The 275,000-nt window shown below is 40.9% G+C and overlaps 7 protein-coding genes, 1 long non-coding RNA gene and 1 pseudogene across 17 annotated transcripts; 3 read left to right on the top strand and 6 right to left on the bottom strand.

The window, feature by feature from the left end:
- Positions 1-1,748: 1,748 nt before the first annotated feature.
- On the top strand, positions 1,749-8,814 carry nfkbiz (nuclear factor of kappa light polypeptide gene enhancer in B-cells inhibitor, zeta). 3 transcript variants are annotated; one of them, XM_085399287.1, is made up of 12 exons: positions 1,751-2,006; positions 2,439-2,535; positions 2,621-2,772; positions 3,177-3,256; positions 3,554-3,900; positions 4,634-4,739; positions 4,820-4,966; positions 6,616-6,679; positions 6,770-6,939; positions 7,093-7,203; positions 7,360-7,527; positions 7,617-8,814. In XM_085399287.1, the coding sequence occupies exons 3-12, from the start codon at positions 2,697-2,699 to the stop codon at positions 7,653-7,655; spliced, it is 1,308 nt and encodes a 435-aa protein (XP_085255413.1). In that variant the 5' UTR covers positions 1,751-2,006; positions 2,439-2,535; positions 2,621-2,696; the 3' UTR covers positions 7,656-8,814. The 3 variants fall into 3 exon arrangements, with proteins under 3 accessions (XP_085255412.1, XP_085255411.1, XP_085255413.1); XM_085399286.1 differs by lacking the exon at positions 7,617-8,814 and having other exon boundaries at positions 1,749-2,006; positions 2,609-2,772; positions 7,360-7,584; XM_085399285.1 differs by lacking the exon at positions 7,617-8,814 and having other exon boundaries at positions 1,750-2,006; positions 7,360-7,584.
- On the bottom strand, positions 8,613-11,325 carry LOC146642124 (protein jagunal homolog 1-B). Of its 2 annotated transcripts, none has more exons than XM_085399289.1 (4): positions 11,194-11,325; positions 10,553-10,650; positions 9,320-9,392; positions 8,613-9,276 (listed from the first exon to the last, which is right to left on the bottom strand). In XM_085399289.1, the coding sequence occupies exons 2-4, from the start codon at positions 10,639-10,641 to the stop codon at positions 8,860-8,862; spliced, it is 579 nt and encodes a 192-aa protein (XP_085255415.1). In that variant the 5' UTR covers positions 10,642-10,650; positions 11,194-11,325; the 3' UTR covers positions 8,613-8,859. The 2 variants fall into 2 exon arrangements, with proteins under 2 accessions (XP_085255415.1, XP_085255416.1); XM_085399290.1 differs by having other exon boundaries at positions 8,613-9,249.
- Positions 11,326-12,466: 1,141 nt separating this feature from the next.
- LOC146642123 (uncharacterized) lies at positions 12,467-32,683 on the bottom strand. Its single transcript, XM_085399198.1, has 3 exons — positions 32,611-32,683; positions 17,720-17,978; positions 12,467-15,541 (listed from the first exon to the last, which is right to left on the bottom strand). The coding sequence occupies exons 2-3, from the start codon at positions 17,973-17,975 to the stop codon at positions 13,590-13,592; spliced, it is 2,208 nt and encodes a 735-aa protein (XP_085255324.1). The 5' UTR covers positions 17,976-17,978; positions 32,611-32,683; the 3' UTR covers positions 12,467-13,589.
- Positions 32,684-59,183: 26,500 nt separating this feature from the next.
- On the bottom strand, positions 59,184-64,604 carry LOC146642122 (uncharacterized). Its single transcript, XM_085398263.1, has 8 exons — positions 64,324-64,604; positions 64,189-64,240; positions 63,879-64,003; positions 63,703-63,801; positions 62,923-63,107; positions 62,699-62,756; positions 61,392-61,454; positions 59,184-61,269 (listed from the first exon to the last, which is right to left on the bottom strand). The coding sequence occupies exons 1-8, from the start codon at positions 64,474-64,476 to the stop codon at positions 60,748-60,750; spliced, it is 1,257 nt and encodes a 418-aa protein (XP_085254389.1). The 5' UTR covers positions 64,477-64,604; the 3' UTR covers positions 59,184-60,747.
- A 14,400-nt stretch (positions 64,605-79,004) lies between these two features.
- Positions 79,005-79,962, bottom strand: LOC146642121 (uncharacterized). The gene is made up of 2 exons (XR_014909718.1): positions 79,848-79,962; positions 79,005-79,258 (listed from the first exon to the last, which is right to left on the bottom strand). It is a non-coding gene; the product is annotated as an uncharacterized LOC146642121 (long non-coding RNA).
- Positions 79,963-85,902: 5,940 nt separating this feature from the next.
- On the top strand, positions 85,903-195,564 carry filip1l (filamin A interacting protein 1-like). 2 transcript variants are annotated; one of them, XM_085397850.1, is made up of 6 exons: positions 85,903-86,440; positions 133,519-133,846; positions 135,185-135,358; positions 135,461-135,639; positions 181,791-184,626; positions 194,745-195,564. In XM_085397850.1, exons 2-6 carry the CDS (start codon positions 133,529-133,531, stop codon positions 194,958-194,960), a joined length of 3,723 nt encoding a protein of 1,240 aa, XP_085253976.1. In that variant the 5' UTR covers positions 85,903-86,440; positions 133,519-133,528; the 3' UTR covers positions 194,961-195,564. The 2 variants fall into 2 exon arrangements, with proteins under 2 accessions (XP_085253976.1, XP_085253974.1); XM_085397848.1 differs by having other exon boundaries at positions 194,742-195,564.
- A 192-nt stretch (positions 195,565-195,756) lies between these two features.
- ect2l (epithelial cell transforming 2 like) lies at positions 195,757-210,152 on the bottom strand. 5 transcript variants are annotated; one of them, XR_014909565.1, is made up of 23 exons: positions 209,364-210,152; positions 207,372-207,484; positions 207,095-207,257; positions 206,752-207,007; positions 205,332-205,566; positions 204,815-204,947; positions 204,509-204,674; positions 204,164-204,292; positions 203,973-204,065; positions 203,644-203,850; positions 203,301-203,404; positions 203,037-203,177; positions 202,870-202,956; positions 202,463-202,572; positions 201,479-201,626; positions 200,819-200,892; positions 200,568-200,724; positions 200,408-200,473; positions 200,120-200,208; positions 198,680-198,852; positions 196,531-198,588; positions 196,368-196,457; positions 195,758-196,290 (listed from the first exon to the last, which is right to left on the bottom strand). XR_014909565.1 is itself a non-coding variant. In XM_085397686.1 (21 exons), exons 1-21 carry the CDS (start codon positions 209,511-209,513, stop codon positions 198,455-198,457), a joined length of 2,928 nt encoding a protein of 975 aa, XP_085253812.1. In that variant the 5' UTR covers positions 209,514-210,152; the 3' UTR covers positions 195,757-198,454. The 5 variants fall into 5 exon arrangements, 1 of the variants encoding a protein (XP_085253812.1); XR_014909566.1 differs by having other exon boundaries at positions 195,761-196,290; positions 196,368-196,731; positions 198,448-198,588; XR_014909564.1 differs by having other exon boundaries at positions 196,368-198,588.
- Positions 210,153-210,290: 138 nt separating this feature from the next.
- On the bottom strand, positions 210,291-213,818 carry ccdc28a (coiled-coil domain containing 28A). The gene is made up of 5 exons (XM_085397688.1): positions 213,240-213,818; positions 212,940-213,121; positions 212,651-212,805; positions 212,347-212,369; positions 210,291-212,254 (listed from the first exon to the last, which is right to left on the bottom strand). The coding sequence occupies exons 1-5, from the start codon at positions 213,392-213,394 to the stop codon at positions 212,200-212,202; spliced, it is 570 nt and encodes a 189-aa protein (XP_085253814.1). The 5' UTR covers positions 213,395-213,818; the 3' UTR covers positions 210,291-212,199.
- A 6,695-nt stretch (positions 213,819-220,513) lies between these two features.
- Positions 220,514-221,738, top strand: LOC146642117 (uncharacterized; annotated as a pseudogene). Its single transcript, XR_014909568.1, has 2 exons — positions 220,514-220,678; positions 221,022-221,738. The product of XR_014909568.1 is annotated as an uncharacterized LOC146642117 (transcript).
- The last annotated feature ends 53,262 nt before the right edge of the window (positions 221,739-275,000 follow it).

The following is a 275,000-nucleotide window of genomic DNA, read 5'->3' as shown; positions in this document are numbered from 1 at the left end:
TGTCAATATGTGACATATTGAAATCGCGTTTGAATTTGCGCTTGTTTTTTTTGCTTTCACTTTGCAATCGTGCGAACTGTGTATAGAGAGCGACAGCACTGATCTGTGAGTGATGATAATTTGCGCACCAATTCCTCTGACATCGTCTTATCAATCGTTAGCTTACTATGCAAACATGACAAGTGAAATCTCCCGCAGCTTAAACATGTGAGAGGTTGATCGCGCAGAGAATCGCTGAGCTTATGTGAGTGAGTGTGTAAAAGCATTTCAGTTCTGCTGAGCCAAATAAGACAGGTCAGGGTGAAGAAGTGACAGCCAAAGAAAAGCTTACCACAAAACGGAGAAGTTATGACAAATCAGACTATAAGGCAAAAAGAAAGTGCAGCTTTATGGTTTCATGGACAAAAGAATTTCTGTGGCTGCGATATGATGAGCTAAATAACCGGGGCTGCACATAAGTGGTCCGCAGGTGCGCATTCGCTGTCAAAATAAAAAACACGCACAAGGGTTAGGGTTAAATTTAAAAACTGTACTTTTGAGTTAAAATATATATTTATAATTTTAATAAATGACAAATTAAAAATGCATGAAAATTTTTTTGTATCGAAAAAATATCGAACCGTGACACCAAAGTATCGAACCGAACCGAACCGTGAATTTTGTGTATCGTTGCACCCCTAATATATATATATACACACACACACACACACACACACACACACACACACACATATATATATATATATATATATATATATATATATATATATATAACTTCAATACAACTATAGAAATACATCACAGCATCTTCTTACTCAGCTTAATAATTGTTCTTGGCACAAACGATCCCTTCCTACACCTTTTTGCTAGCTAGAGGCATGCAATCATGTTGTCCTAAGGGCATTAATTAACGGACAGCAACAACAGACCGGGCTTTTCCTTAAGACAGCCTGATGATACAGCTTCATCATTTTTTTCCCCTCCAGTTCTTACAACCCTGTTCAGTTTGCCCCTGATTACCACATTGAGATATTGGATATAAGGACACTTTCAATCAAGCTAACAAACTCTTTCCAAAAACATTGTGGCTAACGCCAAAGCCTCTTAACACCCTGATCTCTGATTAGCTTTCTTGTAAATGGAATCAATATATGTTTCCAGATTTAAAGCGAATAACAACTTGCACAGACTGACCAGGAAGTGAAACACCTTTTACGGGGCCTGGGTCATTCAAGACATGCTGTTTTGACAACATTAATCAACAAATGAGCCTTACACAATTCTTCCAGCCTGTGTACCTCAGCAACCTAGCCTAGTAAAAACAATAAAACCTACAAGTGCAGACATAGGTCACATTTTTTTGGTAGGCTCTCATTTTTTCCACATTCCTTCAAAGGCATGTTTGAGTTGGTTTCGGGATTAAAGGACTCATTTTGGGTAAGTTCAGTACCTGTCGGTGATGGTTAAACGTAGAGGTGAGGTATACTCTCCACACAGAGTGGAGCAGAGCACAGTCACCACATGGGAAACATTCAAAAACTCAAATGCTATATGTATGACAAATATGACAAATGCTCATCTAAACAAGTCATCTCATCCACTTCAAACCTGCCAAATTTGAAGTGGATCAGATCAAGTGTAGTCGAAGCAGGCAAAGAACCAACAAAAAGGCAGATTTTTAAAAATATGTATTAAAAAGCTGAGCAGAAATTTGTAGTAAAAATCTGTCTGTCTGTTCTTTGTTTCAGAATAAGGACGTCCTTCTGCCATCCCATTCTGCCTTATCACGCATTTCATAACGCCCACGCAGGATCTGTTTTTTTAAATTCTAGCACAACCTGTCTCCCTCTCCCAGAGGGGAAATCCCAACAAACGATGGCTGTTACAGGGGAGTGGTTTGCTCCAACAACAAATTAAAGTCATCCAGAGCTTGAGCTTTCAGTTATATGCAGGTGTTCAGTAACAAAACACAGGTCTTCATCCTGCAGATGCGCAGAACTTGACAGGTAAGCCTCTGGAACCTAAGAGGAAGTTTTCTGTTTAATGTAGTAACAGGACATATTTAATAATAATCTGCTTTAATTGAAGAGTACTTAGTTTAAATTTGCACTGCGTTTGGGACTGAGTGGTGTTAAAAGGCAGCATTGTTCATAAGTTTGCTTATGTATTCAAACTGTAAAGTTCATTTGCATATAAACTGATCGCCGCTAATCTTTTATGTTTCTAAATAGGCTTAAATCCAACTGCTTTTAGAGCCTTTTTTCTTACTTTAATACTTTAATGTACTTTATTTGCATATAAATTTGTTTTCAGTGTTTTAATTTCGACTTTCACCTTGAGCTGCAAACATAAACTAGTAGAATTTAGGTGGCTTTAGTTGGAATAAATGTTTTGCAGTTATGCATAAAGTAAAACCTTTATTTTGAAATGCTTAACAGACACACCTCAGTAACCCTGTGTAGGAGGAAACCAGTTGCGGGGCATTTTGTGCTGCAGTTGTTCCTTGTTTCTGATCCTGCGTTAACAAGCAGAAAGGTGAGCCACCTGTACATGTTTCACTATCACACACCTGCTGTTTGTTTTTCATAAAATTTATAGTAATAGGCAGTTTACCCTCCAGGTTGTGTGTGTGGAGGGAGCAGCAGAGAAAACTGACAGAGAACGCTAGCTGAGAATCAGTGAATGACTCCGTAAACATGCTGGATTCTAGAGGGATTGAAATCTCAGGAGGCCAGACTCTGCTGGCCTCTCCTTTCGGCTCGAGTTTCAGAGGTGAGTTTGTGTAATTTCAGTAAACTGATAACACATTCACTGCTCTAAAAAGTCTGAAACTCTAACCTCACACATTGTTTTGCCTCCAAACACCTTATTCCACCTGTTTTATTTTTCGAGATTCATAGAACGAGGAAGTCAGACAGACTTGGGAATGTTAAATTAGTCGCACTGTTGACTTTGTGTGCCAGGCCTAAAGCACACCACATGACTAAATGCTTACCTAATCAACCGAGAGCTTTTATTGATAAATGAACTTTACCCCCTTACTGCATGCACTGTTTCCTATTTTTCACTGAAGAATAAATACCTGATGCTTTATGCGGTGGCACATATTTACAGTGCGTGAAAGACACAGTGTGTCTTTCATGTCCAGGCTAGTAAAACTTCTAATTTCACTACAGGGTGCTCATTCATCGATGTGAAGCCGCCACCGGTGAGAACTGTGAAGCAAATGCTAATGATGAAACGTAAAAATCTACAGGTATGGCCCTGAGTGCAAGTAGACCAGTAAAGTACAGAAAATAGAACATATAGAAGGCTTCATCTGAACTCTTTATAAAGGTGCACATGAGCGTGTAGTCTTGAGTTATGGCAGTGCTTTGAGTTCCTCCAGTATGAGGAAGAATTGGCAAAATTCAGAGCCAAGTACAAGTTGTTGAGAAAAGTCTGCATGTAAAGGCAGCCCAAATGAGTGTTTATTATGAATAATAACAACCCATAATAAGCCAGTTATTAATATTCCTAGTAAAAGTTGACATTGATCCTCTTGTATTAACAGAACTGCTCACAGGACAACTACAATTTGGAGCATAAACGCATGTCTCCAAAATACGAAACTTCTCCCACTGGTGTGAATCATCATCAGTTAAGCCCTCCAGTGCCTGTCAGTCAAAATACCACCACCCTGTTTCCAACTGCTGCTCCTGAAAATGCTCCAATGAAACAAGAGTTTCTCGTAAATCAACAAATGCAGCACAGCTTCGAGTATCCACCCCTGCACGAACAAAGGACCCCGTCTCCTGAAGGCAGGATGACCTTGTTTCAATGGCAAATACAGCAGGAGGCACGCAAAGTTGAAGGAATTTCCCTAGAGCAGCTGTCCATGCAGGACTCAGATGGTGACACGTATGTATACATGAACGAAAGCATTACCCTGACCAGTGGTTAGTTGAATAAAGATCAGTGTCATAGAATTAGGTGAGAAGATTAAATAGTAAACTAAAAAGTAGAGATACAATTGTATGGGCAGACAGAGCTAGGTCAAAGTAAAAAGCTACATGGGTGAAACTACTAAAAGTCAAGGCTGATCAGCTGAAACAGGTTAAAGTAACAGAACATTGGAAGGCTAAATAGCACCCCCCCAGCAAATGTATAGCTAAATGGTTAAAAGCTAAAAGGTTCCAATATCTACAGTTATCCGGTAAAGTGACATAAATATGAAAATAAGCGAATGGATCATTGATTTTTAAACAGTTAGATAAACATATTGGGTGAAGAGTTTACAAAGACAAAAGCAAACAATTGAAACGGATCAAAATATTCAAATGGTTGGGAAAAAGATGATTAAATGGTTATAATATGCAAAGGTAATGGATAACAGGTTGGAGCGGTTGGAAAACAGGTAGAGAAGTCACACGTTTTTAGGGTTAACAATTAAGCAAAAAAAAAAAAAAAAACCGCAGACAAAGGTGGAAATCATTGAGGAGCAAATGGAAAATAGCTCTAACAGGCCTACTTGGCTAAAAGTGCAGAATAATTATTAGAAATCACACAAATGTACAGTAAGCCTGACCCAAACACTATGAACAGCATTTCTGTGGATTTCTGCTGCAGCTGACCTTTTTACTCCTTCCACCAGATTCCTTCACATAGCAGTAGCAAAAGGTCTGCGTGCTCTGGCTTACGTGCTCTCTGCAAAAATGGCTGGAACTTGCTTTCTGGACATTAAAGAACACAATGGGCAGGTAAAGACATTCAGTGGCTTGTGATTGATGGTGGTTTTCATACATCAAGACACATTAACCTGTAAGCTGTGTTTCCACAGAGCCCTCTCCAGATCGCGGCTACCACCAATCAGTACTTAATTCTCCAAGACCTCATGGCTCATGGAGCTCAGGTCAACACGAGAGACTGCTGGGGCCGTGCTCCTTTGCATGTGTGTGCTGAGAAAGGCCACTATCTCACTCTGGGGGTAAGAAATCACTATCAGTATTTACCTACCTACCTGCATATGTATATATAGATTAAATGCTGATTAAAAGTTAAAGCATAAACTTAAAGTTGACCTCTTTAGGCTTCAAATATTCACTAATTTAATCTAAATCATTCCATTGCTAAGCAGTGTAAGATTATACTGTCTAGCAACTTTTCAGAGCATTGCTTTGGATCAACACGAAATTTTTAAGTTAGCTTTAAAAATTCTCAAACTTTAATTGCTGCTATCAAATACAAAGTGGCTATACAGTGTAGACATTTACCTAACAAACGAAATTCCCTGCACTAATCCCTTTGGGATTGCATCAGAACGGCATCTGGTGTTCTTGTTGATGCAAAATAAGAAAAATATTTGCGGTTGTTTCTATAGCAACAACAGGCTTAAACACACAAGTTTAAGATGTAAAAAAGGGTGATTGTTCAGAGTATAGTATTCCCATGATACAACAGTAGGACAAAGTAACAGATACTGTCGTATCTCCTAGCGAGATGGGAGTGGCACACCTGTCTCACTATTGCCCCAATCCAGGGCGTGAAGCTCTGCTGGCAAATGACACCTTGTGAGTAAATGAGCCACGCCCATGGAAAACGGCATTAGGTGATACCTGGGGATTGAGAAAGGCTGGCTAAACTCCAAACGCAGGATTCATTTCTTTTGTAAAACATAATTCAGCTTTCATAATAAAGTCTGAAGATTTTCACTGAAACCACAACACCAAGTCGCATAGATGACGACAGTCTTGCCACGTTTAAGCATCACAGGGCCAGAATTGGGACAGCTTTCCTCAATGGAGTGCTTACAAGTAGGGGAAACAGAACTTTCTGATTCTGAGCAGCAAAACCAGAGGGTTTAGTGTCAAAGAACTAATCAAATGTCATAACCTAAACAGGAGACAGATATCGGTGTAGGTCAGTAATCCAGTGGTCATTGTAGGCGCTGAAACTGGCAACTAGACATACTTCAGTTTTCAAAGATGATCGGAGTCCCATATTTTTTAACCCCTAGTATGGTTACTACCGTAGAGTGTGTCCTGAGAATTGCTGACCCATCCCATTCATTGTTAAGAGTTAACAAGAGTTCTGCCATAAAGACAATATTTGACGTCCTCCCCTGTACCCCTATTGACGAGTTCTGACACTTCAGTATATATCATTAAATTCAAGGGTTACTCCTAGTAAGGTTTCTAGAGGGTAAAGAGTTAAGGCTGCATGATAACAAACCCACTAAAGGTTTAACCGAAGAAGGCTCTTGGATGACAGGTCTTCTAAAACAAGAAATTGAGTAAGTCTTTAAGTCTTGTCTTGAAGACTATAAAAAAAGAGGCCTTCATCTCAAGCCCTTAAGACAACAGAGATACACAACTCATCTTGTTAATGTATAACATGCGTATTGCTGAGAGTTAATGTGAAACACGTTGCCTGCTTCCTCAAATGTACCAGAGACCTTTGTCTTATCACATGGCGCCAAAATTAATAATAAACCCGGACTCTGATCCACTTCCCCTGCAACTGTGACAAATGTAGGCCAAATAACGTTTTGTCAGAATAGAATTTAGTGTTGCAGTCATGCTTTTTTTTTCTAGTTGTATTAAGAATATTTTCTTAATCTCACTCATATTTCCGCAGGGCATCTGGAAGGCCTTAAAAGGAAATGGGGAACTGATCGATGTAGAAATGTTCAGTTACGATGGTGAGTGTGTTTTTGTGTGACTGAAAACTTTAGGATGCTTAAATGCCTTTTTTGTGATTAAATTCTGTAATTTGTTTCTGTGTCTGGAAGGTTTGACTGCTCTTCATTTGGCCGTCTTGTCTCACAACAATGTTGTGAAGGATCTGAGGAACCTGGAAAATCCCTGCACATTCATGACCGCGGAGCTGGGGCAGCGAAAGCGCTTGTACTTTGAATGTATCAAGATTCTGCTGAACATGGGCGCCTCCTGTGGGACGAAGGTAAGTATTACCACTTCAGGGGAACATTTAGCTGGCTTGGTCCTGCTCCACACCAAACTGCTCGGGTTTTCCCGTCTCTTGTGGTTTGGTTTAAGATACAGTGATCTAAATTTCCAGTCTGGTTTTCATTTGGTTTATTTTTAATCTCTCCAGGATCTGAAAAGTGGGCGGACTTCTCTCCATATGGCTTCTGAGGAGGCAAATGTGGAGCTGCTGAAGATTTTTCTTGACCAGCCAACAATGCTGTCCATTGTAAATGTTAAGGTATGCCTACTGTTTCATGACAAAGAATATGTTTAGGGTGGATTGCTGCCTTTTACAAGAAACCAGAGAGAAAGTTTCCCAGCTGTCACAGCTCCAAACTGCGCCCATAAAAACTACACAAACAGTAACATGTGGTGTCTTTTCCACTCCTTTCAGACGTTCAGTGGAAACACGGCGCTGCACATCGTCAGCTCTCTGACCAATCACAAAACTCAAGCCGAAGCGGTGAAGCTGCTTATGAGAAAGGGAGCCGATCCTGGGATTAGGAACTTAGAAAATGAGCTGCCGTCTCAGCTGGTACCTGAAGGTCCTGCTGGGGAAAAGGTAAGGGTGTCACTTCACATACATGCTGGAGGAATTGCAGATGGCACTGTTTGCTGACTGAAATCAAAATCAAATTTTTTTTCCTGCAGGTGCGGCAGATCCTGAAAGGAAAACATGTTAATGCTTAAATAAAGCTGAAGAACACTGTCAGTCAGACAGTTGAGTATGATAAATATGATTTGCCAAACAAGGCAGATGGTGGTTGTTTCAGTGAAACATGTCGAGTTGTTCATTACGGTGTAATGCTTACAAAAAAAAAAAAAAAAAATGTACTTATGTAAAATTTTTGTTACTTTTATCAAGTAGGGTCAGTGTGATTATTCTTTACAGGTTTTAAGAGTTTGGAAAGGAATCTTGGGGTTGTTTTTTTAAATTTTTGAATATTTTAGCACCAAGTGAAATCCTTTTGTTAATGCAGTGGAAAATATTTACCCATCTCATCAAGAGATAGTACTTTGAAAGGTATCAAATGATTTCTTTTTTTCCCCGGCATATTGGGCCAAAATGTAACAACTGATGCATCCCTCATCAAATCTACACTTAATTTTCTAAGCTTAAATCTTTGTAAGAGTTCTAATCCTAAATATCTAGGTAATGTTTTGATAATGATATGCAAAATGTGGGGAAAAAAAAAAAATCACTGAACCAACTTTTTTCTAACTATGCAATTACACTGTGTTGTTTTTGTCTTCATGACTGTGTGTTATTGTAAAGGTAACTATTGTGATGTGTGAATTGTCTTGTTTTACATTTTTAGTTAAGTTTCAACTATATGGTTGTAAATAGGAGGGGTGATACAGAATTCTGGGACTCTGCCTCATATACATATTAAAAAATCAAACAGGCATGATTTAAATTTGGGCAATCACCTGTTAATGTCTTATGTGCATCTCCAACACATTGTGGAAAACCTCCAACTCCAATTTTGGAGAAATGGACGAAGTCACCTGGAGGAAAATTTGACTAATATGGTGCCGAATCCCAGAATTTTTACTACAATTTCTAATTTTCTAAACATTTTATTAATGTTACTGCATGTGATTTGCGTTTTCTCAGTACTTAAAAGTAATGAAGTACACAAAACATTTTAGGATTTGTTGCTGTTAATGATGAAATGTCAGAAATCATGTACAGAGGGGAAGGTGGTGGTTACAATCTGTCCAAGGACTGATTTTCTTCAAACAATGATGTAATCACTGTCAAATATAAATATAGAAAAAAAAAAACAAGCTGGACAACAATAAAGTCTCTTAGTCTTGGCAATTTGGCTCTAAGATCCTCTTTGTCCTTCAAACTAGTTGACCTTGGAGTTTAAGCATGCTTCGGCTGAATTTATTTCTTCTTCTTCTCCTGTGTGGTGGTGAACCACTGGTCCAGCAGCTTCTTACTATAGTAGATCTGCCAGCCGTGAACCTGCACGGCGATGACGATCACCAGGTACATGACTGACACGGCGCTGAAGCCGAAAATGAGACGGTATGCTTTGCCGTGGCGATAGAGCTGCTGAGCCACGGGGAACATCTCCATGCTGCCGTAGATCAGTGGCGCCACACAAAAGAGCCCGGCGCTGATCATGGAGATGACCAGGTAGCTGATGTTGTTACGGGGCAGTGCCAAGAAGCTGAAGACTGTGGGTATTATGCTCAGTAAGTAGGGGTACTCCCACTGGTATGGAGAGGCCACCACCTTGTGGGACACCAGGTTCAGCTGGCTTACCGTCACCTGAGAAAGAAATGAAAACACATTCAACTTTTACAGAACGTAAAACATGCTTCTGCACAAGAATGCTTACCTGAGCTGCCATCAACACCCAGATCAGCAGATGGACAATGTTGAGCTTACGGATTTCAGACTTCAAGGAAACACTGTGAACATAAAAGAAATAATAAAAGAAAGACCAATCAGATGTTAGATTTTAAACGACTCAAAATTTAGTGGATCAAAGTCTCCTAAATACAGAAACCTTTGCATAGCAACAAATCACTCACTCAGAAGAATCTCTTAGATATAAATTACTATATACTTATTTAAGCAGGCCGATGCTTCTGATGTCTCAGAAACAGTACTTCTCAAAAGGCTGTATTTGCTTTGGCTTGTCCATCCAGAAGGAGTATGAGCTTACGCAACTGCAAGAAGCCTGTGGGTCCATGATTCAAAAGAATCACGACTTCTCCTGCAGCATTACTCAGAATTTATTCAAGCTTACAATGATCACCTTGACCGACATTGTGCTCAAAGTCATATTTGTTGTTTTACAAATAATAACTTGTGAAACGAGATGAGATAATGACCACATCCCGTCCCAGGTCAGACAGGTTGTGCAGCGTAACTTTTCCTTTAAATGTTGATCACTAATACATACAACCACTGCAGAATCATCAGTATCTCTGTACGAGGCATGACCTGGACTTTTCCTGAAAGTTTGACGTGTATGAGCTGAACAGGAATGGAGGCAGCAGAGTCCCCATTGGAGCTTCTGCACATCACCAAATTAGATGAGGCACCACCCTAATTAGATATACTACCTTACAGACTGGCTGCAGTAAGTAGTCCATGAGATGCTGGACATGTTGACATGTTCCTGTAGCATCTCTCTCAGTAGCTCTTGAGAATAGTCTCTCCAGCTGATAGTTGTGACGCCAAATGAGATACTACTGACATTCTGGTTTTAGAACAGCTGTACTGCTCTTTTTAGCTTTTCAAATTAGTAGTTTAATACTTAAGAACAGTGAAGCTTGTTTTATTATTTGATTTGAATGATCAGGACTGTACACTGATGAAAGAAAGCCTTGAATGAACTGAGGTATACATTTTTATACTGTCATCTATATCAGTTTAGTTAACAGGGCCCTAGTTAACACTTAGCAGCTTTTAAACGAATTAAAACTAAAGTGATTCCAGATAAACACTACTAATGTTTAATTACTTGGGCACTTAAGTTAAAATATTAAAAAAATAAAATAAATATAATTCCTTAAGAGTTGAATTTGGGGATTATTGCTCATTTAATGACAAATAAATGAACCTCATCTGGTAGTGAGAGGCGACCCGCTCCCGGTGCTGGTAGTCACTGCCATCTGTGCCCGCTGCTCTTGGACCAGCCCGAGAAGCCATGATGGATATCTGAAGGCAAAACATGTCAGGTTTAACATCATCTAATGTCTAATTACACATCAGTAAGCCAGTCATTTCCAGCAATGAGCTGACTGCTCAGTCAGTCATGCAATACCGTTACTCTTATATTTTACACTTTAAAAGCTTCACGTTTGCGTTTGTAAAAGTGACAAAGCTCTAAAACGAGGGTGGAAGGGGACTTTGCTCTTATTAAATCACGGCATACAGGTGTTTAATTCATTAGTTATCTGCTAATGCTGCCAATGTGGCACGGGGAGCGTTTAAGAGTACGCTCCTGTTTCCCACTCTGCATGTCAGCTTAAATGTTTCAGAAGATACTTCGTTTTTACTTCAGCTGCCATGACTTATGTCGATAAGTTGAGTTACAAATTGTTTGGGAATGGCTAGGCTAGCAAGCTAATGCCTGTGAGTGATTCACTGCTACTGTAAGTCAAACAAAAGTAGTGTTAGCGAGAGATAAATACGAGTCAGACCACCGGCAATGGCATTATGTCGTCTGTTGAGACATCTGATATATACAACGGCACTTACCTTTTATTTTCTGCTACAGAATAAAAGCATTTAACCGTTAAAAACCTGGTTAACAACGGCTACAGAGCAGCTAGCTGGCCAGCTTCATACAAGGAAAGAGGGATGACAGACAGAATGTATGACGTGTCAAACCCTGATTGGTCTCTATCTTCTTGCTTTCCTGTGACTGTCATATGTTAACCATTTAATTCCTCTGATAAGCAGATTGCATTTCTCTGGATGATCTGATCACAACACACTGACACTGCTGCAGTCATAGGCTATTTTATTTTAAACATAAACTCACTGGCCACTTTATTAGGTGCTCCTGTTCTATTGCTCTTTACTGAAACATGTAATCAGACAAATAATTAATGTATTTAGGCATGTATACAGTCAAGATGACCTGTTAAAGCTCAATGCGAGTGTCAGAATAGTGAATAAAGGTGATTTCAGTGCCAGACAAGCTGAACATTTCAGAAACTGATGATTTACTGGGATTTTTCCACAAATGAAAAATTGTGGAGATCAGAGGAGAATGGTCAGACTGCACTGAGCTAATAGGAGGGCAACAGTAACTCAGACAACCACTCTGAATGCACAAGATGCCAAATGTTGGCCTACAGATAAGCTGCGGCAGCAGACGACCTCACCAGGTGCCGCTCTTCTCAGTGAAAATTAGACAATAGAAAATTGCCTGGTCTGATTTCTGCTGTGATATTTGGATTGTTTAAATGTCACAGCTTGCCTGAGTATTATTGTTGACCATGTCCAGTCCATCCCACATGACCCCTTATGACCTATCTTCTGATGGGGGCTTACAGCAGAATAATGTGCAATTTCACAAAGCTCAGATCATCTTTAAACTGGTTTCTTGAGCATGTTAATAAGTTCACAGTAGTCATCAGATCTCAATCCAGTAGAGCATCTTCGAGATGTGGCAGAACATTTTGAGATTAACATTTTGGATGTGCAGTTCACATATCTGCGGCAATTGTGTGATGCTGCCATGTCAATATGGTCCAAAATCTCTGAGGAATGTTTCCAGCACTTTGTTGAATCTATACCACAAAGAATCAAGTCCAGACATGGTCCAGTTCAATTTTGCTGTGTTGATTAAGGTCTTGGCTACATGTTTTTCATTCTTGTTGATTGTTATTGGTGTAGGAATCTATAAAGCACAATGTTTTTGCTTTGCAAAGCACAAACATCATCTTAAAAATTAGGTCAAGACGAAATTTTATTTATTTTTTAATTTTTTTTAAATTTTTTATTAAACCATCATATTGCCAAGAAAAAACAACAAAGATCAAAATTTACGTATTTACAGCACAGTTTTTGTCTGAAAATAAAGGAATATTAGGAAAAGTACTTTTAAAGAATGTCATACCAAAATGGCTTATCCTCAGTTTGGAAAAAACAAACAAACAAACAAAAAAAAAAACCACCCAAACAACCAAAGAAAAAAAGTGGCACAGTCATATGAATGGGTACTGCTATTTTATGTGTCCTGCATTTTGGAATGAATTCTCTATTTAGTGTTCAACACACAAGACAAATCCAAGTAATCAGTAGTCAGACAAATAAATTACAGAGAATACTGACAAACTCACACCTTTCAGTTTATATTTATTACAAAAAAACAACAAAAAACTAAGGACATCAAAGGGAAAATTCAAACTACTGTGGACAAAACAAACATGTATATTTTTTTGCTGTTCTGTTTTGGACTGTGTGGACTGGTGTGAAATTTAATAAAATAGCCAATGGTTATGTTATTGTTAAGTGAATAAGTGTGGTAAAATGCATATGAATATCTTTTCATATTAAAAAGCTCAACAATACAAAAAACAAAAAAAGTCTAACAATAATTTAATAATTACATGATGAACCCTAATACATAACCCAACTGTAATTTATAACTAAGAAAAATAAAGTGATAGGTTCTTACATGCCCAGTATGCGGTTTATAATTGTAGAACAGAAACTGCTGTCCTGTCAAGTGAATAAAAAGAAGATATACTGTAAATCTGCACTGTATGAGGAGTTATCAGAATCCATGATATACTCTCTGTAGATGAATATAATAATATATGTGTAATTAAGACAATGGAATGGCTAAAAGCCAAGTGATTTATCATAACATTTATATACAAATTTTGGCCATGGTTTTATAACTTCCCTTTCTGATATTTCTTTGTAAGTAAATAGAGTTGTGGTACATACAGTGTTGTTATAATAATAATAATAATAATAATAATAATAATAATAATAACTACAGTAAGAACTAAAGAAGATCTTCCCAATTCTCGATGTAACCCGTTTAACTTGACCTACATTGTACCTTGTGACTTAAGTAGTTTTATTTACATTATGGTCAGATCTGTGCTATTATTCTCACCTTTTTTTATATTTTATTACATAATGTACAGTAGGTATCCAGAAAACGTGGAGTGGACATACTGACCAGCATAAAGTCCTGCTGCCTGCTCCGATGGTAGCTGTATATGCACAGTGTCTCCTTTTCTTAATGGGAGTACAGCACTCCCTGAAGCCTGATCTAGCAATCCCTTTTTATACTCATCATAAGTGTACATAACTGGCTCATTATTCTTCATCAGTGCCACCCACACATTACTTCCTTTGCAGTGTACGTTGTAAGAAAAGTAGTAGATCCCTGGTATGCTACAGGTAAAAACACCATTCTGAGGACTGTAGTCCTGATTGCCATTGTGCAAGAGTTTGTCAAAGATGACAGGGGAACCCACAGGGGGGAATGGATTTGTGAGTTTAGCTGTGAATGCAGGCAGCTCAGGGCCATTTCCACCAATCTCACCTCCATTTGGGTTCTTGTAACCTTGTTTTTGGCCACTGTATGGGCCAGTCATAGGAAGGATCTGTCCAAGGTCAGGAAATGTAGCAGGTTGTCCAGGAGGTCCAGGGGGTCCAGGTTGTCCCGGTTGCCCTGGAAATCCAGGAGGACCACTGGGACCGGGGTTACCTTGTGGACCAACAAGACCTGTGGGTCCTGGGGCTCCCTCACCAGGATAGCCAGGTTTACCTGTTAAGCCTGCATCGCCTTTTCGTCCAGGAAGCCCAGGGGGTCCAATTGGGCCCCCTGGTCCTGCAAGCCCTGGAATACCTTGTGGTCCCTGGGGGCCTTTCTCTCCAGCCTGTCCTCCTTCTCCTCTTGTTCCTGTTAATCCTGCAGCACCAGGGGCACCAGGTAAACCCCTAACACCAGCTTCTCCTTTTGGGCCAGTGGACCCTTGTAAGCCTCTTGGTCCTGGTTGCCCACCCTCTCCTGATCTACCAGGCTGTCCGGGAATCCCTGGAGGACCTGTCTGACCCTTTATTCCTGGATTTCCTCTTGGTCCTATGACACCATCATCTCCTTTTAATCCTTGGAAGCCAAGACTACCAGGAAGGCCTATTGGACCTGGTGGGCCAGGTATTCCACTTGAACCAGTGGGACCAATGACACCTGTGAGACCTGGGTGACCTTTATCACCTTTTGGACCTGGTGCTCCAGGAAGACCAGCATGTCCCTTATGACCCTTAGGTCCTGGAAACCCTGGTTTACCATAACCTGGCAAGCCTGGGTTCCCTGGTAAACCAGGGAGACCTGGTTCCCCCTTCCCTCCAGATACCCCCGGGTGCCCACTGAAACCATCTTTTCCTGGTTTTCCAATTCCTGGTACACCTGGTACGCCTGGTTGGCCTCTTTCACCAGGTGCCCCTGCCAGTCCTGGTTCTCCAGGAGAACCAGGCTTTCCTGGTATTCCTGGATGTCCAGGAAGACCATTCATACCAGGTTTACCAATGCCAGCAATGCCCACCTGTCCAGGTGGACCTGGTGGCCCACCAGGGCCTTTCAAGCCTGGAAAACCAGGTATACCAAGTCCTTTGTCTCCTTTGGGGCCTGGAGGACCAGGAAGCCCAGGCAGACCTTTTTGGCCAGGCTCCCCTAGAGGACCTCGCTGTCCTGGAAGTCCCTGATCTCCTGCTTTTGGAATCCCAGGGAGTCCTGAGGGACCTGGAAGTCCTGGAGGCCCAGGAGGTCCAGTTATGCCTACATCACCATTAGGACCAAGATCACCTTTTGATCCTGGTAATCCAGGTCCTCCAGGTTTTCCTGGCAATCCTGGCATACCAGGTTTTCCAACTCCTGGGTAGCCAGAAGGACCAGGAGGGCCTGGCTTTCCTGGTAAACCTGGCAATCCCTGTCCTGGAAGCCCAGGAGGGCCTTGTGGTCCTGGTGGTCCTGTTGGCCCTGGGGTACCTTGAATTCCTTGCAGTCCCTTTGGGAGACCTTTTACCCCTGGAACAGGAGGGCGTGGACCTTTAGCTCCTCTGGGAAAGGTTTGTCCTGTCAAGGAAAATACTAAAAGAGGTAAGTGTTGACCCACTAAATAATGATCTGACATGATCAGTTATCAGCAGTGTTGGGAAGATTACAGAATACATGCCCCAAAATGTATTTTGTAACATATTCCGTTACGTTACTCAATGAGAGTAACGTATTCTGAATACTTTGGATTACTTAATATATTATCATGCTTTTTTACAACTACATGAATGTCCTATTGCTTTTTGCGACATTACTATTACTATTATGGTTACTCGCCATACCAATAGCAACTAGATTTTTAAATCTTAATATAAAATGAGTAACAGTAGGGTGGACATTTGGTACGGCTGCACTTTTTGCAGTCATCTCGTATAGAAAACTATTCGGTGCGTATATAAAACAGGTCCGTGGCTCTGAACCATAGTAAAGGGACCTGTGGCTAATATGTCGGGTTCCGTGTCGGGCTCGTAGCCGAAAACTAGCTTTACTTTGTTGTCTGGGTCAGCTTTGCTAGCGAGAGACAGAGAGGCGTTGAAAGGCTGCTCCAATGGAACTTATTGTTTCGGAGGAAAACACGAACACAGTGTACAGTGGAGTCTTAATAACGTACTTACAACTGAGCTCGTCAGGCACTCTTTTTGGCTGCAGTTGTTATTATTATATTTACATGCAGTTTCTGCTTTTCTGCTCTGTGACAACTCGTACTTTTCCACTCACCTTTTTCTCCCTCCCTCGCTCACAGACACATAACGGGTATGGCAGTCCATTCTCCCTGCAGCACAGACTACACTGCCCATGAGGCTACATTCTTTAGGGCTATGCCTTTAATACTCTGGCCTATTGCCTTCATATCAAATCATTTTTAAAAATATTTCTTCATGTCATTATGAGACGCGAGATTGAGACACAGGCATTTGAGCCTCTTAATGTGTGTTTTGTTTGGGTTTCCACTGGTGTGGAATTACCAAAAATAGAGAGGGGATAGCCTAACATATGAAACAGGAAAAGAACGCCGTGTAATCCCTTTATTTCAACAAAGTAACTGTATTCTGAATACCACCTTTTTAAACAGTAACTGTAACGTAATACAGTTACTCATATTTTGTATTTTAAATACGTAACGGCGATACATATTCCGTTACTCCCCAACACTGGTTATCAGTAGTTAGTGATCGATGTTAACTAAAAAGATTTTAATACAGTTACTACTCACTGCATCTGAAAATGGATGACCCCTTATTAGGTCATTTGATTATAAATAAATGAACTAATAATGAACTAAAATAATTATTTACAGTGCTGTTGAAATAATGAAAACAGACATAATGAATCTATTGTAAAGTAAGTCGCAAAAGCACAGGAGGAAAGAAAACCAAGAAAAAAAAAGAAAGAAAGAAAATTCAAAACCAGGGAGCGCTCCATGTAAATAATTAATTTATTGTAGCAGTGCACTTAAGTTAATATCTTGTCAGTTTTACGCCATCTCCCCTGTATTTATAATGGAATTTGAAGGCAGTTTTTAGTAAAAAGGTGTTAGTTAGTCAATGCAAAAAAGCTAAGAATTTAGTTCATGTCATATGTTGGAATATACAGATAAATATGTCGATGTCGATCTTACGTGCTGCACAATAATTTTTAATATTTAGTATTTACTGTTATATTCCCATAGATCATCGTAATGATGTTGTTTATTATATTGCTCTTTTTTTCTGCTTGTTTTCTCTTTTTTCTTTCTCAACAGGTGATCCAGGTGATTGATATATGTATTTTTTGTCTGCTTATTTTGTTGGTTTTTGTTTTTTTGCCCTTTATCACCATTCCTCTTCCCCTCTGTTTTTCTTTCCCTCTTTCTTTCTCCCCTTTCTTTTCCCCAGTCAAGTCTGTCCTTTATTTAGCAGGTTAAAATAAAATAAACAATAAAAGGCGAATCAAATAGACCAATACGGCAAGGCTGGGTTGGTCGATTTGGTAAAGTAAATCCGTTGGGCATCTTTCTTTGCCTTTAGACAATAATTCTGATGGCAAAAGAGCCAAACGGGACAGGCAAAAAAACCCAAAAGAATATATAGATAAATATGTAAAAAGGACCCATTGACGTATTTGATCTGTTTTACAGCAGGTTGTTAGTTTATTAATTATGGTATTAGAAAAGATGCAGGAGCTAAAAGTAATTTTTCACAAACATATTGAACTCACCTTTGCCATCTGTCAGTGGTCTCTCTTTACCCATGTGCAATGGCGGTTGAGGAAACTCTTGTCCATACTGAGGAAGTATTGGCATCTCATTCTCCAGAAACTGTTGCTGTGGATATGCATCATATTGTGGCAATGGCTGGGGCTGTTGGGGTGGCTGTTTATGTCCATAATACACCCCACCATGAGCAAGGTATAGTAAACATAGCTGTAACACTGTGATGAGAAGATAGAAAGAATGGAGGGATACAGCCACCATTTTCTGCAATTGAGAAACAAAAAGTGGAACTATAAGACAGATATAAAGATTTCAGTGAAATTAAATGAAAGCATCTACACACATGAAAAATCTTCGTATCTATCTTCATATCATATCTATATATCTCGTTAGCGGTATCCTTGAGGGTATCTTGAAGGTATCTTGATTCTTTAGATGAATATCAATTAATTTCCAAAACCACTACACATCTTCCCATAAAATACAGAAAATGCTGTTTTGTAAAAGCAAATAAACTTCACAATTTGTATCACAAGTAAACAGCTTTATTGGTTGACATTGATACATATATTTGTATAATGAATGTATTATTTACTTCTAGGTAATTTACTTAATTAATGTGAATAGAGTTTGGTCATTTAGGGTGTCTTGTGCTACTCATCAATGGGATAAATGCTGTGCAAACAGCATTTAATTATTTAGAGAAGAAAATAATAATAATTAAGCCTATTAATGGTTTATGGCCATGCTCTTAAACCATACTGGTACATAGATGAATTCAAATGCCAGGTTTCAAGAGCTTACAAAATTCACTTGTCAAACCAAAGAAATCACCCAAACCCTCCACTGCACATATGTGACCTAGCTTAGATATCTTTTCAGAAACACTGTGTAAAAGCCTCCCACATCCTTGAAGTGATTCACACATACATATTATAATTAAGAGGCCCCACAGGGGATGTGGCCAGTTTTGAACATAATCTTTAATTCTTTAAACATGTCTGCGCTAAGGAGATCAGCTAAGCACTGCCAAAAGCACTGTGTGAAAATAAACACTGATGGGTGAATGCATGTTTTCCTCAGCTGCAGTGTTTGTGTGTCCTGAAACCGAACCAAAGAGATCAAACATTTTGGAAAGCTGCAATAACTGAAGGCTTGCTTACATTTTTTAGAGCAATTATTCTAAAAAGAAAGCTAAGTTGTGTTGGCTGGATGTTTCCAGGGGATTATTTTTAGAATGGAAATACTTATGTGTCTAGTTTCTCTGCAAAATCAGCATGTTAGAGATGTTAGGGTTGATTTGAATATGTTGCAGTAGCTATTGCACAGGTTGCCATCTACTGCATGGTTAACATTGAGATGTGGACACCCATTCAGATATGCACACTTACAGCCAGTTTGGAATCTTTGTACTGTGGGAGGGAACCCACACAGGAACAGGGGGAACAGGCAAGCTCTACACAGAGAGGCCCCAGCTGACTAGTGGACATAAACCCAGGACCCACTTACAGTGAAGTGACTGCACTTCTCATCTAACTATATACATATTTCAATATCAAATAATTAACTGCTAGAGAAAACTACCAGCAGAAGCTTTCAGAATCTTCTCTCCACCATTTTCTAAAAGCCTCATAATGTTATTGAACAATATCTACATATTTCAAGGTTATAAGTTTGATCCTGAGATAAGCCAAGAGGCAACATAATAGCTTAGCATGTAAAAAGTCTTCAGTAAAGTCTTTAGAGTTCAAGTTCGAGTCTGTGTGAGTGTCGATCTCCAGTAATTGAAAAAACTACTAAAAAGCACTCAAAGACAGAAAGAGTCTTGGATGTGCTTCAGACGATTTTGACATTGTGCATTCAACATTCAAACTACTGTGCTTACAAAATACCAACACACATAACACAGCACCTTTTGCAGTTTGGTGCCTAAAAGTCTAAAAAACCTCAAAAAACCTAATCTTGATTCCTCTGTCCTTGCAAATTTTAGACCTATTTCTAAGGTCTCGTTTCTGTCATTTCAGTGTCCCGATAAAGTCAAGACTTGAATGGCGTAAATGTTCTTAATCTTAACAAGGAAAAAAAAGTGACCAAGCTGTAATTCCAGTACCCCAGATCTTGACCTGCGCAGTTTAGTACCTTTTGCTAAACCGCATGCAAAAAATTTGGGGGTTATACTGGATAATAAGTTTACCTTTAAGAAACAAATGAACTCTGTTGTACAGCGGTCCTTTTTAAAATTGAGGCTCTTATCCAAGGTGAGATCATTCTTATCTTTTATCTTTGATGTCATTTGTTACTGTGTAATTTTTATCTTTGTACAGCACTTTGGTCAACATTTTGTTGTTATTAAATGTGCTATATAAATAAAAAAATAAAGTAAAGTAAAAGGCTAATTAAAAAACTTTAAAAGGGGGAGTTACTGTTTGAGGACTGCTTGTCAGTTTGGACAGTCAAAAGCTTAACTGTCAGTTTGGAGAAATTTGGAGGTTCTAAGTTCAGGCGTTCACTGAGTTTTTGAAGGATAACAGTGAGAGTAAACAGTGAAAAGCTCTATGAATGAACACCTCAAGTGTAGCCTGGAAGTACTAAAGCTAAAGCTTACTGAAGCTGGGTTTGATTCTTATCAGAATTTGGTAATTTATGATGTCTTGGATCTAAATGCTTCAAGAAAACCAGTTTAAATATGTGATTAAACAGCACATATAGACTAGAGATTAATTTTGAAAGGAAAGAGTGAAACTCTAGTCCGGTCAAATAGGTCAGACTGCTTGAAGCTGTGGAGTCTGTTCTTATGAGAGCTGTTATAGTTTGAAGCACAATACCAACAATGAAATGTTCAGAGAAAAACCTAAATGCCATAAAACTCACAGTTAACTGAAAGTTAATTAAAAAAACAACAACATTAAGAATAAAAAAGATCACACTTAAGCACTGCAACACTGATTCACAACCACTCCTGAAGTGAACTTTTGCTTCAGAACTGATATGATCATAACTGAATGACAAATTGTAATGAATTCTGTATCACCTTTTTGTTTTTCAAAGAAGAACATGGCCTTTAATATCACTGACTGTAACTAACTGTCAGAACTAGCAAAACATTTGGGATGAAAATGTCTGTTTAGGTTTGTTTGCCTCCCCTGTTTGTGGAGGATCAGTTCACTCATTATTTCTTTGCCTTTTGTGGATTAAACCTCAGAGGGAAGCAACAACAAACACACCTAATTTATGAAACTTTTTCAGACTTATGGTTTGTGCTTGAACCCCAAATATTTAACAAGGTAAAATACAGCTATATACGCAAACTGCCCCTAATCTAACTATTTCTTTATGTTTAAAGTTCATAGTGGTCACAGGAAGACCAAGGTAATAGGAAAGCCTGTAAGGAAGATTGTTAGAAGACTGGTTGGTGGTTCTATATATTTGGTGCAATTTTTAGATTCAACACCTGAAGTAAAAAATTGAAGAACAACTGAAAGTGCCATGTGTGTATAGCTGTTGGAAAGCATTACTATGAAGCAGTTGCTGCTGCTACTACCCTAATGTAACCCATCAACACTGACCGATATCAGTTATCAGTTATTTATGCCACATGGGTAATAACCCATCCATCCATTCGCTTCTGCTTATCCTTTTTCAGGGTCGCGGGGGGCGCTGGAGCCTATCCCAGCTGTCATAGGGCGAGAGGCGGGGTACACCCTGGACAGGTCGCCAGTCTGTCGCAGGGCCAACATACAGGGACAGACAACCATTCGCACTCACTTTCATTCACACATTCACACCTAGTGACAATTTGGGTTATCCAATTAACCTATCCCCACTAAGTGCATGTCTTTGGACGGTGGGAGGAAGCCGGAGTACCCGGAGGGAACCCACGCAAACACGGGGAGAACATGCAAACTCCACACAGAAAGACCCCGGCCTGATGTTGGAATTGAACTCAGGACCTTCTTGCTGTGCGGCAACAGTGCTAACCACCGTGCCACCGTGCTGCCATATGGGTAATAACCCATATGGCATAAATAACTGATAACTGATATCGTTAATATTTAAGTAAACTTCCTCAGCATTCAAACTTTGTGTTTCTTTCATGTCAGTGCACTCACATATATTTGTTACCCAAATGCTCTGTTGTTTGGCTAAAGCTAACTTGGGCAAAGATATACGTAAATACATGGAAATCTATGGGTAAGGTTTATGACAAGTTACAGAGATATCACCCCAATTAGAGAAACCACAAAACATGGGGAAGCACCCGTTACATTTGTGCAGCTGGTTCATGGAGGAAAGAGACGTAGGTCATAATGTGGAACAAAGTGTTAAATACAGTGAAAGTGGGACCACTGCAGCCATTATGCATGCCTTTTTATATTTGTTCATGCATCTTCCTTGTCGTGAGCAAATGTTTCTACCAGTGCACTACTGGGCTGTTTTTGGAGGACTGCACACAAACAGTTCTGTGTTGGTTGCATACCCATAGTCCTTTCCTCTGTGTACTCAAAGACCTATGCAATGGTTCCATAAATCCACCCTTAGGCACAAAATATTTGAAAACTCACTGTTGGAACATTTAATTTAAATAGTCATTAAAATTCCAGAGTTTCAGCTGCTGTTTTACATTTTTAATGAATTTCTTCCAGAGAAAAAAAGAACAGACCGCTTCAATAAAAAACGATTTGCCAACTGACTGAATTTCAGTCATGTCAGCGTTTTAATGTCACATTTTAGGCGAGACAATCTTTTGCTTTTCGTGCATCTCCAAACATTCAATCTTGGAGCAAAATCACTTGTTTAATCTTTTTCAGCTATAAAGCCAGCAGGAGACTGATCCTCAAATATTGAGCTTCTAAGCAGAACATGGTTTCACACGTTGGGAATTCGCTCTGCAGACAAAAAAGGAACACATGTTTGGCAAGGAAATAACAAAGAGGACCTCCAAGGATATGCCACTCTTCATGGCTCAGAGACATAAAGCATACAAAAACATACCCAGTTTTAACGGGTTGGTTTGCTGCAAAGCAAACAACCCAAGTACATGTTATGCTCGGCTAAGTTCTTTATTATTATTTTTCTTCCTTGGCATTGCCTCCCCACACCATTTGTCATAGTGAGCAAAAATTAGCTGTGAGGCGACTGATTCTATGCAGTTTTAGTTTAGGTTTTACCGTTTTCAAACAGTTAATTAACAATTTGTTGCAAAAACATCATAAAAATTCCTTCCTATTCTCCCCATTGGGTACACCTGTGGCTAAACACTATTGGGTACACTTAGCAGACCATATCAGTAAGTACACCTGTCACTGGCCGGCCACTTTTTAGGCACATCTGTATACACACTACGACTGTTTTGTATAAAGTATACACATGTCTAGCCAAATTTTGAAGAGGTGGCAACAGACAATATTTGGTAGGACATGTTGTGGCAGATCTTTTATACAATATATATAATTTATTTATCCAGATAAAAGGTATTATTGAGATTAAAAATGGCTTTTCCAAGTGGCAAGTATAGTATAACAAATTATGGAAATGAACACAACTGACATTCAATACAGGCAAGTGCACACAAACATCCGAATCAAAACGCAAGCACGGTCCACTCTACACCAGTGTTGTGGTGCTGTGATACAGTTGAAGAGTTTATTGAAGCTTATTAACTTATTGTGTCACGCTGTCAGGGTAGCTGCCCTTAATTATACAGCTAGCCTTTATTTACAGACGGTCGATATCATCAGTCATTTTTTGGTTTACAGACGGTTTAATGGGAAAGCAATTGGAGCGTCTAGACCACAGACTAAATTGCAATAAGTATTGAATTCTAATGACATTGCACTATGTGTTTAGCTTTGATACTTGAGTACCTTGCGTGGCAAACATTATAACACAACAAATAAAGAAACCTGAATCATTTTGTTCTGGGTTATTACACTTTTCCCATCACAACGGCTGCAGTAAAATTCTCATGTATTTGCTTTCCACCTTCGTTTTAAGATTTAAGAGGAACAGCTTCTCCCGGCACAACGAAAGGTTTGCAATTCTTTATCAAGAAGCATGTAGTTATGAGGTGCTTAAAGTAAAAGCACACGCTCTAATAATGACACTTTCACGACACAATCATTGTTTCTGACAAAATTATTGGACAGAGTTTAGTCTAGTCAGGAAACTAGGCATGACCATTATGCATTCACAATTATGTTTCACAGTGAACCTGACAAAAGCTGCAGATGAAAAACAACTACTCTCAAACATCTTTTTTTAACACAATATGGTCTTGCTGTGTCCCTGAACGAATAGCTTGACAATAAATATTTCCTCTCTGCAACAACAACCAAATAGAATCCACTTAGAATCCCTTCTATGATTTAAACTTTCACCTTGTGCATGACCTCAGCTTTGATGAAATCTCTTCAGACACCTCCACACCCGGCACTCGATGACAATCTCATGCAACAAAGACTACTCGGCCCACTGTGGTTCCTGGTTCCTCTGAGCCTCTTTGCCAATACATACAACCGCAGCTGGCTTTGCCTGGTGATGAGCCACCAGTCTTTTATCACCTCTAGATTGGCTTTGGAAATAATCACATTTCCATTTCTCCTCTGGGTTCCTCTCCTGACTTATTCCAGATGTGGGGAATCTATTGCTTGATAAACAAACGGTGAGGAACAGAGGCATGTCATTGCTTATAGACACGGGTGCCAGTCTTAATTGCCTGTGGTCGGGCTTGGCTTTTGTACTTTAAACAGAGGGTCCTTCTTTTCCAATAAGAGTGGGAAACTAACTGTGCTGCAGGATATAAAGCAAACTTTTGAAATTTCAACACCAATGATACATACTGATCATTGACAGAGAAGCCTTTGTGTGCAAGTGTCAAGGCTACAAATTAATGCTGAATGGCTGAGACCATTGTTAGTGAACAAATCCAAATGCAAGAGAAAAACTTCAGAATTCTAAAACAATTTCAAAACAATATCCAGAAGCTAACTGAGCAGGATTTATACTGGCATAATGGACATATTGTCATTTTGGCTGTAAGATTAAAAAAATAATTGTCATCTTTCAGGAACCATTGGAATTTTTCTCTCGAGCCTAAAATGGTTGAGGAGTACAGTAATGTGAAGCGGTAACAACTAGGCAGAGCTTTTTTCTGTCCATGTTCAGATATCAGTACCTTGTGAATGCCTTGTACAACCATGATACTTCAAATATTTATACATTTATAAATAAAGTGTTAAGCTCTATTAAAGCTAAACAATATGTACTGAGCCCTGCGACAGACTGGCGACTTGTCCAGGGTGTACCCCGCCTCTCGCCCCATGACAGCTGGGATAGGCTCCAGCGCCCCCCGTGACCCTGAAAAGGATAAGCAGAAGCAAATGAATGGAATATGTACTGAGGTTTTCCAGACATCCTCTGACAGTGTGGTGTTAACTTATCCAACATTTTGGATGCATGGCAATCATGGTCACAATGTAGGATCAAGTGGATGAAGTGAACAAGGCCCCATTACACCTAGAGACCTAGAGACCATTAAGCCTAGAGACTGGTCTGCAACCATCTGGCAACCATCTGGTACTCCCCAACCATTTGGGGAGTACACTAATAGCAATAGTCCAATATGGTGGACAATGTTCAAGCATTGTGCACATGATGTCACGTGAGAAAATTAGTCCAGACATATTTTTACATTTCTAGGAAGACATTGCTATCTTCAGCAAAACAATGCCAAACTTCACTGTGCATCATTTCCAAGAGCATGACTAAACATAAGTAAAGAAAGTACTATGCAGTAATACTGATGGGTTAGGAAGCTCTTAGTGTCACAAAGGTTCCTCTCTTTTTATCTGGACAGGTCACCATAGAAACTTTGACTAGGTCAAAGTGAATTTAGGATTGTTGAATGTGTCTTTTGTCCTGTCTTCCTCTTTTCATCCCCAACTGGTCACGGCAAATGGCTGCCCCTCCCCGAGACTGGCTCTGTCTGGGGTTTCTTCCTGTTAAAAGGGAATTTTTCCTTCCCACTGTCACCAGGTGCTTGCTCAAAGGAGTCATCTAATTGTTAGGGTATGACTCTATTATTGTAGGGTCTTTACAATGCAATGTAAAACACTTTGAGGCAGGCTACTGTTATTGTGATTTGGTGCTATATAAATAAAATTGAATTGAATTGAAGTTAACATAAAGAAAGCATGAAATGATCTGGCTCATGATTCAGGCTTCAGCATCATGCTTTATTTCATTTCAACAACCCTGCCATGGGGATTTCACTACCTGAGCTCCAGCAGACCCAAGAACAATACAGATGTTGTTCTCTTCAACTGACCTTTTTTTTTTTTTTTTAAATAGACTGAGTCAAAACACACTAAAATATGAACATCGCTTTTGGACGGTCAAAACAAACCCATCTGACCTCGTAAGACACAATATTCTCATACAATAATGTGTGTAACAATTCTGTCAGTGTAATGTGGAAACGCTTTTCAGCTCCTACACACAAACACAAAGGAATGCAACAATCAGCTGACAGGAACACGAGCGCCAAGACGACATCTGGGGAATGTACCTGAGTATACGTGTGACCCACTGCATGAATTTATGTGAGCTGATGCTAACCTTTATAAGAAAAACACACCACCGCTACAGTCTCAGTCTGGAGTACTCACACTGTGGGTATGCTTGGAGTTTCTGCAGACAAGGACAACAACACACACCTGAAGCCAAAAACAACTAACTCACTGTATCCAGAACCATGATAGGAAAATAAAGTCAAAACAGCTCTACTAATAATGATATCTATCAGACAGGACCTGTAGTGAGGCAAGTGGCTCAATAGAGGGTGCCAAACTACATTACTACTCAGATTTTCAGTTCATCAATACAGTCTATTTTGTTTACTTGCCTTTTTCACAGGCTGGGTGGATACTGGCTGTAGCTCAGGTGGCAGAGCAGGTCAGCCACTAATCTGAAGGTTGGTGGTTTGATCCCAGGCTGCCTCCTGGCGGCATGCCAAATATCCTTGGGCAAGATACTAACCCCGTGTTTGCCTACTGGTGGTGGTCAGAGGGCCCGGTGGCGCCAGTGTCCGGCAGCCTCGCCTCTGTCAGTGCGCCCCAGGGCAGCTGTGGCTACAATGTAGCTTACCATCACCAGTGTGTGAATGGGTGAATGACTGAATGTAGTGTGAAGCGCTTTGGGGTCCTTAGGGACTAGAAAAGCGCTATACAAATGCAGGCCATTAGTCCAGTGGGGGAAAAAGATATCCTGGCAAAGGCTGCTTTTTAATAATAAGATTTATTTTTGTTGTTTATCATAATTTATACTAAGTTTTGTGCATCATCATCATCCCCATTTTCCTCCTTGTTATTCTCCAAGCCTGTGCTGCTTTTCTCTTTTGTTTTCACTCTAAGCAGCTGATTCATCTCAGCTCAATCATCATGTAACTTTTTGATCATTTCTCCCTCTTCCTGCTCATCTTCATAGTGAGAATATTAACTTTCCCCCCTAAGCAGTGAGTTAAAAAATGAAGAAAAATGGGTGTGAACGCTTCCCCAGCTCAGCTTCCTATCTCTCCATCTTTGCTAACTTTGCTTTCTTATATATATATCTTTCAGCTTTTGCCATTGATGTCACATCTACACACAGCCTCAAATCCCACAATGCATGGATGTAGCACCTGGATGCATTTTTAATTGCTCACCGCTCACTCTATCCTTTGAAAAGCCTTGCACATACACCCACGCAGTCCACCCGACCTCATCACCCATCTCACTGACATATTTTTCCCTCTCCTGCAGTTGTAGGAACCACAAGTCACAGAGTGCCTGCCCACAATTTTCATTTCAGGGCAAAAACTGGAGTGGGAGGAGAATTATTTTCCTATTAGCTTTTGAGTTCTGTCAAAACAGAGTATCTGATGTCAGTGGACAGCAACTAATAGCAACCCAGACCGAAGAGACACTTTAGGTTGTTTCCATGTTTAAAGAAAAAGAAATTCAATGAGAAGAAAGGATGAGAACGTTTATGTTTGGATCTTATCGAATTTGATTTAAATAGGGAAGATTTATAGGTACAGCAACAAAGAAATGCTTGCATCAGATTTAGACTTTTCCCTTGAACTTTGTGCGGTCTCTGCCGCAATCTTTCTTGGTCTCCCTCGTATTTAGCTGGTGCTAAAAATGGACCCGTGAAAGAATATTTTTAAAAGTAATAACAATGTTTGGCTAATAATCAGATCTGATCAGTAATACTGTGCTAAAACCACAGACTCCACTGGAGAATTCTGCAGCTGCATAAATAGATTTCCAGTTATGAGCAAATCAGGGAACAGCACACCCTGTGTTGCCTCTGTTTTTCCAATTCCCAATCAGATACTATATTTACTCAAGCGCTAATGTTTGTGCTTTTCTACTTACTATTTCACTGGGAAATATCGTCCAGTGTAGAAGAACAGAAGTTCAGCTGTCACATTTCAGATGTCCACAGTAAACTTTCCATCCAGATGTAGTGCATATTTGGAAAAAAAAAACTGGAGTTTTTCCACTCGCTTTGTTTTTAAAATGCAAATTTTAAACATGCGCGAAACAGGTGGTTGGAAAGTTGATAGCACCAAATGGTGATTTCCCCTCACACATGTTTTCATTTAAATACTGTGGAAAGCAAATGAGGTCAAATATAACATTTCACAAAAAAAAAACCCCAACTCAACAATAAAACTCTTAAAAATAATATAGACGTGACATATATATTATTTTAACCCTTTGGATGCATTTTGTTCTTTTTTGTAAAAGCATGGAGAGGCCTGACTCTTAAAAAAATGGATCAAACGGCTACAAAAGCAAAAGGTTACTTGCACACTGATTTTATAGCTTGTAGCACCTTTAGTTGCAATAACTAACTAAATAAATAAAGTAATAAAGTAACAGTTTTCTTTTTGACTTAAACAGTCTGTCACATCATTGTGGGCCAATTCTAGACCCCTCTTTTTTTTTACAAAGTTTGTTCAGGATATTGAGATTTGGAAGCATTCATGTATGCACAGCTCTCTTAAGGTCCTACCACAGCATGCCTGCACTTTGACTGACCCATTGTGACACCTTAATTGTTTTTTTTTTTTTATCAGCCATTCTGTTATAATTTTGCTGCTGTGCTTGGGATCATTGCCCTTTTTTATGCCTGAATTTGGACTAAGCTTTAGCTGTCCAAAGACAGATGGTCTCACATTTAAGTCCATACAGAGAAGTTCATGGTCGTCTTAATGACTGCAAGGTGCCGAATTCCTGTGGCTGCAAAACGAACCCAAATCATCACTTGGCCACCACTGTGATGCGTTTGATATTAAGTGTTCGTGTTGATATGCTTTGTTTGCTTTTGTGCATTAGGGATTATGCCAAACATCTCCATCCATTAGGTTTACAACACCAGAAGTGTTTTTTTTAGAGAGAAGACACTTTCTCCTGGAAACCCTACTAAACAATTCACACTTGTTTAATTTTTTTCTAATCGTGTTATCATGAACTTTAACATTTAACATGCTAACTGAGGCCTGTAGAGTCTGTATTTCTTGTGTTTGTTGTAGTTTCTTTAAGAGTTGTGTGGTCTGACCTTAGGATGAATTTGCTGAGAAGACTGTCTTTGAGTTGACAAAAACGGAATGCTCCAGACCAGCAAACAATTTTTGAGATACTTACCTTTGTAATTCCTACAAGAGCAGTAAGTTTACTGCATAGAGAACTGTAAAAACTCTTTTTCACATGCTTGTTAATGTTCAAGTCATGCTTATGGCAAGAACATCAGACTCTAATTTCTGTCAAGCCTTCATAATGTAAATTCATAACTTTTACTATGTTTTATTGGTGTTTCTACTTAAATACACCTCTGAAAATGTGCTGGTAAAGACCCAAACATGCCAAGTTCTGTCCTCAAACTGACGTCAAAAACCACTGAAGGTTTCCAACATGTTAAGATGAATGGTTTTGCAATATAGTACTGAGGATATTAAAATCACGAGCACGATTCGGTATATGATCCCTTCCAGAGGAGTAGTAATTGCTGTAGTTTGGAGGTTGGGAGCAGTCTAATATTTAAAAATGACTGGGTGGTGATTATATGTTGCTTTGAGAAGGGTTGTATTTGGGTTTTATCACCAGCAATTTCATTTTGATGGTTTCCTCTACCTCTACAGTTGATCAATCATTGAATGCACTCATATCAATTTTACTGCAATCATAAAGTGGGCTGGGGAGCATTTACGGCTTGATGTGACATGCATACATCGCCTGTACTGGTGACATGACAACAGCCAAGGGAAGCTTAATGTGTTATACAGTCACACCATAAAATATGCCACTCAGGGAAAAAATATGTTCCTCCCTTTTCCTACTTCCAGATGTTTTCGCAGCACACTATTTATGAGGGATTATAAGAACTAGGACTCCTTCTACTTAGGAGTTTAGATAAGAGTCACTTTGTAATAAATCTGCAAAATTTAAAGCTGGAACTACAAAGTGGTGTTTTGAAACAGAGCTACCACCTGTGGCTTTGAAAGAAAGTAAAGCGTGTCAGGACAGCAGCTAATGTGGAACCATTAACAGTATCTGTATTTGATTAACACTGTAAGATTGCCATAAAGTGAACCTGATTTCATCATTTGAGACATTTCTATGGCTGCAGTACTCTGCACAGTAGCACGAGACCATTTGGACACATGGCCTGAAATCACAGAGGCTGCAGCTGTGGGATCAAGAGGCACATTCCCTCAGAGCTGCATAAACACTTCCTGTTTGGTAGGTGAGAACTGCAAAGGAGTCAGACTCGGAGAGGAGAGCTGTCAAGAGACATTAACAGAGTAATAAATATGTGAAATCACAGCATGCTCACAGATACTCCTAGCAAACAAGATGAAGTATCCCTTAAATAGTGGAATAATTTGACCTAAAATACAGCCAAATAGCTGATAAATAGTTTGATTTCTGTTCACTGTAAGAAATGGTTACAGAAATATTTCACCATTTTGGGAAATATTGTGATTTTTGATGAAAGTTTGATGCAAACACTGAGAGTAAAGTAAATATGAAAGCTAGCAAGAGCATTAGCTTAGTACAAAGACAAGAGGGGGCAGCTAGCTTGGTTATGTTCAAAGATTAAAAAAAAAAAAAATCTCCATATTTTAAAATCTTACTACAGCAATTTTTAAAGGAACTTTGTCACATTGCATACACATTGTTGCTTACAGACACATATAAAGGGTTTTTTAAATATATGTTTTCAGTCTTTTTTCCAAACTACGCTAATAGCTGCTTCAGATTTAGCATTTAGCATAGAGTTGCGACTCTTCATCAAAAAGCCACCAAAATACATTTTCTTTACTATTTGGCAGCATGTTGTAACAGTTTTAAATGGCGAAGCTTTTCTGGGGCCAAAAAACTCAAGTGCTCACTTGAGCAGATACAGCAACATCCTGGCCCTTGGACGCAAACACTAACCCTCCCAAAAAAAACCAAACTGACCACATTTGCGAGGCTTCAAACAGTCTCATTCTCAAAATCCAAACTTTTTAAGTAACTTAAAACTGATCTGCAGATTGAGTTGAACTTTATTACAAATTTCCTCTTCTGACAACATAACAAATGCAGTCCTAGAAAAACAATGAAAAACACATGCAAGCTTCTTGGATGTCTGTTAGGTCCAGACATGTTATTGCTAAGGAAAAATGGTTGATCATCTTATCTTGATGTGAGCTGTCTGGACCTCTTTATATCCACAGCTTATTAAATTACCAAAACCCATATTAACAGTTGTAGTTTATTAATATAAATATATAACCCTAGATACAGGTGCTGCTTTTAAAGAATGGTACATGAATTTAGAGAAAAAAAAGATATTTCACATCTCCCACTTACAAAACTTATCGCCTCAGTCATCACACAAGTCTGTATAGCTCATTACATGTGCGGCTCTGCTGGCACCAAATTAATCTGCTTTAATGCCACTTTTGCAGTGTAAATTTTTTTGAATGAACCCAAACAACTTCATCTTTGACATATTTAACATGATCATAACATGGACACATGATTTCTTTACGCTTTACGGACAGGTGCACATTGAGATTTAATGTCCTTAAACTATGCTGAGAGGATAAAGATACAATAAGTCTGATCGCTTTGCATCGTGTCATTTTGAACCACCACATCAGAAAATTTATTTTAAAGTCTGGCTTGCAGTATGAAACTCTGAAAACCTTCACTTCTGCATGACAGTGAAGAAGAAGACAACGAAGAAGCAGAAGAGGTTTTCTAAAAGAAAATTTAATGAAGCATAAAAATTTCTGTCTCCAGCCCGCAGCACCAGTGTTCTGCTGAGGAGACTTTTTTCTTAAATCCTGTTTCCTCTTATTTATGCGGGACAGATTACTGCTCAAAAGCTCTTAACACCTAAATCTTCTTATCCATAAACACAGGAGGAAAAAGTGCATGTTTTTCTTGTCCTGAAAAACATGCACCTAAACTTTCTAAAATGTCAAGGCATTCCACTAACTGGTGCTAAATCCTGCCGAGACGCTGCACTGTGCATTTATTTTAACAAGCTTAAGCCCAGGTTATTCTTCCCAGGTGTCTCTTTTGGATTTTCTTTTCTTTCTCCCTCTTTCTCTGCATTGGGAAAAATGTCAGATGTGATCTGCGGAGACATCTCAGCCCATTCTTCACAGCTGTGAAGTAGGATGTCTTATGATACATTTACTTGCTTCTCAGTTTCCATGTTCCTTTGCATGTGCAATCCCAAAAGGCAAAAAAGGAAAATGATCCAATCTCTGCCTTGCAATCAGACGACCATGCCAAAGCAAAACCAAATCAAAATGAACACATTTAACTATAAGACTTGATGATGCATCACTTACCTTTGTGTGTGCTGCTGCTGCTGCTGTGGTATCACTGAGCTTTTAAGGAGTTTGTGACAGACGCTGAACAGCAGCACTGGTGAGGGTTTGGCTTTTATCTACAGGTGGGTGGAGCTGCACAGGCTGAGAGCACAGAGGAGCTGGATCTGTGCACGAGGAGAGACGGGGGGAAGAAAACAGGATCTGTGTGAGAGAGAAACCACTACTTGAACTCCATGTTTGCAGCATTAAGAGGTTATTATACACAGAAACAAAGTGAGGGGAAAGAAGAAACCCAATCAGCTGCACGAGGAGGAAGATTCTCGTTTGACTTGGACCTCTCAGTGCATTCTTTGCATGGAGAAAGATTTAAGGGCAGGGTCTTACTCTGGTTAGCCAATGCTAGCTGAGGTTAGGCTCTAGCTAAGTGGGGAGGTTTTTGTGGCAACCAAAGTGCACACACAGTAGTTGATAAAACAACCTTACCACAAAGGACTATTTAGAAACTGGTCAAATTGTTCACATTTCTACTTTTTAAGGACTTTTGAGACAACATAAGAGAGGATATGAAGCTACTTAACATTGGAATTGTGTTTTCTTATTTAAAATAAAAGTAATAATCAAACAGATCTATTAGTATAAAACTCCTACTCATAACTGAGCAGCGGTACATCACAAATTTGACCTAAATGCTAGCTACTAGCATTCTTTGCTCACAATGAGAGTGGTAACAAGCCTTAAGTTACTGCAAATACCATGCTTATGTGCTCCTGACGTGTATTTCAGGACATTTATACATATAAGTACAGCTAAATAATGACACGGTGAATGATTTTGCATCGTAACTGTGAAAAAGTTGCGTGTGCAAGCCTGAATACTTCTCATCCTCAGTGGTCACCATCTTACTTTTGTACTCAGCCAAATTCCAGCCTGTAGGTGGAGGATTAATGTTGGTGCCAACACCAGTGGCTTAAAAGAGTTTGTGTTGATGTTCAGTGTTTATCTGTGTTTAAATGTTCTATTAAATGTAAGAGAATTTAATGAGTTCTGCTGTCAAAGTCTCATCAAGTGTCAAAAGTTTGCAAAATACAGCAGTTACAGTGTAAGTCGGTTATTGTGAGTGCTTTTTTCTCACAAAGAGAGCTTGTGGTTGTCTAAATTGTATATAACATTCTTTCTTACGGGCAGCAGGGGGCAACTCTTATGATTTGAAAAGGAAGATCACTTGTATTGAGATTTATAGGAAAACAGCCCTTTGGCTTCCTCAATCTATGACCTCAGTGAACTTTTTCCTGGAGAAGTCAATGTCTTAATCACTAGTTTCATGTCTTACTGAGTACGAATTTCTTTTCTTAAAAATGTAAATAATGTTCTAATATTTTCCTCTAATCTTTTTCTCAATCAGTGATCCAAACTCAAACCGCCTTTCTACACAGTTTAATCAGTTCTAATTGGATCTCATCTCTCCAGAACATTTTCGTCTCATTTTTATTCGCTGACAAAAGTGCCAATACATTTAACCATATAGTTTTTGTGCTAATAGGAGCCAAGCTAAGTTGAGCTAAACTAAGGCTGTGCAGACCTGCATCGGGCGCCCATGCAGCTCCTCTCCACAGCTTTTACATTGAAAAGTTGACAGTGTTTAGCTTTAGTCCAAAGTCCACCAAACAGAGACGGCATGGGGTGATCATGGACCTTCTGAACAGCTGTTTCAAATCTGAGAATTATTCTTTGAGCTTTTGTTTGTGTTACTATTTTACTTCTTTAGTTCTTGTGTTGTCATGCAGGGGTTGCTTTTAAAGAAAACATTTTGGTTCCCCCCTCTGTCAGCTTTTTTGCGTCTCAGTCTCACAGCAATAATTTGTGCTCATTACAGCAATTTGCAAGCAGCCATGACTTCACTTACTGTTTACTACTAATTAATGTGGACAGAAAAATGAAGTCCAGGCATATTTATGAAAACAATGTGTATTTTTTGAAAGTTTGGATAGATAAACCTAATCTTCATTTTTCACAATTTTTCTTGCAAAGCCAACTCAAAGACCAAACAGCAGAAATTGGTTTTCCCAGCACACCAGAGAACAAGAAGCAGTCAGCTGCATGGAAATACTGACATCATACCTGTCTGCATGCAGAATTGCTGTTCATTAGCCTGCCACTTAGATCCCGAGGCCAAGTCGCTCCAGCAACATGAAAAGCTCAGACAACCCCGACGAAGTTTCTTATTACTTGCTGTTTTTCTGTTCCTCGGTCAACCTCCTTTCATCTTGGTTAGTCAGCTCCTAGTCATGTATAATACTAACAAGTGGAGCTGTGATTTGTATCTGCTCCATTCTTCTTGTTTCTCTGAAAACTTGGGAAATAGGATTAATGCTTTCCAGTGGACATGACTTTCAAAACCCGAAGCATATCCGTGTCAAACAATCCCACTGTTTCCCTGAAAAGATGCTGAAGGAACTATAAAAGTGGTTCCATATGATTGACTGAAATGTGATTTATCCAGTCACCATCAGCATAATTTACTGGCTGGCATGTATTTTGCCTACCATTTGGCAAAAGCTTGATATATGATGTGCTCCAAAACTAACAAGACTGAAATGAAGTGTGTGTGTGTGTGTGTGTGTGTGTGTGGGGGGGGGGGGGGGGGGGGTCAACCAGTCACAAGAATCAGCTTTTTTTTGGACTCCCTCTCTGTTGCGATCACTTGAGGGCAAATTGAATGTAGTAACAACACTCCACAGTGGATTTTGTGGCCAAGTAATTGTAACTTGCCTTTTGAAAAGATGCCAGCTTGGTCTTTGTGGTCTTTGTGGGTGAGACTGATGGGCACTGAAAAAATGCTAGGGGCTAAGCTGGTGAGACTGACAAAATAACGTGTACGGCAGTGTGATTATTGAAAAAAGGAAGAAGGAATTCGTGAGAAAACAGAAATTTGTGGTGCTTTTGTTTCATTATAGCCCACCTGAATACAGGCTAGACGGGCGCGTCACTGCAACTCCCCCTGGCTTCTGCTCCGCGGCTGCTGAGTGAGCCCTCATCTGGGACTCTCCTCAGCTCTTTCTGGGACAGTGGCGCGGCTGCCCCTCTGTTGGTCTTCCTTGGTCTCTTGTGTTCTGGGGGCCTCTGGATGTCTGGAGTTTTGATCTCCTCCATACCTGCTTCATGTCCTGGAGGATGGAGCTGTGGCCCCCCCACACCCTCTAGCAGATCATTACATGAAGGAACCTTTTAAAAAAAAAAACCAAAAAAAAACCAAGCGTGTCCATGCTCACAGGTGTACACACTGGTGATCACACCCACAAACTACACCCTTTTTGGCTCCTACCTCAAAGCACACTGTGTTCTGTTGATCTTATGTGCTGCACAATAATGTTTAATATTTAGTATTTACTGTCATATTCCCATATATCATTGTGATGTTGTTTATTCTATTACTCTTGTTCTCTTCTGCTTGTTTTCTTTTTTCTTTCTCAGCAGGTGATCCAGGTGATTGATATATGCATTTTTTTTCCTGCTCATTCTGTTGGTTTTTGTCTTTTGCCCTTCTCCTCCGTCCCTCTTCTCAGCTGTTTCTCTTTCCCTCTTTCTTTCTCCCCTTCTTTCCCCCAGTCAAGTCTGTCCCGTATTCAGTAAGTGAAAATAAAATAAACAATAAAAGGTGAATCAAATGGACCATTATGGCAAGGCTGGGATGGTCAATTTGGTAAAGTAAATCTGTTGGGCATCTTTGTTTGCCTTTAGACAACAATTCTGATGGCAAAAGAGCCAAACGGGACAGGCAAAAGAAAAAAAAAGAAAAAAAAAAAAGAATACAGGCTAGACACGACTGAAGCTCAAAATATATTTGGGCTGTGTAAAATAGGTCTAACTTTTTCTAATCTAACATAATTTAAGAAAAGAAAAAATAGAAGAATAGAAATGAAGTTTTTGGGTTTTTTCTCTCCTCTTGTTAGAGATTTTACTTTTGCAAATAATGACAATGATATTTCTTGAGGGTATATGACATAACTCTGTACCACACATGACATGTCAAAAATAAAAGTGCTGATCAGGCATGAATGTCTGGTGCTATGCCTGAATATGACTGAACCACCAACACCTCCACCAGTGGCTCAGGGTCTGACCGATGTTCCAAATAAGCATAATATACTTATTGTTATCTTCACAATTTGTTAATCCTTCATCTTGTCGTTGCTTTTGTTTGAGGTGAAGGAACCATCCTCAAGAGCTGGAAAATGGAGGAAATGTAGAAGAGATAAAAACTGCAGTTCCTCGAGTCGCCACTTAAAAGTCAGTCCCATTGACTCCCAACATTAAAAAGCATGTTTACAGCCTGGTACAAAAAAAAATGTACTGCCTTTGCTAGCCCTCCTACTTCTTATTAGATGCAAATTGTATAAATGTGAAAATCTTAATTGACTTCCTTCTTATCATATTCGCAAAATTTTCAGAAAATTTGACCAACAAATTAACTTTGAGGTCAAGTTCAACAATATTTAAACTCGTCTAAGAAAATTCTTGAAAATCCTGTGTCTGTCCCCTTCTGGCTGCCTCTGCCTCAATTTTATCCCACAACTTAGACATTTACATTATTCACACTCTCATTACACATACATATAGGATCTTGGGGGTGGGCACAATCACGGAGTCCAAAGTACCATCAGGGTGTACACCTCACCCCTGGCGTCGTTGCCCACCTCTCAATTTTAAATACACTTAGACATTGAGGGCTATCAGGAGGGACTATGCACTTACCTGCTGCTCCTTGGCAGGTAGCTTCATGCCCTCCTGGGTTTTAAATGCACCTTAGAACACACATGCATCAACACTACAATGAGCGGGTGGAGGGAGGTTTGGAGTCTTCTCCCACCCCCATTCTCTGCGGCCTGCTGGAGCAGGGGGGCTAGGAGGAGTTGGCCGTCCGACTGCGGTCTGGAGTGTGGGGCCTCTCTGCTGCTACGGAGTCGAGGTGGTCTGCCTCTCCCCACCGCAGGGAAAAGGGTAACACCACCTGGGTCTGGGTGCAGTTCCCCCCTCCAGGGGCAAGGGTACCTAGACCCGGTTTGTAGAGTACGCTTGGGGAGTGTGATCGTGTGTACAGCGTCTCTTTATGTCTGTCTCCACGTTGGTTGAGTGTGGAGTAAGTGCATATGAGAGCATGAGGGTGGGAATGGATGTTTGTGTCTGTGTGTGCCTGTATGTCTGTGTCTATATGTCAGGTTGGGTATCAGACGCCACCTCTCTGGGGACACCTCAGGCCCTCCAAGGTTTGGAGGCCTATCTCCACCCACCACCACTTCCCCTGCCAGTGGCGGACTCCCTCAGGTGTCGGTGCGTTGGTGGTTCTTTGTGTCTGGGGGTGGGCGTCAAGGTACATACCGGCTCACTCCTTGGCGGCCGCTTATCGGGGCCTGGAGCCTGGGGCTCGCTCGGGCCCCTTCGGAGGTGGGGTGCCCCCGGCCTCTCGGCCTGGGGCTCGGTCACTCAGGCACAGCTGGCGGCCGGCGGAGCTCACTGCAACTCCCCCTGGCTTCTGCTCCGCGGCTGCTGAGTGAACCCTCATCTGGGACTCTCCTCAGCTCTTACTGGAACAGTGGCGCGGCTGCCCCTCTGTTGGTCTTCCATGGTCTCTTGTGTTCTGGGGGCCTCTGGATGTCTGGAGTTTTGATCTCCTCCATACCTGCTTCACACCCTGGAGGACGGGGCTGTGGCCCCCCACACTCCCTAGCAGATCGTTACATGGAGAAACCTTTGGAATACAAGCGCGCTGATCCACACAGGTATGCACACGGGTGTTCACTGCTCGTAGACCCAAATTACACCTTTCTTGGCTGCTACTTCGAAGCACATCTGTCCTGCGTGCTGCACAACAACATTGAATATTTAGTATTTACTGCTGTTTACACTTAGCTAGATTAACGCGATGGTGTTGTGTTTAGTATGTTGCTTTGTTTTGGTTTTTTTTTTTGTCTTTTTTGCTTGTTTTCTATTCTTCTCTCAACAGGTGATCCAGGAGATCTTTATTTTTTTTTCTCCCCCCCCTTTCTCACTGTCCCTCTCCCCTTCTGTTTTTCCTTTCCTTCCTCTTTCTTTCTCCCTTTCCTATCCCTCACTCATGTCTGTCCCGTCTGTAACATCTGAAAATAAAATATAATAAATAATAAAAACAAAGATCGACCAAATGGACCAATACAGCAATGCCACGATGATCCATTTGGCAAAGTAAATCCATTGGGTATCCTTGTTGGTCTTCAGACAACAATTCTGATGGCTAAAGAACCAAATGGGACAGGCAAAAAAAAAAAAAAAAAAAGAAAATCCTGTGTCACTGTGTTAACAGTGTTGGCTGTCCATTCTGCCCATGCGCCCGGCTGGTGTTGTGGCTATCCCTCTATAAGAACTGAGGGTGTTTTTTTTTTTTTTATTACTCATCCATCTGGAGTTAGGGGAGTGGTGACGTTGACTGAAAAGTCCTTTAATTAGTGCCATCAGGTCTCATCCTCTACTTGAGGTTATCAAACTTCAGTGCATGTGCATTTTTTCATGGATTATCTGACTAATATGCTGGCTTGCTGTGTGCTTACATACCATCCCAGAAGTCTGCCCTTCAGTTTGGGTGAGCAAAATTCTAGTAGTTTACTGATCTTTAAGTTTCTCTGTACTGCATTCTTACATTTTATGAAAGGAGCTTGCTAACCAGGCTTGCTAACACTGGGTGATATCTTAGCACCAAACTAAAACTAAACAGATAAGAGCAAAACCATTCTGGAAACTCAGTGAAACTAAAGTGAAGACAAAAATTCAAAATTAATTAGAATAAAAAGCACTTATAAATTACAAAACACTAACAACTGTAATAGAGACATACCAGCTGATCACACCTGATCAGACACACTTGATCCTCAGCTATTTCTGAATTTTCTGCTTTGATTTAAAAAACAAACAAACAGATGCATTCTGCATTTCTACACGGCTTATACTTTGCCTCTTGCCAGTATACCCAGCCACAAACATTTTCTTTTTTTTTTTTTTTTTCACAAACATTTTCACTGGGAGTGACAAGGATGGACAAGAGTTGAAATGAGTACATCAGAGGGACAGCTCAGGTTGAACAGCTTGAAGACAAAGTAAGAGTGGTAAGTGCAGACGAGGGCTGGTGGAGAAGATATAGTGGATATGTTGGACAAAGGAAGTTGGAGCTGCCAGGCATTAGGACAAGAGGAAGACCTCAGGGGAAGTTCATGGATTAAAACGAAGGAGGAAATGCAGAAGGTTGGTGTAACAGAAGAGGATGCTAGAGATATGCTGAGATGGGTCCACTTTAGTGACCTTCAAAGGGATCAACTGAATGAAGAAGATAAAGAAAGTTGTATTGTACAAGACTGTAATACTCAACATACTGTTGAGTTGCCCTGACTCCCCAGTTGTGGAAGCGCAAGAGTTGACAATACTATCTAGCCTCCACATAAGGAAGTCACGACTTGTCCTGTTTGCCACTCTTCAAAAGCAAAAATTATTCCTAACATTCACTTTTTGTTTGCTCTGTGTTTGCCAAAATGTCAAAGGCAGAAAAAAGGTCCTGTGAGGCAGTCTCGGTTATATCTGAGAAACTCAAAAGAAGAAATATCTAGGTAGACGTATATACTGTACCACTAGCTCTGAGTATATAGCGGGTCAGCTTTCTGTACTTGTAGACTGCACTTTTAAGATTGGGGCTGATGAAAGATTTTAGTTATATGATGTCATTACATGAAACAATGCAATCTAAGTGCCAGTTACAGCTGTGGGATAAGTAGGATAAAGGTACTAACGTGATGGAGTGGAACTGTGTATACGTTCCCAGTGACAACATACATATGGTGTACATAGTATAGGTTATAGATCAGTCAACGCTGCCTGAAGTACTTCCTCACAGTGAAACAAGCAAACCCACTGATTCCTGTTGGAACCAGTTTCTTAATGTGGTGACGAGCTATTTGCTCTCTCATGACCACCTCTGAATTTTTCTGTCTGGCTGTTGATCCCGTCGTCTCAGAGCCTGCTTTGAGTTGGGCCTGCAACTCGAATGTTTTTCTCCATCTTTGGAGGACAGTTTGAGAGTTTGGCAATGAGGCTATGAGCAGAGCAAGGAAAGGAATCTACAAAAGCCTGGAGAAGACATTCTTGACTTTATCCCTTCATTAAAACTAAGAGATGGTGTGAAAGGCAGAAGATCTGGTACAGATTTGTCAAGAAATCATTTAAATTTCCCACTTTGAGGAGTGTGTTTGTAGTTGAATTTAATAGCAAATACGTAAGTTGTTCAATTAACTGTCAAAGTAAAACTTAGTCATTAGACTTGACCTTCTCAGAACAATGCAAGAAAAAAATAATTTTTCAGTTGAAAACTGAATTTGAAGTAAAGTTGTTTTTCTGAAGTAAAACAGTAAGAAAAAGGAGCCCTCACAAATACCAGAACTACGTTTTCAAAATAATGTAAATGGCTAAAGAAGTAAAGTATTGTAATTAGCACTGTATGCCGCTCAAATCATTTACTGTAGCATGCCATGTGGCACGGCCTGTGAAAAAACAATAAAAAATACTGGTTGAGCCACTTTTTGGGTTGGAGAAGCATTCGAATACAGTTAATTCAGTTTGTCACAGCATGTTTTCTTTTAGTGAAGTCAGACCAATTACCCAGCAACCCAAAGCATGCCAGTTCCACGTGATAGCACAGGAAAAAGATCGTTAGCTGCTAACCGCCTTTACCAACATTTGCTGTGGTCATTAAGTCTGTATGGCGAGGAAAGAAACAAGAGGGATTTGTATGGGGAGGATAAAAAAGCCTCCAGTTAGTGCTTTAAGCACCCTTTCTTGCGTTGTCTGTTAGTGTAGTGTTAATACATCAGCATGTTGAATGTGAATGGACAACAGTGGGACCTGAAGCTGACGTGTAGATCTCTCCCTGTTTGAAGTGTGATGCAATCGTCTAGGTTCTCAGACCTATTCATTATTATTTTTTTACCAGACTTTAATTCAGGACACATTTATGTACTGGTGTGCTGTTAGACACTGATTGAGATGTAAAATGATTCCAGATGTGTTGTTATTATGCACTGGTGCACTCATTCTCCCGAGACCTACATAGGTGCTGATTTCCTAGATATGCTTGAATGACAGTCGCACAAAGAATTGTTTTGCTTTCAATCAAGCCAGTATAAAACCATGAATAATTAGCCAGCTCTGTGGTGGTGACCTTAATACAACATGCTCTTCTGGCTGCATTCAGCCTTGTCCTTAAATGACCCAGTAAGCTCAGCCTCCTAATTATCGTTATTGCGAGTGAAGAAACCCACCATGTTGGTAAACTGGTTAGCCTCAGACTAGTGGTTTCCTGCTTTGGTGCATTGGTGTTGGTTAAAAGGACGATCAACTCATCACCAAGCAGACAATAAAACAGCTGGGAGGAATTACTTTAGTGGGGCATGCGGACAATCTGATAATCTAGCTCATCTAATCTATCGCCTAACTACTGCAGTTTAACATTCCTCAATAGAGTGAACTTTTTCCCAGCCTTTTGCTTTCTCTGTAGAGACCTAAACAACAAGGTGGAATGCAGTGCATTTATTAATACCAAAAGTATATTAGTATATAAAAATAGCCACCTATTTCAGGATCAGATGCTAAGGCTGGATGCTGCCGTACCTTTGTAGTGCTTCTAACACATGAAGTAATAAATAATAATAATGATCTTTTGCCCTATAGTAATTCTAAATCGTATGGAAGGCGCTGTTGCAAAGACACAAGTGTTGTACCATAAAAAACAAACATTGCGATGCAGTGCTTGTGATATATGAATGGCACGATTTTGCTAAGTGGCAAAACAAATCCTATTTTTCCATGCTTTTCCAGTTTTAATACTGGACCCTCCTGCTCAGTAAAAATTTTCAGCTAAAAATGTTAAGCTGAGATAACCCAGATGACATCATCATAGTTAATTTCTCAGACATGGAAAAAAACTCCTCCAGAGCCACACAAGACATTAAATGACTGTTTTCACAAGCTGAAAAAAATCTATCAATAGAGCTACTGTGAACAGCTTTTCTGCTCAGGAGTATAATGTTACCTTTAACAGTATTGGAGTAATTACATTTATGAAAAATGGTGACTATAATCTATAACTGTTTACTTTTTCTGAATTTCTGCAGTCTGTTAGTCAACTCCTACATGAGGCCTGGCTGAGGTCTGAGGTCTGTATTGCACTTACAAACACCTGAAGATAACTGTGATTGGACTACATTTAAAATATCAGAAAACATGTCAGTATTAGCTTTGTGCATCCTTACGGCGCTCTAAAATAATTTCATCCATGTGTGCTAGTGTGTTTACTGCACATGATGATATTACAACAATGATGACTTAAATAGTCTATATATGTAATGGGTATATCTAATGTAATGAGTGCTTACAGTTAGGTTCATAGAAGTATTCAAACAACTGTTCACACTATCACTTTAAAATAAAAAAAGTCAAGAGTGGACTGAAGTGCAGAGTTTCAGTTTTAATTCAAGGAGTTTAACTAAAGTATTAAGAATTACAGTAATTTTCATACATAGTCTCAGAGCCTCAAAAGTTATTGGACAGTTGTCTGAAAAGCCGTTATGCAAAAACTGTAGGTGTGTTGATTGCACTGGATAGCCCACCATCACCAAAAGGCCTGAAACATGGAAGAAGATAATAAAAACGCACGATGACAGAATTATTTCAATTTTTAAGAAAAACAATGCCACAACATCTTAACCTAGTCAAGAACACTCCCAAGGTGGTGGGTATATCACTGTCATGCAATCATGACAGATGCAAGCATGCAATCATGAGATGTCTTCATGAACGTAAACAGAGTTTACAACAAGGTAAAAAGCACTGATTTATATTCAAAAACAAGAAGGAGAGATTCAAGTTTTCCTGAAAACATCTAAAACAGCCGGCATGGTTCTGGAAAAAAATCTTTGGACTTATGAAACCAGAATGATGGGGAAAATATGGAGAAGAAAAGAAACAGACCAGGATCCAAAGGATACCACATGATCTGTCAAACATGCTGGAGACAGTGTTATGCATGGTCATGTATAGCTGCCAGGGGAACTGAGCCACTCGTGTTTATTGATGATGTGACCACTGTTAGAAGTAGCAGGTTCACCCAGATGATGACAAACTAATCAGACGTTGCTTCATGGCGCAAATGAATGATGACACAAAGGATACTGGAAAAGAGCTTCTCAAAGCAAATAACAGAGGTTATTCTTCAGTGGCCACCCAATAGAACAGGTTCTCCATTACTAAATGCCAAACAATAGTTACATTTAACAGTGTTACGTCCCTCTGAAGCCCCTAATCATCTCAATGTTTTCAGCTGGTGCTAATTGGCCACACCTAGTCAGGTGTGGATAAAAGTATACCTGAGGCAAGCTTCCCAGGAGCTCACTTGTCTTTACCTTGGTGGCATCAGCCATTTCACCCAGCCTGCTATGCCATTTTAAGATAAAACCTCGTCTGACTAACACTCTGGTATCCGTCTCCTTTTTTTTAATGTTGCGGCTTTTGAGCCGGGTTGTAACAAACAGTAACTAGTTTGTCCAGTTATTAGTATCTGAAAATGTGTGCAACAATTCAGAAATATAAAAGAATCTTGAACAGATGATATGAACACTTTTGCCAAACTCTTTGAATTAAAGTTGAAAGTCTGCACTTCAGTTACATGTTGACAGTTTGATTTAAAGTCTGCTGTGGTGCTGTAAAAAGGCTGAATTACAAGAACTGTATCAATATCCAAATATGGACCTAGCTGTGTGTTTAACTCTGTTTTTTATATTTGGAAATAAATGAGGCACTATATTAAATATGTACTCTGATATTAAACTGCTAGAGTTTCCATGGCTTATAGACCCACATACAGTGTTCTCCACTTTTATCCACTTTATCATCTCGCTCACTTTATCAACTTTCAATATAATTGCTGCATATCAAGATTACTACACATGTATGAAAAAAAAAACAGGACTTTAGGAGAGGCTTCCTATCAAATGTTTTATTTATTTGCCATAAGCTTTGGTTTTCACTTCATTCCTCTGTTGGCCTTGGAACAAGGGCCAAGAAGACTGGAAACCCCTGGAGTTTAATGGTGGGAAGTACATTAAAGAGTTTTAGGTGATCCAGAAGAAAAAGAAAAAAAATGGATCTTTTTGCTTTCTTGCTGCTGAGTCATTGTCTGTTAATCTAACTTTGTGTCTGGTCAAAGGCAGATCCCATTCTTTTTGTGCCAAACTTTTGAGTTTGCCTTTTAAGCTCAAAGTGTCACAGAACTGTTGAACTGCCATAAATATTAGGGCTGTGGCATGGTTATTGGTGCCAGACATGCTGGTCTGATTATTTCAGAAACTGCTGATATACTGGGATTTTACCCCACAATCATCTCTTGGGTTTACAGAGAATGGTCCAAAAAACGAGAAAATATCCTGTGAATTGCAGTTCTCTGTGATGTTGATGCCAAAGGTCAGAGGACAAAGACCAGACTGCTTTGAGCTGATCTGAAGGCAACCATAATTCAAATAATCATTTGTTACAACCAATATATCCAGAATAGCATCACTGATAAGGTCATAATTTGGTGTCAAAAACATGAAAGCATGGATCCATACTGTCTTATTTCACCAGTTCAGACTAGCGTTGTGATAGTGTGGGGATAGTTTATTGGCCTATAGTCCCCTTAATACCAGCTGAGCACCATTTAAACACCACAGCCTACTTGAGTATTGTTTCTGACCATGTCCATCCCTTTATCATGATAGTGTACCATCATCTGATGGATTCTTCCAGCTGGATAACACACCATGTCACAAAGCTCAGATTATCTCTGGTTTCTTGAACATGACAATGAGTTCTCTGTAGAAACTCAGTTCACTGTAACAAAATACAGTAAGTTCCAACACAAAGATGTTACTCTTTCATTTGTGAACCTGTAGTTCTTCTGCAGTCGAGCTATAAATTGATCCAGGCTATGAAAAAGAACACAAATGAGTGATAAAATTAAGCAAACAGCAGTTCATTTGGTAGGAGTAGTATTGCAGCATGGATTCAGGAATCTGGTTGTAACAAGAGGGGACCAAATAAATATTGGCTTTGAACACTGTACAAGTGTTAAATCTCTGTATTCACACATTCAAATGACATTAATATAGCTAAAAATAATATTAACAGCATGCACATTTAAGTATATTTGTACTTCTATAGCACATGTAGTATATTCTGGACAAGGGTATATTTCCAAAATTAAGCAGAACAACTTTAGTCACTGTAGTCATATTCTGAAAAAAGAGAGCTGAAATGCATTCCTTTGTGCACCCCCTGGTCTTTCTCTTTTTTAAATATTTTGCTTTGTTATGTTAGATCCAGTGGATAAGTGTCTTAAATCTGAATTCTATCTTAAGGCCACCAGGTGGCGATAGCTGTGGTTCCATGAAGATTTTCCGTTCTCTAGAAGTCTATGGGAAGATGGCTTCAAGGAAGCAATGTCCATTTTTTTATACCGTCCATGATGTGTGTGTATAGTTGGTCAGTTACCTTAGTATCTGCAAAATTATTTAACCACCTAGCATGATACTCTGGACATAAAATGGCATTTAAGCCAAGAAAAAATGATCTATTCTGTGTGCAAATTGTATTAAAAATGCAGCTTTTTTTTTTTACAGTGTGTCTGATGTCTCATAGATATTGTTATCACAAACTAATAATAATGTAAACACAAAACCATTTTTCTTCCCTTAAAATTTCAAATGATCACATCAGTGGTTAGTGCTAATTAGCTAACGGTAGCTAACTATTATCATGGTGTGCCACTTGTTAATTTTAGGGTTTAAATGTTATACAACTTTAGTCAAACCAAAAATTGTTACCAATATCAGAATAACAGACCAATCACTGAGCTGTGTAAACCAGGGGTAGGCAATTGATTTGCCCAAGGGTCACAGTTAGTGCCTAATTGTAACACTGACTCTTCCCAGTTAAAGTTTATTAAGAGATAAAATCAGCATTAAGGACTAGCTAAATCTGGTACAAAGCCTCTTTCCATTCTTTATGTGTATAATCTATTTTGCGCACAGTACCTGAAATTCACAAAATTGAAAAATGAGTAGAATTGAGTTCAGGTTATTGATGCGGCCCTCCATTTTGTTACTGTTAGAACAGGAACAAATCTAGAAGTTTCCGTCTGAATTTGTAGATAGCTACAGATTTACAGTTTATATAGTTAATTGATATATTCTCAGAAATAGATTGCATGTCATTGCCAGCTTGACCCCATTCAGTCACAAACCTATAGCACCCTGATTGCCATTTTATTGTTGTCTTGGTGCACCAAAGTCACTTTGAAGCAACTGACCGTGATTAGTTATGGAACTGGTGGATTTCAAAGGCAACAGGATGGCATGTTCATCCTACACAGTTATAATAATTTTGGTCATACTGTGGTCTCCAATCACTTTTTTCCGTAGCGTGACTGTAATATTAGTATCTCTGTTTTGAATTTAGGCTAAACCTTATAAAAATAACTGACAGGCAGAGGAAGAGGAGGCCAAATTTACTCTCCAGGTGGATGTTCCAAAGTAGAAATGTGACTTCATTTATAAACTATGAATAAATAATCCAAATGCCAATTCTTGATATCACAAGCAAGGCTGTGCACAACCAACACGAGCCACTGCAGATATTTTCTTTACATTTTAGGGGTAAAACAAGCATTCATTGTTGTATCCTGCAGTATTTCTAACGCTGAGAAAATGTGGACGTGCACTCATTTTCTAATGTGAATAAGTTCATGTTATTCCAAAGTCAGGAATGGAAGCTGTCTGACATTCATTTGACTGGAAATTGAGCTATTGCCTAAAAAACTAGACAGTGAGTCAAAATCGTGTCTCAGTTCCGTGAAACAAGGCCGTCAAAGCCGTCCAGAGGAATTAAAGGATGAATTTTTATATGACTGTAACTGACAGATTCCTTTTCTTGCACCTATTCATGCAGGTCAGGTAGCAGTAGGTCAGTGAGAATTTACAGCCACCCCCCTCCCTGGGTAATTTGCAGCTTACATTACACACTTTGAACTATGAAAAGTGCCAAACCACAGGTATTTCAGCCCCATGTTGTGAAATGGTCAAAGGACTCGGTCTTGTAATGTGTTTTCAGGAATGTTTGTCAAACGAGGGAGTGTGATGTTGAACAGAAAAACCATGTGACCACTGCAAAAAGTTGAATTCCTTCCTGCTTGTGCGTTCAATGAAGCCACAAAGCCCTGTTTTATTTCTGTGCTTGGCTTAATATTTGGATTAATATCTTTAAAACAGGCTTGCTTCGACACTTCGCCAACCAGACCAGGATGCTGCATTTGCCAACATCAGAAACTGAATATTGATCCCAGATTCTGTCTATTACTGGTTTAAAAGCACACTCTCAGACACAATACAGGAACAAACACACACCAGCTTTACTCCTATCCAGTGTTTCTCAGAAACTATTAACACAAACAGGCTCCAGCCATAACACCAAAACCCACTGTACTCTTTACAAGGTACAACATAAAACACTGATGCGCACATTTCTTGACAGGCAAGAAAAATGATTTTATGGATGTGTGTTTGTGTGCACATCCAAAAACAGCAAATCTGAGCCAGCCAGAAGTAAAGGCTGTATAAAAGGCCAGCAGCTGAAGCAGACAGTGCAAACAATTCCCAGAATTCCTCTGAGGAGCAGAATAAACTGACCCTGGCCTTCTTCTGCCACACAGGCTGAGACACTGACGCCTCGGCGTTGTTGGGTCTAGCCTGTTATTACCGAGCATGGAGATGTGCCTGAATTTACTCACAGTCTTGCATTAACTTGTCAGTCTTTCACTTTTAGGTGGTGCAGACAGAGCATGTGCAGGGTTTTTTTCTCCTCTACATGCTGTGAGTTTCTACTCCTTATAGTAGAGTCAATTCACAGATACTTCACCCTGAGACATAATTAAAGGCTGAAGTAAATCTGCACAGCTGGCGGTACATGCACACTGTTAACCCCGGAGCATCAATTTTTGCTGTTTTACTCACAAGGTGCTTTTTGGTTTTTGTGCCACGACACACCAGCTTAAAGTGAAAAGGATTCGACACTCCTACCTCAACAAATAGGGTACTGTTGTGAAAGAGTGTGCTTTAAGTAGTCATTTGTAACCAGAACTAGTACATACAATTTCTCTCAATACTAAAATTCCAAAACTAGGGGCACCGGTGTAGTTCCCTGGATTTAATAGGCCATTGACTTTTGAATCTGCCCCAGGCCATTCACTACACCTCTACCCCCTCCTCTCTCATGCTAAAATGGTTTATTTTATTATCTTTACCCATACAGTTGGAACAGAATTGGCTGAATTGAATGAAATCATTGAAAACAATGAAAGCCAAGGTCAAATGGTTAGCCAGCCTAAGTACTCGTGTGTCCCCCAAGGCATAGTATATTGTTGTCAAGTTTGAAGACAATCCTGCCCTGGTTCTCGGCTTATAGGCTCCAGTCCCTCTGAGACCCTAATAAGGACAAGCAGAAGAGCATGAAAGCTGCACTACTGTACTGGGTATTGAGAAGTGTTTGAGCAAGTTGTTACTCATAGGGTTGCTCTGATTGTTGGGGTTCACTATATTATTGTAGGGTATTTACTTTACAATAATACAGAGAAAGGTACCTTAAATCACCTTGAGGTGAACTGAACTTGTATTGCTATTGGTAGCAACTTCATCTGGAATTGTGATAGCCTAGTTTTAGTGCAACCTATGAACTTTTCCTAAACTAACTTAAACTCTTTCAGTGCCCAAACCTAAAAAAAGAACAAAACAAAAACAATCCAAACTAAAATGGTAAATGGCCTGTATTTATATAGCGCTTTACTAGTCCCTAAGGACCCCAAAGCACTTTACATATCCAGTCATTCACACACTGGTGATGGCAAGCTACATTGTAGCCACAGCTGCCCTGGGGCGCACTGACAGAGGTGAGGCTGCCGGACACTGGCGCCACCGGGCCCTCTGACCACCACCAGTAGGCAACGGGTGAAGTGTCTTGCCCAAGGACACAACGACCGAGACTGTCCAAGCCGGGGCTCGAACCGGCAACCTTCCGATTACAAGGCAAACGCCCAACTCTTGAGCCACAATCACCCTAGAAACTAGAACTGAGACATACCATAACTCCTCTGTGTTGTGTGCAGTGATTATTTTTTCTTTTAGGCCCACCTGGAACTGACAGACACAGACAATAGGCTCTGTGGTGAATAAAATATGATGATCTGCTCATCAAGAAAATATCATCCTCAAGTGATGTGACTTAAATGATCTTCAAAGTGTTACCACCATTGAAATCCTGTCACTGTGATGTTGGATGCTTGCAACAATGTCTGTGGTCTCATTTAGCTTCTGCCTACTGAAAAAAACCTTCCCTGTGGAAGATGTAATTGCTTCAGAATTCACAAATCGCGTATTTCATCTTTTTAATGGAATGTGTAAATGCATATAATTCAATTAGTTTCTATTTTTTAAAGTTACAAGGCTTATGGTCAAATTTCAGCCAATAAATCATTGAGTTAGCCATGAAGACCTTGGTGCATGGAAGCCTAATTTTAATGACTTGCAAACATGACCCGAGTCTACGTTTAATCAGAATCTATTCAAAACCTTTCAAGCAATAATGTTAACAGATAAATGACACGCACGAAAGCAAACGTTCTATATTAACTGTTGCTTGCCTATTGTGCAAGCAGTTGGAACAAGATTTTGCTACTAACCCTAAAGCAACTATGACTAAACACTATTATTTGTGTTGTAACTGATTTTCCAGTTTTTACATTTTGTCACTAACAGGGTGCTATATTTCAACAAGACGTCACTAGTTGAGGGGCTGTGTTCATCTGCTGTGTAGTACTGATGCTGTCATTTAACTATCACAATGGACAACTAATGTCCTTTACATACATAAAGACATGTATCAACAAAGGATACGGTGACATTCAAGTTCCACTTATCCAGTGAAATGACTTCCAGACAAAGCTTCAGCTGACGTCGACCATCACTTGAACACTTTATTAACTTCACTAGGGCCCACACCTCAGCACATCAGTGTTTTAATAATAATTTCGACTGACCTTAGAGATGCGACTGGAGAAAGTGTGAGAGAGTTTAAACAGAGACAGAATAATAATAAGAACATGGCCAGGCCAGAAAAGGAAAATGAATGGCAAAGAAGGCTACTGTTGGTGCTAGCAGAGGGTCTGTGCCTCCTCAGCAGCTCGGCTCTGTCTGGACCCTGTTTGTCCAGCTTTGGCGAACTCTCTTTTCATGTGCCAGGAGAACAAGTTTTTATTGGCTCACGTGCAGAGAGCATGCACACACAAAGTACTGACTGAGAAGTTATTGAAGCCATGATAGAGGCTCGCTGAAGTCTACAGATATTTAATCCAAAGAGCAGCAAGTTCGTCTACCTGCCTTAGCACCTTGAGCCACTGCTTCCTTAGTATATACGCACACATATATATTATCTCAAGATAAAGCACAACTTGTTAGTCGGAACATGGAAAGCTATCCAACACTTATTTTGGGACCCCTTCCTGACCCCCACTGTAGGAACCACAGTTATAAACACAAAAGGGTATTGCAAAACATATACTTGCTGAAATGTTCAAAAACCTGTATCTGCATATCAGGTTAAAATGGATTCTAAAGCTGCTCCATGCATGGTGAGCTGATTAAAGTTCAGCAAAATTCAGCAGGCAGAGAGACTAACTGGGTGCAGGTGTGTGTGTGGAAGCAGTCTGGCTACTGGCATTTATAGCATTTCTGACATGAACTTTTCAAAAAGAGCTTGCTGGCCAACTGTGGACATGTTAATATCGCTCATGAGACGACCAAAGAGTTATGTTTACAGATATGCTTTAGCTGATGTGTCATTTGCCAGATATGTTCAGTTAGTGAGAAACTGCTGCATGTAGCATCACAACCAGCAGGGATTAGATCAGATTCCAGGAGCACAAATACTGGTTGCCATCATAAATCTTATTTAGATAGCACCCTAGTCTATACATTGCATAGTATCTACAAACACTGCACCATTACATCTGCATGATTCTGCATTTTGCTCTACATTCTCAAGGGTTTGCACTATGTTATAAAGAACCTTTGACGGAGCTGTGATATTGCCTTACCTTAAAATGTATTTAAGAGTAAGAAGACAAGTTCTGTTTCAAAGTTGTCATTCTTAGCATTTAACACCATACTTGTCTTTATAAGTTTTTTAAGGGTCAAATGAATAAGGACACAGTTATATTTAGGGATGGGTATCGTTTAGGTTTTATCCGATACCGGTGCCAAATCGGTACTTTTGAAACGGTGCCGGTGCTCAAACGGTGCTCGAACCGGTGCTCGAACCGGTGCTTAAAGAATGGAGAACTCAAAATTGGTCCAAAAACCTCTCATGTTCAGCTGTTTTTTGTAAAAAGATAACAATGTTAGCCTTTTCTGCAGCTATGGGGCATATATGGTATCACTCTTGGCTGGAAGCAGTGCTTAAACAATGGAAAAAACACAAACTTTGTCCTAAACCTCTCATGTTTAAGTGTTTTCCACTTTTTCTTTGGTCTTTTTAGCCTTTTTGGCCAGGGTGAAGGGAGTATCTGCCATCAAACAAGAAGACAGCTGCATGTAGCTATGATGATGTTTGCTAGTTCACCTTACATGCATTAATGTAATAATGTGGTTAGCCTACTCAACGTAAATTACACACGAACAACATTAAGCTACTCACGCAGAGAAGAACGGCTGCTGCTGCATCATCATCCGTCATCATTTCTGCTACACTGGCACGGCTAGGGGCCAGGACTCTCCTCTTCGTGTTTTTGGGGGATGTTGCATAACAGGCAACCCACCCGCAGTAGATGCGCTCGGTGTGAGGTCTCACAGCAAGCTATCAAATACGGCGCATTTCTCAGCTTTTAAAAAAAACGCTATGCGTCGCCAGGTGTTTCATCGGATTTGAGGAGTTACCTCCTTTGACAGTATCACAGTATCAGCTTAAAGCACTTGTTGCAGGCTGCTGAGTTTGCATATTTTGCTGTGAAGTACAACCAGACTTTTGACCGCTTCGCCTTGGACATTTTTAATCTGTAGCTCTGCTCTAACAGAACGTACGTACCTGGCCCGCCTACTATCCTCGGAAACGTAAAATGATTGGCTAGAAGTGTATCACAGCTCAGGAAAAAAAAGCACCGAAATAAAGCACCGAAATGTGCGCTGCTTTTCGGTCTGGTTACTACCGTGTCAGAACCGGTGCCATCATGGCACCGGACACCGATACCCATCCCTAGTTATATTAGAGACCTAGAGATCAGTCCATAACTACAATGCCAATTCATAACAACAGTTGCCTCAAGGCACTTTGGTAAAGACCCTAAACTAATACAGAGAAAAACCAACAGTCAAATGATTCCCTATGAGCAAGCACTTGACAACTGTGGGAAAGAAGGCAAACGAACTCAACAACTTCTTCAACAGGTTTGACCAGCCTACAACCCCCCCACCCTCACCCTCACCTTTACTACAGAGTCCTCTCCCCACTCTTCTACCTCCCTCGCTTCCCCCCTTCCTGACACTATGACACCCCCCTCCTCCAATCCCTCTCTCAGCAGCAAGACATCTCCCCCCCCCCCCTCCCCCCCTTCCCAAACATCTCCCAGTGTCACAGTGGATCAGGTCAGGAGACAACTGAGGAAGCTTCGCCCCAGAAAGGCAGCAGGCCCAGACAAGGTGTGTCCTAGGGTGCTAAAGGCATGTGCTGCTGAACTTGGGGAGCCGCTACAACGAGTCTTCAATCTCAGTCTGCGACTGGGGAGAGTGCCCGCCCTATGGAAGACATCCTGCATCGTCCCGGTCCCCAAAAGGAACCGGCCCAATGAGCTGAATGACTTCCGACACTGACGTCACATCTTATGAAGACTCTAGAGTGGCTCTTCCTCAACCTCCTCCGACCACAGGTACAACATGCCCAGGACCCACTACAGTTTGCATACAAGGCGGATGTCGGAGTGGAGGATGGCATCCTGTACCTCCTGCATAGAGCCCACTCACACCTGGATGGGGGAAAAGGCACGGTCAATGGTCGGCATGAAGCTGAACACTCTGGTGACAGTGGCAGAGAAAAGGACACTAAAAAAACTGCTGGACATTATGAACAATGCTGGGCATCCTCTGCACACGGCCATTAACAACCAGAAGAGTCTGTTCAGTGACAGGTTGCTTCTCCCCAAGAACTAACAGACTTAAAAACTCCTTTGTCCCACACGCCATCAAACTGTTTAACTCCTCTCTGGAGGGGAGAGGGAGGGGAAACAGGTGGACAAAGGAGGGGGGAACAACTAAGCTGTAGTGCCTCTTCACCTCACTGTGCAATACCTTTGTGCAATACTTTTGTTAATAGTCAACGGTGCAATAGACTCCATACTTGAAATGTGCAATTCACTTGTATTTTTATTCCTATTTATCCCCTTCGTATATTTTATTTATATATGTCTCTGTATTTATATATGTAATAATAATGTACACTTTTATTGATCCCCGTGGGGAAATTCTTCTCTGCATTTGACCCATTCACTCAGTGAAGCAGTGGGCAGCCACCAGTGCAGCGCCCGGGGAGCAGCGTGTAGGGATGGTACCTTGCTCAAGGGTACCTCAGGGTAGCCGTTCAGGGGATTCGAACCCCTGACCTTCCGATCATGGGGCAACCGCTCTACCTACTGAGCTATCCCTGCCCTTGTGTGTGTGTGTGTGTGTATATATATAATATTCTGTAACTGTAACTTCTGTCCGTGCTGTGCTTTTGGAAACCGAATTTCTCAGAGGAACCCACCCGAGGGATTAATAAAGTTTTATCTTATCTTATCTTATCTTATCTTATCTTATCTTATCTTAAGAAAAGCTCCCTTTGTACAGGAAGAAATCTCTGGCAGAAACAGGCTCAGAGTGGAGCAGCCATCTGCTGCAACTGGTTCCATGACTGCAAACACCTTTTACTTTAAAAACATCACACTTTTGAAGTGTTTCTACCAGTGGGCTAGCAGTTAGTAATGTTTCTTTCCTGATGGGTCTGCAACTCATTTCTGGAGGTTGAGGCCGAAGCTAGTGGAAATTGGTCACAAAGAGTATGCTTCACTAAAAACATCCTTACGATTGCTTTAGCAGATTTCTGCGGTTGTCTGTAGTTTGCACGGAAGACGATGACTTATCTTCAAACATTAACTACTTGCTTGAGTGGTAGGAATACTTGAGAAAGTGATAGGTAAACCAGGAATGCAGGTTGATTGAAAGTCAAAGTTGGGCCTCAGCACTACAGCTAACAGATTTAAAAAGGAGCAACTTTTATTTTGAAGGTGAATGGTCTCCTTTTCCGCTTTGGACTTGTTACGACTGTTGTCGTAATTTTGTGTAATATGTCAATCTGAGTGTGCAGGTGCCTCTTCGTGATTGTTCAATCCAGGGGACGGATCATAAGGATTGGCTAAAGGCCAGGAGACACATAAGTATTTGGTGCTGCATGGTGTGACTTCCAGTTGTTTCGGACTCTTTAGTTTTCTCTTATATATTATGAAAACTAATATCCTACTTCTGTTAAAAATACTTCCTTTAATGCCATGTGACAAACTAATACAGTTCTTGTCTTCTCAGCCTCGTTCTGGAGATCAGTACAGTGTTCCTGCTGCGGGTGGAGATATGTTATGGGTAGATGATTGATGGACAAAAGTATTTAGGGCCTTTAGAAAGTTCTCCTCAGTGTCCACAGAGCTGCCTGTGCATTTGCAAGCATTGTCCAAATATTTAGTCTAATGAATTGTTATTTTTCATTTTGGATTCTGAACACCTACAAGGCGACACCCTTCCTTCCTGTCTTTTCCTTTCCACGCAACGAGCAAAATAACTTCAGCTCTTCTGCATATCAGCTCCCACAGATTGCTCAGATTTACATGTAGTTATAGGTTTCTACTTTTACCAAAGTTCTTTTATACACAAAGATGATGTGGTTGAGATTCTTTGCACTAATGATTAAACGAAAGCTTTGTGGTAATCTTAGACATTTCCAAACCCACGTTAAATGGGCACATCCTCTTGTGAAGTGCTCTCTCTCACAGTTTGGGATTTCAGTGCAACTGGCGCAAGACTGAAGCTGCAGGATTCACACTTTGCTTCCCCAGAGATTTGGATACAAATATGTCTTCCTGCCTTGCCAGACTTGGCAAGACCACTCGTACATGTGTCACAGGCCTCACCTCCTCTGGTCTCAGGCATCGTTCTCACCAATATATTTTTACAGTGTTTTTTTTTTTTTTTGGCAGGGGAGAGGGGTCCATCCTGCCTTGGTGTCCAAACTAAACAGAGAAGCATTCGGGATTGCAAAGAGGAATCTAAATAATTTTGTCACACCAAAGATAGTCTAGACACTCGACACTAGTTAGCTCTCTATTGCCTTGATCACACATCATCCATTTTTGACAGCATCTTCTAATAAAGGATCATTACCCTCATCTATACATGTGCGTAAACTCAGAAACAGTAATGGCAAAAAAGGGCCAGTATGTGGCGAAAGCAAATAACATGTAGATAGTGTCATGCTTTTAAAAATATACCCAGGATTAGTATTCACTTCTGAGTTCTTACTCACTGTAAACAACAAACATTAATTGGACTCCATTTAGCTTTTAGCTAGTCCTGGTAAAAAAAAATGTACAACTTCTTTCAAAAGTAATGTTTTACATATTAGGATATAATAAAAAATATCTAATCCTTATCAGATCTTAAAATTATCGGTTGAACAACAACACGTGGCATAATACAGTATATAATACATAATGCAGTATTAGTATTTATTCTGTAGAAATTGCAAAGCAGGGTGTGAAAAACTAAGTACATGACCTTATAAAATCACCTCGATCATCAGTAACTTGAAGCAGTTAATATCTGTATGACTTAATCATTCTCTCACATTATTGTGTAGGAATGCTGAGGTCTGGACTTGGACTGGACCAATACAACACCTTGATTGTTTTCTTTTTTGCTATTTTGTAGATTTGCTGCTGTGCTTGTGATCATAGTGGCGACCGTGGTTCAGGGGGTTGGGAAGCTCATCTTGTAACCGGAAGGTTGCCGGTTCAGCCCCTGCTCCATCTATCTTGGTCGTTGTGGCCTTGGGCAAGACACTTGCTGGGATTTGCTAGTCTTGAATATCCACATTTATAAATAATCTGTCTCAATGAATTTTGAATTGTTTGGAAATAACCTTGTAACCCTTCCCAGATTGATGGGCAGCAACAATTACTTCTCTAAGATAATTGCTGTTGTCTTTTCTAGTTGGCATTGTGTTAACATGCACCTGCATGCTGCAGTCCAGGAAACTGCCAAAACTTAAAAGCACTCACTCACATTTGCTGATGATCAGCTAATTAAGTGCATTTGATTAGCAGCATCTGGCTGCTACTTACTCCGGTGTAATATGTCACACTTTTTAGTACATTTGAGGTTATATTCATCTTTTAAACTGTCCTGATAGGTGTATCTGATATCACTGTGTTGTTGTTGTTCCTGCATCATAAAAACATTGGTCTAGGATTAATATTGCAATTGACCAATCACATTCTGGTGATGCCATAGCTTTGAAATGTGGTAGAAAAAAAAATTGCCTTTGTTTATATAAAACTCACTTGTAACTTCCATATCAAATGTTTTCTTCTTCTTCTTCTTCTTTTTTTTTTTAAATTTACACAGTATAACAGATATATTATCAAGTTAGGTTAGCTGTTATCCAGATTTAGGTCACTCATGTTGGTTGTGTATTAACCATGGTTAATACACTAACCGCTTTGGCTAATGCTAACTAAATACACAGATAACATGACTGGCTGATGTTGATCCTGGACTAAAATTGTTATGATGATGTAGGAATATCCCCAACACTGGGATATCAGTTTATCAGATCCTGACATGTAAAACCTCAGAATTTAAAGACAGTGTCCTTTCTTTTTACTATGTCTGTAATGTTGCTACCCGAAATAAAAGCTAGACGGCTAAACCTAGTTTTCAAAAGTTGTCATTGTGGTATCTAATTGTGTTTTGACACAGGTTTTTGGTTTTGTTGTCCTTATGGGAAGTTTGTATTGGAGTGTTAAGGAGGTGGTTTGCTGTAATAATTGACCAGTGGCCTTAAATCGTGAGCTACTGTTAACCAGTGTTGCTCACTGTTGATGATGGAAGCCAACCCAGTATCACAGCAAAGCACGTAATAGACCTGCTGGCTTATTATGTGGATGAGCCACGCTTTACCTCTCCTTAGGAGTGAAATGGACACACCTGGTTAAGTTGCATTACTTTGCTGTAATATCGGGTTGTAGAAGTAGAAGAGAGTCACTGATATTTGTGCTGAGAGAGTCAGGAAGGGTCTCCTTTATTAATTACAGTACATTCACACATTTGCAAAATTCACCCAACACACATTTAAATAAAAGTCTATCTTAAGAATTTTAAACAAAGTACTTCTTACTATGCCCATCTAATAGTCCCACAACATAATTATTAAAAAACAAGGAGAAATTTAACATAGATATTTACAGAAGTGCAGGTATGAGAGTCAAAAAATAATAATAAGAGAGTTCTATTCCTGCAAGGCACTGGCTTGTAGATAGCACTGCCCTCTACTGGAGGCTAATAGCAAATTCATCCATTTAAAACTATTATTGACAGTCTGCTCCTAATGCAAAAAGATGACTGAAATAAATGGAAAATAATTGTGCTAGTTTTGTAACACCTTTTGGTCATTATGATGCACTTCAAAGCATTAAACTGAAAAACAAAAAAACAAAAACCATACAGTGAGGTTGTAGCACCAGTGCTGCATATTTTGTAAATAGAGGTCATTTCATAAGTGCCTAAATACAGAGGGAAGTTTATCCAGCCGCAAGGCAAAACACATGAGCAATTTGTATGCAATGCATGACCCACAGCGCCCGAGGCCAGGATCCTGACTGTCTGCTTGGTCTCCGTCCGTAAACAAGATCTGATTTCTAAAATTGACGTATTTGAGGTAACATTCCCATGCCTTAATTCTTAAAAGCAGTTCAGGGTTCCAGGTTTGGCAAACACATGCAAGCAACACAGAGGAACATGAGCAGGAAAGTTTAAAAAAAAAAAAAAGTTAAAATGTCCACAGTAAAACCTAAACCCATTTTAGAGAAAACTCTTGCTCACAACATACTGGAGGAGGATGAATTTATTGATATTAGAGTATTAAATTTAATAGCAGGATATGGAGCCTTTCTTCCCACCCTATACTTGTATTACTTTGGTCTTGGCTGGGTCGCTGCTATTGACCTCTGGATGAAAATTTCACCAGTTGTGCTTGTGTAAGTTTGAGTGTGTATGGATAGCCGTTAGAACGAAAAGAAAAAGAAAAAAAAAAGGGGGGGGGGGGGGGGGGGGAAATCCCTCATCACGTTCTGAGGATTACAGTCAGACTGAAAGCAAGCCTCCCAGACAGCTGGGAAAGACAAGGATCAAGACCCAAGGTGGAAAAATAACAAGTCTAGTTGGTCAGATAGACGTTACTTCGGCTGTTAAGACCACAGCAGTTCATGAAGCGGATTGTGGCAAAGGAGTGAAAGCCAACTGTCAGATCAAACTTTATTTGTAACCCAAGAAGGTGCCATGAAACATTCCTACTGTCAGCACATTTTCCCATGTTAGCGCAGGGTGTTTTTCTTCCATCCTAATGCAAGATTAACGATGGCAGCCTGCATCCAAATTGAAGTTTAGCCTCCTAAGAGTTATTAGAGAGGAAATTACAGTGAATCCCCAGTGCTTGTGACCGATTTCCAACTGTGACAGTGGAAGAGAGATGAGGTGTGATAAAACATCAGCCCACACCTACAAAAAGGGCTACAGAAACCTCTCATTCAAAATATTTGCTACATTAACATGTGCCGATCAGTCCATCTAGGTTTACAGCTCAGTTCTCCCTTCGAGGTTAAACGGTCCGTAAAAATTGCACGGGCATTTTCAATTCAGTTATTAAAACAACAAATTAAACATCACTTATAATTTGGTTTGTCATGAGGGTTCGGGCTTCAGGCCCCAGTGCTGGCAAGCATTCACTCTCCTAAAGGTGTTTGAGGGAACATGGAAACCACAAGTCAGCTTTAATGCTCCTGCTCTGCAGCCGACCAGCCTTTAACCTCCCTGAGACTGTTACATTTGACAAATCTCTCAACATTAACTCTCAGGCCAGCGGTTTTCTCGTAAGAACAATTCATTTCATGTTTTTCCTTTTTTTTGTAATTTTACATACACATTTAGGGGGAACAACTTCATTTCACCCTGCACTGATTAACACTCAGAAATAGTCCAGCTTGTAATCCAGCCATGGGGCATCCACAGTTCAATTAAATTCAATGTAGTTTTATTTATATAGCACCAAATCAACAACAACAACTGTCTCAAGGCACTTCTTATGGTAAAAACACTACAATTTAAAAAAAAAAACCCAACAATGATATGAACCCCTATAAGCAACTTCTTTGGTGACAGTGGGAAGGAAAAACTCCCTTTTAACAGGAAGAAACCTCCAGCAGAACCAGGGTTTAGGGAGGGGCCGTCTGCTGCGACGGGAGGAAGGAAGACAGGACAAAGACATGCTCTGGAAGAGATCCGGAATTTAATAATAACTAAATGCAGAGACACACACACACGAGCAAATGTAGCCCTTAATGCTAGTCCCAAACCTGGATAATGGATGGCGTGGGTTTCATTGCGAAGGTCCATATGGGTTGGTCAGCAGCTTAGTTAACAACAACTGCTTCCAGTGCTGAAGCCTGTACTATTAAGCGAGAGAGGCCGCTGAATTATTAGAGGAAAAACACAAGTCTACCTTTGAGAAAGTTCCACTTTATTTTTTAATAGGAAAAAAGCAAATTTATGATTAAAATGACAAACTGATAAAACAATACATTTTTGAACTTTGAAATAAAAGTGTTTGTAATTAGGTTATAATGATAATTTGATAAGGCTAAAAATGTGCACCTCCTCACTTCTTGCTGGCGATCCTCTTGGATCGTCTCAGACCTTCGTTTTGTGCCTCCTCTCCAGCATTATCTGCAGTGGTGGCAGCAGCTCTCCTGCCACGAGAGGGCACCTCAGGTTCTCCAGTTTTCACTTTACTTTGACTTTTCTGTTGGGAAACTGTGGTCTGAGCAGTTCCAGCAGGCTTTCTTCGTCCTCTCACAGGTTGTACTGACTCTCGGGAATTTAAGTCCTGCCCTTCAGCTTCCTCATTTTCCCCTCTGCTTGCTTTAACCTTCTTTTTCTGTTGCTCTCCTGGAGCTCCAGACCGGGTTGGCTCTTCGGCTGAGGTTTTCAGAGTGTCCCTGTTTCTACTCCTTGTTGATTTACTTGTGTTTGTTGCGTCTTGCAACATTTCAGTAGATTTAACAGCTTTCTTTTGTCTCTTTCTTGGCAGCTTCATTTGGCTTTTAATGGCATCTAAATCTTCTTTGATTTCTGGTGCTTCCGTGATGTTCACCTGCATTTCCAGAGACGTGCAGGCCTCCTTTGAAACCACATAAATGGAAAAATAGTAAGCCTTTTGTTAATGTGTGGATACAGGCACCAAACCTCAAGTTTAAAAAGATAAATGAAGTGGTGTAAGATGAGACTAAATCGGGTCCTCACCTCTCGCTGTGCAAGTTCAGCTTTCAAATCAGACAACTGCCTCATCAAACCTTGTATCCTCAGCTGAAACGGATACAAATAGTCAATAAATGTAGACTTTCAGGCTGGAGCCTCTCTTTTATGGCAGTCAAAAAACGGCCAAATTAACCCCCAACAGCTCAGTTCTATTTCTGTTTTTCTGACAGACTGCCATCTTCTTTACTGCTCTTGAATTTAACTACCACCAAGAAGTTGACTTCATGAAGGACTGAGTGACAGCCCCCTGCTGACTATTCAAAAATTGGAGGGGAGCAAACCAAAACAAAAAAACCAGTCAATAGAAAACACTATTTTCCATTACAAGTTATACATATATTGATGGCTTCCTATACGCACTGACCACTTTAATAGGGATACATTTTTCAAACACTTAAAAATACAAAATCTCTAATCAGTCAGTCACATGGAAACAACTCAGTGGATTTAGGCATGCAGACACGGTCAAGACCACCTGTTGAAGTTCAGCCTGAGAATCAGAATAAAGGGGATTTAAGTGACTTTGATTGTGGTATGGTTGTTACAGAAACCACTGATCTACTGGGATTTTTCCCAACAAAAATCATCTTTAGTATTTACAAAAAAAAAAAATGGTCTGAAAAAGAGAATATCTAGTGAGCAACAGTTCTGGGTGGAAATACCTTGCTGAGGTCAAAGATGAATGGCCAGACTACTTCAAGCTGATAGTAGGGTAACACCAACTCAAATATCTGCTTGTTACAGAAACAACCACGGTATACGGAAAAGCATGTGTGAACACACAAGATGTTGAACCTTGAAGCAGATGAGCTACAGCAGCAGAAGAGCACACTCCTGTCAGCAAAGAACAGGAAAGTGAAGCTACAATTCGCAACAGCTTACCCATATTTGACAACACTGGGTGCCACTTCCTAACAGCTAAGAAGAGGAAACTACAATTAATATTAACATCTCAAACTGGTTTCTTGAACATGGCAATGAATTCTCTGTACTCAAATGGCCTCCAAAGTCACAAGATCTCTGTTAAATGGAGCTTGTTTTTCATGTGTTCATGAGGAGATTCACATCACAGTCATGCAGCCAACAAATCTACAGGAACTGTGTGACACCATCATGTCAATATGGATCAAAATCTTGAAGGAATGTTTCCAGCACCTTCATGAATCTGCACCATAAAGAATTCAGTCTGTTCTGAAGCTGAAAGAGGTCCAACCCAGTACCAGCAAGGTTCACTTAATGATGCAGCCAGTGAGTGCATATTTTTGCAGTTTTCGGCCTCCATATTCTCTTACCTGTTTATTGGCAATTTGCCTTTCCATCTGTCCTCTCTCTTCAGCCTCCTCCTTCCTCCTGTGATGTCAAACATATGAACAGTAATGGGATTTTTTTCCCTCCCTTTCTTTCAGAAGCCAAGATGCTGACAGCATTCATCAGCGACGCAAACCATTACTGCAAAACATGAATAGACAGAGCCATAACCCTGGCCCTACATTACTGTATCCAAGGAAGACATTACTTGTTTGCCACCATCTTCTCTATTTGATACAACTCGACCCTCTTCTTATCCATGGCGTCCTGGATGTCTCTCATTTTCATCATGGATAGGAGAGATTTGGCATCCGCGTCAGTCAAGTCAGCCTGTGGGCATGCCATTCTGAGGACCACCTTTGCCCACTCAGTGACCTCTATACAAGATGGGAACTGACAAACAGAGGAGATTTATCATCAGAATACATTAAAAAACACATTTCCAGTGAAACTTCAACTGCAAACAATCTGTACATGTCTCTATTGCAAGGTTTAGTGTTTTTTTTGGTAAAGCAAAAAAAACCCCCGAAAGTCTGCAGGTTCAGTAGGTTAGCGTTTGATGTTGTGGATTAAATATGCCTCTTAACCTTTGTTAAGAGCTTCCATGATTTTGAGGAATTTCCAGTGAATGTTATCTAACAGGCTGTAAATGCCAGAAGGAATCATTCAAAGGATCCATCTTTTTAAACTTCAAGTCCATACCATCGCTGCCCTTCAAGTAAAGACTTTTTTTGGTGGTGGTGGGGGATAATGCTATTTTAGGGGGGAATATAAGAAGCCAGTGAAGATGCCTGTAACACACTGAAGCTTGAACATACACAGAGTTATTACGACAATAAAAAGAGACAGATGCGCCCCAGAAGCAACTGTAGAAGTAAAGAAACATCAAAGAGTTGCTTTTAAAGGATACATTTGGAGGCTCACAGCATAGGAGGTCATGTTGCATGTGTGAAAGTCACCACGTCTATTGCATTTCAGAATAACTCACCCTCTTGAGCTCAGCCTCTGCTTTCATCTTGGAAGCACATGCCAACTCTAAGGCCACCATTTCCGTTTTTAACAGCTTCTGCACTTCTTCTAGTTTAACCTGAGGACCGCCAGAACATCCAACTGTATCAGTGCACTATAGCCGTTCATGGTGAAATGCCCATATATGAGGCCTACCTGCATTTTTTTGACAAGCTGCTCTTCTTTCATCTTTTTTAAAAATTCCAAGTCAGCAGCAGTGAGCTGGTAACCCTTCATCCCTTTCAGCATGGAGTGAGGGTCATGAGATTCTGGAAGTTCTTCTGAGCAAATAGTAATTAAGACAAAACTTTGTGACAAAAACCCAAGTGTGAAACTTTCTTTACAAAAACTAAAATCTAGATGATTTCAGTTTCTGTTCAATAAATTAGACACCTGTTAAAATCCAAATGGGAACGTTTAATATTTGTATCATTTTCAAAGGCTCTAAAACAAAACTGTTGCTCACCTGTATCTGTCTGACTTTTTTGGTTACCTTCGTCTTTATCTCTGACACCATCCTATTTATGAAAGCACAAACGTTGATGGGTCAAGTCAATGAAGTAGTCGGATTAAAAAAAAACAACCCAAAACGTTTATGTACCTCCATGTTCTGCTCTGGTTCCTCAAGGTTGGTGAAATCCAGTTGTCTTGTTACGTTTGTTAAGGGCGGCGTCCTGGGAAGCTGCCGACCTGACGGGATGTAGTTCCCTGAACTGCAGCTCCGTTGCAGAATTTCAAAATACGTGTCAGACATGTCTGAGGATTCCCTTCAACATAACCACAAAAAGCACTGAATGTCTTGAATGATAGCAGCAAGGGCTCAGCTGACAGCTGCGACCAATTGGTGCTGCCGACACATGCTCCCTTCCTCTCTTCCGGCCTTTAGGGCAGGTAGCTCCACCCACGTGTGGCCTTTATCAGTTAGGAGCTAAACACTCTCAATCAAAACATTTAACGAGATTAAACATGCAGACATTTCTAACAACATGACAGTATTTAATTATTAACCAAATGTGTTTGTGAAATTGTTCTGAGTATTTCTAGAAACCTTTTGGCCAAGCGACCATCTGTCTGGGCCTCCTTTACTGTGGCGCTAGTTGGAATCTCCCACTTTGTTTTGACTGTTTAGACCAGGTGTGTCCAACTCACAGCCTCAAGGGCTGGTGTCCTGCAGGTTTTAGATGTCTCCTTGATCCAACACAGCTGATTTAAATGGCTAAATTGCCTCTTAAACATGTCTTAAAGTTCTCCAGAGGCCTGATGATGAACAAATCATTTAATTCAGTTGTGCTGGCCCAGGGTGATATCTAAAACCTGCAGGACACCCTTGAGGGCTGGAGTTAGACACACCTGGTTTAGACCCATAATCAGTGCTTTAAACATAGTAAATTAAAATCAAGTGTGTACAATAATCTCTCAGGTTTTGAATAAATGTGTCTGACTAGCTAGTTAGGTATAGCTATGATACTGGCTTAAATAACTGCCACATATAAAAACATACGACTACGACCCAACTCTATATGCCGGCCTCAATGGTGCTGCTTTGTAGAAGTGTGAACACCTGTGAAGGTGTTTTGTCTTTTTCTTTATCTGACAGGTCGTCTCCAGACCACTGATTTCATCCACTCCAAAAGTCTACTGATAAAAGTGACGATGGAAACGTTGCACTGTGACAGGTCCGGCTCTGCAGAGTGGTTCTGTTCTTCTACCCTGCTGTGCTTCACTCATCCCTGCATCGTTTTCAGCTGTGGTTCAGAGATGGCTGATTTCTCCTTGTTCACCAGTGGGTGGTGACAGATTCCTTCAGATTTGAAGTGTGGGGAAGGAACGCTTTGATTTCATGTCTGCCCAGAAAAGCCATTAACATAACAGTTCTTACACTTCATTTTATTATTTCTTTTACATTGTTTATACACATGAAGAACTGAAGAAAAGCACCATTTGATTAGACAATCTTTAAAAAAGGTTTTAAAATACACATAGACAGCAGTGAACACTACATAGGTATATTCACAAAAAGGCTAATTTTATAGTCCTGGTCCTTAATAATGCTTGAATTTTCTCATTTGTGTTATTTTATATTTAAATTTTAGAATTTTTTTTATGCTAAAAATAAAAACAGATGAAAGATGAAAATATTAAGATTTTCACTGAGACTGAGCCGGACTGACAAGATTTTTGGTTTTGGCTTTAAAATGTAAGAATAATTCTCATCTTTCAGGAAGCATTGGGATTTTTTTCTCCAGCCCAAAATCATTGAGGAGTAACAGTAATGTGATTTTCCTTTGTGCTACTATTATACACTGAATTTCCCATAACGGCTATCTTTTTGCCTCTAGCTCTCACTTAAAGTGCACTGGTAAATGGGCCTACTGCCAGGTCCACGTTCAATAAAGAGGTAAAAGGGAATTACTCCTCTCCACTATCACATACATGCTTATCAACTTTCTATTTACAATATTTTAGGTTCTTTACTTTTTCATTGCAAAGTGGCTTGAGATGACTTCTGTAAACTGCATCCCTTCTGAGTTGATTATCCAAGGCACAATGAATCAAGGAGACTGCCCAGACACTTTTGTGAATATAAAAAAAGCTTCAGTTTTCTTTCTTAAGCTGACCTTACTTACGTTGCATAACTAGGAAATGTTCAGCCCTGCTTTAACAGACAGACAGGCAGGTGTACAGACAGACAGATGGGCCGTGACACAAAATAGGCACAACCAAAACCCAGTCTATCTTTAAACTGAGCTGCCAGACCCACATGTCGAGAGGAGCTCCAAGAACTCAAAAGGAGAGGGCTGAGTCGTAAATACCTCTGTTTTTAAATGGCCCGCTCCCATAATGCCGAGCGAGAGAGGAAGGAGGATGGGGTCAGAGAGTGTGTGTGTGTGTGTGTGTGTAGCTGTATGTGATAAACTAACTTGGCATAACCAAGTGGAAAACATTTGCTTGGTTTTACATGGCAGCTAACAAATCATGCCTCAATAAAAATCAAATTAAAAACTACTTTCCTCGTTTTCCTCATAGCGATAATTCCTCTCCGGTGTAAGTAACTGTGTCTGCTGTGTATCTGTTCTTCATCTGGCAGGAGGTGTTAAGCAGGGGGTTCAGTGCAGCTTTGCTGGTGTTAAATTGTTTTAACTGCAGTTTTTTTTATGATGAATGTAAGAATCCTGCTTGTTTATTTCTGTCTGAAACAAGGACCCACTGCTTTACAAATGTCCCCCTGGCAGACCTGTGACATGTAGCCCACCTTTAACCCTTTGACAGTCTCCAGCTTCACAGCAACCCTGAATTGGATAAGTGGAAGAAATTGGATAGATAGTTTCCAGAAATTAGTAACCAAAAACAAAGATGAGGCACACTGACATACAAATGCATGTTGTATGTAAGAATGAGCCAGTTCTTCACATTTTTCAGCACAAGCAGATTAGTTATATACAAAGTCCCCGAGATGACATTCAGACCCCCCTCTTTCTAAAAGTATACACAGCACACATTTGTAAAGTAGCTCTTTTGTTGTGTAAAAGCTCTTTAGTGCAATAGCAAATGCCCCAAAAAGGCCATTAACAGCTGCTTTGACATGTACTGTATTGAACTGCTGAGCAGACAGCTCGTAAAGGCAGTGATAAAACAGCACCCATGGTGGCCATGGATGTGGATTGGATAGAGGCAGGTGCTCCAACTTACCAAGAGACTGATGGAAAATGGGTTAGAGTCATCACTGTGAGAAAGATGGGACAATGGAGAGTTAGTCTTACCCAGGAGATGGTTAGTTTGTACTGTTGCATGATACAAGCTGATTTAATGACAAGCAAAGTGGGAAAAAAAAAAACACACACACACACACTTGGAAAGTTGGAGAAATTCCTGCTGTATATCTTACAAAGTTATTTACCTCAGAGCCCAAACATGGCAGACGGAGGCAAACGTCTGGTTGATGGTAAGAATATTTTGTGATGATTCATTGTTTCTGTCATTCGTTCGAAATGGGGATCAGATTGATTAGTTGCTGCACACTTAGTTTAGTCAGAAATGTTATTTAGTAAAAGGTCAGGAAAGGAAATAATAGACAAGAATTGATTATCGAGATGTTATTTAAATATTTCCTTGCGTCTTTTTTTGTAAACATTACACATTCTGGCTTAACAGCATGTGAATACAACAAAGTTATATTCACATGCTGATAAACACACACATGCACAATTAGATTATTTTGTAACTTGGTGTCTTGAGAAAAAAAGGAAAATAGTATTCAAGAAAGAATTAGAGTGAATCAGCAGACGCACGGTCAGTTTCTGTTTGGAAACAGATTTGATTTCTTTTTTTAACAAAATGAGCAGCAGTTTTCTGGGAAAAATACCTTGTTGATGCCAGAGCTCGGAGGAGAATGGCCAGAGTGCTTCAAGCTAGTAGGAAGGTAAAAGTAACTCAAATAACAACACGATACAACTGACGTATACTGAACTTCTGAATGCACAACACATCAAGTCTTCAAACAAAAAGATGACAGCAGCAGAAGATCACTCACTCCCTACAGCTTTGAACAGGAAAGTACAATTAACACAGTTTCACCAAAACTGAACAATAGAAAATTGGGAAAACATTCAGATGGCAGGATCAGAATTTAGTGTCAATAACATGAAAGCATGGATCCATCCTGCTTTGTCCCAACAATGTGGGTTGCCAGCACCTTGTTGAATCTACACCATGCAGAATTAAGATGGCTCTGACGGTAAACCCAGTACAAGCATTGTGCAACTAACGAAGTGGATAATGAGTGTATATTCATGTTAGCAAGTTTATGACTTGTGTGGTGGTTGGGCTGATTAAAGTATATTATTCTTTAGACAAAACAATCTTCATCATCAGATGAAAACAACCTGTGTTACATAATCAAAAGCTGAGCATTGTGGTGCTTTCGGTTTGTTGCCATTTCCAAGGCAAAGAACTGAAATTCAGTTTATACTAAACAAAAATACCCCCCCACCCCCGTGTCTTCCCTGTAACTTATCATGCTTATCTTGTCTAATCAACATAAACAAACTTGATGACTGAATATGGTAGTGAATGAGAGTAAAGCAACATGACACCTCTGAGCATGTGCACATCCAGATCAGAAACACACATAGACACACAACCATTTGCGAGTGATGAGAGATGGCTAGTTGGAAACTTCGAGGCCTGCACTTTCTGTCGTGCCACCTTCAGAGCTGTCAGTGAGGTTAATTCTGTGATGTTTGTGATTAGTGACCGGTGTAAGGTTACAGCTTCCCAAGACCAGTCCAGGACTTACGCTGCAAACGTCTGGACTTGACAAAAGTTTTGAAACGTATGACATTTCATCACATATGTGTAGTGTTTCATTACATAGTTCACATAGTTTTCAAAGGCTTGATAGAGCAGCCACACAAAATTTAATAGTGTTAATGTTTAGCATTGATGAGTGGATTCTCTTGTGCTAAATCACAGACTGTGTAGAAATAGATGGACTTTTTTTTTTAAAAACTGTTCCCCACTGGCAAAGCATGGATGAGATTGAGAAACTGAGTGCACTGCACACTCGTACATTAGAGACTTGTTATTCACTTGATAATCATTTGTTGTCATCTATTTTACTCTAAATTGGTTGCAAATGTGCAAATGAATGCCATGTTCTACTAAATAACACTTGAAATTAATAATCAAGACGATGAAGCTGAGATTGATGATTATAAACAGTGTTGGGCAAGTTACTTCGAAAAAGTAATTAATTATAGTTACTAGTTACTTTTTCAAAAAAGTAACTGAGTTAGCAACTGAGTTACAAGATTCTAAAAGTAATTAATTACTTGAAAAGTAACTATTGAGTTACTTAAAAAAAAGTTTGGGGTCCAGGGTATAATTGGCCATTTTTAACTACTTTTGATTTCCCCTCCACATTTTACCTTTAAAAACTATTTACTTTGTTTTGTTTGGTATCATCCTTTTCAGCACAGCCTCACATGTCTGAATTTACAGTTATGTTTTCTTTTTTATTTACTAAATCTAAAATCAGAAAAAACAAAATAACATCCGAGTAGTAAAAGTGATATTTTTTACTGTAACAACCACAAAAATGTTTAATGAATCATATTTCATAACTTTAAATGCAAATATAAATTGTCAATTTTAAAATCATATGTTGCAAGTTATTTGCAGCCATTTACCTTTTATTACCCTTTTTTTAAAATAACCATTTCAAACTATTTACATAACAATCAGCTGTTCTCCATTCAATAAGATGACACACAAATTATTTGTACCACTCCAAATATTTCTGTCCACTATAAAGGAGAACATCACAGCCTGATACCTGCAGGTCTGACAGCAGCAGGAGTATCACTCCTGTTTTCTACCTGGAGACAGCAGTCGCCTCATTGTTCTGACACACAACACAAAACTATCCATAACATTACACACTAACTACACAAGACAACACATGAACTACACACTCCAAACACGCTAAACGTCTCTCACATCTCAAAACTCGCTCTCTCTCTTTTTCTGCTGTCTTTCTCTCTCTCTCTTGCCATCACTCCTAAAACTTCCCCCTCTTCCTAAACAACCAAATGTCATGTTGCCATATCATTTTTTGATTGGTCGACATGGTGCATTTTCCAACCAACACGAAAGGATTGTTTTTTTTTTTTTTTCTTTTTGCTCATAAGCAGAGAGTACTTGCTAGCGCTGTCCTTAGACAGTAAACGTGACGAAACTATTGAGGAAAAAAACGCTGCGTATATATTGTTAATCATGAGTCTGGTTTTACGGCCTATCAACACAATTTAAAAACTGGTATATATCACCTTGTTGCTTTGTCATCTTGAAGTGGTCATGTGATTGGCTTACCACGACTACTTTATTCTTCCTCAGTCAAACAGCAGCACTCATGCAATTGTTTTGCCCCCTTAGCTCCAGGTGTTGTGCAAAAAAGTGATTGTCTGCCAGAAAGTGATTGCGGTCCGTGGGAGTGCGCGCAGCTGCTTAAAGCTGTAGCGCCCAGATTACTTACAGCTACTTCCGGTCAACTGATATAAGATGCGGTAAGCTGAACACAGCTTCAACCGTCTGTACTCAATACTGAAAAAAGTAGCGCCGGTAGTAATGCCGTTACTTGCAACGCTGTTATTCCCATCACTGATTATAAATGATTATAAATGAGATTATAAATTATAGACTTCTGTCCAATCAGTGTTCTTTTTGCGACCTCCTGCTGGCTGTAGGTGCAGAAATGTATTGAAACTCCTGCAAACATACATGGAAAGTATATAAGGCAAAAACAGAGGCCATGACTGACAGTGCTCCACTGTATGCTTTTCTACAGGGGTGATTCTAGAATCAGAGCTTTAGGGGTGCTGAGCACCCAGAGAGCTGCCCAGCCAGGCAAGATAAACCTGTCTCTGTCAGTCCCTGCATCCTTAAATGTTGTCCCGAGTTCTCTCTGACTGTCACTTTGGTGCATTTAAACCCCTGTTCCTCCCTGTCCTCATTGTCTGTTGTCTTCATCTCTGTTATCAGTCATCATAATTTTACCATCTCTGTGCAAGTCTGCAGATTTCTTTATTAAATCATAAGATTCTTAAATTCATCAAGTCTCTCTGTGCCTGGGTCCTTGTCACAAAACATGACATCACTGTTTTGTACATTTTAACACAATTTAATTCCCACATTTGTGAAAGAAAAACAAAACACTTTTTTGAAAAGTCTGTAACAAAATCATCAAATCTGATAAAGGTTATTTAAATGCTGCAAAAGAAGAATGGATTGGAAAAAAAAAATTTCCTGACCTTAATTACTGGGGGAGAATAATGAATGATGCTCATAGTGAGTAAAAAGTAAACTGAGTGTATTTTTTCGACAGAGATTCACTTTTAATGTATATGTATAATATAATACAGATAAATAAAAAACACTCCCAAAACAGAATAAATTATTACAAATAAATTATTACAAAATATTAATAAAAAACTATAGAAATGGAGGCAACTTTGCCTGTGGTAGAATGTATACAATGTATGAAAAAATCTTTACTGCAGATACTAATTTTACTAATTTAATAATACTAATTTTGTGTTGTAAGATTTATGAGTTTCATGCTTTCATAGTGGTACTTAGGAGAGCTTGACATTTGTGGTACACACTATAAAAAGTTTGAGAAACACTGATAAGTGTATGTGTGCTTTTGGAAAACATTTAAAGCTGCTGTACAGAATCTTTGAAACAAGCTTAAAACATTTTTAGAATATAAACAGAGCATCTGCTTCTCTTTACAGCTCCTCACTCCACCAGGGCTGATTGGCACTTTCTGATAGTGCGCAAATGTGATGTATGTAATGCAGCAGACATACAGACAACTGGACGGTCCAAATGTTGGCCTACCTATCACTGGCTGAGGTTTTAGTAGAGTTGTGGCTGAACCACATAAAAATATATCATTAATTTTAATCTCCTCAATCAATGAAAATGTTATGTTGGAATGTTGTTAAAGAGGGTCAAAAATGTTTCAACCCAGTTTGTTTTGCAGATTCTGTATAGCAGCTTTAATATAGGGAGGACACAACTTCCAGATTGTGTGAGTAAAATCAGTTTTTTTCTCTTTGTCAGTTTAACAGTTTCTGTTTTGCCTGTCACTGTTCCCTGTCTGTTTTCTTACCTGGTTCTTCCTGACCTTGCCCTTTCTCCTCACGTTCCCTCTTTCCTCTCTCCCTCTTTGGACTGACAATCATACACAAATAGATTGTATTCAATTAGATGAAAAATTAAATTAATTTAAAAAAATACTATTAAGATCACTAACAAAAAGTCCTCTCTCAGTGTACTTTCAACCAAAAGGCAAATAACCAAACCACATGAACATCTAATAAAAGATATAAACATTGAAACACTGATCCAACATTATTCTTGATTGACGGATCATTTGATTTTACACTTTTACCTGAATGTGTTTACCTGAATACCCCTCCTTGAATCGCTACCTTATCGTGGTGGAGGGGTTTGTGTGTCCCAGGGATCCCAGGGGCTATGTTGTCTGGGGGCTTTTGCCCCCTGGTAGGGTCTCCCATGGCAAACTGGCCCTGGGTGAGGGACCAGACAAAGAGCGATTCATAAGACCCTTATGAAAAGGACACCGAGGGAACAGTTTACCCTGCCCGGGATAGGGTTACCAGGGCCCCGCCCTGGAGCCAGGCCCGGGGAGGGTGCCCGAGGGCGAGCGTCTGGTGGCCGGGCCTTAGTCCATGGGGCCCGGCCGGGCACAGCCCGAAGAGGAGACATGGGCCCATCCTCCCGCAGGCCCACTACCCGCAGGAGGCGCCATAGGGGTCGGGTGCATTGTGTGCCGGGTGGCGGCCAGGAGCGGAGGCCCTGGCGGACTGACCCCCGGCTGCCAAGACTGGCAATAGGGACATGGAATGTCACCTCTCTGGTGGGGAAGGAGGCCTGAGTTAGTGCGTGAGGTTGAGAGGTACCGGCTAGATATAGTCGGGCTCACCTCTACGCATGGCTTGGGCTCTGGAACCAGTCTCCTGGAGAGGGGCTGGACTCTGTCTCAGTCTGGAGTTGCCCCTGGTGAGAGGCGGCGGGCTGGGGTGGGTATTCTAATATCCCCTCGGCTTGCTGCCGGTACGTTGGGGTTTTTCCCGGTGGACGAGAGGGTTTGTTCCCTGCGCCTTAGGGTCGGGGAACGGGTCCTGACTGTCATCTGTGGCAGTTCAGAGTACCCAGCCTTCTTAGAGTCTGAACCCGAGCGGTGCTTTGTTATTGGACTTCTGTGCTAATCACAGTTTGGCCATAACGAACACCCTGTTCGAACATAAGAGTGTCCATAAGTGCACGTGGCACCAGGACGCTCTAGGCCGTAGGTCGATGATCGATTTTGTAATCGTATCAGCAGACCTGCGACCATATGTTCTGGACACTCGGGTAAAGAGAGGGGCTGAGCTGTCAACTGATCACCACCTGGTGGTGAGTTGGATCAGGTGGCGGGGGAGGACGCTGGACAGACCTGGTGCACCTAAACGCGTAGTGAGGGTGTGCTGGGAACGTCTAGCAGAGGCCCCAGTCCGCGAGATCTTCAACGCACACCTCCAGCAGAGCTTCAACAGCATTCCGAGGGAGACTGGGGACATTGAGTCTGAATGGACCATGTTCAGCGTCTCCATTGCCGAAGCTGCTGCATTGAGCTGCAGCCGCAAGGTGGTTGGTGCCTGCCGTGGTGGTAATCCCCGAACCAAATGGTGGATACCAGAGGTGAAGGGAGCCACCAGGCTGAAGAAGGAGTCCTATCAGGCTTGGTTAGCCTGTGGGACTCCGGAGGCAGCCGACAGGTATCGACAGGCCAAGCGGAATGCGGCTCGGGCAGTGGCTGAAGCAAAAACTCGGGTGTGGGAGGAGTTCGGAGAGGCCATGGAAAAAGACTTTCGGACTGCCTCGAAGAGATTCTGGCAAACCATCAGACGTCTCAGGAGGGGAAAGCGGTGCTCTACCTGCACTGTGTATAGTGCTGGCAGAGCGCTGCTGACGTCGACTGAGAAAATTGTCAGGCGGTGGAAGGAATACTTCGAGGACCTCCTTAATCCCACTGACACGTCTTCCGAGGAGGAAGCAGAGTCTGGGGATGAGGGGAATGACCCGCCAATTTCCGGGGGCGAGGTCACTGAGGCAGTTAAACAACTCCTTGGTGGCAGAGCCCCTGGTGTTGATGAGGTCCGCCCCGAGTTCCTGAAGGCTCTGGACGTTGTAGGGCTGTCCTGGTTGACACGCCTCTGCAATGTTGCGTGGAGATCAGGGGCAGTACCTGTGGACTGGCAGACCGGGGTGGTGGTCCCCATCTTTAAGAAGGGGGACCGGAGGGTGTGTTCCAACTACAGGGGGATCACACTCCTCAGCCTCCCTGGGAAAGTCTATGCCAGGGTGCTGGAAAGGAGAGTTCGTCCGTTAGTCGAACCTCGGATACAGGAGGAACAATGCGGTTTTCGTCCTGGTCACGGAACACTGGACCAGCTCTTTATCCTCTCCAGGATACTTGAGGGTGCATGGGAGTTTGCCCAACCAGTCTACATGTGTTTTGTGGACTTGGAGAAGGCATTCGACCGTGTCCCTCAGGGTGTCCTGTGGGAGGTGTTGCGGGAATATGGGGTGTCTGGCCCATTGCTACGGGCCATTCGATCCCTATACAACCGTTGCAAGAGCTTGGTTCGCATTGCCGGCAATAAGTCGGACTCGTTCCCGGTGGGTGATGGGCTCCGCCAGGGCTGCCCTTTGTCTCCGGTTCTGTTCATAATTTTTATGGACAGAATTTCTAGGCGCAGCCAAGTGGCGGAGGGCTTTCGCTTTGGTGGCCTCAAAATCTCATCTCTGATTTTTGCAGATGATGTGGTTCTGTTGGCTTCATCGGGTGAGGGCCTCCAGCTCGCACTGGAACGGTTCGCAGCCGAGTGTGAAGCAGCGGGAATGAGGATCAGCACCTCCAAATCTGAGGCCATGGTTCTCAGGTGGAAAAGGGTGGAGTGCCCACTCCGGGTCGGGGATGAGTTCCTGCCCCAAGTGGAGGAGTTCAAGTATCTCGGGGTCTTGTTCGCGAGTGATGGGAGAAGGGAGCCGGAGATCGACAGACGGATTGGGGCTGCAGCTGCAGTAATGCGGACGCTGCACCGGTCCGTCGTGGTGAAGAGGGAGCTGAGTGTAAAAGCGAAGCTCTCAATTTACCGGTCGATCTACGTCCCTACCCTCACCTATGGCCACGAGCTGTGGGTAGTGACCGAAAGAACGAGATCGCGGATACAAGCGGCAGAAATGAGCTTCCTCCGAAGGGTGGCTGGCCTCTCCCTTAGAGATAGGGTGAGAAGTTCGGCCATCCGGGAGGGGCTCAGAGTAGAGCAGCTGCTGCTCCACATCGAAAGGAGCCAGCTGAGGTGGTTCGGGCATCTGACAAGGATGCCCCCTGGGCGCCTCCTGGGTGAGGTGTTCCAGGCATGTCCCACCGGGAGGAGGCCCCGGGGCAGACCCAGGACACGCTGGAGAGATTATATCTCTCGGCTGGCCTGGGAACGCCTTGGTATTCCCCCGGATAAGCTGGAGGAGGTGGCTGGGGAGAGAGAGGTCTGGGCCTCTTTGCTTAGGCTGCTGCCCCCGCGACCCGGCCCCGGATAAAGCGGATGAAGATGGATGGATGGATACCTGAATGTGGCTCCTTTTTCTGAAAACACTTCCTCATATCCATTATGAACCTGGCTGTCTTTCTGTACACACACACACACACACACACACACACACACACACACACACACACACACACACACACACACACACACACACACACCAGGAGTTATAAGGTTAATGGGCATTCAGTCAGTTAGCTAGTTAGTTAGCTAGTATCCATTTCAAACAGGACAGTGGTAACAACAGCAGGCTACGGAGAATTTAAAGTTTTAGTTTTTAAATAGTCTGCATACATTTAAATGGGAGCAACAGGACGGTGAAATGTCGCTGAATTTACTACAGAGCAGGACGGATTGTAGGGTAGCAAACATCGTTGGAAAACACGTTTTCAACACTGCAGGTTACCTGGTGTTAGGGCTGGGCCATATTATACCGTTCACGGTAATACCGGTATAATGTTAGGCAACGATAGGAAAATGAAATATCGCGATAGAATATGAGTAAAACGCGCATGCGCAGTGCCTTTGTTTTCATACGCACATGGCCGATTGTTGAGTGAAACAGATGAACCAGAATTGGTTTGTAAAAATGGTGCAACTTCAGTGATGTGGAACTGGTTTGGTGTTTGTCCACAAAGCACATTTTTTTGCAGAACATGCAAGCGGCCGTCGGACTAAGATGCCCTTAAATCTGGGAGTAATCTGGGTCCTAAACTCCGTCTTTTTCAGGTCAAACGAACACTGCAGCATCACTAAGAGTTAAAAACTGTCTAAATTCTTTCATCTTTAATAAAACGATCAGCATTGCTGCTTTACCAGGTGTAACTATGAAGTTTAACTTCCAGGCATCCATGAAAACAAAATGTATTACATTTAACGGAGTTAGAAGCTAGCAGGAAGCTAGCGGAAGTTAGCTCGCTAGTTACCTAAGCATGATATTGCATGTTCTGACTGAGAGATTTCTGAAAAAAATCAAACGTACAGCTCTGCTATCACTTCCAACATAAATGAAGACAGGAAACTAAACAGCAGTGACGTTTGTAGGGTTATTGAAGTTGGGCTAGCTGGTATATAATGATGTGCTACGTGATCGCTAGCGACACAGCTATGTTAGCATAACATAAACAGTGAAGCTGGAGGACGAACACTAACACTTTTCCACTTATAAAAGTTAACGTTAAGGTTCCTCATGGTTAGAGACAAATGCAATCGCATGGCAGGATGCTGTAAAAGGACCAATCTTCAGTCAGGAGAACAACTGAGATAATCCATCCACAATACGAGGTTAGTCATTAATATACTGCAACAACATGGGAATAGAGCCGCTGCCAGAGAATTCAACATTAATGAATCAATGGTACAGAAGTGGAGGAAGCAAGAAGAATGAGTTTAATAAAGTTTGATTTATCTGACTGCTTTGTTTCGCTTAATGTGCCTTATAATCCCGTGCACCTTATGGTCCGAAAAATACGTACTGCACACTGCAGTTTAATGTTGCAAAGCACCTCTTTTTAACTTCAGTGGATATTATACATGGTTATGCTCAGTATATGTCAGCCCATTTCTACTGGAAATGCCTTTTGGTTAAACTTTCAGCAAGGAATTTGCATTTGCACTGTTACATTTTTATAAAGCTTTAATGTACATAAAAACCAGCTTCTTGTTTAAGTGAAAATAAATGATAGGTTGTCTTTTTGCGCTAGTAATGTTGTGGAGTTGTATTTTGTCACGCATCAATTATATTGTCAGTTATATCGTTATCGCAAATTTTCAAATATATATCGTGATAAATATTTTTGGCCATATCGCCCTGCTCTACCTGGTGTAATTAGAATTAGAATTAGAATTAGAATTAGAATTAGAATTCAACTTTATTGTCATTGCACATGCACAGGTACAGGGCAACGAAATGCAGTTTGCATCCATCCAGAAGTGCTTTAGTGATATAGATATATTACAATATATATTAGCAATAATATAGATATGTGAGTATATTACAGAAATGGGTCTATTATGGTATGTTATAATGTACACGGTATGAAGTATGTTGTGAATATTCTATAACTATAAGTATGTACAGGCTGTAGTGAGTACAAGCTATGTACAGGATATGAACAGGATATAAATATGAAAAACTATACAGAATATGAAATAAATAACTTTACAGAATCTGGGATATACAGCTATACAGAAATGGGAACTATGCAAGTTGTAAACAGTTGTAGGATTAAAAATTATCGAATGTACAGAATGATTATTTACACAGAGCTATACAGTAGTGCAGTTAAGATAAGTGAGGGTGTAGATAGTTTCTACAGAGGCTATATAAAGTGCTAGTGGTTGTGAGTGGTGGTTCAGTCCATGTTATTATTGTGTTTGAGGGTACAGTTGTCCATTGTGGGTGTGTGTATGTTCAGTCCATGAGTTTAACGTGGGTCAGATGTCAGGAGGCAGAGTTCAGGAGTCTGACAGCTGTGGGGAAGAAGCTGTTCCGGTACCTGGTGGTCTTAGTCCGGAGGCTCCTGTGGCGCCTCCCAGAGGGCAGGAGGGTGAAGAGTCCATGTGATGGGTGACTGGGGTCTTTGATGATTTTCCCAGCCCTTTTCAGACACCGCTTCCTGTAGATGTCTTTTATGGCAGGAAGTGGTGCTCCGGCGATGCGCTGGGCAGTTTTCACGACCCTCTGCAACGCCTTCCGGTCCGAGGCAGAGCAGTTCCCGTACCAGACTGTTATACAGTTGGTCAGGATGCTCTCGATGGTGCAGCGATAGAAGTTCACCACACAGCAAATCCAGCATGTCCAAATTAACACTGTCGGATTTGATTTCAACACTATTAAAGTGTCTATATGGGTCCACACCAGAGAGTGTTAATTTAACTCTTTTTGGAGAGTTGGTACGTTAACTCTGATTTAGTGTTAAACACCAAATCTGTCTGGAGTTGATAATTTAACACTTGGTGTTAAGAGTTTATATATTAACTCTCAAAGAGCATTTTAGTTTAACTACGTAAGAGTTATCTTCTAATTCATTCTAAAAAGCGGGAATTTTACTGTTCTGAACTTCTAGAAATTTCTTTTGGAAATAAACATTTACTAAAAAGATGCAATGGTTTTTGAAAAACATTTATTCTGAACTGTGCACCACAATTTCAAAACATTTTCTGAAAGATGTAACAGTATACATGTTCTCACTTTCATTAGAATTTTGTTTATCAAAAGGTCTGACATGGTAAATGCAAATAACAGCATTCTCATCACTTATTTCTTCAATACAATATGCATGTCCTTCATTCATCCCTTTGTGGAACTTCAACGCACTTCTGCTCTCCCCCATATTCCATCTTCACAAGCATATCCTGTGCGGAGACCGAATAAAAATTAGTTGACACCAATTAATGGCACAAATAATCCAGTAAACAATTGCAGCACAGTAAAAAAAAAAAGGAATCCTCTTTGAGCCATTACTTGTGTAAAGTATTTTCCCAAAAGACAAAGACACAGGCAACAGGTAATACTGAACTAAATGTAAAACCGCAACCTTTTTCATTTTTACCTAAACCGTGTGCACAAAACTCTGGAGGGATCTATGCTAACGTAGAACCCAGTCAGGACGTCTGCTACTGCTGTTTGCTCGTTTTTTATTTTATTTTATGGGCGATCGTTTTCAGGCTTCAAGTAGCACCATTATACCAACATTTCACATTCTAGACATTGTTTTAGGTGTATTTGACCAAACGTTTGACTGAAAATTCACATGCAAGCTTTTTTCAAGGCTGTGGTATTTGCCCGCAAACAATACCTTTCAGCTAGCTAAAACAGAATATTATGCTATCAGCGAGCAACATGGCTAATGCCTTTCACACAGCTTTGTCTCAACTCCAAAGAGCCACAGAAGTAAAAGCTCATAATAACAATTGAAACAATCTTTGAAAAAAAATGACTTACCAAGCATGGCAAACAACTCAAATATGTAGAGCAAAATGTTCTGAAACGGCTTCACTTCAGCTTCGATTGGAGCCGTGCTGGGGGCGGAGTCTGTGAATTTACTCTGTTGGTGTCATAGCCCCTGTAGGAGTTCAGAGTTAAGAGGTCAAGAGTTAATGTTTCCATTGTAACACCTCCAGATTTGACAGAGAAACACTCATTTTAACACTCGATTTTAACTACTATCATTTTACACCTCAGAGTTACATTAAAAGAATGTGACTCTGCTTAGAGTAAAATTAACTCTACTTTTGCAAGGAGACTATTAACACCAAAAAATCTAACACTTTTGAATTTGCTGTGCAGGATGTCTGAGGACAGGTGGTTCTTCCTCAGAGTCCTCAAGAAGAAGAGGCGCTGGTGAGCCTTCTTGACCAGCTTGGAGCAGTTGGTCGTCCAGGTGAGATCCTCGGAGATGTGGACTCCCAGGAACTTGAAGCTGCTCACACGCTCCACAGCCGTCCCCTTAATGTGGATGGGTGGATGTGGGTCAGCATTCCTCCTGTAGTCCACGATGAGCTCCTTGGTCTTCTCGGTGTTAAGCAGCAGGTTGTTTCTGTCGCACCACTCAGCCAGACGATCCACCTCCTCCCTGTAGGCGGCCTCATCGTTGTCACTGATGAGGCCAATCACCGTGGTGTCATCTGCAAACTTAATGATGGTGTTGGAACCATCAGCAGGTCTGCAGTCGTGGGTGAAGAGGGAGTAGAGGAAAGGGTTCATCACACAGCCTTGTGGTACACCGGTGTTCATTGTGATGGTAGATGAGCAGCGGTTATCCAGCCGGACATGTTGGGGGCGGTTGGTCAGGAAGTCCAGTAACCATTTGCAGATGAGGGAACTGATACCCAGGTCTGTCAGTTTCCTGATGAGTTGTGAGGGGTGGATTGTATTGAATGCTGAACTGAAGTCTATAAACAGCATTCTGGCGTAGGTGTTGTTGTTGTCCAGGTGTGAGAGGACAGAGTGCATTGCGATGGAGACTGCATCCTCTGTGCTCCTGTTCCGGCGGTATGCGAATTGGTGGGGGTCCAGGGTGGGGGGGAGACAGGATTTGAAGTGTGCTAGGACCAGTCGCTCTAAGCACTTAGTGATGATGGGGGTGAGTGCTACTGGGCGGTAATCATTGAGGCAAGATGGGTTGGAGTTTTTGGGTATCGGGACGATGGAGGTGGATTTGAAGCAGTAATGTTTTTCAGCTAAAAAGAAACCTGGTCTGACTCCTACCAACTATATAAAGAGTAACTGAAGGTTAAATGCAGCTAATATGTCCTGTTTTAAGCCAGGCACTTCCACCTCAGCTCCGCTGCGTCTTAGCCACCATCGCTAGAACCAGAGCAGGGGAGAGTTGGAACAAACCATTTTGGGAGGGGGGGTTATCTATACTTTTGTTGTTAAAATGTTACGTTTCAAACAAGTACAGTACTGTATGCTTTTTATATTTTTAGTAGTGTGTCACACAAACAGCAAATATTGCCAAAAAAGTAAGAAATCTGCTGAAGCACCCCCTAAAATCGCCCCTGCTTTTCTATCCAGATTGGCAGTGTCTTTGGGATCATTGTCACAATGAAAAATAAAGTTGTGCCAATCAGTTGCTTTCCAGATGGTATTGCATGATGGATCAATATCTGGTGGTACTTTGCTGTGTTCATAATTCCATCAATTTTGACAAAATCTCCAAAACCACTGGCTGAGCCTGAAGCATGGCAGAGCTTTCACTGTGTTTTACAGATGGCTGTAGACCACAGGTGTCGAACTCACGGCCTCGAGGGCCGGTAAACATGTTTTGCAGTTCTCCAGAGGCCTGGTAATGAACTAATCATTTGATTCAGGTGTATTGACCCAGGGTGATATCTAAAACCTGCAGGACACCAGCCCTCGAGGCCTGGAGTTCGACACCCCTGCTGTAGACACTCAGTGTTGTACTTCTCTCCTGACCTGCTCTGTACATACCTAAATTCATTTCAATTCTTAATTAAATTGTATTTGTATAGCACCAAATCACAAGAACGAGGTTTTAGGGACGGGCAGCCATCTACTGCAACCGATTAGGGATGGGGGGGTGAAGACAGGACAATGACATGCTGTGGATGATGATTTCAAGCAATGGTCAGATCCATCACTCAAGACTTGCCACATTTCTGATTTTCATACTTCAGCCTTTTCTCCCTGTTTCCCTTCCTTAAAAATGGCTTCTTGACAGCCACCCCTCTACTGAGACCCTTTATGATGAGGCTTCAGTTAACAGTAGATGAATCAGCTAAAGGTCCAGATGCATCCTGTGTCAGGTCTTTCCTTGATATGTTCCTTTGTCCTAAGGTCATGACTTTCAGATACTCTTCATCTGCTGTAGTTTTTAGGCTTACTATTTCTTCTTTTGTGTTTTTTTTTAGCTCTGTCAAATTATAGATATTTTTTTTAACAACAGGCAGTATGGTTGCACTGTTGCCTCATACGAAGAAGGTCCTGAGCAGTGTTGGTCAAGTTACTTGAAAAAAGTAATCAGTAACTAATTACTGATTACTTCCCCAAAAAAGTAATCCCATTACTTTACTGATTACTTATTTTCAAAAGTAATTAATTACTTAGTTACTTAGTTACTTTTTAAAAACACGATTTAAAAACCTGAATAGGTGATAAATCGATAGATCTTTCAGCCCAATTCTACTTTTTCTGCATAATCAGAGCGTTCTCACTCCCGAAGCGTAACATGTCGATGTTTTGTCACGTCCCGCGGCTTTCCCGAGGAACGCGAAAGGAGACCTTCGGCGTTCTTATGGTACGCGGCGGGTTATGGCTGGAATCCAGTGCAATGACGCTCCCGCGGTAACAGACGTTCCAGCCCTGTATTCCAGCCCTAAACCTAACCTTATCCCTAGCCCTGACCAGAACCTTATTCCTGACCTTATCCAGGACTTTAATGATGTTAAATAGCGTGTTTCTAAGTGATTTGAAGAAAAAGAGCGAACATGTGTAGATTCAGTCCAGACGGTTCTCATATTCCTCTTTTTTCCGAGGTCGTCATTTAGGAACGTGGTGGGTAGCCGAAAACGTAATATGGTGACGATTTGTCACCTAGCGTAAAATGTTACGCTTTGGGAGTGAGAACGGTTGGCATAATCCATCATACAAAATGTAATCAAATGGAAAAGTCTCTTTTTTTTAAACTTGTTTTATTAGTTTTAATCTTTTAACTTCAGGCATCAAGCAAACATTTAATTATATACAACATTCACTGACTGGAAGAAATTTATTTAATATTTAAACCTATTTTCTGCACATTCCAGCACATAAAATATATATTTTTTGTGTTTACACTCACTCTTTCAAATAGATGCAAGTAAAACACAGCAGAAAATAAATAAAATCAAAGACTAGCGGTCCTGTTGCTCTATTTTCACCTGTAAAGCAGGAGTAGGGTAGGCGGAGATTTACCCTGGTGCAGGTGTGCTGCAGCGGTCAGTGGAAGAATCCGCGAGTTTCTCTGTGAATTTCCCATTACGTCATAGCGCACTCGGTGCTTGTTTAGAGGGTTTTTTCGCTGTAAAAAGAAGTTTTGTTCCCACGCACAACAGACACTAATGTTTTTGTCACTTTTTATGGAATCAAACTCAAAATAAGGTCAGTACTTCCACGCTTTAAACGCTGCATGCTCATACTCTCTCCCACACTCGATATATTATCCATTGTTGATCTGCACACAGCTGTTGTCACTAACAGCGCACTCGCTTACGTCACTGTCATGAGACATTCTCGCAAAAAAAATCACGGTTTTAGTAACGCAGTAACGCAGCGTTCCTACGGGAAAGTAACGGTAATCTAATTACCGTTTTTGCAATAGTAATCCCTTACTTTACTCGTCACTTGAAAAAAGTAATCGGATTACAGTAACGCATTACAAGTAACGCGTTACTGCCCATCTCTGGTCCTGAGTTTAATTCCTGTGGAGTTTTCTAAATTGCCCATAAGTGTGAAATGTTGTCTGTGTGTTAGCCCCATGGCAGGCTGGCGACCTGTCCAGGGTCATCAACGTGTCAGAGTATAATCATTCCAGCACGTGCTGTTTTATCATATCCTGTTAGTGTTTAGATTTCAGACACACAGTTTGCAGTAAAAACATGTTGTAGCTTTGTGATGCTTTATACGATTTGAAACTGTTTTTAAAGTGTGGATTAAAACGAGTGGAGTCAGCCAACATTTGAGCTTACCACATCGTATCTTACATGTTTTTTTTAAACATCAAGGCAAAATGTTTGTGTAGGTGTGTGCCCCATTTTTTAAAGCTCCAGTCAGAACAGCTGAGTCACTGACCATATCCCACTGCAGGCTTAAAAGAAGGTGGCTTTTAAGAGGACACCCACATTATTTTTCTTCTTTCTGAATCAGACTGATAAACAAGTAATCAAAGAACTGAACAAAAAATTCTCATACAGACAGCCATGGACACACATGGACACACACACACCTCTGGGTAAATAAAGGTGAAAGAAAAGAGAGTTGGCTGTAGATTTATGGCAGAGTGTCAAGGAGAGGAGCCACTGACAGCTGGAGGACTCCCAGTCCTGATGCAATTCAGGTCACGCAGGCACACATTAAAGAAAGACACATCCACAGGTCAGTCCTTGGTCTGCTTTTTTTCTCCTTCAGTGAAAGGCAGACTTTGAATAGAAAACTAATTCATTTCGAAGCAGTTTATTTTAGCCCTGCATGCCATTTGAAGCTGAACAATGCCCATAATTCTATTACTGCTGTGACGTCCGCTGAGGGGAAAGAAGCTGCCTGTGACTCAACCGTCTGCAACCCTCCTGCCTCAGACTGCATCAGAAAGTAACCCTTATTTTTTAAAGCACTCAAAGCACCAGGTATCTATTTTTGGTGCATCCTTACCAAGGGTTGCCAACTTTTTAACTATCAAAGAAGGGATACTCTTGTGCTAGAAGCACAGTGCACAGCCAGCTGGGCATAGTGTAAATATGCACTGCATGTTCATATTCTTATAATAAAAACGCAGTAAAATGTTGGTATTCAGTTTAATCATTACCTCATCTAAAACAATAAAGAAAAATACAGTATATAATAATTTGGGCATTTCCTTTCAAAAATAAGCAAATAATAATAATGATGATAATAATAATAATAATGTAAAAACTAGCCAAGCCCCTATCGACTAGCATACTAATAGAAGCTAGCCAGTGTTAGCTCCTCACCTGCAGACTGTCTCAAGCAGGTGAGGAGGAAGCTTATGTTTTCTTTTATTTTCTACAACAGCATGCCGTTATCATTAAAAAAACAAACTGGCATGTACTGTAAATGTGTAGTTAGACTTCTTAACCAGGGGTATTAAACATAAGGCCCAGGAGCCAGAATTGGCCTAGCAATGTCACCAATCTGGTCCACTGGGCGGCTTTGGAAAATGTGAAAGATGGTATAAATTCTCAACTTTTAACTTTATTTTCGTACAGTTTTCCCACTGATAAAGACCTCCTGGATAGTCATCCATACTACATTTAGGTAGCAGATAAACAAGTAAATGATGACATCTACTAGGGAAATGTCTTTATAAGTCCACAGAAAAAAGGACATTTTGTATGAATTAACAAAAGCTTTGTGTTTTATAATTACGGGACAGTCTGGGCAATGAGCCACTGCACTTTTTTCTGTACTTTTACACATTTATTTCTTACAATTTAAGCCCAAAAAGTTGTGCAGTAATTTTTCATTGCTTTTCACTTATTTCAGTATAAAATCTAATTTGCACTGTAAATGTTAAACTTCATGCATATGGCCCACAGTATAAAAAAGTTATGACATCCCTCTTCTTTACACTGACAGGATAGATTCACTGACTGGTGGATTTGACATTGCTGACTTTGAAAGTCATTTTGTTCACATCTTCAAGCAGTTTTGGGGCAATGTTTAGTTTATTTGAGCCACTAACACCTTAAAAAAACACCTACATTTCCTTTCACCCCTCACACCCCCGCTCACTATTTCTCTTCTGATAGTCATAGACTCCCAAAGGCTCGTGAGCCATATGGCACCATCAGGGATCCGTGTGCACTTGCGTCCCAGTGTGTTAGTGTGCTGGAGAGGGAGAGCAGCCGTGGCTCAAGGTGTCAGCAGGCAGGGTGGTTTAAATTTAACAGCAACAGGGCTGATCTCTGCATGGCAGGTCCTGTCTCTCCCCTTCTGCTCTCTCTCCTCACACACAGACACACACAGTCTGTCTTCATAGTCACCAGCCACAGACATCATCACACACAGCAGCAGCAGCAGCTCCCTGTCAGGAGACGCACCTCTTCGTCCTCTTTGTCCTCTTCCTCTCTCTCACTCATCAGACCACCTGGATTGTACTAGAGGCCAGCTGAGGACGCGGCAGCAGCAGTGACGGCAGTGGAGGAGAGAGAAGGGACGCTCAGCGTTGCAAAGGGAAGGAGAGCGGAGCAAACATTCACACTGAGGATAACACTTCATCCGAGCTGGCAGGCTGAAGGCACAGCCAGTGGCACTGCAGAGGCACATCAGCACCGTGGGCTAAAGATTTGCTGCGAGAGGTAAGGCTGGAGCTTGGCTATGAGACAGTGTGTGTGTTTGTGTCATAAGATGTGTGTATATCATCTGTTTCCTTTGGAGGCAAATACACAAATGCAAAAGGTTGTGAGCCTGTGTGATTGTGCATGGATGTCATGGAAAATTATCACTGAGTCATGTTTGTAATAAATTACAAGTATTTCATTTTCAGCCTAGTCAGCCTGGCATTTTCAAAATTGTATTTTATTTATTAAAAAAAAATCTTGATTTAAAAAAAAAAAATCCTGAATTTATTATTGAAGTATAGTCTGTATTTCTGCAAAGCCTTTTGCGCAGATGCGCTGAACTTCAGTGGATTTTCAGAACAACCACTGAGCAGAACATAATCTGCATTGTGGCAGCTTTTCTGCAAGGTTGCTGCTAATTGAATAGATACAAAGATTAGAGGCCAGAGGAGACCCGAGGCTCTGAGGAGGGGAGGGCACAGTGAACTCCTGCTGATCTTAATTCAATCTAATCAGGTTGAATTTGCTCTAATTAGGTTTATTTCTTTGGCTGGGACAGACAAGGCTCTCACACATTTGGGTTTCTTTTTGCGGTTGGCTCTGCGTGACACTTTTGTTTTGCTTTCTTGGAGGGAATCACCATTACAGCTGAATCTGCTGATGAGGGCAGAACATGATATGGCCCCGGCAGTGGCAGCATGCCTCGTGATCAATTTGCCCACCACATCAAAGCTGGCGGTGATAATTCATCCACTCCTGTGCGGTGACACTAGCTCGAGCGGACGCTGGTGTTACACGGCGGGGTTGTATTAGTTGCAGCCGGGGAATTTCCAAAGGGCAGCGTGTCCATGAGAACCCACAGCAGTGTCATACAGTATCTGAGACCAACCAGAAGGGGTGGGTGACGGGAAGAAGGGAGGGAGGGAGGGAGTCAAGTTACCAATCTTGGACTCAAGTCTCAGATTGAAAGACGTGGGCGAGACTGGTAGCAATGAAGCATTTCCACTGGTTTAATTATGAAACTCTCACTTTATTATTTTCTCCTTTGGCTTATAACATGCCAAATCTTTCATCATATTATGGGATTGGGGAGGTGCTGTGCTGGCATCCATAGTTTGATGATGTGCTGGTATGTGGTGGTCAGCACAGTGAGAGCGAGAGATGTTACTAATAAAAGGATTAGCATAGCCTTTAAAGATCATCACATAACATTTTGGTTTGTGGTTACTCACAGGATGTGAACGATGATGGCTTGAGGCTGGTATTTATAGGTGGAATTTGGGGCTCTTTTTTGGGCTCCTGGAACAGTTGGCCATTTCCACCTCTTTTCTTTTTTTCTGATGTTTAAAGGTCTGCAATAAAAGCATCGACAGGTGTTCGAAGCACTCCTTCCCGAATGGAAGAAACCTTCTTCCTGTGAGTAAATATTTGGGTAGAAGGATGCCTTGCCGTTCAGGTTTAAACGGCTTGCAGTTTAGCTTGTGACCGGAAGTGACCGGTTAATCGGGTTAACCATGTATGATAGCGGGGCCGAGAGCCACGGCCTTCTGGTGCTGGTAATCTGCTGTAAGACAACAAAAGGGGGCTGGCCAGCAGGATGATCAGCAGGTTTAGTGTGAATGGTGTTTATAGTATGTGTGTGAATGATTTATAGACAGTTCACCATAGGCCCTGATGGGAGTGTCGAAGCAATGACAGGCCCCTCACATGTCAGATTTTAGATTGACAGAAACTTTTCAAACTCCAATTTTTTTTTATACCTGTTTTGTATAAACTCCTTCAAATGACTTTAAAAATGACATCCTGCCCTGCTAGAAAGTGCTTTGCTTTCAGTCTGATTGACAGTTTGAGGGTAGTGGGGCAGAGATCGCTAAGCAAGACACGCATTAAGGCAAACCTCCTGGCACCCTGAGCTTCACCAGCTGTAGACTGGATTAGAAGGTCTAGCTCAAAAGGTCTTATTGAAGGTGTTTGATTCATCAGCAGGAAGCGACTGGTGGTTAAATTCAGGGTTTAAAAACATGGATCAAAGATGCTTGAAGTTTACTCCTTTTTCATCCCCTTGGAAACTGCAACGGTTAGGCGAGTACAAACTTATAACCTACTCCAACCTAATAACCCCTCCAACCTCCAAATGTGGGCTTTTATACTTTCTAAATAGAGAAACTTTATCTGTCAGTGTCTAACAATGCTCAGGCAAGTCTGTGACCTAAAACAGTATTTGATTTCCCTGGATGAGAAAACCAAAATAAGGCTCCTAACTGACTATCCGCTTGCATTGTGTCAGTTATCTGAACCTAACTTTAACCATGACAGGAGTCTGTAATCGTTACACATAGTCTACCTGAACACTACAATCCTTATTTCTTGCTTTTTCAAGGCAGTTTAAATTAGTCTACTAAAAACGTGGCAGTAATCGTCAAACGGCCATTTGTGAAGGAAAATTAGGTGATTGCCGTTTAATTTGGAGCAGGGGCGGATCTACAAGGGTGGCATGGGGTGGCAAGTGTCACCCTAAAATTATCCCTTGCCACCCCAAGTGCCACCCCAGGTTTTCCATATGACAGTGTTGTTTATTAAAATAAGATAGCATTAACAGTTTGAGCATAGTTACAGTCAACGGTGAATATAAATGCTAAAACTGATTGCATAGTGTTTCCCCCCACCACCATTAACAAATGGTTCAGCCCATAGCAGGACTGGATTTTTTTCTTGTTTTCAGTAGCAAGCGATGTTTATGATTGTGCCAGAGCACATTTTGAACAACATCATGGGAATTTCACTTTTTACACAGATGTTACACTCTGGAAATGGAAGGAAGGTGAATGTTATTAACCCTCTGTGGTCCACGGACACGCTGCACCTCCAAATCACATGACTGATGTAAGCTGACATAGCAACAAGCTGCAGCCACGCAGCGAGACAGAGCGAGTGAGAGAGAGCGAGAGAGTTTTTAGATGTGGGAGATTTGTGACGTTTAGTGTGGAGTGTATACTTAGTGTGTTGTGTTGTCTTGTGTAGTTGTTCTGTTGTGTAGTCGTTTTGTTTTGTGTGTCAGTGAGGGCACTAATGAATGTCACAGAGGCACATTTGCAACGTAAACACTGTCAACCAGCGGAGTGATACACCTCCTGTTGTCAGGCCTGCAGGTTTATCCCTGTGCTGTTCTGTATTTTGGTGGACAAACTTCTTTTTTACTGGCACACATCATTTGTGGGGCATCTTATTGCAACACCTGATTGTTCTCTCATTTTAGTTTTAGTAATATTTTTAAATGGTTGTAGAAAATGAAAAAAACAAAAAACGGCAGGTGTATTGGCTGCATTTTTAGATAAATAGTTGTATATGTTTACAAAACGTACAATTTCTATTTGCATTTCAAGTTATAAAAATTTACTCAACATGTCTGTGGTTTTTTTTACAGTAAAAAAAAATACTACTCGTATTTTTAAGTTCTTTGTGTGATTTCAGATCAGTAATACTAATGCAGTATGTCAGTGAAAAAAACAACTAAATTCAGTTGAGCTGAAAAGAATGATACCAAACAAGGCAAGGGGAAAAAACCAAAATGAAACAATTTGAGGGTGAAATACAAGCGTAAACTCAAAAGGAATCAAAAATGGGCAGTTGTATTTCAGACCTCAGTGGGTTAATCCAACAAATTAGGTTTAAATTTTGGTTCATGACAGTGCAGATTTCTGACATTTTGTGTAATTTAAGCATATAACAATGTGATTGTTTTCTAACAAAAAACAGTCTGAAGCTTAATTAGACTTGTGTTTGTAAATGAACCGCCTCATTTTGTGTAGCTTTCTGGATTTTATAGTTATTGGGCTACATATTTATTTATTATAAAGGCTATACAGTACATAAGATCAAAACTCACATGTTTTATGTAACTAAAGTGTGTCATTATGTGGGCTACAGACAATAATTAAGTTATAGACTATATTTATATGAAAAACGTGTATACTTACTGCATTTGAATTATTTTAACCATATGTAACCACCTGCATATGTGTTTTAAAAAAAGGCTTTGATTTTGCCACCCCATTTGATTTCTTTGCCACCCTCATGCCACCCTAAGAAAATTTCTCTAGATCCGCCCCTGATTTGGAGGACTTGTTGAATGAATGTATCAGTACTGAGCGATTAGCGGGGGATTCGGCTTCTCAGTTTGATGGTTGAAAGTGGCTCCTTAAAAAGCTTCAGGGCTGATACGCAAAAACTGCGGGTGTTGCAGATTGTTTAATTGAGCTGGGCGTAGTGGGGTCGACAAGTACAAGAAGTGCATGGGTAGTGGGCCACATGGTGCTTGGCTGCAGGAACAGTGACTCGTTTCATTGGTGGGGATCCTGTTTCTCTCACAGAATACCAACAGCTCACAGCTCTGGGAAAAGAGCACTATATATACCCCAGTGTTGTCCAACATTAGTCTCTCTCTCTCCATTTCTCACAGCTTGCCTTCTGCTGTCAAGCAAAGTCAAAATAAGCCAGCCGAGATCCATTTTTCAGGCAGGGGTGGGTGTGGGGGGCACTGAAAGATCAGCTGGAGTGTGCTTTCGCAGAAGACGTTCCCATGAGAGCAAGGCAAGACAAACAAACAGAGTGTCGTGGACAAGTGGCTATAAAAAAAGTGAGAAAGGTGCACTGGTGACCGTAGACGGTGTGTTTAGTGCAAAACACATGAAACACACTCGGGATGGGAGCTAAATTATCTTTACGCTGCTTCAGCAAAGCTTTTCTTCCTGCAGGTGCTTCACTACAGGAACAGCTCAACTCCAAGCGCATAAATAATTCACCAGGGTATCTCCAAGCCTGTTCTGCTCTGAGCGGTTACAGCATGATTTGCTGTGGCAGACACGGTCGTCGTGGTCGTCGCTCATCTCCGTGCAAGAGTAAAGCAAGTAACACTCGAGGTGCATTAGTACACCGTGGAGCATTAGTGACGGATGACTGCCTGTGCTGCATTAAAAACTATCAGCAGGAGGTGGGGGGGGGGGTTGGCTGGAGGCTTCAATTATATGTGTGAAAAAGGCAACATGGTGAAATCCCAGACCCAAAAAACTCTTTGAACTCACTTTGAAGTTCTGCATAATCTGCAAAGTTCAATAACTTGCCAGACAGCTCAGATCACTTTCTTTTTGTCAGCTATGAGTCATATGTATATACTTGTAACCATTCATTCTCATTTGAATCTTGTATTGTGTCTGCATATGTTGCAACAAATGAAGAACGCTTGAAAAGGAACATCAGAAGCAGAATAAACAAAAAAAAGATTTGCGTTGGCTCTCGAGAGACGTCCTAAACTACAACGGAGTCGCTACTTTGAATCGAACTGGTGCTCTGAACAAAACACACGTCGGAAGCTGAAGCTGTAATAACAGACAAATATGATCTTGCTCAGCCTGTGAAGATTAGCTATGTTAGAGGAACATAGCTTAATATTGTTAAGTAATATAAATAGACAACTAAAATCTATAAAACTCTCAAACAAGGGACAAACTCTACTAATGTGTAAATTATCAAAGAAAGCACAATATTTATTTGTCTACAGGTCGTAACCCATTAAATATGTAACAGGAAGACTTTTATCACTTTTACCTTGGTCATATTATTAACTGCTACTTCATACAGCACCTAATGAACTATAGGACTCTGATACACATGAAAACTCGACTATGTGTGCTTATTACAAAGAAACCAGAAAACATTTGTCACCTTTATCGGATTTGTAACCCTGGCTGTCTTTTCATTTCCTCGTGCTGTGAATGTTCGTCATTCGCATTGTTGGGATTTGTCGGCGCGTCATCACCTTTACTTTGTTTAGTCCCTCTACTCTAAGTTAAATATACAATAAGGGGCCACTGCAGAGCTGTTTCCATGATGCAGCAGAATGTGTCAGGATGCTAGCTGAGGCTGTGGAGTCTGAGATGTAGGTTTTGGCATCTTTCAGTTTTTCAGACGATTGCTTTATCTGACTTTGGGGTGAATTTGCTGGGACGTCCACTTCTGGGAAGGCTGACATGTGTCTTGAATGTTCTCCACTTCTAAATAAGCTTTCTCACTGTAGAATGATGGACTGCATACTGTTTGGAAATGACCTTATAACCCTTCCCATGTTGAAGCAACAATTGCTGTTCATTGCTCTTGTCTTTCTTGGCATTGTGCATTCAGCACACACCTGAATTCTGACAGCAATAGTTTTTCTTACTGGAAGAAAAAGTAAACACAATGATTGTCACACTATGGGATAAATCTATGGTTGACTAAAACATAGCGTATCCATGGGTGTAGCTTAGCCTGCTTTGTGGAGAAACATTATATAAATGTAATCTCTATAGAGCTCTTTACAATCCAACCTCAGCATGAACCAGCTCACATCTTGCTGCTATATCTGCATTGTGTTCCCCTAGGGGCCTTGGCTTTGCTTGTGAAATTCTTGGCATATGCAACACGATGGGATAAAGTGACAGAGGTGGCAGCCTGATGCTAAAAATTCTCTGCGGGGGAAAAAAATAAAACACCCAAAGGGGTCCGTGAGTGTGTCTGTGCTCCTCTTTGGGCCTAAGCCTCCATTGTTGCTCCTGTCTGTGTTTGGTGTTGCCATAGAAATGGTCCTAGTTGAGATGCGGGCTTAGCATGGATCTGTAACTGTGAGTGGCTTTTGCATTCGTTAAATGACGGGGTCAGTTATCAGACTATTTTCTGATGATCCCCCCTCCCTAACATTTTCCCTGCTACCTCTTATTTAAGAGAAGTGAGGCATGTGGAGAGCAAACAGGGGCAGAAGTGGAAAGGACACAAGTGTCACAGTGAGAAATGTCACTGTTGCACCCTGGGACATATTTGCTTACTTTCGCCTGGATGAAGTGGGAAGTTGTCCTAACTGGGGGTCTTTTGCTCACAGAGAGACTGTATTTGGCACGAGTGCTGCAGTGTCCGTCTGGGACGAGGCCAAAGGCTGGACAGCAGACAGTGTTGGTGCGGATGAAGCGGAGAACGCTACACCCCTCTGCCAAGATGACTCATAAGCAGAGCGGGCGGGGGGTGGGGTGGGTGGGCAAAGCCACAATAGTGCTTCAGAGTTTGGTGTCCAAGTTGGACAGGATGAACTGCGGTTTTCCACAGCTCATCATGAAAGTGTTGCGGTTTTATTATAACCTCTCGTCCTCTCTAGCGCTGCGATCCCTGTGCCTGAATCAGGGATGTGTTTTTTGCACGACATGTTACGTTGTTTTTGTCAACTGCTGTGCAAAAAAGTACATGAATGCAGAGGCAGCTAACTTGAAGGATTTATAATTTTCCTCAGCTGATAAACCGCACTGATGACTCAAAGAATAATAAACAAAAAACAAAAGAGATCTGCAGCTCTGTTCTTTACAAATGAAATGCTCAGATCTTGTTCAAAAGAAGCCATGAGTCAGCTCCTGGAGAAATATTGCTTTGCTGCTTGGATGCAGCATAGCCACTAAATATTGAGTTGATACAACCTCGGGACAAACCTCATCTTGTTATGTATGATGATATATTTTTACCTATGATGATTAACCTATACGTACTTGTCAGTCACCTCTAATAGATTAAAATGAATGACCAGCACAGGTGAAACTGAACTCACCCCACTTTCACTTTAGGAAACAAAACCAAAAATCCTGATCACACATAATGAAATTCCAATGAGACGTTTCAGACAATCACATCTATAATACCTGTTTGTCGATCAGACACATCCACCCGGTTTATTACAGTTTTCAGTGGCATGTTGTGCTGTAATTACAGCTTAGACATTTGACTTGTAAATTGCCCTTGTTGTGATTCACTGGACAGCTTACTGAGGATGTTGCTGGGCAACTGGGTTAAGTTAAAAACTGAATAAAGATGCTTAGGGAACCATAACTATCTCCCTTCCCTACATAGTGGGTAATTATTTTTCTCAAAATTAGCTTTTGTAATAATTTTATACAATTTTTTACAATTTTCAACTGCATTTCTGTCTTAAAATGATCAAAATGTATTTTTAATATAGAATTATCATTTTAATTGTTATCGTCAATCCATTCCTGCTCTAGTGAGCAAATAATTATGTGTGACGAGGTCATCTTTTCATCTAGAGGTTAATCAATACCAGGATCACAGCAGAAATGTCAGCTTACCAGATAACCAAGGTGTTAAAGCAGCCTAGCCAAAGATAAAGCTATTTAACAAGAAAATAAATAAGTAGGATCACGAGATTTGAAAGTAATAAGGGGACTAATACAAAGGTAAATAAATAAAAATGATAATTAATTCATGCATTTGTAAAACTATTTGACGTGTAGATCTGGTGTCAGTATTTTATGGGATTTTGATTTATTTTTATGTAGTCACTTATTAATTTTATTTATTATTATTATTTGACAGCTTCAGTCCTCTATAGAGTGCAGTACATAGCAGCAGCTCAGAGATTTCTCCAGTTTTTTTTAATGTTTTGCTGCTATTATTCACTAAAGATGATGAATTTTACTTTGAGGAATATCCATAATTTGTAGATGCAGTTTTTTTGCAGATTGATGACCCTCTGCCTTTCTACAGTGCTACAGCAACATTCACTAATTAGCTGCAAAATGTTCCTCCAGCTGTTTCTCTGTAGTACCACTTACTTTTACTTTTTTGAGATGTGTTGCTGGCATTAAATTCAAAATGAGTTGATATTTTTCAGGAAATAGTGAAATGTCTGTGTCAACGTTCAATATGTTTTCTTTATTCTGTTGTGAACATAATACAGGTGAGTGAAATTTGCTAATCACTGCATTCTGTTCCTTTTCCCATTTGTACCAATTAATAATAATAATAATAATAATAATAATGGATACTTTATTGATCCCCATGGGGAAATTACTTGTTTTTCTCTGCATTTGACCCATTCACTCTGTGAAGCAGTGGGCAGCCCACTAAGCAGGCGCCCGGGGAGCAGTGTGTAGGGACGGTACCTTGCTCAGGGGTACCTCAGGGTAGCCGTTAAGTGGATTCGAACCGCCGACCTTCCGATCATGGGGCGACCACTTTACCTACTGAGCTATCCCTGCCCCCCTCATGTACTCTTGTGTATGGCACACAGTACACGTGTGCACACCTGGATACATGTTACTTGTATTGCTGCAGCCAGTACTTTGGCTCTCAATATGCTGTAGCAGGTTCACTGCGTGTGCTTTTAGACTTTAAATGAAGCTAACAGACTGCTAACCTTTCTGTAATCACCGACTGACAATCTCACATCAATTAAAAAACACCCAAATGTGAACTAATTTAAAATGCACAAAGGAGCAGCGTTGTGCACCTTTAAAGCTTTCAGTCCTCACACATTTTTAGAAATCATACAAAACTTTCCACTTCTTCAAACCCAGCCTGGTTAGTGACTCAGGTTTTCTTTGTGTTCACTGTGCTGTTACAGTAGCAGCTTCAAATGTCCCATTTAAGTTTATTCAAACAGCTTATTTTGGAATATAGGACAAATCTGCAGCAACCACAGGTCTAGTGATTTAGGCCAATCAGAGAAAAGCACCTTCAAAGCTTTCTAAATGAAACCCTGGCTGGAGCTGACTAGAGTAGAGTTCTTATCTGACTTCTTGCCTTCTCCTCACCTCTACCGTGCAGGGGATTGGGTGACCTACTAATTTTAGCCCAGGCTGATTTGTTGGCTGCTGGACAGTTTGGATTACAGGCAAAAAGGAGCTGACACATCAGTCATAATTCAGAGGATAAAGAGGAATATCACCACATATGTGCTTCATTTATTATTTACTACTACTATAATTTTCCAATTTAAAAAATCTCACTTATTTAGACAAAACGACTCCCACAAGAGTAAATCATCACAATGACTTGAAGCAGAATAAAACGTGTCCAATAATAGTTTTACCTTCTATTTCATCTGTAATGTATGACCTCACAGCTACGCTAGCATTACTCAGAGGACTTATAAAGCACAGCAATGCTCCTCTCACACTGACAATGCTAATATGCTGCTGTTTACAATGTTCGCTGTCTTAATTTTAACTTTAACATTCCCTGACGAGCACCACACACTTGGAACAGCTGAGGCTGGTGGGAATGTCAACAATTCTGCTGGTGTTTTTACTCAGTTCTGCATTAGGACTAACATCATGGCTAATGAACATGAATACAATTGATTTAATGCCATTTGATGATCTATGTGTTGTCACGCCCACCTTCCGTTACTGTTGTAACATGTATTCAGAATTCTGTGTCTTAATACCAAAGCTCACATTCAGATTTTGGACTTTTCAGTTGATGTTGACTGAAGACTTTGAGCCAATCTGTGAGTCATTAATGAGTGACAGGGAAAAGCCCCCTGCTTTAACAGAGGTAATCTGTTAATCAGTGGCATTAGGTGTGAGGGCAAAGTGACACCATGTGGGCCAGCTGATCGATGCTGCGAACCTGTAATCCTCTACTTTCAATCTGCTGTCACTGCACAGACGGATGGACTGACTGGGATCACATGCATGAATGAACACTTGCATGCTGATGCCTTGTGAGGTTTGTTATGTAGCGAACGCTAAAACGTCCAAGAAAGACACACCCTCAGATGTAATTATTTATGTCATGAGTGATGCGGCAGATTTCCATGACGAGACAAATTAACAGCCTGCTTACCAGCTAACCTGCCCTCAGACCACAGTCTGGGATAGACTGTGAACTCACAATACATTAAAATGTTGGGGTAAACCCACAGACACTAAGACAATCCTTTAACAGCCCAACTTGTTCATTGATTGGTTAATCTGTGAGAGGGTCAGCTTGCTTAGTGCCAGGTCCATGAAGGGATCTGACAATGAAAGCTGCCACCAATGCAATGATCCTTTTACAATAGAGTAAATTAGACAGCAGCAGTGGTAAACAGGAAGAGCAAAACACATTCATGCTACATAAAAACAGACACTGAATGCTAAAATGAATAAGAAAATATTGCTAAACTCCCTAACACTCCCTAACAACTATGTACAGTGAAGCCAGTGGTAGTCTATGTAGCCAAATGAATATCTGATAATGTCCAGAAGTTCCACAAGGCCACTCCCCAAAACACAAAAAAGTGCTGCCCTCTGCTGGCTGTTTGAAGCAGAGGTTCCTGTGAAAACTACTTTAAAACAAGACTCCACTTTAACCTCAAATTAAGAAAGACTCCAGCTGTTAAAACAATTTAGAAACATTTATAATGCTATAAAACTGCTGTTAAAAAGAGTGAAACACCAAAACAAGAAAAACATTTTGTATCTTTTAAATGTTTAGCAGTGCAGCTCTGTAGCTCATTGCCTTTGAGTAAATAAAAAAAATGTAAATCATATAACACCTTCATAATACTTGTGGCAAACACCAGACCAAATTGGCACCTACATGATGATATGAAATTAAAAATTAGGGAAACTTTTGAAGTCACACAGAAGTAAGTGAAGTATGTAAATAAATAAGTATTCAAATAAGTAAGTAACATTTATTTATTAAGCACATTTCTCAGACAAGTGGTCACAAAGCACTGTACACAAAATAAAATCCATCCATCCATCCATCCATCTTCCTCCGCTTTATCCGGGACCGGGTCGCGGGGGCAGCAGCCTAAGCAAAGAGGCCCAGACCTCCCTCTCCCCAGCCACCTCCTCCAGCTTATCCGGGGGAATACCAAGGCGTTCCCAGGCCAGCCGAGAGATATAATCTCTCCAGCGTGTCCTGGGTCTGCCCCGGGGCCTCCTCCCGGTGGGACATGCCTGGAACACCTCACCCAGGAAATCAATAAGAAAATTAAATGCCACAGAAACAGTACAAAAACAATAAATGAAATCAATGAAAGTATCAACAGAAATCCTGGGAAAATGAAAAGGTTTGTAACAGAATCATTTAGTTAACACACACTTTCTGATGTGAACAAAAACACAGTAAGCCCATCTCAAATCTCAAACCTAGCCTAAACCCTACCTACACCGATCTGCTGACTATCTTGTAGAAAAGCATGTCCATGTCTTAAAGTGCCTGACATGGGAAGCTTAAGAAAACGCATAAACAGCTGCAATATTTTTTGGTTGTATCTTTCTGTATCAGTCGATTTAAAGAAACTTTATTTGATAATTTGTTGGAAAAAATTGCTGCCCTTCACACTGGATTCATATACAATTGTTGACTTTTGCAGGTGTTTATATGTGTTTATCTTTGGGATTAAACAGAGGAGGAATGAGGTGTTGGGATGTGGGAGTTTGTGGGTGATCCATCATCTTCCACGGTGGCCCTCGTGGTGACAGGCTGTTTCAGCTATTCACACCTCCTTACCACCATATCTGTCTGGAGCTGCTCCATCATGCTGGGCACACATGAGGGAGAGCAGGAACAGAGGATCAAGTTTAAACAGAACTGGATGTTTTTTCTTTTTTTTAAATTCTGCCTAATGTTGGGAAATTTGTGAAGATGTGCCTTGTTTTGAGTGCTATAGGTGAAACTGGTATAAATATAAGTGAAAAGAGAGCGCACAACCAGGCTCCAGTTGAATCTTTGAAGTCACTTATAAAACATTCTTTTGAAGACAATGTTTTCAATCCACAGGATCTTCCCCAGGCATGTTTCAAAGTGTGAAAAACAGGCTCTTCTTTTACAGGCAATAATCAGTTCAGATTACTGTCCCTAGCAGGTGACAGTGGATCAAAACATCGCTTTCAAAAGCAGGTTTCTAAAGAGAATTTAATTATTAAATTGTAGCCTAACAGTGTGCAGTCTGTTTCCCTTTTGTGGCAAAATATAAATGAAACTCCAAGTGAATACCAAATGAGGGGTGTGCAATAGAAATTCTATATCACTATGAACTAAATTAGCAGCTCTGTCAGCTTTAGTGCAACGAGGATGTGAACAGGATACAAATTTGTTTGGATACTGCAGAGCATCTTCTAAGCACTTTTTGAGGTCTAGTCTAGGTCTTTCCTATCACAGGTTTCGTTAAAACTATTGTACTTACAATAACACATACGACTTAGGAAGGCTCTTTTCATTTAGCACTATGACTTCCACAGGAACTACCTCATGCTGCACCTGGCTGCACCCCATTGAGTAAAACCAGCAGCTACTCGAACCCCCTCCCTGGCCTTGTTTCAGGGTCAGGCCCAGGAAAAGCTGTCCCTGAGTTGGGCAGCTTGCCTTGGGAGATCCTACTAGGAGCATATGTCCCTGACAACAAAGGTCCTGGGATCACAAAGGCACACAAACCCCACAATGATTCACAGAGGCTAGTCTGCATTGAAAGGAGGCAGTCGAGGTTGTTTGTGAGGTGTCCTAGTACTGTCCTACCATTAAGAGACCCCAGGACAGACCCAGGACATGCTGGACATATATATTTATTATTTATATATATCTTGGCTGGCTTGGGGATGACCCAGTGTGACCACCCAGGTGAGCTGAAGGAGGTGGCCAGTGAAAGGGGGATGTGCTTTTCTTTCCTTACAATCCTACCAATGCCCATAGCTTTTAGCGGTCAAAGTGGGCGTCCATTTAGTTGGACAAAAATACCTTCAGTGCTGGAAATGTGCCAAACCTTTCCTTCTGAAATACAAAAGAGGTGCTAAAGCTTCAGTACTAGCCATCAAAATGCAGCCAACATTGACTTACTTGACATCAAACCTGCACAAACATTTACTCTTTGAGTTAATTTTCCAGTTTAAAATAACTTTTAGCAAAGCAAGTAAAATGCTATTAAATGTAGATGTTGCATAAATTTGATTAGAAATCAAGGTTACCAAAAGTAGCCTTCCCAACATTGAATATTGATTAGTGCAGCTGTACAGCCAAGCAACAATCAACACTGACGAAGTCATGCAAACGTCTGAAACACGCCGGTGAGCCTTCCACTGAACCGGACGACCCCTCACATTTGGTTTGTTCATTGTGCCATCCAGTGGAGTGACACCCCCGGCAGCTCCTGGACAACTCAAGCTCCATCACTCCTCTTTCTCATAATCACCTACTCCAGAAGCGACAAGGTTACAGTCTGATGACACTGAGCAAGACGCATCTGCCAAAAAAATGAAAGCTGATACAGGATATTAAATATATCGGGCATGTTTAGACCTCGTATTGAGGCTGCCATGGGAGCCAGCTTGGCTAAACATAGAGCCTGTTTGAGTGGGTTTAAAGAGCAACAGTCACAGCGTGAGGCTCACTTGGTGTGCGTCATCTTCTGTTGCGCTCATGTTTGAATCAAAACAGTGTGACCGGCGCCATTAAAAAGTCATTTTAGTCTTAGTTCTGGTTAAGAGGTCGAAGAAGTTCTGCTCCGCTGTCTGGCTTTGTTTTCATGAGCTTGACCTTGTTAAATGCGTAGACCTCAACATGAGGAAGAACAAGAGCAAATCTCTGACATACAGTGAAGACCTAGACAATTAATGATATTACTCACGCCTTCATGCAGACAAACACACACACACTGTAAAACGCAACATTTGAAGCCAGTCGTGAGGTCATGAGAAAGATATCCTTTTGGCACCACAGTTGCTCAAATACAGACTAATACCAGGCAGAATACAGTATGTGTGTGTCTGTGTGTGTGCATTTACACATTTAGAGCAGCAACTGAGACAAACTGCATGTATGCTCGACCGCATTTCATGTTTCCAACTCGGGCCTTCTCCCTTATTCCTTTTAATGTAAACTAATGCTCTTCGTCTGTTTTCCCAGAGGATTCATCTCCTTCCCTGTCTTGTTTTTTTTTATACGTGTTACCTGAATGAGCTCATCATTTGGAGAACAGTGTTTTGGCCATAGACTGCTTATATGGGTGTGAATAGTGAAGCCAGTGGAGAAGCACTGAACCTGCTTTATTACTATTGACCAGCAGAGGGTGACTCCTTTGGATGCAAAAAAAGTCAGATTGCATGGAATATTTTGAGGACAGAAGCCTAATTCTCACTTCGTTTATTACCAAAGTTGACACAAGTGGCTTGCAGATAATGAGTGCAAAGGAGGTCAGGCTGTTTCAAAGTGAAACAGCAGTAACTGAAATAACCACAGTAACCAAGGACTGCAGAGTAGCATTTCTGAATGCACAACATGTCAAACCTTGAAGTAGATGGGCTCCAGCAGCAGAAGACCACATTGGGTCCACGTCAGTCAGTAAGAACAGGAAATGTTCAGAATTTGCATAAACACATAAAAGCATGGATCCACACTGCCTTGTATTAGCAGGTCAGGCTGGTGGTGTAATGGTCTAGGGGATATTTCCTTGGCGCACTTTGGGCCCGTCAGTGCGCCAAAGTGCGCCACTCAGGTAGGCAGCAACACAGCCTACCTGAGTGTTGTTGCTGACCATGTCCATCCCTTTATGACCACAGTGCACCCATTTTGATGGCTGCTTGCAGCAGGATAACACATCATGTCACAAAGTTCAGATAATCTCAAACTGGTTTCTTGAACATGACAAAGAGTTGTACTGTACTCAAGTGGCCTCCACAGCCACCAGGTTTCAATCCAATAGAGCACCTTTGGGATGTGGTGGAACGGGAGATTCACATCATGAATGTGCAGCAAACAAATCTGAAGCAGCTCTGTGATGCTTTCATGTGAACATGGATCAAAATGTTCCTGGCACTTTCTTGAGTCATCCATGTGTGTGAGTACCTTATTTCGTCAACACCAAATGTCTGTAAAACACTAAAATCTCTCCATCAACAATATTCTTCATCGTACAGATCCCTGAAAAAAAAAGAAAGAAACACTGATCCTGCAGATTTAAATGTTTTCTTTTGTGTGCCCCCTTTTTTACATTTACAATCAGAAAACCCAGGTTTGATTTTGAATATGCTGAATCACATTTGGAATATTCACCTGAATGTACCCAGAATGGCAGCATGGCGCCCCCTGTTGATGAACAGATACGTCCCTGCTGCCCACTGTGCAGCAGTGTGGCTGCACATTTTTACTAATCCAACAAGAACTGATGCCCAAAAAACAAAAACAAATAAGAGATATTCCCCATGACTGTGCATGCAGAGCTATTTTTCTCCAGTCGATACCAGTAAAAAGCATCATCAGTGCTCCACTTCTGAAATGCTAGATGATTACTGAATCTGATGCCTGCCTCTGCGGCATAATCCATGTATTGGAAACATGCTAAGATGACACTGTTACAGTTTCGGGCCAGTCCAAACATTTCATTGGATTGCATCATCCCGCTGAGAGGAGGCCTAGATATAAGACAAAAATGTGCAACGGTGCTCTTTTTCATTAGACGCACATTTCAGCAGCCATAAGGCCTGCAGCAGAAAGTCGCCATCATCCACCCTGCTGATTTACAAAAACCAGCATGCCTACATCTGAGCTGAAACATCTCTATTCGTCTCCAAGCGTAACTCCTCCGTCGCTCTGGAGGAGTTACAGCGTGTGCCTGAAGCTGTGGACGACTTCAGTGCAGAGGAATTCCCAAAACTGCTTCTCCTGCTGCTTTACACTAATACTCGCAGGAAACATCTTCAACGGTTTTACGGCACCTCTTCCAGCCTCGAGGCCCGAATCCTGGTCGCTACCTGTTGCTGCGGCAACCGCACTGTTTGTAAACATTTCACTGTTTCTCTTGGACCAACGAAGGAAACCCCTCCAGCTGAGCGTGTTACTCTCTGACAGCCTTTCTCTGGGTGCTGACCTATTTAGCAGTGTTTAATAACACTTTAAGTGAAGCAGTATGAGTAGAAACACTAGACATATATTTTTATTTTATAATGGAAACACTTTTCTTGAGAAGACCCACACCTTTTTTTCCACAGTTTAAAAGTGTCCCTGTCCTCTCTAGTGTGCATATTTGCCCCTTAATGGGTATTACTGTGGCCATTAACGCACAGTATGTGTGCCTGTATATGAGTAAAACACCTAGATGCTGTTTCGGTGTAAACTCGCTGACTTTTGTTACATTATTGGCCTCTAAACTCTTACACTCTTAAAAAGTTAAATACAAAACAGCAGACCTCTGCTAACAGCTGTGAAGCTCACTGTCTTGAGATCACAGGCAAGCTTGCATATTTCCTAAGAGGTGCTTTTTATTTATTTCATTGAGTCTTTCTGTATTTTTTGTCAAGTATTTTTTTTAATCTTTGATTTAAAAATGCTATAAGTAGTTTCTGTGGTGGCCCTGAGAGGTCACTCAAAGAAAGAGCAGCAAATAGGAAAACGTTGTACAACAAAACACAACTCAAGTTAAATAAAACAATGAAAATAGACATAAAAACAACAAACCCCCACAACAACACACTTTTATGGCATTTTCCCCCTATTTGCTGGTGTTTTCTTAAGTTGCAGTCTGTTTGACCTTTCAGGGCCATTGTAGCTTTTTCTCCTTTCTTGCCAAAAAGTGACTTCCAGTATTTAAAATGTTGTAAATGGCTTGATTGTGTATAATATATCTCTCATTATGAGCCAGAAAGGACATCCCTGTCACTAGGGAGAAGCTGAAATCAACTTGATGTAAAGTTTATATATCTTTTATTTATCTGGGTAAAAAGTGTCACTGACATTAAAATGTCTTTTTCAAGAGAGATCTGACTGAGAGAGCAGCAGAAATGGCAACAAATGAAACATCACAGTTCTATCAAGATATTGTAGGGGACAATAACACAAGGTCAAGAAGATCATTTCAAAGCAGGTTATTTCTTTATGCACTGTGCAATCCATTGTAAATCCTGTTTACAGCAGTCTATTTACCAATATAAGCAAGTATATTAGGCATAAAATAAACACATATAAACATCAAAATCCCTTTTTTGGTGCAACTAAGTTTGAGCTTAAAGGAAAAGCGCTGTTTTGGGATCTCACGACATTGTGACCTTCTTTGGCTCCAAATGCCTTTGCAGTTTAATCATCGCTGACCCTCAAATTATATGTGTTCCTTTTTGCTATTAGAGCACATGGCCTTGCATACACAAAAACGCATAATTATGATTGTGAATAATGATGCACATGATCGAAAACGAAGATGCCGTGACATCATTCAGCAGAAATGCATGCAGAGTAAAACATGAATAAATGAGTTTATAATAACTAATGCAATAAACAAGAAAGAACAGCATAGCTGGGACCAAACACTAAAACTGGACTTTGATTACACCAAACTTTGGTGGTGTTAAAAATAAGTGACATGTTACAGTTATGTGTGATAATGTACAGCGTTAAGTAAATTCTTCAATTATTTCATTATGAATTTGCCCTCCATGAAGAACAACTTTCTATTTCACACCATCACTTTTAATGGTTCAAAGAGTAAATTTTTTCCATCTTCTGGGAGTAGAATGAATAGAATTTCCTGTATACAGTAAACTGCTGGAACTGCTATAAAATTGCAGGAACATTTGTAAAATGTCCTGGTCTTTGTAAATACAATTTAATGTGGTAAATGTTAATGCTGTTGAGTGAAAAGACAGCAGCTGTAAAATTTTATTTTCAGTTAAGGAAAAAACTTAAACTTGAGCTCATCTAAGCAAAACAATGATATATCAAGTCCCAACACTGCCTGTGTTGGTTACTGCACTGGGTGTAATAATGTTGCCAAAAACATTCCAACGCTAGCGAAGTTTGAGGGGCTTATATTTTAAAATGAAATTCTCAGTTTCCTCTTCTTAGCTGATAGGATGGTGTGGTCTTTTGCTAATGTACCCCATCTGTTTCAGAGATTCTCTTCTGCATGCCTTGGTAGTAATGGGTTGATTTTTTGAGGGTTTTTTTCCCCCCCTTTCCTATTATTTGAAACAGCCCAGTCATTCTCCTCTAACCTCTGGCATCAGCAAGGCATTTTCTCCCAGAGAACTGCTGCTCACTGAATGGTTTCTCTTTCTCTATAAACCCTAGAGATGGTTGTGTGGGAAAATCCCAGTAGTTCAACAGTTTCTGAAATAGTCCAACAACCATGCCAAAATCCACGGTTGTTGGAGTCCACTGTAAAATAGCAGCCTCGTGCTGGGAACGACTGTTTTTGTACAGCTTATAGTTATAGAAACCTCACATTTAACATCTGTTGTTTCTTTTTAATAAAAGCTTTTGAGGTAAGCTAACCTGTTGCTGCCTCAAAGCTGAAATGATTTTTCCCAGTGCTGGTTTAGAGGTGTATACTTTAGTCTCTAAGCTGGCTAACACAGACAATTCTGTTTGCGCTGAATGAAAAACATCTGTGTCAAAACTTTTTAGGAACCAAGATAAGCAAAAAAGCTGTTTTTGTTTTTTTTTAATAACACTGGGTATGTTCCATCCAAATCCAGTGCGATTTGTTAAAGGTTACCTCTTAAAGTGATTCTAAGTGGTGATTTAGTCCACACTCTGTTCAGTAAGCAGCATGCTACCAGAAGATCTGCCCCTCCGTCTTTCCCACCCCTCTCTTCCCTTTCTCTGCTCTCTTTTGATCTGCATTTCTCTTCCCCTCAATCATCCCGACAGCAGCGTGATGTCAGGCTGCAGGAATTTTCTCTGTAATTTCTCGGTGTATGTGTCTTTGCAGTGGTGGGTGTGTGCACGCATGCATATGTTCTGTGCGTGTCTGCGAGATTTCTGCTCGCATGCCACCAGCTTGCTGTTTGCATTTCAATGTATGTGTGTGTGTTTGGCTGAAAAAGAGTGAGGTACCTTCTCTTTGTAGCACACCTGTTTGCTCACCTTTCACCCCAGCGACTTTAATGGCCCTTTTCCTCTGCTTCACATCCAACACATATAAAAAGTGAAGTCATCACTACAGTAAAAAAAAAAAAAAGTCCTCTTTTATCTTTCAGGGATACCAAATGCTTATAGGAGAGAGTCCTGATGCCCTGATGAGTTGTTTTCTTAAAAGATTAAAAAACATCTGGGGAAAGGCTTTGTCTTCTCGTGCCTTAATGTGCCACAGAACGGGCCTGGTCGAAGATTGTGAGTCCCAGCAGTCCTAGAAAAGACCCAATATCATAAAGCTCCATAATAATAAGCCTAATCGCTTTGTGAGGAACTCACATGTGTGATAAAATAACTTAATGGCCATTATAACTGGCCTTATAAGGCTTTATGAGTTAGTGACTGCCTGGCTGGCTGGCTTGGTGAGTTCATTGCGTAAAAACTCTTTGAATGAATGAGCCTTTTGACCTGGTAGGAAGTCAAAGAAACCTTGGTGGTCTCTGCTAGACAAGACTAAACTGCCAACTGTTTCCAGTAACAGCTCTGCTTTTGGCTTCGGCCATCGTCCTCTTTGCCTAATGAGAGCACAAGGTAATGGAAGGGCCTCGGGAAAGGCAGGGGAGGGAACTCATGACTAAATAATTTAGCTCTTTTCATTAATAGCGCCACACCAGAATGGATGCCAGTGTTCGTCTGTCAGTTTGTAAGTACATCATTGGCTCCAGACAGATCAGCCCCAACATTAAAACCACTGACAGGTGAAGTAAACCTGGAGTCTTACTTTGAAACACACCACATGTCCAAACAAGCTCATAGATAGATAGATAGATTGACACTTCATTAATCCCCTCAGGGAAATTCAGGCATCCTGTAGACATAAAGTAAGCACAGGCAAAGCACAAAATGTCCACAATACATAAAAGCAGTAAAAGAAACAAATAAAAGGTGCATATCATCCCCATAAAACTAATGATCAGTGTTATAAAATATAATAGCAGCGGGGGTAAAGGGGTTCAATATAAGGAGATATCAACTCCATGCCTCATGGCAATGCAACTCCACAGTGGCAGCAGGCAAATACCAAATGCAGTCCCCTCACATCTCCATCAGATCAATCATTCATGCGATGGGTGAGAGTGAACCCAATCCACGCAGCCCTGAGGACCCGATGGATCCACTGCCAACGACTTGGTGGTAATATTAGACCATTAATTTTAATGTCGTGGCATTTTTCAACAGCTGTTGGATGGCTTACGATAAACTCTCTCTGTGTTTATACACCACTCTGTATTTAATCATTAGTTATTATTAATCTCTGGATCGCTTCCACAGTCTGTCTTTTTTCCTGTCTCTACTTTACCCGGCCTCCCCTCTCTGAGTCTGGTTCTGCTGGAGGGTTTTTCCTGTTAAAAGGGAGTTTTTCCTTTCCACTGTCGCCATGTGTTTTGTCACAGTGGGGCATTTGATTTTTGGGGTTTTCTTTCTAATACTGTGGAGTCTTTACCTTGCAAAAACTTGTTGGAGTGACTGTTGTTACAATTTGTTGCCATATAAATAAAACAGAACTGAATTGAATTAGACTGAAAACAGACTCTTGGGGTGCCCAGATGATGACTACCCAACAAAACTGCTTGTTGTTGTCTACAAAAACTGAAACAATGTCAACATTGTTTCCAAATAGAGTAGATTACAAATTGAGAGCAGATTACTGCAAAAGAGAAATCAAATGCATTTGTTTTTGATTGTGAACAGACATCTCACACAATGTTTTCACCACTTAAACTAACAGTGTTGGGAAGGTTACTTTTAAAATGTATTCCATTACAGAATACATGCCCTAAAATGTATTCTGTAACGTATTCCATTACGTTACTCAATGACAGTAACGTATTCTGAATACTTTGGATTACTTAACATATTATCATGCATTTTACAACTACGTGAATGTACTATTGCTGTGTGATTTATTACTATTACTGAAGGTCCGCTGTAAACTGTCAGGCTTCCTGGGTCAGTGACCCAGTGTTTTCAGTTACGTTGTCGTTCCCACGTGTGTTCAGTTCAGCCAGCCATTCAGTCTTTCAGTCAGTCCTTTCATTCCTGCTCTGTTCATGACCCGTGGTAGGTACCTATTTAAGATAGGACAGAGCCGTAGGCACACAGTCAGTTAAAATCGGTTTAATTTGAATACAAAATAAAAGTAAACGTGTAACAGCGGCACCTAAAAACAATTGAAAGCTTTACTTTATTAAGTACGGTAAAAACGATAAAATTGTATGATTGCCTGGGAGACAGGATAAGCGCTGCGGGGATCCTGTTAAAAACAAATCAACATATCACACACGTTAAAAGGGACGGCAACTCACACTGAACCCCACTGGGCAAAACACTATAAAAAAAGGCAAATCTTCAGTGCCGTCTTCACTCAGGCCCACCGCGGTGCATGCAAAAAGCGGCATGACAAAAAAGGATTTGTCTTCCACACAGTGTCTTTACTGTCTACAACAATATATATATATATATATATATATAAACAACACCCAGCACGCCCCTGCGGGCGGTTTATCCTTCAAGCTCGGGTCCTCTACCAGAGGCCTGGGAGCTTGAGGGTCCTGCGCAGTATCTTAGCTGTTCCCAGGACTGCGCTCTTCTGGACAGAGATCTCCGATGTTATTCCCGGGATCTGCTGGAGCCACTCGCCTAGCTTGGGAGTCACCGCACCTAGTGCTCCGATTACCACGGGGACCACCGTTATCTTCACCCTCCACATCCTCTCGAGCTCTTCTCTGAGCCCTTGGTATTTCTCCAGCTTCTCGTGTTCCTTCTTCCTGATATTGCTGTCATTCGGAACCGCTACATCGATCACTACGGCCGCCTTCTATATCTATCTATCTATCTATCTATCTATCTATCTATCTATATGTATATACACACACACACATATATATATATATATATATATATATATATATATATATATATATATATATACATACACATACATACATACAGGGGTCGGCAACCCTATAGCTGGCACGCAAAGAGTTAACTGATGGCACGACCATAGCTGGACTGGCCATCGGGCATACCGGGCATTTGCTCGGTGGGCCGATGATTTTTTATTTATTTTTTTTGTAACGGTATAAACAATCAAAGGTGGTGGATTGGCCAGATGCTGGCCGGTGTATAAAAGTAACTCAGTTGTTTGGTGGTGGCTATCGCGGAGCTTCCACAGATTCAGTAACATTAGCAAGTGGTGGAGGCCAGCGGGTGGATGAGAGAAAGGGGAGGCAAGAGGAGAGACTCGAGGCAGCCGCCGGTCCGAGTGTCAGGTGAACTGAACTTCAGGTAAGAAGTTGTGACCTGCAGTCTATCTGGGTCAGATATAAACCAAGTTTACAGTCAGTTACAATAACTTGTACTGCGTACTAGCTAGCATGAACTTTATTTTATTCATAAGTTAGTAGAGTTGCCAACCGTCCCGTAAAAAGACGGAATCGTCCCACATTCAGAGAAAATATTATGCGTTTCGTATTGAGCTGAAAAGGAACACAGTTTGCCCCGTACTTGAGCTAGAATGGAAAAAGACACAAAGCTGGAGTTATTCTGTCGTTACGCTGTCAGCTGCATCTTCTCCTCTCATTCTCTCCCCCTCCCTCTCCTGTTGCTACTTCAATCATGAAACTGATCAATGATCAGCTGATCGGCTTTTCTCTCTTGTTTGTTTATCATCCACTTTGCGCCAGAAAGAGGAAACCGCCGGATGTCGCGCTAAACAACAGCTTTAGCTTGATCAGCTGTTGTTAGAATTTATTTAATATTAATTTCTAGTATCAGCCGATGTTTGCTGGAGCCACAGCTATAAAGCTGCTGGTCATGATGTCGGTTTGGATATCTGGTGAGAGGGAAACATGAAGATGAAACCAGGAGATGTCTTTACTTAATCATCAGAGCTGAACAGGTGATGGAGAAACAGGTTTACCTTTTAGGTGAGTTGAAGGGAAGTTATGAACTGTTTCTGAGATACAAATAACACCAGGATTCTTTTCTAAGTGGCTGACAGCTGGTAACTGTGCAGGGGCGACTGTAGCAAAGTTTTGCCAGGGGTCAGGTAGGGCATTAACAGTGAAAGGGGGACACAAAGAAATACTTTCTTATTCTGTAAATGGTCTGTATTTGTATAGCGCTTTACTTGGTCCTAAGGACCCCAAAGCGCTTTACACTATACACAATCATCCACACATTCACACACACATTCACACACTGGTGATGGCAAGCTATAGTGTAGCCACAGCTGCCCTGGGGCGCACTGACAGAGGCGAGGCTGCCGGACACTGGCGCCACCGGGCCCTCTGACCACCACCAGTATTCTCATTTAAAATGTCTGGCTGTTATTAAAAAATTATCTGAATCTTACAACCAAAGTTTTTATCTGATGTAAAATGTATAGAAATCATACATATACCAACAAGACTGTACATCACTGTCACAACAGTGTTTGTTTTCATTCAAAGGCTTTATGGCTTTAATACCTGGTGGGCCGGTCTTTAGTCAAAATGCCCGGGCTGATTTTTTTGTCCCAGTCCAGCCCTGAGTACGACACGCAGTGAATTAATCTGAGAAGGTGCGTTAAAAAAAATAAATGGCCGCACCAGCGGTGCACATCGCAAATTAGCTGGCATAGACACATTAGTTGTGCTGCTTCTTAATGACGGTATCTTAGCTAACAACCCCAACTACCAGATTTAACTTGTAATTGGCTAAAAATAACTTCACCTACTGGTGAGGGGGACGTTGTTAGCTTTCCACATTCCGACACTTCAAAAGCTTCAGGAGCTTTCCGCTCAGCACAGCATGAGCACCATGGAAATATACGGATACATCCGTAGACTCGAGACAGAATTCACAATGCGTTTTTGGGACTTTCAGGTGTATGGACCAATGTTTTTTTTTCTGATCAAACCAGAAAGCTTTAATGAGCAGCTAGATTTGTTTTGCATTAACTGGCTGAGTTAATGCCAGTTAATGCAACATCGAAGCAGCTGGAATCCTGTGCATGTTCATGGAGCTTGCATTTTCACCTGTTGGACATCACTACCTGACAAGTTTAACTGTCTTCAGAGCATTGCAGAGGCCTTATTGACAGTATTTGGCTCTACATGTCTGTGTGAGCAAATTTTCTCTCACATGAAGAGTGTCCTCAGGTAGCCGTCTGAATGCTGGACACTCGGAGACCTGTGTCTCTGAGTGGGAGACCAGAGATCACTTTAACATGTGTATCCCTGTATTAACAAACATGCCATATTGGCCCAGTTTATTTTTCTTATCATTGTTGTGAGGAGACCATAAATAGCATATGTATTTTCCGTTGTACACTTCATTTGCTGTTATGGAGTTCTTTTTATGGATAAAAAGTGTCTTTTTTTGTTTCAAAATAGCTGATAACTATTCGCTGATAGCTGCCAACATCTGCGAACAAATATAATTCTATAAAGTTCTTCTATATAGTGTGTAACTGTTAATATAGAGCGTTATTAAATTTATTCCTAATGCAATCATATGGCACAATGACTTCTGAGGAAATTTTAGATGGCACTCGTCATCAGAAAGGTTGCCTACCCCTGTATATAAAGGGTAAAACACTAAACCAGGAGCGGTTCCCAGACTCAGGTCTCACCTGTCACAAAAACATCATCACCCTGCACTGTGAGTCCTGCGTTTGGGTCATCTCTTCCTCGCCTCCACACACAACCACTGACATAAACAGGCACTCTGGCCTAATTCCACAGTCCAAAAACATACATGGAGTTAGGCTAATTGGTATTAATGGTTATAGGCCTAAATGTAAATTTGTCCACTAATTATTTATTTAATTGATGCCCAGATACCCACAAAATTAATAAAATTTCCATCAGCTATGCTCTTGTGTAAATAAATGCTAATATGAGAAGTGACATGAATGCAGAAGTATTTTAAAATGTCATTCTGTCAGATAGTTAGCAGGGGGAAATGACTCTGGCTGCTTAAAGGTTGATGAGAAAGTGACCCCCACTGCTCACTGGACTAATGACTAGGGATGGGTATAGTTTAGGTTTTATCCAATACTGGTACCAAACCGGTACTTTTGAAACGGTGCCGGTGCTTAAACGGTGCTCGAACCGGTGCTTAAAGAATGGAGAACACACACTTTGTCCAAAAACCTCTTATGTTTTTATTTTTAGCGATCTCTTTTTTTCTGCTAACCAAGTTAGCCTTTTCTGTTGATACAACATACCTCCTTTGGTTGGAACCGGTGCTTAAACAATGGAAAACACAAACTTTGAAGACAAGAAGACAGCCGCATGTAACAACAATGGTGTTTGCTAGTTCACCTTACATGCATTAATTTAATAACATGGTTAGCCTACTCACACACGAACAACATTAAGCTACTTACCCAGAGAAGAACGGTGTTCCAGATCTACTGGCGTTTAGATCAACTGCCGTTGGTCGAACAGATGTGTGGCAGACTTGCGTTTCAGGAGCTGCTACCGACAAACCAGCAAAAAAACGCCAAATGTGTCACCTGTGACACTTGTGAGGTTGTCTCAAACACACTCCATCAGTCTTGATGCTGTTGAACAACAAAATGTTTAAACATGTGGCGAGTTTACCTGGTGATATCCTCATGCGCGACGCGATCGCGAAAACAGCAAACAAGTAATACCACGCCGTTGTTGTTCACAGGACAGCAAGAGTAAACGATCAGGAGACTCTTGTCGTCGTCATCGTTCCCCTCGCACGGTTTATTTCTCCGAATTCAGCGTTTTTGCTTCACAACTAAAGCGAGCAGTTTACTTTGTGCACTAACATGGAGTCGAGTCAACCAGCGTCACCTCTGGCCAAGTGCCACAGCCTACAGCCAGATCAACTGGTGACACACATCTGCAGCACGTTTGAATTCGTGTCATGCACATTTGTACCTTTCAATTGTGTCTGTTTGTGCGTCATGCAAATAAACCTTTGGAAAGAATGAAATTATATCATATATTCCTTATTGGCCTACATTTGTACAAAATTCCAAATTATATACACAAAGTCATAGACATCACCACTCCAATTGGTCATCATGATTTTAATATTTTCTTTTTCCATAACAATGAAATACGCCTTGGACAAATATGACACATCAATATTTCATTAGTGTTGTCACATCACATCCTGTAAGCATCGTCTGTCTGTGTCTTTTCCCTGAAAATGAATATTTCCAGCCAATATAGGCAATCCATTAACATGGCTGGAGAGTTGGTAGTTGGTATATACAGTCTGTATAAGTGTGGTTAATCCAATGAAGATTTGTAAGGAGACGGCAGTTACTGTGAATTCACAGCAGTTACACAGTGATTAGTAATAAACAGTCAGTGAGAGTGAGTGGATATGACTGTTCCCACCACTAACACATGACCCTACGCTGTGTTCACTGCATCATTCCATGTTTGGCACTGATCACCACCTGCACTCATGTATATATCATGTATATATCTATCTATCTACTTAGCACTTTTAATTCTTATTCTCATTTTTAGTTTCATGTCTATTTAAGCTTAATTTATAACAGTATTTCTAACAGTATGTTTGCACTGAAGCACCGCAGCAATTTCCTAATGTTGTAAACCCGCTCAACATTTGGCAATAAAACCCATTCTGATTCTGATTCTGATTCTGATATAAGAAAGTCAGTGACTCAGGTGTGTCGCTTGGTTTGTCATCTGTTTGTGGGACTGTAGGAGACGTAGAAATCTTTTGTTTTAAATCTTAGTTAGGAAGGTTCCTGTTTGAAAACAAGCACTTTTTGTGAGAAATGCAAGAAGTACATCTGCAGAAAGCACACAGTTACATTCTGTCCATCATGTGGACAAAATCGAAAATGTTGGGCATTGAAAAACTGAGAACGTTGGGCAAGTTCAAAATACGTGTTTGTAAGAACGAAAAACCAAATTGTTCCTAAAATAGTTATGGAAAGTCTAACTGTTGTATGTCTGTGTTCTACATGTTTATCTGATGGGAAATAAAGTTGCTATTGTTTTATTGCAGTTTTTGGATAATTCTGAGTGGATTTACACAGTACGGATCTAAATGACTCGCAACAAAATCAATGTCAATTGTTTGTTCTTCAACTTAATACAAGGGTTATTTTCCAAAACTTGCTTATGATCTTCAATTTGTAGCAGATCCACTATCACACAGCAGCTGGAGCCGTTTCAAATGGAGCTCAGTCCACTACTACCATAGCCAGTGTTGGGAAGGTTACTTTTAAAATGTATTCCATTACAGAATACAGAATACATGCCCCAAAATGTATTCTGTAACGTATTCCGTTACGTTACTCAATGACAGTAACGTATTCTGAATACTTTGGATTACTTAATATATTATCATGCTTTTTACAACAACGTGAATGTACTATTGCTGTGTGATTTATTACTATTACTGAAGGTTCGCGACTCCGAACTGTAGTAAAGGGACCTCTGACTAATACGGCGGGGTCCCTGTCGGCTCGTAGCCGAAAAATAGCTTTACTTTGTTGTGTGGGTCAACTTTTCTTGCGAGAGACAGAGAGAGGCGTTGAAAGGCTGCTCCAACGGAACTTATTGTTTCGGAGGAAAACACGAACACAGCGTACAGTCGAGTCTTAATAGCTTACGTACAACTGGGCTCGTCAGGCACTCTTCTTGGCTGCAGTGGTTATTATTATATTTACATGCTTCCAGCTCCCGTTTTTCCTCGATGACAGCTCGTACCTTTCCACTCTCCTTTTTCTCCCTCCTCGCGCTCACAGACCCATAACGTGTATGGCAGTCCATTCTCCCTGCAGCACGGACTACACTGCCCATGATGCTACATTCTTTAGGGCTATGCTTGTAGCATTCTGCCTGTTAGCTTAGCACAACAACAACAACGAAAAGGCGCTCTCTCACCCAGGAAACACACAGTCGCAGAGAGAGAGAGCGTTGCCCTGTAACCATGGCAACCATAACGCTGCCGCCTGGAACAACAGAACGTAGCTGTCAAACAAAACCCAAACAGTCCTGAAACAGGAAAGTACCGCAGTGTAATCCATTTATTTCAACAAAGTAACTGTATTCTGAATACCAAAGTAACTGTATTCTGAATACCACCTTTTTAAACGGTAACTGTAACGGAATACAGTTACTCATATTTTGTATTTTGAATACGTAACGGCAGTACATGTATTCCGTTACTCCCCAACACTGACCATAGCCTACTACTAGATTAACTTGTGACACATCTGCACCTGCTGCTATGATCACACTGAGTAGAGGCTGAGTGGCTGCACTAACCAGGGCTGGACTGGGACAAAAAATCGGCCCGGGCATTTTGACTAGAGACCGGCCCACCAAAAATGTGACGTCATTCAGGGGTAAAACCGCAAAGGATTCTGGGAACTTGTGGCAAGAAGTACTAGCGCATGCAGGCTTTCAATTGAACTCAGTTACACAGCGATAAAAAGAAACACAAAAAATGGCAAGAAGCTGTTGTATTATTAACTGCAATAGCCGGTGTTGTGCCAAAAAGTGATTGTCTGCCAAAAACTGATTTCCGGTATTTGCCAAAAATTTATTGCTCGTATTTCAAGTTCAAGTTCAAGGTTCTTTATTTGTCACATGCATAGTTATACAAGTATAACACGCAGTGAAATGTAGCCTGACACGCTCCTTGACATGTGAAAAAATGGGGGGGGGGGGGGTAGAGGAAGAACATTATATATATATATATATATATATATATATATATATATATATATATATAACATTATATATATATATATATATATATATATATATATATAACATTATATATATATATATATATATATATATATATATATATATATATATATATAGTATATACATTGGGTGAATGTGCAGTAGTAGCAGCAAGCAGGTGAATTCTGTACATTAATATGAATGGACATCTGACTATTTTACAGGATAGACAATGTAAACTTATTCAAAATTAAAGGAATTTGGAATGCCCATTGTGCCTTGGTTTAGAGTGTCTGGAAGAGAGTCCTGTCTCAGTCAATTGTAGATGATGTGAGAGGGCGGGTGTGTGTGTTTAGGGTCCGGATGGCTTGGGGATAGAAGCTCCTCTTGAGTCTCTCTGTCCTTGCCCGGATGATGCGGAACCTTCTACCAGATTGCAGAAGTTGGAACAGTTTGTTGCCAGGATGGGACGGGTCCTTCAGTATCTGCGCTAATCCGGCATCTCCTGGTGTAGGTGTCCTGAAGCGGGGGGAGAGCAATCCTGCAGCAGCGTTCTGCTGTACGGATCACTCTCTGGAGAGCTTTTTGGTCCTTCACACAGCTGTTCCCAAACCACGATGTCATGTTCTGTGTGAGGATGCTCTCCACAGCGCCTGTATAGAAAATCCTGAGGATCTTTGGAGAGACCCTGAACTTCCTCAGTTGTCGTAGGTGATACAGGCGCTGCCTAGCCTTTTTGGTCTGGACCTGAATGTGGGCAGCCCATGTCAGGTCTGAGGAGATGTGGACACCAAGATACTTGAAGGACTGCACCCTCTCCACTGGAGCTCCATTGATGATAATGGGCTTGTAGTCTCTGTGCTGACCCCTTCCGAAATCCACCACCAGCTCCTTGGTCTTGCCGACGTTCAGCTGGAGGTGGTTGTCCTGGCACCATGATGCCAGATTCTTCACTTCATCCATGTAGGCCGCCTCATCGTTGTTGGAGATGGCACCCAACACCACTGTGTCGTCAGCAAACTTCACAATGGTGTTGGAGCCATGGGTGGCCACACAGTCTGAAGTGTAGAGGGAGTAGAGCAGTGGTGCTCCTGTGTTGATGGTGATGCTGTTCTGCCAGTGAGGAAGTCCAACACCCATGCACACAGACGGCTGTTAAGTCCCAGATCCCTGAGCTTTGTGAACAGTCTGCAGGGCACTATTGTGTTAAACGCTGAACTGTAATCAACAAACAGCATTCGCACATAGTTACCCTGTTTGTTGTCCACGTGGCTGAGAGTGGTGTGTAGGACGTGGGCGATGGCATCCTCTGTGGATCTGTCGGATCTGTAGGCGAACTGCAGCAGATCTGTAGTGTCTGGGATGGAGGAGGAGATGATGTTCTTCAGCAGCCTCTCAAACACCTTCATTACTACCGAGGTCAGTGCAACTGGCCGGTAATCGTTCAGGGATGAGGGTTTGCTGTTCTTGGGCACAGGGATGATGGTGGATCTTTTGAAGCATGTGGGGACCACAGACTTCGCCAGGGACTCGTTGAAGATGTAAGTGAACACACCTGCTAGCTGGTCAGCACAGCAGCGCAGCAGACGGCCAGTGATGCCGTCTGGCCCCGCCGCTTTCCTTGTGTTCACTCTCCTCAATGCCGCTCGGACATCATGCTCCGCGATGTTGGTCACCGGTCTCTCGCTGATGACGTCACTGTCCTCGGTAGTCAGGCGGTAGATAGCATTAGCTGCCTGGCTAACCTCGAAATGGGCGTAGAACTGATTCAGCTCGTTGGTGAATGCAGAGTCGGCGTTGATCGGCGCAGTGTCCCTGGCTTTGTAGTCCGTAATGGTGCGTAGTCCGTGCCACATACTCCGTGTGTCGCCCTGGTGGAAGTGGGACTCCACACGTTCCCGGTACCGGCGTTTGGCATCTCTCACTGCGCGCCGCACGCCGTATGAGGCCGCTTTGTAGGCGCTCATATCGCCAGTGGCGAGACCCGCGTTGTAGGAGGCGGTCCTGGCGTTTACTGCAGTGCGGATCGATCTGTCCATCCACGGTTTCTGGTTTGGGAATGTGGTGACTCTCGCAGTGGGGATAATCTCCTCCGCTAGCATATTGACGAAGCATACTGCTACTTCCGTAAACTCGTTGATGTCGACTGCGCATGCTCTGAACATGTCCCAGTCGACGTCGTTGAGTGCGTCCTGTAGCGTAGCTTCTGATTGGGCAGTCCACCGTTTTACCTCCCTCGTGGTCACGTCTTCCCTCCGTATGTTTTGTTTATACTGGGGAATGAGAAAGATGGCGTTGTGGTCAGACTTCCCAAAAAATTTAAATTGATATAAGTAACTTGTTGGGCTATAATATGTGAAACATATGTCAAATGCATCCCTCATGGATGACATAAAGCCATCTCTCCATCTCCATCTCTCTCTCCTGCTCTTTTATTTCTCTCTCTTGCTCCATCTCTCTCTGCTGCTCTTCTGTCTCCTCTGTCACAGACTTCTCCACTTTAGATGATAAATCAGCCTGGTGCAACATGTAAGGATTGGCACAATTTGTTAAGATTCTGAGGAGTTTGAGAAACTAACCTTAAGCATAAAATAAAATTTACTATCAGTAACTTCATAGCACCCGCCCAGCAGTATATAAACTCCGCCATGCTAGCTAGTACGCAGTACCAGTTATTCTAAGCGACTGTAAAAAGTCAGCACAACTTAAACAAACTACAACTAAACTTGGTTTATATCTGACACAGATAGACAGCAGGTCATAACTTCTTACCTGAAGTTCAGTTCCTCTGCCACTATGACCGGCGGCCGCCTCGGGTCTCTCCTCCTCTTGCCTCCCCTTTCCCTTATCCACCTGCTGGCCTCCACCACTTGCTGATGTTGCTAAATCTGTGGAAGCTATGCCATAGCTACCGCCAAACAATTCAGTTATTTTTACACATTTGGCAGCGTCTGCCTGAAGGGCTTGTTTCTTTTTGGCCCTAATTTTTTCTGCACCTCCTTTCCTTTTTTTGTTCTCCATTTTCTTTAGTTCGCCTATAAGATTGGTAAACAAGGGGGAGGGTGCATCCGACCTCCTCGGTTGTAATTGGTCCAGCCCAGAGTCGATCATGACCAATTGGCCAATCCAACACCTTTCATTATTTATACCCTTCCAAAAAAAAAAAAATTGATCGGCCCATAAAAACAAAAAATCGCCAGCGGCCCACCGGGCAAATGCCCGGTATGCCCGATGGCCAGTCCAGCTATGGCACTAACCCCTGGTACATCCAAATCTACCCACAAACATGTTGAAAGATGCAATGCCAGCAATGTGGATTGTCAACACTGAAAACAATCAGTAAGCAAAGACAACAGGGATCAATTTTTTCTGTTTATTTAGCACCCACAACATTTGTAGTCGCCTTCTGCACAGGGGAAGTCCACACACACCGTGTGGTACCACTTTCCACAGAAGGTGCATTCAATCTGCAAGATTGAATGAGATTGTCAGAGTCATTGTCTGACTGTTTATTACTAATCACCTGCTGTACATTCACAGTAACTGCCGTCTCCTTACAAATGTTTATTAGATTGACCACACTTATGCAGACTGTATATCACAACCAACTCTAACATGTTCGTTTGCAGAGGGAAGACACAGGCAGACAATGCTAACGACATGTGATGTTACAACACTGGTGAAATATTAGTGTGTCATATATTTGTTCACGACATTTTTCTTATGGGCAAAAGTATTGATATCAGGATGGTGATTTCTTATGACTATGTGTATGTCATTTGGCATTTTGTACAAATGTAGGCTGATAATAAATACATGATATCATTTCATTCATTTCAATGGTTTATTTGGTCGCGCATGAGGATATCACCAGGTAAACTCGCCACATTTTTAAACATTTTGTTGTTCAACAGCATCAAGACTGACGGAGTGTGTTTGAGACAACCTCACAAGTGTCACAGGTGACACATTTGGCGTTTTTTTGCTGGTTTGTCGGTAGGAGCTACTGAAACGCAAGACTGCCACACATCTGTTCGACCAACGCCAGTTGATCTAAACGCCAGTAGATCTGGAACACTGCCATCATCATCATTTCTGCTACACTAGCAGGGCTAGGGGCCAGGACTTTCCTCTTTGGGTTCTTGGGGGATGTTGCTAACTCCGGGTCCGATAACAGGCACCACACCCGCAGTAGATATGCTCGGTGTGAGGTCTCGCAGCAAGCTATCAAATACGGTGCATTTCTTGGCTTTTAAAAAAACGCTATGCGTTGCCAGGTATTTCCTCAGATTCGAGGTGTTACCTCCTTTGCACAGTATCACCTTAAAGCACTTGTTGCAGGCTGCTGAGTTTGCATCTTTTGCTGTGAAATACAGCCAGACTTTTGACCACTTCGCCTTGGGCATTTTTAATCTGTAGCTCTGCTCTAAAAGAACGTACGTACCTGAGCCCGCATACTATCCTTGGAAAGGTAAAATGATTGGCTAGAATCCAAAGTGTGTGACATCCCAGGAAAAAAAAAAGCTCCAAAATAAAGCACCGAAATGTGCGCTGCCTTTTGGTCTGGTTACTACCATTTATGTCAGAACGACATCGGTACCCATCCCTACTAATGACCTCAGTAAAGACTTCCTTAGTGGTATATAGTTGGATGCACCCACTTCACCTCTACATTAACTCTGTGCCATGTTCATTTAGTGAAGTCTGCTCCCAAAGATGACAAAGCAGCTCGTGATTTAGGGCGGGGCTGTGTGGTGATTGAGCCTGCAGCTCCCCTGAGCTTCACGGTTAGTCGTCGATCGTCACATTTAACTTCAAAATACCAAGACGGCACCTTCACCAACCAACAGGTGGTGTCATAAACCCTGCCTCCTCCATGTTAGCGGATGGGACTGGGGTCTGACTAAAATAAATTAATTCTCCTTAGATAATTTTTTTCCAAAGATTCTTTCTTTTGTTTTCAATAGTTCTCATCACGCTGATTGATGTTCAAGGGGTCTCCTTTCCCATAAGTTTGATTCCAATTCCTACCGCGGTGATGTTAAATTGGGGTGAAACGTCATCATAACAGCTTTGACTGACAGCTGCAGTCACGGAGAAACTTGCGTATCTCTGTTCGGGAACAGCAGATAGAGCGTAGGCTCTGAGAGGACGCCCAGCGTTTACGCTATGGAAACTCGACCGAGTGTTTTAACCTGACAGCCTGAGGTGTTCTTCAGTAAACTGGACTACCCGACAGAAGGACCCGAGGCCCCGCTGCACTTTTTCGGTAAGTTAAACGTGTTTGTAAGCTAATCCGTAACTACCGTCCTTAGCTAGCTCCTGAGACCTAGCTAGCTAAAATGAGCACTCGGCTGTCAGGGTTCGTTTAGCTAATCCGTGCAGGGGAATGAATTTACTAAAGAAATCAAGAGAAACGCCCGGGCTGCTCAGTCACTAATTACTGTTACTGTACTTTTATTACAAGTATTATACTGTAAAAGCAACAGGCTGCACCCTGCTTCAGCTCCTGTGCAGAGCTGATTATTAAATATGTGCAAACAACAGCATGTTTTCAGTCTCTTGCCACATCTGTAAAGACAGTAACATTTTTTTTGAAAGCTTGTACTTCAGTAACTCCTCATTAATCAGGAACTATGGATTAAAGTACTGTAGTGTACTGTAATACTGAAAAAAATGTAAGAGAAGAACTTCAGATCCTGAGTGTGTGAGGACAGAAGAATCAGCTTTATTTCAATATTGAGGGATAAAATTTATATCTGAGTTTGATGGTTCTGTTGTCTTTGTGATTACAGGAGCTGCCCTCAGATTCAGACCTCAGCTCCATTGAGTGACAGCAGACAGATCATCCAACATGTTCACATGTTAACTGTAAAATGAACTGATGAAAACAGTACAAAGGTTAAAGTACCACACGTGCTGTAGTGAAAGCTGCAGCTGTTTTATTGATAAAGTTAAAGACAAAAAAACAAAAGGATTAATCACCCATGTAACTGTGTCACTATATATCAGCATTAACAGGACCTCAGTTTGTATCTCAGACCTGCACAGCTTCTGTTTTAAACACTTGATGTACTCAGCTGCATGAAGAGCATATGAGATTTTCTCTAACACAATTAAATAAAACCTGATGAGGGTCAAAGGTCGTCACTTGTATGGTGAACTACAAACTTGTTATCTGGAATTTTTTCACAGTTTTTTTACACATAACGTGTTATTTACCATAAAGTGATGCAGAGTTATTCATATCAGAGTAACCAGAGAGGATCACATATTTTTAAATATATAACTTTCTACAGGACTGAATATAATATCTTTATGTAAAAGTCCGGAGCCTCTGGGGAGTATCCAAGTATTTATAACATTACACAAACCAAAGGTCTCATCACAGTGTTCATGAAATGCTGGGTTTATCCATCTCCTGGGGCGGGCCTACAGAGGAGCTCTGAAGATTTCCCTGTGAGGGAGCTGCTGGTGAAGATCATGAGTCCTGCTTGATCAATGTCATGAGCTTCAGTCTTCCTGGTGTTTGCCTCTTACAGTGGGTCAACAGAACTTATGGCACAGGACAGCTGTGATGAAAGAAAGGGAAGAAGTTTCTCCAAACCTCTGGACCCAGGAAACCCAGCTTGGTCCTGATGGTCTCCCTCACTAGTTTCTCTCCAGGGTAAATGTATCTGTTGATATAATATGGACTCTATTATTAAATGAAAAGAACAAATTAGACTACACTACTGAAACGTTCTGCTGATGTTTTTAAAGTCTCCATGTTACCAGGGGCTCTGAAGATTTAAACAGGTTTAGATCCATTACACTCAGTCTTATGTTAAAATCTCAAAGGACAGCATTATATTTTTGATATTAACAGTAACTCTGGGCCTCTGTAGAGTGTGCAGCTGATCTCATCGCTGTCTAAAAATGGATAAAAAAAACACAAGTGTTGAAGACTATTAAGAGTAACAGGTGTGTAGCATCGCTAACTAGCTAGCAACAAGCCTCCAACACAGTGCGTATGCTAGCGGCTAATCTAACTAACGAATTAACAACAGAGTGATTTTAGAACTATAAGATGATAAACTGTGTGTCTTTTTTATAACAGTGACATGGTTGTATTTACCTTAATTAAACGAGTCGTTAATTAAACCGGCAAAAAAACTCGAGCAGCCGGGCTACGTAAAAAGTGTAGGGGGGCGTGTTTGCGGTCACGTCCAGCGGGTGTGTGGGCGGGAGCGTTACACAGTCGCTCCACCTCAAGTCACTACTGCGCAGACTTTGGCTCCAAATTTGCAAGATGGCAGCCTCCACAAGCGGGGTATTTTGGCTTCATTTTTGCACAATGGTAGGAGGCGGTGTCGCGTCGTCCATATTTTCTACAGTCAATGGTTCACACCCATCTTTTATATACAGTCTATGTCTACAAGCTGGAAAACTAAGATTGTTGTTGTTTTAGCTTACTCACTGTTTAGCTCAAAACACCACTTAGCCGAATTATATCAGGAAGCTGTGCCAGCATGGGCTCTGTGTGTGGGTACACACCCACATGTAAGTGTATACACACCTAAAAATGAGAAGCTGTTGAGATGTTTAAACCAAACACACACAAACACACACACACACACACACACACACACCTATTAATTTTCCCTCTGTGTCCAATTGTGTTTGTGCTTGAGTGATTCTCTTTTAGTGTGTTTGTCTTTATTGCCAAAAAGCATACTGAGCGGCCAACTCTGTTGCATAAGATCTGAGCACCTGTTAATCATAACATCAACTCCTGGCACTGATCTTTGCTTGCAAAATGAAAAATGAGCAGAGTTTATTCAAAGCGCGCTGACAAGCACGCCTTACTCTGGTTGGATGGGATTAGTGAGAGGACAAAGCGCGGTTAAGTCATCCCTGGGCAGTTTCACACATGTCGCACGCCCATTCATTCATGCTGCTTGTGTCAATAAGCACTTCGGCAGATGGAAATGGTGATCTGTTGTTATTATATGAGAATCACAGGTAGAAACACGATAGCTTCAGCAGGTTGACAGTTGGATAATACGATGACTTCATCTGAAATATTGACAGGTCTGAACTGGTTTTCGGCTTCGAACACAGTCAACGTTTTCCCCAGTTAGACTTTGGCCATACACAGAGGATAACAGAAACTCCCATCCATCCATTCATCCTCTTCCACTTATCCAATCAAGGGTCACAGGGGTGCTGGAGATTATCCCAGCTACCATAGGGTAAGAAGCAGGGAACACCCTGGACGGGTCACCAGTCCATCACAGGGGTAACAAAGGCAGACTCCACAGAGAATGGGTGGATTCAAACCCAGGTTAACCCTCCTACGCCTCCCATATAGAAACTCAATCACTAAAATGGTCCTGACAGTGTTATCCGAGGTTTCTGTCCACACATGGTGGCCAGTTACCGGAACTTGGTCTTCACACCTTCTCTGCTGACAACAACAGTGTCATGGAGAAAATATGGCCTCACACCAGCTTTTAAGAGCTATTGTTTTTCCGACTCCTCGGGTGATGGAAGGCCTGAAAGAAATTTCCAAACAGCATCTTTTTTTTTGTTGTTAGTTTTATCTTGCTTTGTTTGTAAGCTTTGCTTTCTCTTGGCACTGCTGCCTTCCAATGTCTATTTACATCCTGTGTTTATTTAGATTTGGATGGTGCTGCTGATGCTGCAGAGCAGATGATGGGATTTTAACAGTTAACGGCGATTAACTCCAGTGTTATCGCATCGATCAGCCGAAGTCTGCTCCATCAAATCGTTTTGTTTGTTTTTTTACCCCCTTACATTTAGAAAGAAAAAAGAAAGGTGTTTTGTGCTTTGTAACTACAGTCAAACAAATTAGTTTCCCATCTGTTTAAAAATACATCAGCACAGCTGGCCGGCTTGCTTTCGCACACCCATTTGAATGTTTCCAAAGATTTCTTTGCTTTCATCTTGGCTTCCTGTAACCAATAATACAGATCAGAAAAATCAGGGACATCACTCACCCGAGATACAATGCTGATCTCAAAACTAATTTATTTGACTCCCACCAGGACTGCAGGGGACTGATTTGGAGAAACATCAGATCCGATCTGATCCTGTGCTATTTTCCTGTTCCCTCAGTGAACATTTTCATTTTTTTTATGAACTATGTGATGTATTTCTGATCCATCTTGGAAATTTTGCAGATACGTGATACTTGCACATGTAAGAATCCCAGCAGGGCTTTACATGTCTGTGACCCTTGGATTTGTTGCGCAATCCCCGATCAAATCTGCGCTCTCCAGCCCCAAATATGTATCTTGCATTTGTGAACTTGAACAGGCTGCAGTTGTGCTGTAGTGACTAATAGCTGTGTTTCATTAGGACACTTACTGTTCTGATGACACAGACTGAACCGCATGTTTGCTTTACATATTGCAAGCACATTACTTAATTCTTCACAGACACACTTGCTCACACATTTCGAAGAGCTCTGTCTATCGCCTGTAGCCCAGATCTCTGAGTAAGCCGATGTGGAGTCTGTCTTAGACTGCAGGGAATTACCTCAGCTCTGAATCATGTGGCGCCTTGCCTAGAGTGTGCACAATGCAATCAGCCAGCCATCTTTCTTACTCATAAACTGTCAGAGGGCCTCACACAGAGGCTGGACACGAACTGCAGGAGTCGAGTCAAACACACTGTTTCTTTCCTTGTTCCAATTGGGCTGTATTAGGATTAAAAATATGACTTGAACTTTGTGTTAAATAGTAAGCAGATACAGTTCAAACAGAGTGCACATGGGGACAGATCACAAGCCTAGGTGTAGCTGGGGTATCACCAAATATGCTGTGCAGGTGTAGCTGAGCCACACTCAAACATATGGCTGTTGGGCCAGACATCCTGTTGTGATGATGGAGGAGTACAACGCTGGAATGACATAGGCTAAAATAATAACTTTTGTAACTTTCATGGTATGTGTTGTTGTTGTTGTTGTTGTTTTTTTAAAAGCTAATGTGATCTGTAATTTTTAATACGAATGCACAGCCCTAAAGTTGGTCTTCTGTTTTCTGAGTAGATGTTCACTGTATGTAAAATGCTTCCAGTAGAATTGTATTTAACACAAATGGAAGAGGAAACTGGAGTTTTATTATAGGTGAAGTGAATGAAGTGGCTTTCCTGGTCAGGCAACTTGAGATAAAATTTAACGTAAATGATTGACTGTTGTACTGTAATTAAAAGTTCTGATCCACCCCTCATTTCTTCATACTTTGCTTCTGAGCTGTCAGACTTTCTTGTAACTTCTAAAGTGGTCTTGAGCAACAGTTCTCCAGGCTACTCATTTTTAGTCCAGTCCTTGTACCTGACTGTATTAAAAGGCTTTTTTATCTTTATTTTGAAGCCACTTAAAAATGTGGGAATCCTCTTAAAAACCCTATTTTCTTAAGCCTGCAGTGGGATATGGTCAGTGACTCAGCTGTTCTGACTGGAGCTTTAAAAAATGGGGCACACACCTACACAAACATTTTGCCTTGATGTTTAAAAAAAACATTTAAGATACGATTGTGGTAAACTCAGATGTTGGCTGACTCCACTCATTTTAATCTGCAGTTTAAAGACAGTTTTAAATCGTATAAAGAAGCAAAAACCTACAACATGTTTTTACTGCAAACTGTGTGTCTGAAATCTAAACACTAAGAGGATATGATAGAACAGCGGGCGCTGGAATGATTTACTACACCTTGACTTTTGGCATTCAGTGGTGGCCATGACAGTCTCCTTCAGATATGTTGTCATTCTTTACTCGTGCCTTAAGTACAGCACAATGTAGATGAAACATGGACTTTTAGTATTTCATTACATATAGTACTGTACAAAAGGTTTGACCTAACCTTCATTGCTTCCAATTTTAACATTTTTCTTTGGACATTGGCTGCTTTTTCACTCATTTTCAGTCCAGTCTTTGTACCTGACCATTTTCAGATAATCTTTTTGTGTGTTAAGCCATGCAAATCTGACCTACGAATCAGTCAAACATAAAAAGAATCATGTATGTTTGCACATACATGAGACATATATACATACATATATATATATATATATATATATATATATATATATATATATATATATATATATATATATATACATACATACATAAAACACCCAGCACGCCCCTGCGGGCGGTTTATCCTTCAAGCTCGGGTCCTCTACCAGAGGCCTGGGAGCTTGAGGGTCCTGCGCAGTATCTTAGCTGTTCCCAGGACTGCGCTCTTCTGGACAGAGATCTCCGATGTTATTCCCGGGATCTGCTGGAGCCACTCGCCTAGCTTGGGAGTCACCGCACCTAGTGCTCCGATTACCACGGGGACCACCGTTACCTTCACCCTCCACATCCTCTCCAGCTCTTCTCTGAGCCCTTGGTATTTCTCCAGCTTCTCGTGTTCCTTCTTCCTGATATTGCTGTCATTCGGAACCGCTACATCGATCACTACGGCCGTCTTCTTCTGTTTGTCTACCACCACTATGTCCGGTTGGTTAGCCACCACCATTTTGTCCGTCTGTATCTGGAAGTCCCACAGGATCTTAGCTCGGTCATTCTCCACCACCCTTGGGGGCATCTCCCATTTTGACCTCGGGACTTCCAGGTTATACTCGGCACAGATGTTCCTGTACACTATGCCGGCCACTTGGTTATGGCGTTCCATGTATGCCTTGCCTGCTAGCATCTTGCACCCTGCTGTTATGTGCTGGATTGTCTCTGGGGCATCTTTACACAGCCTGCACCTGGGGTCTTGCCTGGTGTGATAGACCCCAGCCTCTATGGATCTTGTACTCAGAGCTTGTTCTTGTGCTGCCATGATTAGTGCCTCTGTGCTGTCTTTCAGTCCAGCTTTGTCCAGCCACTGGTAGGATTTCTGGATATCAGCCACCTCCTCTATCTGCCGGTGGTACATACCGTGCAGGGGCCTGTCCTTCCATGATGGTTCCTCGTCTCCCTCCTCTTTCTTGGGTTTCTGCTGCCTGAGGTATTCACTGAGCACTCGGTCAGTTGGGGCCATCTTCCCAATGTATTCTTGGATGTTCGTTGTCTCATCCTGGACTGTGGTGCTGACACTCACCAGTCCCCGGCCCCCTTCCTTCCGCTTAGCGTACAGCCTCAGGGTGCTGGACTTGGGGTGAAACCCTCCATGCATGGTAAGGAGCTTTCTTGTCTTTATGTCAGTGGCTTCTATCTCCTCCTTTGGCCAGCCTATTACCCCAGCAGGGTACCTGATCACGGGCAGGGCGTATGTGTTGATGGCCCGGATCTTGTTCTTACCATTCAGCTGACTCCTCAGGACTTGCCTGACCCTCTGCAGGTACTTGGTGGTTGCAGCCTTTCTAGCGGCCTCTTCATGGTTCCCATTTGCCTGCGGGATCCCCAGGTACTTGTAACTGTCCTCTATGTCTGCAATGTTGCCTTCTGGTAGTTCAATCCCCTCAGTTCTGACTACCTTCCCTCTCTTTGTTACCATCCGACTACACTTCTCCAGTCCGAACGACATTCCAATGTCATTGCTGTATAGCCTGGTAGTGTGGATCAGTGAATCGATGTCTCGTTCACTCTTGGCATACAGCTTGATGTCATCCATGTACAGGAGGTGGCTGACAACTGCTCCGTTCCGTAGTCGGTATCCGTAGCCAGTCTTGTTAATGATCTCACTGAGGGGGTTCAGGCCTATGCAGAACAGCAGTGGGGACAGAGCATCTCCTTGGTAGATCCCGCACTTGATGGTAACTTGTGCTATGGGCTTGGAGTTGGCCTCTAGTGTTGTACGCCACATCCCCATTGAGTTCCTGATGAAGGCTCTTAGGGTCCCATTGATCTTGTACAATTCTAGGCATTCCAGTATCCAGCTGTGGGGCATTGAGTCATAGGCCTTCTTGTAATCAATCCAGGCAGTGCACAGGTTGGTCAGTCTGGTCTTGCAGTCTCGGCTGATTGTTCTGTCTACCAGTAGCTGGTGTTTTGCGCCTCTGGTATTCTTGCCAATTCCTTTCTGTGTCCCGCTCATGTATTGACCCATGTGCCTGTTCATCTTAGCCGATATGATGCCTGACAGGAGCTTCCATGTAGTACTGAGGCAGGTTATTGGTCGGTAGTTGGAGGGATATATATATATATATATATATATATATATATATATATATATATATACATATATATACATATATATATATATATATATACATATATATACATATATATACATATACATATATACATATACATATATACATATATATATATATATATATATATATATATATATATATATATATATATATATATATATATGACTCAATGCCCCACAGCTGGATACTGGAATGCCTAGAATTGTACAAGATCAATGGGACCCTAAGAGCCTTCATCGGGAACTCAATGGGGATGTGGCGTACAACACTAGAGGCCAACTCCAAGCCCATAGCACAAGTCACCATCAAGTGCGGGATCTACCAAGGAGATGCTCTGTCCCCACTGCTGTTCTGCATAGGCCTGAACCCCCTCAGTGAGATCATTAACAAGACTGGCTACGGATACCGACTACGGAACGGAGCAGTTGTCAGCCACCTCCTGTACATGGATGACATCAAGCTGTATGCCAAGAGTGAACGAGACATCGATTCACTGATCCACACTACCAGGCTATACAGCAATGACATTGGAATGTCGTTCGGACTGGAGAAGTGTAGCCGGATGGTAACAAAGAGAGGGAAGGTAGTCAGAACTGAGGGGATTGAACTACCAGAAGGCAACATTGCAGACATAGAGGACAGTTACAAGTACATGGGGATCCCGCAGGCGAATGGGAACCATGAAGAGGCCGCTAGAAAAGCTGCAACCACCAAGTACCTGCAGAGGGTCAGGCAAGTCCTGAGGAGTCAGCTGAATGGTAAGAACAAGATCCGGGCCATCAACACGTACGCCCTGCCCGTGATCAGGTACCCTGCTGGGGTAATAGGCTGGCCAAAGGAGGAGATAGAAGCCACTGACATAAAGACAAGAAAGCTCCTTACCATGCATGGAGGGTTTCACCCCAAATCCAGCACCCTGAGGCTGTACGCTAAGCGGAAGGAAGGGGGCCGGGGACTGGTGAGTGTCAGCACCACAGTCCAGGATGAGACAACGAACATCCAAGAATACATTGGGAAGATGGCCCCAACTGACCGAGTGCTCAGTGAATACCTCAGGCAGCAGAAACCCAAGAAAGAGGAGGGAGACGAGGAACCATCATGGAAGGACAGGCCCCTGCACGGTATGTACCACCGGCAGATAGAGGAGGTGGCTGATATCCAGAAATCCTACCAGTGGCTGGACAAAGCTGGACTGAAAGACAGCACAGAGGCACTAATCATGGCAGCACAAGAACAAGCTCTGAGCACAAGATCCATAGAGGCTGGGGTCTATCACACCAGGCAAGACCCCAGGTGCAGGCTGTGTAAAGATGCCCCAGAGACAATCCAGCACATAACAGCAGGGTGCAAGATGCTAGCAGGCAAGGCATACATGGAACGCCATAACCAAGTGGCCGGCATAGTGTACAGGAACATCTGTGCCGAGTATAACCTGGAAGTCCCGAGGTCAAAATGGGAGATGCCCCCAAGGGTGGTGGAGAATGACCGAGCTAAGATCCTGTGGGACTTCCAGATACAGACGGACAAAATGGTGGTGGCTAACCAACCGGACATAGTGGTGGTAGACAAACAGAAGAAGACGGCCGTAGTGATCGATGTAGCGGTTCCGAATGACAGCAATATCAGGAAGAAGGAACACGAGAAGCTGGAGAAATACCAAGGGCTCAGAGAAGAGCTGGAGAGGATGTGGAGGGTGAAGGTAACGGTGGTCCCCGTGGTAATCGGAGCACTAGGTGCGGTGACTCCCAAGCTAGGCGAGTGGCTCCAGCAGATCCCGGGAATAACATCGGAGATCTCTGTCCAGAAGAGCGCAGTCCTGGGAACAGCTAAGATACTGCGCAGGACCCTCAAGCTCCCAGGCCTCTGGTAGAGGACCCGAGCTTGAAGGATAAACCGCCCGCAGGGGCGTGCTGGGTGTTTTTTTTTTTATACATATACATATATATATATACACACACATATATATATATATACACACATATATATATACACACATATATATATATATCTATATCTATCTATCTATCTATCTATCTATCTATATATATATATATATATATATATATATATATATATATATATATATATATATATATATATATATGTATTTGTATATGTATAACTTGTTCTATATATATATGACTTGTTCTGTTATTAACTGTTTATTAGTAGCATCTTACCTCCCTTTTCCTTGTCCTTGCTGTCATTTCGAGCTGCTTTAGTTGGTTCCCTTTCAAAGAAAATCAACATACTCTAATCCCAGTATTTCTGTCACTGTCCCTTTCATATCTATTTACCAGGAGTACAGTATTGCATTATGTTATGTTGCTCAGTTACAAATGACAAAATAAATGTAACCAAGTATACTGTTGTGAAATATGTCTGTTAGCCAGAACTGCCACTTTGAGCTCAGTTAGTTGGACTCATTTTGATGTGAGTGGAGCCGGATGAATTATGATCTAATGCCTTTGGGCAGCTTATTCTCTCTGACATCAAACACAAATGAGTCTCAGCATGTTTCAGTTCTGGTTTGTCTTTTGAATATATTTACTTTAGCCAAGCATAATGCTGAAAAAGTAATAAATTACTTTGCAAAAGAGCTTTCAAAGGGGTTTCTTTGCCCACAAGCTTGTAGCTTGCATTCATCTATTTATCATACTGTAGTTTGATTTGTCATAGTCAATGAGCCCCTGAATAGCCCATTCCTAAACCAGATGCCACAAAGGCACACTGTATATGCCAAACAGACCTTGGTAGGTAGCCACGATGCTTTTTATTCATAGCACACAACATCATCTACCCTAATGTTAACCCTTTTTCTAACCACACTCTGGGCCCACCTATCATCATATATAAAACTAACAGAGTAGGTACACATTAAAACTACAGAACTCAGGGGTCTGACTGATTTTGGCTGCTTTTTCTATGTTAAAAATAAATAAATAAAGCCCTTTCTGGGAAAATTCACCAGCTGCTAATGACTGTCAGCAGTTCTGGGTAATTCGCTGCGACAGGACTAAAGGTCCAGAGTCCAAAAACGGTTCTGGTGCTGTCAGAAAATTGGTGGACTAATCGGGCTTTGTGGTCGGTGGTACGACGTGGTGATGATGAATCAATTCCGCTGAGTGACTAGTAATAACACAGCAGGGAATGACGACATGCCGCCGCGCTGTACGCATTGCAAATATGGAACTGGATGCAGGTCTAGTTTATGACCTACTTCTGGACGATGACAGGTTACATCTGCTGTTTTTGATGGTGTGTGATGAGATCCCCATGTGGAGTCCAGCATGTTGATAAAAACATGCTTCAGGATAAAGACAAGACACTGATGAGAAAGGTCCCCTCTTAAATACTTTTCCTGTCATTGAAAGAGTATATCTGGTGGACTATTTTCATTGTTCCTCTGCCCTCTTTAAATATGCTTGCAGAACCAGTCCTGCAAGTGCACCTGTCAAGCATTTGAAGAGGGCTCTTAAATGGCACCTTTACCCACTAAGGCCTAAATCAGAGATGTTAAACTCACTGTACAGCCCACTTTGATCTTAAGTGGGCCGGACCAGTGAGACTCCCCTTTCTATTCGTATAAAGAAGTTTAACTACACCCTTAATCCCTGAGATGTGTTTGTATTAGAGAAAGAAGTGCAAGTCCTAATGTACATCTCAGATTTCCTGCAACAAAGCTACTGTAGTAAATGAAAGAAAGCTGTCGCCATGACACGCAAAAAATTATACGTAATAAATGTGTAAAATTACAGAAGAAGTTCTGGTAGCTTGTTGCCATGACATGCCATTAAACTTTTTGTGGTAATTCACAGAAGATGTTGTAGTGTTCTGTTGCAGAGTGTAGCAACTCTGATTAAACACCTAGCTAACCTTTGTCAATGAATACAGTCCGAGTAGTGTTGACCTTTTACTCTCAGAATCTTCATTTGACAAGCGGTGAAAACTGTAGTTGAAAAGAGATACAGAATAGTGTAAATGCCTTTGAGGTCTTTGAGGCATCACAGATGTTCTCTTTTAAAATAATAATAATAATAATAATAATAATAATAATAATAATAATGATGATGTGGATTGTTGTAGTAAAAAAAACAGAAAGGTTTTTGTTGTTTAATTGCTTATCTATTACTGTCTGTTGTAATATGAATGAATGGCCATGGGGGAAAAGCTGTAAAACTAATGAAAATACAGTTAAAGGTCAAAACTATGTAATTCTTCACTTGTTTCAAAACTGCCCATCTGAGTTTTTTGGAGTTGGAGTCTTTGCCGATTTTGTCCCCTGAGCCTTATGTTTGACACTCTTGGCCTAAAATATTTGCCCATAAAATCAATGTAAATGATGACATTGTGACATTGTCCTTTAATTGAAGGTTATGAATGAAATCAGTTTTCAGACACTTTATATGTTCAGTTTCTTTTCCGTTCCTCTTGACTTTATGCAAAAACGAATGACAGAAAAGACAAATATATAAATGTACATTTATTTGCATACAGACAGTAACAAGCGTGTTCCTCACTGAACAGGTAGACGAACATGCGATCCCGCAGCAACAGTCTGGAGGACGTAACCAAGGCCAAGCTGACGCAGCAGGCAGACACTCGCAAGAGATCTACAGAGCGAGATGAGCCCTCTGGAAGGGCAGAGCGTCGCGGTCGACACCGCGAGCCACCAGACGACACCGGCACCATTCAGAGGAACAACAAGACTCCCAAGAAGAGCACTAGCGCAGGAGGAAGTGGGTGCAGCAGCAGTGCCAGCGGCGCTGCCAAGGGTGGTCGAAGGGAGAAGGGCAGGGACCTTTCCCGTGATGACCTTGTCTTTCTTCTGAGTTTGCTTGAAGGAGAGCTACAGGTAACCCAAACAGTAGAGATGACTAGGGGAATGTGGATTTAGCCCAGACAACATATAACCATTAAAGCAGCAGGTAGGCCTGCAGACATAGCACCAGCCCCTGGCTTAGTGCGCTCTCAAGTTGGTCTGTGTTAACAGACAGCTGACAGCTGAGGCTACTTCCTGTTTCCTACACTAGAGCCGAGAATCGCCTGGCAGTAGGAATGGAAACTGATAAGAATTTCTATTGATTCCATTATCACTATCAGTTATTCATTTCATTCCTTATCGATTCCCTTATCGATTCTCATTGGCTCCATTTTGAGAGTCACCACCATTGCTAAGCAACAATAAAGAAATGACACTCATGACAGTGAATTGCATGCTGTGGGTCAAATGTTTTCCAGTCTGTTGAGGTATTTCTCCTCTTTGTTGTGATCAGTGTTGGAGTCATTACTCAAAAAAGTATTTTTTACAAATATAACACTGAACACTTTTCTTGAAAGTAATACAGTACCTAACTTAATTACTCCTGGTAAAAAGTAATAAATCTGAGGCTACAACCCCACACACCAACACAAATCCCTAATGCAGACACACACGCGTCTCTAAGATCTTTCTCTTAGTAGAATACAAAGCTGGCTGCACAAAGCAAAGATGAAAACCAGCACAAAAAAGCAATCTCCACAGTGATTCGGCTTTAGAAATGTGAACAAGTAGAAAGGGCAGCTGCAGCCTGACTGCTCACCTGCTTGTTACCTGTTGAAGTTAAGAGTCTGGCTGTTTGGGCTCGACAGTCACTCAGCTTTCACTCTGGGTCCCTCACTGGCCTTCTATAGCTTGCATAGCTTCTGAAACTTACTCAGTGTTTTTCACCGCAGAGAAAAACCTTTTGTGGGTTTCTGGCATGTGAATCTATACAGGAAACAGTAATCCTGTAAATGGTGGTGTTTAGCCTTGGTCCGTTTCATTTCTTGTTAGATTTAATCAGTTTGGCTCATGTTAATGAGTGAAAAATGCTCAATATTTCTGTGATTTATCTGCATTTAGAGATTTAGAGGAGGTGGGCAGGGATAAGGAGGTCTGGGCTTTTCTCTTTAGACTACTGTCCCTGTGATGTAGACACAAATAAATGACAGAAGGTGGATCTATGCACAAAAATAAAAAAATCCTAATATATTTGTCAATTTACTTCAACAGTGCTCCACAATGTTTCCATACAATCCATGGTAACTGCAGAACGTAGACTCTTGCTATCTTGCTGCTGCACATTAGCAGGAAAACAGTTTATTCCACTGCATATTAATCCTGCAATACAAAGTTCAAACCAGCCACATTCCTTTTCTTCCCTCACTGCAGGCCAGAGATGAGGTGATCACAGTGCTGAAGGCAGAGAAGATTGACTTGGCCCTGCTGGAGGCCAAATATGGTTTTGTCACACCACAGAAGGTCCTGCAAGCTCTGCAGAGAGACGCCATCCAGGGCAAGTGTGACATCTTCCAGGAAGACATCTATGAAAAACCCATGGCAGAGGTAACAAACAGTCACTCAAAATCTCTAATCTACTAATCCACTGTCCAAGCAATGCAGTACAGTCCAGACATGACAGATGTTTTTTATTTGCTCCCATCACAGCTGGATAAGCTAGTGGAGAAGCAGAGGGAGACGCACCGGCGGATGCTAGAGCAGCTGCTGATGGTGGAACAATCACACAAGCAGACCTTGTACAAGCTGGAAGATGAGAAGAGGAACCACGGGGAGTTCATAAAGAAGAGTGACGAGTTCACCAACCTGCTGGAGCAGGAGCGAGAGAGGTCAGTGCACGAACTACCAGGAGAAGTTGGGCAGTCAGTCAGAAAACTGGCAGTCCCACCAAAAATGGCAATCACAATTTGCTTCAGTATGGAAGTGTCTGACTGTGTTTATGCTGGTTTCCTTGGAGAAATCTGGTGACCTATAATCTGATAGCGAATACAGGAAATCTCACTCTGGGTTAAGGGAAAGGGCGTCAGTGTCACTCTATAATTTATAATGTCTGATTTAAAAGATTCTGGATGCCCTTCAACTGCATTACAGCAGATTTTTATTGCGCTATTCTCTTGTTGTGTTTAAAATGGAGTCCATGAGGAAACTTAAAGTCTTCAGCACAACTGATCTCATCTCAAGTGGCATCACTTTAGAACGCTTATCAGATTTTAGAAACCCAGAAGGCTTCCTGGAGCTTCATTTACATGGACAAAAGTAGTCAAGCTCTGGAGTTCTTCTTGAAGTAGATGTTTATATGTGAAGTGATGTAAATCAAACTGTTGCAGGACAGCCATTCTAACCTGCACTTCATGTTTCATTGACCTCCAACAGGCAGCGACTCCAAACATGTGCATTGTATCAAGCTGAAGCTAGAATTACAGCTGATGCTGATTTCTTTCTTAAACAATAGCTGCCATCTCCAATTGCTTCACTGTCGCGATGATATGAGTGTCTTTCTGAGTCAGTGTTGACTTTGGAGTGAGAGGTCCTCTTAACCTCCTAGGACCTGGACTCCACATATGTGGACATCATATTTTGGGTTGTCTAGACCAAAATACAAAATTCTTCTCTACAGGGGCCTGATATCCACTTACGAGGACATTATACTGCCACTATTGAAATTTAAAACAAACGTCCTCATATGTGGATCTCATTTTTCTCAGAAACAAAAATCAGGTAAAAGAAAAAAAAATCAGGTAATTCTTTGTTTTTACATTCGTCAGGTTCCAATCAGCCCAAATAGCAAAGAGAAATTAAAAATGAATGCCATGAAAGAGTTCGGGTCTTAGGAGGTTAAACCATTTTAGCCAGCAGAGGGCAAGTACACGAGGAGTGATCAAATGGTAAATGGCCTGCATTTGTATAGCGCTTTTCTAGTCCATAGGACCCCAAAGCGCTTTACACTACATTCAGTCATTCACCCATTCACACACACGCGACAGCAAGCTACATTGTAGCCACAGCTGCCCTGGGGCGCACTGACAGAGGCGAGGCTGCCGGGCACAGGCGCTCTGACCACCACCAGTAGGCAAACATGGGGTTAGTATCTTGCCCAAGGATATTTAGCATGCAGCCAGGAGGCAGCCTGGGATCGAACCACCGACCTTCTGATTAGTGGCTGATTAGTGACCTGCTCTGCCACCTGAGCTACAGCCACCTGAGCTACAGCCACCCCTTGAATCTTTTCCCTTGAACTGATAATATGAGATATCGACGGACAGCCAGCCTCCTTCCAACTCAAGCCACTCAGTGTCACCAAATAAATGTAATAATAATAATAATTAATGTATTCATTAATAGTGTTAGCAATAAATCAGTGTTCTTTAGGAACAGGAGGAAGATCCCCTATAAAAAACAAAACATCCAATACTTTTGTTCCCATGACCTAGCCCAGGTCTTTTACTTTTACTATCACTTTTTATTGAACAACTTTGCAAAAACCTGGAACAAACCAAGAGTTGTTTCTGGAGTTAATCCAGTGACCAGGAATGGAAGGCAGGACAGATAATTTACATGTGCGCTTAAAAAGACAAATAAGCTTTACATTTACAGTTCTGCTTTATGGTAGCACTGTGGATATTTATGAAATGGGGGGGAAACCACATCCCTGGAAAACTGTCATAAGGGCTAAGTCTGCATTTCGTTGCCAGTGAAGCTTTGAGGCAGCAGCTCAGCACGAGGGACACTGACTGTTGGTGCTGCCATTTCATGATGTGCTATGATTTAATTCTTTAAACTCTCCAAGATCAGCAGCAGTATATTACAACTGCTCAAATCTGAAGGTTTATACAGACCTTTCTTAATACAGTGTCCTGTGCACTACAGCTTAGCACAAACCACAATCAGTTTTCCTCAGTGCATTGTTGATGCATCAGTCCACCAATTTAATTTGCTTTCAGAGTAACATATTCTAACATTACCTAGTTGGACCCAGTGTAGTGCAGGGATTTATAAAATCTAACAATGAATGCTATAACCACCACAAAGTTTACATTTTTGGTGTAGCTCTTCTAATGGCTTCAATAAAGCTGAAAAATCCCTATGCAGTAGATCATATCGCCACAATGCCAAGCTCAAGGCCTAAAAGGTGTAGCCTGTGTAGCCTAAGGTTACTTTGAGTGCAAAAATAATTCCTGACCGAGGTTGAGTGCGAATATGGGAAATTTTATTACACTAAAAGACTGCAGTAAGATGCTGGAAGCTTGTCATCTCGGACTGAGAGAAGCTGCTCGGCCACTGAAATTCATGCCACAAAACACCTGGTGCACATTTTTGATGCTTATGTTAATACCAGAGGAGGTTTAAAGTGCTGCAGCTGTTGAGTCAGCAGAGCATTGCTGTGGTTCCTTAAAACTTCTACTTTGCAATAATACCACTTGCAACTGATTGTGAAATATCTAGGAAGGAATAATGTTTAGAAATAAACTCAGAAATAAACTGTGGCATCCTATTACCAAACTCTGGAAGCTCTTTACAACCATGCATTCTTTCATTAATGTTTGTAAAGGCAGACTGCATGGCTAAGTGCGGATTTTATAACCCAGTGGCAATGGACTTGAAAACATCTGAATTTAAAATTAAAATGTGTGGCCCAATACTTTTGTCCATATGGTATTTGGTACTTTAAGCTAATTGTTATTTGTTATTGTATCTTTATTTCAGACATATACAGGAAAAAAACAATATATACACAAGTACACATACTTGCATTTACAAATACGAATATATATGTAAATACACACACGTATGTGCTCAGACAAAACAAAAATAAAATAAAATAAATGAAATAAAACAGAGTCTAAATGACATGAAATGACAATTATTAAGTCTGAAATGGTAATTGCTATCATCATCATGCTGTCTTGGTCATGACAATGTTAGCATTTAGCCCAACATCCCTGAATGTATATTTTTGAATATTGCAGAAGTCCTAACACTTCCAGTGGAGAAAAATATTGTAATATGAGATGAAGCTACGATGAATTATTTAGCAGTCATGTTCAGCACTGCAAGCCAAGACAGAGGCAGCTGGAGGTCTGAGGTGGAAACATGTCTGATTTCTTCTGTAAATGTCACATAGAGAGCAGTTACTGGGCCGCACTCTTTTTACTGCTTCCTCAGCAATATCACATATCATACACAAGCACAGTGTGTGCACTAACCTGGAAACTCACCTGCAACACACACACACACAGGCAAAAAACACACACACACACTATCTCGGCAATTAATCTCACAAGGGAAACACAGCTGGACAGCGGCCCGTGACCTATTTGGGACAATCACATCATTGCACTTCAGCCATAGCAGAATGTTTGAGTTGGATCGAGAGGGCAGTGTGACGATGGTCTGGGCTTTGTCAAAGAGCATGTCAGGAAGGACAGGCTGCCATGAAAAACAGACCCCTGTCCAGGGTCGAGCTAATTACCTTGTGAGAAAAGGCAAAAGATTTATATGACTGAGAGAACAAAAAAAAAAGAAAAGAAAAGAAGAAAACTTACCCAAAAGCTCTGAAAAGTATCAGTCATAGTGCATGTTCAACAACATGCCAGAATACCATGGAAATAGTGGACAAGGGTCTATTTTTTTGATAATGAGCTTGCCAGTAGACTTTAGCATGAGCTCAAGTCTGTGTGTAAAGGCATTGAACATTTGCCACTGTCTTCTGGCCTCTGGATTGTGTATTAGCTGAGTATGTGTGTATCCAACATTATTAGGCAAACGTTTGTGTTCAGAGGTGTCCTCTTACCTCCCCTCCCTGTTTGTCTAGACAATCCTCACATGAGACATTATAGTTCTCAGTGTCGCCACTTGGATAATTATAAGTTATACTATATGGTAATGATGTAAGTGTGCTCTCTTGAGTGACTGTGGGTAGCTTTTCTGGTTCATAAATAAAAGGGCATATAGTTATCACAGCCAGCAGGAAAACCCAGTTGTACACTATGCTATGTATTTATTAACAGCTTCATTTGTACTTATTGAGTCTTGGCCAGCATTTCTATTGGTTATGATGATGCACTTGTCTCAAACAAACAAGACCTGCTGAGCTGCTAACATCCTTGTTTGAAAGGGAAGATAAAGGTTTCAGATGGGATTATGAGTGGCAAATAATGGAAAATGACTATGAAGATTCTGTATGGAAAGGGGTCATATTTCTTACCTTCTGGTTTTCATTTGGGTTAGTCCAAGTTCTACTGAACATGTCACATTTGAGCAGGTTTAGCAGCTAGACAGAGTGAACAATGGCACATGGAACAAGAAGTCTGGAATGTCACTTTCTTTATCTGCTATCTAATATCCCGACTACACCAGAAGCCCCGTAAAACTGGCTCTCATTCACAGAGGCCAAGTAAGCAGACTAGCTGGTGGGTTTTCAGAGTTAGTGCACAATGAATTCCTGGAACTCACTCTGCTAGTGTTGATCACTTTCCAACTATTAGATTTTTGGTTAAATGCTACAAAATCAGATTTAAAATAGTCAGCATTTTTGTACAATTTGATGTGATGAATCAATTTGTGAGCTCAGGCTTATGTGCTACACATCTAACATGGAGTTAACCAACGATCAAAGAATACAGCCAAAGTTGTCATTTGTGGAAGCTGTTACCTGCTGAGGGTTCAGTTACATGACCCCAAATCATATGTCAGTAACTTCTCCACCTTTTCGTATGTGTGCCTCTGTAAAGTCAAATGTCATTGCCTCAGTCAAACAAGCCTAGATAATGGTCTACAACCATATGGCAACCAGCAGTTGCAAGTGAAAAATTAGTATTCCTCTACCAGTTGGCAAACTGTCACTATCACTATCAAATTGATTGCTAAAGGCCCAGTCATGCAGGCCTTAAGACCAGTCAGTGACCCCTTGGCAACCACTGGTTTCTAGAATGTTCATTCCAATAGCAATCATGCAAACTGTGGGCAATCAACAGAATCTGCAATAGACCAAATCAGATTTCCCCAATTGCCCACAGTTTGAATGAACCATACGACTTGTCTGCAAACACTCGTTAATTACTCTCTGAGTGGTAGTGAAAAGGTGGAAAAGAGTGCAATGAGGACCTGAAGCAACATTGCAGCGTTAACCTTCAAAGTAAAATTTGTGCCTTTTAAAACATGTTACTTGTAGCACTGAGGCACAACTTTTACTTTGAAAGCAACCGTTTACCGTTTTCGGTTTGCATCCTGCCTTTTCAAGTTTGAGTTTGCAGAGAAGTCTGTCTTCTATGCAATGTGAGAGCATACATACAAATTTTCCCTCGTGACCAGTGGTTGTATCACAAAGAATATAGTTGACAACGTATGAGTACGGCACACGAGTAAACCTCTACTGGCTGTGTAAAGAAGCAACAACAACAACAAAAAAGCTATGAGGAAAAGTGAAAGTAAGAAGGAAATCAAAGTGAAACTTAAGAAGGTTGTGAAATATCTCCTGATTTATATTTTTTTCCTATTTTTACCCTATGTCAATCTTAGCACAGACTTTCACAATCGTATGCGTCATATCTGCTATGCTTGCATGGATCATATCATTCATTAGGAACCAATGGTGACGTAATCATTGTTGAAGGACTCGATCGGTTTCTGGCAGCAGCTTCATAATAAATCTTTCATGTAAGTCTAGTGAATAAGGATCTCAGTGCTGATCACAAGGCAGACTTAACGAGATCTAGTGAGCATATTTTTCTGTTATATAACCATTCAGTCACCCTTTAAAGAGGCAGACATGTCATCACAACTGCCTCATGCAAGAAGAAAGGGAGAATCCCCCACGGAGCTTAAGCAAACACCATTTTAGTCCTTCTCCCATGCAAAACACAAAGTTTGCTCAGTGGTTTCTGCTAAACTCTGCGCTCCTTCCAAAATATTATTATAAAGGGCTTGAAATAATAAAAGAAACCCCAAAACTTTGACTTCTGAAAGGAAAAAGCCACTTATCGCTTGTTTAAGGAGAGCTGAAACAGCCGTCTATGTTTTAAGAGCGCCTGCTATGGCTTCAGCATGTACAGTATGAAAGACACCACATCACACCGGGCTTTAATTCCACTCTCGTTAATCCACTGTTATATGATGCATTTTAGCTGCATGTAATCATTTCCTTTAACTGGGTCCTGGAAAACTGCAAGTTGTGATTGCATCCTGGGGTAATGTGGAGCAGCGTTTGAAAGTGGACAAACCTTATTCCCCCCCATCTTTCACTAAATTCACTCAAAGTTCAGCCTGTATGTTTAGAAACTCCTCATCGCCCACGGCCATTTTTTAATTCTTTCACTCTTCATAGCAGGAGGCCTGCGATTGACCTCCTCCCTGCAACCTCTAAAGAGGATGTAAATCCGGGCAGGGGGTCGGGATGAACCCGGTTCCCCACCGATTAATTGTCAATTGAGCAGCCATACATGAATGATGACCTCATCGCGCGCTGAGCACTGCAGGAGCAGCAGGGGTGTGAGAGCAAGAGCGGCATCTTAACCTTTAACAGATGTTACTTTAAACATGACTTCAGCTCGCTGATACACACAAACACACACACACATCTATGCCTCAACAGGCCATTTGCTCACCTTTGTTCTTTTGCAGAAAACTACAGAGCAGGGAGGGAATTTTATTACCACGAGTATCTTCTAACTGATGTTAGTGTGACAGGTTCCAGCTTATGCTGTCATGCAAGAGTCAAACATCCAAATCAACCTGCTGTCTCTATCATTTAAAGTTTGCACAACTGTCGGTGACAGCAAATAAACCAATGAGACGAACTCAGAGAAACTCTGTGACGTAATGTCAATGAAACACATAACAAGTATGGTTGTTTGAGATTATTTTATAGTCAAAAAAAGAATTAAAATAGCTTTTAGGTAGCAACTGTATAGTTTGTATTTTGTCTCGTTTTTTTGGATCATGTGAGTTTAATTGAAGAGGAAATAAAAGAAGCCAGAGAATCACAGATGACACAGTGAAAAAACAAAAATTAATAATGGATTGGATTTATATAGCGCTTTTCAAGGCACCCAAAGCACTTTACAATGCCACTATTCAGTCACTCTCACATTCACACACTGGTGGAGGCAAGCTACGGTTGTAGCCACAGCTGCCCTGGGGCAGACTGACAGAATCATATCGGGCCATCGGCCCCTCTGGCCAACACCAGTAGGTGGTAGGGTAAAGTGTCTTGCCCAAGGACACAACGACCAGGACAGAGAGCCCGGGGATCGACAGATGTGCTTCCTAACCCCCTGAGCCACGGTCACCCCATTAAGAAACACAATAAAGTATATCTCTGACTAAAAACTCACAAAAGCAGACATTGTGACAAATTCTAGATACTTTTACTAGTTTATGCATTGAATTACACAGACTAGGATCACAGTCTATTACAGCAAGTAATTTTCCCAAAGAGCCTCATGAGAAACTAGGGCTGTTGTGGAGGGCTCAACCAAAAAGTTGAACTCAAACTGCTCAATGTGAATTTTATCTCTTCACTGGCTCCCTATTAAATCCAGAATTTAATTTAAAATCCTTCTCTTCACATACAAGGTCTTGAATAATCAGTCCCCATTTATTTTAAACACCTCATACTACTGCATCACCCAATCTAGAGCACTTCGCTCTCAGACTCCGGGCTTACATGTGGTTCCTGGGATATTTAAAAGTAGAATGGGAGGCAGAGCCTTCAGCTTTCTGGCCCCTCTTCTCCCAGTTTGGATTCGGGAGACAGACACTATCTCTACTTTTAAGGTTAGGCTTTGATAAAGCTTGTAGTTAGGACTGGATCAAGTGATCACGTTGCTGGGGGGTTTCCCATGATGCACTGAGCATTTCTTTAATCACTGTGTTTATACACCACTCTGCCTTTAATTATTAGTTATTATTCATCTCTGGCTGTCTTCCACAGTGTCTTTTGTCCTGTCTTCCTCCTCTCATTCCCAACCAGTGGCAGCCTTCCTGAGCCTGGTTCTGCTGGAGATCTTCCTGTTAAAGGGGAGTTTTTCTTCCCACTGTCGCCAAGTGCTTGATCACTGGGGGTCGTTTGGTTTCTTGCTATTACTGTAGGGTCTTTATAAAACTGAATTGAAGTTACAATTGGGTCCTACCTGTGGCCCTTTAGAAAAATTAATTGCCCACCCCTGTCATATTAGAAAGGCTCACTTTAAGGGGCATTTTCAGAGGATTAATGATATCTTACATCAAATAGAAAGCATTGTTTTAAAATTCATTTTTTTGCTTTTATTCTTGTTCTTTCTTAATACCTTTATAATTTTATGCCTTTAAATCTTTTAAGAAAAGCAAACTTTTTGGTCAAACTTAAAATCGCCTCTTCGAGGCCATTTCAAGTGGCCATAAATACAGCTCATGTTGGCTGAAAGTAGAGCACACAAATGCCAAATATTTATTTGTGGTATTTTAGAGACAGAAATCGTGCTAACTGAATAGATGTTTGCAGCTGCTGTCATTCTATTACAGCACAAGTTGATGATTAACACTAATAAAACGGGTGCACTTTCCAATAAAAGTCCTTCAGTTGTAACTGCATTTTACAAGTTCTCGAAAAATGCCTCAAGACCTTTATAGGAACGAACAAGGTGGTGTGACAGGAAATAGCCTGCAGATAATTTGAAACAACACCTTGTTGATGTCATTCACTGGCACAGTGGGTTATTATCAGCGTTATAGTATATATATAAAGTACAGTAGCTCCAAACATAACACCACATAACCTTCATCCACCTCTTAACAGTTTGCAGGGCTTACGATACATGTTCATGCCATTTGGTTGACTTAACAGTAGCGGTGGTGACATCACTCCCGTGGATCAAATTGAGAACATTCTTCAGCGATTTCTTCATCATTGCTGAGATGTTATTATCCAGTCCTGCCCTGTTTTTTGAAACCGAACAGACGAGTTTTGGATTTTTTACGATCTGGGATCTTTGGTTATTAATGATGGTCCTGCCTCTGCAAGTTCACCTTAGAGGCAGGCTGTGAACTCTGCAGTTTTATGCAAATAAAAGAGCGTTTTTGCACGAATGACGGGGTGTTTTAGGAAGTTGTCGAGCAGCTGCCGCGCCATATGAACGCATATTCCCGTGGGTGCGAAGGATCCGTCTTCACCTATGCATCGTTAAGATATTATCAGTGCTCCTGAAACTGTTGGCCTCATTCATCAACTGTACCTGACACGTGATGCCTAAACTTTTTGCAAAGGCTGTTATTTCTGTTATTTCCTCCCAAAAATGCTTCAGCCTTGCGCATTTCATACATTCCTGTACCAAGCAAAGTTCAAGCTTTTGGTATGAAGGTTGAGAAATTGAGAAATGTGATCTGAAAGGTTAGAAACTGTCTGGTTAGTTTTAAACTGTGCAATATTTAACTTTAATCAAATGTTAGCTTGGGAAAATACACATCTCAGTAATGAACAGCTGAAGCCAAACAGTTCCCTCTATGAGAAGGAAAGCTCTTCTTCATGCTGACTAGTGCATGTACAACACATTCAGTGCCACCTTCTACATGAAGCTGGTTATATTACAGATTTTTGTAAAACACTTGCTTGATTTGCACATTCAGCATCACAAAGACTTTATGAAATTTGTTTTGGTTTAGTTAGACATCAGGAATTAAATCCAGACAGAGGAGAAGACAGACAAGCCAACAATGTGATAGCAGTTCATATCTTTGTGGCTCAGTCACTAAAATGTACGGTGATGTCGTCTTTTCTCAAAAACTTGTAGTCTGTTCAGTTTAAAAGCCATTAAAAGATGTTTTCAGCGGCAGACAGTAAAAGACAAGTAGGCTTATACATTTTCTTAAGTAATGTATTTAAATGTATATTCAGAGATGTTACATGTGTTAGCTCTGCTTCATGGATGGAAGTTTGTTTATGGATAAAAAAAACATTATCGTAGAGACCGAAAGGTTGCTGCCTGTTGCCAGGTAAAATTGGTGGGTACTACCCCAAAACCTCCTTGTGATTGCAATAGTTGCTAGAAGATTGCCACAGTCATCCATAGTTTGCATGGGAGGCATAATGTGCCTTCCAACATGTGTGAAACACTGCACCTTTTACTTATGTAGCCAAAGGCACAGTTTTACTACCATTTGGCAAGCAGTTGGCAAGTGCTTGCAGACAAGTCGGCATCTTCCTGGAAAGTGCTGCAACTGCAGCACTCTGCAGCTGACCACAGCAATTGCAAGCAGGTTTTCTGTGCAGAACCTCTTACTTCTGTGTGAACGATTTCACACAGCAACTGCCAGCAGCCACCTAACAACACCTATTTTTTGCCCAGGGGGGCCACCAACTGGTCTCTAGGCCCGTGTGACCGAGGTCTTAGGCCTGTTTGATACACTTCGCAATCTAACACACAAGTCATAAAAAATCACGAACACACTCAAGGACATACTGTTGAAGACAGTCAGCACAGTAGGAAAATAAAACATTCGATTAGACACGATGGATGATTGAGAAATAGAAATATGATGAGATTAGATGAGTCCCTTCTGCGTTTGCTGTCTTGCTCTTTGTTTGTGTGTCTTGATGCTCGTCACTGTATTGTTCCCACATTGTAGGAAAAACTGAGTGGCTACTGACCTAATTCGTGCTGGTCAGCCAACACTCCCTTCCCTGCTTTAGCCAGATAACAACCAAATGGCTTCACAGTCTTCTTGACCTCAGCCTCATTTATCTGAATGTACTGTAACAAGGTTGATGGGATTAAGACAAGCCCATTCATTCATTAACCTTTAAAGCTTTTGGATTTCATCAACTTTATCTATTAATATTAACAGAAGTACTTTCTAAGGAGTGTTTCCTTATGGATAATTATGTTTTGTTTTAAAGGAGTGATGACTTAATCTAATTAAGTCCAGTGACTGACCCGGCATTTCACTAACGGATTTGTGTTTGTTTTTTCTAATTTATTTTCTGTGAAAAAAAGTGAATATATGAAATCTGCATGATTAGATTTCTGGTTTTTGAGAAAAAATATTTAAAACTCATGTTCAGAAATGAGAATTAATACATTATAGGTCATGAGTATATCACAACTGGAAGGTGTGCCTTGGAGCATAATACTTTCTTGTGTCACAGCTCCATGAACACAGCAAATTTTGAGCAACAAATCACCCTTTGTTTTTGTTTTATTAGGGAGTCATCAAAGACAAAAATATGGAGGTAATCTTTAAAAAAAAAACAGAGACAAGACACTAACAGATGCATGGTTTAATCCACATGCTTGCCATCTCTGTACTGCAGATGTGCAGGTACGAGTGCTTCACAAGGTGCTGGGAGACAGAAGCCAAAGACACAGCTCACATGAAGCGTACTTTCATGTGCCATGAAATGCGTGTGTCAAAATATTGCTCCGTTACATCTGTGCGCTGGGTAGTAATTAGGGCCAAGTGATTCGTCACTGCATGGCGTAATGTGATTACATCTCTCTGACAGAATGTAGCTATTAGACCTCACCAACCACAAGGACTCGGGGCCTTGCAGCTTGTACTTTTCCAGCCTTTTTTAGACTTGTTATAAAAGAGGAATCCAGCTTAAAATAGCGCTTACGCGTTGTGTTCTATTTCTGTAGCAGTGCAGGTAATGGATTTGAGTGTTTCAATGTGGCAATTCTCCTAAAACATTACATTTCTGCTATAAAAACTCAGCGCTAATGTTTTGCAGTAAAAGAGGCACATTTTCTTAATTTGTCTTTTTAATTCTGTAGCAGATGTGGGATGTTTTTAGCGCGGCAAAAGGTATTGTCCCCATATTATTCCACACTAACAATGAGGAGAAAAGTGCCTTTGTAACCAGTGTTTATACGAGATTGTATAATTTTAGGGTTCATTTTCCTTTAAACCTAACAGTGAACACCTCAGGGCTTTTGCATGAGCCTTGACTACATTAACAGACTCAACTGGATTGCAATCAAAGAGTGCAATTAAAAACAAAGCCGTGCATGATATAGCTCTTTGCGATGATTGGTGAGCTTGACTAACTATAATAAAGAGTTTTCCAGTAAAATGAACAGAGCCAAAATGTTATTTGAGCATTTCAACGGCATATTTGTAACTTAGAACATCTGTCAGGGTTATAAAAGAGCAGGAACAACTCAATGGTGAACTGAATAGAGCTTGACAAATGATTACGCTGACTGGGAATCCGCAGGAGTGATGTATGAGCTAATCTTCTGTTTGTGAAAGGAAATAGCACCGAGGGTGGAGAGAAGGAGGTCAAGGAGGAAAAAAAATGCGGCTAATGTAGACTTAGCATGACATTTCTACGCTTGCTGTGAACCGTGCGTGGCCCCTGCCAGCACTGGAGACAGCGAGTGATGGCCAGACTGAAAATGCAGCAGGCAACAGAGAAAATCCGACATGCAGGCTAAACACTGTGGAGGACACTTTTACCCGCCAGCGAGGGCTAATCTCTCTGATTTACTTTGTTTCTCACATTTGTTACAGCAGAAACTGTGTTGAGTTATGGCTTGGCAAAACACCGCAAAGGGAAGCCATTTTTCCCCTCCTGTCCTGTCAGGCTGGAAGGAAGTGACAGCGAGAAAGTTGCGCTTTTTACGTCCTTGTTGCTGGCAGCTGCTGTGTCTGAACAATGAGTGAACGCCTGTGCTCCCAGTCGAGTCAGTGTTGAGATAGTGAGTGAAATATGGAGGGAGGAAAGAGCCTGCCTGTATCTGCCAACTCCAATGTCTCACAGTGGTGAATGGGCTATCTGGACAGGGCCACAATGAACTGAGCAAACAGGCAGAGAGTGGTGACATTTTCTTTTTAACAAAGAAAGAGTCACTCCTGTGCTGTTGTTATTAAGCAGATGGGATATTTCTTACTCTATCCAAATAGTAACTGTTTTATATGCTAAATCATTTTAAAAACAACCTTTGTCTTTTTAAGCTTCCAATCACATCATAGCTACACGAAAACACATAAAAATGACCTTTTCTCTGTGTACAAGCGCATGATACTGTGTTAAAAATATTTATTACTCAATGTTAGAGTGGAACTTTTAAGCTGGCATGTGAAGTTGAATAATTCACTGAACTCTATGCAATCTTGTTTAAAGTAGGTACCCCCATGCTGGTGGCACAGGAATTATCAGCCATGAGCTCCTAATCAACTCCACTTCGTTCAGTGTGATCAACTGCATAAAAACTGGAGCAGGTGTGTTTAAAGACAGCACCACAACCTTCCCAGGTGTGTGTTACCCAAAAAAACTAAGAGAAAATGCAAAAAATCCAAGCGCTACTTCTCAGACTTTACAGGCCTCGGCTAGCATGTAAAATGTTAAATTTCACGACAGAACAAATAGTAAAAGATGAGATGAGACCAAAGTGGAGCCATTTTCCCATGATGCACTGCAGCATGTTTGTCAGCATGGTGGTGGAGGGGTGAGGATTTGTGCTTGTTTTGCAGACACAGGTCCTTAGCACCCTGCTGTCATTGAGTCTGCCATGAAGTATTCTGTATACCAAAGTATTCTAGAGTCAAACATGAGACAGTCTGTCTGACAGCTTGGTTAAAACTGGATCAATGGGACAATGATCCCAAACACAGAAGCAGATCTACAACAGCCTGAAAAAGAAAAGAGTCAAAGTGTTGCAATCATTCAGTCAAAGTGCAGACCTTACTGACTGCAATGCTGGGGTGGAACATTAAGAGAGCTGTGAGTAAATGAATACAAACCTCAATTTCCTCCACAGTGATGTGAGACTGATAAAATCATACAGACAACGATGACTTGTTGCTAAGCTACTGAATCATGGGGTGGACTTAGTTTTTCATGACTGCATTTACACTTAAAATATCCTGTTATTATCAAACCTCATGCTTCAGAATGTTCCCCCCTCCTCATGACTCTGTATTATGTCATAGTGTTATCTTTAATAAGGCTCTCAGGCCTTCTAGTTGTACAGCCAATCAAAAAAAAAAAAAAAACTAGCTTAAGTAAAGGTTGCCCTTAATGGAAGAGGAGCTAAATAGCTTGAGTTTACTATAAGAACACCAAAGATGGTGATGTAGTTGGAAGTGTGAACTGTAGAATGACTGTAAAATAATGTACATAAAAAACTAAACACGTTGATAAATTTGATTTAGACAGAGCACATGTTCAAATAGATTTCTATACTGACAAGTCTATGATGGAAATACATGTCAGCACGTTTCACATCCTGTTTCAGGCTGAGGGACAAAGTTTCAGTTAAGCCAGGCCCTACAGGAAACAGAAATCCACCAGAGGGACCATATTTGACACAAATACAGTTTGCTTTGGTAAAAGGTTTTTTTCTTTTTTCCCCTTCATTACAGTATGGAAACTTTTGCCACATCTCACCACATGCGCCTCGTCTTGATGAAAGACACTTTTCCATGTAAACAACGCAGTGAGTCGAAGCACCCTGCGTGTCAGTGACTTCCACCAATAATGTTGCTCTTAACATCATCCCAAATGCAGCTAATCACACTCCAGTCTAGAAAACACTGCCACGAAAAAGAAAGACATAAAACACCAAAAACGAATTCCTTTTTAATTGTGAATAATTATATTTTTAATTCATGTAAAAATCCTTCTACTTTCTCTTTTCTCTCACCCATTAAACTAATGCCGGTGCTTGAAACAATGTGTGCTGTTTGGATTTGTGTAAAATTTGAAACACTTACAGGGTGCTAGGAGGTGTTTGATTCGGAGGCAGTAATAGTGCTAATTAGGGATGTTTACACCGACTGAGGTTCAATTTACTTTTCCCTGACGAGGTTTGTCTCCTTATTTTGTGGCTCAGGGAGATGGATTTGCACAATATTTACCATTTGTCATCTTAAAGGAATTTAAAGATGTCAGGTACCCGACACCATAAATCCCCCGTGCAGCCTGAAGAAAGAAAGCCAGAAGTTGGCTCGTGGTTGTGTGAAGGTAAGAAAAATCTCAAAGACCTGCCTTGAGAGGGAGTGAGGTAGTCGGGGAGTCAAAGCTGTGATACTGAAACCAAAATTTAACGCTTAGGGGACTGACTCTTTGGAGAGGGAACAATAGAGAGCTGTCAGAGGGACCACCCTATCCCAGTTCATCCCAGCTTTTGACAAGAAAACCCAGAAAGCAGGAAATAAGAGCTACGCTTTAGGGTTTTAAATTCCCTCCACCCAGATCTGCTGCAAGGTGCTGGGGATGATTGATGAGAACGTTTTCCTGTAAGGTTATGAGGCTGGAGAATAGCTGGCACCGCTGTTCTTGGGGTTTGAGATACAAGGGTAAACACTGTCTTTTCAGACCCACATTTCCCCGCTTGATAATTCACACATATCTCAGGGGAAATTAGTAAAAACTTCATAAACATCTGCTAGAATAAAAGAATGTGGAAGAAACGTTCATCGGTTTAATCTTTTACAAGCTCGACAAGACTCTGCAGAAATAGTGCAGACGTGTAATTTAACTTTCAATAAGATGCATGACTACACAAAAAAACAGATTGCTTCTTTTTTTTCTTTTTTTTAATGGCAGGAGGTGAGATCATCGCCAAGCTAATTAACCAGCACAAACAGCGGTACAACAAGGACAATGGCATTGTCATAACAGCAAAACAAACACAATCCACCTTCCTCTGCCCAAAAAACTCTGAACCGCACTCTTCCTCGAAGTCCTTTCCAGAGCGGCCCTTTCTGATGCAAACCTCAAACCTCAATTACACTGTATTTTTCCAAGATGAAATTATGCAGCCCATTTAGTTTTACTCAAAAATCTCCCATCCCGATGTCGTGTTGACCTGGGGAGGAACTGCAGCCTGAGCGAACTATAAATGGCTGGCATTTATAGCGTGTAACAGTGATGGATGGAGATGTCCGGTGGATGATGTTTTGAATGGGTAGCAGCGGGATTTAAGACGGCTTGTGCACTTTGCCATAAAAGATTAGAGTGATGAAACCAGACTGTTGTCAGAGTCCACAGGCTGATATCTCAGGACAAATGTTTTTTGGGCCTGAAACTGAGATAATCCCCCTGGCAGTGGCAGAGGTGCGGGAGAGTAGGCGGGTTTGGAGTATGACTAAAAGGGTGGAAAAATGGTTTAAAGGGTCTATCCAGTTTCAGAAGCCTCTTATGGCTTAGCGAAGGGGAATAAAGAGGAAGTATCCATATCAGCAAGGAGACAAGTAGGGTTGGACAGCAGTCCTGCAAAGAGGTGCGAGAAAATGTATTTTTTTGCTTTATCCACTTCAATAAATCCCCAATTCCTTATCTCACTCCCCTCTGAAAGACACTCATATTTAGTTTTATCAGTCTGCGTGTATTACAATGTCTCAGTGCCAAAGTAAAGAACGTCAGTGAGCCTTCTTCCCTCGTATCACCTATAATCTGGTTAAATGGATCTAACAATTTAAGAAGGCTTGTTGAGCATGGCGAGGAGGAGGTACGCGATCTGCGGTTTGGACACAGAGCAAACACAAGACAGAATAAATGCTATGCCTGGATCTCTCTAATTTAATGTAAGTATAGCGTGAGCTCATTCCTCAGGCGCACTCTTTTGCTTTTTTTTTTTTTTCAAACAAAGAAAATTATGAGCTCGCATTTCGAGCAGCCGTATATTACAGCCAGTATTGTGCTCAACCCGATATAACATAAAAATCGGATCGAGCAGCTATTCTTTTTCTTTGATCCGTTAGCCCCTTGGCTTAGATTCAGAGGGACAGTGCTGCATCCAAACTTTAATATTACATTTCAGATGGAGGCCTTTCTGTTCTAGCTTGAAGGGATAAAATTAAATTGATTTTAGTATCAAATTAAAACCTCATTTAGTCTGTTTGTTTTTGAGGCCAGACACAAATATATACTCAAATACAGATGTTAGTCCTCTTTTTTTTGTTGTTAAATTATGGTTCCCCAGCTTGAGCGCTTGGGGAGACCGAAGTGTGATGGAAGGGTCCAAAAAATGCTTCCTTGGGTTCTCTAGGGAACTTCTGGAGCGGCTGCTGGGTGGTTGTAGAGAATAGTAAAAGACTGGTGTTGCATAAAGAATTCCCAAAGTGTGCGTGTACATATAGAGTGTGTATAATTCTGCAAAGTAGAGCGTTCAAGTACATGATTTGCTATTCAAGAGCATGACAACAGGAAGACCTTGACCACTATGGCATGTAAAGTTTTTAACTACATCCTCGCAAAACTGTAAAATAATTGAACTAGCATTTAGCCGTGGTGCGGTCGGAAACCAGTGACTCCAGTGGCTCGAGGTGCACAAAAATGATTTTTATGTTTGTACAGCACACAGCTTAGCACGAGCCAAGTGTGACTGATCCATGCTGTGATAATGCCGCAAGGCCAGTACAAATGAGACATCCACTCTGCAGCTGGCATGTGTGGCAAAATGAAGGAAAAGTTAAGACAGCATGTCTGAATTCCCTGACTTTGTATCCCTGATACAAAGTATCGAGACACTGGGAAGAAAAGCCTTCCTTGGAACCAACAAGGCCTGAACAAACTTTTTTGTGATTTCTTTAAGTCATCTTCAAGTATAGTTCTTCAGGCTTATTGAAGGACATTCAAAGCTCTTCTTTGGATGTTTCTGCCTTTTGTTCTGTTCTCTGTCAACATGATCCCACACTGCTTCAATAATGTTGAGGTCTGGGCTCTGGGGAGGCCAATCCATGACTGATAGTGTTCCACTGTGTGTTTTTCTATACAGGTATGATTTTACTGGACTGGCAGTGTGTTTGGGTTCAATGATATGCTGAAAAATAAAGCTGCTGTCAATCAGATGCTTTCCAAATGGTATTGCATGGTGGATTAAAGTCTTATGGTACTTTCGGTGTTCATAATTGAAATATCTCAATTTTTCAGCTAATAGCTCTTTGGGAATCACCTCGTTATATATATATATATATATATATATATATATATATATTTTTTTTTTTTTTTTTTTTTCCTTCTTTTTTTTCTTTTTGGACAGGCTGCTAATAACAAAGCGCCAAAAGATTTAAAATCGTCTTTTTCCTAAGTTGCAATGAATGATGTTGGTTTTGAGTTGAGTCCTCTTAGTCCTTTTTCAACTGCTTGAATGATCCATAAGTCAGTGTTAAGTGGCTCACATTACTCTGACAATGGTCAGGTACAAGGACTAGATTGGATGGTTTTTCACTATTTTTTTTATTATTAGAATTATTAGAATTATTTATTTTGCTGCCTTATCTACTGCTCCTTCAGAACAATGATTCCTGTGAGCGCAGCAAACGCTTTGTCCTGTCAAAAGTGCCTTTAGTGTATTTTAATGTTTTATATAAGCATGTAGGAGTATGTAGAAAGATAGCTCTATACCTCTACAAATTATGCAGTAAAAAAAGTTTTCTTAATGTTGTAAATGAGAAAAAAAAAACAGAAGCATGTGTAAAGATCCATGCAACATTGTTAGACGATGTTTTTTCTTTTTTTTTTACATTTTTTAAATATCTTGTAAAACCTCTCAAGACTCGGCACCCTGCCAGAGCTAATTGCACCAAAAGAAAACAAAATCACCATCGATCTTCATCATCACTGGATGTTAGTGGACAAAGCTAAACCTCACAGTCCTCAGTGCTAAAATGCTTCTCTGGAATCCCTCCAGATGTGAGCCATCTGTTGTGTTCAGTCACTGAGGTGAGACTGGTCGTGTCTATCCAGACGGTGACATCACCCCGAATAGAGACATCTAAAATCCAGCACTGTTCATTAATAACACCGCTGATCCAAGCCTTTCAGGCAAGCTCTCAGCATGAATTGAGGTGTCCCACTGGTGCACTTCATCAACAGTATAAGTGCTTTCTGCCACAGGGAGCCTAATGTGGCCAGGAGACCTGAACACCAAGGCCACGCTGTACAACAGTTCCATAACACGTCGCTCTGAAGGTTTTGAATTTTATGGAGTGACATAAAGTCATGGTTAAAAGTACTTAAAAAACTGGACCCGTTTTAAAACAGGTTGCAGGATAAAAGGTGACACAAGGAACATTAAGAAAAGATATCAGTTAACTGGCTTCAATGCACACACAGTCAGAGAGGTTTTTTTCTGCACCCGCCATGCAGTACCAACTTGCTGATTTCTAACTGCAGATTTTTTGCGATATTTTGAAATAAGACTAAAAAAAAGGGAAATATTAAAGAATGATAAAAACAACATCTCACCCAATATAAAGGCTTTTGATCAGGATCCACCTTCACATTTTTATCACACTGGGTATACTTTAGTGTCCTTTTTCAGTAAGTATTTCAACCCAAACTGTGATCATTTCCTTAAAAACTGTTGTTCTTAAGACTAACCAAGCATCAAATACAAATTGAGCAATAGACAAAAGACGAAAGAACCATGAGAAGGTCCTTCTTGGACTCCATTACTGCTAGGACCAGGGACAGTATAAAACATGGAAATATCTTCTGGGCCGAAAAATGAAGCCAAGGCGGAAGTGCCTTAAACCTCCAGTCTATTTGAAGGCCACCAGATGGTGATAGCTATGGTGACTCTCGGACTTATAGACCTGCCCTGATCTTTGAAAACACTTTCCTGTTGGGTTTATGGTCTTTTTTCAAAAAATCTTGTATGTATAATGTTTCAAAAAGGATTATTTGTGCTGTGAAACCACCATGGGGTTAGCCAGTGAGCCCCTCCTAGTTACATCCTTTTTTCTTCCACTGAAGATGACGACAGTGGAAGCTCCAAAATGGGAATTCAGAAACCAGTGGGTGACATCATGGTAGCTACGGCCACCTTTTATACCGCCAATGGATCAACGCCAAAGGACGTCAGCTCTGCTAGTTGCTATGACAAAAGAGTACTATGTGATGCCCTGAGAATGAGACTATGATGATTTTTTTCCCCACATTTCTATTCATTAGAGCATAAAACAGTTTTTTTGTTGTTTTTTTAGATCCACTGGTCATAACAATGTAAACAACGCAGTGCAAGTGTCTGACTCAGACAGACTTCATCAAACGTGTACAATGGAAAGCTTTGACAACAAAAAAATGTGTGTCATTATAAAAAAAGAAGGCATCACACACTGGTTTGTAGAGCCCCCATTTTAGAGTATTACAGTTCACCATTTTGCCCCCTCAATAGCTGATCCTTCAGAGGGTGAAGCCACCCTGCATGAATCATTTAACAGCTAAATGAAAAAAAAATCCCTTGTGATATAACTTTTTTTGCTCTCAAATAACACCGTGCCAACAGAAACAGATGTGGGGATGACATACGGCAATCTGTGAGAACGTCGAGCGATGACGTGGCACCCTCGGTCTGCTTGTCTTCACATTAATTCAGAGTCCGAGACATTTTGAGGCGGGCTGCCAAGCAATTGGGATAATGAAAGCCGAACAGGAAGTGAGCAGACAATAGACAGAACTCATGTTCAGGATCCCAAAAAACGCCGCCCATCCAGGCTGTCATAGCCCTCTGATCGCTCTGGGAGGGGAGTGATGTCACCTTAGCATAGATGATAACACAGACACACACTCACAGCCCATCTAAGCAGCGTCTCGCTAAAGTAAATTCCAGCGTCACACCCCACATCCCAAATGACTATCATTTACATTCCTCCCAAAAACAAAGAGGTGAGCAGCGAGTGGGAGGATCCGGGCTGAGCGAGCTATTTGGCTGGCCGGGATGGAAACGCTGAGAGGACAGAGCAGAAGGGTGAGAACAAGAGAAGAAAAGGAGAGCGAGGGCAGGAGGAGAAAGGGGAGAACGGGAGGAACAATGCTGACAATAAATCATGTAAAGGAAGTTGTCATAATAGGTGGTGGTTGCTCAAGTGTCAAAATTCAGGAAGGGACACATTTACAATCAGTAGCACTTGTGCAGGTAATGCTGAGCTCACTATTAGCGAACTCTTACTCAGCACACGGCGGTTTAAAGGAACAAAATAGAAGTTTTTGACAGGCCTGCATGAATGCTGCTAATATAATACAAAGGCAACAGTATTTTTAACACAGTTTATGAAGGTTTGATCTTATTTGACCTTGATGAAGAGGTCAAGGTTCAAACTAATGTGATATATAGAATCCCCATATATCATTTCCTATATGCCTATATGTTGCCAGTACTAACAATTGCAGTAATAGGCAGCCCTATGTAGCATTATTATCGCGTTGACCATCGGTCTATTGACCTTAAAAGAGAGGTCAGAGGTCAACTGTGACATGATACTTAAACCTTTATATCAGTACGTTCACACTTAGATTCTAGGTTTTAACGCTTTTTTGTCAGTTTTAGACGGATAAATAATTAGGTTGACCTTGAAGATCTCGGTGGATGTAAGCCAAATTTTAATGGATTAAGCTGAGTTTTATCAGAATTAATTCAAAACTTTTTGAGCTATTGTGTTTGCAGGTATGTGACTTAATCACAATTTGGACCTATTAGAAATACAACAGGAATTTATTTGAAGTAAGGTACTTCATAGGCTAAGTTTCATGAAGACTGAACTAGGAGGAGTTCAGGATCAGACATACAGACAAATGCTACAATCCAATGTTTTGGTTTGTTATAATTCTACAGACTCATTGATGTATTAGTAATGCTACACGTAGTCATCCATATTTTACTGTCTGACTCATAAACTGTATATAAAAGATGGGCATAGCCAGCATGATGTTACCCACTCGTGTGTGGGCATTTTGGCTAACTCCATGTTACTTTCTCAAGTCTCACATGACCAGTGAAGGATGGATCTGTCTGGGATATTGAAGACGTTGTCCCAGTGATAGCATAACCCACTTTATAATTTATTTGACTCTAAATAGGGCGACATTTTTAAAATTAACATTGTCCTGTGTTAAATAAGGCTTAATATTGGCCAGTCATCCATCCATTCGCTTATCAGGGTCACGGGTGGGGGTGGGGGGTGCTGGAGACTATCCCAGCTGTCATAGGGTGAGAGGCGGGGTACACCCTTAACTTAAATATATCTACAATCTTATGGTGAACAGGGAGAGATACCAGCCAGAAACAGTAGGGCAGGAATAATGTGTATCAGGCTTTGGCTACAGGGACAATACTTGTGAGTCAAGTTGGTTTTGGGCTTCTCGCAGGATTTGGAACATCACCAGACTTATTATTTAATCACAGGGCTTGTGAATAAGTCATGAGTGGTTTTGGAAGGCACTGACTAAAACCTTTTGTGCTGGACATTTCGTTCTGCCAAATCAGCAACAGCATTTTTTTTCTACTCCTCATTTTGGTTTGACAAGTTGAATCTTCTTCCTACGTAGAATGTGAACCAATGAAACTATGCCTTTATTTGTTGTAATCTGATAACATTTCTCCCCCTTGGGCCCAACAGATGATCCGTCATTTATTTCTAATCACACTAATCCCCTCACATGTGAGCCATTATTTCTGAAAAATGAAGTGTGTCATCTGAGGTCTTGCTCCTGCTTGGGAAGTGAACAGAGCCAAGGCCTTATGAGAGGGTTCAGATAAATGACAAATGAGGACATCTGGAGAATTTTGTCAGGGGTGTGTCATTGACAAAGATACTGTAGAGACACAGAAAGAGAGGAGGACGGATGGGCCGACCGAGATGGCCAAAGGATGATAGAGGTATCAGATGGAGGTAAGAATAGGAAATATGACAAAGAGATCTAAGAAAAAAGAGATCTAATATGTGACTCATCTACAAAACAGCATATGAGAACATACTTGACTGATATAACATTATCAATAACTTAGATCTGAGCAGGCTGTTGGTCCACATAAATCTAATGTAGCTTAACTGTAGCTAGGATTACACTGTAAATGTTATAAGTTATAATCAGCAGGGTAAAGATATAAATGCAGCTACACACTAGATTCCTTTCTGATTATACTACCAAGTGCTTAAATACAGTGCTGGATAACATGAGGAACTGCCATTGGCATGACTTCTTAGATAAACTTGTAAATGTTAGGGTTTTGATGTAATCTAACCAAACACTTGTATATCCAAGGTGGAAGTTTTCCAGAGGCATTAGGGTTTTTTTTTTTAATGAGGTAACAAACCATTTTTCTCTGAACTGGGCATGGAAAGTAGGCGGCGATCTGTGCAGCTGGAAAATTTCGCCAACTTAGGAGGTGCAAAAAAACTACATTTCCTATAATGGCCACATGAGGCAGGCCAGCTTCAAACACCCTGTGTTAAAATTCCCAACTCAGGAGAAGAGAAAAAATGTTTACCTCCTGACAGAAAACCACAAAATCTCCCCATTTTTTGCCTTTTCCGTTGGTGAAATGCCCTTTTTTAATTGTATTTTGCAATTTAAACCTACCACTTTATTTATGAGTATGGCTGCCTTTAATGGCAAGAGGGAGGTGTCGCCGCTTTGATTGACGGGTGTCTCAAATGGAGCTGTAGATGCCAGACCCCTCAGGTCTGGCATCTACAGGCTTTCAGGCTTTCTTTGTGTTAGCTGGCTTGATGAAACTCCAAAACTTGGACATAATGGCTATCACGTCGTTGCTTATCAGCTTTTTCTGCTATCTATAAAGAATATGCAAAATATAATGGCTCCAGATTAGAGCTTGAAACTTGAAAGTGAATACATTTAAAGATTAAAGGTTCCTGAGGCATAACCTACTAAAGAAGACGTGGAAATCGGTTTAGTTTGGCACCAGATCAAAGTGAAATTAAATTTACTGATCAACTCTGTATCAATGGTCTGATCAATTTTCTGATGTGTGTTCTGTTACCTGTAGTTCCAGCAGTGTAAAAGAGACTTCCTGACAGATTAGAATAAAGTAGAAAAACATTTATACAATTTCTGGTTTTGAATTTATGCAGACACTAGTGACAGTGTGATGCATAGTGTACACTGTTGTAACTACAGCAGCCCTTCATTTGTGACTGTGGCAGCAGAGAATCTACATTAACATTAAAACAGGATGCAAATAAAAGAATCAGTGAAAATGTGGGACTTCCAGTGGATTTTAAAATTAAACGTCAAACATAAACTGTTCTCAAACACATGCGACCCACTTACACCCCTCAGATCTCTTAACTTTGTGGTGAATAACTGTAGCTACAGCTTGTCTGTACTGTGCTTTACTTTTTCCTCAGTGAATTAGATCATATTATTTGAATGTCACCTAGGCTTAATTATCAAAAGCATGCGTCCAAGCAAAGCACCAACCCTGCTTTGCTAACCAAGCCTGCTAGCCTTAACTGCAAACCTAGAACTCCATATTCTTGTCCAAATATATGAACTTCTAGCTCTAAAAACAACAAGAACAATAAATATTCTCTTTAAAGCCAGCAGATGACATCTTATTACGTCATTTAATGCTATAAACGGCGCTCTCTTCAGTATGATTGATTGGATAAAGTTGAAGGTCCAATGCTAGAAAAACATGTATCGTTTAAAACAAATTCAAAAGGAAAAGACAAAAAAAGTCACACAAAACCACATAAATCCACTGCTGTTGAAAACAACAACTTTATATTATAAAGGGCACTTTATATAGCCTCTGTAGAAATTTTCCACATATCTCACTTATCTTAACTGCACTACTGTATAATTCTGTGTAAATAATCATTCTGTACAATACGATAATTTTTAAATCTACAACTGTTTATAACCTGCATAGTTCACATTTCTGCATAGCTGTATATCTCATATTCTGTATAGTTTTTCATATTTATATCCTGTTCATAGCCTGTACATAGCTTGTACTCACTACAGCCTGTACATACTTATAGTTATAGCATATTCATAACATACTTCATACTGTGTACATTATAACACACCATAATAGACCCATTTCTGTAATATACTCACATATCTATATTATTGCTAATATATATTGTAATATATCTATATCATGGCTAAAGCACTTCTGTATGGATGCAAACTGCATTTCGTTGCCTTGTACCTGTGACATGTGCAATGACAATAAAGTTGAATTCTATTCTATTCTATTCTAACAAGTAAAAGGACTCAGTGCTGTGGCCACAGAAACGACTCCGCTAGGCCAGCTTGACATCGCACAAAGAAGGGACACATCGATTCAGCCACGATGAGGCCTACTTCCCAAATGGCAAATGTGTGTTCTCATTAATGTTACGTAAAACAGTTGTTTTTTTTTTTGTTCAACTTTGCTGTTCATCTCATCTCTGACAGCCTTTGGATGCGTCACTTTATTTAGGCCAGTGTTGAAATAACAATGTGATGACACCCGTTATCATGGGACCATATTTCGCAGTGGACTGGGCTTGTTTTCCATTAATGCAGTTGTGAAAGGGTGACCAGATTAGGAAACCCATTTCCTGTGTTTAAAAATCCTGGACAGTGCACGTCAGAGAAAGAGTGAATGAGTATCTGAGTAGGAGTTTGGCCACACCGCACTAATGGCAGATTTGAGAATTTCCTCTGCTGTAGGTCCCCTATTCAGCAGAATTCTATTTTCCCTGAACTGTTATGAAAAGAGTAGGTGGTTAAAATGAAAATTATGCTTGTATTAACTCAGAGAAATGAGCTAGCGTTTACTCCAAGCACCTTGAATTCAGCTGGAATGACCTCCAAGTAAACTGCTGCTTTCATTTCTTTTAAACTGGTCCCCTGGATGGTGGTCACACTGTAATTTTTCCTCAGGTTAAACCAGCATTTAGATGCAGCATATATGCTCCCTCTTAAACACAACCTCCGCACTGAAGGCTCAAGTGCGGCTATCTTTAACTGCGTAAACACAACCTTTGTTTTGGTGAAGGCTCGGGGGCTGCTTATCACAGAGGTAAGGCTGGGGATGTTAATGCTGCCCCTGGGAAGGCAAACATTAAGAGATTACCCAGGTAGTGGTTTCACTGTTAGTCAAATGGCAGCTTCCTTCTGCTTATTAATTATCTTGAATAAACAGTCTCCCAACAAGTTCGAAAATTTATGAGACAGGCCTGCAAACACACCTTTTATAGCTCAAAAGAATAAGATTACCTGGTAGGTCTATGGGTGGGAAAAAGACAGGCTTTAGTGCCAGAGACCAGAAAGCAGCTTTTGTATGCTTCCACGGACTGTTTGATATGAATGCTAATCCACCAGGAAACCATCAAAGAGCGTCTGGAGGCACCCCACTCACCTGACAGCTGGGCAGATTGTGCATATGTGTGCCACTTCCTTTCTTCCTGTGAACTGGCCACCACCTTACGAAATCTGTGGTCAGTTGTTTCTCTAATGTATTTCTAGAGTTGTCAGTGAATCTGAATGGACTCATCATCATAAATGTGTGTAAGTTTAATAACAGGAACCTCACTCAGAGGCTCAAATGTCTGTTAATAGTGATTCCTCAACCAAGAATATATATAACACCCCCCCCCCCCCCCACCTCAACCAAAGGGGACCTCTTTGCTAACCTGCAAAGAAATGAACAGTCTGTGATTTTTATTGTAGTTTAATTTTAATGGACAGAGACAAAATATCAAGCAAGTAGAAGTACACAGTACATAAAAGTTATAAATTTGAGCCAAATGTCATTGAGTGAAGTATGTTTTTGATCCTTTTACAACCTAGTCACAATTCTGGCTGCCATGGATTGGATGTGTGCACACAGATTACAATCAATCAAAGATCAAAGAGCTGCCAAAGGATGTCAGGGACAAAACTTTAGACCTGCACAAAACTGGAGTGGGCTACAAACTTTTGTGACAACTTTTGGTGTGATTCTTTGGAAATGGAAGAAATATAAAATCACAATGAGTCTAGAGATCCATGCATGGGGTGAGGTTGATTATGAAAAAGGTGGTGGATCAGCCCAAAACTACATGGGAGGAGCTTGTAAATCATCTGAAGGCAGCTGGGACAAAGTCTTAGAGTCTTGGAGCACTTGCAAAGTCCTGCTGCTCAAGAAGGCCCGTTTTAAGTTTGCCATTGATATCTAAATGATTTCGAGAAAGCTTGGGAGAAAGTGCTGCACTCAGATGAAACCAAAACTTTTTGAAGGAAGAGAAATATTGAGTATAACCCAAACGGCATCCCCACATTCAAGCATAGAGATGGAAAGATTATGCTTTGTGGCTGCTTTGAAAAAAATGGCGCCGGTGAGGTCGGCTGCCGTGCTGGATGCTCTGCCCTAACTTCTCCACTAACTTCTTTTTGCAGTTTTTCGTCACTTTTTGCTATATCTGCGATAATCTTGCATGGGCATCATGCAAAACACACAAATCCGCTACAGTAGAGACACTTTGGTTTCTATTGGTCTGCAATACACGAACATTTCACCATGTTTAACGGACCCAACCTGGCCAAAGGAGATCCTGAGAGAGAACAAAGGACGCGACCCTAAGCGACGGCCTCGAGGTAAAAGAGCCGGCATCAGGAACAGGCTACGGGCTCGCGCACACCGCGCCCAGTATCCTGCTAGCCAATGTTCAATCCATCGAGAACAAGCTTGATGACCTCAGAGCCAGAATCAAGTTCCAGAGAGACATTCGGGACTGCAACCTCCTCTGCTTCACCGAGACTTGGCTGAACCCAGCGATACCAGACCACGCCGTGCAGCCGACGGGGTTCTTTTCGGTTTACCACATGGACAGAACAATGGAGTCGGGGAAGAAAAGAGGTGGTGGAGTGTGTTTGATGGTGAACAACAGATGGTGCGACAGCACAAACATCTCCCCACTCACACGCTCTTGCTCGCCCAATCTGGAGCTTTTGATCGTTAAGTGTCGCCCTTTCTACCTCCCTCGGGAATTCACTGCGGTCATTGCCTGCACTGTTTACATTCCGCCTCACGCGGACTCGGACACTGCCTTATGTGAGCTACATGAGGCTCTCACACATCAACAAACACTTCACCAAGATGCCGCACTCATTGTTATGGGAGATTTTAACAGAGTGAATCTCAAACGGACATTTCACAACCTTCACCAGCACATCAACTGCCCCACCCGGGGCACGAGGACATTAGACCACTGCTACACCCCGTTCAAGAACTGTTACAAGGCTCAGCCCCTGCCGGCATTTGGAAAATCGGACCATTCCGCCATCTTCCTCATGCCTGCTTACAAACAAAGGCTAAAGCAGCAACCACCAATCAGGAGGGAGGTCGCTCGCTGGACGGACCAATCGGTGGCCGCGCTGCAGGACGCACTGGATGACGCAGACTGGGACATGTTTCGGTGCAGCTCTGATGACATCAACATGTTTATGGAAGCGGTTGTGGGATTTATCGGGAAACTAGCGGACAACACAGCAGAAAGAACTATCATCCGAACGTTTCCCAACCAGAAGCCGTGGGTGGATAAAAACATCTGCGACGCTCTGAGATCACGCACCGCTGCCTACAATGAAGGGCTTGTCTCCGGTAATATGGACCTATACAAGGCTGCGTCCTACAACGTGCGCAGCGTGGTCCGAAAGGCAAAGCGGAGCTACGGGGAAAAACTAGAGTCACAGCTACGACAGTGCGACTCTAGGAGCCTGTGGAAAGGACTGCGGACTATAACGGACTATAAACGACCAGCTTCTTCAATGATGAATGCAGATGCTTCACTGGCTGATGAGCTGAACACGTTTTATGCTCGCTTTGACGCCGCAGCAATTAAAACAACAAACGGCTGCGCGCGCTCGGAGTGCACCAGTGAAGAAAATGCATTCGTCATCACAGAGCATGCCGTGAGGAACACCTTCAGGAGGGTGAACACCAGGAAGGCAGCAGGACCAGATGCAATCCCTGGCCGGGTCCTTAGAGCCTGCGCTGATCAACTAGCACCGGTGTTCACGGAGATCTTCAACCTCTCCCTGGCCCAAGCTGTGGTTCCCACGTGCTTCAAACAGTCCATTATTGTCCCTGTTCCAAAGAAACAACAGCCCGCTTGCCACAATGACTACCGTCCAGTAGCACTGACTTCAATTGTGATGAAGTGTTTTGAAAGACTGATGAGAGATCACATCACTTCTTCACTTCCTGCCACCATCGACTCACTTCAGTTTGCTTACCGGACTAATCGTTCCACAGACGATGCCATATCTCACCTGCTCCACACATCCCTGAGTCACCTGAACACTGGCAGAGGGAATTATGTTAGGATGCTGTTCGTGGACTACAGTTCAGCATTCAACACAATAATTCCCTCTAAGCTTTTCACCAAGTTGACGGATCTAGGACTCAGCTCATCACTGTGTCAGTGGATCCTCAACTTCCTCACAGACAGACCCCAACCAGTGAGGGTGGGAAAACAAGTCTCCCCCTCCATCTCACTCAGCACTGGAGTGCCTCAGGGCTGTGTTTTAAGCCCCCTGCTGTACTCACTGTACACTTATGACTGTGTAGCCACATCCGACACCACCTCCATTGTCAAGTTTGCTGACGACACTGTTGTTGTGGGCCTGATCTCCGACAACATCGAGACGGCCTACCTGGAGGAGATTAGGAACCTGGAGACCTGGTGCCAGGAGAATAACCTCCTCCTAAACATCAGCAAGACTAAGGAGCTGATCGTGGACTTCACTACAAAGCAGGCGAGGAATTACAAACCCCTCATCATCAGTGGCACGCCAGTGGAGAGAGTGGACAGTTTCCGATGCCTGGGTGTCCACATCACTCAGGACCTGTCATGGTCCTGTCACATCAACACCCTGGTTAAGAAAGCCCGTCAGCGTCTCTTCTTCCTCAGAAGACTTAGAGACTTCCATCTGCCACTGAAGGTGCTCAAGAACTTCTACTCCTGCACCATCGAGAGCGTCCTGACGGCAAACATCTGCACCTGGTTTGGGAACAGCACCAAGCAGGACAGACGAGATCTGCAAAGGGTGGTGCGCTCGGCAGAACGCATCATTCAATCAGAGCTCCCTGACCTGCTGTCCATCTACACCAAGCGGTGCAAGTCCAAAGCTAGGAAGATTATGATGGACCTCTCCCATCCCAACAATGGACTCTTCTCACTGTTGAGGTCTGGGAAGCGCTTCCGCTCCCTTAAGGCAGAAACAGAGAGAATGAGGAGGAGCTTCTTCCCCCAGGCTATTCGGGGCCTGAACCAGGTGTAGGACTGGACTCTCCCAAACACGTCACTATAAGACTGGACTCTCACACACGTCACCACACGCACCACCACACATTTCCTATAATCCTATAATTCCTATAATTTATAATCCTTATCTTTATAATCTCTTCTGCTATTTGCACATTCTTTACTGTAAATTCCTAAGTTAATTTGTAAATTTTTGTAGTAAATTGTAAATATTGTAAAACTTTTCTTCTGTCATTTAATGGTCGGGCATTGTACAGCTACAAGCATTTCACCCTCATGTCATACTGTGTATGGTTGTGTGTGTGTGACAAATAAAATTTGAATTTGAATTTGCTTTTCTGAAAAGGGAACAGGATGACTGCATTCAGGGCCCAATAGACGGGACTATGTACTGTAAAATCTCGAACCAAGAACCTTCTTCTCTCACCCAGAACATTGAAAGTGGTAGTGAATGGGTCTTCCAGTTTGGCAATAATCCAAAAACTATTGAGGCAACAAAGAGTTGCTTAAGAAGAAGCACATTATGGTCATGGCGTGACCTTGCCGGTCTCCAGACCTCAATCTTGTGGAGAGATGAAGCTTGATTGGCCAAGCAATGGCCAAGAAACTTAAAGGTAATGTTTTGTTTGGAGATTAAACATGTATTTGAGTCACTGACATGCTAATCAGTTTTTAACTTTTATGTAATATGTTTTTTCTGGATTTTTGGTTGATATTATGTCTGTCTCCATTTAAATGAAACTAACATTAAAATTACAGAGCTTTCATTTCTTTTTTTCTTTTTTTCCAAATTCACCCAGGGATCAAATAATTATTTCCCCCACTGTATTATCAGTAAGCTGTAATCTTCCACCTTACACTGGCACACCTAACATCAATCTGAGAAACAGCCCCTGTGTTCACAGGCTGCGCTCCTTTATGTAAAACCAGCTGGTATCGAGTTCTTGCCATTCTGTACATGTAATGGCTGGTAGTAAATGTGTGACCCCGGGGCTTTGAAATCCACCACATCTGAGCAAACAGATCGCCAACATCCCCCTTAAATGTTTGCGATTTAACCCATAGTCCAATGATTTTGAGGGGTAATGATTATCAGCTGTACCAATTGAGGGTATCAGACACACGCCTTCCCTGCTGACTGAGATCACACATACACACACAAACACTTGTACACATCTCGTTTGATTTCTCACTACAAGTGTAATCCTTTTTTAGGCAATAGCTGTTGTTAGCTTGTAAATTACAGCCTCTCTGTCTGGCAGAGCTTCACTCTGAAGCAGCCATGATTGATTCCTACCCATAATCTTATATCCCTCCATCGTGGGATGACGTGTGTTACCTGCTATGCACTGGCAATTAAATTGTTTCGTAACTAAAGGACAGTGCACAAAAACCACAAAGCCTTTTTTTGGGTCGTAAAAATGCCTTAGGTGCTACAAAATCTCCCCAAGGGAAAGAAGAGGTAAAATGTCAAGGTTATCGCCAACCATCAGTTTCCAGTCAACAAGCTGATGGATTAGACATAAACTGAGGACCAAATAGTCTTCACTGTATGGCAGCAGCATGCACAGTAATTAAAAAGCATACTAAAGGCAAAAAAAAAAAAGAAAAAATGCAGGCTATAGAGGGGGAACCCAACCACAGGAGGATCAGGCTCACTTTTAACATGCAGTTACAGATATCTGGATTCTACAGTATGTCATCACAACAATAAGTGAAAGGCCTTCAGCCAGAGGAACAGCCATAAAACCCAAGTTTGACCATAAAAGGCCAGCAAACATCCACATGGGATTTTTTAGGCTGGCAATCCAAATCATGTTCCATTTTAACAGAGCTCATGCTGAGGCCTGCGCTAAGATTAGAAACAAGAGACAGATGGAGGAGGTGGGCAAAAATAGGGAAAAACCGGTGAAGCAGAGGAGGAAAAAGAGGAGAGTGACAAATACGACGAAGGTTAAGGAGCCACGGGTTAGATGCAAAAATGAGACAACCCTGTGCAAGATAGACCTTAAAAGGAGGAGGTGGAAGAGGAGGGAAGCTGACATATGGATTTGATTACAAGGCGATGATGTCATGTATGTATGTCAGGTAATCAGCCCCTGGGCTGTGTGTATTGTACACGCACGTGTGTGTTAGACAGCCCTCAAGTGTGCTGGGCAAGACCGGGCCTTGTCCGTGATGGCAGCAGAAACCACACTCAGTGGAGAGAGTGACTGTGTGTCTTTGTCTGACTTTGTCTGCTTCTGCTTCATGCAGCCAGTGGATCAGATCCTTAAACATATTGCTAGGGGGCAAAAAATGTGCACATGTGTTATTTGAAAAAAACACACACTCTGCTTTATCTCTGGTTTCCATCTGGTTTGGACATTAATGGTTTTATCAGATTCATACCTTGTGTATATATATATATATATATATATGCACAAATATGCACTCAGAAGCACTTCCCTGCTCCACTGTTATCTGTGCAACGATTTACCAGCACTGGGAAACCTTACATTTAAAAGTAAATTGTCACAATATACCTACAGAGCAATTACCGCAAGCCTGTTAATTTCCCTTGTAGTGACAGCTTTAGATGAACTAAAAGTTAGCAGCTGCTGTTCAGGACGGGCCTCGACGGTCCAAGTTCGCCCAATAAAGTCACTGGATCCCCTCAACTGAATTCTGCTTACATACTTAAACTATAAGTTACACTTATTCATGCAATTTGGAAAAACCTAAACACCCACACCGCCAATATCACCTATATTGGCCCTGTATTTAATTGTTATTGGATCAATACCAAAATTTGCAGTATTATGCACGGTATAGTGCAGTACAGCACTACTCTTTGAATCTAAAAAGAGGTCTGTGCAGTTGATTTTAAGCATGATACTGTGCACACAGTGAGCTGTACGAGTGCGTGGTGAGTTCATGGATCCACTTCTGCACCTAGAGAAAACGCTTCCCCTGTGTGTCTCCAGCTTTCAATGTAATTCAGTTAAATTTGATCTATATAGGGCCAAATCAGCCTCAAGGTGCATCATGTTGTAAGCTATTATGTGTATTATTATGTTTTAATGTGAGTGTCAATGGTTTTATCTTGTGTTTTCCCCTTTTGTTTCTGTACAGCACTTTGGGCAAACCTTCTGTTTTTAAATGTGCTGTATAAATAAATTGGATTTGGATTTAAATACAGTAATACAGAGAAAAGCTTTGCATTTGAAATCTAAGACAGATATTTTTGCATTTTTTTAGAACTGTGGCTACATTTCTCTGACTGTACCATCTTATATATGGTTGTAATTATGCACAGAGGGTGTGTGAGTGCAGGTGCATGGGTTTTTTTTTTTAATGGAATAGCAAAATGACTTGAGTCGATTCCCTCCCTGTCAAAGTTGCCCGTCCAGTTCATGTGGTCTGCTGCTGACCGTGGTTCAGGAGCTCTGTCACTTGCACAATTCTGTAGAGCTGTTCTTAGTCTTCAAATGCTTTGTGTAAATGTCATGTGTCTGACACACACTTATTATCACCCTGACATGATTTGTACTTCACTGTGATGTTATTCTCATTCTTTTCCCCCACAAATTTGAAGTAATTTTGCAGCATGTGCTTCGGAGTTGATAAAAGACTGATTTTGGTTATGCAGATCCATGTCCAAAGATAAACCACAATTCAGGAAGTCTACTAAGTTTCACCGTAAAATCATTTCAAGCTGCACCTAAATTTACAGAAGAAAAGAAAATGATCTTATGAAACAGGAACAAAAAAGGAACACACAATATCGTTAAATACTCTTTAAATAAAACATTGTTTTGCATAAATATATTTTTAAAAATCATCTGGTCCTTAGCAACATCTAAAATGATTTAAATCTAACCTGAGGTGTGAAACAGCATGTGGTAGATTTCACCATTTCATTGTATATTTAAACAAAATGAAGCTGAAATACAGAAGCAGTGTGAAAAGGTAAATACATCCCATCCTTCAGTAGCTTGTAGAGCCTACAAGCTCTTTGTCACTTTATCAGTCTGTTACATCATTGTAGGGGAATTTAGGCCCTCTCTTCTTTATAACATCACTTCATTTTCCACCACAGCATTTCAGTTAGGTTGAGTTCTGAACTTTGACTGGTCAGCTATTCGGTTGTAGATCCAGGACAGATGTCCTAGAATACTAGTCTAGAATACTTTGACATGCAGAAGAGTTCATGGTTGACTCAATGACTGCAAGGTGTCCAGGTCCCGTGGCTGCAAAACAAGCCCAAATCACCACACCTCCACTACCGTGCTTCAGACTATATAACACACTATATGAGACGCAGCTCTTGGGGTTTTTTGCAGTTACTCTGAGCATTGCACAGTCTGACTTTGGAGTGAATTTGCTGAGACATCCACTCCTGGAAAGGCTGACAGTTATCTTAAATGTTTTCTGCTACTTAATAATCTTTCTCATTATAGGATAATTTCAAATCGTTTGGAAATGGCCTCATAACCCTGCCCACATTTATGGGCAGCAATAACTGCTTTTCTAAGCTCACTGCTGATGTCTGTCCTTGGCATTGTGTTAACACACGCCTGAATGCTCCAGAGCAGCAAACTGCCCAAACTTGTTTTGTAGTTTATCTGAGGTCATATTAACTCATTTCAAGACCTGGTGATTAATGTTAGAACTCAAACTCGGTGTGCTTCCCTTTAACCACGTAAATAACAGAATCAGCCGATTTCATGTGACTTATGTGTCATGCATCTTTCCATCATTCCTTAACCAATACTTTTACACCTCAGCCAACTTCAAACTCTGAAAATAAGGCTTTACTTTTCCTCCACAGTACAATTCAACTGTTCTTGTTGTGATGACAAAGATGTATCATCCCCAGTCAGAATCACACCGGAAACCATGATAGTGTCAGTCTGAACAAAGCACTAGAAAGCAGGCCATCAGTCTTTCAGACCCACTAATGCTTCATGTACGAGATAAGCACATCATGTCTCATTCGTACACATCTGGAATTCTCACTAATACCAGGTCCAAAAGAACATGTTGAAATGGCGGAAGACCGTGCCTTGAGACTGGATGAGTTCAAAAAGCACACGTTGCTCATCCAAACCAAATCCCAAACCTTCATTCTTCTGTGTATAGTCAGCGCCATAGTCATTCCACTGAGGTTGCATAACACCTCTTCATCCCCACACTATTTGTCATTTGGCAGAGGCTTGTCACAGCAAACATGTTTGTGTGGCCCGCTCTTGTGTTTGATCCTTGACATCTGTTTCAAGTGTACAGTACTCAGGGCTCTGAATATGTCCTGATTTAGAAACAGGGTCTTATTTTGGATGACCGAATTGTTTCTTCCAAGAACAAACACTTTATTGCAGGGAAATGGGGAAAAACACATCGCTATAACAGATCGTGCTGATGGTAATCCGTCACACTAAGTATTGCACTGTGCAGATTTTCAAAAGGTTGAAAAAAACAGCTCGTCTATGAAATGAGTGAAGACTTCAGTCTCAGAAAAGTAGGCAACGATGTCTTTCTGCTTGTGCTTTAGCTTCCCATCTCTTTGGTCTTTAGCTGTTGAGTAACATGTGACAATTCCCATACAGAAAGCTCTACCCAGTCCCTCTCTTTTTAGTTGGTGTTCAAGACACCAAACAAAATCACATTTTGTGTGTTTGCACAGGAACTTCCTGACCTGAAAGACATGCTATCTTTGGCTTCTACCAACACTCTTTGCACAGACTTGCTTTTCACACAGCCTCATTCATTGTCCTCCAACAACAGTCTCCTCCAATTGGTTAAAAAACACTGTGATTAATTGGATTTTTTTTTTTAAACATAACTTGTTGGGCCACATGTTTTGAGTTTACTTCCTTTTAGGAATTCGTGAGTCGTGTCTGGCACCCGCTGCGACTCACGAACGTTGCTCCGTGCACTATTAATGAACAGACATAGACTCAGATTGTGTATGCTGGCATCTGCTGTATCGGCTAAATTGAATTTTGCTTGGAATACGCCACTGGACAAAGTTTGGGTTTTACATTTCCGGCCTTAAAGTTGTCCAGACTCTGATGAAAACGCTTCCTAGATGCTTGTGGCCTTGAACGCTAACTCAATTTCAATGTAAAAGCATCATTTCCAGTATTATTGTATGGTCAATGCACAATTACATCTTGTGATGCCAGAAATAAATGATAATACCGACTTTTCCTCATACTGCATAGCGTTCAGCTGACAGGAAGGGTCATAAAGTCAGATGGGCATGTAGATTGAACACTTGCGAGCCTTTAATCTGTATCCTGGTCATCAAGTAAGTTTAACATGGTCACATCTTTAACATATTAATCCTGCCCTACTGTCGCTTTAAATTTACCCAGAAAATCCAGTTCCTTCAGCTCAGTTGGCAGAGCTCGTAACATTTAGCAACAGTGACCTCAGCCATTGTGAAGCCATGACATATTGTATTTAGTGGGCAGGAGACAGGAAGACTCTTGCCCTCGTTATTCCCTTACACTGCTGGAATCACTTATAACTGCGACTGCCTGAAGCACGTACTCGGAGAACATGCTTTGTGTTTTTACAAACTGTTATGTAACTCATTTGCTGTCTGCCATGCATTGTCACCTTACACCGAGCATGAAACCTTGCCGTTCTCGCACCATGTTTGTCAGGAGCTAGTTATGTCACTCGCTGAAATGCTCCTGAAGTGTCACCACTCCTATTGTCTGGAATATACTGGGCACATTTATTCCCACGAAAAACTGGGAAACCTCACTTAAAGATTAAATTTGCGCCCCTCATGTGACAATAGGTGACACACTGTGGCTTCTGTCTTCAGTTAAAGGCTGAGAATTTTCAGAGTAAGGTGAGAACACCCCCGATGAAGAAAAAAATTAAGACTTTGGCGTTTTGAGCCAAACAATGCGCCACAGATAAAGACTGATGTGCGCTGACTTAAGCTGTGATTACATCACAGTGTGGAACGCCATTGTTTTGTTTGTGGAGCCATTAGCTTAAAGCCACTTTTCACCACACAGGTAAGATGTTTAACCACCCAACCGTTGCTTCAGACTTTCTCATAACCTGGCTCAGTCCAAAGGCAGAGCTCCAATGTGTAATCTTTATACTTTGGATTTTGAAAAGATAAATAAGCAAATAAGTTGTGAAAAATATGCTGGGAAGCAGATGTTGTTTGCTCCTGGGCCATGATGGCTGCTTTAGATTCTATGTTTCAGCCTCCAGATTCATATTTAATAAAAACACATGACCATAGTCACACAAGTTTATTTTACCAGAGAAAGTTGTTCTGATGTGTATGAGAGACATTTCTCCCCATACTCAGATCACTTGAAATACACCAGCCCACTAAGTGGGGGAAATTGTAATACTAACCCCCCCCCCTCTCCCCCATCATCAAAAGCAGGCCTAAAAACAGACAGATATCTAATTACATATCTAATCATCTTACTTAAGCCTTCTTTCTATTTCTGCAGGAGACTAAACAACAAATGATTGGATTATTAATTATTAATTGGCTATGACTCAAGTATATCTGCATCTCAATCTCAATATACTCTTGGTGCACAGAACAAAACTTCTACTAGCTCGCTCTAAATTTGTAAAATGTAAGCTTCTTACTTGTAAAGTAATCATTCTTATTTTGTTGTGCCATCAAACCACTATATCCACTGCAGACAAACCTACAGTGAGGGAAACTTTGTTTTTTAACCATTAAATAGTCCCACTTTTTGTCTGTATTTAATACAGTTTGCACACACAACACACACTGTTTTTATTAATGAGCTGCTTTTTTATTTTTACATATAAACTGAGCGAAATATGTTAATTTTAGAAAAGAAAAGTACATCAATACACTACTAACTTACTTATACTAGGCTATATGCAGTCATGATAAAATCTTGTATGCTAGCTAGCAGCAACCGTATTAGCATAGCTATTTTAGATGAATAACCTGAAGATTCAAATGAAACTAGGAATGTAGCCAGAACAAATGTTCATGATACCCTACACTATGTTGGCTACCCTACCCTAGGTAACATAGGCAGCATATAAATCGAGCGCTCTAGTCTATCCTTATGCGCTGAAGGAGGAGGGTGCCAACAAGCACAGGACAACTATATGTGGAAGATGGTGACCAGTGCAGCTGCTGCAATTGAGGTTTTGCAGACATGTGACCACAAACCACACGATGTTAGCTTGTGTACCATTTTTGAAGTGTGAGAATCATGGTGACAATATAGGATCGAGTGAATAAGACCCCAGTCATGCAGGCCTACAGACCAGTCAGTGACCGCCTGGCACGTGTATTCCCCAACCAGTTGGTAAAAATCCTCCCAGTGATTGTTTTGGGTGCTGGGATATTGCTGCGGTTGTAGTTTGAGTGGAACTGACTGACTTCCCCAGCCACTCTCCAAGCTGTAGTGAAACTGTCCTAAGTCGGATGCAAGGCGAATCCAGTTTGTGTCACACTTTTTCAAGTTTATTACCGCTGAGCTTATAGTTATTATTCATAGAGAAATAACTACAGGAAATCTTAGCAATCCTCTAACAACAAAACCAATTACAGGAGGTTTTTGGTACTGCTTCTTTACCCAATGACAGCCAGCAATGCCCCAGAACTTCTGTAATCAGTTGGTGAATACACATTTTCCCCTAGCAACCGGTGATTGTATCATGTCCAACTATGCATCAGTTGCCCACATGATGTCACATGAGATACTTCAATAGCTCCACCCTTACTCATTGATAAGAAAAGCAGTAAGAGTTGGGTATGGAAGTACTTTGTGTTGTGGGTGGATGAATAAGGGGTGATAATTGATTTACAAAAAAGGCAATATGCAAATGATTCTTTTGTGCTTTTCAGACAAAGGAAAGAGATATTTCCAGCTTAGCGAAGCACCTAAAAAATGGCATCCAGATGTGTTCAATTCAGCATACAACAATATCCAAAATATTATCATTCTTATGCTGAAATACACAGGTTTATTTAAGATAGCTGGAACTGCTGTTGCGAAATCAACTTTGTTCCGTCAGCTCAGATGTTTGCAATGAATAACATTATATAAATGCTTATACTGACACAATGTACCAAACAAAAAACAAGACTTGTTTTGGCATCGTATTAGGTAAATCAAGCAAATCTACTCATATTGGTACAAAAAAAAAAAAAAAAAACTGGTTTCATAACATCCATAATTAATTAGTTTTAAACCTGCAGTCACCCCCCCCCCCCTTCAAAATTAGGTTCAAACGATCCTTTTCCTTTTCAACAGAATTCACAGAATCCCACTGAGCATGTGCGGAGAAATCATCGTTACTCCAGCCATTTCCTAACTGTACTAAATGAGGTAGTAAAAATGAGCTCTCTACTACTTTTACATCTGACATTTATGGAAAAAAGTAAATAGTGCTTAAAAGTTTAAAAAAAAGAAGACCTGGCTGACATAATGGGCCATGTTTGGTGAAAGAACAGGTCAGTACTTGGTAACTAAATCTGCCATTATGTGGACAAAAACACTGCCTAGGGAGAAGAAACTACATTTTATGTTTTTTCATCACTCTAATATGCTTGAAACTAAATAGGTTTTAACTCGAATTTCCATAATACAGCATACTAACTGTGCTCACCGCTCCATGACACTAAACAGGTTCTGCTACTAGGTGGCTATAAGGGAAACACTCCCTGAGCTTAATCAGCATCACTAACAAACCTTTTGAGAGACTAAATGCCAGGGGATCTCTTAGGAGTGGGCTGTGTATACATTTCACAAAGATACAGTATGCGTTACAAGTCTTGTCATGTTCTCCAGCACTGGTCTCAGTTACAAATCCGCATCCAAGAATCTCTTATTAACTTTGCAAGCTGATTATTTTTTCCCCTCTTCTCCCTTGGCTGAAAAAATTAGTTAAGCTGACAAGGCCCATAAGGACATACTGTAACTCGAACTCTTCATCTGTCCTCGCTTACTGTTCGGCCTCTAGAGCACTGACAGACTGTGCAGATATTTCACACATTACATACGACAAGGCATACCTTTTCCCTTCTTATTTTTTTTGTGCCACAACCTTTAGTTAAACAGTTACTCCAGCAGGCTTGCTCAAGCGCAGTTACACATGCGAGCAAGCACACCCCCTTCTTGTGAGCCTCTGCAATGCAAAGCTCCATATAAGGACATGTTGATGATGTAATGGTCCATAGGCAGGGAGCACATCCCTTATTGTTTGGTCTGACTGCAGGAATGCCCACATTACTGCTACTAAGAGTCTGAGAATCAGAGAGAGAGTGGGAGAGCCGAGAGCCCGGGTGTTGTACGGCAAGTTGATCATGAGCTTGTGGCAGTAAAGCTGGGAGAGAGAGCCGCTGGCACAGGTAGGCACACAAAACATTGCCTTTGAGGAGAAGAACTTTCAAAACTTTAAAAGAGCTGCTCCCTTGATGAGCCTGAACGCACACAGATTTTCAGACTTGCATCTTGTCATTCTGGTTGTTCTTTTAAATTATATTTTGTATAGTTACTGTAAGTTACATCTGAAATGTGTCTTCTTTAAAACAGCTGCATAGGAAAATTAAGACATTAGATTCTACTTAATTAGACACCATTGTGGGGGTTTTAATTCCCAAGTATCTTTTTGCATATTTGCTGAGAAATTCTTATAAAAGTTGAATGAATTTAATAGAAATGATCGGAAAGGAGCACTTAATATGACAACTAAAATATGTAGACTGTAAAATTAGGGAAATCTAAGGTAAGGTCCTAAATGTTCCTCGTTGCGTGCTATGTAAGTCAAATAATAAGCAGAAATTAGTACACAATGTACGCCTAATTGAATTACACACAAATATTTGGGTCCCATGTGTAACGACAAGAAAAATGACTGTGTGCGACTGAGTGCGTGTGCAATAGCAGATGGCATAGTTCTGTGATGATAGTAATAAGTATATTATATTAATTCAAGTCACACCAATTAAGAGTAATGCCATTAACTGCATTGTATAAAACAGCAGCTGTGTTTAAAGTAAGTAAAACAGTTTTGGTGCTTAAGACCCGAATGTTTCAGGAGAGTCACATCCAGGTCTCTGTTTGGTTCACACCATGTTATTAATCATAATACCACTAGCAGGAAGTTAATAAATACCCGAACAACATATATCACGCGTTTTGATTGCACTCTGGGGGCATATCACTTGGCCTGTGTGGATTTTAAATACAGTCCGTGGACCTCATCAATCAGTGTCCTCCCTTTGAACTGTTGTCACACCAGCATCTGTTAAAGAAGGAGGAGATGTTCATGTATGTGCACAGGATATATTAGTCTATACATACATGACCTAATCGCTTGCGGTGAGGAAATGGCACAGCAACCCGCAGAGGAGGCGCAGCGGCACTTTACACACAGCGGGTGAGCCACAGTTTCCAGCATAAAAACAGAGGGAAGCCCTCGGCAAAGCTGTAATGTGTGCTAGTGTGTCTCCCATATGGACTTGGCTGAGAGTTCCCGACTGGATGTTTCCTTTTCTTTGAGTGCATTCATGTTATCGTACATTTGAGAGAAAAGGAAAATATAATATAACATTAAGATATCCACTCAAGGACCCTAACACACTAAATCACTCAGCACGACTTGTTTTTCCATGACATTTAACGACTGACAGTGGTGACTATGCATCTGTCTTCCTGGGGAAACCGCTCTGAATGAGATTAGTACCTGATGCAAAGTTTGCACATGCTGCTCCATGAGTGGTAATAGTGATAGCTGTTAAACTGTTCTTTTTTCAAGAATCACAGATCTCTGCGTAAAGGAGCTACACTCTTGCAATGCTGAAAATGTAGCGTGATGGGGTTCAAAATGTGGCCCTGAAAATGCAACACACATAGTAAATTAGATGGTGACAGCAGGTAGGTTGAGCTACTAACCATCATTTAAAAGTTTGATTGTACTTCCTTTAGGTGCCACCTGAGGTTGGCTCCAGAAAGGAGTCAATCGTGGAAGGCTCCCATTTTAAAATGGAAGACCAAAGCATTAGAAAACATGTTTTCAACTTTGACCAAAAAAAGAGGAAAAAGAAAAAAGGTTTTGGCCTCTATGGATAGTTTCCCCCTCTCATAACAACTCTAAGTGGGATAATTTTTTTAATAACTTATCCAGCTGGACAATTGAGCTTCCCTGACACAGGTAGTTGAAGCTGATCGGAGTCTGCTAAGCCTCATCCACTACTTTGAGTCATTAAACTGGACCCCTTCACTGTATGTATGTTGCATTTTAATAAATTATCTGACTAATATTAGATTATTATGGTATAGGCCATCCAAAAAGTTTGTCCTTCAGATGTGCTGAGGGAAATTCTACTACTCTATTATTTCTAACTACACTAATTAGCTGATATGGGTCTGTTGTGTTGCACTTTGTGAATGCAGCTTGCTAACCAAGCTAGCTAGTATTAGCTGCTAACTTAGCCATCCACCCTTTTATCAATAAAAGCTAACGTCTGGCTTGAAAAACAGCTTTGGCTAATATGGTAACGTTGACAGCTCAAGGTGTGGAACAATGGGTGACATCACGATGTCCATCGTATTTTTTTTCACCAAGTGTCACTATGTCTGTTTTTGCCGCATCCATGCAACATGCAGTGTGCTCTAAATTATATCTAACAACCCAAAATGGTCTCAGATGTTGCTCTGTTGGCCAATTACATTCATCTCTCTGTGTGTCCCTGATGAGAAGAAGTCCGGGAACAAATTATCTGATTTAAAGATTTTTTTCTGTACCACAGAGTACATCAGGCACAGAGTAATATAGTCCTACAAAGGAGGTAGAATTTGTCTTTAGTGATGCAAAGTTCTCTTGCATGCAGTAATTTGGATTAATATCCATTTCAGGACTTTTTTTTAACATGTTTTTTTTTTTTTAAGCCAGAGTGACAGAGTTTCCAGTAATACTAGGGAACAAAGTATGTTGATCTTTCTATTTTTGCCGATGACATCACTAGGAAAACAGTGGGGACAGAGATAAGAGATTAAATAAATAGTGATTACAAACTGGTTTGAAAAGGACATGTCTGCCTGCTGTAGAGGAGTTTTGCTTTGCAGCTTTTCACACGCATAATCTAATCAAAGAAAAAGCAACCTTTCAGCACATGCATGGCTCCTGATGAGGCGATAAGTATTTTGATGACACCACTGGCAAGCACTTTGTAGTCCTGGGCATGATTTGCAATCAACATGTGTAGGAGACAGGATTAAAAACAAGAGCAAGCTATGTTGATAAAACCCAGACAGAAAAGTGCAAGTCCTTGGGGCTATCAGATTCCTTGAAATGAAAAAGCATGATTGGAGATTTGTTTAATACACTGTTGAACACCATGTCACCTAATAACCCCAGCATAGCAGCCATATCAATCCTCTATATGCAAAAATCAAAGTAGTTTATTCAAGACATAAATCATTTTTTTAAAACTGACATACGTGTAAGTGTGTATTAATATATACCTCCATATAACTTCAACTTTTTCATGTAATTTCACCAGAATAGATCAAAATGTGTAGATTGTCTCTGTTTTAAGTTAAACTGGAATATAAGTAGTAAAAGTGAATAGAGCTTTTGTAGTTGTTTAAATGTAATTGACTGAAGTTTAAAGTAATATACCGGGGAATCTTTCCAAAAAAATGGTACTAAAGTATAATAGCTGAGTAAATATACTTTGAGTTTACCATGAAAAGCTAAACTATAAAGGATGATGCAATCTTGTGTTGTGTGATACTATAAATTTTGGTATCGCTCGGATACCAAATACAGGGTGAGTATCGCTGATACCAATACCGATACCGATAGAGCAGGGTGTCATGATTTATGAGATGAATCTTCATCAGTTTCCAAATGATTAACATATGTTAATGATCAATAAATCACTGTGACTTTTACTTTCTACAATAATTAGTTTGCACAAGAAAACACACTTTTAAGCTTTTCATGCATTTGAAACTGGGTGTTTTTGGCACCTTGAAATGTAAATGTGCCTGTCTCTGAAGCGCTTTGGGTCACCTTCTGTTGTTTAAATGTGCTATAAGCAAATAAAACATGAGAAACAGAAAGGTTCAGACAATTTTCACAGTGCATGTTAGAGTTATATTTATATAAAGTATCAACCCTGGCGCTTCAGTATCGATACGATACCGATACCAGCGTTGCTATCTATATTTGGATTGATCTAACCACCTCTAGTTCAATGCTCTACTCTGACTATACCCAATATTAGAATGGTACATCTTTATTAGAAAATTTCAACATAATTTACTATAAATAAGTTTATTTTTACTTGTCCATAAAAAGATTTCCTCCCATAATGCATTACAACCACACTAATAATTAGGTCTTATTCTTAATCATGCAAATTTATATGTACTTTATTGGGTGTTTTTCTGTGTAATAGCAGCACATGGATCTAGTTACATGTGTCCCCCTAAATCCAACTGCCCTTTAGCAGCTACTGAAGAAAGAAATGACATACTGCTGTAGAAGTGACCCACCCTACTGTACCACACTTACATCATGGCCCACAACCCAAGTGTACATGTGGAATTTGTGTGTGTGTGTGTGTGTGTGTGTGTGTGTGTGTGTGTGGGGGGGGGGGGGGGGGGGGGTCTTCTGAATAAACTCTGCGGAGCTGTAATTGCTTTTGGAAGCAGGGGGAATTCCTTTAAAAGTATAAGAAAAAAAAAGCAGGGTGGGTAGGTGGTGGTGGGTTTAGTGAGGGGGAGGATGGTTGGTAGTAGAGGAACCCCTTAATTAAAGGATTGTTCCATGCCAGTGGGCCATCTGTGTGGAAACGCCTGGCAGACGCACACACAGCAGTCATAACATATTTTCTCCAGGGGCTGTAGGCACTTTGGTGATGCATGCATGTGCCAGACGCCTTGACCCGGGCTGCACACTGTACTTAAGGGACTACAGCTGCATCACATGGCAAACATATTCTATAGTATAAAAATATGGGATTTCATTAGTTGTGGAAATATAAATATTACATATGCTACCCTGTCGGGTCTTGTTATTTTTCTTAAACAGACTGCTTCTGATTTTATTTTATTTTTGTCAGTTTGTCAGCTGTGACAGACATTAAAAAAGTTTACATTCTAAAGTGTTTCTCATTTTTGCTTGAATCCTGATTTCCTGATTTGCTCTTGTGCAATGATGCAGTTATTTCCTTCTATGAGCTAACAATCAGGCCTCAGATTTAGATTATAAGTGGGTCACAGACATATTTTATTGTGCTTGCAATATGTCATGTTGTCCAGTCAGATGATCACTTTCAGAGGTCAGCATTTGGCTGTGTGTCTCTTTTCTGACAGGGGACGTAGGTCTTATGCTACCACCTCACCCACTGTGGAAACCTTCGGAAATTCACTGATTGTTAAACTTAAGACCCACTATTTAGAGCAGGAACTCAGGTTTCCAAAGCATATGAGAATTAGCTGGCACTGAGGGAACAAAAATGAACCAAAGGTATTTCAGAACATAAAGTGATGCTTTTTTTATTATGTGTTAAACTTTCCATGACATAAGAACTTTATTCCTCCTTTGAAATGCTGGGAAAATAACAGTGTTTATGATGTGTCAGAGCTTGGAGAGCTGGACTGTATGGATAACAACAGTGAGGGTGTAGAGTTCCTTTAGGGGTTTTCTTATATAATATTAGTGGATAAACAGGATTAGCATTTTAGATATTTAGGTTTAGGATGCTCTATTTTTACCCTCTATGGAAGACTTAAGCTGCCAAAAAATAAATAAATAATAATTGAGAAATTATCAAAAGATAACAAAATACAAAGGTAAATATTAAAAGGAAATATCAACCTATATACGGTTTGAAAAATTAATTAACGCCTATTTTTACATTTTCTATATTTTGTGCTTTTTAATTAAATAACGTACTTTTGTCAGGAAAAAAGCTAACTAATCAAATTCCTAAAAATCATGTTCCTTTTTTTCTTTCCTTTTATTACAGGTTAAAGCTGTTAATTGATCAGGAAAAGGCCTACCAAGAACGCAAAGACGAAGAAAACAACAAAAAGGTGGCAAGCCTCAAGGAGGAGCTGACAAAACTCAAATCGTTTGCATTGATGGTTGTGGATGAACAGCAGCGTCTTACCGAGCAGCTGAATCAACAGACAGCTAAAGTTCAAGAACTGAGTGCCAGTTCTTCACAAGCCCAGGAAGAGCTGAGCTCAGCTAATGCTCGTCTGCAGGAAGAGGAGCAAAAGGTCTGTCGCTTGGAGGCTGAGCTGCGTGACCAAGCCAGTCGATACCATCAGGAACAGGAAGCCATGACTGCCAAATTAACCAGCGAAGATGCCCAAAACAGGCAGCTGCGTCAGAAGCTTTCAGCTCTCAGCAGGCAGCTTGATGAGCTGGAGGAGACCAATAAAACCCTGCGCAGGGCTGAAGAGGAACTGCAAGAGCTGAGAGACAAAATTAGCCGCGGTGAGTGTGGAAACTCTGGCCTCATGTCAGAGCTTGAAGAGTTACGAAAACGGGTACTTGAAATGGAGGGAAAGGATGAAGAGCTGATCAGAATGGAGGACCAATGCAGGGACCTCAACAAAAAACTGGAGAAAGAGGCCAGCCAAAACCGGTGCCTGAAAGCTGAAGTGGACAAACTGAATCAGAGAATCATGGACTTGGAGAAACTAGAGGATGCATTCAGTAAGAGCAAACAAGAATGCAGCTCACTGAAAAGCAACTTGGAGAAAGAGAGGTCGGTGTCAAAGGTTCTGACCAGTGAGTTGGAAGTCCTCAAAGTCAGAGTCAAAGAACTGGAGGCTGCTGAAAGCCAGCTGGGAAAGACAGAGCTGACTCTGAAGGAAGATCTCACCAAGCTAAAGACTCTCACAGTGATGCTGGTGGATGAGAGAAAGGCAATGGCAGAGAAGCTGAAGCAAATGGAGAACAAAGTCCAGAACAGCACAGGCAAACTGCAGGCTGAACAGGACAGAGTTACATCAGTTACAGAGAAGCTTATTGACGAAAGCAAGAAAGCACTGAGATCAAAGGCTGAGCTTGAGGAGAAAATCTGCAGTGTTACAAAGGAAAAGGATGACTTGAAGGCCAGGTTAAGAGCTGAGGAGGAGAAGAGTAACGATTTGGAGTCTAAAATAAGCTTGATGAAGAAAAGATTGCAATCACTTGAGACAATAGAGAGAGAATACCTGAGAAACAAGGCTAAAGAGGAGAATATCAAAACGCCAATTGCTAACCGCTTCCAGCAAGAAGACAACAAAGTAAAAGATTTGACCCAGGAAGTCGAACACCTCCGACGCAAGTTAAAAGACATGAAAGTGGTGGAAGGCGAATCATTAAAAACAGAGGCGTTTGAATCGCTGGAGAAAAGATTTAACAACGAGCAAGAAAAAGCTAAAGCCTTGATGGAAGAGCTGGAAGTATCTAGAAAAGAGCTTTCAAAGTACCAGCTGGTTGAAAAGAAAGAGTGCAACCAAGAGCACGTCCTTTACAAACGCCTTAAGGAAGAGGAGGCCAAGTCCAGCCATTTGACCAGAGAGGTGGCAGCTCTGAAAGAGAAGATTCATGAATACATGGGAACAGAAGAGTCCATTTGCCGCATGAAAACTGACCACTCGACACTGCAGAGAAAACTGACCCAGCAGGAAGTCAGAAACAAAGAACTGGCCAGAGAAATGGAGACGCTCACTCGAGAGCTGGAAAGATACCGACGGTTCAGCAAAAGCCTTCGCCCAGGAATGAACGGCAGGCGCTTTTCAGACCTGCATGTTTCCACTAAGGAGGTTCAGACAGACCCACTTGATTTCATGTCTCCCAACTGCAAGGGTATGCCACCGCTGGAACGTGCAGTGGTGAACGGCAAGCTGTACGACGAGAACGAACCAGAAGAAAATGCTAATTACAGCAATGAGCTGCAGCTCACCAAATGTAGCCCCTCGATTATCAATAATGTAAATAATCTTAACAACAACCTGAAAAGAGCACGAGGCCCACTCCTTAAGAACAAAGACGCTCCTCATCAGGTCAATGGAAAAATGCACCCGCGGCAGAATGGCAGCCATGTTCAGCCTGGAGACGTCGTGCTGACCCACAGTCCTGGGCAACCTCTGCATATTAAAGTGACACCTGACCACGGACACAACACTGCAACGCTAGAGATCACCAGTCCAACCACAGAAAACACCCAGTCATTCACCAGCACTGCTGTCATACCCACAAGCGGGGGTCCACCCAAACAAAGAATTACCATCATCCAGAATGCATCTATATCCCCTAATGCAAAATCCATTTCCCCAACAGCAAAATCTAAGAGCTCCTCTGTGTCTGATGAGCCATGTTCACCAGATAGGGCCCTGTCACCTTTTACTATGGCTACATACTCCAGAGCGATGACCCCAGACTCCTGTGGCTCTGTAACCCCAGACAGAGCCATGTCACCAATACAAATAGTATCAGTGATGACAGGCACCCCCGACCGCTCCTTATCCACGGAGCCAGTCGAGGTTGTTGGAGGACACGCCGTCTTCCGCGTGACCCCCGAAAGGCAGAACAGCTGGCAGGTCCAGAGGTCCCCCAGCTTGGGGCCCAACGTCATCACCACAGAGGACAACAAAATCCACATTCACTTAGGGAGCCCATTCATTCAGGGCATCAGCACTTCGTCCCAAACGCAGAGTCCATGCCACACGCCTGGACTTCCGGAACAAAGGACTCAGGTGCTTGCAAACTGCAGTTCTCCTACTGTCAAAGCCAACAGCAAAATCACAAGTAGCATCATGATTAAGCCCACCTCCACCCCAATCCAAAGGCCATCACAAATTACAGTAAGTAATGCCTACGACTGACCTGATAACCCCCAAAACCTTCCATCCCATCCTGCCCATAAGATACCTCTTATACCCCAACTCTATACCCTAAAAAACGTCTGATTTGCTTCATTTTTGAGCTTAAACAGTTGAATGTTTTACTTTTCATTTTTGTTGGTTTGCTTGGTTCTGTGTGATAAAGTTCAAACAACTGTGTGCCTGCATGAAAAAAATAAAGCACTAGAACTTGAATTAATCTGACATAACACAAGGTTTTAACTTAAGTGCACTTACTGTATTGTACTCAGTGGCACATTTGCCATGTAGTCAGACTATTCACACTGATGTATCATACCAATTTTTATACTTCATACTCCACATACTGCATTATTATTAAGTTGTTTGCTTTCCTGAGAATTAAAGTGTGCAAAAAGAAGTATGTTTTAGTTTGTCATCCATGCTTGCCGATTTCATTTATTCACTAAATCCAGCATGTTTTGAATTTTTTCTTTTTAAAAATACATATAATGTGGGAATATGCCAATAGATTAAAATCAGCTCTTTGATTTGATTTGTGCTGCATGCACTGTAACGTTTTAACACTTAAAGACTTGAATCCAGTGAGTCAAAGTCAAAATGTCTGCAGATCACTTTCCGTTAGACTCAAGTGGAAGATTTTTCAGTATAAAAAAACCCAGTGCTTATGTTTGACCAGATGACACAAACGCAAAGTCAAAAACCCCTCAGGGATTCTCACATGGTTGAGTTAAAATCATAAGCTGATGTCATAGTTTCTTCTTCGGGACACAGAAACCCAGTAACTGAGAAAGAAAACCACAGTTGTGTGAACTTGGGAGTTCTCTTAAATGACATAATGGAAACTCTGCTTAAAACCTTTAAACCTTAGTGCAGCACACCGTAAAGCTGCTGTGGAAGGTGAGTCTTGTACTTTTAAAAATGCAACAGCCGCAGTTGTTCTTCAGCAGTGGTTTTTCAAACATAACTGAAACAATCTTACATATTCACTGGACCATGAAAACTTTTAGCATCAATCGTGTATGCAGCACTGCAAAGGGTACCTGCTGGATTACATCAGTGATTTCAAACCAGGGTCAACAGCACAAGAAAGCCTGCGGGTGTATGTGCAGAGACAATGGATTACGTGGGAAGACTGAATGCACCTGAATAGGTATGAATAGAAGCATTAAAACTCATATGACCGTAAAGGATAAACAGTACAAACAGAAACCCAAAAGCAATAAATACATCATATACAGATGAGGATTAGGTCCACTGAGAAAAAAAATGTAGGGAGTCATGACTTTTCTTTTTCTCTGAAAAAACACAACACAAAACTTTATATATAGTTTTAATTATAGATGAATATAAAAGGGACATAAATGTGAACAAATACTTCACATATAAAGATCAATACTCTGCATCTAATTGGAGCTGTAGCCTAAAGTCATGGCTTATTGTTACTAATAAGCTAACTATAACTCCTAAATGGTCAGATGAAAGCAGTGGCTAACGGTAAACATAGCTGACACTCAGATGAAACTGGCCTAAACAATGATAGTTCAACTGGCTGAAAACTTATTTTAACAACATACATTTTTATATAATTAAATGTGAAAACAAGATACGTTTAAACTCGATTTAAATGAATAGATCTCAATAGATGATGATGTGATGCTGGCTTGAAAAAGGTTGGGAACATTTCAATCTCACATGAGGGTCAGAGTAAAGAGAAGATGATGGAAAAGGGCAGAATGAGAAGGAGACAGAAGACCCTTGTGGCAGTCCTTACAGGGAGCAGTTGAAAGAAGATGTAAAGTACAATTCTGAAAAAAATCTAAAAAAAGAAATCTGGAAAATTATCTACTGCAAATTTAGGGTAAACTATGACGAGCAATGTTTTTTTTTTTTAAAAGATTACAACAATACAAAAACTTTACATAATAACAGTCTAAGTTGTCCGACATAGTGCAAAAGATATAGTAATATAATCATAACTTATACATATTAAAACTATTTTAATATTCTCTTAAGTAGTAAAGAAAAAAAAAAAAAAAAAAAAAAAAAGACCACAGTATGTCTAGGTTATCTGAGGTAGTCCTGTGCTTAGAAGTTGGTATGGCTGCCCATACCAGGAGGTAAACTTTTCTCAGACTTAATCTGGGACTGTAAGAGAAACAACAGTTTTTAGACACAAACAATAGCATTATCTTACTAAGTTAACATCTGCCTATATATGTTACAAATGGGCAGGACTGAAAATATAGCTCTAACTGCTAGCCGCTACTCTCTGATCCTCACAGCTAATGTGGCTATTAGGCAACTGCTAATAGTTAAACGGGTAATGCTAACATGCCATTGACCAGGTTAACGTTTAGGATAATTGTTAAATACTTCAACATCGTTGAACAAAATTACTTATAAAGAGCCAGATTAACTAAACGGGGTAACTAGATTGTTAGTGCAAAGTGTCTTTAGTTTTAGTTTTATAAAAGTTGTGCTGTGTTCAAAATACAGGCGCAGGTATTTAATTTCAATATGAAGCACAAAAAAATTGAATAAAAAATAAAAGACATCCTTTTTGTTAGTATTCAATATCGGCACAATTAGCGGTAAATTACGGATCACAGTCCAATTTAAATATTCTCCTCCTTATACTTTGTCTGTCACAAAAATCTGTGAGTTTACACCTCATACCTTCTCATGGTGCTCTTGTTGGAAATACCAACACATCACTTGTTTTTTTTTTTTTTTACCTAAAACCCAGATTGCACTGGTTCAGTGTTTTCATGAATCTGGCCCAAAAATGTTCAGTGAACAAAAACTACTGTAGCTGCTCCTGAGTGGAGGCCCTTTGTTGTGCCTACCTGTATGCAGCGGTGTTGTATGAAGTTGGGTGTGAACTGTAGGAGGTGAAGACAGCACTGCTGCTCACTACTTTGAGAGGAAGACGCACCCACCTCTAAGCACTGGGACCAGAGGGCACTGCACTAAAAGTGAACTATGTTCATCCAAACTAGAGATGGCACGATACCACTTTTTTATGTCCGATACCGATACCGATATCATAAATTTGGATATCTGCCGATACCGATATGAATCCGATATAGTGTTTTTTAATGAACAAAACTGTTTTTTTAAAAATATCTTGCTGCATTTTGTATAAGTTCATACTCAAGTTTAAAACAACAACTACACTAAAGCTATTCTGTTATACCTATATGCAAAAAAAAAAAATTTCATAGTTCAGCAATACTGATCAATCTAATAAACTTAGACCTACACCATCCTCCCTATTCTGGTATTTTAAAGAGTACTTAGCGTAAATATTAAGCAACCTAACTAATAGGGTTCCAACTCCCAGCAACAACAAAAATAAATAAAAAATAGGGAACCACCCCTCACACTCCACCTCATGATGCTTAATCAACGTAATCAACCTTAATTTGATGCAGTGTGAAAAAAAATACACAGAAATCAATTATTTTTCAAGAAATATTAAATAGATTCAACATCTTTCTTCAACAAAATTGCAGACTGCACAGATGGTACCTTCCCAAAGGAAAAAGTACTATAGCTTACTAGGGTATATATATTAGACTTAATAGTTACTATATACAGTAATGGACTTCTATTCATTTTACATCAAATTAAAACTTTGGGTGTAAGATTCGGATAATTATTTATTAAAAGCTTGACATTTTAAATGAGAATAAGAAAGAAAAGTATGTCTTTGTGCCCCCTTTTCCCTGTTAATGCCCTATCGGCCCCTCTGGCTAAACTTTGCTAGATCCGCCCCTGCACAGTTACCAGCCGTCAGCTACGTAGAAAAAGATCCTCGAGTAGAAAGTAATAATAAATAAATTCTAACAACAGCTGATCGAGCTTAAACGTGCTGCTGTTGTTCAGCCGCTGGTTTCCTCTTTCTGGTGCAAAGTGGGCCAAAAACAAACCAGAGACACGGACTCGCGACAGAAAAGCCGATCAGCTGATCATTAAGCAGTTTCATGATTGAAGTAGCAGCCGGAGAGCGAGAGGCAGTCGCTTGTTAAGCTTAACGCAGGAATGCTTTACAAACATTCAGAGATGGACTTACACACTTGCTTTACTTCTCTCGGGGATAACTTTGTCGGAGATGAAATGCCGGGTTGCTAGCGAAGCTCCACATGCTATCCAGACCACCGACAGGTCCCGCATGCCACAGCCGCTCTATCACGTGATGCATACTGCTCCGACGTGCTAACGTTCTGAGGTGAGTTACGGCGTGTTGCAAGTTTTGTGAGGTGCTTTCGTGATATTTAATGGATCGGATTACATTTTTTATTTTTCTCCGATATCCGATCCAGTAATTTAGGTCAGTATCGGACCGATACCGATACGTAATATCGGATCGGTCCATCTCTAATCCAAACATGCGGCGTGACAAAGAAAATCCTAAAACTTTTAAAGTGGTGGAAATAGAGGGAAAAAAATGCCTTTATTTCCCAATGTTATGAGCATAGCAACTGAATAATGCACTCCAGGAAACATACTGTAAACATCACAAAACCCCTTCACAAAACCTGATACTGTGTTTGGGTCACAGGAACACAAACGTATTCGTTGAAAGTTCTTTTTACCGAGCGTGCCTTTGACTGGGTAGAAAACCAAAACGTTTATTTTCTTTTCTCCCATGAATCACGTCCTTTGAGATGAGTCATCTGTATAGCCTGCAAATGTTTTCTATGTATATGCATTCTTCCACATGGACTGAAAATGTTACCTCGTACGTGCGTTTCACTTCATGTTAAATCTGTACCAAAGGTCAGAACTGGATGGTCGGGGAGGGGAGGTTGATTGAAAGGCAAGAATGAAAGGATGCAAGAGGAAAAGGTAATTCATTTCATGTCTTAAGGAAAAGATAATGAACGCCTCAGATGGGCTTTCCTCATCGCAGTGGCATTTTATGTACGCATGAACCTAAAACTAGAATTACATCATACGATTGGCTTGTTTAAAATCAAACACACACAAAGAATCGTAATTATTTTACTCTGTATTTCCAGCTGGATCAAAGCCACCAGATCCATACTTTAATTGTTAGGTGATTCACACCTTTGTTAACAAGTAGGGCAACAAATTAAGTGTTGTAAGGGGTAGAAAGACAAATTTGAGAAAGTTCATTGCTCTTCTTTCCATCCCTGAGCCTTCCTCTTTACCCAAAGTCTTACATTTTACCAATAACCATTAAAAACTAATACACTTTAATGAATTACAAACTCATACTTTGATTTTTCATGGAGCGAGGCAAGTGCTGCAGGAAAACTGTTGAACCTGACCCAAAGGCAGACGAGCTGGTGTGGCAACGAGGCGATGATTAAATCAAGCATTAAATCCAATGAGTGAGAAGGAGCGCAGCTGTGGAAACCAGATCCAAAGCTCGCCTGGGTGTGATGAAACGATGCAGGGGCTAAACAAGATGCTATTCATTAGACCTCTCCTTGAGAAAAGCATCCAGCAGCTGGGATTACTGTCTGCGACCTTAATCACCCCCTGACTCACTTTAAACTTATTCGATTCATAAAACTCATCTGGTTCAGCCAAGGAAGACAGATCTGTGCACGGTATCCCAGCCAGACTGGGAGAATGAGTATCATGTGACACACTGGAAGGCTATTTCATTTAAAAGCCTGCAGCAATGCTCCCTTCTGCTGGGCGAGAGCGAAGCTGTAATCACACTAAGCTCACAATGATACTGCTGATTAAGAGCAGAGTTGTTCAGGGGTGAAAGAAAACATCAAAAATGCCAGACATCCTGATGTGACTTTTGAACAATCAGCTACTGATATCAATCAGCCAGGGACAGGAAAATTGAACGATTACCACGGCGCGAACAAAGAGAGCAGATCTCCGTGCTTTAGCCCACCTTGACCCTTAATAAACAGCAGTACTGGGGTTTTGTCTAAAAAAAAGGCTTCGTGAGTGTGAGAGTGCAGACATTGTGAAAGCAAGCCTCTCTCCCACCACAACGCAAGCACCAAAACAAACCTCGTGTTTGGTTGCCACAGAAACAGCTGTGCCGGTGCAGAGTGTGGGGCAGAGGAGGAAGTACTCAGCTGAACTCCTGCTGTACCGCTGATATATGAGAGGACAAAGCCGCACATTAAGGTCTCTCTCCATGTAAAATCAACAGCACTCCCATGACGTGGGTCAGATTTTCTGGACCATTAGCTCCGCCGAAGCATGAGGCCCTACTTATTCTGAAATTTATACCCCCGTATGAATATTTAAGGCTGTAGTTCACTGAATATTTCTTAATTCTCTAAACCTCACGAGCGCTTCTCCTAACAGCAAGAGGTTTGGAGCTCGGCAGGGAATAATATCAGTGAAGTGATGAAACTCGTGGAAATACTGAAAACTTTCACTGGGCTGGAGAAAAGGATACCAGATCGATGACACTTTCATACAAAGAGACGGTTTCGGTTTTTATTTCTGACTCCAGTGAACTCCAGATAAAAAAAGTTAAGAGGCCTGGACTGAAAAGGGCTTTTGAAACTTTTTTTTTGCTAGAGATATCTTAAAATGCTTTCCTAATATCAATTCTGTTTTAGGGATGTTTGATGTAAAGTACAAAGACATTTTTTTGCAGTACCAATCAGCTTTTGAAAAATGAGGAAAATGAAGAATAAAGCTGTGAAAAGATTAAACTCAGCCGTGTGTAAAAGTCCTGAAGCATCTCTCATTTCTTTATATTTTACTAAGAAAATGGGAAATACGTGCAGTGGTTTATTTAAATGAGCCAGTACACATGGAAATACAGTATATGAGGCAAAAATTAGCTTTTTACAATTCTAACAAGCCTGAAAGTCAATATTTGTCGTTATTTAACCCCCTTTATTCTTCAGCCCAGTCTGAACTCTCTTAGGCAGCTTTCTTGTCATTTGTTTAAGTAGTCTTCAGGAATAGTTCTCCAGGCTTCTTGAAGGACATCCAAAGCTCTTTATTGGATGTTTGTTCTGTTCTCTGTCAACACGATGCCACACTGCTTCGATAATGTTGATGTCCGGGCCCTGGGGAGGCTAATACACCAGCTTTTTTGCCGTGTTTCCCTTCCTTAAGAATGGCGTCTTAATAGACACTTTCACTGATACTATTTCCTGGCTAATAGCTCTTTGGGAATCCACTCGTTGGTGCGAAGATAGTATTTTATGTCTGTCAAACATGATCATTGATCAACATTTAAGTGGCTTAACAAAAAAAAAAAAAAAAAAAGCATTTGTCTGAAAATGGGTGCAAGAACTGTATGGCGTTATTTTTGTGCCACGATTCTGAGCGCACGTAAAAAAAAGTTTGCAGGTGCAAGTGTTGTACTTTGAGGAGAAATTTATTTTTGAGCAAAGAAAAGCTGAATTTGAGTGAACAAAACATTGCTGCGTGGAAAAAATGTATTTCCGCGTTTGCTATTATCCACCCACACATACAATAGCAGCCCCTCTCGCTCAGTTTTCGCATTTGCGCTCACTCACAATGTGTTGCTCGCGCTTTCAACATTTCTGCCCGTGCGTGCTCAACTCGTTCTGTACACCGTTATATTTGTGCCACAAAACCAGCCAATCACAGACTTGGATGCAAAAAAATCTGATTGGCTGTTCTGGTCTCCAATCAGCTCGAAATGACGAAATGCAATATCCCAGAATCCATTTCATCCAAAACTCAAACGAGGCAGTGGCAGAGGAACGCAGAGTGGCAAGGTTTGAAATATTACTCTTTCTGGGTCACAAAATAAACTTTTAAGATATTTTCATGCGAGAATGTTGCTGTGTAAACTTCTAATACCTGCTCGATTCATCAAGACATCACATATTTGCATAAGTGCTCTGACGTTTTCGGAGATGCCTTGTTACCCACCAGCTGACCGCTTGGGAACTCGGGTTAAACATAATATATAAAGCTGGACTGACAAAAAAATCACAGACTACACCACCAGGTATTATAGGAAAAACCATAAAGCTGTTGTCACAGTGATGTACACTGTCTTGTTGGTACAGTGGGGCAAAAAAGTATTTAGTCAGCCACCGATTGTGCAAGTTCCCCCACTTAAAATGATGACAGAGGTCAGTAATTTGCACCAGAGGTACACTTCAACTGTGAGAGACAGAATGTGAAAAAAAAAATCCATGAATTCACATGGTAGGATTTGTAAAGAATTTATTCGTAAATTAGGGTGGAAAATAAGTATTTGGTCACCTCAAACAAGGAAAATCTCTGGCTCTCACAGACCTGTAACGTCTTCTGTAAGAAGCTTTTCTGTCCCCCACTCGTTACCTGTATGAATGGCACCTGTTTGAACTCATCATCTGTATAAAAGACACCTGTCCACAGCCTCAAACAGTCAGACTCCAAACTCCGCCATGGCCAAGACCAAAGAGCTTTCGAAGGACACCAGGAAAAGTATTGTAGACCTGCACCAGACTGGGAAGAGTGAATCTACAATAGGCAAGCAGCTTGGTGTGAAAAAATCAACTGTGGGAGCAATCATCAGAAAATGGAAGACATACAAGACCACTGATAATCTCCCTCGATCTGGGGCTCCACGCAAGATCTCATCCCGTGGGGTCAAAATGATCATGAGAACGGTGAGCAAAGATCCCAGAACCACACGGGGGGACCTGGTGAATGACCTGCAGAGAGCTGGGACCAAAGTAACAAAGGTCACCATCAGTAACACACTACAACGGCAGGGAATCAAATCCCGCAGTGCCAGACGTGTTCCGCTGCTGAAGCCAGTGCATGTCCAGGCCCGTCTGAAGTTTGCCAGAGAGCACATGGATGATACAGCAGAGGATTGGGAGAATGTCATGTGGTCAGATGAAACCAAAGTAGAACTTTTTGGTATAAACTCAACTCGTCGTGTTTGGAGGAAGAAGAATACTGAGTTGCATCCCAAGAACACCATACCTACTGTGAAGCATGGGGGTGGAAACATCATGCTATGGGGCTGTTTTTCTGCCAAGGGGACAGGACGACTGATCCGTGTTAAGGACAGAATGAATGGGGCCATGTATCGTGAGATTTTGAGCCAAAACCTCCTTCCATCAGTGAGAACTTTGAAGATGAAACGAGGCTGGGTCTTCCAACATGACAATGATCCAAAACACACCGCCCGGGCAACAAAGGAGTGGCTCCGTAAGAAGCATTTGAAAGTCCTGGAGTGGCCTAGCCAGTCTCCAGGCCTCAACCCCATAGAAAATCTGTGGCGGGAGTTGAAAGTCCGTGTTGCTCGGCGACAGCCCCAAAACATCACTGCTCTCGAGAAGATCTGCATGGAGGAATGGGCCAAAATACCAGCTACTGTGTGTGCAAACCTGGTAAAGACCTATAGTAAACGTTTGACCTCTGTTATTGCCAACAAAGGTTATGTTACAAAGTATTGAGTTGTATTTTTGTTATTGACCAAATACTTATTTTCCACCCTGATTTACAAATAAATTCTTTACAAATCCTACCATGTGGATTCATGGATTTTTTTTTCACATTCTGTCTCTCACAGTTGAAGTGTACCTCTGGTGCAAATTACTGACCTCTGTCATCATTTTAGGTGGGGGAACTTGCACAATCGGTGGCTGACTAAATACTTTTTTGCCCCACTGTACCTGTTACCATTTATTTGATTAACTGCTGGACTTAACAGCTTTCACCATACTTGTAGTTTTCTTCAGAAGAAGCACTGATGTGTATTAAAGTTTGCACAAAACTGTCTAAATGTATCATTAAACATATTGTGATATTGCTGAAAGGATGTTTAATGCATTTTAAAAATAGTAGAAACCTTTTCCTTTACTGAAAATTGCCCTATTTCGTGGCAAGTTACTATATTTTTAAGCTACAAGCACAAAATACTGCAGTCATGCAGCAAAAGTTTGGCAGTGTGTCCATAAAATGTGATGTGATATCCTCTAGTGGTCATTATGAGTATTACAGTCAGTGTTTGCTGAGCTCATGGGCACAGTTCAGCCAGAAAAGAAGTAAAGCCTTCAAACACACCTCTTTTTCATGCAGTCATCTACTGTATTCACTTCTTTCCTCATTGTCGTTGCTATAAGTCATAATGGAGAAATCTGTCATTGTTCCCTCAGCAGATACCTCTAGAAGCATTCCGACGTCCAGGACCGACAAGAATCCCCAAACCGAAGGGCTTCTGCTCCCAGAAAGGGACAAACAGCACAGCAGGAAACCTGGGACTGCAGTGCAAGAGTCAGCCGCCACAGACTCACGTACCTGGTGGGAAAGAGCAGGCCTCACACACAGCTGCATCGCACAACAACAACCCAAATCTAGCAAACCGGAGACTGTGAAATCAATCATTTCTCTTCAGGAGGAAAGCTTTCAGTATGTCGACGCCAAAAACATACCCGTAGTTAGCTGATATATTAAACAGGATAACAATCATTTTAAACTGATGAAGACTTTAAGAGAAGATCCATCATGACCCATGATTCATCTGTGGTGCTTTCAAGACTGCAAAACTGCAACTGTTCAGCGTGTGCACTGCAAAAACTAACAAGTCACAGGAAGTACATTAAATGTGGATTCATTTAATTATTCACTGATTACAAACCAGTAAATAACTTTTTCTGTCAGATTTATGTGGGGAAGCCACTGTGAGAATTTAAAAAAAAAAAAAAAAAAGAAGCGTAACATTAGATCAGCAAGCGTGTTATATGTTGTTTAATGAAATATTTATTTGTATTGTGACTATTTTGGTTCCTCTTTGCTTACTTTTTATCTGTTGTCGGATACAGATGATGAAACAGCCTTTTATTCATTTCGCAGGATAGAACATGTTTGTATTTTTTAAGTGACAATGTACATACTGTAGGTATATAACTGTTGTAATGCAGCTCATTCATAGTGATTATGTGTAAATTGTGACATTTGTGGGGGTTTTTTGGTTATCAATAAAAATCTTTTTATACCTTGAACTCGAGAAATGTTTCCTATGTGACTAAAAAGAAAATCTTATCGACTGAGAGCATAAAGGAGAAACTGACAAAGCCAGTAAACATTATAGTGCGATAAGCCCAGATCATATGGATACTTAATAAAAGCTAGCGTTTGTGACCCGTGGTAGGTACCTATTTAAAATAGGACAGAGCCGTAGGCGCACAGTCAGTTTAAAAGAGTTTAATTTTTAATACAAAATAAAAGAAACAGTGTAACAGCAGCACCTAAAAACAATTAAAACGTTACCTTATTAAAAACGATAAAACTGTACGATTGCCCGTGAGACAGGACAAGCGCTGCGGGGAACAGTTTAAAAACAAATCGACATAGCACACAGGTTAAAAATGGACGGCAACTCACACATGACCCCAAATGGGTAAAACACTATAGAAAAAAAGGCAAATCTTCAGCGCCGTCTTCACTCGGGCCCCCCGCTGTGCATGCAAAAGCGGGGAGGCAAAAAAAGGATTTGTTTTCCCTGCAGCGCCTTCACCGCCTGCGAATCAATATCTGTGGTGCCTACTGATACAGAAAAAAGTAAAACAAAAAAACAAAACCATCGACAGCCGCAGCAGTCAGTCCGTCGACTTACACCAGTTTAAAACAAATTAAAACACACTGATGTGTCGGGTCCTTTGCCCGCAGCCAGAAATCCACCTGGCAAAGCAGCAGCTCGGTACTCTGTGAATAAAAGGCAGGAGATCACTAGCTGGACAATAAAACACAGGAATATTCCTCCACTGAATTGGTTTTGTTACCTGTCCACAAGTTCGTGTCACACCCTAATAAATGTGGGTCAGTGGCGATGAAGTCCACTATACCGTTCTCACGGGAGCAATGTTTCCCACCTACAAGGGTGCAAATAACTGTAAACCTCTGCCAACAGCCAGAGCTCAAGTGGTACATTTTTGTGTAACCTACCGTTCTAAAAGAACTTTAGGGGAGGACGCGTATCAGACTTTCATAGTTAAGAAACACCAACTTGCCCAACTCGGACCAAGCACTCGCAGCTTCAGGTTTGCAAAGGAATACCCAATTGCCCACACCTGCGCTTATGAAAGGAGCGAAGACCAGCTCCGCCCACCAGGGGCGGTCCCAAGTCTCCAGGTCTCACCTGTCACACTTAGAAAAAGAAATTGAATGTTGCCTTACTGTGGTCATTTTAACTCACGCAAAACTGCAAAAGCAGCTTTGCGTGATGCCTTCAGTATATCCATTGTGCAGCAGGAGCAACAGTTTTTCCATGCATACACCATATAGATATTTCACTACAAGACAAGAGTGGATCAGAGAAGATTGTAACACACATACATACGTCAAAATTTTAAAATCTAGAGAAATGATGTGGAAGATTTTCGGGAAATAGCAATTTTGTATTATTAATTGGTCGACGTTCAGCAGCTCGCACAATTTGGGGCTTACGTTTAATTAATTGTGACGCAGTACAGAAAAGTTGGCAAAAGATGCAGACTGTGAACACTGGCTGCATACAAAAACAGCCAAGCAAGGACACAAGAAAGAACAGCCAGACTTTGCAGTATTGTCAATGAGAGCACGACTGATATAGAATTTTTACGACCGATACTGGTACCGATATTAGGTGATATTACAAATCTGATACATTGATCGACATTTTTTTTCCATTCAAACACACAAATCATAAACAGATTTGTCTAACATTTCCTATGAGTAATTATTTGAGTAGTTACTAAGATAATATAATAACACTGCTTAAATATCGACTCCCTTACTGTCTGCTCGGATTGGCTGGTTGTTGTTTGAAGCATTTAAAACACGTGTTGCAAACAGGAAAGTTGCAGAATGCTCTATGAACATGTGTTTGAATAAGTAAATAAGTGCTCAAACAGAGTAGAAAAGCGCTCCACAAGTAGTGGTCCATTTTCCATAAATGAAGACAATATAATGGCAGGTCGCTAATATCGGCCTCTGTTTCTGTTGTTTGTTATCTTACCTGTTGTCTTCTACAAACAATGTCCAGAAAAGCTTATTCAAGAGTTTCTGAAACAAAAATTGCAAATAAACCTTTATGTCTTTAGCCTATTGCGTTAAGGCTGTTTGGATGATTTCTTATAGTTTTTATTGGAAGTTTAATCATTTACAAATGTGCTAGAAAGGACTGTTTATCAGTTTCCCCCATTAATAAAAGTATCTTTGATACAGAATTTAATACAAAATAAAGAAATACTGATTAACAAAATTAGTTTTTTGCATGTTACTCTGCATGTTTTGAAATTTTAGGAACATAAGAAAGGGGAAAAAAATGAAACTTTTGGACTGTGGTTTTTTTCATGCTGTATTACATTTATTACACCAAAAAACAAGACTTAGAGCACCACTGTTCTTTATCAGACCTTTCTCATATCACAAAAAACTACCAGAAATACATCAGTTGAGGCAACAGCCTACTTTACATTTTCCAGACAGTTACCTGTGTTTTTCTCACACCAGTCAGAGATTACACAGACTTTGAACCTGGGAGCTGGCAGGATGAAGTCTGCTTAACATCTGATCTGACTCAACATACAGCTCTGCTTGGTATTGCTAAGAAAAGGTCAAGACAGCATGTGAAACTGTGTGAAAATGTCTAATGTCTAATGAATAACTGTATCGCTAAATGGAGTATAAGGATGTTGTAAACTCAATTCAATTTTATTTATATAGCGCCAAATCACAACAAATGTCGCCTCAACAACCCAACAATCATATGACCCCTACATATTCACACTTAACTACGACATTAAAATAGAATTTCCTTCATAAATTTTAGTTTCCAAAAACCTTTTGACATAAAAACAGTCAAACAGTCTTTTTCCAAACCTCGCTGTCACTGATGTCCTGCCAAAGCACACTCTATAGCTGAACGCAGCACAGATAGGAAGTGCCGTCTCTCTTCTCCTCTCTGTGTGGCACAGACCCAGGAGTGGCAGGGACCCTCAAGGACAAAGGCATGGCTCACATCTACAGAGAAATACATGAATAAAGTTGTAAGCTTTAGAATTAAAGGTGCTTATTTTACCCACTAGAGGTCAGCAAACACTGAAAAACTCACAGCGTGTGTGCCTGATCTCTCTCACAGACAGGCTGGTGAGAGCCACAGAGGCCAGAAATGTGTGCGTGCTCTGGTGAGCCAGCGTGAAAGGTGTGTGCCGCACATTTTGCCGAGTCAACACCAAAGCATTGTTGAGCAGGAAGAGGCCCACATCACAGACGTGCTGATAGGTCCTACGGCAAAGGATTAGTTCAAAAACATTTGGTAGCACTTTATAATACGGCCTGCGACTAAGGGTGTAATTCCCCTGTAATAAAATGGAATTTCAAAGTATTTTATCTCAAATTAAAATGTAATTATACTGTGTACTGTAAGTAAATGTAAGTACTGTGCAAGTAATTTCAGGTAGTGTGCAATGTCATGGCAATTTTGCAAAAAAACAAACACTATTTCCCAACTTGCAACTTTCAGTTCAGTGGACGTACTATGGAGTGTATTAAACCTGTCTTTTGTTTTTACATCTTTATTTTTTTCTTTATTTAATAGCAAAGGATTAATAGCAAAGTTATTCTGTTCCCATTCAAACCGTGCAATATAACCCAACAGTATTTCATCGAATGTTTGTTTCATCTCCCCATAATATCCTGCTACTCTCTTTTCAATTGCACAATACTATGTCACTTTTAGAATCACCTGCACTGATAGCTAAGATATTTATTTTTCAGGATATAGTTATATTGTTACTTCGTTAGAGTTAATTGATATTATATTTTGCACTATCCTACTGTATACTACTATTCTTATTGTATATGTTATTCCTCTGTTCTCTGTCTCTCTTGCTGCATTGAGCATGTGTATGACAAAAGAATTTCCCTCAGGTTAAATAAAGTTCTTCTTATCTTATCTTATCTTATCTTATCTTATCTTATCTTATAATGGAGCCAAGTATAACCTTTTTTTTTTCTTTCACAATCACTGTTCAAACACAACTTTTAAAGGAAGTGTCTTGTTTCATGTAAAATACCAGGAAGTTAGGCAAGATTAAGCTACCACATAATATAGTCCGCACCCAGAAAAGTGCAGCGTAGTTAGCTTGAAAGACAGGGAGATGTTGGGTTTTTTCACAAAATTAACAAAACATTAAACAGTACTTAAAATTACTTACAATGCAATTCTTCTTTCTTTCCCGTAAATACATGAAGTTATGTAATATTTAAAATACTTAATTAAAATTACTTACAGTCTGCTTAAATTTGAAATTCCATTTAATTACAAAAGAATTACACCCTCAGTTGTGGGCCGTATTAAAAAGTGTTACTAAGCATTTGAATGAAACAGACAAAGTACATACGCATGCAAAGTTACATAAAGAAGAACATTATTATACTGCAAATATACACATGGTTACAAAATAGTCTGAATCTGAGCACGTAGCAACATTGAAGAATGTAAAAATATTAGTCATACATCTGCTGTCTGAAAGAAAATTGGTGTTTTTACTTGAGAGAATCTGGTATCTGCTCATCAGGGCTCCTGTGCAGAGCAGCATCCTGAGTCATTATTAGTTGCCTGTTTTCTTCACTGAGGTTCTACACGCACACACACACACACACACACACACACACACACACACACACACACACACACACACACACACACACACACACACACACACACACACACACACACACACACAAATATATGGTTTTGAGCATATATGATAAATTATTAAAGAGTTAGAGGCATGAAGAGAGAGGAAGAGCTATATGTGTTTTTTGTATTTTTTACCGGACAGCCTTGAATCTGTCGCTGCGTTTCCTCTATCAGTCTGTCTGCCTCTGAGGTGCGCTTTAACTGAACACAACAAAGTACATATGCATAAGAGGAGAGCCAGCACAGCCACAACAGAGGCATTTACATGGCTTATAGCTCTCAGTTCATGCGTCACCTTGTGTATGAACTCTCTGAACTGGAGCAGCGTGTTGAGGGCAGAGCGGAGATGTGCGTGGTCAGGATGACCGGGGTGTGTGTGCAAGGACAGAGCTTGAAGCAGAGTCACATACTCCTGCATCCTCCACACTGGGCACAGCAGCAGCTCTTGTAGGCTTCATAAACACAAACGTACTTTGAAACACTGTGGTTTGATACATGCAGGCAGGTATGCATAATAGCAAATAAAAGCGTTGTGTCTGCTCTTACCTCAGCATGTGAGTTGCAAGTGTTCTGTCTGATCTCTTCAAGAAAGCTCGAAATGATGGTTTGCTCTCCCTGCACTGACGCAAATACATGTACAGATACACCACAATTAAATTCAGATATATTTTTGTGTTTAACTATTAGAGCCGAACAATAGTGTGTACTGCATCTTCCGTAAACCAGAACAAACTCGTTTTAATCGTATACTTTATTCGTACCTGCATGAGCCACTTTGCATGGCTTTCGTAAAGGGAAGATTACTCAATAAAAAAAAATTCAACCTCAATCAAAATAAATAGAGAAAATCAATTTTCTTTTAGAGTAAAAACTACAATGTCACACACTCTCAACGCTCAGCTAGCCAAATCTGAAACCCAAAGAATACATTATGTACCATTAAAATTATTATAAACTGCAGTAATGTTTGACCTGTTTGTGCTGCTGGCCATGAAATGAAAACGCTTATATAATGCTTTTATAAGAGGTTAAAGGTGCTAGAAATACTAGAAATTGGTTATTTTAGCCCTTTGGCAGGTGGTTGCTATGCAACATGATGATGGCATTGATTGTTAATTGTCAATTGTCATGTAAACCATTTCTGCTAAATTTCAAGTTATGTACGATTAAACAAATGTTCTTTGTTTAAAAAGACACTGGCTTTACCTTATCAATGGTGTGGATGGCAGTGGTGTAGTTGTTGAGGTAGTTTGTGTAGACTTTAAGTTTTGAGCAGAACTTCACGAAAACATCTCCAATACACTTCTCTGCACCCCACTGCTGTAGCCGCACCTGTAAATCAGCCTGAAACACCCTGTGAAGTACACACAAACATGTCTCCCGTGTCATATCCACACAGACAGACAACTTAAAGGGTGGTTAAGTTGACTGTGTTACGCCTGTGTGGCCTGAGAAGGTCATCATTTCCCTCGCTCCCTTCGAGGAATGACACATCCAGGTTGTGTTTTTTTCACACTAGTGCCAATACCAGCACACATACATTTCACTGATTTGAGCATTCATTATCCTAACATCTCCTCATATCACATGTTTATTTATTTATTTGATTTAGTGAATAAAATAATGATTGGCAACACACCCTGCTTGGTCTCACATCCTTGTCATTGGCCGGCAATTAGGGGCTCATCCGGGATCTAACTGATGTTTGGAGACAGTTTGCTTTGTCCTTTGACTCTTGCTCCAGGTCAGGTGGATACCGTTTCCACCTCTGACCTGGAGCAAGTGTTTTGTGGAGATTTGGCTTGTTTTGAAGTCACCTTACATATTCAATTAAATTCTATTTTATTTATATGGCACCAAATCACAACAACAGTCACCTCAAGGCACAATTACATGACCCCCTATGAGCAAGCACTTTGGCAACAGGGGAGTCACCGCACCTAGTGCTCCGTTTACCACTGGGACCACTGTTACCTTCACCCTCCACATCTTCTCGAGCTCTTCTCTGAGCCCTTGGTATTTCTCGAGCTTCTCGTGTTCCTTCTTCCTGATGTTCCTCTCATTCGGAACAGCTACATGTATATATATATAAATATATACGTGTGTGTGTGTGTGTGTGTGTGTGTGTGTGTGTGTGTGTGTGTGTGTGTGTGTGTGTGTGTGTGTGTGTGTGTGTGTATTTGTTTGTACCTGTTGAGCTCCAGTATTTGTGCAACAGGACTGAGGACAACATGGATGTCAGCATAGCTCAGAATGGCTCTGTTGGAGTTCAGAGCTGCTGTGAGAGGCTCCTTGTACACCTTCAGCGCAGACGACACATATCAAATGAATATTTCTAAATACTGAAAGCTTTCTTCTCTCTGATGTCAACATAAACACTGTGAGTGTCAAAAATGGACAAAAATGGACTTGCAGGGTTGTGGTTGCCCTTAAAATTCAACTTGTGTGGTTTGCATATATTAAATAATCGATACCTGTATTCTGGACTTGCTTAGACAGATGTATATATATGTTTTAGTTCTGAAGGAATATTGTTTTACCACTGATTGTTAAGGTCCGGCACTTGCAGATAAAAAACAAACAAAACTAAAGTATACCTTCAGCACAGCGCTCAGCTTTCCCAGATAAAGACACTCGCTGTGGTGCAGCTCTCTCGCAGCTGCACCTCTCCAATCCAGAACCATCTAAAACCAAAAGAAAGAAAAGATGAATTAATTGTTCTCCTTGAGTTTCCACTACAAGGGGCAGTTTAAAGCAGACACACCTGTGGTAGATCAGGTATCACGTTGAAGCATGTCTGTGAACCACCATCAGCTCCACTGCTGTCCTGTCCATTACCCTCTTGTCCCTTCTTCTCTTCATTCCAGTTTTTCAGAAAGATGGAAAGAAACTCCACAGGTCGGGTCTGAAGGTGTAAGAGAAGGTTAAAAAACACACACAAACACTCTTATGTGAGTTATGTCCAATTACTTTTTTCTTTTTCTGTTGAACTGGTGCATTACACAAACTGCTCTACAGTAATTCCCACCTCCTCCTCTCTGGTCAGAGCAGTGAGTCCTTCGATCAGAGCCTCGCTGAGATCTCTGGACACACAAATCTCATCAAGGCGGATTCTCTCCCACAGAAAATAGCCTAGAAAAATAGAATTTAACCAGACTGCTACTTATATAGTACTTTTCTATTTATATTTAGCACTCAAAGACGTTTCTTATTCATACAACACCTTATTCATAAAAATGCTTTTCTCTACAGTTAAATCCTTTTAACCAGGGGTTCAGCATCTTGGCCAAAGATCCACTGCACTTCTAATTAGTAGACGATCTGCTCTACCTCTACACCACGACACAAACCAACACGTACATGAAACTCACCCAGAGCTCGGCCCCTGGCCTGGAGGCTGGTCCACTGTAGCTGTAGCCCTAAGGTGCTCCTCAGCTCTACCAGAGCCTCCTCCATCCAATGAGCCTGTGCACACCAGCCCTGCAGTACAGCCTCACACACATACTGCAGGGCCGGGAGTGCTGGCTGGTTCTCTGAGAGGCCAGTAGGCACATTGCCGTCAGACCACTCGCTGAGGACTGGGAGAAGATGAAGTATGTTTAAAGAAACACACACTGTGAGGGATACTGTAGTCTACGAAACAATGACAGGGGAGGGGAATATTCCTATGCTTAGGGTCAAAGTTTAAGGGGTTACGCACTGTTCTGGAAATTCCCGGTGGCCACACCCACCGGTGCCCGAACCTCCAGACCAGTCAAAGTTGAGAGATTCTGGAGGAGAGTCACTCCTGATGCTGCAGAAGAGAAAACAGGAGGCGAAGCAGGAGGGAGCTGAAGTTAATGAGAAAATGCTGATTAGAGAGAAGAGTATGTGTGTTGTAACATCTGCTACCAGATGCAGCCAGTGGGCAGAATATGTCAATCCCTCCTCCTTCCTCAGTTGGAGCCACCATGCCACACAGTTTTTCCCAGAATTCCCTATGATCAGGAGTCAGTAGAGTCTTCTCTGATAGGCTAGAGTCTGAAAAGTCAGGGCAGAATTACATAGTAGGTCAGCAAAATAGTGTAATAGAGAAGTAATATCTCTTGGGCTAAGTTTTGGTCACTGGATTAAAATGGCAGGTACCACTTTGTTAAAATGTTTTCAAAATGTCAGCACAGGACTTTAGTCCAGTTAGTCCAGAACAAACTCCTGCAGTGTGTGCACATGAATTTACTCATTGTGATTGAGTCTCACTGTGAAGCAGGTGAATGTCCTGTGTTCCTCCGCAAGCTAGCAGGCCAATCCTCTGAGCTGGTTTCCCAGAAATAGCCCTCTCCACCTGGGTTAGCAGAGATGAGAGAGTCCCTCTATGGTCATAGAGAACCGCAGTCACACTGGGCTTCACTCCGCTCAATACCAGCTAGATTAAAAAGAGCGGACGGGGAGGAATGTTATTTATTCATCTTCCCAGTATGCATTTTATTTCTGTACTCGCGGGAGTGTTTTATGTCTGCTGTTTCAGGAAAATAAATAAATAAATAGATGATGATGTGGATTCACCTCATATGCAGGAATTCTGTTGGAGATGAGCAATAGCAGGGCAGGAGCGGATAGGTGAAGGGGAGAGACTGTGTGAGGCTGTGCAGGTCTGTAGATAAAAGACGACAGCGCTCCTCGGATCTTTCGTGTTTCGCTGAAAGATGAAAATGCATGTTGCTTTCAGCATACTGTGACATTATATTATACAGATGTTTTCACATGTGCTCACAGATAAGTTATTCAGTGTATATAAAGTATTTTGTACACTTCAATCGATTCAAAATAGACTTTGAAACCTCCAGAGCCGAAACAAAGCGGGCTACAAAAATGAGTCACTCCCAGTAGACGCCATTGTAAAATGTCACACTAAACAACAGAAATAAACATGTATACAGGATGCTACAAATATGGCTTTGGTCTCCAGGGATAAATTTCCCCTTGATAACAATGGTACAGTTGTTGAAGATTCAAAATGCAGAGTCCACTGACTGTGGTTGAAGCTAAGTGAGGTTCATCTAATATGTGGTTAGACAATCACCTGCTAATGCTGCAAGCCTGGACTTTCTCCCAGGTCTGAGGTGCAGTTGTGGGCTGTCCTCTTTCCAGGCTGAGAGAGTGGCTGGAAGAGCCAACGCTCCTCAGAGGCCAGGAGAGGGAGGGCTGAGAGACGAATGTTAGGCCAGACTTGGGTCTCCCTTTCTGGGTACCTCCACCTCTGGCTATTTCTGGCTTTGTGTAGCTGCCCCAGGGTTTCCTGGCACTCACAGATAGTCCTACAGATATCACAGATACAGTACATGCATCTGCCAGTAAGGGCGAGTTTTTACTAATCAGGAGCGTTTTGTGCTTAGCAATGAGTTGGAAAGGCAAAGATTAACTGTTTGAGAATCAATAAAATATATTAATCACATTCATTAAACACATTCAATAACATTCCTTCAGTTCAGGTTTATGTATTTAACACTAAATCATAAGATAAGTCGCTTTAACGTACAGTAAAACCAAAATGACCCCCTTTTAGATGGTGGGAATGAAGAACTCCCTCCTTCCAACAGACCCAGGGAGGGGCAGTCATCTACCATTACGCATTAGAGGTTGAAGGGGAAAGAGAAACGTAACAGAGATCATAGACAGGACAAAACACAGAATAAAAGATTGAGTAAACACTACGATTCGCTTACTAGTAACAAACCAACTGTATTCGAATTAACCAAAAAAACTATTAACTCATTCACTGCCAGCCATTGGCAGTGAATGAGTTAAACCCATTGACTCATTCACTGCAATTGACGGCTATAGTCGTCAATGGCAGTGAATGAGTTAATGGATGATAACCATTCAGGCACATCTCACTGAATTATGAGACGCATGAAGGGAGTTAGAAATAGTCCAGTCTTAGTTCAGAACATCCACAATTCTGATTTGAACTTTGAACTGATATAAAAAATACAACACGTTTGACACAGGAAACCTTTGGATTTGTCTCTATATTTGTTTTCAGTCCCACAAAGCTTGTAATGACATTTATAAAAAGTTATAAAGGAAATGTCACAGGAGCTGTTTTCACTAGTCAGGAATCAGACCATCAGGATCTCTGCCCACAACTGCTGCCCAACTCACATCTCACCAGAACCCTACAGTGCCTAGCGCAGGTGGTGGGCCCACAGAAGGCCAGGCCCCATGGGCTAACGCCCAACCACCACCAAAGTTGGTAGGCAGGTGCGTCGTGATACAATGATCACCCGCCAGGTAAGCGGACACACTGAAGAGAATATATCAGCTGACTTGCCTTGGTATCCTCCATGAACAACTTGAGGAGGTAGCCGGGGAGAGGGAGGTCTGGCTTTTTCTACTTAGAATACTGCCCCCACGACACAGACCCAGATTTTACCACCTCAAAAATGTGTTGCTATAGTTTCTACACCCTGTCATTTTTCTGTTTTTTCTTTTCCACTCACTCTTCTCCTCTCGAAGCTTTTCTCTGATTTGCTGCCTGATCCTCTTCTCCCTCCTCCTCTCTTCCTCCTCCTCTGTCATTCCTGTGCTTTGCTGGTTGAGGGTCCCATACATCTCTGCTGCCTCCCGTGGAGTGAGCCAGTCAAGTGTGGAGAGGCAAGAGACATAGTGACTTTTCCATGCACCAAACTCTTTTTCTCCAGGAGTGTAAGGAAGGAACCAGCCTCGTCTGATGCACCGGCCCGCCCACAGACAGTCCTAGAAAGAAGAAGAGGATTTAACTTGTTTCATAAAACCCCAATTAAGATGTATGAATACATTTCAGATCTCTTCAGGGCTTCTCACCTGCTCAGCTAGAACCCTCCAGTGCCAGCTGACTTGGGCAGCTTTGCAAAGGTCACGTGGGGACAGAAATGACATCACATACAGGGAGAGAAACCGAGGCAGCACCGACGTAAGGTCCACTTTAGTGACCGGAACCGTCTCAATCAGCAAATCCCGGCAGTACCTGTTCAGGTTACAGAGGTTACCAGTTTGAACTGTGCACCTGTGTACACTTTACTAGTTACAGTTTCAGGCTGAGATTAATGGTTAGGACACAAACGTGTACAATCCACTTTACCTGAGCTGTGACTTGGTGCAACGAGTGAGCAGAGAGTGCAGCAGGTGTTTCCTCTGTCTGTCCGTCCACAGATCAAACCAGTGCAGCACAAGATTCACTCTCTCCTCAAATAACTGGTATGGAAAATGGAAAAAGGATACCAACATAGACACATTCAGCGCGTGCAAAAGTCTCAAGCTACCTCTCATTTCTTAATATTTTGCTTCCAATTAGCCAGAATTTCTTGTAACTTTTTAAAGTGCTCTTGAGCAATAGTTCTCCAGGCTTTCTGCATGTCTTTCAAAGTTTTATTGGACATTGGCTACTTTTTCACTCATTTTCAGTCCAGTCCTTGTACCTGACCATTTTCAGAGGAATGCTTTTTGCTTGTTAAACCACTTAATACTGACCTAAATTCAAGTATATAAAAGGCACCTAACTTAAGGGAAGAACAACTGTTGTGTCTACACAGAACCAACTTAGCAAAAAACACTTTTAAATTGTATCTTTATGCACTTTGATACTTTGTTCTCATAACTTTAATTAAATCTACAAAATATTCCAGAACAAAACAGAACAAAAGGCAGAAGAAGAGAGAAGAAGAGCTTTGAATGTCCTTCAAGAAGCCTGAAGAACTATTCCTGAAGACTACTTAAAGACATGACAAGAAAGCTGCCTAAGAGAGTTCAGACAGTGCTGAAAAATAAATACTGTCACACCAAATATCAAAGTTGTTAGAATTGTAAAAACTTTTTTTGTGTTATATACTGTATTTCCATGTAAGTTTGCACGTTTCAGTAAATCGCTTAAGGAACTGACCTCCCAGCCCATTGTTCCTTCAGTGGGCTGGTTTCAGTCATTATGCAAATGTACTGTTTATAAGATTTGGGGAAACCTGCAGTCAGCTGAGACTGAAGAAGTCACTTGGATGAGTGACGAAACGTTTCTCCCACAAAACGCTACGTCCAGATGAAGACCAATAAAGAGTCTCTTGCTGGACATTGACTTTAGGTATGCTCAGTTCTACATTCTACATGTAGAAAATGAAATGATTGTGACAAAATACACAAGTATTTCAAATAAACTAAAATAAATATTAGGTGCTACTTTTCATTACATTTCTTGCAAACAAACGTAATGAAAGTAGAATTCTCCTGATGGTTTTATATAAGAGGTGTGGGCAGTAAATACAAGGTATGGCCTCGAATTGCATTAGTTTCCTCTGATGGTCAAATACTCAAGCTACCAATGTGCACAGAAATGCTGGCTCTATTGGAAAAACAATCAGTTTACCTTATTTAATAAACATATCTCTAAGAATAAACTTATTTTGCTGTGTTAAAAGAAGTGATTTAACTTCACCCTGTTTTTTTTATGTTTCATGCTTATTTTTTTAAACCTTCAGTTATGTTTGTTTCTCAGATACAGTAATGATGTTCCTGGGCCAATTTGACCTCGTACAGGTTTAGTTATCCAGGGCAATCCAATCCAATCAAGCAATGAATTCCAATAAACATTGTTTATATCTCATTATTAACTCCATTTCAATCAATATTTGGTCCACCTGTGTTCTTTACCCCTCACAGATCATGGTTCAATAAGGACATATTCGCTCGTTTTTCACAAAAAAAATGTACATTAAAACATTTTATTGTACATTGGAAATACCTACACGTAAAATTCACTTTTCATGACTGCTTCTTTTTTTTTGTATTACAAACATATATATTGATTGCAACTTATTAAGTCAAGCAGAAGAAGCTTCATATTTAAGAAAAATACTTTTAATTATTTATTTATTTTTGTAGATCATTTTACTTTGAAATGTGTCAATTTGATCCGCAACATAACCGGTTGGAGTGGAGTTTCAAAATTAGGAATTCAGTAGCCTTCATAAAGCCCTGCACTGTCCTGAAATGCATTAACTCTGATTTCAGTGACATGTTGTTGCTAATAGAATATCACAAAGTTTATCTGCAGGGGGTTTACCAAGGCCCACGTAGCATTTCTGACCTGCAGGTTGATCCGCTTGTTGTTCAGGGGAGTCCAGCTGCTGAAGCGGGTGTCGGACAGCAGGGCGCCGGCCTGCTGCGGCTCATAGTCCGTCCCGCTTAACTGCCACCGCTTCACCGAGTGAGGGGCTGATGTCAGGCTCGCCTCCATGTGCACAGGCGGTTTAAACACCTTTGAGGAAGCACCTTGAGTTCCGCTTCACTTAAAGTCCGATCAATTTATTTCCAGATTGATGTCTTTAAGCCAAGTGTCCACTTGCCAGGCTGCCCCTTGTACTGTTCTGTGCAGTCAGTCACCTTAGAGACGCATCAACAAAAGGATTCCTGCATTCCTGCACGCAGCACGTTCCCCTGCCTCCTGCACATTAATAATTCAACACGCAGGGTTCACATATAAGCAATCACAAATGAAAGCATCAAATGCTACACAAACTTTATACTTAACCACTAAAGGCTTAGTGTGCCATATTTGATACATGTTTTTTAAGAGCTGTACATCATAAATGTGACCCCCTAAATTCCCCTGAAAAACCTATTGCACAATACATTTTTAAGGAACAAAAAAATGTCTGGAAAAAATATTATACAAATTTTACATATACGGAAATGTAATTATCATTATTTCGTGATTTTTTTTAATTGTCAGATGCTTCAATAAACACTCCATTTTCTGGCAATTAATTCATGGTTCAGACTTTAATGCTTGGAGGATCAAAGAGTATTCCCTTAGAAACCTGTACAAGTGGCACATCACCTAACAATGATGATCCCAATGATCCCAAACATACTTCCAATACAGTAAAAGTAGACCCGGATAGAAAAAGAACACAATGGAAAACTATCAATTCCGCCTCCCCCAATCCAGGTACTGTTATGACCCTATTTACTCACTTCTCTATTATCTTAGTTTACAGCTGCAACCAAGAAATTCAGACAGAGAACTTTATTGAGAAAAAAAACAAACAGGTTAAACACCCCAAAAACATAGGTTAAAATACAGTGTCCAAGAAAAAAGAAAAAGAATTTACAATCAAAGCAGCATCAAATTATCTTATCAAAACTCTGAATCCAAACCTAAACTCACCTAAAATCACTTAAAGTTTAGAACCAATAAGGCAAAAAATGATTAAATTAAGGCTTGTTTGTGATGACAACATTTGGACTGTTTAGTCTTCTCCAGCGTCAAAACAACACACCAGTGATAACGTGTGCAGTGCATGCTGTGTGTCGCATGGGTATGTGCAAATATACTGAAATGGACCAAGTCCACTCTGCAAAAATCATATGCAAAAATCGCAAACTGGAATTAACTACTCTCAGTACTCACCGGGTCCTTGTGTTATTTTTGGCTGGTTTAAGAATTTTTAAATCTATGCTGCTGTTTAAAGCTCTAATACTGAGAAACAATTAGAAACTAATGCCTAGACTTTGAAAAGTCCAGCTCTGTTTCTTACTGTGAGGAGATCAGTGCAACACAAGTGATCTACATACGTCTGATTAATGTCAAAGGAGCACGTTTACAATCACTTTCAGGTGAATGGCATCACTTTGGTTAGCAATGTATTGCAAATCTAAACTGCTTGGAAATGAGTGAACGCACTACGGCTTGGCTTTAAACAATACAGGGATCCACCAAAGCCAATATAGAAAATACAGAATACAGCACATTAGCTAAAGATCTCAGAGAACACAAACCTCCCTTGGATGCAGCCACGGCTCAGGTAAGTTAACATCCTGCTGTCTTAGTAAGATCAGACCAGAGAGATTTCCATTCAATATTAGCTATTGTTTAAAAAAAAAAAGAAGGGGAGGAGGGGGGGGGGGGGGGGGGGTGTAATGTGGTGCATCCCTATTAGATTATTTTACAATACATCCCTCCCCCTGTACAAACAGGGAACGCTTTGTTGCCATTTCCATTGCAATACATACAATCAACACTGCTGACACCTTATATATGAAGGATAGAAACTACCTAAATCAAAAATAAATTAATGATTTGTTTAAAAAAGAATTATATGCCATTAAATGTACAAAAAAGATTGAAAAAATATAGAAACTACTTTCATTGCTGAAATTTTATTTATTTATTAAATGTTAAATTAGATATTTGTTTTAAATTGCTTCTGCATTTACTTAGTAAAGAAGTCTGGATGCTTAATAATTTATGTGTATATATATGCATATTCAATTTTTTTAGCCCCAGACTTACTTTTTTTTGTTTTTTCCCCATTTGTTTATGCATTTCTGCTTCATTGTGCAGACTTTTAGCTAAAGGCAGCCACAATATGTGACAGAAAAATGCATAAAGAAATGTTTGAGGAAATGAGTAAGTAAAAACTTTCAAATGTGTAAGTCAGCAAGTTAAAATTAATATAAAGGTAAATAAGTACAAAAGCAACTTAAAGCAAATGTGCCATATATGGTCAATTTATTATTATTGTCATTTTTTTTTTACTATATTTTGGTTCATTTAATTGCATATATACATACATACATACATATACATATATATATATATATATATATATATATATATATATATATATATATATATATACATATATATACACACACATATATACATATATATATACATGCATATATATATATATATATATATATATATATATATATATATATATATATATATATATAGATAGATAGATAGATAGATAGATAGATAGATAGATAGATAGATAGATAGATAGATAGATAGATAGATATTTTGCATTTATTTATTATGGCAGTTTCAACCCCCCATACTTATAGACCCCCATAGGTACTATAAATGAAATAGTCGGCTCAAATTTGATTGAGAAATGTTGGGACGACGGAAGTCACACGCTCGCAGTCCTCGGGATCTCTTGTGTGTCGGCTAGATTCAGTTTCTGACTGGAGAAACGATGTCAAGAAATACAAAAGTTACAGGAGCTGTTAAACGTGAGCTTATTTCAAACGTATTAAGGGCAAAGACAAAAGGATACATGGAAGAACTCAGCTCCTCCAGCTGTGGAAAAAAAAAAAAACATGTTTTACTTCACTACAAATGCAAAAAAAATGATTGCAGAATGACATTCCAGACTTTATCCTGTTCAGCATGAAGCCAGCTGACTAAACTCTTTAAGAGTTTAACACTTGCCGGAGGATAAGCAGCTAAATCCTCACAGGGATACTGAGTAGTTACATGACATCAGTGAACGGATTATTTGGCAACACTGTTAAACTGTCAGGCAGCATGCCACGGGCTATGAAAATAATATTTTATGAGTTATGTCACAGTGGCCTTACATTAAGGAGCAACTTGTCCATGTTGGTGTCGCAGGCTGTTTTCCTCTGATCCTCGGGCATTTCATCCACCTCACCGTAGAGGTCAAAGTGCAAGCGTGCCAGCTTCTCCTGCATCTCTCTCACATGTTCCATTTGGTCAATAGAGCACTCATTGCCTAAGACAAAAACAGTCCTCAGTTATCCGTATCTATCATATCTCTCTCTAAGTGTATAGGATAATTTCTATTACTGGATATATGAAAGTCAGTGTGTGCTCTGGTAAAACGTTCCTGTTTTTAGTGAGAATTACCAAATGCCTGTAGTTTCCCTGAGTGGAAGTCGTTGAGGAGACTGAGCAGGCCATTCTCCATCTCCTGTACATCTGAAACATCTGTGAGAAAAGAGTGCTGGACGATCGGTGTTGCCTGGCCCTGGTTCTGACTAGCTTTACCACCCAAACCCTGCTGATACCTGGGTTTATCCTTCACTCCCCTAAAACAGGCGGAAGCAAATACAGGCAGAGTACAAGTCAACAACCCCAGTTCGGTTAAGGCTGGGTAAAACTGAAAAATATTGAGAGGTTAAATCATTGTAACTACACTGTTACTACCTCCTGCTCTTGTTCTTTTGGCTGGAGTGAGTCCCCGTGTAGCCAAGGTGCCGTCCTCCAGTGGAAGCGCTATTCTTCCGGCCAGAGCCACCGGACGGAGGCGCCGCGCTGGTGGAAGTCCTGGGACTCTTTCTTTTTAGCTTCCGCTCCTCCATAACTTCATGTTACGGTGCCACTTGGTGAGCTGACCGGACTGGATAGGTAAAAGACGAAAAGCTGACAGGTTGGACTGTAAATCAAAGCCCAGCCCTGTGGCTAACCGTACAGAATCAGCCTGGCAGGGCAGGCAGGCTCCGTACAAACCGATGGCTTTCGTGACTAAGCTAACGCTAGCTCAGGAGCTAGCTACTCGGCTAACCTTCAAACTTCTGACACGGCGTTTAAGCCACACAGCACAAACATAAGCCGATAGATATATTTACTCCCAGTAGCAGCTGAGAAGGGTATACGTTACTTCTGTTCGTGACAGGTTGTCCACTAGATTAAAACATTTGAAAATTCATAGTAATTTCCGAATGTACCCCGCAGGTTAGGTGGCTAGCTTGCAGGTCCAAACTCTTGAAAACTTCCTGTTTTGGTAGGACGCAACGGAGCAGATTGGGGCCGAATTCCAAACCATAACGCTTCACGGCCACTATCCATAGTCAAATTACTAAGTAAAACATGCTAAATCGTGTTACACAACAACGTGGTGCCAATCAAATACAAGCAAAGCTTTATAAAAGCACAAATATACTTACTTTTGAATAAAATAATTTTTTTGACCTTCTCTGTAGAGTCCTCCTGAGGCCACCAGGGCTGCATTCCATTATAGTTTGATATGCTCTCACCGATTTTAGTACTATTTGTTCCTTGAATATTTACAAGACATTTAATATCATTCTTAAAATTAATTTCATTTTAAATGTACTTTATTAATTTCGAACATTTATTTTAGTTGTTATTTGTGAAGTTTTATATGTGAATGCTTGTTTTTATGCATTCAGAAAGAGGAATTTCTTCTTTCTTTCATGTTATTTTTTATATTAAGCACATTTTATGTAATTATTTTAAGTATAACTCTGCAGACTCGGTTATTAATTTCGTTTGAGTGAGCTAACTATGGGTATTATAGGTAGCTTAAAACTAAACTAGACTACAAAAAAGGAAAAAATAATTGAACTGATGTGGAGAGGTTGGAAAGCTAACTAAAACAAAGTAAAAAATATAGAGGAAATATAGTTCATTTTAGTATCTGTTAGTTTGGTAAAAAAAAAATTATTACAGCTTCCTTGATGAGGCATTAATGGACATGATTATCGAGAAGACAAGATGTCTACAAGACTGCGAGTCAACTGCTTTTAAAAAGTTGTCTGTTATTATAGTAACTCTGGAGCTAACAGAGGAACATCACCAAGCAACATCTCCTCTACTTTGACTTCAGTGTAGTTGCGTAAAGCAACCACAAGAGAGCGATAGGTGAACACCTAATAATGATGCCCTGCCTTTCCCCTTTTCTTAATTAGGAATTCTTTGCTGATAAACATAATGAAAAGAGGCTCTTTGTACACTTTAGTTGTGCATATTTTCACAAATATAAACGAAATTAAAAAAACCCGCTTAACTGAATTCCAGACAGACTATTCAACTTTTTATTGGCAACGCCAAATATTTTGCACTCAGTGAGCATCCGAGTGTGTGTGTGTTTAGAGGTGTGTATGCAATGCTATTCCAGTCCTAGTCTTGAATAGCTTCATTAATAGCTGATTTTATTCACTTTTACTGGAACATAATGAAGAAAAAAACCCAACAAATTCTTCTGATTTTCGGCATTTGCGATTGCATTGCTGTCCCTCACTTGTATTGATAAGCTGGCCTTTGTGTTACTCAGTAGAGAGAGAGAGAGGGAGGAAAAAAAGGTAATTCAGGAAGAGGGAAAAAACAACAACAGATAAATGCTTAATGTGAATTACAAAATGAATTTCAGTTTGCATCTAAAAACCCTAACTTCCTGCCAAAGGGGTCAAGTTAAAAGTATGACCCAATGAGGATATTTGAAATATCAGACTGTTATATGCTCTTAAAAGATGTGTTTTTCACCCCCACCCCCTGTTAAATGGCTGGGGCTGAATTCTGTGTGACACATCAGGCAACCCGCAGATGTTTTTCTGATCTTGAGCCTCTTGATTTAAAGCTCAGGAAATGACGCACCGTAGATGCGTTGATGCAAACACAGGCTGTAGATCAACCTCGCTGACGCTAATATTCCATTCACGCACATTAACTAGATTTATTATATTTAAAACTGTAGCTCAATTGCACCATGGAAAGGCCCAGTGCGCTGTTTTAAGTCTGCTCAATCCTTCCAGCTCCTCTCCATTAGTTCCAGTTCCAACATCAGCTTTCCTCATAACTGTTTTTTCACAGCGATCGATAATCAAAAAAAGTGAAACAAAATTCTCAGAATTCTGGAAAACTACCTGGCGTGGAAAATGAACTTGAGCTGGTGGGTAATTTTCTCTCTCTCCCTCTTCCCATTCCCTCCATCCTCGCTGCTCGAGTGTGTGTTTACTGCGTGACAGTGGCAGAGTGAGTTGAACCAGGATAAAACGTTACAGATGAAAACATTTAGACTGTCGCGTCCACGCAGCCATTAAGTTAGCAGATCCACACACACACACATATATGCACACACGCATGCACCTATCTCTCATCAGTAATTGCAGTGTAGGTGCTGTTTGGAGAGCTAGCTACTAGTTACAGCCAGTTCATTCTTTTCTCGTGTGCACGCCTGCTTGAATATGCATTGGATTGTAAATGAATGACAACTCGTTTAATTACACGCTCGCTTTTATTCCTAATTCTAAGTTAGCAGGTCTTTTTTCCCCGATGTGGCGTTATTCGGGAATTCTGTCAGACAGACTGTCCCTATTAAAGGCTACAGTCTGGGATTGCAACAGATTTCAGTTAAGCTGATATGTGACTGCGTTTAATAAGAAGAGCTACACAACCTCATTTCAGTTATCCGTGTTTTATGAAGTTATTACTTCACTAAAATAAAAAGTCTCTCTCTTTTTTTCCTCCGAGGACCTGACCCATAATCAATGCAGAATATACACTGATGTTATATCAATCAGGAATAAAAGCATGAAGGACGTTCTGTTGTTTGTATTCATGCTCCGCGCACATCCGTGTTCGATACTGCATGTCCCCCAATGTGACAGGACACACATGAGACTTGTAGGCAAGACACTTTGTGTGTGTGTTTTCATTCCTGCAGCTGTAACCCAAAATAAGGCGTTTAAAAAAAAACAAATGTCTTCATTAATACAGACACACTTGACCCAAGTGTTTTCTATTAAAAAAAGATGAAATTTATATCGTTCTTGGTCTAGTGTATGAATAAATGTTCTGTGTGTGAGGGAGCTGGACATCTCGTCCTTGTCTTCTATTTGTCTTCCATACAAGGACAGGGATCAACGTGCACACAGTCACATAAACAACACGTGCAGTCTGGGATTGGCTGAGAGGAACGAGGAAGAGATAAGAAATGAGAATTTCTTAAAAAGTAATTTTTTTTCAGTTTTCTTCAGTAGAAATATTAAAGCACTGTGGATGTGATGCTGAGTATCCGATCACTTGGAATCACTTACACACTAAAAAGGATCAAAACAGGGACTAATCGGGCAAAAAAAATGGCTTTAAACTGTTCTCAACATGTCTGCGATGTATGTATGGAAGACGATTAGAGCCGCTGAAAATAATATGGCTCATGATCCCCCCCCCCCATTATTCTGACTTTAATCTCAGAATTCTGGCTTTTCTTTCTTTTTCTTTTTTTTTTTACATAGTTCTGATTTTTTTAAAAGTCAGAATTCTGACTTCAGTCTCTGGATTCTGAATTTCTTTAATAGTTCTGAGAAAAAACAATTGTAATTAAAGATTAAAGAAACATTTCAGGGAAGAAATGACTAATCTCAGAATTTAGCCTTTTTTTCTAGTTTGGAGAAAATATATTATTAAAGTGGAATCTGGGGGGGGGGGGGGGGGGGGGGGGGGGTTCAGAATTAATTTTTCCACTCAGAATTCTCAATCAAGGGATGACCTAAATATTATATATGTATTTTTTGTTTGTATTTCAGTGGCTGTAATCCTCTTCTGTACGTATGAGGTCAGGCATTAATGCTGGTAGTAACCTCATGCCCTATTTTTTTATTGTACTCTCCTGCTACATCGAATAATACAAATAATAATAATAATAATGATAAATAAATTTTTTACTGAGTAAGCGATAATTTCAGAAACATGTTGATTAATCTTGGTCAGTAAGGATGTAAAAGCAAGCTCAAACACCTGACACATGAGTGTTAACTACCAAAATATGAGCTTTAAGAAAAGATTTTGAAACCAAATGTGTTAAAGTTGAGACAGAATCTATTTTATCCGTCGATTTTTCACAAAGATGCACAGGCAGTTTAAACAGTATGTTCGAGTTTGAGAAAATTGTTAATTTTGAGTGATTGTTTATGTGTATTATATTTGTGCATATTGGACAACATACATGGATACGGATGTATGTGTGATAGCAACAGGCCCTTCAGCTGCATTAGCGTGTAACAATTAAAAAACAATCATTGGAAAAAGCTCTAGGTGAGAAATCAGTTCAAGGACTTATTAAAACCGATCAGATAAAAGATAATTGATTTTATTAAGAACTTAACAAAATAAACTCTGAACATCTAAATGGTCTAAAACCAGCTTTGTGATGTATATTAGTAATAAAGAGGTGTTCATTTTTGTTCACATAACTAGAATCCTCATATACTGGACTAAAGATGTAAGAGGAAGGTCCTGGAAAGAGAATTTTGGATCTAAAAGACTGCAGTTAAATGCCTTATGTAGGAGGTGCTGACTGTAAAATGTTGCTCCAAGAGTCTCTAATATTTAATATTTCATTTATTTATTATATAAGTCAATCAGGATCTCACTAATTCCACCCAATTTTCATCTGAGACACTTTGGTCATGCCGCATATCCTGGTATCTCCTCCTAAACTTCCGTCTCCCCCTGATTGAGTTCTTCCCCCTCTCCTCCTTCCTCTTCTTCCCTCCCTCCCCCCTCTACCCACTGGCCTCTTCCTGTCCTCCTCTCACCACTCTGTAGAGGGTCCAAGTGACATTTGGCTGTCCCCTGCCTCGAGGGGGTCCAGGAGATGCAGACGTTTTTGGCAGGCAGGCACAGGGAAGCCTAGGGGTCCTGACGGGGACTCCTGGACTAAGAAGAGAAAAAAAGTACACATCATAAAATGCACCCACAGTCAGGAACACACATACGCACTTGGGGTGCACATGCAAAAGCTAGCTAATGCGCAAACAGGGGAGAGCTGACACGTGTTAATGTGTATGCACACTCGTGCACCCACCCATCAAAAACATGTAATGAAGGCACAGTGGATGGTAAATGTGAGAAGGCGAGGGAAGCTGCCCCCTGGGATTTGAACTACTGAGTTTTCCCAACTGCTTCCATTCCCTGTCTTAGTTAGGATTAGATCCTTATTTAACAAGGCCTGTATGCTGGTAGTTATATGGGATATGTGATAAAACAAGGACATTTCTGCCTAACTATGTTTTTATCCAAGTGCCAAACATACTTTGATATGAAGATACATTTATTTACGATTTAAAAATGCTTAAAAAGAAGTCTAAAGTTCTGTAACATTGGCTGAGCGAACATTCCGGTTAAGATCGAATCGGTCAGACTGTCCTTGTTTCCAGGTTGTCAAACACGGACAATGACCAGAGATGGGCAGTAACGTGCTACTTGTAACGCGTTACTGTAATCTGATTACTTTTTTCGAGTAACGAGTAAAGTAAGGGATTACTATTGCAAAAACGGTAATTAGATTACCGTTACTTTCTCGTAGGAACGCTGCGTTACTGCGTTACTAAAACCGTGATTTTTTGCGAGAATGTCTCATGACAGTGACGTAAGCGAGTGCGACGGCTGTGGTAGCTCGTGTGTCAATAATAGAAAACATGGAGCGAGGGATAGAATACGATCGTGCAGCATTTAATACTTGGAAATACCGACATTACTTTGAATTTGACTCTTTAAAAAGCGACAAAAACATAAGCGTACGTTGTACACTCTGCATCGGAAGAAAACTTTTTTCTACGTCGAAAAATTCCACTTCCAACCTGAGCAAGCACCTAGCACACTGCCACAAGAATGTTAAATTGACAGAAAACCCCCAGGATCCCCTCACTGACGTGACCGCTGTGGCTACCACATCTACTTCCACCGGGCAAACCTCAGATGGACCCACTCCTGCTAAACAGGTTAAACTAGACATAAGAGCGACAGGACTTAGTGCCGCTGAACTGAAGAAGCTCGTCGCTGCCTATATCGTCGAGGACATGTTGCCGATTTCCACTGTTGACTCTGAATCATTCCGACGCATCGTAGAAAAAATACCAACTAAAAGTGGTGTCAAGCTGCCCCAGAGAAAGTCATTTGTAGGATACCTTGAGAGAGAATATGACAAAATGAACTCTAACTTGAAGGCTACACTCGAAGAGGCAGAGTTTGTTTCCACCACTGCTGACATCTGGACGGTAAATAATAAAAGTTTTATGGGTGTAACAGTTCACTGGATTAATTCCACATTACAACGCAACAAGGCCGCTCTAGCATGCAAGAGAATTAGAGGCAGCCATACCTATGATGTAATTGGAGCAGAGATTGAAGAAATCCATTCATCATATGGACTACAAGGCAAAGTTATTGCCACTGTAACGGATAATGCATCCAATTTTGCCAAAGCATTCAGAGTATGTCAGCCCTGTCATTTGGAGTCTGAATCTGAAAATGAAGAAGGTGATGACGAGGAACCGACCTTTACTGATGTCATAGAAGCTCTTTCAACTGCATCTGGTGATGCACAGTTTAGCCTCCCTCCACACTACAGATGTGCATCGCACACACTTAACTTGATTTCAACAAGCAATGTTGACAAACATCTAAATTCCTGTGCAGACACCAAGGCTGTATATAGGAGTAGCATTGCAAAATGTTCTGCTCTTTGGACTAAAGCAAGTCGATCAACATTAGCCTCTGAACAGGTGGAGGAAGTCAGTCGGAGGAAACTAATGGTACCGACATCCACAAGGTGGAATTCCCTGTATGAGGCCATTTCTAGAATCATCACAATTCCCTTGAATGAACTTAATCCCCTGTGTGTAAAACTGGGAATCAAGTGCCTTAATGAAAGGGAGTACCAGTTCTTGAAAGAGTACTGTACTGTGATGAAGCCCCTGACAGTGGCTCTGGACATCTTACAAGGGGATGAGTGCACCTACGGGGCTTTACTGCCAACACTCACAAGCCTGATGTCAAAGACGCTTGCCCTGAAAGATGACCTCTCTAGAATGACAGCCAGCCTTCCAGATGTCATTGTAAAGGTAAGATTATTATTAATTGCTTTGGTTGGATTTGTTAAATTTATTATACCATTCACAGTGGGTGGATGTTATACTTTGTTTTAAGCAGCGGGTACAATTATTAAAATGATAGAATAAAAGACCAAGTATTCACCCCTTGTTAAATATCAGGGACATTGATCATCATTAATCATGAATATTAATCATAATATCAACAAAAGCCTCAGCCAAAATTAAATCTCATACAGTATTGATAATAGAAAATATAGATGGTTTAGAGCTGTAAAGCCCACAAAATAATGACAATAGGTAATTATATAGTAAAATAATTTTATTCTTAGATGCATCATATTGTATGTTACAGGCCATCAAGACTCGTTTTGATGCTGTTCTGGACAGCCAAGAAGGACTTCTCGCAGTGGCCACTTGTCCCAAGTTTAAACTTCGTTGGCTGAGAGATGAGCGTAGGAGAGAGTATGTGAAGGAGCTCCTGATAACAGAGTGTCGTAAAGCTGCTCCTGCAACTGAGAACACTAATGTGTCCCAAATCCCGAAATGGACTTTTTTGAATTTCAGAATCAGCCCACAGAAAGCTTCTCAGCAGAAAAAGAAGTAACTGACTTTTTAAGGTCAGGCTATGAGCTTGAGATTCTGAATCAGTTCCCAAATCTCAAAAAGATGTACATGAAATACAACAGTCCAACTCCATCCAGTGCACCAGTGGAACGGCTGTTCAGTTTAGGTGGATTGGTGCTTTCCCCAAAAAGGAACAGAATGTCTGATAGAAGGTTTGAGAAGCTTCTGCTGATGTGATATAACCACTGTTTCAGTCCAAAAGAAAACAATAAAACATAGGTCTTTTTCAGGGTTGCCACAAACTGAGACTGGATTAACAGCCTAAATGTAGCATGCAATAGCATTTTCTGTTTTTGTAATCTCAATATTATGCCTCTCTGCACTTTACTAACTGTTAAAAGATGTTATTGTTAATTTTATTTATTTTATTTACTTATTTTTTGCTGTATTTATATGAAAGGATGTGTGTGTGTATACACAAAAATAATTTATGTTATATGCTGGAGTATGCAGAAATATAGTTTAAGCCTTTATTTTCTTAAAATATGGTGTAATGTGCAGAAACATGTTCAAATGTTAAACAAATTTATTAAAGTCAAAGACTGTTGAATTTAATTTAATTTTTGTTTGATGCACTGTTTATAAAGTTAAGATTAAAAGTAATAAACAATTTTTTAAAAAGACACTTTTCCATTTGATTCACTTTTATATGATGGATTATGCAGAAAAAATAGAATTGGCCCAAAAGGTCTATTGCTTTATCACACATTCAGGTAGTGTATCATGTTTTTTAAAAGTAACTAAGTAACTAAGTAATTAATTACTTTTGAAAATAAGTAATAAGTAAAGTAACGGGATTACTTTTTTTGAGAAGTAATCAGTAATCAGTAACTAATTACTTTTTTCAAGTAACTTGACCAACACTGACAATGACTTCTCAGAGACATGAGCAAGGTCACTCACCACACTGTGGCACCGGTTCTGGATCCAAATCATATTTTTCTAAATCTAAAAATAGTGTTTTTTTGATCTCTAAGCCAGAAAACCAAAGCAGAATAAAGTGTCCAAATGGGACATGAAGCACAGTCTCCTGGTTAAAACACTTGTGATAGATTCAGACTTAAAGGATCATTTTTAGTCTTTTCCAAAGTTTTCAGGCAGACTTGGTTATATTACAGAAAAAAGGCCATTTGTTCATTTACACTTACACTTTAAGGCCACCCTCCCTTTAAGGGTGTTTTCACATCTGCGCTGTTTAGTCTGTTTAAATCATTCTCTGGCTTAGTGTTGCTCATTTGTGCAGATGTGAACACTGTAATTGTAGTTGGGTGTCGAACAAAACAACCACGCCTAGATGGTCTCTGTCTGGTTCTAAATGATGATCTGACATCGATCCGAGCCAGCTACCAGGTGTACGCTGCAAGTCTGAACTAAACTAAAAATACCCTAAGACTACCTGTCACTTCCAAACAACTGGTGTTGAACAGTAGGTGGGACAGGCTTTTGTCCTCTCAGCCAAAGCTCTGTGCTCGAAATGACCCACAGAATCACATAATCAAGAGTGAAAAAAACTCTAAACTTATTGTTCAGAGGAATCTGAAGCCTGACCCAAAGCCTTTTGAGCTTCTATATACACTGACCACACTATTTGAGGTCAGTGAGGATCCAGCCCTGTAGCAGTATACAGTATGACAGAAAGAATAGAAGTAGCCACTAATACTTTACAGTATTAGTGGCTACTGTAATACTTTACAGTAGCCACTACAGTATTAGTGGCTACTATAGAATCAAGCTTCTGCTGCTGGTTTATGGTTTTGGGGCTCTGGTATTCTTACTTCTTCCAAACCACAGCCCCATTTTTCCCCTCATTAAAACTTGTAATTGTCAGAAGTGATGCTGACTCGACTGACATCAGTTGAGGCAATTTTATCAGATTTCTTTGAGCTCCCTCTGGAGCTCTAAACAAAGTATCCAAAGGAGGCCAAAGAAAGAGAAAACATGAGTTGCTGGGATGGACAGTTCTGGTGGTGTGGCTGTCCTCTCCCATCACTCGTGTACCTCTGAGACCACTCATCTGTCTATTTTTCCTCTCCACTCTCCTCTGTCTCCCGGGTCTCTTCAGAGAGATAATACGCTGGTCATCAGGGGAGCAACAGAGCGAGGGGGGATGGAGATGCAGGACTAATTGCGGGGTGTCGTAGCTCAGCGGCGCGGCACTGCCCACTGTTTTGGCTCAGCCGTAATTACCTGGTAGTCACAGATGTTTCGTGCCATTGTTGAATGCCCAGACAGAGAGGAAGGGATAGATAGATGGACGGAGAGGTGGGGGAAACAGAAAGAGGGAGTGTGGTTTCGCCAGCCAGCTGCAAACTTCTGCACACGAGCAAAGAAACAGCTACCAGACACTTTCTCTCTCTCTCTCTCTGCATTTATTCATCCATCTTTTTTCTTTTTTACCCATTCTTTTATTCATCTCTTTCAATCCATTATCAAAGCAACCCTTTTATATTTGCACCTTGAGTGTTGATGGGTGATAATAATTCTTTTTGTGCATGTGTGTGTGCGGGGTGCAGCCTTCCCACTGAGGCAGAACAAAGTAGCGTAATAACTCAGACACTGAGCTGACCCTCTCTGCCGCTCTCAAGTACACTTAATGGAGGTAGGTGTGTGTGTGTGTGTGTGTGTGTGTGTGTGTGTGTGTGTGTGTGTGTGTGTCTGAGCATGCATGTGCATCGTGAGTGTGTCTGTCCGTCTGCTGGATTTGAATATGACTGCACTTGCATGTGCATACTTGACAGTGTGTGTGTGTGTGTATGTGTGTGTGTGTGTGTGTGTGGATCCCTGTGTGTGAATGTATCCTGTTCTCCAGTGTGTGTGTTCAAATTGCTGATCCCCTCCAGGGGTGAATTGTTATGGCTGCTGTTCTGTTGAAATTACTGTTATTTGTTTCCTTTAAAACAAGCTAATTGCAGCATAGCCGATTGCCGCGCGCATGTGTGTGTGTGTGCTTATTCGTGTGTGCGTCAATTTGTTTGCTTCCTTGTTTATTGTTTGTTTGTGTTGCATTGCAGACCCCTCCAATTTCTTTAGCATGGACACATTTTCACTCCGGCGTCAAAACTCATTCTGCTGCAGCTGTTGGGTGGCAATTTGACTTTTTAGCCAATTCTCCCGCCCCATGTTTTTTTTTTAAAAAAAAAACTCTTCTGCTTAACAAAAAGGAAAGGAAATTATGTGCACATAAATTGTATTACAAAAATAAATCTCTCCCTGTGAGAATGAATCAATCACATTTAACTCAGTTCCTTTTTATTAAGTGCTGCAATCATTTACTAAATGGCCTTGTTTGTGCCTTCTGAAGTATTTTTCTTCCCAGTGATAAAACTCTTGTTAAAATACTACTAAAAAGCACTCAACACCTTTTTTTTTTTTCTTCTTACGCTTATCCGATTCAGGGTCGCAGGGGTCTGAAGCCTATCCCAGCTGCCAAAGGGTGAAAGGCAGGGTACTCCTTAGACAGGCTTCCACTCTGTCACAGGGCTAACACAGACAGACAGACACCATTCAGACTCATATTCACAGCTCACCCATACATGTCTTTGGACTGTGGGAGGAAGCTGAAAACACGCAGACTCAACACAGAAAGACCCAAGACGAGATTCAAACTATGGACCTTTTCTGTGCTCCCGCTTCCACAGACCCAGACTTTCTTGTCCTTAAAAAACTGAGGAAGCTGGATTGGAGAAAGATTTTGTGGAAGACACTTCTGACTTGGGTGGAGTGCAGGGCTGGGGTCCTCCATCAATCTGCCAGGTGCTGATTCTGGCCCACAGTTCTAAGGAGGGTAGCTTTGCACAGTTTCCAGACTCGACGGCAGCGTTACAGATCATGCTGGATGGAGGATCCCACTGCTTCTCCCTCCTGGACTAGAAATAGAGAAGGTTGACAAAGCCTGGCTGCAGAAGACATCCATCAAGGCTCCGAGCTCCAGGAAGCAGAGTTGGGGGAAACTACATGTCTTAAAGCAACTTCAAGCTCTTGATTTGCTCTTGCTGGTGGTTGAGAGCTGTTCTTATTTCTAGTTGCAGCTGCATATTCTGCCAAATTCTTATTTAGGAATAGCCACAAAAAAGTGTTGAGGGTGATGGTGTGACTTATCCTGTGATACCAGGCAAATTTTGTGGTGTGGGCCCAATGGATAACTCACGAGTGGACTGAAGAGGAGATGATCCAACAGAGTCACGGTCCAGTTTAACTTAGAAGTCATCTTCGGAGGAAAACTGACAGTAATGAGCATCAGGTTTCATCAGGGAACCGGGACAGTGAGTTCTGAATCTGAATCTCCCGAAGAAAGATTTAGAAGTTGAGGTGAATGTGGTGAGCAGTGTAGCTGCCTGGCTTTAATTCCACATGAATCTCCTGTAGAAGTTGAAGAATCCAAGAAATTATTTTAGTTCTTTGCCTCTCTGCCACTGACACCTCAGGGTCCCGCTTGTTCGCTCTTGAAAATGTATCCAAGGATATATCTAAATTGACACTTCCCATCTTTGACAAGTCAGAGACAGATCAGCACTGACAGAATAGGTACTCATGGTCTGTTTTATGGAGAACATGAAATGCTGAGACCAGAAAGGGAAGGCAAAAAGGAGCAGGAGGCAGAGACCGAGAGGCTACTCACCTGAGCATGTTAGCATAAATAGTCAATAATCACAGCTCATGTCCAAATTGAGACCCGGTAAAAGTTTGACTTGTTAGCAATTATATTTACTATACTTTAATATTTACTAATTAGAAATTAATACAATGCAAAAATGAAGTATTGAATTAGCTAAACTGAAATCTTAACCTGACGATTGTGGTATTTGAAAAGTCACCAGATCCTGAGGCAGGAACTCTATATTTTAAATTGATTTCAAATGTATATCAAAACATTGATAACTACAATATTTGCACTCAGACAGTAATGTCAAGCAGATGCAGTGTGCATTTAAATATGTGATATAATGAAAGAGACTGGGGAGGAGAGAGCAGCAACAATGAAAAAAAGAAAGTGTTGAGTGGGTTAAGCATGTGTGTGCATGTGTGTGTCAGTGTTAAGTGGGACATCTCAGACAGACAGGCCATCCTCTAACAGGCACCCTTCTCTGCCAGGCAGGTGAGCCAGTGTCTCTTTATCTGTCTCTTTCTCACATACACGCGCCTCTGCCAGCTCCTTCACGTCCCCCTGTGCCAGGTATGTCTACGTACCGTCTTTGTGTGCGAATGAAAGCGTGGCAGATCTGACGAGGAAGAAAACACACACACGCACACACATTCTCACGGGGGGGAAGAGAAGGGACGAGAAGAGGAGAGGGAGAAGAAGAGGTGGCTTCGCCTTCCCTCTCATCCCTCAGTCCAACACTTCTCCTCCTTTCGTTTGGTTCCATTCGATCGTCAGTTCTTTCCGTTTTGTGCCGTTCCATGTGCTGCTGCTCTGTCTCTGCCTCCACTCTTCTCCTGTCCTCTCTTTCTTTGCGCTCCATCCTTTTTCTCCCCCATCGCATCGCTCTCTTTCTTTCCCATCCATCCCCTCTTTCTCCTCGCCTCGTTCCAGTTTCCAAGTGCTTGGACCGGGGGCTTAGTGCTCCGGTCACTGCTCAGGGAGTACGGTGAGCTAAAGTAGGCTCAGAGTAGAAGAACATCACACACGCAAGCGCACACTTGAACAAACAAACACAAACTGGCCCTTTCTCTTGCTCCAATTTCAATTGTGTCTTGTGTGCTACCTACGTATGTCTCTACCTTCTCCAGATCCCAAAGCTTATCAGTACACGCAGCCTAGAAAGCATTATGAGAACTGGTCTGACATCATACGTATCCAAACACCAAGCATTCAGAGATAAGCCTCCCTGTTCCTATCTCAATCAGTTACTCGCCACTCCAGGCCAAACAAAGTTCAGCACAACAGAAAGGCTCTAAAGTTCAAACCAGCAGAAGAGAAATGCAGCTATTATTGATGCACCTGCAATTAAAAGTTATGACAAAGTAAGTGGAAAAAGTGGCAATGAGTTTGATCTGTTATGTATAGTTGCGCAAACATCTCAAGTTAGAGCATGTGTGGTAGCTCTGCATCAGTCTAGACCTGCAAATCTATCTCATGAGCCGGTATTGAATAAATTTCACTCAAAACTGACTGACAGTTTTTTTTTCTTCTTTGGCCACCAAAAGCATAGAAAAGCTCCCTGAAAGCCACCATTAATGTGAGTCAAGCAAGTTATCTGCAAGTTTGAAAAAGGATGACTAAAGATTTTCTCCTTCTGCTTGTATTTACTATTTCTGCCTCTTTGTTTTCATCATTTTTACCAACCTCTTCCCTCATCCTCGCCTTCATCATTGCATATTGATTTCATCTAACTCTCCAGGTGTGTGCTGACCTTTCATATGAGGTGCTCGTTCTTCAAGACTTCAAGAGGTGAGAATGATTGATGTCTAATCTTTGATATCCTATGAAGATGTGTGAGCATGTGTGCACAGTGTGCATTTCTATGTGGGTGTGTGGGTGGGTTGCTTAGGACCTCCTACAGTTAAGGAACCAAAGGTCCTCAGGGTATTAGAGCAGGAGATCAGGGAGTCAGCACACACACACATACACAAACACACTTAACTTGTATGAACACATTCATGCACATTGTGGTGTCTCAGCGACCTCTTGGTGAGTTCAGTGGCAAGGCGTGGTGAGAATAGCCGTTTGAACCTCCAGATCTTAAAGATCATAAAAACACACAGACAACCACACACAGATTAATGCTAAAAGAAAGGAACCACTTTGCTTGTGGGGGTTCAGAGGTCTGCCTAACCACAGTTAAGACATTATCTTGTTAAACGTTGGTTGTTACGCTGTCACTGTGATGCAAACACGATACCTTGTTATTACAATGTAAAAATGATCCAACATCATTTTATTATTCCCATAGGAAGAATGCTGTCTCCACACTCAGGTGGTTAAAAAGGATAAAGCTTAAAGAGATAGTCAGTATTAAAAGTACAATTAAAATAACAAAGTAACAAAAAACAAAGTAAGTAACATAGATTGAGTAAAAAAGTAACAAAAGGAAAAAAATAAAAACAACACAAAGTGTTGTAAATAATATTAATTTCAATTCAACTGAATTTTATTTTATTTATATAGCGCCAAACAGGGTTTTAATAGTTTTGCAATTTTCATTAGTTTTTATTTTTATTTAGTTTTGACTTCAGATTTTCAATTTTATATCAGTTTTAATTAGTTTTTACCAATTGTTTGCTAGTTTAGTTTAGTTTTTATTTTTTTGAAAATCCTTAGTTTCAGTTTAGTTTTGATTAGTTTCAGTTATAGTTTTAGTTGTGTTTGCAATAATTAAGTGTAACAAAATCCCAGTTTCATCATATCAGTCATTCTCTTCTGCTTATCCTTGGGTATGTTGCTATTCCAGCTACCATACCCTGCACCCTGGACAGGTCGCCTGTCTGTCACAAGGCTAACACGCAGAGACAGACAACTCACATTCCCACCTATGGGTTCTTTAAATAAATAAATAAATAAATAAAGGCAGATGAACAACCATTGATACCAGGAAACTATAAAATGTATATCTTGGCCCCAATGAGACTATTAACTCTCGCAGCACCGGGTGTTCGTAATTTTGGTCCAAGTGAATTGATAAACTTTTTGAAGGCAATTGACTCACACAGTTATGTAGATGTCCCAGTCCTGTTGTCTCGGGATGCATCACGCTGCCTTGCCTGGGGTTAGCTTCTGTTTTCTGGGGATGAGGGTTGAGTGTGCTCCCTTCTCAAGGTAAGCTAGGTTAGCCTTCTTGTGTGAGCTTTTCAAGTGCACTTTAAGGTTTGTGGGATTTTTTTTCCCTTTAGAAATGTCCCTCATAATTTGTCTCTTTCCACTACAAGACACTTGCTTTATCCAAAACACAGTCATATTCAAAGTAATCCCAAATTGGACTCTGGCGCTTTCTCCCGACTGTTCCTGACATGATTCTGCGCGTGGACGGAGCAGCAATACAGACGACTCGACTAACGTACTGCCACCTGCTGGCATAATGAGACAGCAAGAAAAAATCTGTAAACTAAACTTCATTTTCACCCTTGACTATTGTATGACACGCACACATCAATGAAAGCTAAACACATTTTTGCTATAAATTCAGTTAATTTTAGTTAGTTTTGTGAAAACTCATTACAGTTTTAGTTAGTTTTCCTTTTTTTGTCTTTATTTTTATTTCCTTTAACGAAAATGTTTTTTCACGTCTAGTTTTCGTTATTTCGTTAGTTTTCGTTAACGATAATAACCTTGGCGCCAAATCACAACAACAGTCGCCTCAAGGCGCTTTATATTGTAAGGTAGACCAATAATACATACAGAGAAAACCCAACAATCATATGACCCCCTATGAGCAAGCACCTTGGCAACAGTGGGAAGGAAAAACTCCCTTTTAACAGGAAGAAACCTCCAGCAGAACCAGGCTCAGGGAGGGGCGGGGCGGGGCGGGGCCATCTGCTGCGACAGGTTGGGGTGAGAGAAGGAAAACAGGATAAAAGATATGCTGTGGAAGAGAGACAGAGGTTAATAACAGATATGATTCACGCAGAGAGGTCTATTAACACATAGTGAGTGAAAAAGGTGACTGAAAAGGAAAAACTAAATGCATCATGGGAATCCCTGGCAGCCTACGTCTAACTAAGGGAGATTCAGGGTCACCTGGTCCAGCCCTAACTATATGGTTTAGCAAAAAGGAAATTTTAAGCCTAATCTTAAAAGTAGAGATAGTGTCTGTCTCCCAAATCCAAACTGGAAGCTGGTTCCACAGAAGAGGGGCCTGAAAACTGAAGGCTCTCCCTCCCATTCTACTTTTAAATACTCTAGGAACAACAAGTAGGCCTGCAGTGTGAGAGCAAAGTGCTCTAATGGGGTGATATGGTACTACAAGGTCATTAAGATAAGACGGGGTCTGATTATTTAAGTAACATAAAGTAACAAAAGTAAATAATATAAAGCAATAAAATAAATAAAGTAGTAAAAGTAAGTTATATATTTTTTAATGTATTTGTGCGTGCTCAATCATCCAGGTAAGGAAATCCAAAAAAGTTGATTCTGTTCATCTGGATGTAACGTTTTCAGTGAGATAAATGTTTCGTCACTCATCCAAGGGACTTAAGATGAAATGTTTCAGTTTTTGTGTTATGCCTTTAATATTTACTATAAAAGGTTAAAGAGCAATTTGTGTAATACTAATGTGACATTATTTAACTACGCAAAGTAAAAAGGAAGCGAGACAGAGAGTTATGTAAAAAAAGATGAAGAATAAGGAGGGGTCGACTTACAGTAGGAAGAGGGAGAGATGAAGGAGAAGAGAAGAGTCTTTAATGTGTGTGGGTCTTGTAAGGTCATACAGGGGCTGGGGAGGGAGGGGGAAAGGTTACAGGAAAGGTTACTATGATTTATTTAATCACTGATCCATCAGAAGCAGCCACACACACACACACACGCATGTGCACAAACACCACACCGCAACTGTCACATACACACAATTATTTCCAGCTTGCCTTTTTTTCTCCACATCTATGTACCACCTTAATGTTTTTCACATAAAAAAAGAAGATGGAGAGAGAAGGGTGATTTTCTCTTTTACCACCTTGTCAGAGAGAAAAAGAGGAACTAAATTTCATCTAACGGTGCAATAATGGAAAAGTATTAACCTTACAGTGGAACTTTGAAACAACTTATATGATATCTACAAAGGATCTGGGCGATCTACACATTACACTTAAAGAAGCTGCTTGGCAATGGAACCCATGCCATGAAGCTCCTGGTGCCCAGCTATCGTGCTGATGTTAATGACAGAGGCTGAGGTGCTGTTCCTAGACACATATCCTTAGGCTCCCTTACAGTTGATTGTTGAATATCTGGAAGATAGGCTCACAGTGTTGCATGAATTGCCAAAAAACCTTCATACATGGACATTCATAGCAGCTCATGACCCTCTCCTAGAGTCTGGAGTTGCTTAGAGGTTTTATACAGAATAAAATTTACTTTCATGGTACTTACAGCAGCTTACACTGCTAATCACTGTTAATTTCTTCCCCAGCAAACTGACAAATTACATTCTCTTCAGTATTAATTGTGAGGTTTTCAACATACTATATGGACCTAAGCAGATGTTCATAACTGTAGTAACTACAGAGCGATAGAGCTGATGAGCCACACTATGAGGCTATGGGAAAGAGTTGGTGAAGCTAGATTTAAAAGGAGTGATGGTGAGTGAGCAGCAGTACAGCGCTACAGATGTGATGTTTACTTTGAGAGTGTTGATGGAGAAGTTTAGCGAATGGCAGAAGGATTTACACTCTGTGTGTGGATCTCGAGCAGTTGATAGGATACCAAGAGAGGAACAATGGTGATGCATGAGGAAGTCAGGAGTGACAGAGAACTGGTGCAGGACATGTTTGAGGACAGTGAGACAGAGGTGAGGTAGGTACAGTACGGTAGGAATGACAGATGGCTTCCATGTGGGGGTGGAATTAATCAGGGATTGGCCCTGAGAAACTTTCTTTGCATTGTCCATGGACAGGCTGACAGATGAGGTCACGCTGGAGTTTTCATGACTGTGATGTTTGGATCACAGTAAAAGTAGGGAACAAGCAGAAGAGAGCCTGGAAAGGTGGAGGCATGCTCTGAAGAGAAGAGGAATGAAAATCAGTAGAAGTAAGACAAAACATGTGACTGAATGAGAGACAGGTGGAAAGGTGAAGCTGCGAGGAGCAACCAGGTCAATCATCCAAAGCAATGGACTGTGCACAAGACAGGTGAAGGAGACAGCATGGTCTGAGTGTGTGGAGATGACTTAGAAAGACGAAGTAACAGACTTGCTTTGGACATGTATAGAGGAGGGATGGTCGATATTTTGGATAAAGGATGTTGAAGATGGAGCTGCCATGCAGGAGGAAAAGAGGAAGACTACAGAGAAGATTCATGAATGTAGAAAAAGACATGTGACAGCGAGGAATACAAGTGATAGGATGAGATGGAGGAAGATGATGTGACGACCTTAAAGGAAGCAGCCGAAAGACGAAGATGAGAAAATATGTATCTGGGCCCTATAATGTTAAAGTTGTCTCTCTAGTTTCAGTGTTTTTGTTACTATGTTTTTGCACCATTAAGTTGTAGGCTAATAAATACTTAAAATAGTAGCTTTACTAAACGTGAAGATTTTAAACAATGGTCCCAAAACCCTTTTTGTTGGTTATTATTTGCTGTGGAGATTAACTCATATTTTTTTCCTGCCAACACATAATAAGGGATTTGTTACTGTTTCCTTTGCAGCCAACAGAGTGCGTCTGCTGCTATTGTTAGCCACAAACTGACATACTGACAATACACGATTACATTTATCAAAAACATTTTTTTTCCATTAACATTAATAAAAATGTTGCATTTTAACTGCAGTTACAATGTTGCATTATTCCCACATAAAGTTGAACTTTAAAATAGTTGGACCACTACAGTTACCGCAACAGCATTTTGTCAGCTTTCCAAAGTATTTTTGGCCCAATTCCCTGTTGGATTTCTAACCTAAGCCGATACTGACAGCAGCACTGGGTTTCCTGGAACGTGTAAAGAGGCACCGGAAGACTAAAGAGAATAGGTGAGTGGTGCATTGCCCCGGCATGCAAAAGAACGCTCATGAAATATGGACGACTTTGGAATAGTCAATGTAATTAATGTTAGCGTTGAAACAAAATGCCCACCATTGCTGTCACATCACTTGTTTTGCACACTCACACACGCACAAACACACACATACACACATCTTATCCGTAAAGACACAAGGTCGGGTAGATGGATGGAAGGGATGATGGGAGGATGAAAGTGCCACACTCGTTTTTTTCCCCCTGCCTTTTGTGGTGGAGAATGCCCCGAGGCAAGATTTAACAGAGGGAAGAGACAGACAGAGGAAATGAAGGATAGGAAAAAAGGGGGTGTGAAAAAAAAGGAGGTGTCTCAGCGACAATGCCAACCCCCACCATCGCTCCTGCCCCCCTCATTCTCGCCATGTCTACCTCTCCCTGCTTCATTCTCAGCTGCCTCGCTTGAGGCCTCACTAGCCCTTTGTAGGGTGCGACCTTGGTGGTCACTGAGCTGGTGTGAACATGCAAGAAACAAGCCATATGGGTGAGACAGAGCGAGAAATAGATGTAGAGATTCAAGGAGAGAGCCATCTAATCCTTGATTTGTCTCTGTGTCTTTTCTCCCCTCCCTCCTCCCCTCGCGCTCACACACACACCGTCTGGGCTACATATGTGCTCCTTCACCCCTTTCTCTTGGCCAGGGCTAGGGCCAGTGCCCCTGCCACCTTACCCAGGGCAAGGGCTGCATATGTTGGGAAGGTGGGTACTACAGAGGGGGGGAGATGGGCTGGGTGGGCAGCAGATGGCTGAGCCCTAAGGCCTCCACTGGTGTGGCCGGTGGCGAGTGTGTACGCATGTAGAGTGTGTGTGTGGGGTGGGTGGGAGGTAGGTGAATGTGCGTATGTGCTTTGGAGGTGTGTGTAAGTAGGTGGGGGATTGTTGGTCTGCATGTGTGTATATGTGCGTGCACATGAGAGTTTTCTGCTTGGAAGGATGAGTGGACGGGCACCAGTGCAGAAGAACTTCTTCTGGTCACGGTGAGCGAAGAGAAGGAAGAAAGAGAGATAGAAAGGAGGGATGGCAAAGAACAAGAACGCATAAATGAGAAGCATCAAGCGCTACCTGGTTACCTTGGTGTTTTTTTCCAAATTATCATCACCCTGATTTTTATTCACAGGTAGTTTTTGTGCCTGTAGCAGCAGATCTAACCCATTTGATGGTGTATACTTTGATTCTTTGCATCAGTGTGTTTGGTTCAAGCACTTAAAATTTTTTACTGCAAGTGATTCACTAGTTATTTTACCCTTCTTATCTCATTTCTTTACTCTGAGAGGTTCTTTAAAACCACATTTGAGATGTCAGTAGTCTGCAGCGCACAAATGTTCTACCTGCAACACGGGGGGTATCTAAATCTAAATAAATAAATGATTTGGCTGTCTCGGTTAATGACATGCATACTTTTGATATGCAAAACTACAACAAAGTCTATTCAAGAGCAAAACATCAGGATTGTAATATTAATACACATCCCAGAGGTGTGTTGACCAATAGAAGAAGCAGTGTCAAAAATGTAAGCTGAGAGGATTCACTGGTATTAAACACATCTCAGTTTAGGAAGTAAAGGATATAGATTTTCAATTTGGTCTTTAGACCAGAAGAAAACTTTTTTACTCAGTGCTTGAATCAAGAATATATGTACGCATGTTCCGTATTTCGACATAAATGTTGTATACACTTAAAAAGAATTATGAGCTAATATGAAAATATACATAAACAAATAACTTAAATTTTACAGTGTTTGTTTATTTCAAATTATTTATTTAAAGTAAGTTAAATGTCACCATTATTACTGTCCCCCAGTTGGGACTGTCCAAATTCAGAGGCTGCATCTACCTGAGGACCCGGCCTTCATTGTCAAAGTGGGCCAGGTACTCCGAAAGGCCGGTAGGCCGGAAGTGAGTGATTGTGACGGCCTCCAGAATTACGTCACAAGCTCTCTCTGTGGAGTGAAACTTCTGCTAAAAGTTTATTTTGCGACCCAGAAAGAGTAATAAGGGTAATATAAAAACTAAGTAGCTGCCGCCATTGTTGGAAACTGGAATTGGCTGGGCCGCGCTATGAATTCTGGGATATGGTTTTGCATTTTTGTTGTGGAAAGTCAGGAGAAATTCAGGAGAATGGTGGCTCCGGGAGATTTTTGGGAGGGGCACTGAAATTCGGGATTCTCTCAGAAAAATCGGGAGGGTTAGCATGTATGAGCAACGTATAGAGACATCCTTGATGATAGCCTGCTCGGACTGGGGCAAAGGTTCATCTTCCAACAGGGCAATGACCCTCAGCCAAGTTACCAAAGGAGTAGCTTGTGGACGACTCTTTGATGTCCTTGAATGACCCAGCCAGGACACAGACTTGAACCTAATTGAACATCTTGGAAGAGATCTGTGCACCGACACTGAGCATCCAACCTGATGGAGCTTGAGAGGTTCTGCAAAGAAGAATGGGTGAAACAGCCCAAAAATAGGAATGCCAAACTTTTAGCATCATACTTGAGGTTTCAACAAGTTATTGGGCAAAGATTAAATACTTACGAACATGTTAGATTTTAGTTTTTTAAATGTTAATAAATTTGCAAGAACTTACAGCAAACTTGTAAAATAGCAAAATATATACATCAGACTATATATGTATGCGGCTTTGTGTGTACATGCAATAAAAGCAATGCTCCGTAATTGTGTGTGCATGTACGTATAGAAAATGCTAACCTTAGTGAAATTTTTAGGGATATCGCACATAAAATGTGTTTGGACATTAAAAAGAATTACGGCATTTACAAATGAGCCACTGCCTACATTTTTGCAGATCATCAATATTTGATGGTTGCTTTTGTCGTCTTTTAATCAAGCGTCGTGCAGGATAAGTAAGAAATGTCCTTGACATTCCTAACGTGTGTCTTCTGAACGCATTCATTCATGCAAGCAGCTGTTCATGTGTGCGCGTGGCCTCTGGCACCGTATCTCCTCTGTGCCCTCTAAGGAGGCAAGAAGAAACATCCACACCACCATTCCCTCTCACATGGGAGGGGAAAAGACAAGAGGGAGGAAGAAGATATCAGTTTCGTCCTTCACCTCTCCCACAATCCCCCTCTTCTGCACCATTAGACAAGAGGAAAGTGTCCCGAAGACGCTTGCAGGTATGACACAGCTGCAACGCTCTGAATCTCTCTCTCTCACACACACACACACACACACACCTTGCAGGTATGGGCCAGTTGCCATGCTCTAGATAATAGGCTGTTGAGGATAAAGCTTGTTAGGCAGCCACAGCTGACACGACAGACACCGACACACTAGTTGGAAAAGCCGGTGAACGGAGGGCAACCAAGGATGCAGTGACGACTCAGTAATCTTTCCTCTGGCTCTTTCTAAACTTCTTTCTTCCCACTTTTCTAATATTTGATTCTTCTTTCATGCTTCGTTCACATTTTCATGCTTCTATTAAGCAAACATTAAAAACTTCCAGCCCATTTATAATCATTTAGCTTGCATCTTTTTGGCAGATAGTTATGTGCATACTGTTTGTGGCCGGTTCAGCTCTAAATTTCTTCATCAGCCTCTCACACTCACAGACACACACATGAACACACCCCACAGACTCCCAGAAGGTCATCCCCTCTGAGAATGTCTGTTTGAAGTGAGGACCTCTGTGGCAAGCTGCTGGACGCCTGCTTCACTGTCAGGTGTGTTTGCCCGTGTGTGGATTTCTTGGCGCTTTCATGCTCATTCATATCTGAGTGCCTAATTGTATACTTGTGCGAATGCATGAGTTTCATGCTTTTATTGTGTAATTATGCTTGTTTATATGCTGCATGCTAGCTGACAGTATGCGTGTGCGAGTATGTGTGTGCGCTGGAGAACAAGCACCACAGGCTGTGGCGTGTCCGTGCCTCCTGGTAATGGATACTAATGGCCCTGGGCAGGCCTCCATGGAGCAGGAGGGATAGATTTGTCTGTTTGACCCCATCCTGCTGCCCTCGCCCTGGGAGGGGGAGGGTCTGAAGGGTGGGAGGCTCTGTGGGGGTCTGGGTCACCATCAGCATGCATAACCCTCAACATAAACACACACTGTTAGCTGTGTAAGTGACAGCAAAGACACGCATGCTGGCGTCGCATGTTCTGGAAGGTTACAGACGCTGTGGAGATGATTAGAGAGGAACAGTAGCACGAGTGATTGCAGTTATCTGAAAATATCCAGGTTACATACTTCATAGACAAGTATTCTTATACTCTCTGTGCATTAATGCATAAAGAAAGGTTATGAAGTTATTTACATTTCCAAATCACACATTTTTAAAAGCACTTCTTAACCCTTTAAAGCCAATCGGAGCAGGGACGCTCTGTTTTGCCTAACTATTTTTAAATCCCGGTAGCACTGCAACCACGTAAGCTAGCGCAATAATTTTTTTTGCATATAAAACCGGAGGAGTTGTACTTACATCTTATGCCATCAGCTTGTCCTCGGTCACGGTTTCCTTCCACATATATCTTTGCAAAAACTGCATAAAAAGCACTTGCAGCAACAAAAACATAATTTTCCAGAAACACGCTTTGCCGATCCGATCAGCTGTTTGTAACACTTCCTACGACCATCAGCGTGAACTATCGCGTGTCCTCCATGTCCTGCCCGAAACCGGAAGTGACGTCATTTTGCGGAAATGTAGTTTTTTACCATCAGGGCCTTATGAGCCTTATGGTGTTTTTTAAAGTTATTTTTGACTTTATGACTTTCAGTGTCGTTTCTGGGATGCTTAGGACTCATATTGCACTGCTGGAAACTGTTTATTTTGATGCATGTGCTGTTTTTTTTGCAAATTTGCATTATAATATTTATTTTCGTTTTTCCTGCAGTATATAAAAATTGGTGTATTTCAAAAATGAAACTATGAAGACACTCAAAATAAATTTCCTGTGGCGGGAAACTATTTTGTGAAAATTTTTTGTATTTACAGTTTTGAGGGATAAGCCTCTTAAATTTCTCTAACTAGAAATATATGTTAAAAAAAACAAAAATGATTTTACATTTTTTTGTAGTTTATTGCACTTTTTTGCAATGTATGTAATTACTATGCACATATTATTAAAATTTGGGCTATAATGGTTAATGGTTGTATTGATGTATAGCAACTTGAAATGCTCCCAAAAACTACAGCACTACAGCATGTAAAAACATAGTATAAGCTCTGGCGGACTTGGTTCTATGGTAGGTCTTAAAGGGTTAAACAAAGCAGGACGACTTGTCGGGCCTGAGCGATGGACAAAGCTACTCGTGCATAATGCGCACATACATGTCATCCCAGGAGGTATTGCTGTATGTTTTTATCCAAGGTTGATTTATTTTTCAAGTAGCCACTCCAGCTTTTCTCTTTTTTTCATAACACACCCTTAAAATTTAGAAACTCTTCAAAAGTGAAAAGTGTCTCCTAATTGCTTATAGGCGGACGGAGCTTCACTTAGCTTCATGTAAATGTTTTCCTTGAAAACATCCCTGAGGCATTACAGTATGACCTTTTGTTAGATTTCCAGCTAATATCACTTTTGAATCAACATTTCTACTGCCTGAAAGGAAAAATGTTAAATTCATCATTTCTTACGTGAGCTCGAGACTTTTTTTTGACCAGAGAATTACCTTTTCTTGCTTCTGTCTAATGTTAAAGATGATGGATTTCCATTGTATGAATGTTGAACATTGGGGCAAAATGCCTGGAAAAGGAAGATGTGGCCATGCTGAGCCATTATTTTAGATTTTTTATTTTTTATTTTTTGGTGATTAAAGCTTTTGGCAGAAAACTGACATTTTATTTCAATACCTGTTAAGGTTTTGGAGAGCGACCGACCTCTGAGCAATGAATTGCTAAATTTGTTCTTCCCTTTTCTCCTTCTGTCTCTAAGTAGTTGAATGTCAAAAAGAGGGAAGTGGCTCAGGTAAACAGGGCCTCAGGGGAGAGGTGACCTTTGGGTTCACAGTCAGGGGGACACAAAAGGGAAGGGAGAGGGAAGGAGGGAATGGTGAAAACAAGGCTGAGTGCAGAGAGCAGATAATGGAAAAAGCATGAAACCAGAGAAAGACAACAGAAGAAGAATGGGAAGCGACAGAGAAGAGGGAAAGATGGGAAAATGATCTGACTAATTAACTAGAAAGTTAATATTAAAAAGTATCTGTGGAAGAGCTTTTAAAATCAAAGAATCCAATTGCCTGGAAATGTGAACACTAAATGACAGGGTTTCTTTTTTCATGGTATTTTGAAATGTCCGAAGTTAAACATACTGAACAGCATCTTATTCCTAGAATTGGTTTAGTTAAACCCCTACATATAATTAAGTACAAATTATCTCACCCACTACAAATGCAACACAACCTCAATCCTTGGCTCATATGGACGTTGGTCACAACCCATACACGTTACATTTTAAAGACTAGTATGATGTGCAGTGTTGTTTGCTGTGAAAATTAAATGATACAAGGCTTTTTTTGGGTGTTCAAGGTTCATAAATGCTAATAATCATTTTTAGTTTGTTGCTACGTGGTTGCTGGTAACAGAATACAGACTGTATCAGAAAGAATCAATGGATTTCTAAAAGTTATACTTTTTGTGGTGACAGGCGTAGAAACCTGTGGTAAATTTTAACATGCATGACTGAATACAAAGTTTTACACACGAAACTTAGAATATCACCTCTGGATGCACGGCATTTCTCTATACAATCTACATACAAACTTTTGTGAGCATATATCTGTAGTCAATGCTTTAGCCCATTGGTAGGTACTTGCTAAGCAATATAATATCAGATATGGATAAGAGCCTTCAGGGGCTTAAGATATAACTGTGTGACAACTTTGACTGCTCACCTCCTGATCATGTAGTTGGAGTTTGCAGGCAAACACACAAAAAGACTGGTACAAGCTTCTCCGCCCTTTCAAAGAGTGCTACAGCCCACTTAAAAAACAAAAAATTCAATGGGGCCCATCCAGTCTTAAATCTTCATTCTAATCAAAATAAAAGAGAAATAGAAAGTGATATATTTCATTAAAAATTCTGTTCAAAAAACATAAATAACACAGGTTGTTCGCTACAAATTATTAATGTCAGCGAGTCATACACACAGCGTTAAAGGCACGTGTGTAAGATCAAGCACCTAGCCATGCAATCTGTCTTTAAAAACATTTGTGAATTTCACTGTGGATGCCACTGTGGCAACAAGTCAGTTTAGCAGTAATGTGTAGGTGGCCAAGCACTTATCATGTTCTAAGCTTGAAACACTTTAAAGCTAAGGAGCTTTAAAACGTGACGCCATCATGTCCTGATGAAATGTCAGAATGCTGTGAGTGACAATAACGATAATCGTGACAATAGGTCCTTAAATAATTTGCTATATATATTGATAACCAGTGTTGGTCAAGTTACTTAAAAAAAGTAATAGTAACTAATTACTGATTACTTAGAGAGTATGAGTAATCAGTAACTAATTACTGATTACTTCCCAAAAAAAGTAATCCCGTTACTTGACTGATTACTTATTTGCTTGGAAGTTTAGGGTTGTTTTTTTTCGCTGTAACAAGAAGTTTTCTTCCCACGCACAACGGACGCTAATTTTTTTGTCACTTTTTATGGAATCAAACTTAAAGTAAGGTCAGTACTTCCACGCTTTAAACACTGCACGCTCATACTGTCTCCTGCACTCAATATATGATCCATTGTTGATCTGCACACAGCTGTGTCACGAACGTCGCACTTGCTTACGTCACTGTCATGAGACATTCTTGCAAAAAAAATCACGGTTTTAGTAACGCAGTAACGCAGCGTTCCTACGGAAAGTAACGGTAATCTAATTACCGTTTTTGCAATAGTAATCCCTTACTTTACTCGTTACTTGAAAAAAGTAATCGGATTACTGCCCATCTCTGTTGATAACCCTTAAAATGGGAACCCTTAGTAGAATAAAATGTTTCACTTAACGTTAGATGAGGACAATGGACCCTTTGATTATTTCCAAAAATCCTTAAAATTCAGACTTTTACACCAACACATATTAAAGTGGACATGAAACACTACATGGATAAAGGCTATTTTAGGGAATGGAGCCCTGCTCTCAAAAACAGACAGAGATTTAACAGCTGTCTGTGAAGTTGGATTTAAGAAATATGTGGTTATGTTTTTGGAACATGTTTAGCATCATCTCATACCAGTTCAAAAGGTTATGTCACTGGATTGGTTGGTCGGTTGGTTGATTGGTTGCGGCTAGAGAGTTACTTTAGTTATTTATTTATGTTAGCAAACTAGTGACAGAGCTGATAACAGAAAACAAGGGAACTAAGAATAACTCACGTTGTCCACTGAGCTATTGGTTTTGTCACTGGTTAGCTAACATAAACTAATGTAAGTTTATTAACTGTGCCCAGCCAACCAACTCGGTGACATCACACTTTTATGCTCTATACTGGCACAAGATAGCGCTAAACATATTCTAAAAACTTTAGCTTTAAGCACTTATTTCATAAATCCAGCTTCACAGACTGTTTTAGAGCAGTGCGCCATGGTGTAAATTAACCTTCATACATGCAGTGTTTCATGTCCACTTTAATGTTTTTAAAATAGGTGATGGTAAAATAGTTGGATTTAGCACCTTTATGCCAGCTATAAGCAATAAGGCACGGCAGAACTGTAAAGCCAGTCAACAAAAAGAAAAGCATGTTAACTTGTCGTCGCTAAATAAATATTAACCAGTACCATTTTTCTATGCTGATAAAAAATGTAAACTTTATAATCAAATTTTGGAGAAAAAAAAAGTACTTCAACGCTTAAAAACTTCAACCCATTACATGGGATTTGAAAAGAATGACATTCTTAGCTGAAGAAAAAAATTGAAGGATTTATGTGGTAATTAAAAAAATAAATCTAGTCCTTCACAGTGAGTGTAAAGCAGAAAGTTTGTGCCCACTACCCACAGCGGGGAGAGATGTGTGTCTTAGCTCATCAGCGAGGCTCTGTTCAGATCAGTGTCTCCTCTCCACAGGTTACTGCCACTACTCATGAGGGCGACTCGCCTCGCCTTATGGGAGGCTCAGTGTGCTTCAGAGGAGAACAAAAGTGAGAGATTCTCTCTTTAAGTCCTATCCTTCCTGCTCTCTTTCTTCCCATCTTCTTCTCTCCTCTCCATTTGAAGCTTTTCTTCTTAACCTTTCTCTGTGTTCCTCTCTCATTCTGCTTCCCTCTCAGACTCTCTTTCTCTCTCTGTCTCTTTATCCGGATGTCTCCCACCGTGGCAGGCAGACATCAGTAGCCCTAGGGAAGTGCTTCGCTGTGGGAAGGAGCCTTGGCTTTAACTGGCTCTAAGTGGCTCTTGCTGTTTGTCTCTTTAGTTGTTTATTTTCTCCTTTGCTCACCCCGGGCAGGGAGGAGAGAGGGACACTTAGCGTCGGGGAAACCACAGCGTGGCCAGGCAGGGAGGTTTAATACCGCTTAGTAGCCTGCAGAGTTTACATGTTAGGGAGGCACAGAGAGACAAAGTGCAGGTGTGTGTAAGTTTATTATTGCAGTTTGTGTGTCATTTTATCATTAGAAATGTTATACAGATGTCAGATGGCTTGTGTGCGTTTTACTATGTTACTGTAATTACGGTGTGTGTTCACAAGTGTGTGTTTGTATCGACAAAGTCAAAAGGTCCAGGTATGACCTTCTAAGATGACATTATTTGCCATCGATTTGCCTCTGTTTCATATTTTGTCTCACTGGGACTACTGTACCAACAATTGGCCTCTATTGTTCTGTTTTTAAAGACAAACAGCTACGCTGCATTCCCTCATGAAAAAGGTAAAACAATTGTGTTTCTGGTCACTGCCTCAAATTTCAAACCTGACCTGTAACATGGGAAACGTGTTTTAGTTTGAGATTGAATCAAAAATAATTGGTTCTTAAAGGGTTTTTTTTTTTTTTTTTTTTTTAAAAGGGTGCTTTGGAAAAACAATTCCTTAATCTCATGTTTATGTGATGTAGGGGAGCCTGGACCTCAACATTATCCATCTTCTCTTGACAGATAACAGAACAACAGGTAGCCAAGATCCACAGAAGACTTTGCACAGTGCTATATTTAACTAAACAACAAGTGATGGAAACCTGAATACAACACCTTGTGTATTAACAGGATTTCTACCCGAGTTCAAGTCTCATCAGCAAAGGAAAATATCATCTTCTGTTAGTGTTTAGACTGAGTGGCAGTATTTAAATACTGTGAGTTTAATCATGTTTTTTCAATTAAAAAGTCACCAGTCTATTGAATGATCTGTACCAGAATATGGAGAATATGTTGTGTTGCCAGGGAATGTCAAATTTCCATTAGCACAGCTCAAAAATGTCAGCTTTCTTAAATCAAATCAATCAAATCACTTTTATTGTCACATCACATGTGCAGGTACACTGGTACAGTACATGCGAGTGAAATTCTTGTGTGCGAGCTTCACAAGCAACAGAGGTGTGCAAAAATACAATAACATATTGTATTTTTGGTGCTGTGACACCACGAGTGCAGAGGGTGTCTGGATTTATACCAAACTTCTGGGCTTTGCCAGCCATTCCCAAACTTAAATACAACAGCAGTAAATATAGGTCAGAGTAATGTTTAATATCCACCTTATATTACCATGTGTAATTCACTAACATATAAAAATCTATAACTGTAATTTCAAACTGAATTTGTGTTTTTTACTGTGACCCATGTGCAGTACCTTCATTGGTACTAGCTGGCAAAAACACATGCTAACTTTTTCTTTTTAAAATGTTTTATTTAACCAAGATGTGAACTTTTGAGATCAAGAATATCTTTATCAGAGTGTTGCGAGTGCAGATAGGACACAAGAACGTGTCGACAATCACCACATTGTTAAAAGCACAATGCATGAAGTTTACTAGTGCCAGCAGGATCTACCATAAATTGCTTCTAATGCTAGCCTACTTCAAATAAAAGCCCATTGCTTTTAATGGTTTATGGTAACAGGAGAAAATGAAGGCCCAGGTCTATCTTTGAAGAAATGCAGTAGCTTTCCAATATGAAACCACCTGGATCTGTCCATGGTGCTGATTTTTCCTCTCGCTTTCTCTCTCTGTCTCTCTCACACACACACACACACACACACACACACACACACACACACACACACACACACACACACACACACACACACACACACACACACACACACTGCCTATGTCGTGATATATACTCTGAGTCACACTAATGGCCCATTCATAACACCTTTTTCTATGGCACTGTAACCAGCATCAATAGAAGAATAATTTAATAGTTTTTTTTTCTTAAGCTAAATGTTCAGGGAATCCAAGGATATTTGATAAAATGCTCACAAACATGAAGAGAGCAGGTGTTGCTTGGATTGCATGCCTATTCTCACCAAGGCACAATACACGGGAATGAAATGGAAGGCAAGCAAAGGCACTTTGCCATCGTCAAATCAAGCTTTCCATCAAGCACGTCCACGTAGATACATAAAGAATCAATATTTTTATGACTGGCCTCACAGACAGAGGGCCTCTCAGTGAGCTTCAGCAGCAGAAAGTAACTTTTCTGTTTGCTGGCACGGTTGTGCGTTGTTCAAAGATTAAGGCAAATAGGGGTTTAATTCCTCTAAGTGGTGTGCAAGCATGAGCTGTGAAGTCATGCAAAATGCCGGATAGCATGTGTTTATAAATGTGTGCGTTCCTAAGGACCTAAGCGAGTGCATCTTAGTGTGTAATGTGCGCAAGGCCAGGCAGATGTATGAAGGGAAAAGAGCGCACTCTTAAATACTCAGCTCACCTCACACGTATCGTCACACACTCGCCTCACAAATGAACACCTCCGCATCATAATGAGAATTACCTGCATGGCCTCACATTGCACTTCTCATCCCCTTGCAAACAAACACACACACACACTTGCACATTTGCTCATCTGTCCTGGCTCCCCCTGTCACTCTTTCTTGTTCCTATTCTTGTTTTTTTCTGTCTCTGTTTTCACACATGTAAACACACACACACACACACACACACACACACACACACACACACACACACACACACACACACACACACACCCCTCCAGTGTCCTCGTCGTCTCAACTTGAGCAGCAAATGAACACAATTAGCCACGGCTCCACAAACACACACTGGGGTATTGTTCTGCTCACACTCACTCAGTCCTTAATCTGCTGCTCCGGAGGGACCTCGGGTGTGTGTGTGAAGGCAGTCGAGGGGAAGCATCGCAGAGCCCAGCTGACAGAAGGGGCTTCCAGGCCTTTTTCCCTCAGAGGTTTCCACGATGATGATCAACTCCTCGCGCCTTAGTCCTTGCTGTGCTCGCCTCAGTACCCCCGCAAACACACACACACACACACACACACACACACACACACACACACACACACACACACACACACACACACACACACACACACACTCTTTGAGCAATGGACCATTCGGCTTGAATGCATTTCAAACACGAGCACACACACAGCCACAGCCTTCGGTCAGAGCCAGATGTTACGGGGTGAACAAAGGCATTGAGTCACAAGTTACTGTTCTCAACAGCAGGTTGAGCCTCAGGTCATTATTAGCACACATACACACACACACACACACACACACACACACACTGAGCAGCGGACCCACTCACTACATTGCACAGCCACTGACTGAGCTTGCCGTTTCTTCCCCTTGAGCAAGTGTGTGCTGTCTTGCTAATTAGACAGCAGGTATCTGCCTGACAATATTTCTTGCAAGAACACCTACACAAGTGGCTGCTTAATGACTGCACTTTAAGATGCCTCGCAGGCCTTTACAGAGGAGACGGGGGCCTTCGCAGCCATGCAGCGCTCTACTTACTGGCTTAAGGCCAGTTGCCACAGTCACATCAGCAGCGTGTAGCATTTAGCATCCGTGCTAAACAACCAATATCCTTATTTACATGCATAATAGCTTATAGTAAATCTAAAAAATGCCTGTTTAATAAGTGTTTTCAAATAAACTTGTGAGATTACAAATACGTATATAGTCTGGTCACTATCTTGATTATGATTTATTAAAATTATCCTTTGACCTTGACACTGAAATGAAATAACATTGAACTTGATCGTTCATTGCTGGCATTTCAGTCATCAAACATGACATACAGTACTGCAGAACATCTTGAGTCACCAATCATTTTGCTTCCAAGCAGCCAGACATTTATTAAAGTAGTCTTAAGCAATAATTCTCAAGGCTTTCTGAAGGTTTATCAAGGTTTTTCTCTGGGCATTGGCTGCTCTTGCCTGAGTGTTTCTTTTTATTGATTCATTTTTTAAACATCACAGAAACACCCTCCTTCACTTGTTCTAGCCTCCTCCTCAGACGTCAAACAGTGTTATTTAAGTTTCTCCAGTCAGACTTTCTCCTTGTTTTTGTGTTAGAGGTCTTTTACATCATCATATAATTCACCTCCATGTAAACGTGTTTCCTCATATAGAGAAATGGGGCGTGGCTATATACAGATAATATGCAGATTGCAGGAAGTAAACACAAGCCTGTTGATTTAGAATAAATCGGATATACTAACAATAATTCCAAACCAACTGTCACTTGCAGTAAAATCATACCTGGATAGAAAACCACACAGTGGAGCACTATCAGTCATGTATTGGCCTCCCCAGAGCCCGGACCTAAACATTATTGAAGCAGTGTGGGATCATGTTAACAGAGAACAGAACAAAAGGTGGAAACATCCAAAGAAGAGCTTTGAATGTCCGTCAAGAAACCTGGAGAAAGACTATCTAAAGAAATGACGAGAAAGCTGCCTAAGAGTTTCGTCTTATTTTTTTTTAGTCCTTTATTTATCCAGGTAAAAAATCTCATTGAGATTAAAAATCTCATTTCCAAGAGAGACCTGGCATGTACTATTATGTACTATTTGTCCTCATTTTATGCTCAGGGAAAGAACATTCCCATGCACATATATCATCAAGCTGATATAATCTGGTTTATAACATTATTGCCTTAGTTACCTTACAGGTGTTGACCCTTGCGATTAAACACCGTTCTCACTGAAGGACTTAGAGCTATTTTGTTAATTCACACAAAAGACAAAACAGAGATCTAAAAAATTGTCTTTGCTTTCCACGTATTAATTAAAAAAAAATTACAGAACCACATTCATCAGAACAGTCTGGGTCAGAACTGGAGGCCAACTTTAAACCCTTGAGAGCTGCATGTCATGTTCATCATCTCGCCGCTATGATCGCATATTTGGGCTTCGTTTTTCTATTCAACCATTCCCTCCTAACTTTCTGACTAGCAGAGACCTCTTTTGTCTCACAGCCACGAGGGATAGTGACAGAGAGAGAGTTGTGACATGTCTGCCAATTTGACTCTACTGTGTTTACAATGACCTTCCCTTCGGTGTGAGGTGCGTTTGAGTGCCTCTGTCACCATGACAACTGGACATATTTTAGTGGCCACTCCAGCTTCTTTCTGCATATCATTACTGTTTTCAGATGTTAAGGTCACTGCACAGAGACAACACTTTAGAGCAAAGTGATGATTTTGACAGTGTTTTATGACTTTTTTAAATGAGTTCTTCTCTAATGTGTTACCTATTGTTACACATCGTCAAACAGCTGCATGTAAAGTACACTTGCTTGGACTGCTTTACTTAGTACATGTTCAGGAACTGTCATCTATGTTCTTTTTATCAGCCTCTACAGCCAAAGTTGTGCAAATTTTAACAGAAAACAAGATTTTTAAAATGTCTTTCAATGTCTTATTTTCTTATAAACTAGAGTGCAATGTAATTGTAAATATCAGGTGGAGCTTAAAAACAAATTATGACTGAGCAAACCTTAAATTATGGCACACATTTTGGAGTTTATTGCCCTTAATTCATGGTAAGTGAATAATCACGCAAAGAAAAGAGCTTGTACTGAGCTGCAAGATCTAAAGAAAGATAGGAAAACCTCATGTATGGACACACACAGCATTGCTTTGCTTTTGCATGCATCAGTTATAAACAGTAAAATTATGTTGCAAATGCGACTGTTTCAATTCAGATGAAAAGCTTTTTTTCATGAGGTCATTTTTCATTCTCCTGTGAGCCACAATGAGAGGAGCTAAACCCTGTGAAGCACCGCGGTGGCATTTGGAGTGGACACATGAACCCCTTTACACAAACACACACTGTCATTACCATCGCTACGTCGAGCCAGAACTCGATCTCAAAGTGCACCAGATGTGTTCGCTTGTGCAATTATTCCAGCAAAGACATTGGCTCAGATGTATTTATTTTGTGTGTGTGCATGTGTGTGCATACGGTCTTGTTGGAGCTGTAAATGTCTTCCATTTGAGCTTCTGGCTGACCTTCTAGCTCCCAGTTTTTCATGTTTAGCCTTTCCCAGTGTTCTCACCTTCCTTGCCAAGTCAGCTATAGTTTCTCCATGTGTCTTTCAGTTGATTGTTTCAGTTTTTCTGCAGCTTTCTTTCCCTCTCATCTCAATAATCTTTTCACGGTCACTGTATATTTTAAAATGATTACATCTAATGTTTTTTTATTCATCTTTTCTTTTTGGCTGAGTCGCTCACTAAAGGACACATAAACAAAACAAAAATAAATTGAAAAGGATAACACGTAAAGTTATTTATTACTAAACTGAAAAATTCAGTAATAAGTAATGCTAATTGAGAGCCAAAAAGAGAATAAGGGGCCGTAATAGCTAGCTTAAAATATAGCTAACAATTCAGATTGTTATCCAGTTTTGTGGATAAACTGTGTGCTAAATTTGTGTCTAAACAGTCAGAATTATTAGCTAAATATAATGGGTGAAAAATCGAAAATATATATTTTTAATAATAAGTAAATAAAAAATTTGAAATTTCCATCTAAAAGCATGGCTTGTTATTCTATACCGTTAGCTAGCACTAGTTAGCAGCTAAAAGAGTATAGGCTAAATATAAAATACAAACAACTGAAATTTTGTGAACAGCTAGTAAACTGTATTGGCTAAAAGGAGAATTTTTTAAATAGAGAAATTTTGGAGGCAAAAATAACATTCATATTCTGCATAGGGATTTTATTTAAACAAAAATGCATTTTATTTGAAATGTCATAAAGAACAACTACCCTACCCACAATCCTATCTGTTACAATGGAAAATATTAACTTAACTTTTAACCATATCAATACTATGAACTAATGAAATATATTGAATTTGAGAACTTTGGAAGTCATTCATTGTGGATTATAAAATTTGCAACGAGCAGTTTCTTCACTGTCAAAAGTAATTAAGTAGACAGTCTTGTAACTTAGCCTTTTTGTTCATGTTCCTTTACATATATATTTTTTTATTTTTAAGTCCAAATGGTCATAATACACCTTGTAGCTGATTGGTTTGGAAGTTTTATAACATTCAATCTTCTAAAAAGTCAGTAGATGAACATAAAACTGAAATAGTCCAGATCCAGTTTAAAGGCATTTTAAATAAAGATAAAGAAGTGTGCTGGCTTCTGAGTTGAGTGATCTTTTTCATCTGATCTGCCAGATGAAAAAGGTGGGGAACCTGACATACAACTAAAACATATAAATACATATTTATTGTATGACTGAGTTTGTTGTGTAGTCACCTTAGCCTCAATTTCAGTCCATACCCAGTGAGTTCACGCACAGGTGCACACACACACACTCGTACAGAACCTTTGGTTAACGTGTCCGTTAGCCATGTCACCTCCCCGTTCCCTTTGCTTCACGTGACATTAGTGCCAGCTTTGTTTTGGTAAATTGCTGCAGTCATTTGCATATGTCTGTTCTGTGCTTAGAAGTTCACATTGTTTTTAATCTGAAAAATATGCTAATGCTTTTGTGTTAGCGGAACGCGTGTGATTGTGCCTTTCTGCGCTGTGTGTCTGTCATGTGGCAGGCCTCGTTATAATAGCACAAGGTGAGGGTGACGGAGGTCAGAGCATGTGCCGAATTAATACTCACTGCAACTATTAAGTCCATTTGCATCTGTCCGTATGCCGCTGCAAGCTGAAGTGGCGCCCTGAGAACAGATTCTCTCTTAACCGCAGCGGTGTTCATTTGGACTGGTTGTTTCAGTGGCCACAGAGCAGCAAGGACTGTGAAACATAAAATTTTTACCCGGCGATGTGATAAACTAGGAGACTTTCACAGAATGCCCCTGGGCGTCAGAGTAGGGAGGGAGTTGACCCTGCATCAGCACCAATGTGACCTATGTGTTAACTGGAGATTACAGTGTATTAGCCAGGGAAAACAACTATTTTCCTGCTGGGCCATCACCACCGCTGATTTAAAAAAAAAAAGGAATGCATTTTTTGGGGGGAGAAAAACTGCAAAGATGAAGAAAGGAAGATGATTGTGTGATGAAAAACCCTGTCACTGATAATTTACTGCATGGCACCTATTTACTCAGGAGACCTCAATAATTAACTCACTGTTATAACTGTGGTAAGGGTGGGCGGATAAATCCAAATATCAACAGTATTGATGCCAACGCTGGTATTAGTACTGGATCGATACTCGTGCAATAGAATCTGTTTCTATTCTCTAAGTTCACTATTTTTTAGCCTATAGCGCAGAAGTTGAGCCAGAGTGCTTTAGAGACATGCACATTTAAAAATACATTAAAAGCTGAAAGGTGTGTTTTCTTAAGTGTTTAGTATTATTAATATCACACTGATTTAGTGGTCATTAAAATGTATTGGTATTATCATGGGCAATACAAGCCCTGTATTTATGTGGCACTGGATTGATACCTGAATTAGCAGGTACTAGCACTACTGATGAGTTTGCTTATGTAGCTTCTCTTATTTCATTGCTTAAATCTACGAGCTGAGAGTATTTATGAGTGTATTTATTACCTCCACCTTCTTCCATTTTTCTTTTCTTTGTTATTAAAACTATTTTATTATTTATCCTCACTTTCATTTTTACTTACTCTAATTTTAAACACTGTAAGCTGGTGAGAACACACATTAGCAGGATTCTTATCACATTTTTAAAGCAATAATTAGTACTTTCACTGGAAATGAAAGTAATAAATTCACTAAAATTGGAGGCGTAAAAAAGATGATGTGATCAAAGTTTAGGGATAGCTAACAATCTCCCATCTTTTATTCTCCTCCCTTTCACTCTCTCCTCCACTCAGTCGGTTTTTTTAAACACTTAATATCCTCCTGCCTATTTCTCTCTATAAAGTGTCTCCTTTCTCTTCTTCTGTGCTCTTGCCTCCAATTAAATGCGTAGGCGTTTTATCCTATGATTAGTATCTTGGTTGTTCAGTGGGCAGGCTCATTATCTATGCGCCCTGTTAGTAAAAGCCTTAACGATGCCTAACGAGATGTCTAATCAGGCTGGTTTTAGCCACAAAGGGCTAATTGCAGCTGTTGCTTCTGTCCTCCGTTGAGGCTGAAAGAGGCAACGGGAAAACCTGTTTGGATTGTTGGGTAATTTTTAACACACAAATACAAATCCACACAGCATTATCGGCTGTTTCACAGTGATGCGTGTGTGTGTGTGTGTGTGTGTTTCACAGGGGGGAGCCTCTCTGTGGCTCCTTGTCATCACAGAGCTGCAGGTTTGATATGGCAGGATTGCAAAAAGGCCTGAGACGCACACACACACACACACACACACACACACACACACACACACACACACACACACACACTGAAGCTCTGCTACAGTTCACAATATGAGCGCCTAACTGGGCAGTAGTACAAGTAAGCACAATGGAGTGTAGCGCGTGTTTGTGTGCATTTGCGCATGTGTGTGTTCAGAGCTCTTTGTTGATGTTCTCTCTGATTCTGTGCCAGCATCACATCCATCTGTCTCCATAACACAAAACACACACACACACACACACACACACACACACACACACACACACACACACACACACACACACAGGAATTAGTTTTCTGTAAATTTAAAACCAGATCAGGAGTGACCATATTTTATTTTCACTGCCACAACATTTCAGAGAAATCATTTGAAACCACGTGCAAACTTGCAAGACACGGCAAAGTGTTACACTTAGAGAAAACATAGGAATGTCACACACACACACGGCTGCAGAATCAATGAAACTGTACTAGTCAAGTCAAGTCAAGTCAAGTTTATTTATAGAGCACATTTAAAAACAACCAAGGCTGACCAAAGTGCTGTACAGTAAATACAGATAAAAATACAATAGAACACAATTTCGTAATAACACCTCGCTGATAAAAATAAAATAAAAATATATAAAACAAATAAATTAAACCTTTCTAAAAGCCAATGAAAAGAGGTGAGTTTTAAGAGCGGTTTTAAAAGTTACTACACGAAGGACCCTCATTTATGCAGATGTAATGCAATGATCTGCTATAATGATGTTCTGATTATATTCACTATTTAACAGCTGATTAAAAAATGTGGAGAAGCTTAATAAGAAGTGAACTTACATGAGAAACAATGCAAGCCTGAATAAAATTGTAAAAAAGTAAATATTACCATAAATCAATTTGATGAAATTTCAAATGTTGTCAAATGTAAAAATTTCTGCAAAAAAGAATGTTTTTTATTAATGTTTTTTTAAGAGGCATAGATGTTGAAATCAGTCAGAAAGCTTGTCATAATCTTGCTGTATTATCACATGTACCCATTTTTACATTTTTTTTATTATTTGCTTATTTTGCCATAGAAAATCATCAGCGCCTCTATAACAGGAGCAGCATTTTTGCAGTGTTAGGTCACCAACACTTGAATTGATCAAAGAGTTCCTGGTAATATTACAAATTTAGAAAACATTAAAAGCCTGAACGAGTGCAGGAATCTGTCACAGAATGACACTTCATTATTTCTCATTTGTAATGTGTGAATGCGCCGTTTTTTAAATTTGTAGATTTCAGACCAAGCTCATATTAAATTGACTCAGATTCGCTTGTTTTCATAACAAGCAAAATTAAAGCGACAAGGGCCTTTTGTTGATATGAAGCCTTGTTGTTTTGATTACTCTTACGCATGAACTACTTATTTACAGACACACTGCATTTTACACCACAAATGAACCATTATCTTAATCACCTGTGTCCCCTGATGCTATTTCCCCCCTCTTTTGGTTCATATCAGTGCCTGTTGAATTGGTTTGAGCGTGTTGCAGTTGCCACATTTGGCCAGTAGGTGGGGACATGTTTAGCTCTCTGCCGGTGTGCTGCACCTGGCATTGGTCTCCTTTGTAGGGTACAGTTTTAGGGTTCTTTAAAAAGGCTTTGAAAAACGGCTTGTTTTTAAGAAAAAGGGTAACAGACATATATGTTTTTTTAAAATTAATAATATTATTTTTTTTCTGTTTGTCGGTGCAACCCTTCAAGAGACAATCCAGAGGGCATATAGGCTGCTGTTCATTATTTCTCTTGGTGAAAATGATCAACGAAAGCTACTCCTTGCTGTTGTTTTTAGCCAATTTTTCTTGAGTGACTAAAAATATAGTTATTTATCACTTCTCTTGTCTTTCAGCCCAGTTCTCCTGAGGCTCTCCTGGAGTGTATTTTATTTGTCCTGCCTGAGAGCGCTTATCCGATGGCATCTCTTTCGGTGTGTGTGTTTGCATGTGTGTGTGTGTGAGAGAGAGAGTTCAGTGGGTCCTCTTTTGTTCAGTTCAGTAAGTATGTCTCTGTGTGTGTTGACCTGATAATCTGTGTGCTTTATAGAGTGCTGTTCACACATCGGTCTCCACTCTGATCCCAAACCCAAACACAGTCCTCCCCACCCTCACCCACCCCTCCTTTATCAACCCACAGACACACTCTGACAAAATATCCCTCCATCCTGTGATTAATCACTCTTTTCTCCTACATCCCACTTCTTCTGGTGCGGTAAACAAATGGGAGAAAACGCAAACCCTGATTTGATTTTTTTTTTTAAGCAAGCTCAGTCTTTCTATTTTCCGAGAACTGAGTCATGATGACTTTTCTTATTTGTAAATCGGTGTTTTCTGAATTAATCTATGTAGTCTCAGATGTCTGTCTCCCTCTCTTTCTGTCGCTCTTTCCCCAAGGCCAGTCATGCCGATCACACATTAAATCCTGCACCAATCCTAAAATCAAACACAGATTCTTTATCGGAGAACACACTCCCTCATAATCCCAGGATAACTACACCTGTGAGTGCTTCTGTGATTTTGTGTGTGCATTTGTCCTGTGCTAATTGTCTGAGTGGGCTCCTGTTCATGGGGAACAGTAATAATGTAAAGAAAACAGCACAAAGTAGTTAGCTGGTATGTTTTCCTATAGAGAACAAGTATTTTCATTCAGGCAAGATCTCGAATGTAAATCAGAACTTCATTGTCTTCCTGATGATAATTGCATTGGAGAAAAGAGTTAGTTTAACTACAAGGTTATACACATTACAAAGATGAGTTCAGATGAATTAACATGTCATATATGTAATAATGTGGTGCGTAGCAGTGTGTAATTGTGCATGTGCAGCTCACATACTCTGTTTAAAAGATGAAAGTTGCCACTGTCTTCAACGCCCCCTTTTGAAGCCTTGAGTTTTTTCTAAGTAAAAGCTATAACCTCTTAGCGAACGCTAGCATTTTTTAGTAAGAGGCATACACAGATACCTGCTACAAGTTCACATTTATTGGATAGTCTCATACTGTAATTAATCACACAGCAGATAATATTATTTGGATGTTTCTTTATACCAAGCCAAATAAATAAATAAATATTTTACAATTCATAACTTGAAATTTCAAGTTAATAAGGTTAAATTTTGAGTTATTGTCTCAAAATTTCAAGTTAACACTGCCAATCACAAAGCACCCCGAATGAGTTCATTTCTATGTTACCTGAAAATAGATGGCGCAGAGAAAGGTGCTCTTAATATCCACTAGGGGTAGCATCAGTGAGCTACCAGTGTATAGTAAACATTAAAAAAAAACTGCTCTTGTGCTGATAATAACACCATGCAGTTCAGCTAGTAACACAAGGATTTCATCATTTGTAAAATCACACTGGAAGTACTCCGCAGTTTGCTTATTCATGACCGGCAGCTGTAACATTGTTAGCTTAGCTGTAGCTTTGGTAGCTTAGCTGTAGCACTGGTAGCTAATGCCTTCCCAGACCCAGAATACCAAGAAAATTACCTTCACAGAGATTCCTGACAGGCAGAGTTGTCTCAAAATTTTTCTTATTACCTCTAAATTTTGCAAAAACAAATAAATAGCAACACATCAGTGGTGAAAACAAGCTTTAATCAGGCATTAGCATTAAAATAGGTTCTAAAAGGCACCAACACTACAAGCAAGCTCAAATAAACAAGGTGAAGCCTAGAAGTGGGTACATTGGCTTGTGTTTGTACTCATGTGTCAGTCAGCCATGACGCCTTAAAATTGAAATGACTAATCAACACATCCTCCGGTAGGTTGTGATATAGTCATGATCTGCTGATTTGAGTTGCTTAACATTAATTTTTAATCATTTATCATGTGCCTGTGACCCAACAGAGAATCCCCAATATTATCTCATGTTCCAAAACATGGATTTTCATCAGTTCACTGATGCATTTGAAGGTTGTAGGGTTGGTGGAGGAATAAGTGGTGCTCAATTGCACATCATTTGTAAGATATGTTATTAGAAAGCTTTTCACTTCGTTAGGTTTAAGGATTACTACTTGTTACTTGGCTGCTATGTCTTTTAAAGTTTTAAAGCTGGTTGTCAAAATGACACCTCCCATATGTTTTTAACCTAAAATAAATGTGTATATCCGACATGAACTGTGTTTCCTCTTGAGATGCATTATTTAAACATTGACCCAAAAACAAACACAGTCATTTCAGTTCATGAACACAAAAAATCAGTTCATTTTCAAAAACATCTGTGAGACCAGGTGAACATAAACCAAACGTGTTGGCTGTACCAGGCTGTAAACTTGTATATTTTGGCTATTTAGTTGAGCATCTTGACCTTGAAGTCTATGGGGATCCATTCTCTCTGATACTGCAAAGACAGGACGGGTATTGCCGATACCGATAGCAGTGTGTCGTGATTTATGAGATGAACCATCATCAATTTACAAATTCTGAGCACATATTAATGAAAACTAAGTAATTTTATACAGTATAATACAATTCAGTGGGCTACATGGTGAACTTAGAGGATAGAAACAAAGTACTGATCCTATCACACTAGTATTGATCTGACACTGATACCAGCGCTGGTATCGACACTATTGATATTTGGATCGATCCGTACACCTTGAATGGGGATTGACTCAATTTTTGGAGCCAGCCTCAAGTGGCCCCTAGAAGAACTGCTGCTTTTTAGTACTTTAGCCCAACTGATGACGACTGACTTTCTTTAATGTTTGCTACAGTGTAACCTTTCTATAACTTCTGCTTCACGCTCATCTTTTTTTTTTTGCTGCCTTCAGTTCAACAGTTAAAGGAGTGCTGGAGAAAATACTGTTTGGGGATATTACAGGGCTGGAACACAAGGCTAAGACGATTATTTTAGGAGGGATACACTTCATTTTGTACTTTTTTCAGTGTACAGGCAGCAAGGTGAAGTCCTAACTAAAAGAAATAACAGCCGTGGTGCAACGCGACATGCACGGATTGATTCAAAAGTGCATTTCCCCGGGCCAACCTGGGGATTGTTAATTCATGCCGATGGGCCAGAGCAGAAATAAATGTCTAATGATTAAATGGGTTGCGCTGAGGTTTCCTTGTTGATGTCAATTACATCTTTAATTAGTGCATGTGTAATGTAAATACAGTCTGTTTTGATTGCTCCTGCGCCTCCTGTCCCACAGTAAAACAGATTTTCTCCCTCATTAGGCAGTCACTCCTTCAAGTGCCTCGGTCCCCCAGGACCTGCCCCCGGACGAGGCTGTGTGTGCGCTTCTGAGTATGAATCTGTGATGGCAAAAAAATAGAAGAAGAAGAAGAAAAAGAAAGACAGAACATATGGATCCAAGGTAATGTTAAGACATTTAGAAAACTAAAGGAAATTACATGGTTGTAAAAAGTCCCAATTGTTTTTTTCTATTGACACATTTTTCATCTGCCTCAGAATACACCAAAAAGCCTGTAACCGCCAGCCTCCTTTTATGCATCGCAGTCTACTGACCTATTCTCTTCAGTCAAACTCTGATTGCTCCTTTAGTCGCTTCCATTGTTGAGGATGCCATTATTTATGTCTCGTCATTATTCCCGGGGTCTTGTGTGAATGCCGAGGCACAAAAAAAGAAACAGGACTATTTGAATAAGCAAGGTTAAAATGTCCCTCAAACACCATGAAAAGATTTCTTTTCTAAGAACTTGCAGCATTTATGTGAACACGAGCGGACAGAGTGGTCGACCACGCCGTTTTCACAGGATCCAGACGTGCAGGTGTTTGAGTCTAAGTCTGCCTCGATGCATGACGGGCACAGCGTGGACTGTTAACAGCCTTTCAAAGCCTCCGCAAGTGGAAAGTTTGGGGGTTTTGGAGGGTTTTTTTTTTGCGTAAGTACAGCAAAGTGCAGATGCAGAAGACAGGAGAAAGAAGGACAGTGAGACAGAGCGTGAGAAGTCACATAAAAAGAGCTCTGAGAGTTCAAAGAGGGACAGAACTGCTGAGGAGAGGGAAACAGAAGGGGTAATAACAGCAAGTTCGCGAGAAAACAAGGGAGAAAAAGTGGGAGAGGTGCCATGTGTTGCACACCTGAGCCCTGAGAAAAGGAGGGAGAGATGGGGCTGGAGGGGTGGCAGAAGGATGTGGACGAGATGGAGGAGGAGGAGGAAAGCGTGTGTGTGTGGAGGGGATGATGGGAGAGAATCAGTTCCACTACACGCTCATTACCACCTATTCATCTGGAAGACATCTTTGCACAGATCCACTGCTGGCTCACTCGGCCACGCTGGCTCTCGTGTCCCTGTGTGTGTGTGTGTGCGTATGTGTGCGTATATGCCTATGTGTGGGTGTCTTAATGTGTGTGAACACTGTACGTATGTCTGCCTTTGTGTTTTCCCCCTAATTCTAATAAGATAAATGGCTCTATAATCACCCATATTTACATTCAACCTCTGCTCTTTGCAAGTTTCACGCACGCCGCATGACTTCCTTTCTGCTGCCCCGCTCTTACTTTGAAGGCAGTGAGCGCAATTAGTCCTCTTAAACATGAAAAACACACCAGTGCTAATGTCCTCTCAGGATAATGGAAGCTGATGTTTGACATTGTAGCACAAGGTCTCTCATCAGGCCAGTTTAGGCCTTTAAATATCACATGCAGCACTGAGTTTGCTGCTTAAGAACCACAGAAAGCCACTCATGGGTACAAATGATCAAAGACATCCTTACCGGGTTGAATGCCATAATGTGCATATGGTCATGTATGTGTAATGCATGTAGAAGTAGAAAAACACACTGAGGAACACTATCAGTCGTGGACTGGCCTCCCCAGAGCCCAGACCTCAACACTGTTGAAGCAGTGTGGGATCATGTTGACAGAGAACAGAACAAAAAGTGTTTTTGTCTTATATACCTTATTTCCACGTATGTTTGCACGTGTTTTGATAAATCTCTGCTACCTGTTTCCCGTTTTCAAAATGAGGGATGAATCCAGAGTTTTGCACAGCACTGTAGCTGGAACTGAAAGCTCACTGAAGTGGAGTCTAAACAAGAACCAGAGGAAAAAAGTTAAAACATTTCATTTGAATCATTTTTGACTACTGGTGAACCAAATTCCTCCACTCCAAGGCCAGACCACCACGCTTGTATCTTTTTAGCGTCTCACTAACTTGTTCTGTGTGTTTTTATGGACCGCCTTCAGAAGCATAAAAAGCCCTTTGTGCTCCAGATCCCTCTTCCCTCAAAACTCTGAATAGACGGTTAACCAAAGACAAACTCAAAACCACAGACCTTATGACCAAAGTCAAACTCAATCCACTTCCCACCATCACAATTAAAGCAGGCTGTATCCAATAACCTGTTCCAGTGCATTACAAAGCATATAAAGTTTCAGAATATGATCAATCAAGCCTTTGTTACACTTGCTAAAACTGTCTTCATGCACTCTTCCTTGCCTATTAAAACTTTTTTTTTTGTGTGTGCATCACCAACCATATGCATGTGCGCATTTGTGTGTGTGCGTGTGGTGCAGCTGGCAGCCTTGCAGACAGGTGGGCAGGCAGCACTTCCCTTCCAAAGAGTCGTAGCCTCACAAATGTTCCCTCCTACCCTGTCCTTCCCTCTCGCTCCTCCTCCCCCACATCGCCTTCCTCCTCGTCTCGTTAGCTGCTGTTTTTTTAATGCGCTGTCCCAATCTGGAGGGACATATGTAGTCGCACATTTTCCCCCCTTTGCTCAGGCTCCTAAGAAATTGTCCCACATAAATACTGCAAATTAGCGAGACCAAATGGCCTTTTATGATTTCTTCTGTCACCAAAACGATTTGAAATAGCGGCTTTTATTTGCTCTCTGATGTACATCTGTTAACGGGAATAAACAAGAAAACAACAACAGATTTTTGCATGCGAGCGCATGTTAGTGTTCAAAAGAAACAAGATAAACCGAAGATAAACAGTGTGTGTGTGTGTGTGTGTGTGTGTGTGTGTGTGTGTGTGTGTGTGTGTGTGTGTGTGTGTGTGTGTGTGTGTGTGTGTGTGTGTGTGTGTGTGTTGTTATCAAAACTTTTACACTTCCATACAGTGTTGAAATTGTGGTATTTCTTTTTTTTTTTTACAGTTATACAGTTATTCTTATTTTAATGGTTTTTTTTTTTAAGGAAATCAAGGCAAAGGTAAGTAACATCATTGATATCCATGTCAATGCACAGTGACATTCCCAAACTGGGATGTTCCTGAATGGATTTCCTTCCTTAATAGAGCTATTGTGCTGGAACCAAAGGCTGGCCCTGCCGAGACACACACAAAGTCACCCCGCCAGCTTGAGCATTTGTCCATATGTGTGTGTGTGTGTGTGTGTGTGTGTGTGTGTGTGTGTGTGTGTGTGTGTGTGTGTGTGTGTGTGTGTGTGAGGTCCAGACTAATGTGCCAGAGCCCTCTGCCCCTCTCTCCATCTGCTGAAGCCCCCCAGGCTGGACCAAGGTCACTCCTCTTCTCTCCTTTTACTGTGGATATGTGCATGTATTGGTGCACATGTGTTTTAGCGTGTGTGTGTGTGTGTGTGTGTGTGTGTGTGTGTGTGTGTGTGTGTAGGGGCAGTGAGAGGTATGGTGGAGCTAAAGTGCATATACCATAGGAAAAAGGAAGAGGGGAGTAATAATTATATACAGTCATGGTTAAAACAAAGTACACCTGCTTTCAGTCATCAGGTTTTATATAACAGGACATAATATGAGGTAAATACAACTGCAAATGAACAACAACACATTAAATATTACTAGAGATGGCACGATACCACTTTTTTATGTGGTACCGATACCGATATCATAACTTTGGATATCTGCCGATAACGATATGAATCCGATATAGTGTGTTTTTTAATCAATAAAACTGTTTTTTTAATATCTTTCTGCATTTTGTATAAGTTCATACTCAAGTTTAAATAAACAACAACACTAAAGCTATTCTGTTATACCTGTATGTAAAAAATACACTGCACCCAAAATATTTCATAGTTCAGCAATACTGATCAATCTAATAAACTTAAACCTGCACCATCCTCCCTACTCTGGTATTTTAAAGAGTACTTAGCAGAAATATTAAGCAACCTAACTAATAGGGTTGGAAACTCCCAGCAAAAAAAAAACATAGGGAACCACCCTCCACCTCATGATGCTTAATCGACATAATCAAAGGAGCTTGCAAAGAAAAGCATCTGGACTTCTTTAAGTTGCTTGAAGACGTTTCACCTCTCATCCGAGAAGCTTCTTCAGTTCTAAGGTCAAATGGTGGAGAGTCCCAGATATAAACCTAGTGGGAGTGACCCCCCACAGAGGGACAAAAGGACCCCCTGATGATCCTCTAATCGCGTGAGCCAAGATGTGAAACTGGGTGTGGGTCCCAATCAGCCAGAGTTTCGGGTGTGTTCATTGTGAAACCTGGCCCCACCTTATCATGCGAATTCCTGAGGTCAGATGGCCCAGGATGTGAGTGGGCGTTAAGGCGTCTGGGAAGGGATCTCAAAACTGGATTATAGATGGCAGAGAGTTGGTGTCGTAAACCCCCGCCTCTGTTCAAAGATGGTCGCTCACAGTGGACATAGATGGCTTCTTTCACTCCTCTTTCAAACCATCTGTCCTCTCTGTCCAAAATGTGAACATTGGCATCCTCGAAAGAGTGTCCTTTATCCTTAAGATGCAGATGGACTGCTGAGTCTTGTCCTGTGGAGGTGGCTCTTCTGTGTTGTGCCATGCGCTTGTGAAGTGGCTGTTTGGTCTCTCCAATGTAGAGGTCTGGGCATTCCTCGCTGCACTGTACAGCATACACCACATTGTTAAGTTTGTGTTTTGGCGTTTTGTCTTTCGGGTGAACCAGTTTTTGTCTGAGCGTGTTGCTGGGTCTGAAATGCACCAGGATGTCGTGCTTGGAGAAAACTCTCCTGAGTTTCTCTGATACACCGGCTACATAGGGGATGACAATGTTGTTGCGTCTGTCCTTCTTATCCTCCCTCGCTGGTGTCTGATCTTCTTTTCTGTGCCTCTTTGCTGACTTTAAGAACGCCCATTTAAGATAGCCGCACGTTTTGAGTGCTTCCTTTACATGTGTGTGTTCCTTCTTTTTTCCTTCAGGCTTAGAGGGAACATGTTCTGCCCGGTGGTGTAGGGTCCTAATTACTCCAAGTTTGTGTTCCAAAGGGTGATGGGAGTCAAAGAGGAGGTACTGGTCCGTGTGTGTGGGCTTCCGGTAAACTTCGATGTTGAGTTTGCCGTTCTCTTCAATGTGCACAGCGCAGTCCAGGAAAGGCAAACAGTTGTCCTTTGTGTCTTCCCTGGTGAACCTGATGGCACAGCCATGTTTTTGTCTGTAAAAGCCTTCGTTGTACTTGAAATATGTAGTGGTGAGGCAGAGGTCTAACAGTGTGCAAATCTGATCGGGTGTGAAGTTGGTCCTGTCCTCCAAGGAGCTGTCTTCTTGTAGTCGTTTCTGACAGTCTCCACGGCCTCCGTGGTGGGTATGCAAGTGAAGAGAGAGACTACATCAAAGGACACCATGGTTTCATCTGGATCCAGGGTAAGTTTCTGGACCTTGTCGGTGAAGTCGGTGGAGTTCTTGATGTGGTGTGGGGTGTTCCCCACGAGAGGAGCAAGGATGGTAGCAAGGTGTTTAGCAATGTTATAAGTGGCTGAGTTTATGCTACTGACTATGGGTCTGAGTGGGACAGCTTCCTTGTGGATTTTAGGAAGTCCATAGATGCAGGGTATGGCATCCCCTGGGTAAAGACGGTGATATGTAAGGCGGTCAATAATTTTGTCCTTTTGACAACTGTTTGCCTTTCCTGGACTGCGCTGTGCACATTGAAGAGAACGGCAAACTCAACATCGAAGTTTACCGGAAGCCCACACACACGGACCAGTACCTCCTCTTTGACTCCCATCACCCTTTGGAACACAAACTTGGAGTGATTAGGACCCTACACCACCGGGCAGAACATGTTCCCTCTAGGCCTGAAGGAAAAAAGAAGGAACACACACATGTAAAGGAAGCACTCAAAACGTGCGGCTATCTTAAATGGGCGTTCTTAAAGTCAGCAAAGAGGCACAGAAAAGAAGACCAGACACCAGCGAGGGAGGATAAGAAGGACAGACGCAACAACATTGTCATCCCCTATGTAGCCGGTGTATCAGAGAAACTCAGGAGAGTTTTCTCCAAGCACGACATCCCATATGGCATTTCAGACCCAGCAACACGCTCAGACAAAAACTGGTTCACCCGAAAGACAAAACGCCAAAACACAAACTTAACAATGTGGTGTATGCTGTACAGTGCAGCGAGGAATGCTCAGACCTCTACATTGGAGAGACCAAACAGCCACTTCACAAGCGCATGGCACAACACAGAAGAGCCACCTCCACAGGACAAGACTCAGCAGTCCATCTGCATCTTAAGGATAAAGGACACTCTTTCGAGGATGCCAATGTTCACATTTTGGACAGAGAGGACAGATGGTTTGAAAGAGGAGTGAAAGAAGCCATCTATGTCCACTGTGAGCGACCATCTTTGAACAGAGGCGGGGGTTTACGACACCAACTCTCTGCCATCTATAATCCAGTTTTGAGATCCCTTCCCAGACGCCTTAACGCCCACTCACATCCTGGGCCATCTGACCTCAGGAATTCGCATGATAAGGTGGGGCCAGGTTTCACAATGAACACACCCGAAACTCTGGCTGATTGGGACCCACGCCCAGTTTCACATCTTGGCTCACGCGATTAGAGGATCATCAGGGGGTCCTTTTGTCCCTCTGTGGGGGGTTACTCCCACTAGGTTTATATCTGGGACTCTCCACCATTTGACCTTAGAACTGAAGAAGCTTCTCGGATGAGAGGTGAAACGTCTTCAAGCAAGTTAAAGAAGTCCAGACGCTTTTCTTTGCAAGCTCCTTTGACTACGATGACCTGGATGACTGAGAACCTTCACAGACTTAATCGACATAATCAACTTTAATTTGATGCAGGTTGGAAAAAAATTGCACAGAATTAAATTATTTTTCAAGAATAATTAAATAGATTCAACATCGTTCTTCAACAGAACTGCAGACTGCACAGATGGTACCTTCCCAATGGAAAAAGTACTATAGCTTACTAGGGTATATTAGACTTAATAGTTACTATATACAGTAATGGACTTCTATACATTTTACATCAGATTAAAACTTTGGATGTAAGATTCAGATAATTATTTATTAAAAGCTAGACATTTTAAATGAGAATAAGAAAGAAAAGTATGTCTTTGTGCCCCCTTTTCCCTGTTCATGCCCTATCGGCCCCCCTGGCTAAACTTTGCTAGATCCGCCCCTGCACAGTTACCAGCCGTCAGCTAAGTAGAAAAAGATCCTGGTGTAGAAAGTAATATTAAATAAATTCTAACAACAGCTTATCAAGCTTAAATGTGCTGCTGTTGTTCAGCCGCTGGTTTCCTCTTTCTGGTGCAAAGTGGGCCAAAAACAAACAAGAGAGACGGACTTGCGACAGAAAAGCTGATCAGCTGATCATTGATCAGTTTCATGATTGTAGTAGCAGCAGGAGAGAGAGAGAGGCAGTCGCTCCATATATCCGTTGTTAAACTTAACGCGGGAATGCTTTACAAACATTCAGAGATGAACTTACACACTTGCTTTACTTCTCTCTGGGATAACTTCCTCGGAGATGAAATGCTGGTTTGGTAGCGAGGCTACAAATACACACAGCCGCTCTATCACGTGACCACACTGCTCCGACATGCTACGGTTATGAGCCGAGTTACGCCGTGTCGCAAGTTTTGTGAGGTGCTTTTTTGATATTTAATGGATCGGATTACATTTTTTATTTCTCTCCGATATCCGATCCAGTAATTTACGTCAGTATCGGACCGATACCGATATGTAATATCGGATCGGTCCATCTCTAAATATTACGTTGCATATTTTTTGTTTAAGACAGGTGAAGCCACAATACAGTGGCTGGAAAATGTAACTTTGCCTTCACTCTGTGATTTAATAGCTTGTAGGCCCAGCTTTAGCTACAGTAACTTGAACTAATGGTTTTCTGTCTGACTTTATCAGTCTCTTGCATTGTTGTGGAGGTATTTTGGCCCGCTCTTCCTGATAGTGTTGCTTCAGTTCATTGAGGCTTGCAGGCATTCGTTTACGTAAAATTCTGTAGGTCTCACCAGGTCAAGGTCTGCACTCAGAGTGGGTCATTGCAACACTTTGATTCTTTTCTGTTGTTGATTTTCTGATGTGATCGGGATCATTGTTCTTTTGTATGACCCAGTTTGGTCAAAGCTTTAGCTTTCAGACAAACGGCATCACATCTGACTCTAGAATACTTTGGTAAACAGAGGAGTCGACTCAATGACTGCGAGGTGCTCAGGTCCTGTGGCTACAAAGCAAGCACAATCATCACACCTCCATCACCGTGCTTCACAGTTGGTATGAGGTGTTTGTGCTGATATGGTGTGTTTGGTTTACATGGTGCTGGCTTCTATCCAAAGGACATTTTTCTAGAAGTCTTCTTGTTTAATCTGATGAGACTTTGCAAACATATGTGTTCTTTATAGAGTCAAGAAAAAAAAATATTTTCCAAGATGGCGCCACAGTAGGCAGACTGTTTCCTCAGCTCCCAGCTTTTTCCTTTCCTTTCTGTTTTTTCTTGTACTTTAAGCATTTTTTACCCGACACTCTTAGTCGTGTTTTATTTGTTGTGCAAAGGGACATGGACCCACAAATTTTCGTGAGAGTAGTAGTATGTCTTCTACTCTTTTTGGGACTTTTTACCACCACTTCTGGAGAATCTGTACGCCAAGCCATTGTTTACAGTAGGGAGCAGCTGCTAGAACTGGGCAACAGGAAAGTACTCCCGGAGGAGCGACCCAAGATTCTGAAGGAATTACGATGTTGGAGGAGGGGATGCAGGGCTGGAGTGAAGTACCAGGAAAGAAGGAGACGGTACAAACCAAGCATTCCATCCATTCTCATGGGTAATGTGTAAGATCTTTACCCAACAAGATGGAAGAGCTAATTGCGCTAACCAGACTGCAGTGGGAGTACAAGCAGAGCAGCCTCCTCCTGTTCACTGAGACATGGCTCATGGACCACACACTGGACTCTGTCATAACTCTGGATGGCTTTCAACTGGTTAGAGTGGTAAGAGGAGTGGTGGGGGACTAGCAATGTATGTCAATGAGAGATGGTGTAACCCGGGGCACATTACTGCGAAGGAACAGAGCTGTACCAAAGACATTGAACTGTTGGCAGTTAGCGTCCGGCCATAACACCTGGCCAGGGAATTTTCACACGTTATTGTGCTGACTGTTTACATCCCACCCTCGGCCGACGCTACAGCAGCCTGTGAGTACATTCACTCCACTGTCTCTCAGCTACAGATGGCACATCTGTGCCTCATTATTATCTCTGGGGACTTCAATCATGCCTCACTATCTGTCACTCTCCCTAACTTCTCCCAGTACGTTGACTGCCATACAAGGGACAGCAAAACCCTGGATCTATTGTTTGCCAACACAAAGCAGGCTTACAGTGCATCACCCCTCCCCCCGCTTGGCCACTCAGACCGCAACCTGGTCCTTCTCCACCCCACCTACAGACTGGCAGGAACTCTGCAAGCCTCACGGTGAGGACATCGACACCCTCACCCACTGCATCACGGACTACATTAATTTCTGTGTTGAGAACACTGTACCTACCAAGAAGATACAGTGTTTCTCAAACAATAAACCGTGGGTCACCCCAGAACTGAAGGCCCTGCTGAACAAGAAGAAGAGCGCTTTCTGGTCAGGAGACAAGAAGGAACTTAAGGAAGTCCAAAAGGATCTTAAATACAAGATCCGAGAAGGCAAGGAGTGCTTCAGGAGGAAGATGGAAAACCAACTCCAACAGAAAAACGTCAGAGAAGTCTGGAGGAACATGAAAAAAATCTCTGGACACTTCCAGGACAATGGAGGAGCCACAGTGTCTGCTGGGTTAACGACTTGAATCCGTTTTTTAACAGATTTGACAATAGCCCACTTATCACCTCTCCCACCCCCCAGGTTCCATTAACCCCCCTCCGGGTGCACCTGAGCTCTCCTCTCACCACAACCCTGCTTCACCCCTATCCACACATCTACCCACAACAAAGCCAGCCCCACCCCCCACTCCAGCCCAGCCTCACATCTACTTCACAGCTGATCAGGTGAGAAATCAGCTCAAGAAGACAAAGGCAAGGAAGGCAGCAGGTCCGGATGGAATCTGCTCCAGACTGCTCAGGGACTGTGGAGACCAGCTCTGTCAGGTGGCCCTGTGCATCTTCAACCTGAGCCTGAACTGTGGAAGACTTTCTGTGTGGTTCCGGTGCCAAAAATCGCACACCCAGGAAGCCCAACCACTTCAGGCCTGTTGCCTTGACTTCTCGTCTGATGAAGACCATGGAAAGGCTCATCCTGCACCACCTTCGGCCACTGGTGGGCTCAGTGATGGACCCCCTGCAGTTCGCCTACCATTCTGGAATTGGGTTGGATGACGCTGTCATCTACCTGTTACACCGATCCTCTCTCACCTACAGCAGGTGGGGAGCACTGTGAGGATCATGTTTTTTGACTTCTTCAGTGCTTTCAACACCATCCAACCTGCACTACTGAGAGGGAAGCTGGAGGGAGCCGGAGTAGGCAAACAGCTGACTGCATGGACCATCGACTACCTTACCAACAGACCACAGTATGTGAGGCTCCATGACCGTGTGTCCGAGGTGGTAATCTGCAGCACGGGGGTACCACAGGGCACGGTTCTCTCACCTTTCCTGTTCAGCCTTTACACTTCAGACTTCTGTTATAATTCGGACGATTGCCATCTACAAAAGTTCTCAGATGATACAGCCACTATTGGATGTGTATCAGACGGGAATGATCAGGAATACAGGGGGGTCATCAGTGACTTTTTTGGCTGGTGTGAGACCAATGTACTCCAAATCAACGCCGGCAAGACAAAGGAGATGATCATAGACTTCAGGAGGAAGTCAACCCCTATCACACCGGTGAACATCCAAGGGAAAGACATTGAGATAGTGGACTCTTATAAGTACCTGGGTGTTCACCTCAACAATAAACTGGACTGGACTACAAATACAGGCATCCTGTATAAGAAGGGCCAGAGTCGACTCCACCTGCTGAGGTAACTGAGGTCCTTCGCAGTCTGCAGGACTCTGTTAAGGACATTCTATGACACTGTGGTAGCATCTGCCCTTTTCTATGCAGTGGCCTGCTGGGGGAGTGGATGCACGGACAAGGACAGGAGCAGGATTGACAAACTGGTGCAGAGGTCTAGCTCCGTGCTGGGATGTCCCCTGGAGTCTGTGGAGGTGGTTGGCGAGAGGAGGATGTTAGTAAAGCTGACATCCATCATGAACAACCCACATCACCCACTGCATGAGTATGTGAGTGGGCTGAGCAGCTCCTTTAGTCAGAGACTGAAACACCCTTGCTGCAGGAAGGAGCGCTTTCGCAGATCATTCATCCCAACAGCAGTTAGACTCTATCCGGTTGTTCAGGGATGACACGACGAATCCTACTTCCGGGCCTAAAGTAGTCTGCGTTTAATATGGCTTTTGTGTTGTTAACATGTTTAATGTTATGTATTTTCTTCTATTTGATCTCAAAAAGCTCCTAAAACAGTCAGTGATCACTGTTGACCTCCCTCGGCTTTTATTACCGCTAATCATTTATTTAAGCTCAGTTTTTAAAACCTTAGGATGTAACTACAGCCCAGCCCATGCAGCAGTATATGAATGACTAAGCTCGTATTGTGGATGGATTATCTCAGTTGTTCTCCTGGCTGAAGTTTGGTTACAGCATCCTGCCATGCGATTACATTTGTTCCTGACCACCGAGAACACTTACGTTAACTTTTATTGAGTGGAAAAAAGTTAGCTTGTTTATATTATGCTAACATAGCTGTGTCGCTAGCGGTCACGTAGCACATCATTATATACCAGCTAGCCAAACTTCAGTAACCCTACAAATGTCACTGCTGTTTAGTTTTCTGTCTTCATTTATGTTGGAAGTGATAACAGAGCTGTACGTTTTAATTTGTTTCCAAAACCCCGCAGTCAGGACATGCTATATTGTATTTAGATAGAAGCTAGCGAGCTAACTCCCTGCTAACTTCTAACTCCGTTAAATGTCATAAATTCCGTTTTCATGGATGCCTGGATGTTAAACTCAATTGTTACACCTGGTAGAGCAGAACGCTGATCATTTTATTAAAAATGAAAGACTTTAGACAGTTTTTCAACTCTCAGTAATGCCATAGTGATCGTTTGATATATGGACCTGCAGCGGAGTTTAGGTCCAGACACGGCTAGTGACGTCAGACTGAACAACCGGATAACTCCTCAATCACGATGTCATAAGTCACTGGACACTGTGAACATCTGTCTCTCTTCCACAGCATGTCTTTTATCCTGTCTTCCTTCTCTCACCCCAACCGGTCGCAGCAGATGGCCGCCCCTCCCTGAGCCTGGTTCTGCCGGAGGTTTCTTCCTGTTAAAAGGGAGTTCTTCCTTCCCACTGTCGCCAAAGTGCTTGCTCATAGGGGGTCATATGATTGTTGGGTTTTTCTCTGTATCTATGAAGCGCCTTGAGGCGACTTTTGTTGTGATTTGGCGCTATATAAATAAAATTGAATTGAATTGAATTGAATCCACGGTCACCACTTCATGGATAATGGACCTTCCATGTGTATGGACATGTGCAGGTATATATATGTATGTATATGTATACATATGTATATTTAGTGTGTACATGTGTGTGTGTACATGTCTATAAATAGGAATAGTAGTGGTACAATAGTTATGTCAAGCTATATAGTTTATGTCTTCCATATTTCCAACCATATCCATAATCACATACTGTGTATGCTACCATTGTATATAGTGTATTATCTTACTTTTTTCACTGATTGTACTTATTTGTATTTTTGTATTTCCTTCTGATATCTGTACCTGAGCTGAGGTGACGCAAAAATTTCCCCATTGTGGGATCAATAAAGTCCTATCTTATCTTATCTTATCTTATCTTATCTTATCTTAAGACACCTTTCTCCTGGCAGTCCTTCCAAACAAGCCATACCTGTTCAGTCTTTTTCTAATTGCATTCTCTTGAACAGTTTAACATGCTGATTAGACCTGTAGAGTCTGAACTCTTGGATATTTTTGCAGTTTGTCTTAGCATTGCACGGTCTGAACTTCCGGTTTATTTGCTGGGACGTCTACTCCTGGGAAGATTGATAGCTGTTGTGAATGTTTTTCACTCGTAAATAATCTTTCTCACTATGGAATGATGGACTTCAAACTGTTTGGAAATAACGTCATTCTTCCTGGCATTGTGTCAGCACACACTTGAATGCTCCAGTCCAGCAAAACTTCTACTCTCATAGAGGCGCTCACACTTACTGATGATCACTTAATTAAGTGCATTTGATTAGCAGGACCTGGCTGCTACTTACCCTCTTAATTCCTGTGGAAGCAGTAAGGCTGTTTTTATTTTTTTACACACTACTTCAACTTTTTGGCTTCATTCTTGTTAAACAAACAATAACATAACCATACTTTTGGAAGTATACAATCTCATTTCTTGAGAGGGCTCATCGGCCAAGATTAGATTTAATGTTGAAAGGATTACTTGCATTAATCTGTTTTTGATCACACCCAGCCTAAATACACTGCTGAAAGCATTTGCTATGGTCGCCATGAGATGCTGGTTGAGTTACCATCTACACCCATTTAGTCGTTTAAAGGAAACAAATGCACCAGTACTGCAGCAAATGGAACAGTAAAATAGTGGCATTTTTTTTTCTTTTAATTCATCCCACATATGGTAAACATAATATTGCAGTGCAGTTTCAATGACACTCACCGTTCTTTTGCTTATTCCCAGTTTAATGGTGTTTACTCACTGAGAGTATTAATGCATGTACATACAGGCAACAATTAGACCAATCTGTGGAGAGTCAGCGAGTAAAGCATAAAAACACACTGTCAATTCATGTCCTTGAAAAATGACACTGATAAACATTTTTAATCGCAATAAAATCTAGGCTTCTGTTCACAGAAAAAAAAAAAACCTCTCTGATGAACACACACAGACACACACACACAGCAGAAACCAAACATTGATTTAGCGCTGCTCCTTCTCCCTGTCTTAAGACGTGCTTGTTCCCTCCCGAGGGAACAGGCTGGGCATGCTGCCAGACACTAGTCCACTTAGCGGCTAATAGCTCACATAATCACTGCACATGCACGCACATACATACACACATGCACGAAGACACACAGACTATTGCAGTACAGATACAGACATGGCAATTATTATATCAAATAAAAAGAAATAACCAAGTAAATGCAGGCTAAACGAGTTGCATTTTAGCAGCATTAGAAAGAATTCTCTTTTAGGCCTGAGAGAGTAGTTTACGGCTTAGGTAGAGCATGGTATCCCACAAGGTTAAACAGGTAGCAGTGAAAATCTTTAATACAGCTTTTTCAAACGTCCTAGTTTTATTTTGGATGCTTATTAATTTTTACTTGTCACAGAGAAACTACCAGAGTCAGAATTATTAGCCCCAGAGATGCAAATGGTGATCTTTTTTGGTGAGTAACAGTCTGCAGTCAACAATCTCACACACATCTTCTAAACAATACCAACCCATTCTTCTTTGGTAAATCCCCCAAGCTCCTCCAGATTTGATGGTCTTCTGGCCAGTAGTTGTGTTTTTCTTTTCATCTCCACATATCCTTCTTTCTTCATTATTCTTTCTAGATTCCCAGTTCCAGACACACTGAAGCATCCCCACAGCATAATACTCCCACCACCGTGTTTTACTGTGTAAATGGTGTTCTTTGGGTTTTAAGCATCTCCCACTTTTCTCCAAACATAAGCAGTATCTCTGTGGCCAAAGAGCTCGAGTTGTGTTTCATCTGATCAAAGGAGGGGCTTCCTGTAATCCTTTGTTCACTTCAGTCTGGCTTGAAGCCATCTCTTCCGCAGAAGTGGAGTTTTTCTTGTCTGCAACCTTGCAGGGTTCTAGCAATTGTCCTTTTTTAAGACTACATTTGGAACTTGGCGAAGTCATTCACTAGTGTCTTGGCAGTTATTCTGGGGTCTTTAAACACATCTCTGATAAGTCTTTGGCTTCCCACGTCTGCCAGGCTTGTTCTGTACTGTGTAACTGTCTTTAAAGTTCTTGATGATGTCACTCAAGTCTAAACTGATTTCTTTTGATTTTGGCACGATGCTTTCTCAAGTTACACCTCGAACCCTCACTGAAGTTTTTATACTTTTGGAAGATAACCCTTAGTTTTAACCCTTTAGAGCCGATCGGAGCGGAAACGCTCTGTTATGCGTAACTATTTTTAAATCCCAGTAGCACTGCAACCACGTAAGCTAGCGCAAAAATTTTTTTTGCATATGAAACCGGAGGAGTTGTACTTACATCTGATGCCATCAGCTTGTCCTAGGTCACGGTTTCCTTCCACATAAAGCTTTGCAAAAACTGCATAAAAAGCGCTTGCAGGAACAAAAACATAATATTCCAGAAACACGCTTTACCGATCTGATCAGCTGTTCAAAACACTTCCTACGTTGGAATAGACGTCAGCGCGAACTTTTGCATTTCCGCCATTACCTGCCCGAAACCGGAAGTGACGTCATTTTCGCGGAAATGTAGTCTTTTTTGCGATCAGGGCCTCAGGGCCTATACTGCTCTTTTTAAAAGTTATCTTTGACTTTATGACTTTCTGTGTCGTTTCTGGGATTCTTAGGACTCATATTGCACTGCTGGAAATAGTTTATTTTGATGCATATGCTGCTTTTTTGAAAATTTGCAGTATAATATTTATTTTCATTTTTCCTGCAGTGTATAAAAATTGGTGTATTTCAAAAATAAAACTATGAAGACACTCAAAATAAATTTCCTGTGGTGGGAAACTATTTTGTGCAACTTTTTTGTATTTACAGTTTTGAGGGATAAGACTCTTAAATTTCTCTAACTACAAATATATGTTAAAAAATCAAAAACGATTTTCAATTTTTTGTAGTTTATTGCACTTTTTTGCAATTTATGTAATTACTATGCACTTAATGAATACATATTATTAAAATCTGGGCTATAATGGTTGTATTGATGTATAGCAACTTGAAATGCTCCCAAAAATGGCTCCACAGCATGTAAAAATATAATATAAGCTCTGGCGGACTTGGTTCTATGGTAGGTCTTAAAGGGTTAATTTCATTTTACAACCTTCAAGAATTATGAAGTTAGTGAACATCATTGCACAGTAGTGGTTTGTACTTTGGCTCAATAAACATGTTGGTGTTCAGGCAACTAAGAAAACTACACAGCAAATTCAAAAGTGTTAGTTTTGGTGTTAGTAGTCTTCTTGCAAACGTAGAGTTAATTTTACTCTAAGTAGAGTCACATTCTTTTAATGTAACTCTGAGGTGTAAAATGATAGTAGTTAAAATCGAGTGTTAAAAATGAGTGTTTCTCTGTCAAATCTGGAGGTGTTACAATGGAAACATTAACTCTTGACCTCTTAACTCTGAACTCCTAGAGGGGCTATGACACCAATAGAGTAAATTCACAGACTCCGCCCCCAGCACCATAGGCTCCAATCGAAGCTGAAGTGAAGCCGTTTCAGAACATTTTGCTCTACATATTTGAGTTGTTTGCCATGCTTGGTAAGTCATTTTTTCAAAGATTGTTTCAATTATTATTATTAGCTTTTACTTCTGTGGCTCTTTGGAGTTGAGACAAAGCTGTGTGAAAGGCATTAGCCATGTTGCTCGCTGATAGCATAATATTCTGTTTTAGCTAGCTGAAAGGTATTGTTTGCGGGCAAATACCACAGCCTTGAAAAAAAGCTTGCATGTGAATTTTCAGTCAAACCTTTGGTCAAATACACCTAAAACAATGTCTAGAATGTGAAATGTTGGTATAATGGTGCTACTTGAAGCCTGAAAATGATCTCGCATAAAAATTAAAAAAAAAACGAGCAAACAGCAGTAGCAGACGTCCTGACTGGGTTCTATGTTAGCATTTAGATCCCTCCAGAGTTTTGTGCACACGGTTTAGGTAAAAATGAAAAAGGTTGAGGTTTTACATTTAGTTCAGTATTACCTGTTGCCGGTGTCCTTGTCTTTTGGGAAAATACTTTACACAAGTAATGGCTCAAAAAGGATTCCTTTTTTTTTTTTTTACTGTGCTGCAATTGTTTACTGGATTATTTGTGCCATTAATTAGTGTCAACTAATTTTTATTCAATCTCCGCACAGGATATGCTTTTGAAGATAGAATATGGGGGAGAGCAGAAGTGCGTTGAAGTTCCACAAAGTGATGAATGAAGGACATGCATATTGTATTGAAGAAATAAGTGATGAGAATGCTGTTATTTGCATTTACCAGCTCACCTATGTCTGACCTTTTGATAAACAAAATTCTAATGAAAGTGAGAACATGTATACTGTTACATCTTTCAGAAAATGTTTTGAAATTGTGGTGCACAGTTCAGAATAAATGTTTTTCAAAAAACATTACGTCTTTTTAGTAAATGTTTATTTCCAAAAGAAATTTCTAGAAGTTCAGAACAGTAAAATTCCCGCTTTTTAGAATTAATTAGAAGATAACTCTTACGTAGTTAAACTAAAATACTCTTTGAGAGTTAATATATAAACTCTTAACACCAAGTGTTAAATTATCAACTCCAGACAGATTTGGTGTTTAACACTAAATCAGAGTTAACGTACCAACTCTCCAAAAAGAGTTAAATTAACACTCTCTGGTGTGGACCCATATAGACACTTTAATAGTGTTGAAATCAAATCCAACAGTGTTAATTTGGACATGCTGGATTTGCTGTGTAGCATGTAAATGCTGTATTTTAAAATTGGGGAAAATTTGGAAATAATCTTAGAAGAGGAGCTAATGATTTTGATCTCACAAATGGCAGAGACATATTGTGTCTCGTATTTTCCTCAGTGCTTTAAACCTGCAGGTTTTAATGCAAATAAAAGGAATTCAAGAGCTCCTCACTCTAAGTGCAGATTGGCTTGTTGACAGACTCTTATACCCTTTATATCTGCATAAATAAATAAAAATATATTGTTCACTCTCATGTTTCTACATGTGTTTAAGTCCTGCAGTCAAACACATTACCCTGTTGGCTTGGTTAGTATTACCGCCTGATTATTTTATTTGCTTTGTCAACACCAGTTTTATTTTGTCATGCGGTAAGTGTGAAGTGTTTCTCGTTTCCTCTGGTTTCCACTGCCAGCAAACCACGACTTTTTCTCTTTCAATGATAAGAAATTGGTGAGGCGGCAGGGCTGAATTTTTTTTTGTGTTCTCTAATTA

Source organism: Rhamphochromis longiceps, linkage group LG23 (assembly GCF_057381845.1).
Source record: "Rhamphochromis longiceps isolate RC_006_pf linkage group LG23, R_longiceps_female_GT1.1, whole genome shotgun sequence".
NCBI classification, from domain to species: Eukaryota; Metazoa; Chordata; class Actinopteri; order Cichliformes; family Cichlidae; genus Rhamphochromis; species Rhamphochromis longiceps.
Note: the sequence above shows the minus strand (reverse complement) of the source record. Positions and strands in the feature narration are given on the sequence as shown.

Bases quoted from the DNA above. Each gene is read 5' to 3' on its own strand.
- LOC146642124 (XM_085399289.1), bottom strand. From the start codon at position 10,641: ATGGCTTCTCGGGCTGGTCCAAGAGCAGCGGGCACAGATGGCAGTGAC. The intron at 9,393-10,552 runs GTTCATTTATTT...TTATGTTCACAG, and splicing joins GCCTCTCACTACCAGATGAG to TGTTTCCTTGAAGTCTGAAA. The intron at 9,277-9,319 runs GTAAGCATTCTT...GTTCTGTAAAAG, and splicing joins GGGTGTTGATGGCAGCTCAG to TTGAATGTGTTTTCATTTCT.
- nfkbiz (XM_085399286.1), top strand. From the start codon at position 2,697: ATGCTGGATTCTAGAGGGATTGAAATCTCAGGAGGCCAGACTCTGCTG. The intron at 3,901-4,633 runs GTATGTATACAT...TCCTTCCACCAG, and splicing joins CAGGACTCAGATGGTGACAC to ATTCCTTCACATAGCAGTAG. The intron at 6,940-7,092 runs GTAAGTATTACC...TAATCTCTCCAG, and splicing joins GCGCCTCCTGTGGGACGAAG to GATCTGAAAAGTGGGCGGAC.
- LOC146642123 (XM_085399198.1), bottom strand. From the start codon at position 17,975: ATGGTGGCTGTATCCCTCCATTCTTTCTATCTTCTCATCACAGTGTTA. The intron at 15,542-17,719 runs GTGAGTTCAATA...TTTCCTTGACAG, and splicing joins ACCACTGACAGATGGCAAAG to GACAAACCTTTCCCAGAGGA.
- filip1l (XM_085397848.1), top strand. From the start codon at position 133,529: ATGCGATCCCGCAGCAACAGTCTGGAGGACGTAACCAAGGCCAAGCTG. The intron at 135,359-135,460 runs GTAACAAACAGT...CTCCCATCACAG, and splicing joins ATGAAAAACCCATGGCAGAG to CTGGATAAGCTAGTGGAGAA. The intron at 184,627-194,741 runs GTAAGTAATGCC...TTGTTCCCTCAG, and splicing joins AAAGGCCATCACAAATTACA to CAGATACCTCTAGAAGCATT.
- ect2l (XM_085397686.1), bottom strand. From the start codon at position 209,513: ATGGAGGCGAGCCTGACATCAGCCCCTCACTCGGTGAAGCGGTGGCAG. The intron at 207,008-207,094 runs GTGAGAAGCCCT...TCTTCTTTCTAG, and splicing joins GGAGGGTTCTAGCTGAGCAG to GACTGTCTGTGGGCGGGCCG. The intron at 205,567-206,751 runs GTGAGTGGAAAA...TGATATCTGTAG, and splicing joins AAAGCTTCGAGAGGAGAAGA to GACTATCTGTGAGTGCCAGG.
- ccdc28a (XM_085397688.1), bottom strand. From the start codon at position 213,394: ATGGAGGAGCGGAAGCTAAAAAGAAAGAGTCCCAGGACTTCCACCAGC. The intron at 212,370-212,650 runs GTAAGGCCACTG...TTTTTTCCACAG, and splicing joins TGGACAAGTTGCTCCTTAAT to CTGGAGGAGCTGAGTTCTTC. The intron at 212,255-212,346 runs GTATCCTTTTGT...TCGTTTCTCCAG, and splicing joins GAGGAGCTGAGTTCTTCCAT to TCAGAAACTGAATCTAGCCG.
- LOC146642122 (XM_085398263.1), bottom strand. From the start codon at position 64,476: ATGTCTGACACGTATTTTGAAATTCTGCAACGGAGCTGCAGTTCAGGG. The intron at 64,004-64,188 runs GTGAGCAACAGT...CTATTTGCTCAG, and splicing joins AAAAAGTCAGACAGATACAG to AAGAACTTCCAGAATCTCAT. The intron at 61,455-62,698 runs GTAAGAGAATAT...TATCCGTTTCAG, and splicing joins GGCAAATTGCCAATAAACAG to CTGAGGATACAAGGTTTGAT.